This window comes from Columba livia, chromosome 1, assembly GCF_036013475.1.
Source record: "Columba livia isolate bColLiv1 breed racing homer chromosome 1, bColLiv1.pat.W.v2, whole genome shotgun sequence".
Taxonomy (NCBI): Eukaryota; Metazoa; Chordata; class Aves; order Columbiformes; family Columbidae; genus Columba; species Columba livia.
The window spans coordinates 207871836-208159273 of record NC_088602.1 but is presented as its reverse complement, the minus strand read 5'-3'; the positions used below and the strand labels follow the sequence as shown (position 1 = coordinate 208159273).

The 287438-nt window shown below is 45.4% G+C and overlaps 3 protein-coding genes and 3 long non-coding RNA genes across 49 annotated transcripts; 5 read left to right on the top strand and 1 right to left on the bottom strand.

The window, feature by feature from the left end:
- Positions 1-68188: 68188 nt before the first annotated feature.
- On the bottom strand, positions 68189-72239 carry LOC110359893 (uncharacterized). Of its 7 annotated transcripts, none has more exons than XR_010469717.1 (4): positions 72100-72239; positions 70697-70813; positions 69913-70118; positions 68189-69586 (listed from the first exon to the last, which is right to left on the bottom strand). It is a non-coding gene; the product is annotated as an uncharacterized LOC110359893 (long non-coding RNA). The 7 variants fall into 7 exon arrangements; XR_010469720.1 differs by having other exon boundaries at positions 70697-70810; positions 72100-72229; XR_010469718.1 differs by lacking the exon at positions 72100-72239 and adding an exon at positions 71567-71705.
- On the top strand, positions 71558-206130 carry LOC110359891 (uncharacterized). Of its 36 annotated transcripts, XR_010469710.1 has the most exons (9): positions 71558-71694; positions 107850-108108; positions 124133-124335; positions 126183-126219; positions 135031-135077; positions 136818-150671; positions 172111-192771; positions 196792-198640; positions 198984-206130. It is a non-coding gene; the product is annotated as an uncharacterized LOC110359891 (long non-coding RNA). The 36 variants fall into 36 exon arrangements; XR_010469696.1 differs by lacking the exons at positions 124133-124335; positions 126183-126219 and having other exon boundaries at positions 135031-150671; positions 196792-196875; positions 198249-198348; positions 198435-198640; XR_010469709.1 differs by lacking the exons at positions 124133-124335; positions 126183-126219; positions 136818-150671 and having other exon boundaries at positions 172111-172294; positions 172833-192771.
- On the top strand, positions 73099-85853 carry LOC135578253 (uncharacterized). Its single transcript, XR_010469722.1, has 2 exons — positions 73099-82044; positions 82082-85853. It is a non-coding gene; the product is annotated as an uncharacterized LOC135578253 (long non-coding RNA).
- A 38624-nt stretch (positions 206131-244754) lies between the features above and the next one.
- LOC135578252 (endonuclease domain-containing 1 protein-like) lies at positions 244755-255711 on the top strand. 2 transcript variants are annotated; one of them, XM_065049311.1, is made up of 3 exons: positions 244755-244769; positions 252337-252657; positions 254864-255711. In XM_065049311.1, the coding sequence occupies exons 2-3, from the start codon at positions 252373-252375 to the stop codon at positions 255407-255409; spliced, it is 831 nt and encodes a 276-aa protein (XP_064905383.1). In that variant the 5' UTR covers positions 244755-244769; positions 252337-252372; the 3' UTR covers positions 255410-255711. The 2 variants fall into 2 exon arrangements, with proteins under 2 accessions (XP_064905383.1, XP_064905382.1); XM_065049310.1 differs by lacking the exon at positions 244755-244769 and adding an exon at positions 251075-251162.
- An 8245-nt stretch (positions 255712-263956) lies between these two features.
- On the top strand, positions 263957-269121 carry LOC135578251 (endonuclease domain-containing 1 protein-like). The gene is made up of 3 exons (XM_065049309.1): positions 263957-264246; positions 265421-265741; positions 267948-269121. The coding sequence occupies exons 1-3, from the start codon at positions 264049-264051 to the stop codon at positions 268491-268493; spliced, it is 1065 nt and encodes a 354-aa protein (XP_064905381.1). The 5' UTR covers positions 263957-264048; the 3' UTR covers positions 268494-269121.
- Positions 269122-277095: 7974 nt separating this feature from the next.
- LOC102090322 (endonuclease domain-containing 1 protein) lies at positions 277096-286256 on the top strand. 2 transcript variants are annotated; one of them, XM_065049305.1, is made up of 3 exons: positions 277096-277326; positions 282053-282373; positions 284550-286256. In XM_065049305.1, exons 1-3 carry the CDS (start codon positions 277132-277134, stop codon positions 285093-285095), a joined length of 1062 nt encoding a protein of 353 aa, XP_064905377.1. In that variant the 5' UTR covers positions 277096-277131; the 3' UTR covers positions 285096-286256. The 2 variants fall into 2 exon arrangements, with proteins under 2 accessions (XP_064905377.1, XP_064905378.1); XM_065049306.1 differs by lacking the exon at positions 277096-277326 and adding an exon at positions 278671-278809.
- Positions 286257-287438: the final 1182 nt, after the last annotated feature.

The window sequence follows — 287438 nt, the reverse complement described above, 5'->3', positions numbered from 1 at the left end:
TTCAGTCCATACAGCTGCTCACCTACATGCTTCATGGAGATGCAACCTGGAGGTCTGGGCTGTGGAAAGGAACCCGAGCAGTTCCCCACATCTTGTGCACTGTTGTATTTAATAACTTTTTTTTTCTTTTACTGTGGATTTTAGGAAATAACTTGTATTTGATAATTTTGTCCTTTGTAGCTGATGCTGCTGAACAATTCACCGACAGCACCGGTACCTCTCCGAGTCTGCGGTTTGGAGAGAAGCTCCTGCCGGGATCTCCATTCTTGTACCAGGTTGTTTCTCAGTATTTTGACCCATCGCCTGGCTGTGTGCCAGAGGTTGGCTCCGAAAGGGCGGAGTCCAGCTGGAGGCCTGTATCTAGTGCAGTGCCTCAGGGGTCAGTACTGGGGCCGGTATTATTCAATATATTCATCAATTATTTGGATGAAGGAATAGAGTGACTGTCAGCAGGTTTGCTGATGACACGAAGCTGGGAGGAGTAGCTGAAATGCCAGGAGGCTGTGCTGCCATCCAGTGAGACCTGGACAAGCTGGAGAGTTGGGCAGGGAAAAGTTTAATGAGATATAACAAGGGAAGGTGTAGAGTCTTACATCTCGGTAGGAAGAACCCCAGGTTCCAGTATAAATTGGGGAATTACCTATTAGAGAGCAGCGTAGGGGAAAGGGACCTGGGGGTCCTGGGGACAGCAGGATGAGCATGAGCCAGCACTGGGCCCTTGTGGCCAGGAAGCCAATGGTACCTGGGGTGGGTTAGAAGGGGGTGGTCAGTAGGTCAGAGAGGTTCTCCTGCCCCTCTGCTCTGCCCTGGGGAGACCACACCTGGAATATTGTGTCCAGTTGTGGCCCCTCAGTTCCAGCAGGACAGGGAACTGCTGCAGAGAGTCCAGCGCAGGGCAACAAAGATGCTGAAGGGAGTGGAGCATCTCCCGTGTGAGGAAAGGCTGAGGGAGCTGGGGCTCTGGAGCTGGACAAGAGGAGACTGAGGGCTGACCTCATTAATGATTACAAATATGTAAAGGGTGAGTGTCAGGAGGATGGAGCCAGGCTCTTCTCGGTGACAACCAATGATAGGACAAGGGGTAATGGGTTCAAACTGGAACACAAGAGGTCCCACTTAAATTTGAGAAGAAACTTCTTCATGGTGAGGGTGACAGAGCCTGGACCAGGCTGCCCAGGGAGGTTGTGGAGTCTCCTTCTCCGGAGGCATTCAAGACCTGCCTGGACACCTTCCTGTGTAACCTCATCTGGGTGTTCCTGCTCCATGGGGGGATTGGACTGGATGAGCTTTCCAGGTCCCTTCCAATCCCTGACATTCTGGGATTCTGTGTGATTCTGTGTAAAGGCATGTAAATTGGGTATCCTTTGACATCTTTCTCTGCCTGAGGTCGTTGTAGAGTTTTCCCTGGAGAAGGGAGATGTTTTTCACCCAGAGCCCCCACCAAAGCAAGGGGGACATCACTGGGGCAGCTCTGGGCTGCCCGAGAAAGCAGAGGAGGTATTTCAAGACCAGGACAAAAAAAACCAAGCCAAACAAATAAACAGCTGTCTATTGGAAATGACAGATTGGAGAGATATTATCAGGCAGGACAGCAAGATGTCTGGCTAGATTAAATTAGCACAAGGAGATTTTTTTCCCTTTATTTTAGGAAAGCAAGTGAGAATGCGGCAGCAAAATCTGCCCGCGGTTGAAAAACTCGTTCAGCAGCCTTGAACACTGAACATCAACTGGGTATTACAAAAGCAAGGGGGGGCAGCAAGCATTTAATCTCAAGACGCCTTCCCAGGAGGGGCGTTCACGGTGTATTCAGTGGTATCAAAGCCACGAGGCTCTGCAACAGCACAACAAAGTCCGTGCACAAGGCACAAACGTCCACGCCTCGCTCTGCTAATGAAGCTTTTTTAAGTTTGTGGCCTTCCCATGGCATTTCATGCTTTACTTATCCAAACTTCTGCCTGCGGGCATCCCCTTCCCAAAATTACCGCAGGATTATTAAAAGAAATAGTTCCCTACGGATCTCACTAATAATAAGACTCCTGACCACAAAGGGAAGGACGCTACCTTGGCATTTGGAGCCTCACTAATAACGCACTCAAGAGGAGCGATGCCATGTAAAACCTGTGATATTTGAATACGAAATTTAGGGGATTGCAAGTGAACAGTGGGCGATAGCCCCATAGCAGCCGAGAGGAAGAGGAGGAGGAGGGAGAGCCAGCACCCCCCTGCTCACCACAGCACAGTGCGAACCACCCCAGGAGTTTCTCTGCCCAGTATCCTGTTACCACTTAAATCCAGACCTGGATGCCAAGACAGCTTATTTTTAGCACATTTTTGGACTTAAAACGAAGCGAATGCTGGTGAAATACACAGTACTGACAGGCCTGGAAAATCCTTATTCATCCGCAGCACACACAGCAGGGAAGGCTGCGAGGAAGCAAAGCAACCCCGAGCTGCAAACCAAGTCCTCTGGTTTCTCGGGCTCAGCCTGCCCAGTGCTCTGCAGTTACTGGTGGTCACTGGGAGAGGGTTTTTCCCTGCTCTGAGTAGCCTGAGTGCAATGGGGAGGAGCGCGATGTGCAGGGGAGCAGCACGCTGCAGATCTGGACAGCCTGGAGCCTCCAGCTGAGCTCTCTGCATCTCCATCAGGGCGGCTGCCAGAGCTCAACTGCAACGGCGGTGGGGTCATAAAAATGGGAGAGACTCGGAAAACATGAGCATCTGAACCCCACTCTGCTAGTCCAGGGCCACGATGGGTTTGCTGCGCTAATGCAATGCTGGATCCTGGTAATCCAACAGCACCAGCACTGCCTGTGCTGCCTCTGGTAGCGACTCAAGCCTGCTATTTTAGGGAAAAACCCAAAAGAGGTCACTTACAAAGCAAACACTGTTCAAAGCTGACTGTGCTGTTGCCCTCTCTCCTTAGGGTGGTTTGACTTAGGGGTTTGAGGTTTGATGAGGGTGGTGAGAGCCTGGCCCAGGTTGGCCAGAGAGGTGGTAGATGAACCATCCCTGGAGACATCCCAGGCCAGGCTGGATGGGGCTCTGAGCAACCTGAGCTGGTGAAGATGTCCCTGCTCATGGCAGAGGTTGGACTGGATGAGCTTTGAAGGTCCCTTCCAACCCAAACTATTCTATTATTCTATGATTCTATGTCAGACCTCCTCACTTGGGACCTTGCTGAAACCCTCCAGCATGACTTGGTGCTGCCGGACCTGAGCTGACCGGGTAGCTCCATGCTGCCCATAGCTGGCTGCTTGGCAAGGATGGGGCTGTGGACAGGAAACGAGAGCTCTCCTAGCAGCAAAAATGGGTCTCTTTGGTGTTCAGGGCACAGCCTGCCAGAGCACCAGGAGGTCCCTGGATGGGTGCCTGGGACGGTAGCTGGGATTGCTGGGAGAGGCCAAGGCGACCACAAGAGATGTCCCCCACATCTCTTTGCCAGAGGGACGCACGCATGGTGTTCACATGCTTGTCGTTGCTAAGCTTGAAATCCAACCACGGGCAGCTCAGGGATTTGACAATTGTTTGTGTCTGCCTTGAGACAAATATCTCATTTCCCACCCCCCCTCCCCATCACAAACTTGCTCCTCTACCGCGCGTGTGTTTCGAGTTTCCTCATGCAAAAGCCTGCGTGGGTGTTTGGATATGTAATGAGCACATAGTTCAGGATGAAAACAAGTTGCGTGGAAGAGCCAAGTAACGCCAGAAAAATGAAAGCAATACAAACAACAACATGGCACACGGCCATACCAGCTCGATCGTGGGCCAGCCGGATCTCACGTACTCCCCGGAGCTGCAGAGCCGATCAGCTGTTGGAAAAAGAGACCTTTAAAGACAAGCGAGAGGAAATAGCATTGGCAGCGCAGGCCACAGCATGTTTCCTTCCAAAGCGGGACAGAGCCAAGGACATTAGGCAGAGCTGTAACATTTGGGGTCTCGTTTTTACCCATGAAAAACCTCAAGTAGGCTGCAGTTGTGTAAACTCCTATTGTTTTCTGAGCGGAAGCGAAGTGCTAGCCTGACGGGGTATTGTCATACCAGATTTTGGCGATCCTCGCCTAACCAAGCTCCCTCTGCAAAGCCTGGGCTTCATTTGAACTCAGTACATCGTGCAAAGGGAATAAACCCGCCTGCCTGTGCTGAACCTGGGCTGGGGAGCATCTTCCCGAGCCATGTGCCACCTCCCGTAGCGTCTTCAAAGCAAATTAACCAATGGGCAAGGCTAGAGCAGGACCGGGGGCAATTCCAAAAAACTCCCCAAACTGGCCTCACTCATCATCCTCTCTCATTTTGATGACACAATGGGGAAAAAAAAGCAGCAAAGCTGATTGAAATCCATTTTCTGCGGGACCACAGTGCATATCCACACCAAAAAGCTACCCTCAAAGACAGGTTGGTTTATGTTTTTCCCCATTTAGGGAGAGGGATCATCTGTGCCTCCTTAAATCTAGTAAAGCAATATCTCCTTCAATGTAATAAAATACACCTTCTGATCTAGGCCCTGATCCAAGCATCTGCTCCTAGGCCAAGCATTTCAATACCTGCTTGAGCCCTCGTCACCACCCCTTGCAGCATCTGTCCTTTTGGTTAAAGGCTTAAATCAGTGAAAGAGCTCACTGGCAATCCAGAAGATTGAAAGGGGCCTGAAATACCAGCGCCTCCATCTGCACATTGGCATAATTCTTTGCATAAAAGCCAGCTTTAAAAAGCTTGTTTCACAAAGCACAAGCGTGCATTTTTTTTCGAATCAAGGTCAGCAACTCAGCTTCATTCACCAGTCCCCAGCTGCAAAACAACATGCCCCAGACAACGGGGGAGAGTGTATCCGAGTCAGAAAATGCCTTTTAAGGGATGCAAGTGGCTCTGAGCCACGCTGAGGAAAGATCTCCTTGGTACCCTTGCATGCTCAGCCCTCTCTGAACTGAAACGGGGCACCCGAGGGCAGGACAAGCTGGTGAGATGGGAACGGCAGCACAAATTGCATTCGCACCCTCGGTGCTTTGGTCAAACGTTCTTTTCCGATGTCAACCCCATGCCACCGTCTCCGTGCCCACCAGCGTGACGCGTCCCCGCGTTCAGCTCCGCTCCACGATTCGGTGAGCGCTCATAGGAAGCAGCTGAGATGCTCGCAGCTGTGCTGGAGGCTATAAATACTTGCTCATCTCTTCCCCACCAGGCAGGTGCCTCCATCCCAGGCAGGGCTGCTCCCACCGGGATGCGCTTGCACACCGAGCACACGCTGCTCATGGCGCGCTGCAGTTCAGTGCTTCTCCCTTTTTTACGTGGAGTGGTTGGGTGTTGTCATTATTTCTCTGAGTCACCCAAAGAGGATGCTCTGTCCTGTGTTTCAGATGCGTGCCTTGGAATTCAATAGTTGCTATAGTGCCATAATTACACATTTTATGGGGTACTTAGTCACAATGGGTAGAGCTCTTGTTATTAGGTTTGGACTCCTTCTGTTGCTTTAATTTAAAGACCTTTCTGCTAAACAGTTTCTCCCTGCATTAAAAATAGTTTATTTCAGCATTTGCTTCCGCCAAAGAGAGTCCAAATTCAGGGTTGTGATGGAGCACAGGTCACCAAATTGATGGTAGGAAGGATGGAGCTCACAGACTGCTTTCTGTCACGGTGCTTCAAGATGCACATCAAAGTTGACTTAAATGATGCTAGCAAAACATTTCCCAGGATCCAGAAGCTCTTGAACACTGATCCTGGCAACGTTGTGGTCCACAGTTTGGAGACGACTCTCTGTCTGCTTGGGGCATCCCCACCTTCCGCTTGGTGATGTGGAGAAGGTGGACTTCTTGAGTGCTCTTCCTAGAGGATGATTGAGCCCACCTCAATGGGACATGTCTTGGGTGAGTCTTAATCACTCTCCCAAGGTGCTGGTCTTTATGCCCAGTCTAGAGGAAGCTCAGCTTTAGGACAGACAGCTGAGATGGGTAAGACAAGCCCCATGCTCAATGTTGCTCCTTTGAACAGCAGGGATGCTCTTCACCTTACACAGTAGGATTGGCCTTTCCCCTATTAACCTCTTTTTGTACCCAGGTTTCCCCATCTGGAGAATGGAGCTAAATACTTAATTACCTACTTTCTAAGGAGTCAGGCAGGATAATTAGCTAATGTTTGGGTAATGCGTCATAGGGTAGGAGTGCTAAGTAGTATTGCTGTCAGCAGCACAGTGGGAAGTGAAGGACTCAATCTTGTTTTTCAATCAGGAATGTCACGGTCTCCCCGAAGTTCATTGTTCCCATTGACTAGTCTGCTGAGGGCAGGGGACTTGTGCGAAGTGCTTGAAGGAAGAGGATGCCAGGGACAGTGGAGTGCTGTTCTCTATCCAGGAGAAGAGCTGTGAGAATAACAGGGTGGATTCTGGAAAGAGAAAACTGCCAATAAAGACAAAAGCAGGGAACATGCCTGGGACTGCACAGAAAGTGCTTACGTCTGTAACCGTGGCGTGAATATTCAATAGCAGCATCCTCTGCGTCACAAAAGTGCACCGGGGGAACTTTCCTTGCACTGTGTTTATTGCTTGCATGCAGCACAGCGGGAAGCACGATGCAGAGACCCATCTAACCCTGAGGACTGGAGTGGACTCAACCTAAAAGAGATTCCACATCTTTAATTTTTATTATTCCGCAAATTACGTTATGGATTAACTTCAAGCCCTTCTCCTGTCCGCTGATCGTAATTGATGGGATTTCAATCGTGGCTCCTTGAAGTTAAACGTATGAGAGACACTTCGGTTATTAGTTTGCCTTTCAGAGCAGTGCATTAGCTCTCTTGTCCTCCTGTCTGCTTAATTTAGAGCAAGTGGCCGAGAGTGCTGCAATTAAGGAAGGAATCTTGGGCTGAAGCTCTCGATGCTTTCAAATGACCAGCAGAGCCTTCAGCGCTGGCTTGTTTTTACAGTAGCTGGAACAACGCTTTCCATGACTCACTAGTAATTATGCTCTGGATTTGCAAACAAATGTTTTTAACCTCTTCTTGTTGCATATGGAAATTATTAATACATCAGTGCTGTCCCAGTGCCCTCCTGGTAGTGCCGCTGTGATCTGTGAGCCTGGCTCTTTCATTTTCCATCCGATCCAGGGGAGCACATTCTCCCTCTGCCTCTTTCCTAAATGAGCTGATGTTTCTCATGCTCTCTATTTTCTCATCCTGGAGACAGCCTCATGCTTTGGTCCATGCAAAAGATGACTTTTCCAGGGAGGTTGCTGGGCTCTCCCTGTTTCCTGTTGAGTGTCCAGCCACAGGCCATGTGGAGATGATGCCAACTCCCATCTCTTTTCCCCAGCCGCAGACCATCTCAGCAGCTTCTGCCAACAGAACTGCAAACTGGCTGAAGAAGAGAAGCCAGAGAGTTGTGGTCAATGGAGCAGAGTCCCGTTGGAGGCCTGTATCTAGTGCAGTGCCTCAGGGGTCAGTCCTGGGGCTGGTATTATTCAATATATTCATCAATTATTTGGATGAGGCAATAGAGTGACTGTCAGCAAGTTTGCTGATGACACCAAGCTGGGAGAGTGGTGACACTGGAAGCTGTGCTGCCATCAGAGACCTGGACAGGCTGGAGAGTTGGACAGGGAAAAATTTAATGAAATATAACAAGGGAAAGTGTAGAGTGTTGTATCCGGGCAGGAACAAACCCAGGTTCCAGTATAAGTTGGGGAATGACCTATTAGACGGCAGCGTAGAGAAAAGGGACCTGGGGGTCCTGGGGACAGCAGGGTGACCATGAGGCAGCACTGGGCCCTTGTGGCCAGGAAGGCCAATGGTACCTGGGGTGGATTAGAAGGGGGTGGTCAGTAGGTCAGAGAGGTTCTCCTGCCCCTCTGCTCTGCCCTGGGGAGACCACACCTGGAATATTGTGTCCAGTTGTGGCCCCTCAGTTCCAGCAGGACAGGGAACTGCTGGAGAGAGTCCAGCACAGGGCAACAAAGATGCTGAAGGGAGTGGAGCATCTCCCGTGTGAGGAAAAGCTGAGGGAGCTGGGGCTCTGGAGCTGGAGGAGACTGAGGGGTGACCTCATTAATGTTTACAGATATGTAAAGGGTGAGTGTCAGGAGGATGGAGCCAGGCTCTTCTCGGCAACAGCCAATGATAGGACAATGGGTAATGGGTACAAACTGGGGCACAAGAGGTTCCACTTAAATTTGAGAAGAAACTTCTTCCTGGTGAGGGTGGCAGAGCCTGGCCCAGGCTGCCCAGGGGGGTTGTGGAGTCTCCTTCTCTGCAGACATTCAAACCCGCCTGGACACCTTCCTGTGTAACCTCATCTGGGTGTTCCTGCTCCGTGGGGGGATTGCACTGGATGAGCTTTCCAGGTCCCTTCCAATCCCTGACATTCTGGGATTCGGTGAACAGCACTATACCTTGTACAGATGTCTCCCTCAGGATCTCCACAGCCAGGAGCAGGGAGAGGAGAAACCACAGACAACCTGGAACTAACCCTCTCCACCACTTGCATTCCCCAATCTTTGCAGAGTGGTCCGTAAGGAGGATTGATGCCTGACCTCTGGAAAAAGACAGCATCCTTTTACTTGCCAGGGCTGACAAAATGCAAACCTGTGGACACGCTGTCGTGGTACATTGCCCGCTGTAAAATGGCTCCGTACCAAACCCACCATCCCCATTCCAGCACACCCTGGGGAGAGGTTGTGCCCAGTCAGAAAGTCTTCTTTATTCTAGAGAATGGCTTCCAGTTGTGTCTGTTGCTGGTTTTGTACAAAGTAGGTTGAGATATGGGCAGCAATTCAGGGAAGGAGGGAGCTTGGGGAAGGATATACCTATGCATCAAGATCACCCTCCAGGCCATGGGTCGATGCTCCACTTAACACCCTCTTCAGCACTCAGTCTCAAGTGGAAAACAGGGGGAACACACTGCTCCCATGAGCAGGGATGAACTTTCCTTCCACCAAGGAGAGAAATAATACTACATGAAGAAATAAGCATTGTCTCTCAGTGCGAGTCATTCAGGGGATCTCAAGTTGCATTTTTTTCTCCAGAGGCTGCCCAGCAGCAAATCCACCCAAATAGTCTCCTCTATACTGTCTAGAGCCCAACCCTGAAGGCTGAACACCCCCAAAAAGGCTGTTTTGGGAGGGTTGGGATGACACGTGGGACAGGGTTTGGTTTTTTTTCCTATAGATCCAGGAGTTTTCAGTCCATTGAAGGACAGCGTTTCCATTTTCTGGGGAGAGAGGAGAGTCATGTACCCAGCAGGAGGCTTTGTTTCTCACCAAACTCAGCTTCTCCCACCCTGTAGGAAGCAATTTCCCAGGAGCCACAGATGGGCATGGTGCCTGAGTCCGTTCAGACACTGCTAATCTCTGCGGTTACGTGGTTTTGCAATCTGCTTCCTGGGAAGAGGAGGGAGATGACGGTCCTGTGACTGCTGAAGGCTTGGGATGGACTCATGCTTCCAGGCAGTCATCTGTGTGGGCTTGGCAGCCAGAGCTCGGAGGTTTGTGGGCTGTGTGAGTGCCATCTATGATGGTTTCTCAACCTGCTTCCACATCTGTGGAGTGGCTGTAGGGCTCAAGGGCCTCCCCATATGCTGAGAATGAGGAGTCCTGCTCCAGATGTGCTGGAGGAGGAGGAGAATGACCAGAGGAGAGAAAGCCAGAGGAGAATGACCCAAGTTACCATGTCCTTCGATACTGGAACCTGGAAAAGCTTGGCATAGAGATTATCAACACAACATCACACAATCACAGAATCCCAGAATGTCAGGGACTGGAAGGGACCTCAAAAGCTCATCCAGTCCAATCCCCCCACCAGAGCAGGAACACCCAGATGAGGTTACACAGGGAGATGTCCAGGTGGGTTGCAATGTCTGCAGAGAAGGAGACTCCACAACCCCCCTGGGCAGCCTGGGCCAGGCTCTGGCACCCTCACCATGAAGAAGTTTCTTCTCAAATTGAAGTGGGACCTTTTGTGTTCCAGTTTGAACTCATTACCCCTTGTCCTATCATTGGTTGTCACTGAGAAGAGCCTGGCTCCATCCTCCTGACACTCACCCTTTATATGTCTGTAAACATTAATGAGGTCACCCCTCAGTCTCCTCTTGTCCAGCTCCAGAGCCCCAGCTCCCTCAGCCTTTCCTCACACGGGAGATGCTCCACTCCCTTCAGCATCTTTGTTGCCCTGCGCTGGACTCTCTCCAGCAGTTCCCTGTCCTGCTGGAACTGAGGGGCCACAACAGGACACAATATTCCAGGTGTGGTCTCCCCAGGGCAGAGCAGAGGGGCAGGAGAACCTCTCTGACCTACTGACCACCCCCTTCTAACCCACCCCAGGTACCATTGGCTTCCTGGCCACAAGGGCCCAGTGCTGGCTCATGGTCACCCTGCTGTCCCCAGGACCCCCAGGTCCCTTTCCCCTACGTTGCCATCTAATAGGTCATTCCCCAACATATACTGGAACATGTAATGGAAAAAAAAATAAAAATGCCATGTTTTCCAAAAAGAAGCGTCTTAACCCCATCCAGAATGGGCTTCTCCTTGATGTTCTAGGCTGGGAGATGGAACAACATTCAAATTGTGCCCTGAAGTGGTCCTGCCTTGCTACAAGCCAAGAAGATTGCAGCTTCTCATGGTCCTGGATGTAACAGGATGGACACCTGCAAAAGGCAGCTCACCCTCCTCCAGTCTGGGCACCTCACAATGGACTTGGATTCCTCCACAGGTCGTCCCACATTACCTGTTCATAATATTCATGTTTGTCCAGACTTAGGTGCAGGAAATTCAATGTCCTTGGTCACTGCAGGGAGAGGAGGAGTTTGCTTTGCATAAGCCCCAGAGTAAGAGCCTCTATGCGGGTACTTTGTTGCTGGCATTTATCTCACTGTGGTCTAAGGCTGCATGTGCCTTTTTCCAAGGTGAGTCTCTGAGCCTGTGGGAACCATCCAGTTTTCTTCTCTCTCTTTTCTTCCCCAAGACCCTTTTTTCTGCCCTTTGGCATGAACCTAGTCATCTTTGTCAAAGATGGGGAATCTGGCTCCATGGAAACTGGAAGAAGCTCGAGGCTGTGCCATAACCTCATCAAATATGTCCCTGCACATACCCCAAAGCTACAGATTTGCTTGTGTTTCCTGACTCCCTGCTTGCCCTGGATGTCTGGGGAGCACCTACCACCCATGCCAGCCACAGAGCCCTAAAAATGAGCCCAGGGGAAGCAGAACAGCCCTGCATCCTCCAGCAAGACAGCAGCAGCAGACATGGCTCCCCACGGGAATACACAGCTCAGAGGATAAAAATAACTTGTTCTGGAAATGCTAAAGGGTAAAACAAGCAAAGAAGAAAGCGTGAATCGAGCCAGGTTTGCATGGGAATAGCGGGCAGAGCAGCAACAAAACACGGAGCTGGGGGATCGATGTTATGGAACATTTAAAGTGGAGCGAAGGGCTTGCAAAATGCCAGTCCAAGAAGTACCAGACAGACAGGTCTACCTCTGGAGGGTGAGAGCTAGAAGATGTGTATGTGCACTGCCTGATATCACCTGGGCGATACTGGAGGAGATGACCACAAAAAGCATGTGCCCTGGGTTGCTCCAAGCTGAGTCCAGCCAACAGAGACAGCGGCTGGGTAACACCAGGACCCAATGGAGATCACGGCCGTGGAGGTGCCAAACCTGCCCATGGTGACTTGCTGGGGTGTTTCAAGTCAAGAGTGATTCAAACCACCCACTGCTCCTGCCCGCGTGGACCTTGGCTTCCCCTGCTGCCAGCAAGAAGCAGTCACGTCTCGCTGTGTAGGCATCTAGAGTACATGACGGAATGCGAAGCCAGCTAGCGATTAAAAAGAAGGTAATTCCAAGAAAATGCTTTCATATATCAGGCAAGGACAGCGTGTACTCCAGACTGCTGAGAGAGGAAAAGAAGCAACAGCGGTGACCTTTTTTAAGTGATGGAAAATCGGGGAGATAGCTGGGAACTTGGAAAAGAGGTCATGAAGTGGAAAGAAGAGCAATGTTGGAAATTTTTACCTGGCAATTCCGACTTCAGTCCTGAATAGAGCAAGGAGAAAGGCAGAGCACGACAGAAATCTCTGACCATCTAAAGGACGATGGAATAGCACAAGTTTAACTGTGAGGCTATCAAGAACACGTAGATGGAGAGATTTCTTATCAGTCTACGAAATGAGCAGATGTGGGAACGCCATAAGGCAATACACCAATTCATTTGTGAAGAATTTGATGCAGTGTCTAACAAAGCCCTGTTAATGACCCCATCCCTCCGTTGAAGCCGTCGCTCTGCAGACATGAAACCCCTGCATTCATCTGCCTCCTCCAACCTCAGTGCGGATAGAACTCGGCAAAACACCGCATCCTCCGGGACGGAGGCGGGGAAGTGAGAAAGCCAGCAAATGAGTCATCCCAGCCTTACGGGCAAGATTTGCCTGGGATCTGAGCTGTGCAGGAGGAGAAGAGCCGTGCAAGGGGCTTGTAGGAAGCTGATGCTGGTCCTACAGGGACCCTGCCCAAGGGCCACACTGTGTTGTATCACTCATCATCAAGACCTTAATGAAAGTCTGCACCAGCCCGTGACACATCCTTGTCTCCCCCTCTTGTCCTGCAGGTCCAGGAGACATCTCTGCTGGCTTTCCATCAGTGGAGAAGTGCCTTCTTCTGAGCATGATTTGTGGCCGAAATCCTCAGGGATGTAAATGTAGGCCATGATGCAGGAGAAACTGGCTTTCCAACTGTGCGTGGCAAAAATGGCCCCTCATTAATGAACTGAAACGTGATCCATCGAGGCTGTCTCTTGCAACATGCCGAAGACCTGATTATGGTCATTTTCCTCCCTGCTTCCACTGCATGCCTGGGAAAGGGACGCAGTAATTAAAGTTTGAATCTCATTAAAACCCAGAAAGTGCTTGGCTTTCTGAGAATCCAATTATCACAAATGCTACGTAACGCCAGTCAGGGCACGGCTTGTTTTTGGTGTTTGGAATTATTTTTGTTAAACATACAAATACGGTGTGAAATCAAATTTTCCAGGGGATATTGAAAACCCGAAGAAGGGCAGAGTTACAAAAGCAATTCAAAGCCTGGAGAAAACACCTTGGAGGGAGAAGGGGAGGCTGCAAGGACTCTGCTCATCAGAAAAGGGGAAACCTAGCGATGCTGCAAATGGGGGACAGAATAGGGTTTCCTGGGCAGCAGGGATGATGCTCATCCTGCTCCAAGCCCTCCAGGGACAATTTGGATGGTTCTGGACCAGGATCCCATCAAAGCAGCAGGTCCCAGATCCTGGGTGGTGGCCTCAGGCACAAAAACACGCAAACGTTGGACCGCTCTGCCTCAACCATGTCCCAGCCCACGTGCTGTCTCACTCCATGGCTGCTTGAGTTTTGAAGGTAGAAAGCCCTGGAATTAAGGGGCAGGTTGGTCCAGCGTGTATCCATGGGATGGGCATGAGCTGGCAAATGATGTGAGCCTGGCAGAACAAGATGAAACTGCTCTTCCTCTCCCTCCTCAGTCACAGAATGTGCTGAGTTGAAAGAAACCCACAAGGATCATCGAGTCCAACTCCTGTCCCTGTATAGGACACCCCACAGTTCACATCATGTGTCTGAGGGTGTTGTCCAGTCTCTTCTTGAACACTGTCAGGTTGGGGCTGTGACACCTCCCTGGGGAGCCTGTTCCAGTGTCCAGCACCCTCTGGGTGAAGAACCTTTTCCTCATGTCCAACTGACCCTCCCTGGCACATCTTCTGCCATTCCCTGGGTTCTGTCACTGGTCACCACAGAGAAGAGCTCAGCCCTGCCCCTCCTGCTCCCCTTGTGATGAAGCTGCAGCCCCATGAGCTCTGCCCTCAGTCTCCTCTTCTCCAGGCTGAACAAACCCAGTGACTTCAGCTGCTCCTCGTACGGCTTCCCCTCCAAACCCTTCACCAACTTTGTAGCCTGTTCTGGACACTCTCCCGTATCTTTATCTCCTTTTTGTCCTGTGTCCCCATCCCTGCACACAGTGAATGCTCCAGGTGAGGCCACTCCAGCGCAGAGCAGAACAGGACAATCCCCTCCCTTGACTGTCAGTGTACAAACTCTACAAAGATGTGTTGCTGCCACCTTCAAAGCAACCTGATCATTCTAACAAGCGGTTGGCCATGCAGAGGGAAGATATGGGTTCTCCATCCTTTTCCCATGTCCAGGCTGGGAGTGTTTCTGAGGACACAAGCCATTCCCCTCGGCACACATACAACCAGCCACCACGGCCGTGCACCCAGCAGACTTTTCCTTATAACCTGGTACACTGTGATGTCTGCAGAGCCCCTCCAAAACATCCCCCTGCTCTGCAATTGCTGCCAGCTTGTCCCCAGGCTGTCACCCCAGGGTTTTGATGAGGGGAAGCAGGACATATGTGCAGCCAGGAGTTTTGGAGACCCAGCTTCACCCATAACCAGAGCCGGCGGTGGGACTGGGGATGCTTTGCTGCACCACTCAGCTGCTGACTCACCCGGGAAATGGGAGACAAGGCACTTAACTGCTCCGTGCCTCAGTTTTCTCAGCTGTAAATGCGTATTAAAACAATAACCTAATTTGCCCGGGGTGCTGACAGCCTCCAGCAGCGATCGTGAGGAGCTGTGCCAACCTGGGGTAAAAGGTGCTGGTTAAGTGCAGAATAGTACTATGCTTTTTGCGGCCCAGTGTGTCTGCCATACATTACACTTATGTAACGTTACTTAGCACTTAGTCGGCACTTCACATCTTTAACTAATTACGCACAACCAAGGCACTTACCAGCCTGAGCAGAAAAACATCCAATAATGACTGATCTGGAAGCCTTGGACTGATTTCCAGACTCCTCCAAGAGTGAGAATTGCGGAAGATGAGGAGTAGGGTTTTGAAAAAGAAAGGGCAAACAACCAAACAAACCAATGCACTGAAAGAGAAACACAAAAATCAAACCGTGTGTCTGCACTGAAGGACTTGAAGGACTCACTGCGTTTTCTCATGGAAACAACCAGCCAGAGCTCAGGCTGCAGCATCTCCAAAGTGCATTCAACATTCACCTCCTCCTCCTTTTTTTCCAATTAAACACATATTCTTATGCACCTCGGCTTTTAAAATAAATAATGACAATTTTTAGCGCTAGCAATTAAAAGCGACGCTGTTTACATTTTAATTAGCTCCGTCAGAGTGACTAGCTCAGCTTCTTTCAATCAGAAATGGATGCATTTAGAAACAAGCGAGCTTTAAATGCTCCTTGGTTTTCTGTCAACAGTAGCCCTGCTCTGCTTTCAGGTTCTGGGGTAGAAGGAACAGAGAGGCAATCTGCTGGATGGAAAACTCTGCACAGCTTTTCTTCCCGGTGGCGATTCTCTGTGGGAGTGCAGCAAAGGAAGTTTATTTTGGAAGTGAGAAAAATAAAGCAAGGTTTTGTTCCAGGAGAACACAAAGATAACTCGCATCTGTGCAGCTGGAAGTGCCGTATGTGGCTGTGAAGACCATATTTACAGCTGCAAAATGCCAGGTACATTTTCACCTCCTGGTAAGACTACAGAAGGCATCGAAGTGCTACCAAGCCGGTTTCCAAGATGTGTTTTCCACCCACCTTTGGCTTGTGCTTGCAAAATCGTCAATCATGTTTCGGCTCGCTGCCATCTGCGGGCCTTGATTCAGCGTAGTGAGAGCCGATGAAAACTTTACCACACATTTCAGTACAAATAAAAGCGGTGTTACAGCCCACAGAATACAGGTGGGGTACATCGAGCCCTGGGGTTCTGCTTATCGAAACCGTTTTGTCTGAACCCCCTCCGACAATTCGCCGTCAGCAGGTTGTAGCCGGCACATCTGCATCTCAGATGGGAACTCCTGGAGGAGAGGCAGATGTCAAAACACCGCTAGGAAAGCTTTTGCTGCTAAATAACTCCTCCAAATCAACAGCAACTGTGATAAAGCGCGCGAAGAAGAAGCGAGTTCAGAAATCCACGGTTAATAGGAGCGTTGGTAGGATTTTAGCGCTGCTAAGCAATATTCTTTCTGCATCCTCACGCTGCCGAGTGAAGAGGTGTCATTATTTCTGAGTCACAAATAAGCTCGGTCGCTTGCCTAGGGCAGCGTTGGAAAGCCTCTGGAGTTAGGGATGAGGGTTTAATAACTCTTATTTGGGGAAAGTTCTGCCTAAATATCTTTGTTTTCTCTTCACCCGAGATTTCAGCCCTGGCAGGCTGGTGGGGGAGAAGGTCTGAAGAGCTCTAGCACTTAAAAATGCATTTACCTTGTCTCTATGCCTCAGTTTCCCTCTGTATAAACCACTACAAACAGAGCTTTCCGCATGGGGTAAATGTAGAGAAAATGCCCTCTAAGAAGCAACAATTGCCATGGAGTTGGGAGACAGAAGGCAAATCACTGTGATTTGAAAGATAATGGAGCATCCCAGCCATGGCTGAGTTTGCAAGGGGAACCGATGAGGTGTCTGGAGTTTGTTTGGGGTAATTCTATGGGAAATTACTCCCTTTTTTCAGGAGAAAAAGGCTGTAGAGATCCTGCCTTGCGCGATTTCTGGTGGTTTCGCACCCAGGGATGGCTTCAGGGACTGAACCCCCAGGCTTGTCCCTGCCAGCCCCAGGATCCCCTAAGCCTGTGACCTTCCCTCACTGCTTAGTCTCTTCTAGCTACATAGTAAGCAGATAAAATATTAAGACCTTCAAGAGCTTTGCATTAACTCACGCACCACGTTCCTCTGGGTACACGCAAGTCAAAATCACACCCAGTTTCTGAGTTGCTTTCAGAGAACTCCATCCACAGCCTCGCACTGGGGAAGAAAAAAGACCTAGAAGCTAAAATACTATAGCAAATCCTATAGCTAAAATACTAGAGCCATCCTATAGAGGAATGCAGACTGTCAGGCTGATATCAATGCTCCTGTTTGCCCCGTGAGGCGATGACCATCGCATCTGTGTGACTTAGTGATTATTACAGAATCACATTATTCCCCATGCCAGGGCTGCAGTCTGATACGAAATCACGGTGGTTCTGGGTTTAATCATTATAGTGATTAAAATAGGTTGTTGATTTTTTTTTCCAATTTTTGTGTTTTCTCTGTAACAGATGTGGTCTCACAAAATGCTTCTGCGTTTGTAACACTCCTCCTTTCCCCTTCTACAGATGCACATCTGGACGCTGAGTGCAGAAACGCTGGCGCAAAGCGCGTCCCCCACAACAAGGCCAGCGCAGGGGACATCTGACCCAAAGCCAGGAGCCTTCCTGCTATTTTGGGAGCAGCCCTCACCCGTGTCTCTCATCAGTGCACCAAGCTGCAGGGAGCCCAAGGTGATGAAGCCGTCAGAAAGGGCTGATTCCTCCGGCTGGTGCAGCAGAGCCTGGAGGCAGCACGGCGAGCGCAAGCGAAATCAAAGCTGTCACAGCTGGTTACAGCTGTCGAGTGAGGTTGAGTTGCCTATTCCTTGGAGCCAGAGCATGGTATGATGCTTTGAAAAGCAGTCCATGGTTCATCAGCACCATCCAGGCAGCTCCCGCTGTAAGGCTGGAGAACCAGCCCAGCCTCCCTAAAAATCCTCTGTCATACTGTTCGAGACTACACTGAGCTTTTGTATTTTTCCACTCAGTTCTCCATCCCCTCTCTGCTTCTCTCCAACTCAGCTGCTCATCCCATGGCAGGATGAGTTGTGCTTTGAAGATCTTCCTAAACCTGCTTCTTACAGACTGGGAATGAATGAGAAACCTCGGGTGTGCAGCTTGTGAATGAAGTTCAGCAGGGCCATGGAGAGGACTGTGTAGGGCTAGAAAGCAAAACAGGGATTTGGGGGTTTTTAAATCTATGCTTGAAGGGACAGTAAAAGCCAGTAGTGAGGGAGAGGCTGGAAAATCCAATACTAGGCTTTACCAAGGGCTGAAGGCCAGGAGATTGTCCAACACACAAGCTGGCCAAGGCTGAGTCTCAAGAGGCTCCTCAGGGATGGGGAGCCATGGACAGATGCACACTCCTGGATCCAGATGTGCCACTGGATGTACTCCCCCCACAGCTGCTCCTCCCCACCCACCAGCTGCTCCAGCCCATTTAGCACAAAGCAGCGTCATGTGTTGGAGCGGACCCCACGGATTTGGGGTTAGTGTGATATTTGCCATTGACAGAGTGGTGCAGAGTGTCCTTTCCAGTGGAGGATGGTAACAATTAACTGGAGCACGGTGACATTTCCAGCTGGCACAGAGTGGACAGAAAGGTGAACATCTCCCCATGGCTGGAGAACAGGGGGAGGTAACCAAGCGCAAGACTTTTGAGACAGTTCAGAATTGCTGGAAGGAGGACAGTGAACCATACAGCAAAACTAGATGGACTTCATCAAAGGATTAAGAAGAGCTTAGACCCAAAAATGTGAGCGAAGAGGGAAATGACACTACTGACTAGTCAAAAGGACCAATACTCTGAACCCTCCTTAAAATCTCATCCTCCAAGCGCAAGGAGAAAGTGAAGAGGTTGATAAAGAGGGAAAACGTGTTCTTGAGGAATTTTATATTTAAGAAATCAGGCTGTGTATGGTGCAGACGTTGTCTGGTATTCATTCTCAGCTGCTAATAGCAGGATTAGTTCATGAACATATTGATCCTTGGGTGGCTGTGTTTTAAAATCTTTGAACAATAGGATCCTGAGAGGCAGAAGAAAGGAAATGCAGTGATGATTTAAAACAAAAAAAAAAGGAGAGAATGTAATTGTGACAATCACCAGCCTATAAAAATAATAGAATGAATATTTAAGAAAAAATCATGATGAAATATTTAGAGCTTGGTTCTGTCCACACAATAGCATCAATGAGGAGAAACTTTGCAGAAGCCAGATGCTGAATAAAATTACCATGCAACAAGACTCAGACTCAAGGGATGATGGGCACAGAAAATTGCCAGGTTTTCTTCTTTTCCAGCTCTTTTTGGTGCAAAGAGGAATGCGGCTGGAGAATGGCACAGCCGGAGAATAAAGGCAGCGCAGCCTTTATGAACATGTGGTTTTGTTTTGACTAATACATTTTGTTTCTTTGTCTTAGGAAATAAAAAAATTAGAAAAAAAAAATGCGTTGGTCCGAAATGTGGTTTGTACAAACTGAAAACACATTGAAATGCAGTAAGTAATCCTAAACAAGAGCATGTTACACTGAGCAAGGCGCATTTATCGGGGTAGGAAAAGAGTCGGGGCTAAAGATCAAGTTTCATTAACATCTTTGATCTGGAAGGATGATGCTTTTCAGTATAAAATGAGACACACAGATGATAGCAAATTTGAAGCAGTTTGGTAAATAATAAATAAAGAGTTTAGATCAGCTTTTGTTCCAAACACCCATAAATTTCCATCCTATATAAAGCAGCATTGAATACACTAACAGATCTCATCTTGTTGAGTGACATCTTCATTACTCACTGCTTAGCCCACTCAGTGTCTCTTTTTAACCCTCCAAATATACTTATCAGTGTCTCTTACAGGTCTTTCTCTGGACCCAGCCCTCCTTATCCTCACCTGGTTTGATATTTAGAGATATGATTCTGGAGCAAACACGGCAGCGCAGAATACGCAGCCACCTTCTCCAGTGAAAACCACTTAAAAAGCCAGTGATGAGCAGCCCACCAAACCACAACAACAACATTGTGCCTTCAAACCATGTCCCATCTCTGCATTGTCTTCAGAGTTCTGTAGGAGATGAGGGGAGACCTTCTCACTGTCTACAATTACATGAAAGGAGGTTGTAGCATGGAGGGTGTTGGTCTCTTCTCCCAAGTAACGAGTGATAGGATGAGAGGAAATTGCCCCAAGTTGCACCAGAAGAGGTTTAGTTTGGATATTAGGAAAAATTTTTTCACAGAAAGGGTTGTTGGGCATTGGAACAGGCTGCCCAGGGCAGAGGTGGAGTCACCATCCCTAGAGGGGTTTAACAGATGTGTAGACGAGGTTCTTAGGGACATGGTTTAGTGGCAGTGTTGGGTTAACAGTTGGACTCAATGATCTTGAGGGTCTTATCCAACTAAAATGATTCCATGATTCTATGACCCGCTAGTGCTTATTGAACTGGTTCCAGCAGAAACCTCCCAGGTCTGCGCTCACCTACACACCCCTTGGCACCTAAAATGCTCCCTGACATCTTTCTCTTCACGGTATTTGAGTGATTTACAGCTCTTGCTCAAAACCTTTCCATCCGTGAGCAACAGCCGTGAATCACTAGGGTAGGGTAAGCCACATCCCTGGAGCGCTGAGCTGAGCTCTCCTGGCCATCGGGAGAGAGGGAGCAGTGGAGGACAGAGACCTGGGGGCATTCGTGTCTTCTCTCAGCAGGCTAGAAGGACACAGGCTGTTGCTGGGGCTGATTTCATCACTTTTTGTCTTTCCTCGCAGATAAAGCTCAACAGTGCAAGGAAATCAGGCTGGCCACGGGAAGAGCGTTACCCTCGCTGAGGAAGCAGGAGCCGCAATGGGAAGGGGAGACCTTCATCCATTAACCTCCTCAGGATCAGCTGTGGATGAAGGGTGAGAGGAGAAAGGGCTGGAGATGGCAGGAGATGTTCTATTTTCACCTGTCCCCGTCCTCTCTCCTGGCTGTGTCTGCCTGGCCAGGGCACCACCAGTTGTCCTTGGGTCTGCAGAACCGATGATGCTGGTGTCTCAGACACCAGCACGACCCCAGGAAAAGGAGGCCTGAAGCGTGGAGGTAAATACAGCAACAGCACCCAAAAGGTCTGGGGATGTGGTGGGATCCGGTCCTCAAACATCATGTTGTGCAATTCCTAGAGCTTTCCTAACGCCTTAAATGGGGGTGGGGGTTGGAAACTGTAGGACCCTCCATCATTACCCACTGGAAGTCTTTCCCAGGAGGTCTGGGATGGATGCAGTGACTGATGAGGGGACCAGGATCAAAATTATTTGGGGAGGGGTCTGGGTGGGTCAACCATGAAGGGGCAGGAGCAGATGGGTGCGGTAAACCCTTCCAGAGAGACAAGATTCATCCGGTTTGTTTTGTGGCTGCTTGAAGCCTGCTGGAGAATTTGCTCCCAAACAACCAAACAAACAAGAGGAAAAAGACATGCATGTGAATGGATCCAAATGTCTCCTTATGGTGTTTTTTGTTGTTTTGTTTTGTTTTTTTTTTCTTAATGAAATGTGTTGATTTTGCATTTGCAGCATGTCAGGGCTAATTTTAGGAATGTGTAGTTATTTTCTTGAAAAAAAAAAAAAAAAAAAAAAAAATAAAAAACAAAACAAGGGGTTGCAAAACCCCCGTAGAAGATAATATGTGGTCTTCAGCGCTGAAGTATGAACTTTTGGCTTTCGTGCCAGAGAAGCAGCAGTCCCCGGGGTGGAAGGGCAGGCTGTCTGCAAGGCCTTTTAACCAAACCCTGATCCTCGAGCAGGGCAGAAGACCAAAGAAAACCACTGCCTCCCAGCACGGGAAGCAAATGCAGGGTGGCCTGCCCAGGGAAAGCAGCTCCAGGACCTCCAGGAGACAGCAGGACCTGCTGTGTGATACCTCCTCATCCCTCCTGGGCTCCAAGGGACCTCCCCGGTTAAGAGGGGACAGCACAAGCCACAGCTGACCCTGTCCCCTCCCTTTAAGCTGCTCTTCCAGGCCACGCTGGAATTGGCCACAGCCGCCTCGTTCTCTGACTCAGCCGTTATATCTGGGGAATTTATGGCCTTTCCTTCCTGCCAGCCTTAGTAAATAACCCTGTCATCTGACTGGGTTTTGGGAACTGACCAGGAGCAGGAGCCTTGCAGGCGGGCTGAGATTAGGACCTGGGTCTGAGCAGCAAGCAGCATCGCAAGGGCCAGGGGAGTCCCTGGTGGGACCCTCACCCACAGCATTGCCATCCCTGGTGGGACACTGACCTGCAGCATCACCATCCCTGATGGGACCCTCACCTTCTGCATCACCATCCCCAGCAAAGACCCTCACCCATGGCACTGCCGTCACAAGGAAAGACTGAGAGTCTGTTCAGCCTGCAGAAGAGAAGCTGAGAGGGGATCTCATCAGGGTTCATAAATGTCTCAAGGGTGGGTGTCAAGAGGATGAAACCAAACTCTTCAGTGATGCCCAAGGACCGGATGAGGGGCAACGGGCACAAACTGAAACACAGGAGGTTCCATCTGAATATGAGGAGAAACTTCTTTCCTCTGAGGTGCCAGAGCCTGGCCCAGGCTGCCCAGAGAGGTTGTGGAGTCTCCTTCTCTGAGACATTCAAACCTGCCTGGACACATTCCTGTGTGATCTGCTCTGGTGAACCTGCTTTAGCAGGTGGGTTGGACTGGATGATCTCCAGAGGTCCCTTCCAACCCAACCATTCTGTGATTCTGTGATCACCAGCAGGACCCTCCCCATGGCATCACCATCCTCACCAGGACCTAAAGCCACAACCAGGACGCCAGGCACAGCGGTGCCCCCACACCTGTGACACCTAGCTGGGATTTGGCTTTTATTTTCCTTTTGTTGGAACAGCATCCATGAAACTGGGCAGGAGGGAACAGAGGGACTGAGGCCACTGAAACCCCAGATCTCCATGAGCAACATCCTTCAGGACTCTTGGTACCTCCTCTACTTGCTTATTTACCCAGTGGGAGACGCCCAGGTAGGGAGATGCTTTTGTCCAGGGCACCCCATAGAGCCCAGGGCTGAGCAGAGCAGGGAGACTCTGTCTCTGCTGAGAACACCTCGCTGCTCCTGGACAGACTGAAGTCACCTGCACAGGTTCCCTAGAGCTAATTTAGGCATCCTGGCTTGCCCCCTGGAGGCAGCCCCACGCACCATTGACAGAGGTAACAAAAGCGGTGCTAGTAGTAAGAAACGTGAGGATGGGTTGATGAAGAAGTTTAAGGGCATCTGAAGGGCTGCAGAGAAATCTGCCGTTTTGGGATGTTAAAGCAGCCCTTTTGGGCAGATGGGACCATAATGGATTGGGGATGGAATGAAGCAGAGCCTAAATTTGGTGTCTATGCTAAGGCTCATCCTGGTCCTCCTGCACTTGTCCATCCTGGGAGCGCTTTCTCCCCATAGGCATGAGGGATGTCCCCTATGCAGGAATACTGGGCTTCTTCAGCAGGTAGATTAGAGATGCGTTTTAGTTTCCTGTGGTTAGGGAGATCAGATTGAGTCTTGGGAACTGCCATGGGAAGTGTGACCTCTGTGCCAGAAATTATAGAATCATAGAATCATTTTGGTTGGAAAAGACCCTCAAGATCATTGAGTCCAACCATTAACCCAACACTGGCACTAAACCATGTCCCAAACAACATCATCTATGCATCTTTTAAAAAATGTGCTGCACCCTCCCAGCATGGCCACAGGGAAGCACCTCTTCCTTCCTGGCTTTCCTCTTCCCTGTCATCACCTCTTCAGGCTTGGAGGACTGATCCGAAACAGAGTCTCCACTCATGGTGGCATTTCCAGAGCCCGGCTGTCCAAGAAACACCATGAGGTGATGGGTGGCATCTCTGTCACCGACCTCCAGGAGATGCAATCACTTCCTTATGGAGGGTTTTCCAAGCAGCCCCTCCTCACGAGAAGACTTTTCTCTGGTGCCTCCAGCACCAGGTGGTGGTCACAAACCCCATCCTCACATTACCTGTTGCTAAGGATGCCGTTCCCTCTTTAACATTGCCACAGCCCTGAAATCCCTTGCCTTGGTGCTGTGGGGCTGTGCAATGATCTGAGCGGGGGAACTGATCCAGCACAAAGTAATTTTGCAAAGAAAATCCTCCCCAGGCCATGTTTGGACACCACAGCCACCAGAGAAACAATCCTAGAGCCATCAACAGCACAGCTGATGGTGACCTGGGCACTGGGCACATCCCTGAGTCTATATGTTGCTCCTAGAAGGCTTCAGCATGTGGTGAATTGGAGAAGTGCTGAAGAACAGCATTAAATCACACAAGAGCTGGTCTCTAGGATGAGGAGTACCTGTGTGTACGTGTATTCCTGGGAGCTGGGCTGCAAAAGGTGTAAAGTATCCTCTGTCTCATGGCCGAGCATTAATTCACCTTCTCGTGAACGGCTGGCTGCAGATAGTACGTAATTAGTTTCATGTCCAGCGTCCACTTATCTTGTCTGTGTGTTCGGTGCATTTGGTGGCGAGTTCATAAATCAAAAGCCCTCATGAAGTCTTCTGCCCCAAAGCATTCTCGTGGGCAAGCAATCCCCAAGCAACCCCATAGCAGTGATTAATAACACCCATCTCTCTGTTTGGGCTGGTTTAGGGCAGCGTGAATTACTGGTTTTGTTAGTTCCCTGAGAAATTTGTAGGTCGGCACAACTCCTCATTCCCAGAAAGTGCAAGGAAGCAAATCCAAACCCTGAGAAATGCCAAAGTCAAAAATAAATGCATAAATGAATAAACAAGAAGGGCTGCTGGAAGCCTGGTGGAGACCCCACAAGACAAAAGTCGTATAGACAATCAGTAAATTGCCACTCCGGACAGAGATGCGGGGGCAATCTCTAATCACCATCCTGATGCAGGGCTGCCTTAGTCATGCTTTATTGATTCCCTTTTCTGGGGACGTGAATCATCACCTCCTCGTGGGGAAGAGCTCTCCAGCTCCCCAGCCCGGAGAGACACAAATTACCAGTGTGCACATAAGCACACACAGGAGAGCTGAGATGCTGAAGGAGATGCTCTTGGTCGCATGCCTGGCAATTTGGAAAAGCGATTAGTGCTGTGAAATGATGAGACCAGGAAAAAATAGTCAGTGGCAAAATGAGCTGGCTGAAAGGCAGCGGGGACATGGAGGAGCCTGTTGGTCTTCTCCAGGAGATACGGTCATCTCCTGTTCACCTTTAAGGGAGTGATGGGGAAGGGGTTTCTCTTATTTGAACAGACGAGAGGCTCCTCAAGTCTTCACCCGCTCAGAAGCAGCCGGGAGCATACCAGGAACAGTGATTTGAGGTCACGTACATGGCTCCAGCTGGTTTTAACACCTGTTAAACTACCTGTGCCCTTTCACACCTGATCCACACCTTCTCCTGCCCTTCTGCTGAGATTGTCCATTCAGCTGTGAGAGCCAAAATATCCTCTCCTTGCCACGTGGACATCCGTGCTCCCACTGGGATGTCTGTGCATGGGATGAGGGGAAAAAGCAGAGAAAGCAGCTAAGGAAGGATTTGGACCTTCTGCAGAGGACCATGAGGAGACCAGTTCCTCAAGGCAGCTCTCGTCAGGCTCCACCAGCCATCAGCTACGAGCACAACCAGCTTGGAGAGCCGCTGCAGAGCGTCCTTGTCGCTTTGCAAACACAAACTGCAGCAGTAACAGAGGTGGTGGGTGGAAGAACGGGGGCTGAGCACCAGCCGAAAACATGGGGGGCTTCCTAATTAGTCAGGGCCGCCTCCTATCAATTAACCCCTGGGGCATGGGAAGGCATGCGTGGGCTGAACGCCATTCCCACTCCCCTCTGACTTTGTTAATGTCCCTTTATCCGGGGAGGCAGATGCCGCTGCAAGAGCAATTGCAGGCGGTTCCTCTGCAATCCAGAGCTGAGCGAAGACGAGCAGGCGCTTCCGCTGCCAGGGAACGAGCTTGAAAGGGATCCAGCGGATAAAGAGATATTCAAAGTTCAGCTAATGAGCGAGATGACTCACTGGCTCAACGAGACAAAGGTTAGGCTGGAAAATAAAAAGAAGAAATCCTCGCTGCAAGGAGCGGGTTGGTGGGGATGCAGAAGGCAGAGGATGAGGCGTAACCAAAGACGAGTGCTGCTGTTGGGGGCAGAGGGGCAAAGCAAAGGCCGGAGCTCAGATGTGACCCCAGGTTTGCCCTGGATTTGTCCCAGGTTGGGCACATGGGGGTTGCGATAGCGGCTGTGGGTGTTCGGGCACATGGCAGCTGTGTCTGCCAGCATTTCTGCATCTCTAACAGCTCCTTTCTTGGATAAAGCACATTTATCTGGTGGCACAAGTAAATGCTGCTCACAAACGAAGCAAAATGGCCTTTACTTCACCTCCTTCACCAACCGGCACTGCTGAGAATGGACACAGGATGGTCAGACCTCAAAAAACATACTAATTAGTCATTATGAAAGATCAGCCTATGTCCAATGCTTTTGGCATTACCACTGTGCCCGGGGAAGAGAAATACTGTAGTAAACACAGGTCCTGCTCCAAAGCATCCTGAAAATCAAGGCTGGAAAACCATCACCATCCTCATGGTCGGAGATGCTGGTTTGCTTGGGGGTACCCAAAAATTATGTTAGAGCATCCCTGTGTCAAGGGTGAACAAAACAGAGGGAAAGATCTTCTGCCTCCCTCATTTTTATAGCCCAGAAGCAGGAGCAGCTGCAGGCTGGGAGCCTATAGACAGCACAGCATGGGCATACATGGCACAGAGCAAGCGCAGTGTTGTCAGTTAGGGGTTTTGCTAGTGATCTTGAGAGTTTAGTTTTGGATGTGCTTTTCTTTCCTTCGCTACTGGGTTCGAGTCGAGCCAGCCAAGATGCCTCCTGAACTGCTAAACTGAAAAAAACCCCAAACAACACATTCCCCTCGTCCCCGAGAAGTTGAGAAAAAGAACGATGGAGGGGTATGGAGTGATTTTTTGAGAAAACAGGGCAGGAGGTCAAACAGGAAAGTGGGACGTGGGTGGGGAAAGGAGGGATGCAGCAGGGCATGGGTGGAGATGCTCTGCAGCACTTATGGGAGATGGTGGGAGCATGCAAAGCAGGGGCACGGAGACAAGGAAGAAGTGAGGTAGAGGTGGAGATGTAGGGGGCTGGAGGACAGAAACCATCTGCCTTGTTTTTCCCAGACATGTTTTCCCCAACTTCACGGACTCATCCACGCAGCTTTATAAGCAGCAAGGTTGGTCAGTGGTGAGGGACTGGCTGGGCAGCTGGAGCTTCACTTCTGAGCAAGATGCCGGCAAGGAGGCAGCTCGGCTTGAGGGAGCAGCGGGCAGGATGCTCATCCCTTCCCACAGCCCCCTTCTTTTTTCCCAGCTGCCTTTAACTTCCATGGCTGAGGGCTGGGTCTCCAGGCACAGGCAGATGTGAAGGGATGGAAACCAAAGGCAGCGTGATCACACAGAATCACAGAATCACACACAGAATCACAGAATGTTAGGGATTGGAAGTTAGAGAAGCTGATAGAGGACCAAGAGACTCTTTGTTTGCTCCTGTCTTATACCGGCCTTTGCATCACTGTTTTGGGAAGCGGGCTTGTGTACGGTCCCCAAAATACTCATGCTATCCTTTAATGATACTTTTTTCTCCTTTTTTTTGTAAGCTGTGCTGGAAGAAGAGCAGCACAGGAGGGAAGAGAGAGGCAGAGCAGATCCCAACCTGCTCCAGCTCCTTTTCTCCCAGGGAGGCACTGCACAGTCCAGCCTTTCCTGAGCTGGCTGCACCCAACCCCTGCAGGTGTAGTACAACCTGGAGAAAAGAATGATCCAGGGAAACCTTATTGCGGCCTTTCTGTACTTAAAAGGAGCCTGTAAGAAAGATGGCGACAGACATTTTAGAAGGGCATGGTACGACAGGACAAGGGTTAATGGTTTTAAACTAAAAGAGGGGAGACTTAGGCCAGACAGGAGGAAGAAATTTTTGACACTGAGGGTGGTGAGAGCCTGTCCCAGGTTGGCCAGAGAGGTGGTGGATGAACCATCCCTGGAGACATCCCAGGCCAGGCTGGACGGGGCTCTGAGCAACCTGAGCTGGTGAAGATGTCCCTGCTCATGGCAGGGGTGGCACTGGATGAGCTGTGAAGGTCCCTTCCAACCCAAACTGTTCTGTGATTCTAAGAGCTGGGCTGCTGTACCATTAATTGCTGATGCTCAGAGCTGGAGCATTAGAGAGACTCCAGGATTCTTCCTGCCCTTTGGGTTCACCGTTCAGGACAAATCAATACAAGAGCACATGTTCTTCAACAGCGACTGATTGCAAAAACTACCCCAGTGAAGAAACACAAGCTGGGTTCAATGAGTCAACCTTAAATAGCAGCAGCCACCATCAGACCGACTGACGGGCTGAATGTCGCTTCAGAGGGAGGAACAGAGCAAACAGCCACACTGGTCTATGAGATGTCCTTCTACTTGGCTTGTGTGGCCACAGACAAGGGCAAAAATCAGCTTGGATTTGCAAAAGGGCAGTTTTTGGTGAAGGTAGGAAAAGTTGTGTGGCTGAACTGAATTTAGAGCTTGGCTGAATAATATAATTTCAGAGGTAAACATGCAACTGGGGAGTAAGTGTCCAAGCTGGGCGTCCCAAAATGCATCGCTGGTGTTGGCAGTGTTAGAAAAGCCAATTCAAAGTGGTCTGTGACCTCATCCATCCCGTGATGCTGTCATTGCCAGGATCTAGGCCTGCTGTTGTCATCGGAGCTGATGGAAATGCCTCGCAAGATGTGAGGGAATGGGTGGGTTGAATAGAGGCAAATGGATCAAGTCATCAGTGAGTTCAAAGAAAATGGTGACAAGTCAAATTGTTTTTAAAAATTATTTCCATTTTAGTGGTCAAAGACTGCCACAAATTTCTCTCAAAAGCCCTGCTGAAGGAGAGTGACTCGAAATAATGCTTTCTGGTGATAAAAGCATTGGCTTTTCTAAGGCTGCACAAAGAGGTCCAGCCTGCCATGGAAAGGTTTTGATTAAAACAAAACAACCCTGTAAGTGATTGATGTTTACAAAATAGAAACAAGGCTAAAAGGGAGCTGCAGGAACAGAATGAGGCTTCTTGCACTAAAAATCCCCTGAGCATCCCCTCAACGTCACCGAGCGGCACATGGGGGAATCCAACCTATAGTGTGGAGAAAGGCAGATTACACCAGGCTCAAATCCTACCCCCACCTCTGGTCCTATGGCCCTCGTGACTAAAGGTCCACATAACAGCTATAGACTGCAATAATTTGTCTATTTTGGTAATATTCCACCCAAGGGCTTAAACGAAGTAGTAGCTGGAAGAAATACATGTGAAGATAGAGCTTGGAGAAAGTTTTCCTTGCAACAAAAAGTTTTGCCCATGCATATATTCTTGTGTGTCTTGAGCTAATGCTCTCCCAGGGTGGTGCTGAGGAGCTTATTAATTTTACAAGAGTGAAAAGCTACTGAAATATCCTATTTGCTTTCATCTATTGGCCCAAGATGCACGTCAAAGGATCTTTTGCAAAAAAAGAGATGTGGTGAAGTCCTCAGCAGCCCGTGGTGCTGGAAAAGCATCGTCTCAGCTGCCAGAGCCAGAAGGTCCCCCAGGGACACCACGAACAAAAAACACCTTATGAAAGCTTTGAATAAAACACCACCTGTAAAGACGGGAAATACAAATGGGTTTGTGTCTGTACAGTCGGAGTAAAAATGAGACAAGAAGGCAAATGAAAATAAACAGGTTGAGTTTAAGAGCGATTTATGCCCAAGGGACCTGGTCACTGAGGTGAGGGCTCAACCTGAGAAGTCAACGCCGTGTTTTCACCATGGGCTTCTGGGCAGTGAGCATTTCAACAAACATTTAGCCTCTGCGTGAGTTTATCACACTTTATCCACCTTCAAGCCTTGTCCAGTGATGGATGAAGACCCTTCATGCTCTGGACAAGCAGAGAGACATGAGGAAGGAGGGGACCTCATTCTGTATCATCTCAGGCACCTCAGAACATTTAATTTACTCAAGTGATGCTCCCAGGCCAAACAGAGTTATTAGCACAGTCATCCCTTTAACAGGACACTATCTTGCTGCTGTTAGCTCCGCTGTTATTATCTTGAAAACAAGATTTAGGATGGATTTCCAAGGGGATAAATGGGAAATAAGAGGTGGAATGAAGAGAGAAAGGGGTTAGGTTAAGTGTTGAATTTTATCCCAGTACTGGAAGTTGCTTGCTGCACGTACATTGTGACAAAGCTGGAGACCAGTAAATGCAGAGAACAACCCTGTGCTGGCAGGGACGAGGACAGGGTGACCTGTTAGATCTTTCCTATCTCTAAATTCAGAGCAAAGATTTGCCTTTAATTGGCTTTAAACCATCTATTTAAGTCACTTCTATGGCTCCCAGTACTCTAGGACCTGAACGATATCCAAGATTTTAATGTACTTATCCTCCACTGCTCTGCAGAGGTAGGAAAATGCTAAGATCTGTTTTGCACGTGGGAAACTGAGGCAAAGAGAGACCAAGGGCCTGATCAAGAGCTTTCAAGGTGGAAATGGGCCCAGAGCATTGGTACAGTTGTTGCTCTGCTTGGCACCTAGGAGCAGTTGGAAGAAATCAGTTTGTTCCCCTCCTAGGAGAGATCCGATCTCTCTTCTGGGTGAATGTTCAAGTCAAGAGGTTAAAACTGGGCTTTTGTGACTCTAGAAACTGTGGGATTGGTTCACTATTGGTAGGACAGAGTGTCCCCTCCAAAGAAAAGGCCAAAATGTATGCCCCTGGGAGATGGGGAACGTGGGTAGAGAATGGCACCAACTGTGGCCAAGCTGAGGGAGGTGCTGAACCACCATGTAGCAAGAAGGAGAGACAGGTAGAGGAGGGTGCTACGTCCCTGACCATTCTTGGAATAGAAAACCAGGTACCCTGGTGCTTTATAAATGCAAAGCACAAGGGCACCTGACCCTGCAGGAGGGAAATGAACCTGCATGTTTTCAAAGTGTGGACACACATGCCAACCACACATGCCAGCCTCCATCTGACCATAATTCCACCCTGGAACAACCTTTTCCTGGGGTTATGGGCATGTTGCTTAAATGGTCTCCACATCAGGTTCTTTGTCAATTAAGTGTCGCTGAGATCTGGCTGTGGTGGCCAGATCTGTGTAGCCACAGTGCAGCCTCCGTGCATGACCTTGTCTCAGATCTCCAACCACCAGAGGTCATACCTTGATGACATTCCTTTTTTGGAATCTGACACATGCAAGGATGAGCAGTTTCTCAGCTAGGCTGGGTCTAACCTGGCCAGATGCCAATGGTGGATTTTAAGGTGTTGTCTACTGTGTGGGTTAACCCAAACATGCCACATGTGCAAGAGTGCGGATCAATGCTCCAGCGCCTGCATAATGCTGCCTTCTTCCAAACCCTGAAATGTGCTTGACTTCATGGAAAAGGTAAAAGTTTCTTCACAGAAAGGGCTGTCAGGCATTGGAACAAGCTGCCCTGGGAAGTATTTGAATCACCATCCCTGGAGGGGTTTAAGAAATGCGTAGATGAGTTTCTTAGGGACATGGTTTAGTGACAGTGATGGGTTAACAGTTGGACTCAATGCTCTTGAGGGTCTTTTCCAACTGAAATGATTCTATGATTTTATGAGTCACACAATTGACCAGTCATATTCTAGCACAGCAGAAAAATAATGTTGGCAACTTACATGAAACACCTTGAGCACCTGTGAGTCACTTCAGCAGCATCTCTCTCTTGGAGATCTATAGTAGCACAATTGGATGCAGTTTTATCACTGCTGGATTTCATGTCAAGTTACAGTTTGTATTATCCACATTCCTTCCTCAGCAAGCCCATCAAGGACGTTGCTCTAAGACACATCCAGCAAACACCTGCCTGGAGGGCTCTGCTCCGAGCTGACATAAATACATTCTTCAGCTCCCTCAACAGAACAGCTATTCGCTTGGATGTTCTGCATGACTTGTCCCACTGCCAGATTCTGAGCATTGGTCTTCATCCAGGAGAAACGAGAGACCAAGTTTGGAGGCTTTTGCCTCAAAGCATCCAAGCGCAGATTCCAGGTGTTGTGCTGACTAAACGAGAGGAGCCACATCATCCGCAGAGCCAAGGTCAGTGGAGGTTGCTCCGCCACCGACAGCGACTCCCGAGCGATGCGTCAGCTCTTCTCGAGCCAATGGCACAGCACAGCGGCACGGGTGGTGACAGCTTTCCAGGCGCCGGCTGTACTGCGGAGCCACTGCCCCTCGCCCCCCGTGGCCTCTTACCTCGTAGTCACACGAAGGCAACTTCTTGGTGAGATCCCAAGGCGATGGATGGAGTCACAGCATGGGGGAGGACTTTACTCCTGTCCTGTCTGTGCAACTAGTCCAGGACAAGGTTCAGCGTCCAGACATGACCGATTGGCAACAAAACAGGATTGTTCTGGGCAGCCTTTGCAACTCAGCAGTGGCTGAGTTTTGGCAAAGAAAACAGGGACAAAGCCTGGCGCACAAGCAGTCGGTGACGCGGTTGGTCAGCAGCCCGACAGTTGACCTTTTCCTTTGCGCAATGAGGAAGCAATGTCCTTCCTCTACCCCGGGAGGACTACACCAGACCCCAGGCAAAGGGGCAGCACTCATCTCCCCTCTCCTAACTTCGGGTGTCAACAGCAGGCATCTGCTGTGCTCTTCACATCCCTTTAGTCACCCACTAATAGAGAGATGCAGGTGCATCTAGAGATTGGTCTGTCTTTTTGATGCCAACCTTAAAATTAAGCAAACCAGGCTCTAATGCTGCCATTGGCATTTATAATGCTATGATCTTTGTTTCCTGTGAATTATAAAGGTGCTTCAGTGAGACGTTCCACAGCCCACCCACAAAACTTGACCTTTTGCATAAATGGTCCTACTTGCCCTGTACATAAATGTTGGTCTTTTAATGTGTCAAAGTCTGGCAACCATTTAAGGGGAACCATGTGCCTGTTGAGTTCAGGGGACAGTACCAAGTTAATCCCTAATTCATTCCTGGAGAAGTACCTCTACTTTTATGACAATGGCCAGTTCAAAATCTGTTGGTGTGGTACTATAAATCAGAAAGTCCATGAGCCAGTCCTACTCTGGCTTACCAGATTGCTCTGTGCAAAGCAAAGCTCATGGCCTCGTTTATGTTTTGCCCCAAATGCTTCTTATGGATCTTGAATACCCTTCAAGGCTTTGGTTTTTGCCTTTGGCACAGCGGACATGAGGTTGGTCAAACTCCGCTGTGCAGAGGGGGATCACAACAAAATAATTCTGTTGGCAGATGTTCTGCTGGCATCTTTTGATTTGGCCAAGGCATCTTCTGTATTGCAATGACATCGGTTCTGCATTTCTACACCACATGGAGGAGGAACGGGGTTGTGTTGAACAAGGGAGCCCAACAGGACTCTCATGGGCCATATCTGATGTGCTGGGAAGTGCACAAAGATGATGGTTTGTATTATCAAGTTTGAGAGTCATGGCACAATCTAATGGCTTTATTCAGGAAAGCTATAATATGGCAGTTGCCCTTTCTATTCAATTTGATTTGTCTTAGCCAATGTGTGTATGAAAGCCTCTCCCTCTGAACTAGGACCTTGCACTGGTGGGATTGTAAGGGGTATGGAAAAGACAGAAAGTGCTTCTGTGCTTATAGCAGGTATTTCTAATTTCAGTATTTCCTTATTGTCCTTCATCCCATCATGCTGAAGTAATGATTTATTGATATCTTCATAGTTATTTTAATCTCCTGAACTCCTCACAGGCCCTAAAGAAACCAAATACTATGATTTTCTGCTTTGATGGCTTGTTTGTTTAAAAGAGCTTTTGGGGAAGAACAAGTGAAACATCCCTGAGGCTAATCTGGAAATTGGATCTTTTGATATGTTCTCCTTTCTGTTGGGTGGTAAGCTGAGCTAAGCTGTTCTCTCCTTTGGAGCAGTTAATTCTGTTGAGTGAGGGAGATGTATATAATTTTTAACTTCTAGGTAACACTTCAGGATGGGTTAGTACATCACCCAAAACTTCCCATTAGAAGATGCATCATCTTACTTTCAGTGTTGTGAGCTCTGAAAAGTTTGGGCAGGAGTTTTCTACTCTCTTTTGTACTGCTGAACCTTCAGCCAGAATCATCGAGTCATTTCTAAAAACACAAGTAGGGAATGCAAGATGGTTCTCCCTTTAAAGAAGATTGTCCTTAAATTCCTGTGAATATCTTCCTGAGTGGAATAATTTTCAAAAATGGCCATTGGCCAGCATTCAGACGAGTTGTCTTCTGTGAGAGCAGCTAAATCCCCAGCAGACTCAAATCACACTACAGAATAGAATCACAGAACAGTTTGGGATGGAAGGGACCTGCAAAGCTCATCCAGTGCCACCCCTGCCATGAGCAGGGACATCTTCACCAGCTCAGGTTGCTCAGAGCCCCGTCCAGCCTGGCCTGGGATGTCTCCAGGGATGGTTCATCTACCACCTCTCTTGGCAACCTGGGCCAGGCTCTCACCACCTTCAGGGACAACAATTTCTTCCTCAAGTCCAGCCTGAATCTCCCCTCCTTTAGTTTAAAACCATCACCCCTTGTCCTATCACAACAGGCCCTGCTAATAGGTCTGTCCCTATCTTTCTTATTGGCCCCTTTTAAGTACGGAAAGGCTGCACTAGGGTCCCCCAGAGCCTTCTCTTCTCCAGCTGAACACCCCAACTCTCTCAGCTTGTCCTCCACTCTCCCTCCACCTGGAAACAGCTCAGGACTGTGCTGTCAGGGTTCTCAGGTCCAGCTCTGCAGGGTTTGGCAGCCAAAGAACAACACTGATTAGCTGCTCATTAGCTGAGCACGGCACATCCTGAGCGCTGAACCAGGCAGCAGCTCAGCGCAAAAAATAGCACAGGAGTGTGTAATTAAGGGCTATCACCCACACAGGATGGATCGTTGCAGGTTGCATGGATATTTTTAAGCCACGGTCTTCCCACCTTGTGTTTGCTTATCTTTGCTTGGCTGGGGCACTCCACTGCACTGTGCCTGGCTGTGAGTTGCTGAGTTTATTTGCTGAGTTTTTCATATCGTTCTTGAAAAACGTACTGAAATTAAGGGAATATAGGTGTCTATTATTAGTACTGACAGCAGTGATTTCTTCTTCCTCATGCCCTAAAAGGACCTTGCGTCACCCAGACATGGTAGGGCAGAGGTTTAGTGCCGTCAGCCCAAGAACAGCCGCACTGCTTCCTCTCTCTTTGCAGCAAGACAGAGCAAATAGCCCAGCAGCACGTCCCAAGCGCCTGTCCCATCCCACCAAACATTTGTCACAGGTTCATCCGTGGCGGCAGGGCTCATGTGACCCTGTGTCAGCCCACGCCAAGCCGCTGCTCCAGTTTCGGGGTGGCCACACGTTGCTTACTCAGAGGGGATGAGGTAACATCGCTGTCAGCAGTGACGCCATCGCCTTCCCTGCAAAGCACCCTTCTTATCGCCCTCTCAGTCATGTTTTCCTGGCAGGCAGCCCAGCCAAGGGATATGGTAATCTCCCAAATGGTATCAGACAGGTCAATCAGCTGAGGCTGGAATATCTCACTGCAATGTTTAGGGTGATAGCATCCATCTGCATGGACGGGTGAAGGCCAGCAAGACAAGACAGAGATTTTTGGCTTACTCACCCCTTCTCCCTCTCATCTCTCCTTGTTTTATGCCTGGCATCCCCATGGCTGAGAGAGTTGGGGTGTTCAGTCTGGAGAAGAGAAGCTCCCGGGAGACCTTATTGTGGCCTTTCCATAACTATAAGGAGCCAATAAGAAAGATGGGGACAGACTTTTTAGCAGGGCCTGTTGGGATAGGACAAGGAGTGATGGTTTTAAACTAAAGGCCAGACATGAGGAAGAACTTTTGACACAGAGGGTGGTGAGACCCTGGCCCAGGTTGGGCAGAGAGGTGGTAGATGCCCCATCCCTGGAGACATCCCAGGCCAGGCTGGACGGGGCTCTGAGCAACCTGAGCTGGTGAAGATGTCCCTGCTCATGGCAGGGGTGGCACTGGATGAGCTTTGCAGGTCCCTTCCAACCCAAATTATTCTATGATCGGGTGATTCTATGATTCTATGGCTCTGTTATTGGCCAGTGGGCTCTTTCCCTGACTGGTCTTTGATCCCTGACTTGGGCAGAGCCTCGCAAGGCAGCAAGACCCACCTGAGCTCCTTCTGCTTCGAAGGACCTGAAGAAATGCCGAGTCTCTCTTTGGATGGTTTTTAGTTTCACAGTATTTAAAAGGAATAAAATATTGGCTGGCAATAAGCAAAAGCTTTGGGTTTGCCTTGCCCAAGCCTGGATTTAATATGGGCCCTATCACCCAGACCAACAGCAGCACATGCAGGATCCTTGCTTCTAGACTTTTCGGAGTTAGTGGGATCTGCCTGATGCTCTCTGCTGCTGCTTCCAAAGAGTGGAAGGTGGTCTCCATGAGGCCCTTCATCCAGAATGGAATTGGGATCCTATGGGGACACTGGGAGAGCAGAAATTCATCCCACGAGTCCTGCCAAGACTCTAGAGGGATCAGCTGGTCCTGCTGGGCTGCAAGAGATAGATGCTTTCTTAAGATGCAGAAGACACCAGCATTGTACCAGCTCCTTTTCACTGGAGATCACTGCACCAATATGAAGACATCTGCAGTGGGATCACGTTTGGGGGTGAAATCAGCTCCCACAAAGCAACCAGCTTTGACAAGGCAGGACCCACTCACCACTGGCTCCGTCCTCCAGCGCAACAGCTGGATGGAGAAGTGGACATGGTCTGCAGCCCACGGGGCTGCCCTGGCATGGTGGGAAGGATGGTGACAGAAGATGAACTTCTTTGCTCCCAATAAACAAAATGGAGTGGTCCTAATACACAGCCCAGCATGGTTTTTAAAAATCTGGCTCGTTTTTTTTCTCTGGATAGCGCACTCATTTCTCATGGTAGGTTTCGGCATTGCTGACTCATGTAATTTTATTATAAACCTTGTGATATTTCATGCTGTCTTTGGCGCAAGGGTGCCCGGGGTCATGTGGCTCTGTGACAAGAAGCCTTTATTGGGGGCAGAAATAGATGGCATATTTGTGGTCCTCACACTATGAGGAAAACAGGAAAACACGCCCCCTAAAGGTTCAGAAAGCAGGAAGAGAAAGAAAAAAACCCCACAACGCAAATGAAATCTGTATGATCATTCTATAAAATCCCATGATTTTTAACCCGCTGTGATTTTTCCTGATGCTGGTTCGCTTCTCCCGCTGTCCCGAGGGCAGCCGCTGCGACGGCTTCCAAGCTCTTCCCTGAAATGTGGAAATCCCCCTTACACAAACAATGGCACTGTTAATCTTGCTGATTTTCTAGAAGCACAAAAACATGTTTGTTTTCAGCCGTGATCCACTGAGGGAATTTCCTCACTGATTTGGAGTTTGGGATTTTTTTTTATTCCTCTGAAAGCCATTTTGCCCATTTCCAAGGACCTTAATAAACTACAATTACCAAGATTAAGCGCATTACATACTTGGCATCCAACGCAGAAACAGACCTTGAATTGTGATCACGTTGGTGGAAACGGGCAGAAATAGCTGAGTGAAATGACTCGTTTTCCTGCACAGAGTCTGAGACGGTGAAACCGATGTGCTCCTGTTTGGGATAACAGGTTGCATTTGGCTGGAGGTTTGTGTTGATGAACACGCAGGCAGCTGCGCAAAGTGGCTGATGGGCAGAGGAGACCTGCTGGCACCATGAGAAGGTGCTGCTGGCACCATGAGAAGGTGCTGCTGGCAGGTGAGCAAGTTCATGGGAAGTTCAAGGGCATTTCCCAATAAACACACTGTGAGCCCTCGCGCAGTGGGTAGAGCAGCTGAACCTGCAGGGCTCTGGCATCTCATTTATCAAGGGGCTGAGCACCATTACATTTTTTACAATAGGGGTGGTGAAACACTAGCACAGGATGTCCAGAGAGGTGGTGGATGCCCCATCCCTCGAGACATCCCAGGCCAGGCTGGATGGGGCTCTGAGCAACCTGAGCTGGTGAAGATGTCCCTGCTCATGGCAGGGGTTGGATGAGATGACCTTTGAAGATCCCTTCCAGCCCAAACTACCAAATTATTCTGTGATTCTCTGATTCTATGATGGACTCCGTGTCTCCATCCAATGTGTCATAGATGTTGCTGCTGGCTATCACGTCCCATGTGTCCTCTCTCCACTCCAACACTGTGGACAGCTCTCAGCATGAAGTTGATGAAGGGAAGGACAAAGAACACAGATCACTGCCTGGATGGGTGTCAAGGAGGAACATGTGACCCTCATGAGAAGCACAGGAGCGTCACTCCTGGAGCTGGTGCTGGGTTTGAGGGCGTGGAGTTTGTGGCTCATCAGAAAGATAGAACCATAGAATAATAGAATCTTTTAGGTTGGAAGAGACCCTCAAGATCATTGAGTCCAAACACAACCTAACTCTAGAACTAAACCATGTCCCTAAGAACCTCATCTCTGTATCTTTTAAACCCCTCCAGTGATGGTGACTCAACAACTGCCCTGGGCAGCCTGTTCCAATGTCTGACAACCCTTTCCAGGAAGAAATTCTTCCTAATATCCAATCTAAACCTCCCCTGGCACAACTTGAGGCCATTTCCTCTTGTCCTATAGCTTGTTACTTGAGCGAACAGACCAACACCCTGCATGACAGGTGATCTGTCCTCGCGTGTGGAGGCTGGAGGAAGAGCTGCTCCCAGGAAGAGCATCTCAAACTGCATACTGGCAAATGGTTGTGTGGTTCCCGGAGCTTCCTTGCCATTCTTGCTCATGTGCCCCTGTCCAGAGGAATACGGGCAATATCAAGTCACACCCAGACCTAGCCGGGCTGGAGTGTGCCACCAGCAGATAATAAATACCGACCCATCTCACTGAGACTTTTTGGAGCCAGATGAGCTGTAACACTAGAGCGCTCCCAGTACCGCCCTTCCTTCCTTTTGTGTTTTACTGACAACTGTGGCCACCCTTTCCCTGTGCTTGAGTCTTGGCATGTCAAACCCTTTGGTCCTTGCCACGTAACTGAATGGTGTCAGCATGCAGAGCACGCCGTCCAAGCATGCAGACATGCAGCAGCTGGCAAGTCGGCTTTGGGAGAGCACTGAGGGCCTCAGCAGAGGGATCATTGCAGTGTAGAAGATCTGAAGTGAGGTCTGAGCTGTAGAGGTGGGGAGTACCATGAAGGTTCCGCACACATCCCTCCTGTGGGAGGAAGAAGCTCCTCTGCTAGTTATCCCTACAGATCTTCCCAGCAGGGCAGATGGCAGCTATTCAAGAAGGAAGTCTTTGAAACCAGACTGTGCTGCAAGTAACTCAGAGACATCCTGAATGACCCCAGCATGAACATGTAAGGAGTTTTTTTTTTCCTAGGATAGGTTGAAGAATACATGGAATTTCCTAAAATAATCAGCAAGGAACACATCTATATTCATTTGTGTGACCATGTAGCTTTGATTCATGAGCTTCCAGGCATGTTAGCAGCTGAGCATGTCCACTGGGGGCTGGCAATTGCTGCTGAGCTTGGTGGTCCTTTCCACCCCAGATGCTCAGTGGAGACCCAGGAGATGCTGAAAACTCTCCACAACATCCATTCTCATTCAGGAACCTGCAGCCATGCAGCTTTACAACAACATCCACGCCCACCCTAAAAATTGTCCCAAGGGCAGTGCTCCCATCCGGCTCCTGAGCTCCAGTCACACCAGCAGCTCCATGGTGGGATTGCAATCAGTGCAGGAGGATGAGGAGCCCTCACCCCTTTCCTGGCTGTCTGAGCTGACCCTGAGATGTCCAGCATCCAAATACATCCCGATGTGCTCAGGAGAGCATCCTAAAGACTGATGTCCAGCACCCAAATACATCCCGATGTGCTCAGGAAAGCATCCTGCAGACGGACACGCTGCTTTTCCCACAGCAGGTTTCCTGCAGCACTCCACCAGCATTATAACTGCTTCGCCTGCGAGGGAGGCAGGACTTAATTAGAGGAATCTGGAGAAAGGCAGATTTTGTCATGTAAATGATTCCTGTCATAGGACATGATCTAAATTTGGATTCTGAGGCTGGGGCTGAACAGAACAATCTCTGCAATAGCGTGGCAGCTGTCAAAGGTAAGGAGAAGCTTTGAATGTTTGCAGGAGTGATGGCTGGTGGCTTTTATTTCACTGTGGTGTACATTTCATCCTCTGAGCACATCGAGTGCTGGACAGTATTGCTGGACAGGAGTGATCCTGTGAGACAAGTTCTCTCATCCCCGCTTCTTTTAGAGAAGAAACCCAAAAACCCAAGTGCTTGTAGGCAATAAAAGGAGTTGTTATCAGGGACATGATTTGATCCTGGGATTTCCAAGCTCCCAGGTCTGTGCTCAGGCCATGAGCCAATATCACAGCCTGTTTCTATTTCATATTTTCTTTCTCCATTGCTCAGTAGCACATAGCATCACAATGGGATATAGCACATAGCATCACTTCCTGTGCAGTTCCACCTGGTGATGGTGTCTCTCATTGTGTTTTCTTTCTGATGCTGCACCACAAGGTACTTATTCCTTTAAAATAACAACTTCTAAATAAGTTCCCTGATAAGGATTCATTTGTGCTGGATTCTCCAGTGCCTCATAGGGTGGAAGCTCAGGATCACCTTGCTTGCGAACGAAGATCCTACAAGACTTCATATCTATCTGAAATCCCAGGGGACTTGTGGTCAGTCTTCAATCTTTCTCTTCCTTGCTGCTCCCCTTTACTTGTTTTCATTAAACTTGTAGAAATTTTGCACTTCTGAGTTCTCCATCTCTCTGTGTAAAATTCAGCTGAAGATGCCCAACAGGTTCACCAGCTGCAAGAGGTGCCATAGAGCCAGGTACATAAGCATGAACCCAAAAGCATGGTTCTCAAACCTGCAAGCCTTGTTTCCTTTGGAAGCCGCTCGGAACAGTGGGAAGAGGGAACAGTGAAAATTAACTTTGGAAAATGGCTGGAATAAACCCCGTCAAATGTATGATGTGAGTAATCTTCCAGCGACTGGGAGAAGTGCAAAGATAACTGGAGCAGAGCGATAAAGTGCATCGTTCATAAGCACCGTCTTCTTTAACAAATGTGGCTCCTTATTATGCTCATGAAATATGCATGGAGAAATCACAATTTCTGATGGTGTTCAGCATTCCAAATCACTGGGTTCAAGGGTTTAACTCTGCATGGACCAGGCATTGACACCACTCTGGAGCTGATCCCATTTGGATGGGTTCATTTTGGCTGGCCACAAAGTATGGCTGCTCCTTGACTGATTATTTAAACAGCTTCAGCCTCAATGTAAATCCCTCAGCTGTGAATATTCCGGTTGTAAATTTGACATACAGTTCCTATATGCCAGTAAAACCTGACCTAGACCAGTAAAACTCTTAATGAGCTAAAAAAACCTCCACCTACCCAAACACAAATCTAGCAAATCTCTTGGAACATGGAAGGAAATATGGGCAAAATACTGTTGGCAGCATTTGCTGAAGGCTCTTCGTTGGCTTTTACTTCTGTGACCCACAGAGCACTTCCATGGCACATTAAATCAAACAGACCGTGCTAATAAACCATTTTCAGAAATAAAACTGCTGAGGAATAGGTCCAAAAGTCAGGCTGCTTGCTGTGCCATCACGTACAGCAGCGAACCGCCCTCCCCCTGTCCTCTCCATCTGCAATGTGTGACAAGTCGCAATGACCCAGTCTGGGGGAATATCCCCTGCTTGAGCTCAACAACACCCTGAGCCCAAAAAAGTTCAAGTGTGAGCCCCATTTTGTAGGAAACCTGGCTTGAGCCAGCCATGAATTGAACTCTAAGGTCAAGCTGAGTTTGAAAAGTGGAGAAATCCAGTGAGCAGCAGCCCAAAATCGTGCCCTGAGTGCCCCGATCCTGGAGCGGTGGCCAAGCCACGTTCCAAGCTCCAGGACACCAGGTCCTGAGGCTCTGGCCTCAGGGTTGTGGTCCTGATTTTGGAGACCTGATCCTGAGCTTGACTCACCTCCAGGATCAAGGAAATTACTCAAGTGACGCTTTGGCAGCAGCGGCGAAAAGGAAATAATAAAGAAATCCTTGAAAATAAAAAAGGCACGATCATTAGCAAAGAACTGAAAACCCAGCAGAGTTTCTGTGGGGTTTTTTTGAAAGGTCCCTATCTCGGTTGAGCAATCAAACCCAGAGGGAAGCAGCGTGTTGCTCATATTCTTCCTGTACCTGGGGACTGTATGTACAGAGCAGAACTCATCTGTGCAAGGAACTGTACAAATCCAGAGCAAAAAAGACTGACCTTACCCCAACAGTGGCTTTTCCCTTCTGTGTTTCCCACAGGAGACAGCAGATGGACTCAGATTTAAGGACAGATAAATTAATATGAAATTTCAGTGACAAAGCCATCTGTCTAGCCAAAGTCACCCACTTCTGTAGTCTGTGAGGCTTGGATCCACCCACTTGTGTTGTAGAGCCAGACTCTAAGATCAGTAATTTTACTTATGGTTGGGTGTGATGTCTGCTTTACGGGGAGACGAATTGTGCCCTAGGGCTACGTACTTCTTTGCATTAATTGCATATGCAGAGCAGGATTTAGTTCTGATTTTGTCATCTATAGTCAACATGTCCCAGGCAAATGCTCAACAATTTAGGTGTTTCCTTGTTAGAGACAACTTGGTTTTGTGTCTTGGTGCATTTGTATTTAGGACTTAAGTGATGGGCAAGCAAAGAGGATCTTCAGGATACTCTCGTGAATTGACCCAATGACAAAAGGACTGGTGGTCACAAGGCTCCATCCTACCTCTTACCACCCACTGCCACATGATCAGTGTCTTCTCCTGCTCAAAAGTCTCTGTAGGAGCACAGTTAAATAAGACCTTTGATATTTTGGCATAACTCGCTGTTCCAGCTGGAAAAGACATAAAGTTCCCTACTGTGCCACAAGTTTATGTTTTGCTTTTCTGTGCTTGGACATGAAGAACTGACTGGTCCCCAACCCAATCATCCCAGTTCAGTGTCTCCTTCAAGCTCCTGCATGCTGGGAGCTGCTGGAGACCTCCGGAATGCACTCAGGGGCATTTGACCAAAGGGAAGAAAAATTTGGGGCATTAGAAACAAGCCATCCAAGAAGCTCCTGTTGCCTTGGGGTTAGGCTGGCTTTGTGGAAACACTTGTATTTGTGCATGGACCTCACAAGAACACTCTGGACCAAAGACAGAGCCCCTGTCTCTGTTCTTCCTCATCCCTCCCACTCATAAGCAGCTGGCTGACAAAATGAAGTTGTGATGGCTCCATCTCCATGAGTCTCTAATTCCTGCTTCTGTAAATAAATCTGCATCCTCCAGCCTGGTCCAGCGGGCGATAAGGAATAAGATCCACCACTGCTGATGGTTTGTCTAGTTCGATGAATGGGGCTTTGTATGCCAAGGGATCTGAGGTTTTGGTAGAGGTTTGTTTTCACGTTGTTATTTTGGAATGTCAAGGCCACGTTGCATTTTGATGCCAGACATCGTCAGAAACAGCCCCGCCATCCATGTGTGACAGGAGGCACGTGCAGGGAGCTGGAGCCGATCCTGGCAGAGCCTCAGAGGCTGCAGCCCGGGACAGGTTTGCAGAAGCCAACCGGGAGCCTGTGCAGCTTCCAACATGTTTCTGTCCTCCCACCCTCGTTCCTACGAGCTCCTCATCATCATTTTTACAGCACAGCTGACAATTCCCTCCTATATTCTCTGTCCCTGAGAACTCTCTGTTCAAAGCACCAGCAAGAACTGCCAGGTGTTTAGTCTTACACAGGTACCTCTTAAGAGCTGTTTCAACACTATTTAACTGCTTTTGAGGTGATCTGCAAAGTATTTGAGTGGGCAAAGGCATATTCACCTTCTGGGCTCTTGGGCTTTTTATGGAAAGAGCATCAAAAGCTCCAGCTTTTCAAAGCTGTGCCGGAGAGCTGCTTGCAGAGTCATCGCTGTCCTCTGCCACATTGCTGGCAGCTATCGGCTCGTTAAAATACAGATTCCCATTATCTCTGCCTCGGCCAGGAGTGTTACAGGTGCCTGGTTAGTCCCGCACGTGTTTCTCCTGCAAATGCATTACTTTCCTCTGGTCTGGCTGATTTTCCAACCTTTCCCACCGTCATTCATTGATTCTTTTAAGCAAATTGCAAAGCAAACAAACCAAGAGAAACAAACCAAACCGCAACCCCCAAACATAACGCAAAAACACAAAATAAAAACCCCAAGCCTCATCAACCTGAACAGTTTAAAGCCAGAGAATATATTAAAAATTTCCATCATGGAAATTTCCTAGCTCAGCATGGAGTTTTCCCAGTATATTAGACTCTTCTGTTTTTCAAGGCTGCAAGCAAAGAATGGAAATTTCCAATTACTGCATCAAAGGCTGCTGCTCTCCTGACAGTGTGCTTAGCAGGGGTCATCTGCTCCTGTAGGACATTAAATAATTTAAGGGAGGGACAGGGAGTATTTGCTCTCAGATGCACCGTTTCCTGCACAAGGTACGAACGTTTCCTCCGGTGCTTGGTGGAAGGGAAGGAGCCTGGTGGCCCAAGCAGGAGCTTGGGGGTCAAGACTTGGGGGGATGCTTGTCCCCCTTCCTGGTAGGCTCAGTGTGCAGAGGTGGGACCCAGGGGAGCCTGGGGACCTTTGCCTTCACTGGAGCTATCCAGCCCTTGACCTGTTGCATGGTTGACTTCCCACCACCAAGATGTGCATGCAGAAATCTCCTCTGTACTGATGGATCATGGTTTTTTATTCCTCCCCATGCACTAGACTGGAAGGAGAGGGGAGGAGGTTGTAGCATGGAGGGTGTTGGTCTCTTCTCCCAAGTAACAAATGATAGGACATAAGGGAATGGCCTCAAGTCGCGCCAGGGGTGGTTCAGATTGGGTATTAGGAAAAATTTCCTCCCAGAAAGGGTTGTCGGGCGTTGGAACAGGCTGCCCAGGGCAGCGGTGGAGTCACCATCCCTGGAGGGGTTTAAAAGACACACAGATGAGGTTCTTAGGGACGTGGCTTAGTGCCAGTGTTGGGTTAACAGTTGGACTCAATGATCTTGAGGGTCTCTTCCAACCAAAATGACTCTATGACTGATTCTTTGCCAAAGCAGGGAGGAATCACATTGCTCCCCCCCACTTTGTAGCCATCTCCCACCAATAACTTTGAACTTCAAATAAAAAAAAAATCTCTGCTGGCCACTTCCAGCCAGGTTGTGCATGGAGGGAGGGAGAAAGGCAGGAGAACCAATCCTTGCTTTCATCTCTGGACTCCACCATGCATTTGCAGCAAAGCAAACCGAGCCTCTGCATGGTGGTTGGCAAAGGTGAGTGATAGCTCCTACCAAGCAGCCCATTGTGGGGCTTAATCGATTTGTGCTTATAAACGGTGTTAGACTTCCCAGCTGAAAGCTACTGTATAAAAGTGCAAAGTAATGCCATTACACAGTGATTTTCTTTAACAAGTCTCGGTGCTGCAACATGAGAAATGTTCAGGATGATGCCATTAATGGTAGCCAGCTCATCTACTTTGGCAAAAGCAGCAGGGAAGGAAGAAAGGGAGAGAGGGAAGAGAATTGAGTATATATGAGTCTTAGGAGAATTCAAATTTGGACTAGATGTCTGATTTTTTACAGGCCACATCTTATCTGTATTTGTAAATCCGGATTCAGGGCGTTTATGGGGGGTCTCTTGTGCTAATAGTTCTTCTGAACTCTCATAGTTACAGCGTGGTTTTTGTGGGTCCCAGCTCATTACAGAAGTAACCACAGGAGCCAGTTTATTTATAGGGGGAACTAGATCTGAATTTTCTCCAAACTGAAAACATCTCTTATGATCATGAGTCTGCAGAAGTAACTGCTCGTACTTTTGCACCTTCTCGCATCCAAGAAATTCAGAACTTTTTGCAAAGCAGAGTTGATGTCGTTTCCCTTATAGTTATGGGGAGGTGGAGAGAGAAAAAGTGGTTTGTCTCATGGGTTTTTTGTGAGTTATTGGTAAAACATGATTAGAGGCTTGATCTTAAGGCATGTTGGCCCATGTACCTTCTATATCCTCTCAGTTTTAAAAACAAGTCAAGCTGAATGTAATTAAGCTCAAGAGCGAGTATTTGTAGCATCTGAGAATCAACATGGGTCACAGAGTTACAGAACAGAGTAAAATGAGCTTTTCTATGAGCTCATCTTCATAATAAGCTTCCGAAAATGCAGCTGTTGTTAAGGGGAATGTCAGTGTGAGTCAGGTATGTGACAAGTTTCAGGCTGCCAGCAGAAAGAAACATCCACAAGCCTTCTAAAAATTAAAGGAGATAATTTCCGTCACAAATGATCTTGCACCTAATATGAGCCAACTGGTTCAAACTTCATTATGACAGGTAAAATTATGTTTACCACTGGACTGGAAGCTGGTGGCTGATCACAGACTTGTGAACATCACCTGCGACAGCATTTGGTATGAGCTAAAAGAAAACAGTCTCAAAGAGAGATGCAGCAGCTGGTAGCACAGTAGGGACCGGTTTCCCAAAGCTATGGAGAGAAATGGGATGAAACATTGAGATGAAACCCCTTGGATGGAAATGGGAAGGTTCCAAAGAAGAGGGTTTTTTTGGGGACATCCAAAAAACTACAAAGAAGAGTTTTTTGGGGATGTCCAAAAATCTGCAGTGTTCAGCGTGGTGCTCATCTTGGGTGAACAGCAAGATGAAAGCATCAAGAAGAAAGAAAAAGCAGTGTATAAGGAACAAAAAGCAGGGGAAAAAGGGGATGCAGATACCAGGTAGAAGGTGTAATGCAGGGAATAATTAGGGAAACTGTAGCAGTGAGAGGCATTCTGGTGGTGGTTGGAGGTGTCCTGGTGAGGATAAAGAAGATAAGAAGTATTTAAAGGTATATGAGGAGTAAAAGGAGCTCTTGCAATGGAGATGACACATCACTACTAAAAGGGAGAGGGGCAGAAGCATTAACACGTGTCTCTATCTAGAAAGAAGCCATGCAACATGTGTGTATCACAAGGATAATGTTTTCCTAAGGTGAAATTTGGTTCGTCAAACCTGGCTATCCAGCATTAGCATCTGAAACAGCTGCTTATTTTGTCTTTCTAAGCAGTTGATGGAGAGAGGCAGCTCTTCTGGAGGGTGATTCAGTTGCTCCAGGGATGGGTGGGATGAGTTGCTTTCTAAAAGTGCTTTCCTCCATTGAGTAGAGAGTGGGAGGCTAGACGTTTGGCTCACACCGAACACCTGACTTTTCAGCAGCTAAAATTAGATGAGATGAATCTCATCTGTTGGTAGAACCAAAGAGGATATTGGATATCTACTACAGACAAATATTTTTAGGTCAGTCAACTAGGAAATGTGCATCAAGGAGTCCTTAAGAGCTGCCTCCACAGGCCTCTGGACTGCTCATGTTAACTTTACTGCAAGCCTCGGCATATGGAGGAGCTCCTGAAGGCCAGGAGAAGGACAACGCGTTGATGAAAAGGCAAGTAGGACAGCACAGGTAACTATAGGTGCCACAACAGATCCCATGATAAATGGTGGAAACGCTGACATACAATTCAATCCATATGGAGTTAAATTACAAGAATATAATCAACGTCAGTCAAGTTAGTTTGATATAAAAACAGTATTTTCAAATGAGCCTCACTTATCATTCTTGGATGAGATTACAGATTTGTTTGATAGAGGTAATTACGACTGTACAATATGCTCAGACTTTTGTCCACGTACACCGCACTCCATACGTTCTTGTTGGTGATATATTTCCCTTAAAAAAACGATACTCCAAATTATCAAAGAACCATTTGTAAAACAGATAAAAACCTGGCTGCTGGTAGACCTCAAAGACCAGCCTCAGCTGGGGATTAGCACCAAATGCAACGGTGAGGGTGAGGTGTCACTGGGATCAGAAGGAGGTCTGACAGTAAATATAAAGTCACTGCTGGTGATGTGGCACTTTCAGATGACACATGGGTTGATGAATCGTCTGACTCGGGCTCCCCATGCAAACTGTGTTCATTCAAATGCTCACCAATCGAAAATCCTCCACCTAGGGAGACGGACGGCAGGTCATCCCTGTCTACTGAAGGATTATACTTGGAAAAGATTAACTGTGGAAATCATTCAGGAGGCAAGGAACTCAATATGACCTCCCAGTATGAGGCCTATGAAAATGGTTAATGCAAACCTTCTATAAGAGGCACGTCCTCCTCTTCATGCATGGTGGGGAGCTCTGCCCAGCTCGTGGTTGTGAAAGGATGTTGCAAACAGGGTAAAAAGAACAGAAGGGAAACACTGGTCCAAAGAACAGCAATGAAGCTGGTGAAGGGTCTGGAGCACAAGTGTGATGGGAGCGGCTGAGGGACCTGGGGAGTTCAGCTGGAGAACAGGAGCTGAGGGGAGACCTTCTGATCTCTGAACTGCCTGGAAGGAGGTGGTAGTGAGCTGGGGCTGGTCTATTTTCCCAAGTAACAACTGATAGGAGAAGAGGAAATGGCCTCAAGTTGCGCCAAGGGAGATTTAGATTGAATATTAGGGAAAATTTCTTCCTGGAAAGCGTTGTTGGGCATTGGAACAGGCTTCCCAGGGCAGTGGTGAAGTCACCTTCCCGGAGGTGTTTAAGAGGTGTAGATGAGATTCTTAGGGACAGGACATGTTTTAGTGCCAGTGTTGGGTTAATGGTTGGACTCAGTGATCTTAGAGGTCTTTTCCAAACTAAATTATTCTATGATCAGCTGTGTTCAGTGGCTGGAGGCAAAGCTGTGGAGAGATGTGCAGAAAGCTCTGGCTTTTTAGCTGGTCAGAAGCTAGGCAGAAGAAGATTGCTTTTCATGTGTACTTCCACAGGACATGGGATACTAGGCTCTTGTGGGCTCTTTAAACATCAAAACAGTCATTGCAAGGTCTGATGACTCAAAGTGGAAACCAGACAAGTTCCAGTCAGAGAAGAACTTCAAGACTGTAGTGGGAAATCTAATCTACCACTGCAATCTATCCCTGCATGATGCTTTCCTGGGCTGGAACACGTGCTTCTTCTGAGAGTGCCTATGGGTCCCCATGCCAGGTGAACCAGAGCGATGCATCGGCTCGTCATCTCAGAAAGGTCCAACTGGATGATCTCATGCTCCGTACACGACTCTGACTTTGAACTCCATGGCCCAAGGTGCTTGCCAAGCCGGTCTCCCCTCGAAGAGGAGCTCTGTGTCAGCAGAACGCGCCACACAGAGCCAGCAGTGCCTCCTCCGAGCCAACTGTGCACCATTCACTTTTGGGATTTGCTCCAGTACTTCGGGCTTTTTAACATTTCCCTGCTCCTGGTCACACGTCTCTGACAGGGACCTGACTCACGAAGAGATGTGCCTCGTGTTCATGACTCCATCCGCCTCCCTGACCCGTTGCTCGTGTGCATCTAATGACTGCTGGGTGATTTCAAGGTTTGGACGTTTTCCTTGCACTAGCTCTGGCTCCTGCAACTTTGGCTGTAATATTTCCCTGAATCCTGCCAGCTGCTTTTGCCAGGGGCTGCTGCAGACATTTCAACGCCGGCAGCTGTTTGGCAATGTCGTGCTGCTGCAGTTGGGATGAAGGATGCCGACCACACTGGTGGTGAACTTTGGGGTTTGCAGCCTGTGGCTGGGGTGGTGACACCCCAATGGGTGCTGCCTGTCTCAGTGCCAGCCAGATGACTCCTCATAGCTGCTCAGCTCAGCAGGGGATGAGCTGTGCCACCTCCAGTCTGAGCACAGGCTGAGGAGGGAGGATGCTCTTCCAAGTGATGTGCCTCAAAAAGCACCTTCCCCGCAAGGGCTCTCCCACCGCATGAAGAACTGGAGAGCTCAGAAGATGGTGGCATCACCAGCTCCATCTTACAAAGTGGGATTTAGCCTCCCTACAGCTTGGAAGAGCAGCTTTTGAGGAGAAAGCAGGTGCCTTGGGAAGGACTGTGTATAAAACAGAGGGTGATGCTTCTTGCCTGGTGTGAGGAGTAACTTATAGAGCAGGGGCAGGGGATGGAGACGGCAGGAGGTATCGTGGCCAAGTGGAGGGAACATGTTCCATTCTTGCTGTGTCCAACACGTTGGGTGGTAACAAATCAGTTTCCATTTCTATAAAATCTGGTGCCATAACCCGAGCAGTATGGTGATCCCAAGAAGCAGTGCTAGATCTGACTGCTGCATCTTACAGGTGAGGCAGGAAAGAAATGTGCTGCTCATGGGCTTCAGAAGGTCTGATTCTTTCAAGTCTTCTTGGCTGGACCTGCTAATTTCTTCAGGCATCCATTGGCTATGTGGCCACCCCGGTGCAATTTCTCTGCAGGCTCCATGAGGAAGGTAAGGGGATTTTCTACCTGCTCCATACAGGCAGGTTGTGTGTTGCAACATTGGAGGCACCACCCAGCAAGGTGAAGGGTGGGAGGCCTTATGTGCATCAATCTAATCACATAGTTAACCACTCTAAATAAAGAAAAGATATCTAGATAGTTCAGTCTAGACTTTCACACTCAAAGGACAGCATTTTATGGGCTCTTACGCATTTTCCAGTAGGGTCCTACTGCTCTCCTGGTACCACTTTGGACTCACAGGGACTGATGATATGATACGATACATTATTATGATATGGTATGATATGATATGATGATATGATATGATATGATATGATATGATATGATATGATATGATATGATATGATATGCCTTAATGCCAGACAGTTATACTTTTAAAACAAAATATATGTCACACGAGATGGGAAAAACTACTCCGGTAGTACAGGAGATGAACTGATGAATCGCACAAGGCTTTTTATCATGAGATACCGAAACAATGATGCAATGTGATGCCTCTTACAGCTTCACTATATCATGCACAGACAGCAAGAGAAGTGTGCAGAAAGCATCCAGAAGTCCTGGGCTGAAATCCGAATAAAGCTGGTGGTGGGATTTCCACCCATTTTGGTAGAGACAGGACGTTTTCCCTGAGAATCCTTGTTGGCTCTGCTGGGTTCTGTGTCCATCTCCAAGTTCTCCTTCTGTTTTATCCATAAAAAGGACACAGGAACACCTGTTTTACTCATAGGGCTGCTGGGTAGCTTAACTCGTTCATATTTGCATGGGGATGGTCTGTTGAAAGAGTCAAAATATCCTCATTCTTGTCTTTATTGCCTGAACATCTGCCCATGCTATAAAGTCTGGAAGCAGATTCATGCTCCCAATCTATGAAGCTTGTTGATGATGTCCTGTTTCTCTCTCTCCATCCCTGTGCTTCATCTAAGCACCTTCTGTGGCCAATGAATATCAGTAATGAATTGGCGGTGGCTTTTCCTGGAGGCTCTGGTGCTTCATAGAATCAGAGAATGGTTGGGGTTGGAAGGGACCTCTTTGCTGCCTGGGGCTCAGGTGTGGTCCAAGCCCAGAGGGGATGCTTGGGATGGAAGAGGTGCCAACTTTGTGCCATTTTCACACAGGCGTCCATCTGCTCACCCGTTCACCTTCTGGACAACTCATGGGTTCTGCTACTCCACATTTCTGGTCCAAAACTAAAGCATAAAACCCATGTATGGTTTGGGTTTTTTTCAGACCTTTTCACCATGCAAATCACTACTGCTCCATATTGCTCCTGGAATTTGGGTTTATATCCTAGAAAAAGCAACAAAACCAGGACTCAGATTGTGCTGGAGGGGTTTTCGCTTGGAAAGCTTCACAGATCTTCACTGCCAATGGGCTGAGCTGAGCTGTGTCTGCAGAAAACATTTCCAGATGGTTCACCATTCAAACTCAAGGTGGTTGAAAATCCCCTCAAATCAAAGGATGCTGGTAGTGTCCTCCACCCTCTCAACTCGACGAGGAAGGAAGAGCCATTATCTGAACAGCATGTCATGCCAGTGTCTTCCTGAAAAGGCAGAAGACATTTGTGTTTAAAGCCAGAAATAACTTTTCCTTAGAGAAAGAAAACAGTGGACACAGCACCCTCGTGTTACAGAGACAACAGGAGAGAGCTTGAAGTTCAAAGAGACAAAAGCTGGGCAGAAACTTGTCATGGGCACCAGACTGGCTGGTCAAAGCCAAGAAGAAGGTGGCATCACAGGTGCATCACCCTGCAAATACAAGTCATGGCTAGAAGGGGAAACCAAGGGATGAGTCACAGCTAGCTGCTGGGGAAGGAGGTGACACTGGTGCTCTGTGCTGGGTCTACATCCCATTAGCTATCTAAGACAGAGGAATTCCTTGGGTGGGTTTATAGCTAGCTCAGGGTAATCACCTAGAGAGGTCTTGAGATCTTCCCTCTGGGGGTATGGACTCAAGGACCCCAGCAGAGAGCTACAAAGATGATGAGGGGTTTGGAGCATCTTTCTGATGAGGAGACACTGAGAGAGCTGGGGCTGTTCAGCTGGAGAAGAGAAGCTGAGAGGGGATCTCATCAATGGTTATAAATATCTCCAGGGTGGGTGTCAGAGGATGGACCAGACTCTGTTCAGTGGTGCCCAACGACAGGATGAGGGGCAACGGGCACAGACTGAAGCACAGGAGGTTCCATCTGAATATGAGGAGAAACTTCTTTCCTTTGAGGTGCCAGAGCCTGGCCCAGGCTGCCCAGAGAGGTTGTGGAGTCTCCTCTGGAGACATTCAAACCTGCCTGGACACCTCCCTGTGTGATCTGCTCTGGTGACCCTGCGTTAGCAGGTGGGTTGGACTGGATGATCTCCAGAGGTCCCTTCCAACCCCAACCATCCTGTGATTCTGTAAAGAAGTTTCTCCTCTTATTCAGATGGAACCTCCTGTGCTTCAGTCTGTGCCCATTGCCCCTCATCCTGTCACTGGGCACCACTGAAAAGAAGCTGGTCCCATCTTCTTTACACCCACCCTGGAGATATTTGTATTTCCCAGAGAACATTTTTAAGGCTTCATTGATTGCCACTTGCCAAGAAAATCCTGGGCTAGGAAGGACTTCAGGTAAGATGCTGTAACTCCTCTCGATGGCTTTTTGCATGTAGTAATTCAGGTTTTAGCCTGACTGCTCAGTCTTTGTGCAGCCTGGAGGTAAATGCTGCCAGGAGTTTGTAAGTTTGAATATTACGATCTAACGAGAGCCAAGATTTTAGTATTTCAGCCTTCAGGAGTGTTAGAGGAGCCCTAAATGGCCGAATTGTTACTTGTGCTGAAAGAAGTGGGCATGGTGTTTCCAATTATTCTTCATTTCAGACAACAGCTAGCTGTTTTGGTTTATTGGAGCAGTAGCTCGGTAGAAGAACAATATTGAGTAAACGGTGCTGAAAAAGGCTCAGTGTAAGGCAACAAATTTTTCTGACATAGACCCAACCTTACTTTGGAATATTGCTGGCAAGTCAATAATAGGTACAGCAGAAATCAATCTGTAATAATGTTGCAAATGAGGCAGGGAGCACAAAAAGTCCTTTCAGCATTGTAAATAAATCTCTGTTTGTTCAAACAAGTAGCATTTATGACATGATACGGAGCTTCCAAAGCAGACATTTGGGCAGAGAAAGACGGTGAGTTTATTAAGCAGAGTAACTGAAAAAGAAATAGGCAACCTCTTCTTTCTTCTTTTCCTCCCTTTTTATCCCATGGAGATAAAATATGAGAAACAAAACACAAGCAAAAGGATGTGAAGCAAAAGCATCTTACAGAAGGATGCAGCTGGGGGGAAGCAGTCTCCTGCTTACAGAAGATACTCTCTTGAGCATACAACTATTTTTAGGATACAAACCTACGGTACGATCCTATAGAATTTAGCAGGAAATTATACCTTTCTGTCGAGCTCTTAGATGATATTAAATCAATGCAATAGAATTTTAGAGGTTATTAAAAACTCTGTAAAAATTAAATTATTCTCTGTTTAACTCTACAGCGTTTTAAAATAACTTCCATAAAACTGAGCGAAATTTCTATTGACTCCCACTGCTTTCTTTCCTTACCCAATTCTACAAGATTTTTCCCATAAAGGCGTATTATGTAACATTAAAATTGTGGTTGATTTTCATTTGTAAGTGGACTGTCTTCCACCTCTTTTAGTCTTTATTAAAACATACAACTCAATAGTACTAAGAAATTAGTAGCACAACAAAAAAGCTGATAAAACATTCACAGATGCATATTGAAAGAAAGGCATTGTTAAAATAACTTAAAAATCTTTTGAAATTGTAGGCTTTAAACTTTGGAAGGTCTTGTATAATCTGGGTATTGAAAAAGCTAAGGAACAATTCAATGCACAAACAGGAAAGGGCATTAGAACAAATAGGAAATTTTTAATGTATGATACAGTAAGGAAACCTTGTAGGAAACTGGTAATCTTACAGCCCATCAGAGAGTAAAAGGAGCAATTAGGATGTTGCAGAGAAGAGAAATTATTTCTTTGTGTCTGTTTCCAACCCAGAGATTGTCACTGAAATATTTGTTCTATGCTTGCCCATTGCATGCAATAAATCTGGGAATATTGTCAAAGAATTAGGCTAAGCCCGCGCTTAAACATTTTGCTGGAACAACAGCATCAGCAAAAAGCCCATGTGCTTTTTATATTATACCAGCAAAAAAGTCAGCATAATGCAAAAGACAGCTTATTCTGCTAGAGGAGGCTTGTTTACCTCAAATTAACAAAAACTAAAGCGTCGACAAAAGACAACTATGTGTAATATCTCCATTAAGGCAGCACAGCCCCTGACTTCAGGATGGGTCGTGAAAGGGTTGAGTGGGTTCTTCCCCATCACTGGCTTTTGAATCTGCCCTGCACAAGGGTTGGGGAGCCAGGAGAGCTGGTGGTAGCCCTAAAGGATGTCCCTTGGTAGAGTTGACCAAGAGGCTCATAAAGAGCAAGGAGCTGGCCCAGGAGACACAGGAGGATCAAAGGTGAGAACATGGGTGGGTTGTCCATGCTGGTGCTACCCAATGGGGCTTGCCATGGTACGCCTGGTCTTGCTACAGGGCTTGCTGTGGTATAGTCCTGGTCCTCTTAGAAGAGAGCACAGAGCACAGGTTGGTGCATATGTTGGTCTTCCTTGGATGCAGATTTAGGACATGGCCAGGGCTTGCTTGTCTTCCTGGACCTAGGAACCGGGGAGGTGGTTTCTCAGTATTCTCAGTATTCTCTGCTACTGTCCTTTTCAGGCAGCAGAGCACCCAAGGCTGAGCCTCATTCTACATGGTGGATGGAGAAAAGCAGGTATCAGTGAAGAGCAAATGCCCATAATGCCTAGCTCTGGTATATAAAGGACATTTTTGGATATTCTCATGTGAACCACACCAACAACCCCCGAGAAAAAGAAGGCAAGTGCCCTGGGCTGTGTCCCAGCCACGGTTTATCCGTGCTGGCTGTATTGCTTGGGGTTCTGCTTTGGGACAACCCCAACTACTGGTCATTTTCTAGCACCTCCCTCTGAGTGCTGGCAACTCCTGCTTATCTAGAGAAGTCATATGAGAGCAGAAAAAGAGATACTGGAAAAGAAAAAAAGGATTAATTAAAGAACAAGAGGTCTTTAGGACTGGTTAATGTACCTCCATGTATTTGGGGGAAAATTAGCTATGAAGCATTAAATCATGAGGAATCACACGCCTTCTTTGCATTGAAAATCTGTGGCTATCAAAGGACTGGGGTACACCTGGGTAACGCTTATTGACAGCAACTACTGCGGAAGAACAACCAAGTAACAGCCATACTGGCCATGTTCCCAAGCGCCGGGTCCAACTGACAGCATCTGGCCACCAGGATAAACTCTTTTACTTTCCAAAACAGGGACCTTATAGTTAAACCACCCATCAGGAGTGTTAAGCTCAGGACAGTGCCCAGACGTGATCTAGGAGAGTGTTCATTAGCCTCAGCCAAAACTAGACCAGGGCCACAGTAAAAATTTAACTGTGTGGGTGACGCTTGACCCTGTGCCCTGGCCCTACTTAGTCACTCGTGTAGATGCAGCTGTTGTATCAGACCAAGGTCCAACCAGTCCAACAGACGTTCTCCAGCATTGCCCCTACACGCATCCCCACACCCATGAGGCTGTTTGTAACAAGCAAGTCTCCACCCAGGAGAAATTTGTGACTGTGGGATCTGTCTCATGTCCCGTAGCACTGAGCAAAAACAGGAAAGCCGTGCAGTCACTGTGGCTAAAAGTAAATTCATGATTAGCTAATATGTTTTGCTGCAATAGTAACACAGTGATGTCTGGTGCTAGCTCAATAGCCAAAAATGACTGGTGATAGTTACACCCTGTGCTTTGCACAGAACAATAAATAAATGATCCAACAAAAAAGCCTTGCTTGGTTTGACCTGTTTCTTCACTAAGGTGAAGACAGAAGTGCCAGTTCCAAGCTCCTGGGAGCTGAGACTGCGATCATCCTCCATTCATCTCTGTCCTCGGTGGCTTTCAAAAATCTCAGCTATGAAGTAACTGTCCCAAGTGAGTGCAAGATGAATAGTTGTGATAGTAAAGGCTCAGCTTGTGCCCCATGTGGTCAGTGACTGCAGCAAAAGGAGGTGTGGGGACATGCAAAGGAGGCTTTTCCCAGGTGCACCATGTCCCTGCACCAAAACCAGCGTGATGGGATCTCATCTCTTTCCACAAAGTAGAGTCTATGAAGGAGAACAGCAGCGAGGACCCGCTAAACCTTTTCCCCTCCTGTTTCCAGATATGAAGCACTTCCCAAAGGAGCCAGGCAGAATCTGGCCCAAGATGAATGATGTGGCTTTTGGCTAGCCCTTTTCACCTGTGACTCTCAAAGCATTTGGCAAGGCGCTCTCCTCACTTTCCTCTAATTGCAATAATCTCGAAAACATGCATAATGATTCAGAGTTTTTATAATTACATACCTTTGTCCAAAGGACACAGTACAAAACTGTCTGTCTGCAACAGAAATTAATTTCCCCTCATTAAGGTGCAGTCACAAGTTAATTGCATGGAAAAAAAAAATGCAGAAGACTTCAGATGCTATCCCAAGAAATTGTTGCTGTCATTCATCCAGCTGGTCAGGATGTGATGATCAGTATCAGTTACTCAGCAACTGATCTGGCACTGGTCTCCTTTGATTTAAGGTCCTGTAGACTCACTTGAACTTGCATGCAGAAACGGGTTCTCCTAAGGACAAGGCAGAGTCTCCTCTTGGAAATGTAGTATCTCTTGTAAACCCTGGAATTCCGTTGAATTGGTGGGAGGAGTTTTTTCCACTGGGGAGCTGAGTGCTTGTGAATCAGCCTTCTGAAGAAAAATTAAATTTGCTGATAATTTAAGGTTTAGCTAATGCACAGGATGATCTTTTGGCAATGCTGTGATGCAAGCTTGACGTTTTCAGGTTATAAACCTCAAGCAAATAAAAGGAGAAAGAGGAATGGTTTCGGAAAAGTTCCATTGTGCTATAAGTCAGAGACTGTTCCACAACATTTTATCTCTGAAATGTCACGCTGTACTGGCCTCAAAGCTAGAAGAACAGACGGTTCATCTAATACAATTATTTTAGGATCCTTTCATCATAAACAGCATGCATGCCAAAATGAAAACGTATCATGGGAAAGCATTTCTCATTGAAGCCTGAATCTCCTCCCTAATGTTTATTCTATGTCATGGAGAACACTAGGGGCCAAATACACCCTGGGTTAAAAACACTGGCACCAGTTCTTGCAACACAAATCTGGCAGGGGTTCAGGATGTGACAGCCGAAGGAGACTGCGATCTTCCGCGTACCAACAAACCAGCTGATGCCTAATACTGGCGAGGGGCAAAAAGGGGATGATGAAGAGGAATATGAAGTGAGCCATGGAGGCTCAGTCCCTGCTGCAGCTGCTGGCTGGATCCTGGATCCCTGCCATGGTGGTGTCCCAAGCGCCTGAAAGGTGCAGAATAGGTGGGTAGGAGCAATACCTAATCTTGTATTGATAGAAATCCCCACAGGCTGGTGATTTGTACCTCCTTGCAACTGTTCTTTGAATGCGAACCTGAGTGGCAAATCAATCTCTTCACCATTTTCAAGTGAGACCACACCTGGAATATTGTGTCCAGTTGTGGCCCCTCAGTTCCAGCAGGACAGGGAACTGCTGGAGAGAGTCCAGCGCAGCCACCAAGATGCTGAAGGGAGTGGAGCATCTCCTGTGTGAGGAAAGGCTGAGGGAGCTGGGGCTCTGGAGCTGGACAAGAGGAGACTGAGGGGTGACCTCATTAATGTTTACAGATAGATAAAAGGTGAGTGTCAGGAGGATGGAGCCAGGCTCTTCTCGGTGACAACCAATGACAGGACAAGAGGTAATGGGTTCAAACTGGAACGCACGAGGTTCCACTTAAATTTGAGAAGAAACTTCTTCACAGTGAGGGTAACAGACACTGCAACAGGCTGCCCAGAGTCTCCTTCTCTGCAGACATTCCAACCCGCCTGGACACCTTCCTGTGTAACCTCATCTGGGTGTTCCTGCTCCATGGGGGGATTGCACTGGATGAGCTTTCAAGGTCCCTTCCAATCCCTGACATTCTGTGATTCTGTGAATGTCACCAAGTCGTTTTCCTGAAAAAAAATACTTGCAGTGCTGTTAGTTGATTTCGGGTTGCTGCAAAATTCCCTCTTATTCTCAGCACATTCCCATTTAGTGGATAGGACAAGGGGTGACGGTTTTAAACTAAGGTAGGGGAGATTCAGGCCAGACATGAGGAAGAAAATGTTGACACTGAGGGTGGTGAAACACTAACCCAGGTTGGCCAGAGAGGTGGTGGATGCCCCATCCCTGGAGACATCCCAGGCCAGGCTGGACGGGGCTCTGAGCAACCTGAGCTGGTGAAGATGTCCCTGCTCACGGTAGGAGTTGGACTGGATAACTCTTGAAAGTCTGTTACAACTCAAATCATTCTATGATTCTATCTACTTTAAGAAACTCTGGCTACAGCCATGTTACTTGTACAGCATGAACAAAGTACTTTACAAGAAGGATGCCCGCAGGAACCTGTCCGTGCTGTCTGATCATTCAGAACTTGCTGCTAGTCTGAGAAGGGAGAAGGTGACACCTTCAAGAGCACCTGAAAATTCCCAAAGTCCCTAATGGCTATGGTGAGCAACAGCCAAAATTCTTAAATGTTGTCGTCCTCTCCTTATTTTTCTCTTCCTTACCACTTTAAAATTCACGATATTCTAGACCTTAGTGTTATCACTTTCCTTCAGATTCACCAGCATTTGTTCTTTCATTCTGTGATTTTATTTGGACTGTTTTATTGCTCCTACATTCTGGGCCATTGTTTTCCATCTTGCAAACTTGAGCTATACTTTTAACAACAGTGACGCTGCACTTTTTTGTATTTAAATTCATCTTATTTCCTCGCTGCACTCCTACCATGGGTCTGGTACAACTGCCTTTCACGTCATCTGCAAGTTTATCACTGATGATTTTTATCATTTCCTATGGGTCAATCATAAAGACACTGAACAATCCAGGGTCCAAAATAAATAAATGGAAGACTTCAATATCTCTAGTATAATTGAATTTCAAATTGCATTATAAGATCTTTTGCTGAAATAGTTTTTAATCCATTTAGTATACTAGATTAGGTTTTGTACCATTTTTCTTTAATTGGGACTGTGTTCAGGAACTGTTCAATAACTTGCAGAAACCTAAATAATTTATAACTGCCTTATCTTTATTAACCAAACTTACATTCTCATTAAAAAAACATTCATTTATTTGACATGACAGGCTTTCCATAAAACTGCTCAGGCATATCAATCAGGTTAGTATCCTTTAATTCATTACTAATCATAGCCTATATCAGATTTTCTTTGATATTGTTTGGGATCAGTGTTAAACCAATGAATTTGTAATTACCCAGGATTTTCCTATTATGTGAAATATAGTTCTGGATTCTGCACAGAGTGTTCTTATAAATTTAAGCACACAGAACCAACACGCTCAGGCAGTCTAGCAATTTTGTTGGCAATCAGCTGGAATGAGCGGGACAGCAACACAACCATCCCAGACCCATCCATGCAGGATCCCAGCATCACACAATGATTTGGGGAGGGAAAGACCTCCCAGATCTCCAGACCAACGTCCTGTCTCACAGCAGGTCTAACTTCACCCTTCGGTCAGATTGCTCAGAGCTTTACCCAGTTGAGTTTTGCAAGGATGGAGATCACAGAACCTTTCTGGACTCCAGTTCCAATAGTTGACCACCTTCAGCGTAATTTTTTCTGCCAAATATCTAATTGTAATATCCTTTGCTGCATCTTGGGTTGACTGCCTCTTGTTCTATCACTACGCACCTCCAATAAAAATCTCTCGTGTTTTTTTTGAATAGTCTCCTATGGGTAAAGACAGCAGAAAGCTTTCTTTTCTTAAGCTTGAATAACCTCTGTTCTTCTGGGTCCCACCAAATGACCTCCACGGGCTCAAGAGCTGTAGGTACGTGCTGGCTCCGATGGGGCAAAATGCTTATCTTCATCAGTAGACACAGTGAGGAGGAACAGACTGACCAGATTCTGAGATCTACTTATTTACTGGTCTTTGATGAAATGGAGGTTGACAGCTATATTCATCTGGCTTAAATCATAGAATAGAATCATAGAATCATTTTGGTTGGAAGAGACCCTCAGGATCACTGAGTCCAACCATAACCTAACCTAACTCTAGCACTAAACTAAATGCTACCCAAGTCCTCATAGCTGCACAGTGGAGAGTGCTAGTGAGTCTGCAGAGCCTCAGGAAAGCCTGGAGCAAGAGTCACCTGTATCTAGTTAAGGAGAAAGAAGAGGTAGGTGGAGGTAAGTGAAATTGCAGGTCTGCTGTTTATGCGACCTTGCAGGTTTATGTCTTTCTTTGTTTAAAGATGTAATCATTTTATGAAGAACAGCAACCTGAAGAGCTGAGAACTTAGTTTAATACATTTCATACATGCCTGGGTTCATTGTCCGATTTGCTAAAGAGATATCAACACAATTTTTGGTGGGAAAAAAATGCCATCTGTGTGCTGGATGTTATAAATCTCTAAGGATAAAGGGATGTTTCAATGCATGGTACACTCAGACCTCGTAATTGCCTCTCCTAAATACCTGCTCGGTCTCCCGCTGAGCTGGAGAGGGGTGTCTTAGCACGCAGGTGACCTCTGAAATGCTTACATGAACCATCGTATTGATCTACCACCCTAAAAAGAGTTTTAAATAAAGCCTTAGCTACTCTTTAAATCTAGGCATTGGGAACAAGAGAGAAGGAGATGAGGGGATGAGAAACGTCCTCTTTCATCCTTCTGTCTGAGAGTAAAAGTCAGGGCAAAGACTGGCATATTGAAGAGGTGAGGCTGGTTTTAAGAGACAAATTGATTACTAATTAGATCTGCAATAAAAGAGCAAAATAAATAATGGTTTCCTATCTGGAAAATGAGCCAAGGGTGCTCTGAAAAGAGAGACTGCACTATAACTAGCTTTAAACTGTGTTTGGAGGAGGTTGGCAACAGAAGTTCAAATGATGGAGCAAAGTTCCTGTGGGAGGAGGAAATTGTTGTAGCTCTCTGGGATTAGACTCTGACTAATGGGAAGGAGATTGCGGAGAATAGGAAGGTGGAGGTTAATGAAGTTGAAAAAGAGAACAAAATGATAGAGCCTTTTCCGCTGAAGAAAGGAAGGAGTGAGGGAAGCAGAGAAAGGAGAATGGACGTTGAGCTGTACAAAGACTAGAAACAAGAGTAGGAAAATTGTTTCTGTAAAGGAATAACATGACTATGGAGGACTAAAATGAGAAAGATCAGGAACAAAACGAGTTTCCATTAGGAAGGGATACAGAGTGTGACAAAGGAATGTTCTGTAAAGGTATCAGAAATAAGGGGAAAGCAGCGGAAATTAAACATAACTGAATTAACAGAAAATGAGAGAACAGAAATAACAACAGAAAAAAAAAAGACTGGACCATTCATTATTTCTTATGCTTTACCCACAGAGGAAATAAAATAAGATGATGAACTGATGTTTATCAGAACTACTTTTATCAAGGGGCTAAGACAATCCAAAATAGCAGAAGAAACAGTTAAAGTAATTCAAAGAAGTTAGACAAATTCAAGTCAGCAGGACTGGGTGAAGTTCCCCCCAGAGCACTCCAGGCACTAGCCAGAGCAATCTCTGACTCATTAGTAATTATCCGGGAGAGCTCGTGGAGAACTGGGGAGATCCCAGAGGAAGGGAGAAGAGCAAACATAGCGGGAAAAAGGACTCAGGGAATTATACAGTAGTTATTTTAGCATGTAACGCAGACAATACCGTAAACTGTTAAAGAATTAGTTATTAAGCACTTGACTGTTAATAGAAGTAGACAATCAACCAGATTGGATTTGTCATAAACAAGCCACGTTAAAACCATCTAATTTCCATATTTGAACCCAACAACTGTGTTGTAGAATAAGGGAGAGTGAGTATATGCCATATATTTTGAAATAAGCAGAGTTTTTAACACCGTTTCACATGACATTGCCAAAAGCTGACTGGGAACTATGATCTCTGTGAAATTATCTAAAGATATACTTGACGGGAAAAAATAAACCCTACTGTATTCACACAAGAATTACTAACTCCTTTCTTTCCAATTTAGAGGACTTTCCAAATGGGGTCCCACCAGGTTCACTCCTGGACCTGATTCCAGTATTTTCCTTAGTTATTTGGATGACGAAATAAAGAATATATAATTACTCTGGGGGATGTGTTCCAAAATGTTGCTGAGAAACTGGAGTAAGAGCAGAAAATCAACGAGATTTGATTCAGTAAGGTCAGGAGCAACAAAATATGGCAACGCAAAGTGGCAAATCACCAGTCAAGCAGGCGATCAAAGGAAAAAGAGATACTGAACTGTGCACAGCTGTTGTAGAAAAAAGGCAAATCTTATTCTGGGGTGTATGAACAGGACTGTAATAGGTGCAACACCAGAAGCAATTATTCCACTCTAATGAGGGCTCAGTTGGATTAGCAGGTGTGGGTTTGGATGCCATACTAGGAGAAAGTAGAAAAGAGATGGAGATAAATTGTAGAGGAGCTAGAGGAAAGCAACAAGGATTATAAATGGTTCAACAAACTTGGAGGACAGGCTGATGGATTTTCTTTGTATTTTTCCAGAGGGAAAAGACTGTGGCAGAAGACAAAAACTATCTTCTAAGACAGGGGGGGCTTACAAAAAGAATATTGACAATTGTTCTGGGTACAAGAGAGCTAAATTGGCTCGATTTGCTGCAAAAAAAACCAGTTACTTGATATCTGGGAAAGAAGAAAAACCCACAAATCAAACCTAAAAGCTTTCTAATTCAAAGCATATTTCTTAGAATTAAAATCAAAATTTCTAAATTAATTCTTAAGTCTTCCTCTCTGGAAGTTGATTAGCCTCTCTCAGGGATGCTTGGATGGATGGTACTGAGGAAGATTCGTGGTCTCTCTCTAGCTCTCCTTTTCCATCACTGTCTCCTCTAGGTTTGCCAATGCAATCCATCTTCCCCGAGCCCACTCAGAATGCAAAATATTGATAAAAAAATCTTGTATTTCCACTTGCATGGCTTCAAACACACTGTTGATGTTAATTAATTATCCAGCAAGAGAAAGAAGTCAGTGATACCAAATGAAGCATGGAGCTTTCCCCGACCAATAACAAAATCAATCCTTCTTCCTGAATGTGGCATAATTTCACCAATTTTCTTTTCTAATATACCAACGTAGCTCTATATAAGCAGAACGAAGAGCCTCCTTTTCTGCAGATCTCCCACAGACGGCATGTGGTTGACAGGGGGATGAATGTGATGCTGCAAAACTCATTTCCAAGGGCTAGAAATATTAGCGAGTGCGCTGAAGTGCAAAGCAGCTGTGCAAAAACACCCATTGCATGGCAGGGAAACAGAGCATTGCTCACTTTTCCTTAACAAGGGGCTTGTAATTTGCAAATAAAGGAATAATACATGGATAAAGTTTGCCAGGGCTGTTGTTCAAGATGGGCAGGTGATGAGAAAAAAGAAGGAGGGAGTTCACAGGCTATCTGGAAGGCATATACTCTCTCTGAACTCTAGGAAGATTATGAAACAACCTACTGGATGTCTCTGGGTAGAGATAAAGGAAGAGAGAAATCAAACAAAACCAGAAGTGGTCTCATGGTAGAGCCTGTTGTACATCAACTAATGAAGAAAGGAGATTGAGGAAGGTTTGTTTTGAAAAATAAAGGGGTCATGCAATGAACAAGTGCTGGTGAATCTGAAGGAAAAAGATAACACTAAGGTCTAGAACACTGTGAATTTCAAAGTGGTAAGGAAGAGAAAAATAAGGAGAGGAGGACAGAATTTAAGAATTTTGGCTGTTGCTCACCATAGCCATTAGGGACTTTGGGAATTTTCAGGTGCTCTTGAAGGTGTCACCTTCTCCCTTCTCAGACTAGCAGCAAGTTCTGAATGATCAGACAGCACGGACAGGTTCCTGCGGGCATCCTTCTTCTTGTAAAACACTTTGCTTATTCCACACAAGTAACATGGCTGTAACCAGAGCTTCTTAAAGTAGATAGACTCATAGAATGATTGGAATGGACCTTCCAAGCTTACCCAGTGCCACCCCTGCTATGAGCAGGGACATCTTCACCAGCTCAGGTTGCTCAGAGCCCCGTCCAGCCTGGCCTGGGATGTCTCCAGGGATGGTTCATCCACCACCTCTCTGGGCAACCTGGGACAGGCTCTCACGATTCTCATTGTAAAGAATTTCTTCCTTATATCTAGCTTGAATCTCCCCTCTTTATTTTAAATCCATTACCTTTTCTGCTGTTGCAACAGGTCCTATTGAAAAGTCTGTCCCCATCTTTCTCATTCTCAAAAGCCCCTGCAGCAGATTTGCAGCATGGTTTTGGGGAAGGAACAATGTCTGTTGTTACTTTTGGAGAAGGAGCAACTGGGTGCTCCTCAGCTCTAAATGGTGTTGACAGGCAGCGGGGATTGTTACTAGTACTTGTGAATTTATTGCTGTATTTTATCTTGAATGTTTACCAAATGTGTGTTACTAAAGGTTTTCAACTTAAAAATCATTTTATGGACCTTGTATGATGCTTATAGCATCCCCATCCAGCAAATAAATAATTCCTGTTCTTGAAAGGATGACACAGAGGCAAAGAGTTCAATAATTCATACTTAGCAAATCTGGATAAGCCTTAAAGGTGAGACCCGTCTTGTTCACTGGAGAAATGAGGTGTAAAATGAATGTTCGTACAGTCTCTGCACCTCTCCGCCTGGTCGCCTGTGGGACGCTGGGGTAGCTGCAGGTAGCACACTTCACATGTTGCTGAAAAGGTGCATGAGGAAATGATCAGAGAGGGTAGGATGTGGTTAAAGCCTCGGTTTGCAAACTGGAGCTAATGTGAGGGAAGCACATTATGTCTCGCATCCATTAAAGCCTCCAGCAATCACCTCCCACTGAGACGAAGGAGCAGCAGAGAAGGAATTGTGACTTCCTGAGTCCCAGTAGCTCCTGGAGCTATTCCTGTTAATATTCAATTATGTGCTGCCCTGGTCTTAGAGCACTGAACTACGTCTCAGTCCAGCCCTGAGGCTCAGCTGCAACAAACACAGCTGCAGGAGGCCGAGCCACAGAGAGAAACAACCCCCAAAACAGGGTTATCACACCTCCAGCCACTTGTGCAGAAACAACATGTAGGAGGAACCGTGCTGTCCAGCCCCTGCGTTCTCCGTCTCCCCTCTCCAGGCTGCAGAGCTTTTGGGAAGAGACCACAGGTAGGAGCTGGTTATACCATGAGCTGTGGGCAGGGACATCAGACTCCTTTTTTCCCCCTATTTTTATCCTGGATGTGCCAGCTGACCATATAACGCTCTGAGCATGCTTGTTCTCCATCTCATACCTTGCGGCTTCTACTATGGCTTTTCCTTCATCTCGCCCCCCAACCCTGAGTGTCTCCCATCGCTGTTGACCCATCCACCCTCTGATAAACCTCTCCCACTTCTAGATCATGGTATTAACTTGACATTTGCAAAAGGTCACTGTGTTTGCTCTGCCTGAGGGTTATATTGCTTACTCTTTTGTCTTTTTGCTTTGTAAGCCCTTCAAGGCAGAGGTTATCTCCTAGGGTATAACTATACAGCGTCCAGGAAAACGAGGGCCCTGATCTCAGTTGGTGTCTAGCAGCTGTAACAGACATAGTAATGTGCTCCTCGATAGAGAGGCTGGCTCTAATTTTATAGATTAATCATGAGAGGTTAATGAATCTTAATTTATATGTAAAAGCCTTCCTTCCGGAAGCGGTCCATATGCATGGTAGAACAACTAACGCCTTAGTTTCAGAGTACCAGTGCCAGATCTCTGCTGTATTTCCAGGAGTCCATTTGGACGGTGTGGTATTGCTGGAGCATATGCCATTTGTGACTGCTGCAGGAACAAATATGGGACATAAGGGAAGTGACACACAATACATATTTTGTGCATCCAGTTTATGCATATGAAGGCACAGCTTTTTTTAGCTTGTAGTTTGTCATGCTAAAATTGTTTATTGCACCAAACTAATTGCAACTGAGATAAGAGCATATGTTATGTCCTGCAGTGGCTGGTCCAAACAAGGTGCAGTTGGTAGAGGAAGGAGAGACAAATGAGAATCATAGAATCATTTTGGCTGGAAGAGACCCTCAGGATCATCGAGTCCAATCATAACCTCACTCTAGCACTCAACCATGTCCCTAAGAACCTCGTCTAAACGCTTTTTAAACCCCTCTAGGGATGGTGACTCCACCATTGCCCTGGGCAGCCTGTTCCAACGCCTGACAACCCTTTCCAGGAAGAAAAGTTTCATAATGTCCAATCTGAACCTTCCCTGGCTGTGCTTTAAGGTAAGAATAGGTCTGAACCTTCCCTCCAGCACACGTTGAGGCAGAGATGCAGGGCTTGAGCTCTGTCAGGATCGCTCCAGCAGAAGTAGGAACTTGGAACGTTTTATCCATGAAGAGATATGCCAGGCTTGGCTCTTCTCAAGCGCAAGCCAACTTCGAGCCTCAGCTACAGTGAGGCTACACCAAAAAGGCAGATGGAAGAGTGGGGCCATAGGACTCGGTAGGTTCAAGCCTGTAGTTGAGACATCTCTTCACTTGGTGATGGAGTCATCTCAGTGACAACGTTATCTACTGATCATGTTTAGAAGAGGTGCAGATGGGGGATCTTTGCAATGGTCACAGACTGAAGCACAGGAGGTTCCATCTAAACATGAGGAGGAACTTCTTCACTTTGTGGCACCAGAGCCTGCCCCAGGCTGCCCAGAGAGGTTGTGGAGTCTCCTTCTCTGGAGACATTCAAACCCACCTGGACACATTCCTGTGTGATCTGCTCTGTGGAACCTGCTTTAGCAGGTGGGTTGGACTGGGTGATCTCCAGAGGTCCCTTCCAACCCCAACCATCCTGTGATAGCTTTAAGTGCCAAGACCAACAGAGCACTAGACTGACAAGCCATGCTAGCTTTAAGAACAGCCTGACCTGACTCCTCTGCCATGGTTTGCTTTGGAAGTGACACAAAAGCTAGATCCCTCCCCAAAACTACATAGAGGCATTCCCATGTAGGAACTTCTTCCTTGCGTCTAGTGATATTGCTTAAGCTCTATTGTTTTGCTTTGAAATCAAATTGTTCCCCAAACTATCCTGGTTCTTGTGCTTCTCCACGATACCCTTTGCAAGCAAGTGAAAAATACAATAGGCAGGTTATGGCAGCACTGTGACTTGGCTCAGCTACATATAGATTAATCGGTTGGTACATATGGGTTGGGTGGCTGCAAGGTGGCTGCCAGCCCTGATGTGTTATGGCTAAGTTCTGCTTCAATTTCTGATCTGGGTCTTTCCCTCCTGTGCAACTTGCAAGAATACAACTGTCTCTGAAATATCTGCTTTCTCCCAAATTAATCTGAAATTTATTAATGGGTTCAGAAGCTTTTGGAAGAGGGGGATAGACATATATGTGAACAGAAAAGCAGCACAGCAGAACCTTTGTTTCCTTAAGAAATATAAGTGTTTATTCTCATCTGTTGCTGAGCTTACGACCCACACAAATAACAGGGAAAAGCGAGCAAGCAGCCAACTGCAGAATGGGATCAGGAAAAATGACTCAGCAAGCTTGGCACCAATCTGGACAAAATGCAGGTACATTATAACCTTGCTCGAGCATCAATCTCATCCACAACATGACGTAGAAACAGCAGCTAGCGTAGGTATTTGCATCTGACAGAAAGATTCCTTCTGATAAATGATTTAGCTCTGCTCTTGCAAATAGTTATATACAAGAACAGAGCAGGTGAGGGGCTCCCTTTATATCTGCTGGCAAGGGAGAGAAAAAAGTTCAATGAAAACCTCTATTTGCTTTTAAAATATATATATATAAATATATATTTTTTAATTATCGGTTGACAGATAGCTGCTGAATTATAGTTTCATGCTTTGTTCGTGTCATTCTTCCTAAGATCAGTATTTCCTGCTACATCACCTTAGAAACTCGATCAACAAACACTCTGCTCTACATGTAAACAAAGCTTTATTTTACCCTATTTTTGACAGCAGCCAGTGTTTTAGAAACCAGAACATTTCAGGTTCTCTGGGCTATTTGCTTTAATTTCACAATTTGGTTTTGTTTTTGAGGGCCTGTCAGCATTTTTTATACCTAGATCTGTTTGAGTGGGAATGTTTTCATGTGAGTGGCAACGAAAATATATTACTGCAAATTGCTTTCTGGAATCAGGCTTTCTTCTCTTCTGCCGAGAGTCTAAATGAAACTGCACTTTCTAACACATTGGAACTATAGAGTGAAACGAATTAGAAAGAGAAGTGAAACAACAAGGTTAGGTTTCAGTGACAAAAACGAACCAAAAAAGAAGCAAAGACAACATTGATAAGTAAGCAGGATCATCTCCGAAGCTCAAGCTCTAATAAAACCCAAGAGTGTGACCTCTAACAGAAGAACTGAGGGACTCTGCTGAGCCCTTTAACCATTTCCTTGTGGAACAGCATTGGCTTTTGTCCTGACCCCACAAAAAGGGTCTTTTTTTATTGTCAAAAAATAGGACTGGAGCCGTATAAAGTTTTCTTACCTTCTTTCACAAGATGAGCATTTCCCAGGTAGCTGCTGTGAAAATACAAATTAATCCAACCACAACTGGGAGATTTTATTTAGCAGTTTTAAAAACCTGCACAGGTCTCCTGGTGCCACAACTCAGAGACAGAGTCCATCAGATAGGGATTAATTTTAAGGCAGATATCAAAACCAATCACATGATGAAGGATTTTCCTATGTGTACAGTTCAATGGGATGCTTTAAATCCTGTGCATGCACATGTATGTGCATGCTGTTGTTTATTCAAACCGTTTTCATTCACAGGGAGACACAGCCTTAGGCTTCCCCAGGCCTTTCCAAGGAAGGTAAACTTGAGAGGGGAGAAAGAGTCATCTTTAAACCTTACATTTTTGAAAGTAAGTTTTTGGAGGAAACAGGTTCAGGTGGAATGAGCCAAGATTGTAAAGATTCTACAACTAACGACATTTTTAAGAGGAGGGAGAATCTCTGCTCGCTCTTAGTGCAAGCCCTCATTGCAAGAATTTGAAGCAAATTTGGGGAAAAGCACCTTTTTTCTTTACAGAAACGCCTTGTTTTGCTTTTCTGCTCGGCTGTAACCTAAAGCCTCTCGGCTTGACAAAATGAAATAAAGCTGTGTGATGATGCGCTGTCACTGCTGCTGCCACCACTCTGCCTCCTGCAAATCTCCCAACATCATGCACCGCTCTCCCCATCGGAGCCCAGTGAGGGAGCGACGCCTTCTCCTTCCAGCCTAAATCCTTCACCAGACAAACTTACCCTCCAGCTCTGTAAAACACGGCTCGGGTTTGCAGCAAGCGACTCTGCCTGAGGGTGCTGTTTCCAAGGGTTGGTGTGGCTGGGTAACTCTCTTCCCATGACACAGCAGAACAGCAGCAGCAGCAGCAGCGTAAAACAGATCGGTTCTGGCAGTACTCCTAGAAGACTACTTTATATTCCAGCTCCAGCTGCTTTCTCCTTTAAGGATGATCTGAAGAAGGGAATATAGAATAAAAAGAGGATTTAGGGAGGTAGAGAAATAAGGCCCTGGGAGATGGAAAGTGAGGCACGCTGGAGCGAGACTCCATGGAGGTGGGACAGCCTGGATAAAATGGCAGAAATCCCCCCCAAATTGGATGGGAAAGGATATTAATAGATAAACAAAAGTGAAGTGTAGGGGGAAGACTCTAAGAAAGAAGGAAAGGAGGAATAACTGTTCCTCAGAAGGTTAACTCTTTCCAGCTAAAATAATTGATAATTCCTACAAAACTCCTGAAAATCTGGAAAAACAATGGTAGAGGTACCTGAAACACTAACCTGTTATATATCCAGCTCACTGCATAGGCATTTAGAAATGAGGAGAGTAGAGCACAGCTGCTTCAACTCCAAAAGTGTCAATGGGAGAGTGAAGGCAGATGATCTGCCGTCATTGCCAGGATCGGGCCTGCGCCGTCTGACCGGGCGGTTCCGGTCCAGTCCCCTCCCGTGGCTGACGGGATGTGTGACGGGCAACAGCATGAACCCTGCAGATGGGAAAAAGGTCGTTTTTATGGCTGGTCGTTTATATGGCTGCTTTCAAGGAAACTTGGCGGGACACTGAAGAAATTAAATTCCAAACTTAATATTTATTGCGTTTGTGGGTCACACTTCAATCTGCCGAGGGGGCTGGTGGAAGCCATAAGGAAGGAGCAAACGCGGCGTGCTTTTCCTCCTTCAGTTTTTAACAGTAAATCCATCCCTCTTCTACAAGCTAACCCCTCGAACCTTGCACTTGACCACCAATGAGGCACCACCGGTTCAGGCGCAGAATTTGGGGAGCTCCCACAGGAACCATGCGCTGCCCCCATGGAGAAAACCTCGAGACCCCCCGTGCATCGCCAGCCTGGCAGAGGTTTGGCGATGCAAGCACGGAGCAGGGTGGGCTTTAGCTCCTTTCTCCCAAATCCTGGGGGCAGGAGGAGAGCTGGGAATAACCAGGCACTTCAGCACCGCAGGCAGAACAGCAGCCTGAGGAACGCGGCGCTGCCCGCCCGGCCTGCCCGCACCCCCGGCCGCACACGGGCGGTGGGGCGCCGGGGTCTTCTCAAGCCGCAGAAAATACCTTCATTTTTCCATCTTCTAGAAAGGGTGGGTGTTTGTATACGCGGCTTGTTTTATTGCGGTGGCAAGTGTACACGCCTAGAAGCGGCTCCTTCCAGGACCTCTGCACCACAGCCTGCTGTAGAAAACCGACGGTGTTAACAGGTTAGACCGTAAACCGTTTCCCGACCGGCCGGCAGAGTCAAACACCGCGTTCGCCACCACCGTTTCACCCCCGCACCGACGGCAGCGCTCGCACCTCCAGCCTCCTCCGTCTGACACAAACAAGTTTGTTTGTTTAGTTTTGATTTTTTGTTTGTTTGTTTGTTTGCTGACGCTTCCAGCCGCGGCCGCAAACGACCGCGGGACCCCGCACCAGAAGCGGGGGCTGCCAAGGTGCTTGGCCGGTCGGGCGGTTGTTTCCCCTCAGCGAGCAGCAGCACAGGCGGTGCGGAGCGAGGAGGGAAAAGAAAAAGAAAAACAAAACCAAAACAAACGCCAACCAACAAACCACAACACACCAAACCAATCCTAATTAATAATCATAATAGAACAAGCAAGCGCAGCAACTTGTTTTGACTCGCAAAAGCGAAGGCGGGAGGTGTGAAGGGGGCAGCCCCTCGGGGAAGGGCAGCGGGGCTCGGAGCCCCAGGGGGTACCGGCGGGTCCGGCGGCCGCGTCGTCACGTGAAAGTCCCCTTTAAGTTTCCATAGAGAGGCCTCCGGGTGTCACATGATGGACATGATATAATGAAACAACATTGTGGGGAGGGAAGCATTAGGGGAGCCCGGGGCGGCTGGGAGGCGGCGGCGGGGCAACAGTGCCCCCCGCCCCGGCCCGGCCCGCCCTGCCCTGCCCGGCCCGCCCGCCGCTCCGCGCCGCCCGCCTGCACCTGTCTCAGCGCCCCGGAGCGCGGCGGGAGCGCGGCAGATGTGGCAACCCCCGCTGATGGGGCTGCGTGTGGCACCTTCCCCCGGGAGGGAAGCGGGAGAGCCGGCGGAGCAGCGGCCGCTCACGGAGGTGAGTTACCGGCGGGACTCAGGCGAGGGGCTGCTCCGGGAGGGGGGCGGTGAGGGGTGCCGGGGGGCGGGTGTGCGCGGCGGTCGCGCCATGTTTGCGCGGTGAGGTGCGTGTGTGGGGTGCGGGGTGTGTGTGTGGGGGGGCCGGGGGTGCCGCGTGTCCCCGCGGAGCGGCGGGCGTGTGCGCGCCCTCCCGCCCTCCATGTCCGCATTCCAGCTCATGTTGCGCAGATAAAATTCAAACTTGAGGTAAACACAAGCGGCGAAGCGGAGGGGGGGTGGGGGTGCTGTGGGGGGGGAGGCGGAGGAGGGAAGGCGGGAGGGAGGTTCGCTCCATCCCGGCTCCCACCGCCGCTTCTCTTCCCCGCTGCTTCCCCCACATCCCACCCGCGGGGCCCCCACGCACCTGGGCTGCCAGCGACAAGCTCCCCCCTCCCGGGCCGGTCGCTTCGCAGGAGCTGCCGCTCTCGGTTTTCTCGGGGAGGGAGAGGCGGTTTCACCCTCTCACCGCACCGCGCACCCCCTGGTAGGAGTCGGCAAGTGGCGGGGGGGGGGAACACGGTGCGTGGCAGGTGCGCGGGCTGCTGTCGCGACATGGGGAAGGGGGGTGCTTATCGCGACGTGGGGGAAGGAGGCAAGTGACAGCGCAGGGGGGAAGGACGGGACTGCGCCGTGTTGTTTTCCTCGCTGCGTGGGTATCCCGAATCGAGCAAAAATAACAATTCCCCCCCCACACCCCCAATACCGGGGGGGCCGGTCCGCATTTCCAAGTGCGTATGGAGAAAACAAGATGCGGGCGGGGGGGTGGGGGAGCGGGGAGGGCCGCGCCGCCGCTCGCCAGCCCGGGTCCGTGACACAGGCGGTGCCGCCGGCAGCGGGTATATTTAGCACTTCCCCCCCCCCCGCCCTCCCCAGCCCTCCGCATGCTCCGCGCCCGGTGCGAGCGAGCGAGCGCTCGCCGGTTGATCGAGGCGGGCCGGCCGGCGAGCGGCCGAGGGCACGGCCTGCCGCCCCACAGGTGGGTGCGTGAGGAGAGAGGGGGCCCGCAGAGAAGCGTTTGGCCTCGAGGGTCGAGGCTGCTGAGGGGGAGGCGCTGTCAGAGCCGGGGTGGGCGAGCGCGGGGCGCAGAGCGGCCGTGAGGGGAGAGGAGGCGGCTGCTACGGGGCAGCGGCGCTTCCTGCGTGGCGCAACTCGGGGCTGTTGCGGGAGGACGGGGTGGCCGGCGGAGCTCCGGATGGGGTTGTGGGGGCGGCTGTGTGGCCGTGGCAGCCGCGGGGTGAGGGTGCGGAGCCGGGTGTAAGGACCCGGGGCCGGTTGTTGGGGTTGGGGGGTTCGGTTCTTCGGGCCTTCGCAGAGGGCGGGAAGCGCGCGCGACCCCTCGACGCGCGGCAGCGGCCCCCGCCTGGCCCCTCTTCAGCACTGCACCAAGGCGCTGGGACCGGCGGCCACGCCCACCGCGCCCCGCTGGCCAATCGCCGCGCCGCTGGCGGCTGCCCCCCCTCCCCCCCTACTCCTTTTCCTCACCCCCCCCTCTCCCTCTTTTTGGCTCCGCCCGCCCTTGGCAGGGCGCGAGCGCGGCCCGCGCCCGCCCACCCGCCTGTTTGTTATGGTCGGGGCCACGTGCCGCCGGCTCAGGCGGTCACGCGGCCCGGCCTCGCGCCGCCCCCGGCCGTCGCTGCCGGGGTGAGGGACCCGGTGTGTGACAGGGACCCGGTGTGTGACAGGGACCCGGTGTGTGACAGGGACCCGGTGTGTGATGGTGCCCGGGGGTGTGGCAGGGGCCCGGTGTGACGGGGCTGCCGTTCTTGGGGGGTCCTGCAGCCCTCCTGCCCGAGGGGAAGTGACCTCGACCCTCCTTTGAGGGGAGCAGCTGTTTGGTCCTTAGCGCCCTGACTCCTGAAGGGCCTTGTCCCTGGTTAGCAGGTAATAGGATCACAGAATGTTAGGGGTTGGAGGGGACCTCAAAAGCTCATCCAGTGCAATTCCTCTGCCGGAGCAGGAACACCCAGATGAGGTTACACAGGAAGGTGTCCCGGCGGGTTGGAATGTCTGCACAGAAGGAGACTCCACAACCCCCCTGGGCAGCCTGATCCAGGCTCTGCCACCCTCACTGGGAAGACGTTTCTTCTCGTATTTAAGTGGAACCTCTTATGTTCCAGTTTGTATCCATTACCCCTTGTCTTATCATTGGTTGTGGGTCTGTCCATGGTCAAGTTGCGACTGCCCATCTGCAGCTGGCTCTGCCCTCCAGATAGGGAGGTTTTTCTCTCTGGAAGAGAGCTATTCTTGCCCGGTAGTTTTTTCATTTTCTTTCCCCCCTTCACTCCATGTTTTCCTGCATAACCCACAGCAGTAGCTGCGTATCCGCCTAGCCTGGTGTTGTTAAGGCACGCTGCTTTATGTAGGTAACACAGGGGAGCGCCGCGAGGATCGTGTTCAGCGATCAGTCTCCTGAGCCTGAAGCTTTCAGCCTATTTATAGGTAGGTTGGGCAGCCTTTAGTGTGAAGGGCTTGTGCCGCGTCTGAATCCGTGGCGAAGCGAGGTATCTTAAATGATGGCGTTTTGTTTTTCGACAGTTCTTTGGAAATAGGATTTTATGGAAAGCTCTGGAGGAATGGTTGTTAATAGGCTATATGGTTTTTTTGGAGTCAAGGAACGTAATGCCATTTTAATGCAACTTCTCAGATAGCAAAGCAAACAGTAAGAGGATCCGCAGTTCTAGATCAGCGGCTTCCAGCTTGCAGGGACTGGACCCTGGCCGTTTGCAAACAACTTACGCAGGGCCAGTAGGAAGCAAAGAGGAAAGAAAGGACATATGTTTTTTGGAAGCTTATGTTTGTTATAGAGATTTCTGCACTGCTAAAGATGCTGTGGCTGACAAGCTGGAAAAAAAAAAATTGCAGGCTGCTTTTCTGGATCACTGAGATATTTTTGGCTTAAAATAAGTGGAGGAGGGATGGAAAGATAAACTGTATCTGTGTTCATGTTGTACTGTTTCAAAATTTAAAATTCAAGATATTTTTCAGAATTACATAACCATTCGTAACATTGTGCTTCTCAAATAGCCTTAAAGAGTTAAGTAACAGCAGATGAACGAGAACAGGTCAAGAAGAGATGGTTTTATAACTAGTGGTGAGGACTATACACGGATATTTAAAATTGCTTTGGAGTTGCACTAGAAAGGAGTCTTCTGTTAGTAGTAGTAGGATTTTAATACCCTACAAATATAGAACATGAGAAGGAGGACGGAAAGATAAGGTTCGCAGTTTTATGGTGGCGTAGTCCTGTAAATGGATCGGGGATGGTTTATGGTGCTTCATGTGCTTTCACTTCTGTTCCATCGTAACTTTTATCAGTGCGGTCTTTTTCATCTGAAATGACGAGTTTCCAGATACTGACCAAAGTTGATGAGGAGGGAATATGGCCTTAAAATAACAAGAGGGGTAATGGGCTCTGAAAGGAATGAACGCTGCTGTGGTGGTGGAAGGACTGGGGTGGTAATGGGCTGTTCTGGGAATGTGCTCTGAAGAGCTGATGTTTTGTGTCGGTTACAGGAGTCACTTGAAATGGTGTTACCTGCAGAAATACATTGATTCAACCTGGGCAGTATACTTGGTTTGTACGGTTATATCTGCATATCTTTGTATTTTTTTGAAAAACAATAAAAAAAATAACCTTACCTTAAAATAGGAAATTAATGGGGAGCCGTTGGTTTGTTAGAGATTTGAGAATATCGAAAGGTGCACAGTAACACACCGTGCCAGCATCTCTTATTTTTGAGTGTACATGGAATTGCTGGTGGAATTGATGCACCAGGAAATTGCTTTTTCTATTTTTGTTGGTGAGATGCAGTTAATGTAAAATGAGCCCTTTGGATCCCATATCCCATTTCTCTTTAATATAACTAAGATCATTTATCTTCTCAAGACAGCTAGAGGAAAAAATACTTCATTTTGTAACTTAGTTCACCTTCTCTTCAATTGCTGTCAGTTCATGACGAGGCACAGAGTGTGCTGTACACTGTGTTCTGCAGAGCTGTTTTGGTGACGAATACGATGTATATGAAAAAAAAAGGGCTATAAAAATAGGTATTGTGCCAGTTCTCTCCACTTTTTATATAAACAATACCAATTTATATCTTAAAGAGGTACTCAAAGTTTCATTTTAGGATCTTGTATCTTGCCAAATTTTAGTGGCGTAAAAGGTTGTTATTTTACTCTTTGGAAGTACTTAAAAAGCATCTGAAAAGGAAATAGTTAAACTAGTGTTTGTATTGGTTTTGAGATAGGAAGTAGCGAAACCTTTTATTTTCTGTTTTAATAAAAAGGGAAATTGTGAACTTATTTTAAAAAATATATGTTTCTGCTACTGGTAGCCTATTATATGGTTAAAATTAAAAGGACCAGTTTAATCCAGGCTAGATTTTACTTTGAATTGCTATCATCATGTGTTTACTATGTTTCTTTCATATTTAAATACGAAAACCATGGAGTCATGTTTTTTTCCTCTCGTCTGATTAGCTGTAGTTGATCGTGCTGTATTTGCACAGTGTTTTTCCATAAACATCTTGCTTCTGGAGTTATTGTAGTATGAGAATATGAGCTTGAAAATATGATATAAAGGGTAAAAGTGCTTGCAAACATGAATGCTGAAATACAAAGTTAAAAAATAATCCTTCCCCGGCAGTTCTTTCAAGTCAGTTTGATAATTTTACATCCTGACTCATGGCTTTCTAATTGACTGGAGATGAAATTAACGGGGCTGCAACTGTTTGTCACAAATTTAAGCATAAACAGTATTTTTCTTTTGGCTTTGGATTTCATGAAAACGCAGTATAAAATCCACCGTCCTTTGTTGGTCTGTCAGGATGCTGCACCTCAGCCAGGAGATGCAGCATTGTTGTCTACAGTAGTGAGGCTGGAAATGGGAATTATTTCTTCTGAGTTTTACCCCTACTGATGCCAGAGGTTTCATCCTTCCATAGATTTCTGATCTGGGCATTGAATGCTTGCAGAGGCTACTAATTAATGGACTTTCATTAACTACCTTGAGCTCTAGGAAGGAACGTGTTAAATGTCCCCAGTATTGTGCTTCTCTACAGACGTAAGTTTGGAGCTCTCTGAAAAACTGACATCCATATAGCAAAAACATTAATAATGGTAGTAAAGCAGTCAGCCTGAAAATGTTTTGTAAGTTTCTTATATAAAGTGATGTCTTTGGCAGGACAATAAAAAAGTTATAATCGTAACAATATGCTTATATTGAATAGTTTTAATTGTTGTGGCTATTGAAGCTCTGCTGTTGACAGTGGTTTATTTTATGAACGCTGTAGTTGAAACGTGTAAAATTTTGTTGGTGAGGGGAGATAGTTCTACTCTTGTTGGGCTTCACAGTAAGCTGAATTTCAGTATACCATTACTTGAGAACTATCTCTTTTTCATAATTCTTATTATGTTAGGAAGCATTAGTGAAGCACTCGTGGTAAGGGTGTTGGTTTGTTTTGTTTTGTTTTTTTCCTCTGGCTTGTATTATACTAAGGTATAAACAGAAGAAATTGAGAAACAAATGGTTTAAAGGGCATTTCTAACACCATTTATAAACCATAATTTCACCAACACTCCTCTGAATGTGTCTTGTTTAGGGAGTAGGTCCTGTTGAAGAACAAATTCTGCAATCACGTAGTAAGTAAACAGTCTGTAAATACAAAGCTACTAAAGCAGACGTGATACTTTTTCTGCCCTATATTGCAAATTCTTACTCTCCTGCAACTGAAACCATGATGTGCTTATATGTAAAGAATGCTGCACAGTAGTTTCATCTTAACAGAAAACTTGTGAAGTCAATGTGCTAGTAATATCGAGATTTTTCCCCTTTATGTCATCTCCTAGATTGTCAGAAGCAGCAGTTAGTTGCCTGGGTGAGCAGGATGCTGAGAGGCAAACCTGGTAAGCATTGTGCTCTACTATTACAAAATGTAGGTATTTCTGCATCCCCCCACCCATACTGATTAGCCTGTATGCTACACCAAAATCTATCAGTTTGAGTGCAGCTACTGTGCTGCTGAGGTTGAAATAATCCTTATTTTTTCCATAGTGCTTATTAGCTTGGGTTGAACATTGTCTGCAGGACTTCTCGCAGTACAGGCAGAGGGAGTTTGCATGTGTCTGGAAAATATACCTTGAATGTGGGCTAATTCTTTTTCATCTATGTTGTCGCTGTGTACAATTTTGGTGGTGTATACATTTTCGGAAAAGAAGGATGATTTTTGGACTCATTTCGTAACATTGTGTATGGAATACCCAGAAAATGTGCTAATTTGAATAGTACCTATATTATGTTGAAGTTACTGAATTTTAGTGTAACTGTAGGAGCTTGTGCAGACACCGTTGCAAAATGAAGGCTTTATAAACTGCAATGTGCAGAGGACATAAGGTAGAATTGAACTGATGATCATGTTTGGGGGGGGGTGGGGAGTGGAGGCGGAGAACAAACAAGACACCAAAATAAACCAATCCAAAAGCAAACAAAAAAAACAAACCGAAACAAACCCATAAGCAAACAACAAAACCCAAACAAACAAACCAACACCTCCCCCCCAAAAAAAAAAACACCCCAAAACCAAACAACAACAAAACAAAAAAACTAAAAAACCAACGTTGTCTGTTTTATCTTGGTTGCTATTTACGTCAGCAAAGGAAGGTGTTGCCCAGTGGCCAGATCCCGGGTGGTTGGTGGTAGTTCGTCCAGCAGAGATGTGTTTGAAGCTGAACATATCTTCGTGTTTTATTATTGAACTCGGGAGATTTCTTGCTTCCCAGTTAGGTAAGCAGCTGTGAATCTCCTGGGAGGGAGAAGATGCGTCTATCCATGGTGTTTACTTTTCACAGGAGGAGAAAAAGACATTTCTGACTGTCATCTGGATTTGTTTTGTAAACTGAAAGCACTGTTAATGCTTTTAACGAGGTTTAGTTGCTGCATCATTGTGACTTCTGCAGTTTGGCATGTTTACTCTCTCCCCCCCCCCATTTTTTTTTTAAACATAATTTTAAATGTTACATTGGCTGTATGGACTGTAGCTCCTGGGAGATTTTTATATTCTGATTTCTGTGACTTTATGGCAGCGCCCCAGGGTCCTGGAGCAATCAGTGTTAAGTTTATCCTATTGACAGAGAACACGATTCCATATCTGTGAGAAGCAATATTTTTTTTTATACTGAGATACACATGTAGAGAAGACACACGTAAGAAAAGCCTGAATGAAGCAGCAGTGTTAAAATCCTGCCGTGTTAAATCCTGCTCGCCTTGTGAGGGGGCTGCGGGTGATATTTAATTGCGGGAGGTGTTTAGGCTCGTTTTGGGGAGTCTGTTGGGGGTGGCAGAGGGATGTACGAGGGCCGTTGCCCTCTGCTGGAGGCATCCAGCAGTGCAGGGCTGTGTGTGGGCCCCAGCAGCCACAAACTGCTCTCTGGGCTCTCGGATGGCGTTCTCTTGCTCGCTTGTCACTTCAGCTTGCTTGTCACCTCAAGTTCAGAGATGCCATCTTTCTTCTAGAGCTGGAACAGTAGTCCCTGTTCAGACCAGATAATCTGATTCCTCCTCTTCCTTTCGTGTCTGTGTCCGTGGGTATCTGTTCAGAGAAGCCTGTATTTGTATAAATAGAAAGCTCCAAGGATGGATCCAGCATTACGGGACCTGCTGCTTCTCTGAAGATTATTGTCCTGAAGCCACAACTTATTCTGGTAGCTTTGACGGAGAATTGCGCACCCTTCCCGCAAAAGAGGAAATAAGACAGGTTTAATATTCGGATTGTTAGCCCTGTCAGTTTTCAGTAACCCAGAGATATTAGTATAACAATATTGACCTAGAAATTAGTATTTTGAATGTAAAATATACTTAAAGTTGATTAGTGTTCAGACAATATGGAACAGAAATGAGGTCTGTCCAACTTAATATATGTAGCTACCCTAACGTCAAATGTAACTGCTGTTCTGACAATTCTGTGTAGCACAACTATTTCAGTGTTTGCATGGGGTTTTTTTTTGTTTGCTTTTTGTTTGTTCGTTTGGTTTTTGCCTTTTTTGTGGCGTAGGAAAATGCTTTTTTTTCCTAGTCTTCAAGAAACTCCAGTTTTCATATAGAACTGGTGTTGAGGTTAAAGGGAGTTAACAAGGGCAGAGTTCAGCTATATTGCTACAGTGGGAGTTCAGTGGGAACCTCTGTTCTCCCAGCCCTTCTTAAGTAATTGCTGACATTCATGAGGAAGTCCTTGCTGAATATTGGAGAGGAAAAAGTCAGAAATGGTTACTAGGGAGAAGTAACCATAAATTGTGAGTTGAAATGTTATTTACTGAGTAAAGCTGAATTACTCAAAAGCAGTATTACTTCGATAATGAATGAATGGCATCTATAAGCAGCAATAATGTGTACTGGAGACCAAAACTGCATAATATAGCAGAGGGGAGAAGTGCTGGCAGAGATGTTTGATAGGTTAGCCCAGGCCCTTAACATTGTGATGGGAGAGAAGCATCTTCTAGAGCGCTATTTCTATTACAGAAGCATGGGAAAGAGATTTTCATGGGGCAGCCTGGATGGCTGTATGATTCAGTATGATTCCCCCAACAGTTTTCAGGCTACAAATTGAAACCCTCATTGCTCCCCTCAAAAAGCTATTCCACTGTCTGATTTCATTGATTTTTAGAAATCTAGTTCTCGGTTCCAGCGCAAATGTAGTTCACAGCCAGCTTACATTCATTTGTTGTACAAATAGTGTAAATACCTCTTTTCTCTCCCTTGTGTTTTGCATGTGCTGCATCTGCAGATAGCAGTTATATTAATTTATAGCTCTCATTTTGTTCTAAACCAGCTGTTCTTAACTTTTTCATGCCCTTCCCCCTTGTCAGGATGTATTGCATGCCCCTGTAGTTTTAAAGACCACTGGTTTTAAAAACAAGCCCTTTTAGGCTTTTCCTGTAAAGTAAACTTCGTGTTCCTGTGGGTAAAGTTATTTTTGAGAAGGTTCATGTAAGATTATTCTCTTAGTTGCTGGATCAGGTGAATATTATAAATACAATTTGTCATGTCTAGTGTTATCCTGGTCATAGTCTTTTTAAGGTACATCTGGTTGTATTTATTTCTTTTGTTGATGTTTTCTTTTGAAATTATGAAGTCCTGCTATTATCGTGAACAGGTTTGATTCTGTTCCAGATGCTATGGGCTGATAATAGCAGTAATGCGTCTTCTGGCAGTTCCTTACAAGATCAGTTAACATGAAAAAATTGCGTTTACCCAAACTATATGAGGTCTACTTTGCAAGTTTGTGATGTGCTTAAATTCCTAATAGGCTGTAATTTCTTTCTTTCTTTCTTTCTTTCTTGCTCTGCTACTTTAGAAGAGTCTTCCTGGCTAGATTAAAACTGGAAGTCAGCTCTGAGACTTTCAAACGCAGTCTGTTTGGTAGCTATGTCAACATTAATTGTTGTATACCTCTAATGTTACCATATAAACTGCCATCTCTTCTGGCCTGCAAAGTTTATCCTGGGTAAACTCTGCGCGGCCTATTTAATTTTCATATTTGATCTGTAAATCTTTGCAAAGACCTTAACAAATGTTGTTAACTGTTCATTGTTCTTCTTGGTAATGTGGATAGAAATGGATAAAGTTTTTGAAAAAGGTTGTGATTCTTTCTCACTTCAGGATTTTTTCCCTTTGTCCCATTTTGAAATGTTCCTTTACGGTTGTGCCTGCTATCATTATCCATACTAGATCTTGTCTCCAGTCTGCTGCTGCCTTGCAGGAAACAAAAACACGGGTGATTAAGTCCATCCTCTTCCTGCAGGTGGCATTCATGATTCCTCTGTGTTCTTCAGTTGTTTTTCTGCCTTTCCTGCAGCAAAATGGGACTTTGCCTGTTTGCTGAATGCCAGGTCATCTTTGTGGTTTGGTGGTTCTGGTAATGGAAAGAAAGAATCTACAAGAGAGTAGAAATTCCGGTAAGGAAGGGCAGCAGTGGGTAGGTCCTCTTCATCCACTGTGTCCTTGCTGTGAGTGGAGGGCCCTGCAGGGTGTCCTGTTCTGTTAGCATTACAAAGTTTAGCCACAGTCAGGCTCTAAGATCAGCTTTCAGTCATAATGCGTGTTTTCTGCTCTTCTTGCCCCTCGCTGCATGAAGATGAATGCAAAGTCTGTCTTATGCTCTCGGTAGTGTTGAAGGTAATCCCCCTGCAGATTGCAGCTGTATCATTTGTAATTTAGCGATTTCTTGAGTGCGGAATGTGATAGTCATACCTGGGTTTTTTCCTGTAGATCAGGGCCTGTAACTAAGTGACATCACATCCTGTGGTTGTCAGGTATGTATTTCCCTGGCATCTCCACTGTGTGTACTAGAGAGATGCACTGTGTGTACTAGATGGATGGAGGTTCTCAGGATAGTTCCTTTTAAGACTGGCTTGGTAGCAGCATCTCTTGCATAATGGATTTTTGAGTCTGATTTTCCCTGCTAGCATTATTTTAATTTAAAACTGATGAAGATCATAAAGATGTATGTATTCAGCTAATCGGTACTCAGCTGACCCCTCTACTTCTACGTTCTGTGCCTCTCAAGGGTTCTGTTAAATAATATTTATATTAATAGTACCATCTACTGCTGAATTCCTCCTGTGGCTTATAAAAGCATATTTAACTATTACATTAACCAGCTTCACTGCTAGCTCAGGATTCAGGTTGTTTGTATTTGCAGTTCTGCTGCTAAGTTCTTTGTCTCCTGTGTGTGTTGTAAATAACAGAGGTTGGGGCTGCGGAGGAGGAGTTTTCTGACAGCCTGGGCAGCTGGGGCTGTGATTCCCCAGCCCTGCATGGGAAGGGGCTCTCTGGAACTGTCTTGAGATAAATCCACAGTCCCTTTGCCTTCCTGGGTTGTTTAATATATGTGGATCAGCATCATGAGCAAAGAGGGCACAGCAGAGGAGGCAGCAGGCGAGTGGAGTGCTATCTGTAGGCAGCGGTTCCTGACAGAGGATGAAAGCACAGAAGCGCAGAAACTTGCACTAGATAAGATTAAAAATCAGAGTCTGTGAAGAAGAGGCAGATAACTAACAATAAGGAGACCAGAACAGGTGAGGTTCTCTTTTAGGAAAGCTTAATATAAAAAGTTAAACAAAAACGTTTTCTTTGTACACAAAAATGAAATTGGAACATTTCATAGAACTTTTCTATATTTCATCTGGTTACTAGCAATTCATATTGCTAGTACATATTGTTATGTACTTTTGCTAACTTAAGACGGATATCCATTAGATTTTGTAAGCTGTTTATTATATTACCTACTTGTGGGGTGGGGAAGAGAACAGGATATTCCCATAGGAAGGTGCCGTCCCATACTCAGCTTTGTGACAAGATGGCAATATCTGAAGCTCTCACATTTGCTTGCCCATCTTCCTGTATGTTGACTTTCTGCTTGGATCTTCCATAATCTTAACAATTGGCCATGTTCATTTGCTTACTCCCCTTTCTTACAAGTGCTGGTGTCCGACTTGATTTTGTAAATACAGAAAGTTAGTGCGTTTTCTTGAAAGAACCATTGAATTGGTGGAGGGGTTAACTTCAGAGATGTCAAGTGCCTGAAGCTCTGGTGCAGAAGTTAATTCAGGAATAAAGCAGGAATTTAAATATAGATTTCACTCTAAGATATGTCTTTGTGCTACCATTAGATTAATGTGTTGGCCCGGGATAATGCTGGCTTTTGAAGAGCTTATCTTCAAATGTTTAAAAATCTGTTCTTGTGTTTTACCATAAACTGATGTGGTCCAGCAGTCATCTGGCTCTCATACTGGAAATATTTTCTTTTCCTTTTACGTGACTCATTACCATGCATTTGTAACTATGGTTATTTTCTCTTAAAGGATTTGTTCTGCCCTTTAATTATATGATATGGGACATTCAGGTTTGACGTATTACCAATGTAGGAATTCCTCCAGGACTGCTAGCTTCTAAACAGATCTTTTTAGGCCATGTGCCCATAAAATTACCAATCCTCTTACTACTTCTGCATTAGTCTAAATTAGGATTTCAGTGAGGTTACTTTGCCCTACTGCATGTGTGGATCTTAAAATGTACTTCAGGTGTCAAAGTGTTGCTTACAATCTATTTGGTGTTGGTAGCAGTGGTGTGTACTTAGACTGATGTAAATGACGAGTGAACTACCATAGCAGATGTTATTACTGATAAATCAGACTCCACAGAGATTAAAAAAAAACAATGAAGAATTGTTGCCTGCACATACTTGTTTTCACTAAGGTATTTGTTTAATAGCTAGTGATAATTTCCGTTTCTTCTTGCGTTACTGTGTTCTTCTGTTTGCTGTAAGACTTTTCTTGTTACAATCAGAAAATGAGAATACCTGGTTTTGTTTAGGAGAAGATGTAACTGATACTTGCTGAAGGTTTGCATTGCAATTTTTGTCCATTGTTTTATTGCTGAAAAGAGGTCATTTTGTTTTTCAAAACCGCCTCAGTTTTATTCATTATTTATTTAGTATTTGATAATTATTATTTCTTACCTTGAGTTCTTGGTCTAAGATGCTGCAGAATTACTGGTAACCTCTAGTAAAGCTATTGAAATGGTGTCCTAGCTTTCTTAGTCTTGCCACTTGGTATAGGAAGCCTGGTGTCTTCTAATTGCTAAATAATCTGTACTTCACAAAAATAAAACTCTATCTTAAGAACAGTTTTTTTTTTTACTTCCATTATTAGAGTAAGAAGTAAGATTCTAACCTTCAGAGCATCCAGCGTCTTAAGACTTTGAATTTCTAGCCTAACATTTTGAAGGGCCATTTCATACTAACTTTTTTCTTTTTTAATGGTAATTGCAAGTTTTGCCTTATGCAGATCTCTTAGCTCCTGTTTATTGACTGAATGCTCATATGACCAGGAATTATATTGCTTACTACCCCTTCAGTCAGGTAAGCAAACAAAACTTCTAGTGCATGTTCCATTCTTCCGATCATCCTGAACTGTGCCTACTCTGCATACCCAGCTCAGATCTGAGCTGGATTTGCACCTTAGCTTGCCTGCTGCCCACACTGCTCAAACAGCATGGGATACAGTGTCCCTTAGCATCTCTTAATATCCTCCAGAACATTTGAAGTCTGTGGTGAGTTAGCTTGCTGTGCTGGGCTTTGATGTGTAGTGCAGTTGGAATTGTTCATCAAAGCAGAAACATGGTTTAAGAAACTATTCTTAATCATCTTGCTGTCGTTAGCTGCGGCTCTGCAGCTGAGACTGCATGAAATGACTGCTTGAGTCGTCCTCCATTTCCTGCCTCAGAAACTTTGTGGTCCTGCCTTTCGTTTTGGAACTGGTGCTCTTGTGTCATTTCCCAGCTGAGACCAGTGTGGAGGCTGCAGGTGCTTCTTCTTTTCACTTCGTTCAGCTGATTGCTGCAGTTGAACAGTTTAACATAAACCACTGATGGAACAGAATAACAAAGCAGGAGCTCGTGCAGGCAGGCATCCGTCGTTGCTGGGAGGCAGCAGGAACAAGCAGCCACTTTCTCTCCATTTATACTGGTGTTCCTCTTCTGCTCTTTTCCTACTCGTGGTCTAGAGTGAATCCTTTGTCTGCTGTCACTGATCTTGACTGAGGAATTGTAATTCTTGGTCTAAGACCACTGCTGGCGGGCAGGTGGTGTCCTTTTTTCTTTTTAAACTTACAGTGAACTTTTACACTTACAGTGGACCAGGTCTGTGCATACTGGCAAGCACTGGTCTCTCAGTTAAAAGGTAGAGGTCAGCATCTGTTGCCATTTCTGCTACCTGAGAGCACATTCTTTTCATGCTCGAGTGTGAATTTGTCTTTCTTAAACAGGGCACACACAGTAATTAAATGAAGTTTCCAGGTAGACTGGGGTTGCAGTTGTTTTATTTCACAGGTATGTCACTCTGATGACCCAGGGTCACTTTATAATGGGCTACGCTTTTCCTTTCTTTATAGTTCAGAAATTAAGGAACTGTTTACCTGGCGGGAATATGCATTATACCCAGGTATTGGACTGAATCTTCTGCTGTTGAAATTCTCTCTTACTCGAGTCTGTGAGGTTATCCAGTTCTTTTTAGAGACTATCCTGTTTCTCCTTTCTTAACTCAGTTTTATCAACAAAACTTAGGATTACTAATGAAAAAAACCCTCGAAAACTAATCCCCAAGCCTAACTGATGAACTTATGATGCTTCTACACCCATCCATCAACAAAGACCATGAATAGTTACATGTGGAGGTCTTTAGAAAAGAGTAGTGTGGTGCATGTATTGAAAAAAAAAATTGGATTTTTTTTTTTTGTGTTCTCCTTTATCAAGATTTAAAATATGTCCTAGAATATGTTGGGGGATTTAGAAAAAACAGATGGTGAGGTCTGGTTCTTCGTGAAGGCATTTCAGCTTGCTCTGAGCTCATAAACCAGACAGAGATTTGAGTAGATTTGAGTGCAGAGGAAAGTGGGAACTTCTTTCAATGGTGTAAGAGCTGATCTGAGAGTTTTTAGACTTTCTTATTACTTGAGTAGAAACAGTGAGGGGTTTGGATTTAAATGTGTTGAAAAGTACATTAAAGAAGCAATATAAAGAATGGAGAAAGGACTGAACTTGGTATAAGTGATGAGAAGGTAAACAGAACCTGCAAGCTGCATTAAGACACGTCAATCACAATGATGAATAAATACCAGAAGACTCTCTAGTCATTCAAATAAACATACAGAATGGGGAAGCAGAGCTGTCATTGCAGGTGATAGCATTTTAACAGTTCAACAGTAAGGACATGGGGAAGAGGCAGGATGATTAATGGACATGATGGTTTAGAAACTCAGGCAGATGTGAAAGTGAATGATGCTAAAGTGCAGAAGTCCAGGTGAGCTGATAAGCTCTAAAAAAGACTTGGAGAGATACATACTCTTACTATGGCTTCGGTAGACTTCTGAAATCTTAGTAGAGACATGGAGTGCATGGCAAAGAAAATAGAAGTAGCTCATCAAAAGTAAATTATGCTAGAATAACTGGGCACCTTCTCTGGTAAGACCTGCATTTTCAGGTTCAGTTTTTCACCTATCCTTGGTATGGTGCTTGGTCAGAATCTACAGAGAAAAATCTCATTCTAAGTTGTGTGACAAAAATGTGTTTTATAAGGATTGTGACAGTGGTGACCAGATGGGCAAGAAGTAGTGGCAAGTGGTTTTGGAAATGGAAGGAAAGGGGTGGGGACAATTGTTGGAGAATGAGTATTTTTGATGAATGGAGTGGATGTGAGGGGTGATTAATCATCTGCCTGTTAGAGCTTTGCAAAAACAGACTTAAGATTCAAAGCAAAAAATTACTGAAGGGTTATGATATTACAGAGGTTTAATGGTTTTTCGCTTCTTGGAATGGCACAGGTGTTGCATCAGTGTATGTTTTAAACCTGTAAAAACCCTATTCCCTTCATCTTCAGTTCAGCTTTCAATTTGGGAAGCATTGAGTTAAAAGTTAACGTGAACGTTAAAAGAAAGTGGTAGCAAGAAATATTGCTCTCTTTCATTTTGTAATCGTGTGGTATTTATAAGAAGCTGTGAGGTCATTGGCTTCCGGTGTGAGCCACTTCCTGAAAACCTTGTTTTACATGGTAAATCTAAAAAAGTATTTCTTAGAAAAACTCAGCTGTGTTTTGTTTTGTCTTCCCTTGCTTCTGACTGTCCACCTTACTTTTGTTTCTGCTCCAGAGCTTATAGACCACTGCAGAATAGTGATACCTTGAGATGGAGGGTAATGCTACGGAGGGCACAAGCTGGTTTGGAGAAGGTACCACCAAGAAATACAGTTGACAAAACCCAGCGCAGTCGGTGGTAGCATGGAAACAACTTAAACACACTGTCTGACATGTAGAAAGTATTGACAGTCTGGAGCTTTAGTCAACTGTGAGTCATACATTGACAAATAATCCGATTATGTTTAAAATAATGAGGTAAAACCAGCATCAACAAAACTATTTTGTGTTCTTATTTTCCAGTTGAGTGCCAGATATGTAGAAGACAATCAGTTTCTTGCAATTCTAGTTAAAACTAATCTATTGTTTTTTGCACGCAGGGTTTTCTTGTGGTCAGTGGCTTCTGAACTCATGGGTTTTAGAAGTAGCCATCAAATTTCCTAAGACTTTAAGGATTTGACAGTAAAAAAGAAGCATATATGTTTGTGTGAAAAAGGAAACAGGCAACCATACTTTATTACTTTATTTATAAGACTTTTTTTTTTATTGTATAACTTTATTATTTATAACATAGAAGGGATAATTTCAACCAGAAATGTGTTCTTTAAAATATGACCATAATAGAGCAATATAAATTAATGAAACTGCAGCAGGTCAGTGTGTGCAGGAACCAGGCAAGATGAATAGCACGTCTGAAGGAAAACTTAGAATTCCAGGGAGTTACTGTGTTGTCTTTTTTGTTTTAACCAGGTTGCATGAACTAACTAAAAAAACTGTATATTTTTTTAAATTGTGATCCTAAAAATGTGCAGATTGGTGTTCGTTTTTTTTCCCTGTTAATTGGCTAAAATACTAGTTAATTCTAATATCTAGGCTAGCAGAGTACAGGCTGACTTGAACAGCTTTGTAAAGGAGTGTTTTGACTTACAAATTATATCTGGGTCTGTGAAAAGTGTCAGAACATCATGTGTCAACTTGGAGGATAAACCTGAATTTTTGGGGTTTATCAGATAAGGTTGTTTTGTTGGGTCACCATGGAAAATGTATTGCAACTTACTAGACTTCACAGAAATAATAACAATGGGAAATTCTTAAAAATACAAATAATTCTTAGATTTACAAGCAGTTTTATAATAATGTGGTTTTAACCAGTCAGCATGCTGTTTTATAATAGTTATAAAGTCATTCCCCTCTGTCTCCAGAAATAGACGCTGCCTGTCAACCTGTAGTTGGCAACACTCCTATAAATTTCCATGGTAATTTTATTGGTAATTAGCATTTGTCAATAGCTTGTCTGTCATAACCCTCCCATGTCTCAAACCTCTTCTGCTCACGGAGGAATCAGTTTGCAGATCTAAATCTGCAGTTCAGACCTCAGCTTCGTGGCTTTTATCTCTATATGAAGAATAGGGGTTTTAAACTTAAATGCTTGAGTTGCCTGTGTTCACTGTTCTGTTGGTATTTTTTCTTTCTCATTTTTCTTGTCAAAGTTTCAAGCTTGCGGCTGTGGAACCAACATCCTCGTCAGTGTGTTCTTACTTCTGGTGTTTATTATTTAAAAAATTGTCTTGTCAATCTGAAAATGAAGACTATATACTAAAGCTACAGGCATCTGTGGGAGTTTTTCTTTGGTATCAGGCTTTAACTTTACAATAGCAGGTTCAGCTTGTGTGTGTTAATATGAGGCATTAATGTACTTGTCCCAGTATCAATGCAATTGCTGTGTTGTCAAGACTATTGCCGTATGATTTTGCTTTAATAATTTGTGCTTTGATATGTTAATTCTGAAACAGTAATAACTGTAAGTTAACACTTTACAGCACTGACAACTAAACTTGATAGCACTTTTTTGCTATAATGCTTCACTTGCTGATGTTCATAGTGTCTGAGGATCTTGAGGTACTAGGTTAAATTGAACACTGTGCTGCTGGTATCTGAGCCTCTTGTTTAGAGGTAACAAGGTTGCTTGTCATGGCACTACATTATGCATTTAATAACAGTACTCTCTGTATTTCCTTTAATCACAGATCTTGGGGAGAATACAGTAGCCTGCGTTGCCTTTAGCAATGGAAGCAAGTGGTAAGAATTGTGGATATTTAGACAAGGGAAGAACTTACACTGAAAAGTTGTAGCGATTGTCGGATTTGAGGTCTAGGTGGCCTTTATTTTTTCAGTTCCGTCTGGTGGAGCCCTTGATGATTTTTTGCATCCCCCCCTGTAGCTTGGTCGTCTTGTTCACCTGCCGAGATAATCTAGGAGTATCTCTATTGAATCAGTTTTCACAAGTTCTCTGTCTGGTACATGGTGTAGTCACCCGATAGGTGAAAAAAAGTATCAGGTGAAGTTCTGAGGGAGCACAAAGGTGAAACACAATAACTTGTGAAAGAAAAAGGATTTGCATTCAGTGACCTAAAGCCTTTGGACTACAGAGCTGTAGTGCAGCTGCTGTGTAGAAATGGACTTGGGGTTGAAGTTCATGAATCTTAAGGAATTACCACATTGAAAGAACAATGGGTGTTTGTTCAGATTTAAAATAACTTTGGGTGAAACTTTGGCACATAGACTTAGCTGAAAACTGTGTTGGCATCTGTTCATTAGTTTTCTATCTTGCTTAAAAACCTAAACCTTGAAGTACTTTGCAAATGGCTGGTTTAGCCTTTGCATGCTCTTCTGAAAAGTTAAGTTGCTTTAATGGTTTTACATTTAGTTTGCAATAGTTACGAACCATCTTTACATCTTTGTTATGTTCCCAACTGTATACCTGGTGTTGAGCTTGTGGAGGTTTTATTTATGTGAGGAAAGGTGAGCAGTGTATGGCTTGACAGGTGCAATTTCCCTAAATTAGAAGTAAAATGAAGTAAATGAAGAGTTAAAGAATAGGAGCTCCTAAGAGCACATCACTGCAGTTTCAGATAGTTATCACTAGGAGGACACATAGACCGTGATATTAAGGAACTAATTGTTTACCTTTTGGTATTAACTGGTTTGGCACTACAAAATTATGTGTTGGATGATTGTCATATAATAATGTGTTAATGAATATGTTTTATTTTACTTGAAATTGAAAAAGAGCTGTGCAAAGGACTAAAAATGAGTATAACATTTGAAAATGCCACAGCGGTTACTTTGTCGGTGAAATCAGAAGAACACTTATTCTCGAGGGCGTATGCCAGCCAGTAATAGATGGCATTTAGGTAGAAGTGATTCCTTTTTTTTTATCATTTATTTTGTGTTGCAGGAATTCCTGACCCCTTTTTCTGAAATGTTTATGGTGGCTTCTGCTGGGCAGGACACTATATAAGCTGGAGCTCTGGCTGAGATTTGATACAACATTTGCTGTCCATTCGTGTTTAATCCGTTTGTGATCTTTTACACTGTTTGCAAATAGCCTTGCTTATATTTGTCTATATATGTTTACTTTAAATTCTGATATACAGTGTCTGTATCAGGTTGAGTAATATGGAAATTAGTCTAATTCATTTAAATAGTTTGTAGACTGCCCATGTTGCTGAGACAAGCTGTTACCTAATAAAGATTTCAGAATCTGACTCTTTCTGTATAGAATCATTATTGATATCACACATGCAGAAAAAGATGATAACTGAAGCATATGCTTTAAATAAAATGACATGAGAAAATGAAAAATGGTTTCAAAATTAAAGCTAGTGAAGGATGCACGAAAATAACACCAGATGGAGAGAAACTAAGATACAGATTATTAATAAAGTGTGATGTGTTACTGTTACATAGACTAGAATCTTACAGGCTTCCAGTGTGTAAAATTCATTGTGACTTCTGTAAGAGTTGCGTAAAAATGAAACGGCATCATCTGACTCTTCCAGAGTAATGATCCCTGATTTTTGAAAACTTAGTAATTGTTTTGCCCTGGTCAATCTGGGGAAGACAGAATGATACCTTAATTGAAAATACTGTTTATGAAGTGAATACAGTTTTACATCTCTAGGTTCATAAACTTGCTTCACTAAGAGACATTTTCCTCAATATTGAAGATTATTTCTATGGTTTCATTTTGGTAGACTGAACAACAAACCACTGAATCTCCCTTTGATAAAACTTGCGGTCTGGAATTGTTGCGTAGATGCTTTATTGAAATTTCTGTGTTCGAACGCGCTTGTTCACCTTCCCCTCATTATGTGCGTCTAACACAGTTTAATTCTTCACACATTTGCTGGTGTTCACTGTGCTGCTTTCATCCTTACATCAAAACCTGTTTGTTCATGCAGACTGTAGTTCCTTTCCATTTGCATTCTCTCAGTTCAGTTGACTTTATATTTTTGTGAGAATCAGTCGCTACTTTATAACAAAAACTTGGTGTTCTACATGAGGCCCTTCATTGTTGAAACATGAGGACCCAGCCTGGTTCTGCTGCCCCTGGGGACAAGATGGGCTTTCTGCACATCTCGGGCTTTAGCCCCCTGGATCATTTAATTCTTCATCATTTGAGTTGAATTACAAGTTTGTCAGGGTGGCCTTATATTGTGAAGTAATTCAGCTTCTTTTTTTTGCTATATAAGTTCTAATGACTGGTGCTTCTCACACTGTATTTGTGTTTTGTGTTGGTTGTTTGTTTTTTTAAGATCCACTAATCACTCATCCCCAAAATAGCCCAGAATACTCTAAACAATAATTGAAGTATGAGCAGAAACACTGTATAATACTACTTGTTACCTCACTAGAAGTCTACATTGTCTTTGTAAATGATCTAGTTACAATTTTGAAAAGTTTTGAGCATAGAAGGCAAAGGTGCGACCCCCTATTAATGTTACCCAGTGAAAAGACAATCATCTTGTTTTACTTTAATGGGGAGAATCAGGATGAGGCTGCAACACTTCACTGTGGAATGTTCAAAATGAGGTATAGTGTTGGGTTTTTTTCCCCTTTTTTCCCTTTCTTTTAATTTTATTTCCCCAAGGTTGGATGAAATGCTGTGTACTGAAGAGTTACACTGGACTAATAGAATGAGACAAGCTGCTTTCAGAATTAATAAGTATGAAGTAGAGTTCTTCTTCCTACTGGAGAAGGGCTGGTGGTACTATCAGAGTGTTAACACAGGGTAATTATAGTAGTATCACAGAATATTTGCAGTGTTCTCAAAAGGCAGTACTGTGTTGGTAGTGAAGTATGGTTTTGATTATTCGGAGCCCTTAAATCAGAAGATTGCATACTACATTATACTGAGTTACACAAAGTGTTCGATTAGGTTTTTGTTTTACAATGTAGAAATTTTTAACCTTTGACTAAAAATGAGTCCTTTGGAAGTCATTCAAGGCATCACATCAAGATCATGATTCAGATTTCGTGAGAGTTACCCAAACAGATCAATACTGAGATCTTCTTTTGTGAGTAAAATCAACTTAAATAATGTCTCATAAATTTAGCTGTGAGACTCAGAGATTGACAGCTGGTACAGACTTGGAAGAACCATCAGGGCAGGGGAAGACGGAGGAAGGAAAGGTTAAAGGAGGTTAATGCAGGCAACCATCTGATAGGCAGACACTTCAAAAAGCAGCGGTACAGATGGCAGCACTACTGTGAGTATTAGTATTTGTAGCGTAGTGCATTAGGATCCTCTGTGCATTTAGCACTAGGAGGGCAGCCATACGTGAAATCCTAATTTTTGCAGCGTTTAGACTCCCATTACAATGGATTTGCTAGACTTGCATTTTGCAGTCTATGAGGTGTTACAAAGAGCAAATCAAGTATGAAGCAGCCTTCTTCCTTCAGCTTTGCGGCTGTGTACCGCGAGCTGGAGAAAAGGATTCTTGGTTGCAATAAGGCGTGGGCTGAGGAAGTTCAGACGTGCTGAAATACAGGGTCGTCATATATCAGCTTTTCTCAGCTGGTTGCCAAAACTTAAATGCTTCTCTGAAATAGTTGCAGGTTTATTTCCAGAATATACAGAAAACGACACAGTCAATTCTTCTCTCATCAGAAAATCCAGAAGAAAAAAGCAGGCTTTCTTATTCACCGCAAATATAAGGACTTTTATGCTGTCATTTCAGTGAGTAATCAGTTAGATTTTGTACTTGTTTGCTTTGATGTAGAACTACAGGAGCTGTCAGCACTGATGGAAAACAGTCTTTGCAGGAGTGTGTTGCCAAAGTTCTCATCATTTACTTGGTAACAGGGAGCAGAATCCGGTCGTGGCCTTGTGGAGCGGTATAGGATTTGATGTAGCTGCTCTCTTATTGCCATTTTCTGCCAGTATAACCCCCAGAGTAAGAAACCAGTTCTGTGTAATTCTAACAAAATTTTTAAGAAGTGGCCTTTATCTTTTTTTGAAGATTCTAAAGATAAAGCAGAAACCCTACAATTTATTTTGCACTCAGACAATTTAAGGGTTATTTCAGCTTTTTTTTCTAGAAGTAAATCTGTCTTCATATTTCTGTACTTAGTAGTTGATAATTTCTTCCCTCATACTTTACTTTAAAGCCTATTTTTTTTTTCTTTTTCCCTTTAGTCTCATTGCTAAATGGATTTTCTGATTTTAAATGCCACAAGGGGTAGCACTGTTGGGATAACGAATGAGTTTGGGAAAGACAATGATATGTTTTGTCATTGTCAACATTAGAATTTGATCTTTTGCTTTGACCCAAGAGGTTTGTTACAACAGTACCAAACAATCTGTACAGTTTTGTAAATAGTTGTGAGAGAGCACAGAAATGAAGGTTCTGCCCTAGGACAGAAGCTTTACCTGAATCAATCTGATGTGAATTTTGGTAGAGATCCGGGGTACAGGAGTTGCATAGAGTGTCTGTGTTGTAGAAGGAATGTTTTTACACTTAGTTTTTAAACGTCTTATGGGAAATATGAGATGCTGTAGTCCAGTGTAGTTGGTTTATTGAAGATAAAAGATAATTGAAGCAACATCGGATTAAAGACGACTCTCCTATCTATTACTGTGAGACGTCTTAACAGCTTTTAACCAAGCAGTGGAAAAGTACATGTGTGTCTGTAGACATTTGGCAATCATTATTCCAGAAGCCATTTCCAGGGCCTTCATTTGTTTCTGTTAATTCACATTAGTTGATATCAGTTTCTTGAATTTGATAACAGTCTCGGCATATCCTTCAATTTTAAATCGAAACAGAATGTGGCCGAAAAGAAAGGAGGAATGAAGGAAAGACCAGAGTATTCATCCCTCTACATTGTGAATAGAAGAGAATACTTGTGCAGAACTAAATGGAATAAATGCACGTGTAGTAATGTGCACTGGAGTCTATTCAGTTCATGAAGGTTGATCAAGTGTTTTTTTTCCAACAGAAACAGTGCGAATTGATGTACAGAGTGTTTTTAAACTCCCATTTATTATTAGTTATCTCAGAGCTCTTGGCCACTGAAGGTGAAGCGTGCACAGCTTCTAACCACAGAACTGATAAGTTCTAATGGAATTATGTCTTTCTATTTTAAAAGATGTCTTGAAATTTCTTGGAAGAGGAAGTTCACTGACATGAATGTACCTGAACAGGAAGGGAACAATGTTATTCCTCGTATTGTTCGGGGTATTTTTCTCTTCTGCGGAATACTTGAAAAGCAGTTGAGTCACTAACAGGAATGACAAGTTAGGAAGTTTTGAGGAGAGTGCAGAGATCAGATTTGATAGTGCGTACTTAAGAAGTTAAACCCCTCCCTGACACCAGGTCTAAGTCAGTGAAGTGAACGTTAAAACAGCACAGGATTTTCACACCTCAAATATTCAGTAATACATAATTTCAATTTTGGTTAAGAAAATTTTGGACATGATTTACATTTGGGGTTTTTGAGTAGAAGGCACTATTTTGAATGTATATTGTTGTCGTGTGGTGTTTGTGGGTTTTTTTAAAACCAAAACTCCTTGGGAAGCTGTAAAATATTTACAAGCAGTAAAATATTCACAAGAGTAGTAGAAGGTGGTTTAATCTTGCACATTGCGTTACATAGATAACAAGATAGTCTAATTGTAAGGAGAAACTAAAAAAGGTCAAAAATGTTATGCGAAGGTAAGATTTTGGACTAGATTGATCTAGAATATAATTCCCTGTTGGTAAAGACATGCCTTATAATTTCAGAATGCTTTAGGCTGACACTACCCCTGTACTGTAGTGCGAGAGGTCACAGCTTTATTTTGAACCCCCGCCATCCCATTACGCTGTCTGTACAGTTTCACTGGCCATAGGTCACTGAGCTGTCACGGATGTAAAGATGAAGTGAGGCAAACTGCTGTATATTGTGCATAAGAGAAATCGTGCTTTTCTACCTGCTTTTCATTACTTCTTTCTTCTGCCTGAGGTTCTTGGCTATCTATTGTTTCTTGGTTAGGTATAAAAGAGTCAGTAGTTTCAGGAAATAAAATCAGATATGTTTGTTCATTTGTCTCATGGAATGGTGGAATTTTTTTAATAGAAGAGGTGCTCAGGCTAGAAGTGTATAATGTCCTCGATGTCGCTTCCTTGGCTGATGACCTTGGGGTCAACATGTTTTTTTAATTAATATTCTGGGCTTGTGTATATCATTTTGGAACAGGCTGCCCAGGGCAGTGGTAGAGTCACCATCCCTGGAGGGGTTTAAAAAGCCTTTAGATGAGGTTCTTAGGGACATGGTTTAGTGCCAGAGTTAGGTGATGGTTGGACTCTGTGACTCTGATGGTCTCTTCCAACTGAAATGATTCTATGATTCTGTGATTTTTGATACCAGAAGTACAGTGACCGCTTGCCAACCAGATGTACCCTATTCCCTACAACCCTTTGAGCTCTGCTCTTCAGCTGATTCTTCACCCAGCGCACTGTGGACCTGCTCATCCCACAGGTGGACAACTTGTCCAGAAGGATGTTGCAAGGGACAGTATCAAAACCCTTACTAAAAAGCGCATGGAGTTCAACAAGGGCAGGTGCTGAATTTTGCACCTGGGACACAGCAACCCTGACTGTACATACAGACTTGGGGATGAGATGCTGGAAAGCAGCTCTGTGGAGAAGGATCTGGGGGTTCTGGTTGACAGTAAGTTGCATGTGAGCCAGCAATGTCCCTGGAGCCAAGAGGCACCCGTGTCCTGGTGCATCCAGCACAGCGTTGCCACCCAGGCAGGGAGGAGACTGTCCCGCTCTGCTCCGCACTGGGGCGGCCTCACCTGGAGCATTCACTGTGTGCAGGGCTGGCGACACAGCATAAAAAAGGAGATAAAACTACTGGAGAGTGTCTAGAACAGGCTATGAAGTTGATGAAGGGTTTGGAGGGGAAGTCGTATGAGGAACAGCTGAAATCACTGCGTTTGTTCAGCCTGGAGAAGAGAGGGCTGAGAGCAGAGCTCATGGGGCTGCAGCTTCATCACAAGAGGAGCAGGAGGGGCAGGGCTGAGCTCTTCTCTTTAGTGACCCGTGACAGAACCCAGGGAATGGCAGAAAGATGTGCCAGGGAGGGTCAGTTGGACATTAGGAAAAGGTTCTTCACCCAGAGGTGCTGGACACTGGAACAGGCTCCCCAGGGAGGTGTCACGGCCCCAACCTGACAGTGTTCAAGAAGAGATTGGACAGTGTCCTCAGACACATGATGTGAACTGTGGGGTGTCCTGTGCAGGGACAGGAGTTGCACTCAATGATCCTCGTGGGTTCCTTCCAACTTAGAATGTTTTATGATTCTATGATTCCAGAAAATCTACATCCACCACCTTCCCTTCATCCACTGGGTAGGTGACCTTATCATGGAAAATCAAGTTAGTTAAACAGGACTTTCCCTTGGTGAAGCCTTGTTGACTGTGCTTGGTGATCGCATTGTTCTTTATAACCCTTTCAGTGGTAGTCAGTATAATCCCTTCCATAATTTTTCTCAGAACCAAGGTTAGACCAACAGGTCTGTAGTTTTCTGGGTCTTCCCTTCTTGCAGACTAGAATAATTTTGGCCAGCTTCCAGTGAGCAGGGACCTCCTCAGCCTGCCAGGACCTTTGGTAGATGATGGGCAGGTACCAGGTGCGATTTCTCTTGTCTTTTCACAGCAGAATCAGCATCATTCTGCCGGTTGGATGGTGGGATTTGTGCAAGAAGCGGCTGCCTCTTCACTGTGTGCTGCATCTCTGACACACGCTGATATTTCTCCTTGGTTATTAGTGTTGGTTCTTCTAGAATTATTTTCTGCACAAGTAGATGCCTCTTGCTGATGGTTTAATTACCGTGGATTATTTTAGGTATCATGCTGGTGACATGGGTGAGCAGAAGGAAACAGAATGAGGTTGTCATGACTACTGTGATGCTTTTAATTTTTGTACTCCCATTTAAAAATATTTTTATCTCTAAATTTTTAGGGATAAAATATGCCCTTTTCTGATTGTAAATTACTGGTCATACTTGAGACTTCCCCTGTTCTAGCAGTTTTTGAGGGCATATTTTCTGGCAATCACAAAGGGTGAAAAGAAAGAGCGTTCTCTTGGCACCTTATACAAAGGAAAATTGGGTTAGTTTAATACTTGTATAATAGTTAAGTACAATTTATTTTGGTACTTAGACAAGGGCCTGACTCGTTTCAAATGAGGTGGTTTTGCACAGAATTTCACCAGACATTTTTTAAAATGCTGACAATTTTTGCTTTAACTAGTAGATTCCTGTGAGCTCGCAGCTGTTCCTGATAACGGTCATTTCATTGTTTTATTTAAATTCCTTATTTTTCCACGAATACATCTTGCAATACTCATGCCTTAGTTGTGGTTAGAAACGTATTTCTCTTGTGGAACTGATTCAGGCTTGTAATTATTATGTAGCAAAAGGAAGACTCCAGTAATTTAAGGTATTTTCAGTCATTCGAGGGGGCAAATTAACTTCTTTGTGACTAATGGAGTAAACATACTACTGTAATGCATTAGAGTGGGTGTCTTTTGTTTCCTGGGTGCTTTCATTCTCGACCTTTGCATTACTTGGACCATAAACACGGGAACGCAGGGACGGGTGTGGTTCCGAATTCCTGTGCCATGGGTGCGTTGTCAGCATCGATGAAGCAGGAATCCTTTTACAGTGAACAATTGGGCTCCGGCTTTTAAAACAGAAATCTTTTATATTTTAAAAATATATCCATTTACAAAACCTTCTTAGTATATCCTTAAACATATATCTTACGTAGTTACCTGCTGGATCTAAGTGTATTTATGCTTCTGGCCTCTTACGTGTTTACTGGGCTGTTTATGTCTGCAGCACTGTGCTTTGATTCCCAAGCTGGTTTTAGGTTGTGTTGACGATACAACCAAATCAGCCCAAGCTGAAAATGGTTTTATTCATCCTTTTTCTCTAGCCCTTGCTGAATTGCCTCTTACATGAGTACACTGCCACTCGTCCCCTAGCTAGCTCAAGCTCATTCTTACTGTCTTGCAATCAGTGTTGGAACTAAACAATAGGAAAATTATTATTCTGTAGTCGTTTGGGTGCTGGTGTCTCTTAATATTTTCTGTACGTTTACTGGAGGGTGATAATTTCAGGTATCCATTTTCTAAAAGAATGAAATGTCTTGTTATTTCACTGTCATTTTTAGTAACTCATAATTTTTTTGTTGTGAAACCTAGTTAACACTATTGAGCAATACAAGCAATAGGATAAAGAATCTTGTGTAACATTGGATTTTGGTGCTGTGCTGATCTACCTCCAGCATAAGCTACGTGCAGTTCACTCTGCTGAGCAGCTTGTGTCTGAAATCCCACAACGGAGCCACTTAAAAGAGCAAACCTACAACAGAGGATGTGAGTTTGTATAAAGAGTAACAGGACTTTAAAGGCTCCTGATGGTTAAGATGTTTCTGTGCGGTGTCTTCCTGTACAGTACGTGCTTACACTTGGTTTTCAAGGTATGTAATGCCAAACAGAAGTTAGATAGTGATGATCTTTTATCTCCCAGCACTTCTTTCACATCCTCTGTATCGATGACTGTTCTCCCCACTACCTGACCACACTTCTCCAATCCATATTCTGTCTCTGCATGTTGGATTTATAAGTGCAGTTTGCCAGTGCTGCTGATTAATTCCACTTTGCTGAAAGATACCGATCACACAGAAAGCAGGAGATGTAAAATAATCCTGATTCCATGCCCTGTACCTGCTTGCTCTATTTCTTTTTCTCTGAAAGGTATTGCTGCAAAACTTAACTATCTTGTGGTTAAATGAGCATAATCTTTATTTTAAAATGAAAAGAGAATTTTGGCAGCACTAGAAAAATGCTCCTACTTGCCCAGAGTGGATTTTTTTTATTTCCAGGGGCTTTGTATATATGACAGAGGCTGTAAAAGAGAGAATGAGCCTGTGTGGGCACTGGCAGCAGGCCACACTCTTCAGGCCGTGCACTGTGTCATCTCTCCTCCTTTTGCTGCCTGGCAAAATGTACAGGCTTCGATACATAAAACAATACATTTATTTCGAAATTGTGTTAAATGAGCACATCTTAGTCACTCAGCAGTTATGAAATGCTGCCAAGTGCTACGTTTCTTGTAAATGTATAGATTTTTTTGCAAAGGATGAAATATTATAGTTACTGAGGCAGAGAGAAAGCATCTTCCTTCATCCATAACATACTGAAGCATGAAGAAAGATACTGAAAGCCAAGATTTCTCATTCGACCCCCCCTTACTTAGTGCTTCTGAACGTGCAGATCCCTGCTCGCTGAGGCTGCCTGCTTGCGGCAGGGAAAATTATCATTCAGCGCCTTCACAGCTGAGAGTTTTGACGAGGTCGGTAACCGGTTGTAGCACAGCACGGCTCCTTCTCCCTCACCCCAGCTCGCTAGCAGGAACAAGTGAGACTTGTGCTGCTTCCCTCGTAACGAGGTACGAATTCCAGATCAAATGTTAGAGCTTCTCGTTTCGACGCGAAGAAATCGGATTCAACCCCTGGCCGCGTTCCAAGCAGGGGTATCATTAAATTTGATTTTGTTGCTTCCAACTGTTAGAGCATTCTGATCTGCCACAACCATGGAGAGAACTAAAATATACGCATGTTTCAAAGGTACGAGGCAGAAGGAACTGCTAGATAATTTAATCTGACATTTAGGGTACTGCAGGTCATTACATGTAACTGTTACTCCCAGTTTTGAGCCGAGTAGTTCATGTTTGACTGAAAAATTAACAGGCATTTGTTGAGAAGCTGTTTTTTTTTCTGCAAAGGCGTGCTGTCATACTTTCAAGTTACTCAGAAATGAAGATTTCAGCATCTCTTTTAGTAAGTTGTTCTATTGGTTAAACAGTCTGTGCTTCCTTTTTCCTGTGTTTTAGTGCATTTCTAACTTGAATATGCCGTGGTTCTCATTTTCTGTAGTTCCATGGGAATTTTAAGCTGGCATAAACTGGCAGAGCTGCTGAAAAACGCATTGGGCTCCCCCCCAGTTGCTTGTTCCTGCTTTGACGCCAACTGGCGTGACCCACGCCTGGTCCTGGCCTCATCGTTCTACAGCTGTACAGCGAACCCCCTGCAGAACCAGCAGCAACAACAACAGCAAAATCAGATTTATCTGGGGTCAGGACCAAGATCTGGTTCATAGCACAGCTGTACAGAGGTGCTGTTTCAAACCAGGAGGTGGAACTGGGATGAGAATGGCTCAGGGATGAGAAATGGGGGAAGCTGCCTGTTTTGGTGGCTGTCCCAACAGCAGATGATAAAACCCCAGAGTTACTTGCAGCTGTTGGTTCTTGGCCATTTTTCTCTTGGAAATACTGGTGTTCTAGTGGTGGCTCGTGTTGGTCCTTGTGGTCTTAACATCATGACTTCACAACTGGGTGTATATCAGAACACTGGAATAAAAAAATGCGGTTATTTGATGTAGCAAAAGCAAATTTCGTCAAGGTATTAACATTTGTTGATAGATTTTATTTTTTTTTTAGTATCTCAGTAATTAGCAACTAATACTCAAGGGAAAAAGGCTTTGGACTGGTTTGCTTCAGGGCTTATGTGAAACAAATTAGTCTCAGTGTTAGCAGGTTGAAAGTGGAATTTCCCAGCATGTGAGGGCTGTGTTTAGTAAACTTCTTTTAAATAAACTCAGTCTTAAAGGTACCAATTGGTATTTATTAGGTAATAGGGTGATATTTGTTAGGTAATAGGATGTTTTAAGACCTAGCTGTTGAAAAATATCTAATTACTAAACCAGGTGAACTTCACAGTTGTTTGCTTTCTATTGAATGTTTGTATCTCTTATGAGAGTGTTTGGTATCCAACCTCTGTGCCAGCTCTCATGTTCTGAATATTGTGTTTATTAGTGAGAGGAGACCATCATCAACCTTGACAAATTTGAGAGAGATGTACATGATGCTGGTTGCGTAGTCTAAGGAAGAGTTTGGCTTGCTGAGATACAGAAGGAAAGAGATGGAGCTCTGAAGAGCGCAATCCCAGGGACAAGCCAAACCCAGCAATACGAGATGATCCAGTCTGGGCAAGGGAAGAGCTCCAAACAAACCTACATTGTCACCGCGAAACACGACGAGAAAGTCAGAATATGTACCAGTCTTTTGGGGCATCATATACTGCTGCTTTCTAGATGAGGAAGAAAGTTTCTTTGAGATACTGCTGAAAGTGTTGACTGATGTCTTTTTTAGTGCTGTCAAAATACCTTTTTTTTTTTTTGCTTGCATTTAAGTTTACCAGTGACTCTTACTATAGTGAAAGTTGTTATATGAAAATGTGCTATGTTTTCTTACCAAAAGATTACAATATTGTTTAGGCAACAGTGCTGAAAGGATGAGCCATATCGTCACTATTTCCTGCTGTTGAACACACTGATTCCATGTCTCTTCTGGCAGCAGAGTGCAAAATCTACTTTTCCTTAATCTTCCTTTGAGATGGGTTTGGTTTTGGGTAATCTGGTGGTGTATTGTTTCATCAAGATAGTGAATTTCATCCAGTCACAGATTCTTGCTGGTGCAGATCTCATTTTGCACATGGGAACTGATGGAAATGGTTGTGTTTTGCAAGAGGACTCTGTTCTTTATCCTTCCATTTTTGCATAGAAGCTCCTGCCAGCCAAGTTCATCAGAGCTGTTGCCACCACTTAGGTGGAGAGCAAGGAAACCACTGGAGATCTGACTGATGGCCAGTGTGGATTCAGTTCACAAATGTCTTTAAAATGACTGACTATCCTAAATGACATTCCTTGAAGCTGCCACAGCCCTAAGGATGTTCTACTGCTGCATCTCTTCTTCAGTCATCTCTGTTTCTGCTTGACTCACCCTCCCAATTGTTACCTGTCTTCTCATTTCCCTTCATATGGTTGCTGGTTGTGTCCCAGGCAAAGTTATCTTTTTACATCTATTTTGTATATTTTTTTTTCATTGAATCTGTGAAAAACTTTGAGTGAAAATATTCTGACCACCTGTGTTTTTTATAGGGGAAATTCCCATATTTCTCATTTAAAACTCTCACTTTAGGTCTTGATTGAAGACAGAAAAGGGTGTCTTTTCTGTTCTTTTTCATCTTTGTTTCAATATTCATTGTGCAGATATGCATAGCAAAGTTGTGATGATCTTCACTGGGGGTGGAATAGCTTAAAGAAGGCTTTTCAGTCTGATTTAAATGCCTATACTTCAAAATAATTTAAGATGCCTTTTTATTTACCAAACACTTGCAAGTAAACCTTAAAAAACCACCACAGTAAAGAGCAAATGCTTTCCCGCACAACATAGGGTCTTCTCTTTCTTCAGGAATCTGTGTCAAAATACAGGATTTTTGTCGGGCATGAAAGTGTTCAGAAGATGCTTGTTATTTTTCCCTTTATTTCAACTAGTAAAACATATTGACAGGCTTTCTTAAAAAGGTATCGAGGTTTGACACAGCTTGCTAAAATACCATTGAATTTGTTTTCAGGTGGAAAATAAGGGATGCAATCAGTAAACAGTGCTGAAATAGGCCTTTTTAAAAAGAGAAAGAATCTCTAATGGTGAATCTTACTCAAGCTTTATTTTTCCAACAGGGCAGGGAGGCTCACACTTACTAAAGCGCCTCTCTGCTGTTGTATATAACATCTGCAATAGTATGTATAGTATGTATTTCAAAACATAAAATTAAAAGGAAGCCTTATACTTGGTAAAACCCTCTGTGTCTCCTTCAGATGCTACAAGTACAATTATCAAGACAATATCAGCTTTCTGGTTCACTAAGGAATGTGGTCGTGGCTGTGTATAAGTTTTGTGCATAGCAAATTCTGAAGACTTTTTCTTTTTTTTAGGATAAAAGAAACAGTAACTAGAAAAACCACAATTTTAAAATTAATGGCCATTAAATTTCCCAAACCTATTAATTCAGCTGTAGCTGAAACCAAGAACAGATCAAAGAACTTTGCAGAGAAGCGTGGTTGTGGCTTGAATGTGCCTTATTGACAGGAACTAAGCAGGAATTTCCACAGGGGAAGAAGATTGCGGGTCTTGTTAATTAACATTTTGGCCACCCGACCTCTCTTGGTCCTTTTGAAAGCCCCAGTGTGGGACGCATCACGAATGGCATTTGAATTACTTGTATCTTTGCTGACTGCAAGAGGAGGAAGGTTCCCTGTGCTCTCCTGGGTGCTGTGTTGTCCATCAGGTGCGAGTCTCTGGCAGGATGGAGATCTTTGTGTTTCCTGAGAGCATCTGAGCGTATTTCTGAGGGGCAGATTATTCAGAGGATGGGGTGGAGATTGTCATGTCAGGAATGGAGACTGAGGAGAGAACGAACAGCCTCAGTACGTGCTTAAACACAGAAACAAAGGCTTTCCTTCGGGGATTATGCAAAATTAGGTTGTTAATGGATTGAGAACAAGCCTGAAAAAAAAAAATAATGAAACCACAGTGGACTAGGGGAGTTACTTAAAGCTTTTCTTCATCTTGCTATGTTTTATGTATTTTTCTAATAACAACGAACTCGGGAGTTTATGGTGCTTTTAGTGTTTCGATGATGCTCACTCAGAGTGCAGGCAGCTCCTCCAAGCGCTGGGTGACTCGGGGTCTCATAACAGCGGTGTTAGAGACAAGACTGCAAATCTGGGGTCAGTTTTGGGCCCCTCCTGGCAAGAAAGGCCTTGAGGTGCTGGAGCGAGTTGAGAGAAGGGAATGGAGCTGGTGAGGGGCTGGAGCACAAGTGTGATGGAGCGGCTGAGGGACCTGGGGGGTTCAGCTGGAGAACAGGAGCTGAGGGGAGACCTTCTGATCTCTGAACTGCCTGAAAGGAGCTTGGAGCCGGGGGGGTCGGGCTCTGCTCCCAGGGAACAAGTGATAGGATGAGAGGAAGCGGCCTCAAGTTGCGCCAGGGGAGGTTCAGATTGGATATTGGGAACAATTTCTTCCCAGAACGGTTTGTCGGGCATTGGAACAGGCTGCCCAGGGCAGTGGTGGAGTCACCATCCCTGGAGGGGTTTAGGAGATGTGTAGATGAGGTTCTCAGGGACATGCGTTAGTGCTGGAGTGTTAATGGTCGGGCTCAATGATCTTAAAGGTCTTTTCCAATCAAAATGATTCTGTGGTTCTGAAGGCAGCCCTGGGCTCGGGTGCTGAAGCTGGAAGTGAACAAAGACATGGGTCCTCTGAAAGCTGAGACAGAAGATTTTATTTAATCTATGTTTTGAAGAGTCAGTAGTACAGAAACATTCTTTCAAGTCTAGAAGAGAGCTGCAGACAGTGTGACATCTTTCTTCAAAGAGCTGGCCCAAACTTCAGCTGGGGGGAGTTCAGTGTTGGTCCAGGTGTCTTTGTAGCAGCTGAGAGGGATGAGTGTTACAGAACTGAAAAGAAATCCAAGTCAGGTATTTTATTAATCTTGTGGCTTTATGACCTTTTTCTATAGGGAGAGCAGCAGGATAGTTGAGAGCCCAAGAACCAAGTCAGATAAAAAGAAGATGAAAAAGGTAGCAGCAGTATCTCTTCTACAGACTTTGTTTGCTATGGGATGATGAGGACAGGGAAAAATGCGGTAGCTCCATCACCTACTGCAGATGAAGACTCTGGAAGTCACCTTATTGAGGGATGTCTTTGAATGAGAGTAGAATTTAAATCAAGGTAGAAGAATCCTTGCAACACAACTTTGAAATAGTCTCAGCAATGCTGCTCTAAGTCAAATTAAAATGGAAGGTCTTGGTGCCTGTTGAGAACTGGATGCACACTTTTTGGAAGCAGTGGGTTAAAAGGACTAACGTGAGCGAACTGGTCATGTACTGGATTTGGTCTGGAACAAGGATAAACTAACCCTCCGAATTGAGGTTGTAGATGAAATTCTGTCTGCTCAAAAAGAAGCAACAGAATAAGATGATGAGTATGAGGTGAGATGTGTGTGAGAGTAATGTCAAGGTAGTGGAGGTGAGGAAGAAGAATCCACCTTTCCTCAAACACGGCCATTTGTGTTAAAAGCATCTTTTTGGGGCTTTGGAGACTCTGTCAGAGACATGTGAGAGAACTGGGGAAGAAAAAAGTTTTCTTCTGCATTAACAGGTCATGCAGATTATATCTGTAATTGTGAAGATGAGGAACATGGAAATTGCTCTCAGTGTTCCACAGTATTTTGATGTGCCACTTCTGCAGGGAGAATCCCTGCAAGATGCACATCGAACCAAACCTTGATGGACTGGAAGGGGAGCAGGTTGGCTCTCCCAGAGGATGCTGGTGGGACAGGGGCGTGTTCCTCCTAAGTTGCATCCAGAATTGATGAAATGCGTTCCCTTGCTCCCCAGCAGTTCCAGAAGCAAATACCTGTTCTTGTCAACTCACCTTTCAGAAACCTTGCTTGTAAAAGGTCAAGTTATGTGACTGAAAAGGATGCACAGGAGAAACCGCAGAAGCCACCGGGAAGGAGGCAGCCTGTGTAGGACTACTTAAAAATCTTTTGTCCTTGGTGGGACTGGATGAGGGTGGGAAGAAGGCGGAGATGGAAAGTTGTTTCCTATTTTCAATCAAGTGATTCGAGAAGGCAAGGAAGAGGGAAGGTGGAGGTACAATTTACTGGTTATTCAGTAAGTAAAAGATGAGTTTTAAGTAGTTCAGAGATGGGCTGTGATTTTGGAAGTGCCTATCAGGAGCAGAGTGCTGGAAGAGAGGACTTACCTCACTTGATTTTTTTATTTTTTCTCCTGTGAAATAAATACGTGTTTACGCTCGTTCTAGTAAAACTCAGCTCAAAAGAAACATCCTCTTGTGGCTTTTAGGTGTCTCACAGAATCCCAGAATGTCAGGGATTGGAAGGGCCCTGGAAAGCTCATCCAGTGCAATCCCCCCATGGAGCAGGAACACCCAGATGAGGTTACACAGGAAGGTGTCCAGGCGGGTTGGAATGTCTGCACAGAAGGAGACTCCACAACCCCCCTGGGCAGCCTGGGCCAGGCTCTGCCACCCTCACTGAGAAGTTGTTTCTTCTCATATTTAAGTGGAACCTTTTGTGTTCCAGTTTGAACCCATTATCCCTTGTCCTATCATTGGTTGTCACCGAGAAGAGCCTGGCTCCATCCTCCTGACACTCACCTTTTATGTATCTGTAAACATCAATGAGGTCACCCCTCAGTCTCCTCCAAGCTAAAGAGACCCAGCTCCCTCCTTATGGAAAGGTGCAGACCCATCTGCCTCCACAGTGCTGTCTCGCTTTAGGCCCTGCCAGGTGATTTGTGAATACTGTAAATCAAAATACATATATATTGGAGTGAGGTCTTGAGGAATCATCGTTAGTTTGGGCTTTATTAACAGATCCTCCCCGTCTTTCCTGACGCAACCACTGGGTACAGGGGTGACCATTTGCATGATGGATAGTTGTAGTGAAAATTATTTTTTGAAGGCTTACCATTAACCTATTGTTTGTTAATACATTAAACATGAGAAAACAGAGAAAAAAAAAAAAAGATATTTTTAAAAACGGAATTTCATAACTTTGAGGGACGGAGAATGTAATTTGGTTTTTGGTTTGGTTTTGATTTTTTTTTTTATTACGTGCAAATGGTCAGCTTTTGAAATAATGAGAAATCAGGGCAAGGAAGATTTTCGGTACTTTCAGGCAAGCTATATGAAAGCAGAACGAGATGCTTTGCCAGGCTTCTAATTCTGTTTTAAGCACACCGAACTTGCCTAGTTTTAAAGGCTAAATGAAGTCTGAAGCAATTTGCTGTATGATACAAAATACAGTGATTCAGCATTCTTTATGAGAGCTATTTATAGTTACTCTATTTTTATTCAAAGAAAAAACAATAGCACTGAATTTCAGGCGGTTTGACCAGACACTTAGGAAGGTCTCTGTGAAAGCTGAGGGGAATCTCGCATTGCTTGATCTCAGAAGCTGAACTCGTGAGCTCCCTCAGCATCAACATTTCAGTGCTGTCCTCCCGAAGGTGAAATGCAGTGCTGGAAAGCTCCATAAGCAGCGTTTCTCTGAAGCCTCATTTGTATCCACTGTTAAGGGGCTATCAACACTCGCCGCATTGTATTTTTGAAGAATCGAGCAGTGTAATTAACCTCTGTTAATTTTAACCATCTCTTTCAGGTTTTCACAAACGTTCTGTTACCCTGTTGCTGCAGCCAACGCGGATCCGAACGCCGGGGCTACAAAGGCTCGCTGCTTTCTCATGCTGGATCCCTCAAATCCAAGAGCTACTTGGCAGTTTCCAAGGCAACCACCTGTGGAATAATTAAAAAGGATGAAGCGTTACTGGGCACCAGATATAAGGAATTCTTGCCTGGAGAGAGCGCTTCATTTTCATCTGTCTTGAAGAATCAAATGTGTTTCTGCCAGCAAAGTTAAGGTAGTACAATTAAAAAGTACTGATTTGTTTTCCGGAGGTAATGAAAGGTTGAGTAGGAGCAAAAATCCTAATGTTACTATATACTACTCACTCATTACTGTGATTCCTTCTGTGTTAATTTTTTGCGTGTATTTAAGCAGAAAATCCAAGCGAGAGATGATAGTGGAAGGGCAGTGTGGGCGAGCAGTATTTCGTATCAGTAAAACAGTTGCACAAACTGTTTTGCGCTTTATGCCGTCTTTCCTCACAGATGATTTTTAAGCTGCTAAGGACTAAACCGGAGCATTTAGTAGGAGCATAAATATAGGAAGTGCAGCCTTCGTGCCAAGTACACTGAGATTTCTTTGGCATTCAGTGAAGGGATAGATAAAAACGGAATGTAGGAGTGGGCTCACTGCAAAATGACAGAATCAAGGATCGATCTTTATTCCGTAGCTTAAAGGGTGTGCAGTGATTAAGTTGACATTGAAACCAAACTGATAATTGGGCTTAGCTTCTTGGGTGAAGCGACAGCTAAGACCATTTTGAAGACCAAATTCCCTGATTCAGAGCTGAAATTGCATGGTGGAGTAGCCGAAAGGTAAGCAAAAGAACTCCATTAGCATAAGAATAATGAAAATAGCAAATTTGGTTCTGAAAGTTTGAGACATTGCTACAAAAGTTTATGGTAAAGCTCTTAAGCTTTAGATAACTGGAAAAGTTCTCAAAGTATAATATGTTACTGGATCTATCTGCTTATTTATATCTTCCTTCTCTGCCAGTCATTCAAATATATTTGAATAGGAAAATATTATTCATTACTGCCAATGAAGTTAAATGGAGAAAGCCACATTCACGTTCTTCTCATAGTCCAAATAACTGTTCAGTTAAGTCTGGTTACCTAGCTTGATGCTTTTGTATAGTTAATTTTAGATGTGATGCTTTTGTATAGTTTATTTTAAGCAAAAAAAAAAAAGATTTCTAGATTTTGAAGTAGGAATATTTGGGATGCCATCTGGCCTTTACATAATAAATTTTTCTTGCCAAAATGTTTGTGGGATTCTGTTGGGATGTGGATGGGATTTCACATTCCATCCCTTCCACAGCACAAGAGGATCATTGTTTTTAGATACGGTGGGTCCAAGAAGAAATGAGAATTGTATGATGGCAGCTTTGTGATTTGAGGGGATACAAACCGAACCCACCCAGGAATGGCCCTTAACTTCTACAGCTGTTACTGAATTTCAGAAGCCAATACTTGTAGGAAACGAGTACAACTGCAATTTTCAACCCTGATACTTGATTTCCAGTTCATTGGTCATTGTCATCACGGCTTAACTGCCAAATTGATTTTCTTTTTGAAGTAATTCTTCAGGCTGTTCAGTTCCTTTCAGTACAGAGCTGAGGACGAGGTTTTTGGAGACAAATCCTGTTCTCACATGTGAAATAAATATGCTGGCGAAGTATCTGCACCAGGCACAGTGAGGATGATAGAAAACTGAGATGAAGCAGAGCAAGGGTTGTTGGTATGTGCGGATCCAAATCTTTTGCTTTCCAAGCAACATAAGTAACTCTCAGGTGGAAGTGGATGGTTGTGAGAAGAGCATATGTGTGTATTTGTGTAGAAAAGATAGTGAATATGTTAAATTACCTCATTTTTTGTTACTGTTATGCCTCAAATACTGTGAAAGGAACCTCTCTTTGCATTGATAGTTCAGCCTGGACCAATTTAGGCCAGAGGTCTAACATTTCAGTAACTTTAAGCGTGTCATTAGATGTATTTATATATGAAACTTGCATACATTTTTTCCTCCATATTTAATTCCCGACCCAGAGCTTCCCATGCTAAGATGCACTTGATCGCTAGTTCAACCTGCTTACGCATCCTCCTTTTACTGGCTATTTGACCCTGGCTATTTTTCCAGACTTCATGTACAAGCCTGTGGTTCTGTATCAAGGATACCAGAGAGCTACATGGAGTTTGTTAACATAGTTTCTAATAGAAATAAAAACATGCATGCTAAATTTAGGCAATTGGACTGTGTGAAAGAAAATAAAGTGGCTCGGCACTGTATGTGGATAATGTTTTAATGATCTTTATCCCTGGGACGTTTCATGGGGCAGAGGGGCAGTGGAAATTTGGAAGCAGTGATTTGTTCGATAATATTCATTTCTTAAAGTGGTACAGTACATGGCAACATAGAAAGTTGGTTTTGCAGCCTTGGCTATTAAGAATTAATGCTCTATGCACCCATAGAAAAGTAAAATTTCCTTTGTACTCCTTTTTCTATAACAGAACATGTATATTTTGCTCCATGTTGGAGCAATCGGATGTCCCTTGAAAGGAAGAAAGGGAAATAGCGATACAGTAATTCTCTTAAAGGTTACTTTGATAGAGTGATTTCTTTTTTCCCATGTTTCAGTGTCAGAACTGTATCAAAAGAGTCAATTACAGTGTGGTAGTCTTAAAAAAATCATTAAAATATCCCTTAATTTTGTCAAGTAAATAGAACTGTTTCCCAGAATAGATAACATTTTCTTGTTGCTTGGAAATACAAGGAATTTCTCAGGGAGTTTTTCCTTCTAGCAGGAGAAGCCTAGAGTCAAAATACAGAGGAAACGTAGGGAAAGAGTGAAAATCAGCAAGTCACCTTCCCGCTCTTGGAAGAGGGAACTCAAATAACAAATGGACCCCTTTGCTGAAGCTTTTTTTGGGGACCTGATCGCTACATACATGGAGGTTTTAGGGTGTATTGTGCTGGGTGGACACGTATAACATCTCATAGTGAGATTTGTCACTCTCCCAGAGAACAAGAATAGTAATCGTAGTAACAGTCTCTGGGAATATCAGTCACCAGGGTGCTGTGTAGCGTTGTGTATCTTATGGTTTTTAGGACCATCTCTTTGCTCTCTGGCCCCTTGAAGGTTAGAAAAGGGTTAAAATCACCTGCCCAAAAGTGATGTACATTTTCCAGCTGTATCAATCCAGGACACTATTGGTACCACTCTAAAGATGTGAAACTCCAGATAAATGCATTGTAGCCCCCTGTATTGTGTGTTGCCGCCCAATTGACAGCAATCACAACACCCTTTCAGAATGCGAGAGTTTTTTGCTGTACTTAGGTGAATGAACGGCATTTGAGGATCAAGTCAGCATTGCAATTTTAATAGTTTTTAAGATAGAATTATCTACTACATGATGGACCTTACAAGATCCTTATTGCTATTGCTGCTTGTGCATTTTGCATGTGCTTTTTCAGTGTGGTTCAGAGGACTTTCCCTGACAAGTTATTCAAAAAGTCCAGAATAGGATAGAAAGGTCAGTCCATTTCATTGTCATTGTCATTCTAGGACCAGTTTGGCTTTCTTTGAAATCAATGAAAAAACTAATATTTCATAGCAGTAGAATTGTTTGCATTAATACATATTTCCAACCTCCCCTCTGTGATTTGAATTCCTCGTGTTGGTTTGTGCGTCTTTTCCTGTTCTATTAAAGCAAGACTTCAGAATTACAGAATCATATTTGGTAGAGAGGCGGAGGGGGCTTTAAATTGCTGTCCACAGTGAACCTTTGGATATTTGTAACAGGCACTGAAGAGATGCTGACACTTGGCAGTTCTTTGGGACATTATACCTGTGCTAGACAAAATGAGTTAGAGAGGTAATGAACATAAGACCAGAGGAGCAGCTGTTCTCCTGCACCCATCTTGAACAGTATTTTGTCTCCAGCAGTGCCCAAAGGTGGAGAACTGAGGAGCACAGGAGCAGAAATAGAAGCCAGATTCTATATTCTCAATGCTTTTTAATCTCTAGACATCTGTAGCACATGGATTTACTGAGCTGGATGTCTTTCTTTTTTTTAATTTTTTACTGGACTTGTTAAATCTTCTTTTCAAGCCATGAGAAGTATTAGGAGGTGTAATACTGTGTGGTTCCAGAGCTTAACTAACGTGACAGCCTGTTGGGTGAGGAACCATGTTATTTTGTTAAGGTTTTGAACCTAAACTCCATTTAAAATCCACTTACTGTGCTGGAAGAGACATAAATAATTCATCCCTATCAACTATCTATGTGACACTCAGAATTTTCTGGAGATCAGCCTACTGCAAGTGTTAAGAGTCAGCTCAGAGCCTTCCTAACATGAAGTTAGGACCACCTTGGTTATCCTACTTCACACTTAATTTCATTGAAATACTTTATGAATTGCACTGCTGAATTTCCTTGCTGTATTTTATTGTCCAGTCAGTAATCCACACGTAGTCCTGTCTCAGTTTTTCTTACTCATTTACCATCTTTGCTGCCGTGAATAACTTAGTATCATCAACAGACATTGTCATCTCACCATTGAGCCCTTTTCGTGTCATTTATGAATTCATTGAGCGCTGGGAACAGATCTCAGCGTGGATCCCTGTGGAAAGAAGGGCTGACATAGCACCAAGTGCTGCCAAGAGCAGGAGTGGGTTTGCACGTGGCACAGTTGAATTTGTAGTAGTTTCACTGCCTTGTTTTGGTACGCTTGTCAATATGGAATCACTGTAAAATTTTTTGGTAGGAATTGATAATTTCATATGTAAGATACAGGAGGATTATTGCCTTAACTTTTAAAAGGGCTTGGCCTACGTAGCAGAACATTTTCCATTTTCTGCATTTTTATTCTTAAGAGCAACCTGGTTGGAACTCACTGGTTTATCACACTCTGCATTACCAGTATATAGAAAATAGTGTTGAATAAAGGAAATGAAGCAATTGAATAAATCTCCACCATCATAAGTAGGCACTGGTTTTAAATTATTAAGTGTAGGAAGTTACCTTAGCAATACCGCTGTTACTTGTTTTCTAATGTTAACAGAAAACATCTAAAGCAGTAGTAAGAAAACTGAATCGTATCAAAAGGATCAATAGTATAAAATGATTATTTTATGGTAGCCTGTAGCTGAGGGTGGTGGGCAGGGATGGGGGATGTGGTTTTGTGTCCCATGGCACAGTCACACATCCTTCTTCATGGCCTTCCATGAATTTCTCTAATGTGAACCCGTTTTGTTGTCCCTGATATGTTAGAGCTGTGAATTAGAATAATTTAGAATCATGAAGTAGTATGAGTTGGAAGGGACCTACAGAGGTCGTCTAGTCCAAAATTAAACAGGTTGTGTATTCATCTTATGTAATAAAGCTTCTTGTTTCAAAGTGTTTGTGCGACCACAGAACCACAGGATGGTTGGGGTTGGAAGGGACCTCTGGAGATCACCCAGTCCAACCCACCTGCTAACACAGGGTCACCAGAGCAGATCACACAGGAAGGTGTCCAGGTGGGTTTGAATGTCTCCAGAGAAGGAGACTCCACAACCTCTCTGGGCAGCCTGGGCCAGGCTCTGGCACCTCAAAGGAAAGAAGTTTCTCCTCATGTTCAGATGGACCCTCCTGTGCTTCAGTCTGTGCCCATTGCCCCTCATCCTGTCGTTGGGCACCACTGAACAGAGTCTGGTCCATCCTCTGACACCCACCCTGGAGATATTTATAACCATTGATGAGATCCCCTCTCAGCCTCTCTTCTCCAGCTGAACAGCCCCAGCTCTCTGTCTCTCCTCATCAGAAAGATGCTCCAGACCCCTCATCATCTTCATAGCTCACCGCTGCACTCCCTCCAGTAATTCCTTGTCCTTCTTAGACTGGAGAGCCCAGAACTGGACACCAAACTCCAGATGTGGCCTCACCAGGGCAGAGCAGAGGGGGAGGAACAACCTCCCTTGACCTGCTGGTCACACTTTTCCTAATGCACCCCAGGTACCATTGGCCTTCTTGGCCACAAGGGCACATTGGTGACTCGTGGTCAAGCTGTTATCGACCAGAACTCCCGAGTCCTTCTCTGTAGTGCTGCTTTCTGGGAAAACAACACTAGAGGTACCCATCTCTTGCTCAGCACTTCTGTCCATCCCTGTCCGATCTCTCTTCAGTTCTTTTTTTTACCGGCTGAGGAATCTTGATTGATTTCATCCATCCTTATGTGTGAGCTGCTCCCTCATTCTCGTCTTTGCTGTTCCGTCCATGGGTGTGTTACTTCCTTGCCAAGATGAGGGACCAAAGCAGCTTTGGGAGTTCAGGGCACGAACGCACTGCAGACGAGTGTGCTGCTGCAGCATCGCGCTCTGTTCCCTCCCTAATTGCTCCTGAAATTCCATGTGCTTTTTCGCTGCTCCTGTTATCAACCCCTGTGAAAACTGTATTTTCATAAAGCTATCTACAGTGACTTCAAAGTCTCTCCTAATCAGGAAAAACTAATTTAAAACCTATACTTTTCTATGTATAGTTAGCTGGGTTTTTTTCCAAACGCAGGGCCTTGCGTTAATCTACTTGAATTTCACCTTCTGTTTTCTCTCCCAGTCACACTGTATAATAACTCGTTGGAAAAAGGGCTGAGGATAACTGCTTTGATGCTCTTAGTGTTTTTTCTTTAACAGACCTGCGACCTCACATTGTGTCCTTTTCAGCATAATTTATTGTCAAGTTAAATGTGAGAGGTCTAACTACAGTTCTGTATAGGAGTCTTTTTGTATGTGTGTGTGTATAAATAGGTATATTCTTAGCATATTACTTAGCTGTTGGTTAATAACTCAGCTGTAGGAAGGTTTTTTCTTTAAGAGCTTTTAGAGAAGCTGGTAATTTTGAGAGTCTCCCAATATCCAGTTAATCAGGGCCCCTTATGTGTGTGACCTGCGTATTGCACTCGCTCAGTTGCCATTTTTAGTATTTTGATTTCCGTATTAATCTGGTTGAGCACTTGTGCCCCTGGCTATTTTATTCCTGGCAGACCTTGTTAACTGTGGTTAACTGGCTGGAGAGGATCCTCTTCCCTTGTCCGCTCTGCAGGCAGATTCCAGCTCTGGACATTCCCCAAACTCTGTACATCCTGAATGGCAAATTCTTTGGGGTTTTCCTGTGGCAAAGAAGTAATTTTGAGGTTTTTTCCCCCCTTCCCCATGGATTTGTCTTGTTACTTCTTTATCACCTTCTGATAAACTTAATTCTTCTGGTGTATTTGCTAAAATTTTCTCCTAGCACATCAGTTCTCACTATTTTGTATTTTTAGCTTGCAATACAAGGAACTTGCGTTTAGTTTGCTGAAGTTTTGTATTTTTTTTTTAACTGTCATCCCAGTACAACTTCACTTTTTGAAGGCCGTGCTTTTACATGCTTTCTTAATGTGTGGGGGGTTTTTTTCTTAAGTTACACTTACTGTCTTCTAATATATGCAACACGGGGTCTCCAGTGAGCTGGCAGCCCCTAAAAACATTCACCTTTTTGCCTGTTCTTTTTAGTTTTCTTTAAAGAAGCTTCCAGTTTTCTTAATCACAGAATGCTTGGCATTAGAAGGGACCCAGTGAAGGTCATCTGGTTGAAGTCTCCTGGTCAAGGAGGGTTTTTTTTTTAAGTTGTATAACTAAAAATAGAGAAAAATAGTCTTTCAAATACTGAACTTGAGTTCAGGACTGGGTCAAGCCTTTATTCTCTCGTGGGTTTGTTCACAGAGTCCCAGGATGTCAGGGGTTGGAAGGGACCTGGAAAGCTCGTCCAGTGCAATCCCCCCATGGAGCAGGAACACCCAGATGAGGTTACACAGGAAGGTGTCCAGGCGGGTTGGAATGTCTGCACAGAAGGAGACTCTGGGCAGCCTGTTGCAGTGTCTTTTACCCTCACTGTGAAGAAGTTTCTTCTCAAATTTAAGTGGAACCTCGTGCGTTCCAATTTGAACCCATTACCTCTTGTCCTGTCATTGGTTGTCACCGAGAAGAGCCTGGCTTCATCCTCCTGACACTCACCCTTTATATATTCATAAACATTAATAAGGTCACCCCTCAGTCTCTTCTTCTCCAGCTCCAGAGCCCCAGCTCCCTCAGCCTTTCCTCACACGGGAGATGCTCCACTCCCTTCAGCATCTTGGTGGCTGCGCTGGACTCTCTCCAGCAGTTCCCTGTCCTGCTGGAACTGAGGGGCCACAACTGGACACAATATTCCAGGTGTGGTCTCCCCAGGGCAGAGCAGAGGGGCAGGAGAACCTCTCTGACCTACTGACCACCCCCTTCTAACCCACCCCAGGTACCATTGGCCTTCCTGGCCACAAGGGCCCAGTGCTGGCTCATGGTCACCCTGCTGTCCCCAGGACCCCCAGGTCCCTTTCCCCTACACTGCTCTCTAATGGGTCATTGTCCAACTTATACTGGAACATGGAAGTGGTGATTAATGGTTTCTTATAAATGGGATGTTTACATCACATTGACTATAGTGAAAATTTACCCATCTCTCTGAAATCCTGTAATTCAGCCACTTTAATCTCCAGAGGTGATGTTTGGCACTTGTAACTGTCAGCTTCCTTCATGGGGCTCTGATCATGTCACCTTCCCCTTCAGGCCAGAGCTGGGAAGCCTCTGTATCCTGCTGAACGTGATTTTGTGGCTTTTTTTTCTTCCTTTGCTTTTGAGGAGGCTTCGAGCTTCATGAACTTCATGCACTTTGAGATACTCAGGTCAGTTAGGTGATGTGATGCGGTTCCTACTGGAAAATTTCTCCACGTGGGGTTGTGACTCTCATCCTGATGGAAAATTCTTCACTATCCAAACTGGTACTAGATTATTGTTTAGCGGTTGGTGCTGCCCTCAAGCAGTGAAGTTGAAAGAGCAGTTTGGTTCACCCTACTATAAATATTTTCATGTGGTTAGATGAGTAGCTGTCTGCATTTCTCTGGGTTGATAGCTTTCCAGTGTAGCGGGGTGGTTAGACAACCAAAATGCTTGTAGACACATTGTAGGTATTTGAAATCGGATGGATTGAATCCCACCGTGGTATTTTGGTTTTCTGAACCTTGTTGAGCCAGAGTTGTCAGTCATTCCAGTGCTTAAGAAAGAGTGATCGGGATCACTGGCGTGGTAAAACGCACGGAGAAGGTGAAATGAACCTGTAGTTTAGTTGGTGACCTAAAAGGATAAAATGAAAGCGGAGTTTAAAATGAAATGTAAAGATAATATAGAATGTTGATTGCTAGGAACAGCTTGGTGTGACTTGGATGGTTGGTAGTTTTGCCTGTTTCTCCTCGCTCTCTTAGGAGTAAATAAGTCTGCAACCTAGAGATATAACCACTTATTGCTTGCATTTCTAGCAATATATGTTCTATTTTAGTGTTGACGCTCCAAAGTCTCTTGGAGGTCTGGAGAAAGCAGTAGTAATGATACTTTTCCCGAGTTGGAAAGATGTGAGATGCCCGCAGCTGTCAGATCCATTGATGACCATGCAGTGCCCTATGTAAACTATTTATATATATATATGTATACTTCTTTTTTCAGTGATTAACCGTAGCCCTCTACAAACAAGACATTTTCTTTAACGTTCTGGAGAGACAAGTTTTGTCAGAGAGCAGTTCTTCCCGTGGTTTAAGATAGCAATTACAGGATGGGATCAATGGGCTCAGTTGTTCTCTGGAAGTGCCAGTCAACACAGTGGTTGTACAAAGAGCTTAAATGAATGAGGAAAACCCCAACATTTTCAACAGAAAAAAAAACTGTATGAGATGAATCTGGCCTTAAAGGTCAGATTTAATTTGCGTGTCGCCACTTTCCGATTGTTCTGTATGGTCAGTTGAGCTGTTTTTGCTTTTTTAAGATGAATTAGTGTCAGTCTGGAGTTATTCATACACTACCAAAAAAAAGAAAACCAACTAAACGCTTTTGAGTGTGTCTTTTAGCATATTGGTTGTTAGTGATTGTTCATCCAAATGGCTGATCTGACTCGCTGGAAATTTTGTGGTGCTTTACCCCCCCACATTATGAGAATTCAGGCTGAAGCTCAGGTTTGTGTGGGTGAATGGACAATACTGCGTAAGTGTGCAAATACAGGTTCGTAAGCAGCCTTCGGGCTGAGATTAATTAACTTTTTCTGTTCCCTTTTGTTCTGGCTGCAGCTTCCTCAGTTTTGGGCCCTGCGAGAATTGCAGACTGGTCTAAAAACTACGTAGATTATGTAATATCGTGCTGGGGTTTATTTCAGCTGAATGGTGGCTGATCTCAGTTTCTAGCAGGTTTGAAATGCTCTTGTGCCCACTGAGCGATGCCAGAGCTCGGCTGAAAACAGGTGTTTGGCGTTCACTGATCTCTTGGTATTATGTTAATTTGGGGAAAGATCATATTTTCTGGATTTTCTGAAGGATGCTGAGAGCACGCTGTTAATTTGTTCTCATCAAATAAGCATAGATTTAATATAAATGCTCGGGAATATTAGGACAGAGAAGATGAGGGGTTTTTCCAGTTAATGCCTGCTAAGAATTGAGAAAAATGAACACAAAGTCTTTGTAGTTTGAAGGAATACTCAAGTTGTTGTCCGTTCCACAGATGAGCGCTGTGCTGAGTACTTGACTGCTTTGAAATGAGGGTTTACATACAATTTGCAGGGGGGTGTTTCAACTTTTTCAGGATATATTAACTTGGACGCTTCTCATGATTCTGAAGGCAATGACCCAATAGTCCTTGCTCAGGCAGAAAACTCATTGAAATAAATAATAAGGATTTGTTGTTCTTACTGAGGCCTGAAAAAAAAAGAAGAGGTTTACTCTGCACTGTTCTTATGTATGAGACAGGACTACTCAGCAATCAGTGAATAATCATGTTTGTGTTTATTCAGAGAGCTTGTTGCCTTCAGATTGTCTATTTTCCCCTTCTGTAGGGTCCCAAGGTTATTTCAGGAATGATGTTTCTAGTGTTGTCTATTTTAGACGCTTGGTGCAGGGTTTCAAATTGTGCTGAGGTGTTGGCAGTGATACAATATGTGTCTTGTTTACAGTAACTCCTTCTCAGATTTGTAATGCAAATACCATTTCTGCAAATCTGCAGGGCTCTGGTTCCTCTGGAGTGGAGAGTTTTCACCTCACCCAACTTGCATTGGGAAAGGTCGTATCCATCTAATCCAAGCGGATTAAGATTAGTCTCATCATATTTTCAGAGAGCTGAAGGGAGGTGAGATTTATCCAGAGTCCCTTAATTCCTGGAACAATTTCAAACAGCAAGAAGTAAGATCTACTCTTGTTTTTATCATTGTCATTCTAAACACAGAATTTAGGCTTCCTTCATAGTTCCTTCTTGCTGTTCTGCCATAAAACCAGTTTAAAGATAAGTATGCAAAAGGGACTTTGTGCCTGATGTGGAGGGGTCTTCATGTTGGTAGAAGAGAATTAGCATCCTAAAGGCTTAGGTGTAGCTCATTTGGAAAAAAACTTGCTTTAGTAGATAGCAATTCTTTAGATAGATGCTGCTTCTCTCCCTTGAATCTCTTCCAATTTAAAAAAATACACACTGCCATATGCTACTGTAATACTATGCACAAACGGTATTGAAATATAAATGAACAGAAGTGCAATTTGAGGTTTTAATTTTGCAGAGGGATCCATTTTGGAGCCCTTTTTAACTCTACAAAGGCCTAAGTTTAGTTGTACCACATGTTTATGCAAAAGGTTTTGGAGGCTTTGGTTCTGCAATGGGGATACTGAAGAGGCTGAGAATGAGAGAAAAGAAACTTCTGCAATTCCAGTGCCTGGGAGAGTATTTGGTGAGTAGACAATGAAACTGCTATTGCAGACAATGCTTCACTGAGGTTTAAAGGCTGAGTATTGGATTTCACAGTGGAATTGGCCTTTCTTTGGTCATTTACCCATTTATTTTTAGGTTATAGATTGCTCCTAAGTTGTTGATATTCCATGTGGAAACAAGCGGTGCTTGTAGTAGTAAAATAAGCAGAGTGTAGTGGGTTTGAAGTGTCCTGTGGTCATCCACACTATTAATCTTCAGTGTACCCATTGACGCTGCCGGGCCAGCTACAGTTTTCCTAAGCAACAGGTGACTTGGTGCCTATAGCAGATTGAGTCACCTATAGCAGACGAGTCCTAAGGCAAATTTTTGTAAGCAGCTCTAGAACTTTGGATACTGAATTGGACTTCAGCTTATCAGAATTATAGCCACAGGTTTACTCTTTACTTCTGGTGTTCACTTAAAATAACTTGAAGACAGATGTATTTAAGAGTTATATAGGATTTGGATTCTTTAATGTGTGTGGTAATCTTTTAAACTCTACTCGTGTATTTGAATGAAATTTGTGGGCCATATAAACATGTCCTTTAATTGTGAACGGACAGTTGCCTCCTTATTATGTTTTACATAGACATTTTAAGTCTCCCAGCTGTTTCTCTCCTGAAAGTTGTTTTGGGCCAGAGTCTTAACAAACTTGAAGCAATAAATGGACAATGTTGCTGTTATTCATGGGGAAGTGCTCCTGCTGATTTATTCTGTGTGCTGATCTGATAGCGGTTGGTGCAGTGATCTCAGAAAGACACATATTAGCTTAATTCATGTGTTTCATTAAAGCCATAGATAGTTATTTTAGTACAAACACCAGGTACTTGTAGTCTTGACAAGGTTGGGAAGCTGTGATGCAGAATGGTGCTTTTCCTCCTTTATTTTTCCCCTCCAAAAAGACCTGACAGGAATGCATGGAAACTGTCAACAACATTCCTGACCAAGTATACAGGCGCAATTAGGCCACAAGTATTTGAATAATTGATAATTAATGAGACTTGCTGAATAACATTTTGAGTTCCTTTTACGTGCCTTCTGGGGTTTTTTGAAGGGGGGAGGAATGCCAGCCAAACTTGAGGCATTTCTCTGCTACCTTGGAGACTAGAAAATGTTTCATAGTTGGCATCTGAGGTTCTTACGTAACCTGGTAATTCTGGGAACGAGAATTTTAAGAAAAATGCTGAGCAGTTTGAGTCTTCTCATAAAATTACAGGATTCAGGAACACTGTGCTACACACTTCTGTGATAATTCCCCCAGAAATACTAGTATTCCAGGCTCCTGGAATGCATTTATTTTGCTAGGATTCCATCCTTAAGGAGTTAAACTCCAGCCCCGTGAAGTGAAAGCTATACTCGCAATTCTTAGATAAAACCGGTGTCTTCAGTGTTACAGGATATTAAAATGTAATAAAATGGATGTGTAAGGGGCTGGTGGTGAGTTCACCTCCTGGCGTGAGGAGCAGAGCCGGTCCGTGTTTCGGATGTGGTTTGTGTGTCGTTGCGCAGGCCCCTGTGAAGGAGTTTCCCCCCATCTCTTCCTGCTCTCAAGAGGATTTTTGTTTTCTCCACGTTCAAGGTCTGTGGTTCTCATGGGACAAGCCAGGAAGGGACTTTCCCTGCTTTTATCTCATATGTTGCTTATCTTACCCGCTCTGTTTGCTCAAAGCTCTTATTATATTCAACAGAGAGGGCTTGATTTATTTTTTTCAGTATAAAATGCAAACGGTGACCAGTGTCTGTTGCCTGTTTCGTGGATTTTGTAACTCTGAAGTGGGTTAGAAATTGCTGTATTCTGATACCTTCTTCAGAGCACAGATAGTCTGACATGGGAATCCACAGCTTCAGGATGACTCAGAATTAAAAATGACTCAGTTGTGCCTTATTCTGTTTAATTTTATTTTATTGAAATACACAATTAGAAGCAAGTAGAATGGGTCCGGTGCTGTGTAAATTCATGTGCTGTATGTGGTAGGGAAGGGGAGGGATGGGATTTTGTATTTCATATCCCTGTAGCAAGGGCAGTGGAGTGGGAAAGTGAGTAAAACAGAAGAGTGACTTGCACTCTTAATGCTCTGCATATCATAGAAGGCACAATCTGGTTTTGTAGAAGAGATTTTGAAGATTTAGGACCTACCATGAAATAAAAAATAATATTTAAGGTTGAACACCTATAAGACTGTTCAGTTCACAGAGTCCCAGAATGTCAGGGATTGGAAGGGACCTGGAAAGCTCATCCAGTGCAATCCCCCCATGGAGCAGGAACACCCAGATGAGGTTACACAGGAAGGTGTCCAGGCGGGTTGGAATGTCTGCACAGAAGGAGACTCCACAACCCCCTGGGCAGCCTGGGCCAGGCTCTGCCACCCTCACTGAGAAGTTTCTTCTCATATTTAAATGGAACCTCCTGTGTTCCAGTTTATACCCATTGCCCCTTGTCCTATCATTGGTTGTCACCGAGAAGAGCCTGGCTCCATCCTCCTGACACTCACCCTTTCCATATTGATCCCCATGAATGAGTCACCCCTCAGTCTCCTCTTCTCCAGAGCCCCAGCTCCCTCAGCCTTTCCTCACACGGGAGATGCTCCACTCCCTTCAGCATCTTTGTTGCCCTGCGCTGGACTCTCTCCAGCAGTTCCCTGTCCTGCTGGAACTGAGGGGCCACAACTGGACACAATATTCCAGGTGTGGTCTCCCCAGGGCAGAGCAGAGGGGCAGGAGAACCTCTCTGACCTACTGACCACCCCCTTCTAACCCACCCCAGGTACCATTGGCCTTCCTGGCCACAAGGGCACAGTGCTTGTGAGTTCTCAATAAATACTATTAGACATCCTGTTTACAGTGCAGTTTCTAGAAAAATATTTTTTCAGTATAGATCAACAGTCGAATATAAACCAGTGCTTGCTTTTCATTTTGATTTTTCTTGTTTCTCAGCTTCAGAAACGAGATATTTGCTGGTTTTTGTTTCGTGAAACAACCTTCTTCTCCTACAGCATTTCTTGTAGTGTTAGTGATTTATCAGGACACATTTGTGATGCTGATGAGTTGGTTTTGTTCCCTTTTAATCTCACTGTGCTCCATGCAACGTGTTACCAATAGGCTCTGTGCACACTGACACAACCAGCCTTGGAGGCAGAGTATGTGCTTCTAAAAATCTTATATTTTACTGATTTACTGACCTGTGTGTGCTGTCCGCTTTCATTCCTCCAAATACTGTCTCAACTTCAGTCACAAATACAGGTTCTGGATTCACATCAGGGATGGCAATAAAAGGTGTTTGCATGATAGGAGGGCTGGAAAGAGGGAGCTGTGTCGTGAAAGCAGCAAGCATGTCTTTATTCACTTCTGTTAATTGCTTTTTTGGCTAAACTGATGTCCTCTTTTAATGTAAATTCTCATATTCTAATAATACACAAGTTACCATCTTTTTCTCCCCTAAATTAAGGTCTTTTCTGTCTTCCATGTTACTTTTTGAAGTAATCAGGTGAAAGAAAAATAGTAGATGAGGTATTTTCCATGCTTGTATTTTTGCAGATGAGTTTGAGGGGAAAACCATCTTTAAAAAGCTTCTTTCAAGTCAAAAGAGCAGAGTTCATCTTTAGGCAGCACATAGCAGTAGGCATGACATAGCAGTAACAGTCAAATTAAACATTAAAATCAACTTCAATACTAGTTTTTGGGTTTCATAGGTAGATTTTAATACATTTTTAAACTTGTCTCTATACAAAGCTTGTAATCTGGTCTGGCTTTGCATGTAAGAAAATGACAACATTTTTCCACAGAAGTGGGTGTTTCAGTGCCATCAGGAAGCTCTCTGGTCCTAACACACCAAGCAGTGGTAAATATTTAACAAACCTATTGCTAAAAAGTGACAAGTTATTTCAAATTTGAGCTTGTTTGGCTTCCAGCTGTAGTGTCTTGCTGTGCCGCTCTCCGAGGACTGCAGGGTTGGTTGGTAGTTGCCATATTCACAAAATGCCTATAGAAACAACGTCACATACGCATCTTCTCCATAATGTAGGAGACCTTTGACCATCGTGAAGTCTCTGTCCCAGCCAGACCGAGTCCTCTCTGAGCTCGTCCTTTGAATGCTTGCCAGTACTTTGACATCTTTGCACTGTGGGTATCAGAGCTGGACATGAAATTCTAGCTTAAAATTTAGCTTGATTTCTTCCATAAAAGCTGAAAGATGATGTTGTAATCAGCCAGGTCCTTCATAAAGCTTCAGTACAATTGCTTCAAAGCTGTTTTCTAGGTAGAAAGTGTCAAAGTCATGGAGGAGTAGTGTACATTCCTTCTTCAAACATGGGCAACTTTGATTTGTTAGGATTAAAATCAGTTCTAGTCGTCAGCCAGCAGGTCACTATGGAGTGTTATTATTTCTTCTGCCAGTACTTTGTTTATCTAGAAACTGACTCTCAAGTATTTTTCTTATTATCTAGATTATTTATAAAACTACGAGGGCCCCGTCCCACATCTGTTGTGCCTTCGTGTCACCCGTACATTGATGGAAAGGGCTGCCATCCACTTGCTTTGCGTAAGAAAGCGGTTACCAGCTCTGGAAAAGATGAGGGGACTTTGGTATCCCAGGTGATTATTCTTACGGACAGAATGAGTCATTTTCATGTGGACTTCTAACACGTGGGTGAGTGAATCATCAGGTGTTGAACAGATTAATATTTTCAATAGGACACGCACAAGACAGTGTTTTCTCACTGAGACAACTTGTACCTGTCTAAAGAAAACATTACGGAGGCTGAAATACAGCGATGTCGTGCACCTTTGAATGAGTTACCTTGGGAGATGATCCATGAAACAGCCCAGGGTTGCTTTTCATAGTTCTTGGTATGTGTGGGGTGTAGTGACCTTTAAAGTATTGTTGAGAGTAGAAGGCTTAGAGGGGGGGGAAAAACCCAAACCAAACCATATATAAAAAGTTGACCAATAGTTGTATAAGAATTTGAACATGAGTTTGACTTTCTTGTGTACTCATGTTATAAAACAGTTGTACATAGGTGATGTTGGTCTCTTCTACCAAGTAAGCAGTGCCAGGACAACAGGAAACGGCCTCAAGTTGCGCCAGGGGAGGCTGAGGTTGGATCTTGGGAACAATTTCTTCCCCAAAGGGCTGTGGGGCATTGGAACAGGCTGCCCAGCGCAGTGCTGGAGTCACCAGCCCTGGAGGGCTGGACAAATGGAGATGAGGTTCTCAGGGATGTGGGGCAGTGCCAGGGCTGGGTTAATGGTTGGACTTGATGATCTTAAAGGTCTTTTCCAACCTAAATGGTTCTGTGATTCTACGTAATTTCACAAACCACATGATGATGATCCAACGCTTATCAAGAGCTCCTGATAAGATGTGACTGCATGTGTTTGTCTGATGAAGGGCTGTGCCTGCTGGCCATTTAGGTAGTAAAAGCAGGCTACATTTTGTAGACTTTTTACCTTTTTTTTTTTTCCAGAATTATACTTATTGTTGGGTTTGACTGAGATCTGAAAATTACAGAGCAAAACCGTCTTGCTGTTATGACTGATTTGGATAGGAAATAAAGTACAAAATTTAGGCCTGGGTAGGCAGGGTTTGAGGGTTTAACTCGCCACAGGTTTATGTGAAAAACTGGTGATCCTTTCCTAGAATTTCAGTTAAGGTTTAATTTGGTAATAGTACTGTGAGCTCAGGGAATTTTCTTTATAGGTTTCATTATAAAGCATTTCTCACTGGGTGTCTTTTGAAGAGAGAAAAACTATTACAGAGAGCCCCGCATGGACAAAATGGTTTTCTTAGCAGTGCAACTTTTCATCTTACTCAGCGCTATAGGCTGAAAAGTACATATATATTATATATATATTTTGGTCACCGAAGTAAATTTGAGGGGCGATTAATTCATTGATTGCAAATGAAGGTGCAGGTGCCTTTAGAATCTGACCCAATATCTGTAAGTAAAAGCATCTTCATCCTTACAGACTTGTGAATATGGATTTCATAGAGTGGAAGGGTTGAACACCAGAAGTGCCGTAATAATAAAAAACCCAACACCACCCCCAATCTTCACACCCACCCCTCCCCAGCTGTCTAGCTCAGTGAATTTCACACCATGGTTGCAAGGCCAGAATGATTACAAATTAGGGTTAGCACAAAATCTAGCTGTTTGAAAATTTTACAGCATTTTACTGTTATGTAGGGGCTAGAATTTATCAAAAAACAAATCCAAAAAAATGCACAGGGGCAAGGAGGTTTTGCTTTCAAAACCCAGTTCGTTGCAACACAAAATGGGATTTCTTAACCTTGTCTTTCAATCAAACTGAACCGTGCATTGCCCCTGTGCACTTTGCCATTTCAACTGTGATCTCTTATGTTCTCCTTCACACTGAGATCTGCGTCCCTTTGTCTGATATTCCAAAGGTTGCAGTACATTAAAACTGTTCCATATAATCAACGTTTTTTTGACTACTGGATAATTTTTGACCTTTATTCTTGTTGTCCTTGGGTAGGTGGTCGCGACCACGTTCGCGGGAGATGCAGAACATGGTAAGGTTTTTATAAATCTTAAACCATGCGGGGCTCTCTGAGATAATATCTTTATTGTGATGAAAGCCGTGTCCTTATTTTTCACTCAGATTTTAGCTTTGGCATAATCACTCTTAACGTAGTTATCCTGGGGCTATAACGTCCTGCTTTTTAGGATAGTAGAGCAGCCATTAGTAGACAGTTGTTTAGGGTGGTGTGTATGTGTGTAGGAAAGTGTGAATAAAAAAGCCAAAAAATGAACCTTTTGCTTGTGATGTACGTGATATGTACTATTGTTCTTGTTGGGAGTGTTGATCTGCTGGGGGTAGGGAGGACATACAGACGGATCTGGACCGGCTGGATGAGTAGAAGGAAATTGCCTCAAGTTGTGCCAGGGGAGGTTTAGATTGGATATTAGGAACAAATTATTCCCAGAAAGGGTGGTTGGGCGTTGGAACAGGATGCCCAGAGCAGTGGTGGAGTCACCATCCCTGGGGGGGTTTAAAAGGTGTTTAGACAAGGTTCCTAAGGACATGGTTTAGTGCTGGAGTTAGGTTGTGGTTGGACTTGATGATCCTGAGGGTCTCTTCCAACTGAAATGATTCAATGATTCTGTGGATTATTGGGCTGAGGCCAATTGTGTGCGGTTCAACAAGGCCAAGTGCTGGGTCCTGCACCTGGGTTACAACAACCCCATGACCACTACAGGCTTGGGGAAGAGCGGCTGGAAAGTGCCCGTTGGAAAAGGATTTGGGGGTGTTGATTGACAGCTGGCTGAACATGAACCAGCATGTGCCCAGGTGACCAAAAAGGCCAACGGCATCTTGACTTGTACCAGAAATAGCGTGGCCAGCAGGACCAGGGAAGTGATTGTGTCATTGTACTTGGCACCGGTGAGGCCACACCTTGAATCCTGTGTTCAGTTTTGGGCCCCTCATCATAAGAAGGACATTGAAATACTGGGGAGAGTGCAGAGGAGGCGACGAAGCTGGTGAGGGGCTGGAGCACAAGTGTGATGGGAGCAGCTGAGGGACCTGGGGGGTTCAGCTGGAGAACAGGAGCTGAGGGGAGACCTTCTCACTGTCTACAACTACCTGGAAGGAGGTTGGACCATGGAGCGTGTTGATCTCTTCTCTCAAGTAACAAGTGATAGGACAAGAGGAAATGGCCTCAGGTTGTGCCAGGGGAGGTTTAGATTGGGTATTAAGAAAAAATTCTTCCAGGAAAGGGCTGTCGGGCAGTGGAACAGGCTGCCCAGGGCAGTGGTGGAGTCACCATCCCTGGAGGGGTTTAAAAGGCATTTAGATGAGGTTCTTAGGGACACAGTTTAGTCTTGGAGTTGGGTTGTGGTTGGCCTCGATGATCCTGAAGGTCTCTTCCAGCTGAAATTATTCTATGATCTAAGGTGGTGCTGGTGAGAGCTGCACGGAAGTTCCTTACAACAGTCAGTTCAATGTTGAAATCTGTATTTGCTGAGCTTTTGTTGGCCTCGGTGCTGGGCAGCTGGTTCTTCCAAAAGGGTGTTCATCTGTGTATTCAGTGATTTAAAATTCTGCTTATGGATCAGTCCCTTTGCTTTAAGGATGGCAGAAGATAAGTGGCTTTCAAAGATTCTTACAGACAGTATTTGATTAGAGGTTTTACAGTAATCGGTGATAAAGATAACAGTCCAGTTCCAGGTCCCTGGTGCATCGCCCCGCACTCCGGCCACTGTCAGCTTTGCTTATATTTGCAACTTTATTTTCCCATGGAATATTTAAGAATACATTATTTTTAAAGGCTCTTGTTCTTTATGTCAATATTGAGAGGTCTTGCATTGAGGAACACATTGTTTAATTGCTATGGAGGAGTATTTATAGAAATAACTACATGCAGTCGCAGCCTCCCTTCTCGCTGCCCTGTTTTAAAGGAGGTGTGAGAGCTGCGAATGGATCCTTCAGGATTTCAGTAAAGCATTGATACTTCAGTCCTCTGTGCCAGAACACCTCAGTGTATATTAAGACTTAGTGACATCCCCTAGAGACGAGTCATATTTCCCTGAGAAATGCCAAACTGGAAACAAAAACCACTGTACAGGCAGAAGAAATGATGATGATTGCCATCATAGATCTAACAATCTGTCTTAATTTTCCCAAGGAATGTGTAGTGAGGTGCCTTTAATAGCTTTTCTTCCTAATCCTTTTGGCGCAAGGTGTTTGTGCAGGATCGTGGGTCAAGTAAACCACTGTGTTTTGAACAGCAGTTCTACTCCGGGTTCTTTTCTCCTGCTCTAATTGTGCTCAGCGTGGCAGCTACTACTGTTAAAAACATATTGCACTCACGGTATTAAAAAAGTTACTTAACTTCAGCTTTTAATTTATCTGTCCTCGCATTTGGAGAGAACAGCTAATGTGATTTCATATAATAAAACAAACTGTGTGAGAATCCAGAGGTGATTTTCTAAATTTAAGATTTCCTTTGAATTTCTTTTGATCAGAAATAGATGGGATTACTATAGGCTGTGTCAGTGTGAGTCACTTGTAAGTGCCTGTTAATCCAATAAACCTGAGTGGTTTCTTATGGAAATACTATTTTCTGATTTCTATTTATATGATGGTCCTGGCCCTGTTGAATCCTCTCTGACTTCACTGGAAATATCTCTTTGGAAAAAACGGGTGTAATTTCATGTGGTAATGGACATTACAGCGAATCGGTAAAATGAAAAATAGCCTCAAGTAATTAGTAAATGCTTTAGGAGTTATTTTTGCCAACTCTGTGACGTATTTTGTAGCATTATCAGCTGAGAGTATAAATAATCGTCAGAGGGTTTTGTTTGATTGTGGGTTTGATTGTGGGTTTTTTGATTGAGGGTAGAACAGCGTTTCTATGTTCTCACACTGTCCTGCAACCTGTTGTTGCCACTGCCCCACTTTGTGCTGGTGCCTTTGTTTCCCACTCATAACATACTCAGCTCTACCCAAAGGTAAAAATCCTAGATTAAAGAAAAGTAGCTGTTTTAAAACCATGACTTCAGCCTTTTTCTGTTTTACTTATGCAGCGACTGGTATTTAATGGCAGCAGAAGGCAGATTTTTTGCCTGAAATAATAAGAAAAAAAATCTGGAGAATAAATGCTTTTCCAGCCTGAGATATAGTGAAGTTCATCAGCAGAGCAGAGAGAGGGCCTGAATAAACCTGGTCTTGTTCTGAACTAGGAATTGCAGACTGTGAATATATTATACATAGGGAATTTCTAGTGCTGAGTTGGGGGGCGGAAAGAAACTTCTGGAAATAGTTTGAAATAATTCAGTGTTCGTAACACATGCAGCGCTGGTGCAGTAAGGCACCACAGTTTTCATAAGCTTAAATTCACATGCATGTACCAAGTTCCCAAATACCATCTTCTTCTCAGTCTCCACCATTGTAGGATGCTCAAAATCCTTGAATATTTGACGCATTAAGACAGACTTTTGTAGATGCCGCCTGCCTACTTGATGACACGTCCTTGTAATGATTATTGAGCCTGCGCAGTAAATGCTGCCCGGGGAACTGGATCCTTAGTGGAGGAGATTAGAAATCACGGTCCTTGCTGTGGGATAGATTCTGCTGGTAAATGTCTCATGGCATTTTCATGGCAGTTGAGGATTGTGTGAGGTTGAGATGTTTAGATCTGTCAGTGATGGTATTTTCTTGGTAGCAACTCCAGATCCTAATTAATCAAGCTTTCAGACGATTTTGCCCACTAAACATACAATCTCTTGAGCGTATGCTCAGAGAAGAGGATACATGGAGACCTGAACTTAACAGAGCATCTAGAATAAAAGCACTGGGGAAGAGGACAAACAAAACAAGAGAGCTTTGCATCGTGTTTATATGTTAAATAAGCCATTTGAAAAGTAGAAACAAAGACGCGCAATTCAAAATGAACATAAAAGCATACCAGGGTTAATATAAAATCTAAGGTACAAAAAGGTGGATAACTAACATTAATAGGTAACACGAAAAGACCTTGCAAATACATTGGAAGTGAGAAGAAGTCAAGGGAAAATGTAGGGCTTCTTCTTTACCAAAGAGTGGCAATTAATAAGTGGTACCACACTGAATAAATCACTGAGCATAACTGTACTCAATCATGGGCCTTTTGAAGGAAACAGAACTCCATTGGACTTGCTGGGGCAATGAATTACTGCAGTGGATTGGACCGATTTAGGTAAGGCCAAATTGCTGCATCTGACACAAATGAACTGTGTAGCAAAGAGATGCACGTATGGAGTGAAGGGTCCTGGTCTGGAACAAACCTGCTGTTTCCTAGAGAAATCTGATTTCTAAAACCCACTTTTATTCTATGTAAAAGTTAAAATTAAATTTTCTAGTAGTAGCACAGAGAACTGTTTCAAAAAGAATGATTTTAAATTAAGAAGGGAAGGGCATGGATGGCTCTGGGTACTAAGACATTGTAACTAACCTCATTAAACTGGTAGCGTGGTCTTAGCCGGTGCTGACCAGCACCCATCCAGACAGCGCTCGGGCATCATCCACAGCTGAGGACCATGCAGAGATTTATTTCTAGCGACTGGATGTGATACAGCTCCCCGGTTTTGGGGCTGGAAAAGCTTGACTGGCTGTACTGGTACCAGCTTTGCTGCTGTGGCCGGAGGATGGTCCCTAACCCGGTTTGTGCGTTAGGTAATTGTTGCTTTAAAGTCAGGATTTACTAAGAATCCCGATCTCAGCTGGGTTGCTCCAGTGAGACCTGGACAGGCTGGAGAGTTGGGTGGGGAAAACTTTAATGAAATACAACAAGGACAAGTGTAGAATCTTGCATCTGGGCAGGTTCCAGTATAGGTTGGTGAAGGATCTATTAGAGAGCAGCGTAGGGATAAGGGGCTTGGGAGTCCTGGGGACAGCAGGGTGACCATGAGCCAGCACTGGGCCCTTGTGGCCAGGAAGGCCAATGGTACCTGGGCTGGATTAGAAGGGGGTGGTCAGTAGGTCAGAGAGGTTCTCCTGCCCCTCTGCTCTGCCATGGGGAGACCACACCTGGAATATTGTGTCCAGTTGTGGCCCCTCAGTTCCAGCAGGACAGGGAACTGCTGGAGAGAGTCCAGCGCAGGGCAACAAAGATGCTGAAGGGAGTGGAGCATCTCCCGTGTGAGGAAAGGCTGAGGGAGCTGGGGCTCTGGAGCTGGACAAGAGGAGACTGAGGGGTGACCTTGTTAATGTTTACAAATATATAAATGGTGAGTGTCAGGAGGATGGAGCCAGGCTCTTCTCGGTGACAACCAGTGACAGGACAAGGGGCAATGGCTATAAACTAGAACACAGGAGGTTTCCTTAAATTTGAGAAGAAACTTCTTCGTGGTGAGGGTGGCAGAGCCTGGCCCAGGCTGCCCAGGGGGGTTGTGGAGTCTCCTTCTGTGCAGACATTCCAACCCGCCTGGACACCTTCCTGTGTAACCTCATCTGGGTGTTCCTGCTCCATGGGGGGATTGCACTGGATGAGCTTTCCAGGTCCCTTCCAATCTCTGACATTTTGTGATTCTGTGACTTTCTCTTGGCAACGAGAGACAATCAAAGTGCTGCTCTTAAGGCTGTTTTTTCTTTTTCTGTAACACATTCCCAAGCATTGGATTAGAAAGTTCTGTTTTCTTCCAAACACATACGCTAACCATAAAGCCAGAAATAGGGGTTTTTTGTGTGTGTGGTTTATGACCTTTTTACGCTCCCACAGAGGTATTCAGCTGCAAGAGAGGACTCTAATCCCAAATACTGGGCACCTGAGAAGTCAGGCTGAATTGATTCTATAGGTTTCCTGGTTTATATTCATTCTTAAGCAGAAGCAGCAGAAGTATTTGTCCTGTTTGTCCTGTGAATCAGTCTGGGTAGACGAGTGCAAAAAGGCAATTTAGACACATTCCGCATGTTGTTTGGTGTGACTGTCAGTCCTGCAGATGGACAAACCTTCCTCCAGCAGGCAGGGATGGCGTCGACCTCAGCTTCCAGGAAAATGACGTGAGCAGGACCCTCAAGCTGGCTTCTGTGAGGGCGTTTGAAGCAGTAAACATTTCACGCTATTTATGGAGTATTTGGGAATAATAATGATATTGAGGGCAGAGTTAGATCCTCAGTTTTGTTTTCTGGATGATTTGCATGGAAGGAAGAAGCTCGTGGGTAAGTCAGGGAGTCGCCCACGTGCCAAGAGAGGGAGGAAGCCACACAGCAAATCTTTATGTACAGGGCTCCAGTTGGTATCTCTTGGGGCTGTTTACCACCTGTGAGTAAAGGCTGAGCTGTTGTGACAGAGCACGCTGTGAATTTTTCTCAATACGGACCGTAGTCTGAGATTTCTCACTCTGCCCCCCTGGAAGAAATGCGGTGCTATCAAATCAGCAGTTACCTTTTACCAGCGCTATACATTCCTAAAATGAAAGGTGCAGTTACCAGGTTATTTTAACATCAACAATGATAACGAAATCGTAATCCTTCCCAAAGGCTTCACGCAAACCTGATGTTCCTGTAAGTGCTGCCTACTCGAGTGGAATTGCATATTTCCTCCTGCGAGCAGGACGTTCGATTTTTACACCGTTTTAGGCGAAAGATTTGTTGCTGGCTGTTTATCAAACAGTGAGAGCACTGCAGAGAAGAAGGGGAAAGAAGGAAAGTCATAGCAGAAGATGTTGTAGTAGTTAAGCACTTCTTCTCTTGTCGAATTGTTTCCAGGACAACAAGATTGATGATGGAGTTACAAAGTGAGTATGTGTTTCCTTTCCTCTTCCTTTATTTGTTAGTGATCATTAAGGTAGGAGGACCTCTCTTTGTACTTGAGCTGTATCCAGAGAGTTGTGTTAATTAGTTATTTGTAGCATCCATACGTTGCCCATGTGGCTCTTTGTAGCTATTTAGGGGGTATCTGGTATGCAAGAAATCATATTTCTGTCATTTTTTTGTTATGATCATATGGTATCTAAACAAATTACTCTCTGAAGTACTGGCAGCTCAGTTTTGTGCTTTAACTTCAAGCTCATCTCACTGATGGGATGTGAGTTTCTTGAACTGTTTGCACCAAATTTTTCCTCTGTTGGTATAATAGATATTTTTTGTATATACTGATGATCTACTGTCATGCAAATGAATTTAGAATAAATTAAAGGAAATCATTTTCCCCCGGAGTACCTTCAGCTGTAGAACTCCATTATGAGATCTATTTTCAACTGGAGTTTGGAATTTGGAAAAAGACACCACTGAATTCAATGTAGTTGCCAATTGTAAAGGGGCATAGCCAGCATAAAATCACACCCATCTCCAAACTATGTTGATCTATTTAAAATCTGGAGGAGTATGATGAAATCTGCACTTGTGTGGTTTTCCTTTGTATATTTGATTGTACTCTGAGTTTAATTTTTTCTGATTTTCTTTTTCCTTCACAACATTTTAAGAAAAGAAATGTCGTTTTATTAAAAAAGCCCACAAATATTGGCTGTGCATTTTAGAGACAAGCATAACAAACAGAGTGCCAGGTCATTAGTGAGAAACACACTTCATAAAGCTCTATTGTTCTGCTAAATCAAATAACTTGAAGTTCAGCGGTGTCCTTTTAGAGGAGTTAAATTATTTCCTACCCCTTAATGCATACGTATGTATTTCATATTGAGATGTTAGACCTTAAGCTGATGGAAGATCCAGAAAACATTTCTTCTCATGCATAGTTTTCTGACGAGTTAATGAGATACTGTTTTCTTCTGGATGGATTGGTTTGGGTTTTTTTCCTGATGCTAAAGGTTTGATACCACATGCTAAGATCAATATGGGGTCACTGTCGTGAGCCGTTAATAGTTTTATTATTTGGATATGTTTTTCCATCCAATTCTATGGTATGTTTTTGAAGACCATACTTCCCAATTTAGGAGAAGGACAATAGAATGTGGTGTGAAAACCAGCGCACTCAGGTGACAGAGGATTCTTTGTGACTAGTGTCTTCTTTGTTCCATCCCCAATTCCTCTCCCCAATTCCTCTCCCCAATTCCTCTCCCCAATTCCTCTCCCCAATTCCTCTCCCCAATTCCTCTCCCCAATTCCTCTCCCCAATTCCTCTCCCCGAAAATGATCATTCTCAGCATGATAAGAGCAGTGCTAACCTTGAGTGATGAGATACCTTTCTAATTCATTTTCCAGTACATCCCCTGTTAGATATTCCATTATGCGAAGCATACGTGTTCCTCACAGAGGATTGAGTAGTTCTTCCAGGTCACTACTTGGCGTTGGAATGAGGAAGTTTTTGCTGCTTTTGCTAAAGGTTTACTAATTATGTGGCTAAATAGAGAACGTAGCATTAGAACATTCTTTTCAAGGACAATGTGTTCATAACTCTACTTAGTAGGGTTTTTTTTTGTTGTTGTTGGTTGTGTTGCTGTGAAATGAGACCAAGGGAAAATCATGAGCTTTCTAAAGTAGGTGCTGGAGGCCTCCAAGGAACAGCCATAGAGTCTAACAAGAGACTAATTAGCCATCTTAAAACAATTAAATCCTTCTTTACATTCCTCCCTCTCCCTATGGCCAAGAGAAATTTCTTTGGTAAACTTTGCAGTAGGATTTGGACTTTAGTTCTTAGTTCATCAGTGTTACCCTCAAATCACGAGGCAGCCTCCACCATCCATCTTGATGGAGCAGTGTCATGGGACAGAAATATTCTGGCCATCAAATCAGAGAAACAGAAATGAATGATGGGAATATTTTCCAGTGCTAACTAAAAGCAAACAGTAAACTTCAAGCATTAATTAACAATATAATGAGAAACTTCAGTATAAGCAAATACTTCTTTTTTAACAGAGTTTTTCTTGTCTTTCTTGTGTTGCAGAAGGAACGGTGACTGAGTTGTACAAGCAAACCAGGATAATCCAAAAAGTAAGTCAAAGACAAATGCTAATTTTCCTTTTCTCAGAGACCCATAGGGCAAGTGTTCTATAGGACATCCATGTAATTAGGAAGGCAATTAGTTTTCTTTCATTTTTTTGGCTGTGAGTGTAGCAAATGCGGTTTGTAGAGCTGTTCGAGTTACTTGGTCATTTCTCTCCCTTTCTTACCACTGTACCAAGGCATAAAGTGGTTCAAGGTTGTGTGGTGTAATTGTATTATTCCCATTGTTGTAGCAGTGATGGTCCAAGGTGTGGAGAGGAGAGATTTGCAGGGAAAGGCTTGACCTCTTATTAAAGTGTTTCTGCTAAACTTTGAGTTCTCAAGCCAACCTACAGGAATGCAAGAAAAGCTGGAAAGGGGTTTTGGACTCTAAAGCTTGTTAGTATTCTCCATAATACCAGCGTAAGAAAGTTCTTAACCTTAAGGCTGCTGTGTCTTTGGCTGAGTATTTTGGATATATTAAAACCATTTACTTGAGAGTACTGTATGTGTTTATGGTTTAGCACAGGAGTTTTTTGCAGGTTGGCCAAGAAAGCAGGATGTTTTTCAGTGGTATGTTAGGCTCCAGGCCTTACAGCTCGTCTTTCTGATTCACTTGTAGCAGGCAATAGCAAATTTTGTAGGTAGCTGCATTTAACTGTCTTGAACAGAGCATGTACTGTGTGTTACCATCTACATTGCAACCGTAATAACAAAACCTAAGATTATTCTGAATTTGCTTTCACAATGGCTAACGAGTGGACTCATTAAAAGATTGCGGGAGGTTTTCTATGTATTGTTGACTCAACTTTAAAATATCTATAAGCCTGCAAAATATGTCTCAGCTTACTTACTAGGGGATGAGTTTGTTTTAATGCATAGGTTTTGAAATTATTGATGACTCCAGTTTGTCAAACAGCATTAGTGGGGGGCTTTCTGTATGATTTTTCTATTACTAATATGAATGTCATTTTAATTTATACCCATGTCTCTTCTTTTTTGTCTGAAAAGTTATTCTACAGACTTGCTTTTTATAGACACTTTCTATTTAAAAAAAAAAAGCGGTAGAACATGTGTCAGGCATATGCAATTCCTTCAGCATCATGTTTTCCACACTGATTTAATAGCTATTGAGTCTCCTCAAATATTCTTGTTTCCAAGACCTGTTTTAGGGTAATAAATCTTCTTGGCTGTAAAATTCTTGAAATGATTCAGTAGGATGATTGTTTCCTTAGCACATTCCATGGGAGAGAATAGCTAGAAATGGAAAAGTCCTTAACCAGGTCATCTTTTTCCCTGCAATACATGTAGTCAGTGTTGGAAGTGATAACGAAATTGCCAATGTTTGTTCTGGCGAATTGTCCGGTTCGCCCTATTATCCCAATTTCCCTCTTGGTAATTTACAGTAAGTTTTTTGTTAGTGTTGTGCTAAACTACGTTGAGAAATGCATAGATGGGTGAAGAAGAAAAGCTGTGGCATTGTGTGATACGACTCTTAATTTGAACAAAAAGGCCTTGAATTTCATACGAATGATGCCGTCCTTGAGGCAGACTGTAGTTTAATAAATTGTCAGGTATGCAAAGATGATTAAGTTGCGATTCCTGGTCTGTCGGTGTCTGGAGGGTGGACACACATAACCCCTGTGGCTTTCTGAAATAGCTGTTAAGATTGGACATGGCTTTTTGGGAGCGGGTAAGAAAGGAATTCTGCCAAGAGCCCACAAGGAGTTCTGCATATTGTCTTTCCAGGGTAATCCATTAGGTATTTATTCTGGAACGTTATGTGTGCGAAAAAAAGGGAGACGTGTATTTGCCAAAACTCTGCACAGCTGGAGCTCCAGGTAAAAACACCAGGTTATACCGAGAGACACAGAATCCCTTGGTCTTTTTTTACTAGTTAGACATCAAAATTTGGAATTGTCCTTTAGGTTGGTCTATTGTGAGGGAGGTGCCAAGTTCTGGGGTTGGTTCCTCCATGAGCATTTCTTAAAGTGCTCAGGCTTTGGGATCTGAGATCCTGATCCTCTCTGAATACCTCAGGATAACAGGGCTCTGCATTTCCCCCAGGGTTTATAGCAGATTTGTGTGTTAAATCTGCTTTTACCTTTGTTTTGGAAAAGGGATCCTTGTATTAGTACTGGCCTCACCTGCCAGGCAGAGACATCGATTTAAACTATGCGTTTTAATCAGGTGCTTTTACTACAAGGCATAAACCTTTGTTTTTAATGTTTTACTTCAAAATGATCCAAAATAGCTTTTGTTATATTACTGGATACTACTGGTCATGATAGAGAATAACCTCTGTGCTTTAAAGGTGGGCTCTAAGATTACATTGCGTCAGCATGCTCATTCTAGATAACGTCTTACAGAAGAAACAGTAATACTTCGGACCAGTTTATGTGTGTGCACACAGATGTTTTTGGGGTTGATCTTTGCTGCCATAGTCCTGTTCGAATTGTTGGTTGGTTGTGTGAAGATGTAGGGTGGTCTAATAAATGGACCAGGTGATGAGAAGCTTTTAATTTGCAGTTGAAGTTCTGCTGGCTCATGCACCTTCCACAAAGTCGCGTTGTCAGCTGTGTTTGTCACTTGTACCTGTGAAGTGAGGGCACCAGAACTACTACAGAGTTCAGATACAATGATTATATATTAATGTTTTGACTCTTCAGCGAGAAAGCCCAATATCTGACCCTCAGGCTTGCACACATGTGAGCAAACAGGTGTCATGGAGCACATCACCATTCAGTCTGGTAGCTTGGAGAGGCAAATGACTGAAAGTTTGAAGAGGGAAGAACACCCAACAACAGTAAAGAAAGTCATTTTCCTCTCCAGGTATCTGTTTTCTTCTGGAAAGGTCCCACAGGCCTAAAAGGAGACAAACCACAAAGAGGTCAGTGTTATTGGATGTGTGTGAAGTAGCCATTAATGCAGGCAGCGGGTATTCAAAAAGAAACTCTCCGTTTGACGGTGCTGTCTTCTGGATGACTTAGAAACATAAAAACACAACTTATTTTTAAAAGAGCACTTCTAATTTTTGTCAGATATGAAAGCACCTGTAACTTTAATGCGTGCTTTGCCAAGAGAGGGAGTGTGCTAAGACTAATTAATGCATTTCCATTTTCTGAGTTGTGTCTGCGGTGCGATGGCTTCTCATACACAATTGCGGCACCACCGTTAACACTGCGAAGTTTTTATGTGCACTTTGTAGGGACTCTCCTCTTGTGCCACATGAGTGTGTAGTGGTCTGTGTTGCTCACTGCACGTCATCGGGCTAAAGGGTTGACCATCAATTTGTTCTGGATTCTCTGTCTGCAGCTGTTTTCTGAGCTGCAGGAAGCCACAGGGAACAGGAATCTTGTATCTTCATTTTTCCCCCTTTCCCATAGTAATACAGCTGCTAAAACAACTTTTCTGCAATGGTAAAAAGCGGTGATGTATCAACCTGGAATATACATGTATTCACAAGAGCAAGCTTATATATTCCCAGGCTAAGAGATAAATGGAGTCTGTTCTTGCCTTCCCCACCTGTGCTCTGTGGCAATCAGTCTGATAGTCCAAAACTGCAGCTCTCTGAAGACTTCTAATGCTTGAAATTGGAAGACACCTAACAGCAAAACTTCCTCAGTTTTTGTTTTTAATTTCTTGCTTAAAAAGCACTTGTTTTCAGATCTTTTTAGATATCGAAGATCCGGAGTTTAGCTAGAAATTCACCTTTCAACTGTTTGCAAGCTGAAAATGGAAATTCAGAGATGTATCCCAGCTTGCAGTGGTGCTCGCTCGGTCATGTTGAATTCTCTCAGGCAAATCAATCTGCACACAGACACACACACAGGGTGACAGAGGAACGCAGGGTCTTAAATCCGCTGTTCCTACCTGGATAAGCTGCGGTCGTGCTTGTCTCTTGGTGCTGGGAAGGGTGTGCATCAGGCAGAGGACGGGGTACCGGTCTTTATAAACCTCTTTCTGTAGAAATGCTGGGTGAGGAAAAAAATCTTCATCCTATAAATATTTGTGTGTTGATAATACTTTTGCATAACATGAAAGTCTGAGACTGACAAATCATTATTAACCTTTATTTAGATTTTATTTTCCCCTGAGGTTGGTTTTCATGGCTCAGGGGTGGCAGCCTATATCCTTAAGGCTACATATGACTCACAGTTGTTTCATACATCCTACCATCATGTTATTTTTCACATTATGTATTCACATTAATGTAGAACCGTACAGACATGTTTATTAACAAATGGACATGACTTGCTAAATATATTTAAAAGCCTTGGCCTTTAGCTAGAAAAAAATCTTTGTTGCTGTGAACTGTTACATTACACCCATTTTCACTTGCGGAGATACCAAGTGTTTGAGAAGCCTTAGTTACTGAGACCACCTGGATAAAAGCTGGGGATGGACAGAGGTAAATCACTGCTCCTAACATTTTGAGGGATGGAGGAACTACAACCTGTTTATTTCTAGCTGAGAAATCACTTGTCCAGCTGTGGCCCCTCAGTTCCAGCAGGACAGGGAACTGCTGGAGAGAGTCCAGCGCAGGGCAACAAAGATGCTGAAGGGAGTGGAGCATCTCCCGTGTGAGGAAAGGCTGAGGGAGCTGGGGCTCTGGAGCTGGAGAACAGGAGACTGAGGGGTGACCTTATTAATGTTTACAGGTATAGAAAGGGTGAGTGTCAGGAGGATGGAGCCAGGCTCTTCTCAATGACAGCCAGTGGTAGGACAAGGGGTAATGGGTTCAAACCGGAACACAGAAGGTTCCACTTAAATTTGAGAAGAAACTTCTTCTCAGTAAAGATAACAGACACTGGCCCAGGCTGCCCAGGGAGGTTGTGGAGTCTCCTTCTCTGCAGACATTCCAACCCGCCTGGACACCTTCCTGTGTAACCTCATCTGGGTGTTCCTGCTCCATGGGGGGATTGCACTGGATGAGCTTTCCAGGTCCCTTCCAACCCCTGACATTCTGGGATTTTGTGGTTGTTGAGCTTACAGTTTTATATGTCATATTCATATCACACAGTTTTGAGTCTTGCATGAAGATAGTGAGGCAAAAATACAACTTTATAGAAGAAAAAGATAAGGTGTGGGGTTGTTTGTTTTTTTTTTTTTTTTTTTCTGTAAAATATCAAATCCAGGACTAGAGCTGTTGTCCTTTTCAGTGGGGTGATGGCCTCATGGATGGTCAATGTGGATGGTCCTCTGGGTTTCTTCCACTGGAATTCCACTGTCTGCAGCGGTTTATAATCCTTCTGAATGGGGAAGCTCTGGAAGAGACTTTGCTTGTCCGAGACAGGTGGTTTCCCCCATGTGGAACCAGCCTCCTGGTGACAGGACAAGGTGGAACGAAGGGTGCAGAGGGGAAGTTCGTATCTGTTGTGATAAGGGGTATAGTTTTAAACTAAAGGAGGGAGATTCAGGCTGGACATGAGGAAGAAATTGTTGCCCCTGAGGGTGGTGAGAGCCTGGCCCAGGTTGCCCAGAGAGGTGGTAGATGAACCATCCCTGGAGACATCCCAGGCCAGGCTGGACAGGGCTCTGAGCAACCTGAGCTGGTGAAGATGTCCCTGATCATGGCAGGGGGGGAAACTGGGGGAGTTTTGAAGGTCCCTTCCAACCCAAATAACTCTGTGCTATCACAAATAGTAATGAAGATTCCCAGTCTGTTCAATGAGTTTGTATGTGTAGCAGTGCATTCAGCGTAACCCCAGATGGCTTTGCAGATAAATTACTTATCATTGCTTTGTGTACCAACAGCTGTCCAATTTAAAGCTTGCTCTAAGAAATTCTGGATATTGTTACTCCAACTTTGGTGATGGGGGAGATGAGCTTTAGGAAGAGCACTTGATGTAAATGTTCCGTGACAGCTACACAGCAGAGCAGGGACCAGAACCCAGGGAAGTTTTCAAAAGCTGTGGCCAACAAAGGCACCTAAGATTTCTTTTATTTTGTTTTTTCTTTTTTTAATTAGAAGGGTAATAGGACACAGACATGGAGCCTGTAGACCCGTATTCTTTTTGTACTTCTCCTTCATTCTGTGAGCTTGGACAGGTTGTTTTGCGTTTTCCTGCTTCAGTTCTCCTGTCAGAGATATGTATGTTTTACTTGGTATTAGTAAAGTACTTTAAAATAAAATCTTGAACTAGTGTTATTGTGGATTTCTATAAGCTTACTTGAAATCCCTTTCCTCCTCACTCATGCCCTCCCAAGCACAAGAATAAGTAGGTTTTATTTATTTTGTTTTGTTTTCAAATGGTATTGATTGACTGGTATTCGGCAACTACTTAGGGCAGGGTTTAACTGATGCTTTCTGTTGTCCAGACATCCACTGAAGAGCTTCAAATTGAGTGTGCTGTTGGGTACATTGTGTCTCTGATTCTGTTAGGGACATGGTAAGGCAGGAATTATTTCCTTGTTCAGTTTACTGAGCAGGCTGGAGTTTCAAAACCTTTGAGTGTAACAGACCTTTACATTAATATTGGCTGATCTTATACATCGATCAACCAGAGCTTGGAGCATCATGGGAGGATGGCTGATCTATAGCCTGATGATGGTAAAAACCCGGTTTGTACAACCAGAAAGCTCAGTGTCAGGCTGTTAATGTTCTCTGCATCACCATCAGGTCCTGAACACTTCATCACCTTCTGGCCCTCAGACGTGAAGGGCTGATGTACTGGTACCAATCTGCTGTGACCCAGCAGCAACAGAACCTCTGGGCAGAGAGAAGTTCTTGTGCTGAGATGCTGCTATGAAAATGATGAGGCATCTGGAGCATCTTTCTGATGATGAGAGGCTGAGAGAGCTGGGGCTGTTCAGCTGGAGAAGAGAAGCTGAGAGGGGATCTCATCAGTGTTTATAATGTTTATAAATATCTCCAGGGTGGGTGTCAGAGGATGGACCAGACTCTGTTCAGTGGTGCCCAACGACAGGATGAGGGGCAACGGGCACAGACTGAAGCACAGGAGGGTCCATCTGAATATGAGGAGAAACTTCTTTCCTTTGAGGTGCCAAAGCCTGGCCCAGGCTGCCCAGAGAGGTTGTGGAGTCTCCTCTGGAGACATTCAAACCCACCTGGACACCTTCCTGTGTGATCTGCTCTGCTGACCCTGCTTTAGCAGGTGGGTTGGACTGGATGATCTCCAGAGGTCCCTTCCAACCCCAGCCATCCTGTTATTCTGTTGGGAATGCAAGAAGTTAATTCAAGCCGACATTAACCTATGTGGATGCAGTGGTTAACAAGGAAAATGTATTGATTTTGCACAGCCAAGTGTTGTAGAAATAGTTGAGTTAAATCACCGTGCTTAGAAGAAAAAGCTTTCCAGTGAAACAGCCTTGCTTAGAAGCAGCCTGACACACTGATGTGCAGCTTTGCATTCCCCGTCAGCATTACCAGCGTCCTGGCAAGAATCCCACGTGCGGAGCTGAGGAAGTGGATCGTATAAAAGCAGAGTTCTGTGGGCTTTTTGTTCTGCATTGATCCGTCAGCCTTGTGCAACTGTACTGGGGCAGAGCATCTGCATCCCACGTCTGGAGACACAGAGCGAGTGTGCTCCTGAAGGATGGCGACTGAGCATCGCTGTGATTCCGTTCAGGGCTGCCGAGTGCCTGGCAGTATGTGCACAAGCTAGCTGTAATTTATTTTAATTAAATACAATAGCTGCGTACGTACTGCAGAAGGGATAAGACAGGGATTCCCCACCTATAATTTGTCATCTTGCCGTTTGGATTTCTTTGCTGTCGTCTTCCCTCTTCACAGGTTTGTGCGGAGATGCCTCATCCTTCCCCTGTCTTTTAAAATACAACACGTTTTCTTAAACTTTTTCTGTTGTCAAGAAGCCATTCATGCTGTTTGGTAGCGGAGGCATCCCTGTCCTTCCTCACACACACACCTATGCAGGTTTTATTTGAATAACAGAGCTGCAGGAAGCAGAATTCCCATCCCGTGGGAGCCTTCTCGTATCTGATTTGTATTTTCTGGATTAGGGAGCTTGCAGTACCCACCCCAGGGCTGGCAGGCGGCCGGGCAGGAAGCTGGACAGACTGGCTCGCCGGCCAATCTTGTTGCCTTTTATAGAGCGTTTTCATGAAATCAGCACATTTCCACGCAATCAGTGTTTTGCATTGTAAAAATTGTTGAGTTTGGGAGTTTTTGGAGCGGCTCTGGTTTAGTCTGCAACTTGTGACTTCTGGAAAATTGTTGGCTAATTTTAGTAATTAATACAGAGGATTTTGTGATGAGAGAGGTGGTGTTTCTATGGTAGAAAATCCTCTTGGAAGGACGTTCTTCAGTGGATGTGAAGGATTGCCTGGTGTGCATCCTTGTTCATGTGGGTGAGTTACCTGCCAGGGACCTCATGTTCGCCATCCACAACTCTCACATCACAGCAACTGTTTCTTATTAAATTGCTGCCAAATCTTTTCTGATTTCTTAGAATGGCTTACCTGGGTGAAATCCAAACCATGTAGGACCTGAATCTCCCAAACTTTTGGGTAGAGCAAAGACACTTCAGTGGTGAATTACAACAGGGGAGAAGCGACAGGAGCCTTTAGGTCTGGAGGACAGTGAGTAACTATGTTCAGAGTACACAGCTGTGCCTGGTGCTCAGTCAGGATAACGCCGTGCTGCTCTTTACAGATGTTTTGCAACTAGAACATGACACCCTAGTACACGTTTTTTGAAGCAGGCTGCATTGTCTCATTAAATCACACTAGTGCTAAAACAGGCTTGACTCTTTAGGCAGTCCAGTTTAACCTCCTGCTCAAAGCAAGACGGACTTGGAAGTTATGACAAGCTGCTAAGGGTCCTTCCTACTTGAAAATCTCCAGGAACAGAGTCGATGGCCATGGAAGTGCTAGAAAGAAGCCAAACTTGCTTTCTCAAGATAAGACATTGCTGCTGAAAGATGTTGATGTTTTGTGGGCTTCTTTAGCATCTGATGGAAAACCCCTCAAATCCAACAGGCGCAACAGAACCAGGTGTCAAGCGCTTTAGAGAGGTCAGGCTGATCTTGAGTGTATTTTCTCTCTTAGTCCTCTACAATAAATTAATCTCCCTCCTTGCAAGATTCTTTGCATCATGAAGCATCTTGAGGTTGTGAGTTTACAATCAGTCCCCAATTAGCAGTTCAGTGAAAATGATTTCAAGTGAAATCATAGCTTTGCTTATTTAAGTAGTTGCTGCTTTCAGGGGAAACATGAATGTAGCTTCATTTCTCAGAAGCCTGTAGTGGCCTTTGAGTGTGTCCTTAGAACAGATCTGATGTTTACACAGGCATTACAAATCGTCTGTATCATTTTGAATGAGCCGGTCTTAAATGGAATTCCATCCACTAGGGAGGTATATATTTGAAAATGGAAAACACGGTGTTTTTCTTGGCTGTTGTATTTGCACAGTCACTGTGTGGAAGCTGCGTGTGTAAATCCCACCGGAGGGGAATGTAGATGATGACCAAGAGTACCAATAAAAAGAATAAAGGGAGGAACTTTCCCTTCATGTCGTTAGTTTGAACAGGTTTGGTGGTTCTTGTGTACACAGTGTAACTTCATGGGATCCCATCCAGATTCACAATAGGTAAACAGTTCCTCAGAAATCAAAGGAGGTATCATCTTATAAAACTTGCATAGTAGGAAAGTTTGGCCTTTGTATCCAGAAGCTAAACTGGCTGAGCAAACATCTCATATTGACATGGTTTCTTAGTCTGCCTACCTTAGACTTTGAGTGTGAAAATTACCTCTGGCAAAATGAAACATATCTTTAATTAAAACATATTTAGCTTCTCGCTCAAAAGAGCCGTGTGTTCTTAGCAGAAGGTAGCTGGTTTAACTCTGTGCTGAACCTTTTTCTCCCTGTTTTCTGCTCCTAGTGCATAGGGAACTAGAGCTGTGGCAACATGGCTGTTGCTTAATAAAACTACAGTGAGATTCAGGAGTTTACAGCCAAGGAGTCAACTCTGCAAACTGTTTTTTTCCATACCAAAGAAGCATGAGTCAAATTTTGCTAAGTGAGTCAAATCTATCCTCAGATTCATTTGAAGACGCTCTGATGGATATATAATTTGCAACAGTATTATGCATAGAAATGGCTTATTAAAGTGATTTAGTTTGTAGTGGGAAGGGACAGGGTGGGCAGAAGTGATGGGGAGCAAGGCAAGTCAACTCGGGTGTGCCTGAGTCCCTAGAAACAGCGCGTAGTCCTGTAGTATAGTAAGATTATCTTTAATCCACCGCTCCTGCGGGGGTTTGCTGGGGTCTGAGATGTTGTTAACGTAGGTATGTTTTCTCTTGGTGATGCTGCAAAACCCTGGTCTTCAGGCTAACAGTGCTGCTTAAATGAGGATGAAGGTGGTTCCTGAACTTACAAGACCTACTCAGCTTATCCTTTGAGATGCATGTTGGGGTTTTAAACATAAATCCTGTCGCACAAGAGGAGCAGTATCTTCTTAACACGTTATTTTTAATAGATCCCTTTGCTTCGCATTCCTTCCCTTTATCTTCACCTGGCCGGTGTTCCCGTGCAGATAACTGTCCTCTGAGCTCACATGTGCCAGAGCTGCCGCTCTTCACCAGGATGTGACTCTTGCATGTTTTGCTGGCTGTGTCATGCAAAATCACTCCCTTTCCTCTGGAGGAACCGCATGGCAATTAAACTTGGAGGCGATATCACTGTCCAAGTCCCAGTTTCTTCTCCTCTTTTCCCATGTTTAACCCTCCTCCTGAGAAATCTCTCTTTTGAATTGTGAATTTCGACCAGGAAATGAATTTGATAGCTCCATTCTTAAGCATCAGTCTTTGCCCGGCTGCAGCCAACATCCTAATATTGTGCTCAGAATAATGACTAATACCTCCTGTCTGGCCTATGTCTTGAATGAACTAGTAGACAGGCATGCGTTGCTTTTTCCTATTCCTGTATGTAATCAACCTAGAAAGAATGTTTTAGATTTGCTTTTCTTCTGCAAGTTTTGGTGGAAACCCTGAGGAGATGTATGATGGAATTCAAATGTAGCAGCTCAAAGAACATCTTTGCCGTTACTTATTTGTGGTACGAAGATGGGTTGGCAGCATCAGATAACGTGATTCCCTGACTGATCCACACAATCTTTGGCTTTTTTTAAATTCTTCCTATAACTCAAAACATTGAGTCGTCTTCATTCTGAATGAAGAACATCATGGCTTTAGAAATTTATTTGGTTTAGATCATTCAGATCTTTATCTTTTCCAAAGGGTCCCGTTTAAAACAAAACGCCAAATATATTTAATAAACCACAAGTATTAGTGTATTTGTGCATGTCGAGGGTTTAGATTGCGGGGTGACAATAAAACCCTGGCAGATGTATTGTTAACCTCCTCTTCAACCCCCCTTCCCCCCTCAGTCCCTCCCTCTCCCCCCTTCCCACTCAGCACAGGCGATCGGGAGGGAAAGAAGGACAGAGAGAAGAGTTGGAAAAATTGAAAATGTTTTACTAATGCTACTAATAAGAATAGAGAAAATAATACAAAATGTATATACAAAACCAATCTTGAAAGTCTCAGCAACTGCAGAGCCGGCACCCGAAGTCCTGGACTGGACTCTGCAGCCAACCGGAGCTGGATTCAGTCTGTGGCTTGGCCTCAGTTTGCAGGGACGACTAGCAAGGTCCTCTCCTAATGTCGGCCGTAAGCAGAAGGGATGAAGAAGGGCAAAGAGGGGAAAAAGGGACGGCATCCTCGTGATCTCCCACTTTCATATGAAGTATTCACATGAATGGAATGTTATACACAGTTGGTCAGTTTCTTGGTCACCTGTTTCTCGTTGCCCCTCTGGCGAGATGTGAATCTGTGCTTATCAGTAACTTCACATTCCAGTGCTAGGTTTACCAAAACATGTATCTGGTTCTCCAGGAAAATGCAGCTAATATGAAGCTTTAGCTAACAGGCAAATTCACTAAAAGAGAAACTTGTTTTTTAACAAAACCAGGACGGTGCAGAATGGTTTCTACTCCGTACTCTTTCTAGTCCTTTCCTGTCTAGTTCCTCACTTGAATTCCATCTATGTGAGCATGCGGCTCCATTACCCTTCTTCAGCTCGTCTGCCAGTAGCTTTTGAGTTAATTAGCGAGAAGCTGAGAGCAACAGGTTTCAGATTTTTCATGCTACAATCTCTTTTTGGGAAACTCTGCATTGCAGTCGGAGACAGTAGCATTTGCCTGAGGGAACTCGGAAATCTGCTTCACCGTCTTGCTGACCTGCAAAGCTGTTTCTCCCTCTGATGTTCATGTAAATTTTGATTTCGGAGGAATTTAACGAGCTTCACCATCGGCGGTTGCCTCTTCTTGACAGCTGCTCAAGAACATCGTTTCAAGTGAGCCTGTGAATTTTGGCACCTGTAGCTGAGTAAGACAAACCCAATCCTGATAGCGGCCAACTCACCAGTAAGTCCACTCTGCTGTATGAACACAGAATCGCAAAGAAGGTGTTTTGTGTACATGAATTCTATATCCTATTCACTGCACATGGTTGAGGATGCCTCAGTTACTCCAACAACAGGTTTATAAATCAGCGCTCAGTTCTGTGCAGGATTTCTCAACCGGAACCACTTCCTGGATAATATGATAAACAGTTCTCTTTTTTTTCTTGTAAATTATTTTTATCTTGTTTCGAATCTTTCTCAGTTTTGCTGCCACACACACTGGAGACGGATCTGACAGTTTTGAAGTACAGGAAAACACCTGAGGATCTGGTATTTAAAGGCTGTCAAAAGCACTTTATGGACCACCAGCCATAATTTCAACTGTGTATATTATTGCGCAGCTATTTACATTAATCATACCCCATGTTCTCTACAGACTGTGCCTTACTGTTCAGGCAACACATAGAACTCTGTCAGAGTTGGCTTTTTAACATTTTATTACTTTTTCATTAGATACCGGTGTCATAATGGGATCTGCGTGTCATTTTTAAACATACCAATGAAGTTCTATTGAGACACTTGATACTGTCACAAAAACCCGTGTATAAAATTCACCCAGTTGATTCATGGTTTGATGGTCCAGTGCGTGAAATAGAGATGGGGTTTCTGACCTAACGCAGTGAGTTGCCATTCTGGTTCCACTGTCTGCACACAAAAGCATTTATCAAAAGGGAGTGGAGTCCTTCAGTATTTAAAAGAGGGCATCATATTAAAAGTGAGTTTATACCACAAAGTCTTTTTCTCTACTCTTTTCCATTTTTAGGTCAGATGATTCAGGCTTTCCTTGTTGCTTTTAACCTTTTGCCATCTGAGCGAGCTGCTCAAGAAAAGTGCCGCCTCTGCCAGGATAATTCTGTTTCACTGCCTTCCATAATATTTACTCCTATTTTCTTATGCCTTTGTTACTATCTGTTTTTTCTAAGGTAGCATCCTAGTAAATATTCCTGTCATGTTTTCCTTTCACACAGAATCACACAGAATCGACTGGGTTGGAAAAGACCTCAGAGATCATCAAGTCCAACCCTTGGTCCAACTCCAGTCCATTTACTAGATCATGGCACTAAGTGCCATGTCCAATCTCAGTTTAAAAACCTCCAGGGCCGGTGAGTCCAGCACCTCCCTGGGCAGCCATTCCAATGCCTGACCACTCTCTCTGCAAAGAATTGCTTTCTAATCTCCAGCCTCAATTTCCCCTGGCAGAGTTGAAGCCCATGGCCCCTTGTCCTATTGCTGACTGCCTGGGAGAAGAGCCCAATCCCCACCTGGCTATAACTGCCCTTCAGGTAGTTCTAGAGAGTGCTGAGCTCAGCTCTAAGCCTCCTCTTCTCCAGACTAAACAAGCCCAGCTCCCTCAGCCTCTCCCCATAGGTCTTGCATTCAAGCTTTCACCTCTAACAATTCCCCTCTTCATATAGAAGTCCATGCGTGAGAGAGAATAAAAATGGCCCATAGTTCGTTTAATCTCCCAGATTTTCATGGAAATGTAGGCTTAATTGCTGGCAACAGAGCAAAAACCAGTGTTACCGTTTCTCATTCTCATTTTACAAAAATTTCTGTAGCTTGCTGGATGTTACATCCTCCTATTTTGTTCCCCAAATAATAAAGTGAGCATATGCTTGCGTTTGCTTCCTTTATGAAATGCAGAATCACACAGAATCCCAGAGTGTCAGGGGTTGGAAGGGCCCTGGAAAGCTCATCCAGTGCAATCCCCCCATGGAGCAGGAACACCCAGATGAGGTTACACAGGAAGGTGTCCAGGCGGGTTGGAATGTCTGCACAGAAGGAGACTCCACAACCTCCCTGGGCAGCCTGGGCCAGGCTCTGTCACCCTCATTGAGAAGTTTCTTCTTATATTTCAGAGGAACCTCCTGTGTTCCAGTTTCAACCCATTACCTCTTGTTCTGTCATTGGTTGTCACTGAGAAGAGCCTGGCTCCATCCTCCTGACACTCACCCTTTGTATATCTGTAAACATGAATGAGGTCACCCCTCAGTCTCCTCCTGTCCAGCTCCAGAGCCCCAGCTCCCTCAGCCTTTCCTCACACGGGAGATGCTCCACTCCCTTCAGCATCTTTGTTGCCCTGCGCTGGACTCTCTCCAGCAGTTCCCTGTCCTGCTGGAACTGAGGGGCCACAACTGGACACAATATTCCAGGTGTGGTCTCCCCAGGGCAGAGCAGAGGGGCAGGAGAACCTCTCTGACCTACTGACCACCCCCTTCTAATCCACCCCAGGTACCATTGGCTTCCTGGCCACAAGGGCCCAGTGCTGGCTCATGGTCATCCTGCTGTCCCCAGGACCCCCAGGTCCCTTTCCCCTACACTGCAGGAGAGAGTTTGTAATGTACTTGTGGACTGTCTTACCTTTTAAGTTTTTAACATAGATTTTGAAACATTTGTAGGAATGTGTAAGTATAAAAGGGTGTGTAGATAAGCAATAGGTGGCTGGATTGTTTGGAGAGCGATTAGAAGAGAGGTGGCTGAAATATACTTAAAAATACCCCACAAATACATTTTTGTGGTTCTTGTCCAGTGCAGAAATTCTGCATTGAACAGACCTGAATCAATTGCTGTGTTTGAAAAGCAGAGGCTAAATCTTTATTTTTAAAATGACTTTCTAGACATCAAATATTCTATTTTGAACGGAATAAATCTGTGAAAGGTGACAGAGTTCTGAGAGATCCACGTCGAGGTAAATGAAAGCTGAATTTGGCCCTTCTCGTTCTGTGCTTTTGAGTCATGTGATAATCTTTCCATAAATCATGCACTTGAAAGGTTTTCTCGCTTCCTGCTTTTACCAATCGGATCATATAAAATGCAGAGGAACCGAGCTGCTGGTTTATAAGCAGAACAACCCCTCTAAATCCCCTCTTGTCACGCCAGCCCTGTTCCCCCCGTTTGAAAACAAGATCGCAAGAATGACAAACTTTGACTAATATCATGGAGTTTTTCGGTCTCCTCCCTTTCCTATTCTGACCTGTACTTTGCTTTCGTTATAAAGCGAACATAGAAATTACCCTGTGGGAGTGGTGAAACTGCAGCGGAGAAACAAAAACTGTTTGGATTCATCTGAGAGCTATTCATTCGCTTGCTCTTCTTTTTATTAACGGCTCGAAGCAGTTTGTCTTGTTCTGACTACGTATCGCTCAGCGAGAACAGAGGTAATTCTTTGTGTTTCCTTTTAATAGTCCTTTAATTTTATCAGGAAAGGGTTTTGTATTTCGCTCAAAATCTATTCTTTTTAACTACTTTAAATGTGCATACAGCATGTTTCTATGGATCTCGGCAAGCTCCTTTTCCAATAGCTTTATATTTTTGAGTCGAAGGATGAGGTTTTAGGTTCAGATCCAGGTTACTCAGGTGAAAATCACAACTCCCTCCACAGGAAGTTGCAAAGCTGCTTCCAGCAGACGTCAGCGTATTCGCAGCCAAAAATTTAGTCAATAATGGGTTTTTGTTTTAATCATCCGCGTCTACCAAGATGAACATCTCTCTGTACTGGTGCGTTGGGGAAAGTACGTTGCTGTGAACTGATGAACAAGTTCTTGTCGCTATTTTCTCTGTCGGGACAAGGTATTTTTAGTAAGTCGTTTCAGAAGCGTAGGACTTCCTGATGCTCTCATTGTTAATCCTCTACAAACCGAAAACGCAGGATCTGGCAGCATTTAATTCTGCGAGGATCCTTCTCACGACGCACAAAGTGTTACCGGTCCCTGGCTGCAAGTGCAGGTTGTTACGGTTGTGAGACAAGTGGGGTGTTAATGGCAAAAAGCAAAGCTTTGCTTGGCCGGTGGCTGGAGCAGCAGCTCTTAAATATCCCAAAGTGACTTTATGCTCCTTAACGCCTTTGCAAGGCGGGGGGGGGAAGGAAGGAAGGACAGACGGAAATCCTTTCGATTTTGCTAATATTACCTTAGATAACCACTTCTGGAACTCCTCCAGAAATCTCTTGTTGGGTGTATTTTTGTATTCCTCACGTGTAATATTCGCAGAGCGTTAATCCCAGCGAGTCTTGGGTCTCCTCGCACCTACAAACAGGCTGAAGCGATGACTTTATGGGAAAGGGCAAGGTGACGAGTTTTAAAGAGACATCACAAAAGAGAAACCCTCTGGTTACACATCCTAGTTTTAAAAAATATTACTAGATACTTAATAATATCTGTAAGTATGCCTTCTAAAGCTTGCATTACATTTTTATCATTGAAATATAGGTCAGTTTGCCTCTGAAAATGCAGCTTTCACTGAGCACTTCACAAAGAATATACAGTTGTCAGTCCCCAGTACTTTCAGGAGCAGCGTGAACTGTATTGAGCAGGGCAAATCTACATCAGAACCTTGAAGTTGAAATCACGGATCTGTGCCTGTGATCTTGGGCGTGTCGTTGCAATCTTCTGTGCTGCACCTTCCCATCTGCAAAATCAGGATTAATATTTACTTCTCTGCACTCTACTTCACACTGTGTGGATGAAATTTAGTTCGTTCATTACCACTGTTCAATTTAACATATTATTCTGAAAGAGCTGAGAATTGCTCCAGGTAGGAACTCTTCCAAGTGACCATAAAGATTTGATAAACAGTACGTGATTAGTTACAATTAATAGCTGAACTATATTCCTATATGAACCGTATGCCAATACTCGAGTTGCTTATGTTGAGTTCCAAGCCCATTAGAGCTTAAAACCAAGTTGGTTGAAGAACAGGAAGAGTTTACATGCAGGATAGTCATTAACATAATCTAAATAAGATTTGTTTAATTAAAATGTGCAGTGTTTTCTTGTTTTAGTGAGTATTTCTCTGGACTTAACCTTGAAATAGCTGAGTTTTTGCTGGGTTTCAGCCTCTTTTCTCACAAATTGTAAATGCGCTAACATATATTTACTAGATACCAGAAGCTGACTGAGATGCAGTGTCCTGTAGGTAAACAAGGTCATATTGTCTCTTCTCACTCTATTCCAGTGGTTTTTTTAAGTGGTGAGTCAATGCATTATTTTTCAAATACTTGTATTTTCACCATCAATTTCCAAGTGATTAAGGGAGGAAGGATTGGCCTCATTTATGCTGAAAAAGTGGACATGTCTCCAGTCTTTCTCCCTGGCTTGCTAAGTCGTGCCTGCTACATGAATTATGTATCTAGTGTCAGGAAAACGAGGTTATTATTTAGGATTGTTCACAAGGTCAGAAATTCTTTAGTGATTCTAGACCCCTATGAAAACATGAGAGGGAACCTTTTGTAGAAAATTATGCCAATATTCTAGACCAGCTTTTAAACCTGAACTAAAATTTCGCAATCATGAGTTGCACGTACATGCAACTAAAGAACCTACCTCTCTTTTGTCCTTTCTTTCAACTCTCTCTGTAACCACAGCACACATCAAAGTGTTACCAAAAGCCAGGGCGCAGGAATTTGTATTTGGAGAGCATTATCCATAGATGACTTCATGTTTGTTCGTCTTCCCTATTTGCAGGTTCTGAGACGCTTTCGTAAACTTTTCCATTCACATCCCTGCTTTGAATCAAAGCCACTTTGAAATAGAAAATTATTCTGAATTCCTTAATGAAAACTTGCAACATTTACCTCCAGCTCTAACAAAACTGCTATGGCTCCTTTTCCCTAAACTGCACAACGCAGCAAATGAAAATAAACAGAAGCTGGCATGTTTCTTCTTGTGCAGTTTTATTGGTGTGCGTGTTTGTTCATTTGTCTGTTAGCTTGTAGAATTCCATGATCTTACAGAGTGGTTTGCGGTTTGGTTTGAATTGGTGACACTTTCCTATTTTTCACATTTTAGCCATTACTGACATTTTAATGCAATAGAAACAATGCGGCAGACGAGCCAGGTTTTGGGTGGTTTTAAATAGCCATTAGATGTTATGGTGCTCTGTGTCACTGCTTAGAGATGATTTTTAAAGAGCTTCTTGCTGGATTTTTGAGCATATTTTAATGAAGTATTTTAGGGGCGTATTCACACGTATTTCCATGCCCAGTTGTCAAATGGGGCGACAGGCACATCCCAAAATGTGGATTTTATTCACAATCCTGGTAAGGGTGGCTACAGAACTTGCTGGTTTATATGTATAATATCAGGATTGCTGCTCCCAAGAGTTCACCTACAGTTGCGTGGTTACACATTGCATCTTCTTCATCCTTTGTATTAAAATCGAGGAGAGCTTGGCTGGTGTATCCCAAGCGTGGGACTGAGGAGCGACACGTTGAACTCGGGTTGATCAGACCCATGTGACCGCTGGAACATCGGTCGGAGCGCTGTATTTTCTTTTAAAAAGCAGCACTGCGTGCTGTGCATGTCCAACAATACCCCTCTGAAGCAAGAGGTCACATTGATCTATTGGAGTTCACCGGTACTGAGATTTTTTGGTTTCCTGAGGTCAGTAATGAACTGAAACAACCTTTCCAGCATTTGCTTTTCCTATTAGCGGTGCCAGCTGAGGAGCTGGGAACGGCCTCCTGGAGTTTTCAGGGAAACTCATTGTTCACGTAAACCCCGAGAAGGAATTTCCCTTCCTTCTTGGCCTGCTGGCCATGCAGTGAACCATACAGTTTGCTTTAGCTGCGTGCCATCTGCATTTTATTTTTGTTTACTGACTTTCCACCCGAATTCAGACTATCGCTATATTGTATATTCCACCTTTATCAACAGCTTGGGTTTGCTCCTCCGAGCAGTCGCATGTTATGCAAGTTACAGATTTTTGGAACAGAACTAGTCATGGAAAAACAATGAAATTGGTGGAAACTTTTACCTGTATTGTGTCTTCAGCAGAATGGGCCTTGACCGCTTTGATTGTTTTAGGGCTGCTGCTGTTTGTCTGGCTTACGTGTGGTTCTGTACTTTGTACCCGCGTAGTAGCACCGTGTGCTGGGACCTGCAGTCCTTGGAGTGCAAGGATGGAAGTGGCTTCTTTCTTCTATGTCGGCATCTGCTTTCTTTTGGTTTCTCCTTTCTCTCCCCACCTCTTTGAATGACCAGTTTCTTGCTTACTAGAAGAATTATTTCTTCCTGAGATGATCTCAGCCTCAAACACTGTTCCCATGAAGATCCAAAGCCGATATGGCAAGAATAACCCAGGACAGCAAGAGGAGTTTGCGGCTGGCCGAGCTGACCTGGTCTGGTGTGCGGTCAGGTCTGTGATGTCCACGAGCAGAATATTCGGGTGGTGACTTTCCCGTGGCCAAATACCGGAACGGTGACACTGACTCTGGACTGAACAACTTTGTAAAACGCTGTACAGAGACACAAACTGCGCAAACCCTCGAGGCTGAAGTCTTAGAGGAACGTGACCACATTCCTTTGGGACCCAGGCTGGACCTGCGCCTTTCTGCAGGGCCATGGCCAAGCTAATAAAACGACGCAGAGATGCCAGGAGCTGCCTTTGCAAAGAACGGCATTGTTATTGATAGTTTTTCATTAACCAGGTTACCCCAGCTTCCTGTTATCAGACATATTTGAGAGTTGACTGTGTTGTATTGTATTAGAGTTCCTTACTCCTGCTTCATGGTCCAGAAGTTTAACTGGTTTTTCTTTTGAGATCACATTAACCCGCGGATTCAGGATCACTTGTGATCCCAACGTTACCAGATAGATTTTTGGCTGTAATTATAATCAAGTCTTGTCTCTCAAAACAAAATCGTTGTGTTACTTCTAGGTGAGATTGAACAATTGGTTAATGTTCACTGAGGAAAATTTCCTGCATCCAGCAGCAATGTGATGATAGGCCTGATGACTCCATTTAGTCAAACAGCCTCCTACCAAGAGTTCTTGCTGTTAGGTAAATCAAAACATGTTATTCAGAGGGTGACTCATGGAAAACTAAGTAAAAGTTTTATAATCAGATCCTCAGCAAATGCTAAATAGCACATCAAAATAAAATCGTTAAAATCTCCTTATATAAATTATTTATGCGCTGCTAATCCTTTTTTACGACGAAAAAAGCATTCAGTGGGTTTTTAGTACAGGAAATGTGTATAATCTTTTAGTTACCTATGTATTTTTGATGGTGGTTTGGATGAATTTGAATCTGCTGCCTGATTTTATATCTGATGATCCTATCTGAACCCAGCTGGAAGTTTCTCATGCAGAATACTTCTCAAATCCTCTGTCACAGCTGCAGAATAATCTAGATGATACAAAAGGCATTTTACGGTCACTCCTTCCAGAGTGAAATTCCTTGCAGAGTACAATACATTTGTCCCCAGAATTCCTGTGTAATGCTAATTGTTCTTCTCTTCCATTTGCATCCCTTCTAAGCCCTGAATCTTCATTCTTGAGTTGAAACCTTGGGGAGACCTTCTGTAACCTTAAGTTTGATTTGCCATGAAGTACTGAGGCTCGTATTATTCAATATATTCATCAATGATTTGGATGAGGGAATAGAGTGTCTGTCAGCAAGTTTGCTGATGACACCAACCTGGGAGAGGTGGCTGACACTGGAAGCTGTGCTGCCATCAGAGACCTGGACAGGCTGGAGAGTTGGGAGGGGGAAAATGTAATTAAGTATAACAAGGGCAAGTGTAGAGTCTTGAATCTGGGCAGGAACAACCCCAGGTTCCAGTATAAGTTGGGGAATGACCTATTAGAGAGCAGTGTAGGGGAAAGGGACCTGGGGACAGCAGGGTGACCATGAGCCAGCACTGGCCCCTTGTGGCCAGGAAGCCAATGGTACCTGGGGTGGGTTAGAAGGGGGTGGTCAGTAGGTCAGAGAGGTTCTCCTGCCCCTCTGCTCTGCCCTGGGGAGACCACACCTGGAATATTGTGTCCAGTTGTGGCCCCTCAGTTCCAGCAGGACAGGGAACTGCTGCAGAGAGTCCAGCGCAGGGCAGCAAAGATGCTGAAGGGGTTGGAGCATCTCCCGTGTGAGGAAAGGCTGAGGGAGCTGGGGCTCTGGAGCTGGAGGAGACTGAGGGGTGACCTCATTCATGTTTACAGATATGTAAAGGGTGAGTGTCAGGAGGATGGAGCCAGGCTCTTCTCAGTGACAACCAATGACAGGACAAGGGGCAATGGGTTCAAACTGGAGCACAAGAGGTTCCACTTAAATGTGAGAAGAAACTTGTTCCTGGTGAGGGTGGCAGAGCCTGGCCCAGGCTGCCGGGGGAGGTTGTGGAGTCTCCTTCTGTGCAGACATTCCAACCCGCCTGGACACCTTCCTGTGTAACCTCATCTGGGTGTTCCTGCTCCATGGGGGGATTGCACTGGATGAGCTTTCCAGGGCCCTTCCAATCCCTGACACTGTTATTCTGTGAAAAGCTGCCACCAGTCAGAGGACTGGTGAAGGGTTCTGGATCAAGTGGCCATACTGGGAATGGCCCTGGGCTCAGCTGCAACTGAGTTTAACTTAGTTTAACTGAGGAGTTTAAGATAACTTGTACAGTGTACATGTGTGTGGGCTGGAGGAAGTTGAACTAGAGGCTAAATTGAAGTTGGGTGGAAACAGAATTAGGACTGACCCAAAGTCTGCGCTACAACTCTGGGGAATATAATGACTTACTAAGAGCAGTGTGGCTGGGAGGAAGTAATAGTCAATTTTTCCCTCATATTTAAACACTTAATGTGGATAGTAAATAAAGAACGTGCTGCTTTTTTGGGTGACCTTTCTTTAGTAATGCTTGTCTAGTTGCTCCGTATTTGTACTCTTTTCAAAGAAGAATTCACGGGGAAATAAATAAGGTTATTTATACTCTGGCACTGAGTGTGCCAGAGTGAATTTGCTTATATACATGTGAGCATAAATAGTATTATGAAATGGAACAAGTAGGGCGTAGGGAATTTCCAAATCCTAAAATGAAAATAATTTCAGAGAAGTATAGACAAGTTTGAAGCATTACCAGTAGAAATGGAAGTTGCTGGGTCCTTTCTTGCTGCCACCCAATTCTGTAACTTTTGGCAGCAGAAGAGTATTTTTCTTCTTGTCATGAGACACAAAACAACATGAACAAGCCTGCATGGATTTTATAACATGATACATGGGATCAGAGAATAACTTCGGTTGGAAGGGACCTCAAGAGGTCTCCAGTCCAACCTCCTACTCAGAGTAGGATGAGCTGTCTCTGGCGTTTACCTGGTAATGTTGCTGGAAATTAAATAATCACAACTCCTTTTAAAATTCTGTCATTGTAGTGAAAAAGTACCTGGCAGAATAAAGTCCACTAGTCAACACTATGAAAATTGGTCAGTCACATTTGTCATTGAAAGTCATAAATACTTTCCAAAAGCAGGTTTATGGTTTGGGGTAATGAAGGCCAAGAGGACAAAGAGAAGATCAGATACCCCAGTAATGAACTTCTTTTAGCTGAACATCCCCGTATTGATTGTCATCACTTAGTAAATATGCCTTAAACTGATTTGTGAGTTATTTCAGCATTGTGACCCCATCAACTCACTGAAGTTCGGGAAGCCTGATGTGAGATTGCTGTGATTTCAATGACTATTTTAAGCTTGGCGTGCGTTCTCCCTATTTGTTTTCAATATCAGTGGGTGTCATTAATGAACCTTGTTGGAAATATTTCGTATTTCCACTTATTTAATAGCCTTTTTTCCATTTTTTTTTTAACCTTTTAAGACGCTGGTGATGCAGAACGCTCTGTGTATCCAAGGTTGCCTGTTGTGCTGTGGGCTGGTGTCCCTTTGTGTCACTGCCCTCTCCCAGACACACTGTAGCTCATCTGGTCACATCTGTATTTCTCTGTTCCCTTCATAACCTTCCTGTTTTCTGGTTGCTTAGGCTTTATTTTATGCTGGACTCAGCTGGACTGCACTGAAATTGCTTGGAAGCATTAGAGATCTCTCGGTAGGTCCTTATCTAGCAAAGCCTTTTAGACATGTCAGCAATCCACATGAAATTATGTCCATTGAGGCCTCTAATTTTTAGTAAGTTATTTCTGAAATTTCTCTCTGACCTGAAAGAAGAACAATAGAATAATTATACAAATTTTATATGCTTTTTTTAATAAATTGCTTTCCTGACTCCATGTTCAGACATAGTGGACTGACCAAAAAAATTGGAGTATTCCCACTGAAGACTGAGGACTGTTAATTTAAATATGAGGATATTAGGAAGAATTTCTTTCTGGAAAGGGTTGTCAGGCATTGGAACAGGCTGCTCGGGGCAGTGGGGGAGTCACCATCCCTGGAGGGGTTTAAAGGTGTTTAGACGAGGTTCTTAGGGACATGGTTTAGTGCTGGAATTAGGTTATGGTTTGACTCAATGATCCTCAGGGTCTCTTCCAACCAAAATGACTCTATGATTCTATATTTGAAATGGAAATAATGTGGCACAAATGATGGACTCGAAAAAGAAGTGGAAGACTGGATTTCTTTCCTGTGAACTAAGTAGGACAGGAGAAAGCTGAGACTCATTGGACGAAATAAATACATGACCAATCTTAGAAATACCCAGCAGATTGGGAAGAAGAGGAATTCAGATAAGCCCCTTGAAAAGCAGGAAGCTGTGCTGCTTAAAATCCGAGTCGCGGTTCTCGTCACCGCTTGGCACCAGTTGGGCTGGACCGGGAAATGGTTTTCCCTGCATCTCAATGCCGAGGGGAAGCAGCTTCGCTTCTCTTTGAAGACATGCCCGGAGAAGTCGATATTAACAATCATTCTGCTTGAGCAAGTTCATAAAAAAATTTGTCTGGGTGACAATAAATGTTTTTCAGCTTTGCTCTGAGCAGCCTCTTGCTTTGAAGTTGTCGTGGCTTCGTCATACGGTGTTTGCCTTACTGGGAGAAGTATGTCAAACACTTCTATTTACAGGGCAACTTGTATGTTAGAGAAACTATCACAAGGTGAGCTACAAATCTGCTTTTGGGAGCAGGGTGCTCATTTTGATATAAAACTTTGTAAGATAGCTTCTCATGTATTCTAACGGATTTAATCCATATCTTACTGTGAAATCCCAGTCATTTTCCAATTATAATAAAACCTTTGTCATTCCCTATTCATCCTCAGCCTGCAGAGGAGTTTTGCTTCTTGTTCTGTTGTCCCATCGCTAGAGTGGGAAGAAACTAAACTAGAAACTAAAGCTCTGGATTATGATTTAGTTGTGGGGTCAAATGGAAGGTGCAGCTGAGAGAATGTAAGGTTTAAATCTCATATCGATTGTCATGGTAGATAGTAAAAATGGGCTGCAAATTAAGGCTTCATTAAAACATATTCTCTAGTGTTGGTTTAGGTTAGACCTCTAATACGCAGCAAAATTGATCGAGGTGTGAGAAGTGCAGAAGAAACCTAAACTTCAGTGTGTGAGATTTTCTCAGCTGGCAGAAATACACAGGGTTCTGAAACCAGATTTTTTCACAGTTTTATTTATTTATGTATTTATTTATTTATTTTCCCCCCTCCTCCTTGCCCAATCTCCAGTTCAGGGAGATGTATCCTATCATGGAGTTTCATCTGCAGGACAGTGGGCTTGACGTTTGCTTCAGGTTCCAGCGTGTGCAGTACTTTTGATCTTCCATGAAGAGTTGATCGCAACAGCTGATACCCTTGTTATTTGGTGCACAGGTACAGCAAGAATTGGTATGGGGAAAGGGAGCCATGTAGAAACAGGTACCTGCCCCATAGTTAGAGCTGCTTATATTTCTAACCATGCAGCTGTAACAGCCGCAGAAATAGTGATGATAATGGCAGTACAGTGTTGTTAACGTGAAGGTCACAGAATGTCCGGGATTGGAAGGGACCTGGAAAGCTCACCCAGTGCAATCCCCCCATGGAGCAGGAACACCCAGATGAGGTTACACAGGAAGGTGTCCAGGCGGGTTGGAATGTCTGCACAGAAGGAGACTCCACAACCCCCCTGGGCAGCCTGGGCCAGGCTCTGCCACCCTCACCAGGAACAAGTTTCTTCTCATATTTAAATGGAACCTCCTGTGTTCCAGTTTGAACCCACTGCCCCTTGTCCTGTCATTGGTTGTCACTGAGAAGAGCCTGACTCCAGCACCCTGACACTCACCATTACATATCTGTAAACATTAATGAGGTCACCCCTTAGTCTCCTCCAAACTAAAGAGCCCCAGCTCCCTCAGCCTTTCCTCACACGGGAGATGCTCCACTCCCTTCAGCATCTTTGTTGCCCTGCGCTGGACTCTCTCCAGCAGTTCCCTGTCCTGCTGGAACTGAGGGGCCACAACTGGACACAATATTCCAGGTGTGGTCTCACCAGGGCAGAGCAGAGGGGCAGGAGAACCTCTCTGACCTACTGACCACCCCCTTCTAACCCACCCCAGGTACCATTGGCTTCCTGGCCACAAGGGCCCAGTGCTGGCTCATGGTCATCCTGCTGTCCCCAGGACCCCCAGGTCCCTTTCCCCTACACTGCTCTCTAATAGGTCATTCCCCAACTTACACTGGAACCTGGGGTTGTTCCTGCCCAGATTCAAGACTCTACACTTTCCCTTGTTATATTTCATTAAATTTCTCCCCCCCCCAGCTCTCCAGCCTGTCCAGGTCTCTGATGGCAGCACAGCTTCCAGTGTCACCACTCCTCCCAGCTTGGTGTCATCAGCAAATTTCCTGACAGCGCACTGTATTCCCTTGTCCAAGTCATTGATGAATATGTTGAATAGTACTGTTCCCAGTACTGTCCCTTGAGATGCACAATTAAAAGGTGATTATCCCTTCAGACTCCCCTTCTTTCCTGTCAAACAGCTGTTGCCATTATGCAGAGGGTTTTGGGGCACACACAGTTCATAGGAATCATCTGTGACCTCAAAACAAGCGTTCAGACTGGCTGCAGTGGGAAGCGACTCAGAACCTGCTGTCATCTTTGAGAGTTGTTCTGTTATTTCAGCACACCACTTATTTTCCCTGTGGATTTTCTCCTTTTCATGCAAAGCAAATCTAAGGGCTTCAGTCTGTAAATCAGAGTGGGGAAAAAAACAGCACAGGGACATACGAGGGATGGGTTCAGCTGAGCCCTGTGTTACTTTTAAAGACAAGAGTAGCATAAAAGATCACTATTGCATACAACGGGTGCTGAAAGTCCACCAAGTCCATCAGGCTGTTGGGCATCAGCGTAAAACCCAGCTCCTCCAAGCACCTTTGTAAAAAGGACATTTGCTGAGATGTCACAGAATGGAACCAAGGTTTCACTTCTCTCCGACGTTTGTGTGGAGGAAGGTGGGATCCAGCTGCCGCTGCCAGCCATGGGAAATGCTAAATGAGAATTACAGGTCGGTAGGTGGATAAATGGGGACAAAAGCTGTAATTTGGAAAGCACCCTGGTGCTCTCCAGGCCTCCTGGTGCAGCCGCGTGGTGCCAACCAAGTGCCGAGGAGCCGCGGTTGAGTGCCAGCGATTCATATCCATTCTGCAGAGCAGCTTTGAGATCTGCAGATGATAGAACTGCTAAGTGGTGTTATGAGTGATTCAGAGCTTCTGGCTCCTGTTTCCATGCATGGATCGTCAGACCGTCTTTCTCTGCCATTTTAAAGTAATTGTCTGGATGACCTTGAGTACCTTCGAAGTAGCTTGAATTTTTATTTGGGCGCTGGCTTTAGAAATGAAATCTTTCATCTGATACACTTAACGTTAATTTCGCTTCTTTAATGGGATTCTCTTTACCCAAATCTACATGATTCAGCTTGCAGTCTCTTGGATTTGTTCTTCTCTCCCAGTGATAAATTTGCCCAAGCGTCTCCCAGTATGTGGTGAGAAACACGTAGGTAGCTGTTTGTGTGCCATCCCCTTCCACAGGCAGACACACAATGAGGGGTTTGTTTGATTGTCGCTCCAACAACACTCGAGAAAAGCTCCGTCCCGCCCGGCTGTCAGTTCTGTTGTTGTACTTTGCTCTTGGTGACATCACTGGTGGCAGCTAAATGAAGTCTATTAATTGCGAGATGCTCTTTGACCGAGGATGTTGGCTTTTCCTGGCAGCCAATCGCATCCCGCTGGTTTTGCAGAAGCAGCCGCTCATCTCCTATAATATAGTAATTTAGTTACAATTATTGGTGAGAGTGGAGTGGGTCTGTTTATTTAGATGGGAGATAAATAATTAAAAGAGTACGACAAGCCTTACGACTTACTCTTACATTTTTGAGATCTGACGCTGCATAAGCAGCGTAGAGCTCCAAAATTCAAACCCCTCTGCTGCGTTACAAGTCATTGTGGTGCCTCTGAGGTTATTCTTAGCGCTGGATTCCAGGGTTTCCTCTTGTTGCGGGCAGAGGTGCAGCTCGGAGGGATCGCAGCCAGGCTCGTACCAACGCCCGCTCGCGCTATTTCCGCAGAAGCGATCCTTTCGGTGTCTCCGGTTTCTTCAGAAAGCTGTTGATGTACACGCGGTTGTCTGCTGAGGAGGAGATCGGCGAGGGCGGTGAGGTTAAGGAAACACTCGCTGCTAACTCTTCTTAGGCCAAGAATGAGGTTGAGTGGCTGGGGAGTTTCCAGATAAGACAGAGAAAATGAAGCGGCGCTGCAGAGGCCAGGGCAACGCCACGAGTGTCAGCTCTGCTCATTAATAGCTGCATCCTCCTAATTGTCCTTGAGATCCATCCTCTTTGCAATCAGCCCTTACATACAAGGAGAGCTTAGCCCTTGATGTTGTGCTCTAGAAATCACTTCAGCAGCGCCTGTTTTGACATCCTTCCAAGAAGATCTCCTTCCATGACTCTGTTCTCTCCAGAAATCTAAATCTGAGGTGGTAAACATGGTGTGTGTGGCACTGAGGTGGAGACTTACTGGTTAATGTAAGTGGGAAGTACAGTCCAGAGCTAGTAGTGCACTTTGGACGTCGTGCCCTTAACCATAAGATTATTCTTCCTTCCTCATAAACATCCTTTGAATAACGTTGAAGGATATTGCATGATTAAACCCACTTTCTGCTCTTCAGCTTACTGTGTTTGCTTTCAATTTATTTATTTGAAGGGTGCAATCTGATCAATTGCTTTGCACATGGGCTCAAGTTCTTTGCTCACCTCTCGTGTAATAGGCCAGCGCTGCAAAATTCAGTCTGCAAATTTGAGCAAGAGAATTCTTGAATAAAAACTGTAAGAGGCAACACTCTTGTGTTTCTCCACTTAATTAAGTAGATAAAGTCCACACCATAGGTCATTATGAAGAACAATCATTTTTTGTGTTGCTTCTTCCAGTAGCTTAAAGCAGCCTTTAAGAATTGAACCCACTGTTGCTCATCTGACAGGGCTGTGAAGTTCCCAGCTTCCCTTCTGTGAGGGAAAACATCCCAAGTAACTGTCTGGAGCAAGTCAAATGAATCATGTCATGGAAGTGACAGCTTTTTTGCACTGACTGTGAAGAGGTTCCCTGTGACTAACTCGGATACAAATATATACACTGCAGGTATTTAAATAGAAGTGAGAGTAATCCCCCTTGTCACGTCTCCTCTTTGCTTCTATTTGGGACACAGTGTATTGGGGGTCTCCTTGGCTTAGGAGAAGGATCTGGAAGAGAATTCCGAGGATTTTGATATATAGATACCTGCCTTTTTTTCCTCTGCAGCTGTTCCTTTCAGTAGCTCCAAAAACTCAACTCAAACTTCAGTAATTGCCATAGTTCCCCCAAACTTCTGGGGTCTCCACATTGGCATGTCCTATTATGAGCAGGAGCCCACTGGGGACTGAAAAGATTCAAGTGAGGTTATTGCATCATTGTGTTTGAAGTTAGTTTCTCTTGAGTTGTTTGTACATGGAAAATAGAGGCCTCGCTGCAATATTTCTGCAGGATACTATTGCGATGGGTTGATGTCTACAGACTCTTTGTTGGCAGAGTCTGTAAACGTCGACACAGAAGTGTGCTCTCCTGCATTTGGAGGAATATTTGCCCAGCAGGTTGATACTACGTAAACACGAATATGTAAATACACAAATAGTGCCAGACTGATGGATCAGGAAAGAACAAAATTTCCAAAGAGCAATCTGGGATGGATGATGCTACTCAAGCTTTCCTGCGCTGCCTCAGGAGTGCGTTTTGGTCCTTCAGTGAAGCTCTCGATGGTGAGGACAGTTCAGTGTCCCTGCCAGCTAGTTCAGGTTATCTTACAGATCCAAATCCTATGGAAGGGGAGGAAAACATTATATACATGTATTTTTTTCCTGCAGTGCTGAGGCTGAGCTGTTCTTTCTTGGAAGGGGGAAGATGTTTCTTCTTTCATCCGGACAAGAAGCATTCTTTGCCATTGCCCTTGGGGTCTATCAACAAAACTTCTTTCCTCCTCCAGTTTAAATTGACAGTTGTTTTTCCATTAACGTGAACGCCAGCTCCAAGGACTGAGTCAGGTGTTGAAGCACTCATAGTAAATTGTTAATCCTGGTCTATTGAAATTGCACACACGGGGAATGCGGGGTGCGATGCCATGACAAGTACCATCCCTGAGCGCCCGCGATCGTTACATTGGTGCTGAACCGACTTGTTCTTTTTCGAGGGAATGTTAGTTGGGGCAGATAACATGCTTGTGCTAATGCACTTTCATAAAGTAGGTTGAGTTATATTAAGGAACTGGCAGCAAGAACAAGCAAGAAGCCTCAAGGAAGCGGTGCTGCCAAACGCTGGCACCCCTGCCAGGGCCAGTACACCAGGGCACAGCCAGGTACGCTCCGAAATGTGTCCAGCGCAAGAGGTGACTTGCCCATGAAGATGGTGGAGTCACCATCCCTGGAGGGGTTTAAAAGGCACTTAGACAAGGTTCTTAGGGACAGGGTTTAGTGCTAGAGTTAGGTTATGGTCGGACTTGATGATCCTGAGGGTCTCTTCCAACTGAAATGATTCTGTGATTCTGTGCCCTAATGGGACTAGAGAGGTGATTGTGTCACTGTACTTGGCACTGGTGAGGCCGCATCTTGAATCCTGTGTTTGGTTTTGGGCCGCTCATCATAAGAAGGACATTGAGGTCCTAGAGAGAGTTGAGAGAAGGGAACGGAGCTGGTGAGGGGCTGGAGCACAAGTGTGATGGGAGCAGCTGAGGGACCTGGGGGGTTCAGCTGGAGAACAGGAGCTGAGGGGAGACCTTCTGATCTCTGAACTGCCTGAAAGGAGCTTGGAGCATGGAGGGTGTTGGTCTCTTCTCCCAAGTAGCAAGTGATGGGACAAGAGGAAACAGCCTTAAGTTGCACCAGGGGAAGTTCAGATTGGATATTAGGAAAAATTTCTTCCCAGAAAGGGCTGTCAGGCATTGGAACAGGCTGCCCAGGGCAGTGGTGGAATCACCATCCCTGAAGGGATTTAAAAGGCATTTAGACGAGGTTCTTAGGGACATGGTTTAGTGCCCGAGTTAGGTTATGGTTGGACTCAGTGATCCTGAGAGTCCCTTCCAACTGAAATGGTTCTACAGCTCAGTGGGTCGTGGGCTGCTGCGTGTTTGCTGATGTGCCGTGGAGGGCTTGGGTCAGTGGGATGCAAAGTGCTTGACCCTTCTGGAAAACAGAGGGCAAGACGATGCTGGGGGTTGGTTAAATCGTTGCCTGTTGTTGCTTGTACCCTGAACCCCCTCCCTCCCGTCAGTTCATACCAGTGATTCCTTGGAGAGGCTGTGAAGGGTTTTTGTATCTGTTGAGCTCTGGGGATGCTCAGAGAGCGGAGCATTGCTCAGCTCATGTTGCACCTCCGAAAGTTCAACTCTTACCCTCCTTTCCCATTTTCCTCTTGTCTCAGCGCCCTCTCCAGCACACACATCCACTCTCCCAAGACATTAAGTGATTTAGTAAGGCCACATCATGTTCAATTAGAAGTGCTGGAGCTTACATCTCCCTGACTTGCGTTCCCTTCCTGTGTGGTCACATTTTTACATGCTGTTGTCCCCATATCTCGGTTCTTTGGCTCTCGAGATAGCATTTTACCTGTACTTTTCCACCCCAAGCAGGATAAACAAGGTGCAATGCAGAGCAAAGACGTGGTTGTGATTTCACTGAGATGCCAGGAGTTTCAAATGTGCCATCTAGTGGTACAAACCAAGAGCGCTTGAAGGAAATCCCCCCCAAAAATCCACCTTCCTTGCAATACTCATTATTTCGTTTTGGGCAGAAAATGAATATTTATGGCCCCTGCTACCCTGTCAGGTTTTCTGAGTACTGGGGAACTGAGCTCTTCACGGATTTGTTTATCAGAAGAAGAAACAGGGAATTTTTTAGTGCATTATATACAGTAGATGCTAGACCTAAGAGGCCTGTACCTGGATACTGAGAAAAGAGTGTTCATTCTGGTATTGCCTCCCCTTGGAGGAACTGAATCCATTTTACTTTTACTCCCCCCTTGCCAGGGGAGGTTTAGATTGGATATTAGGAAAAAATCATTCATGGAAAGGGTTGTTGGGCATTGGAACAGGCTGCCCAGGGCAGTGGTGGAGTCACCATCCCTGGAGGGGTTTAAAAGGCATTTAGATGAGGTTCTTAGGGACATGGGTTAGTACCGCAGTTGGGTTATGGTTGGATTCAATGATCCTGAGAGTCTCTTCCAGCTGAAATGATTCTGTGATTCTATGAAAATAAATCTTAGTGTTAAATCACTTTTGCTTTAGGGAGGAGGGGAGAGGGAGGTAATGATAACATGCTTGTCCGTAGCCGTGCAACAGTTCATCAAGCCCAGGGTTTGTGGATCAGTCCTAGGACATCTTCACCCCAGCGAGTAACCTGAAGTCCTTCCAGCTTCCTCCCCGCTAAAAAAGGCTGCACCAAAACTGCAAAAGGATCCAAAATCTCTCTAAAAACCTACATTCATCACCAAGATAAGAATAGGCCTTACAATGAGGAGTGTTAAAAGGCATGAGGTTTATACCACAATTTGGCATGTGCATGCAGTGAGTTACAGCCTGAATTAAATCTATCTTGCGTGTTTGTCTTTACTGTTATCTTCAGTTCAAGCTCTGGCGAAGAATTAAAGTCGCTCAGGTTGATGTTTATGTGCGCTTGCTGTTCCCAGGATTTTTACCTAGAGGTCATCGTGTCCTTTTCTCTTATTACCGAGAAACTTGCTTGCTGTTTGGATTGGATTATGTGATCCATCTGTTGCAGCTACCAGAGTAAGTCAGGAGAGCAATTCCATCCTGCCTCACACGTTCCTCAAGTCACCCTTTTTGTGCCATGGTCAGGATTCAGCCACCCCGATCAGCTCCTGCAGCTCCGGATTTGCCTTTGTGCATTCGACTTGTGTGCAAACCCATGAGACAAAATCTAAAAATGCCTAAAATTGCCAACACTGAAATTAGAAACATAAAACCATACAGAAAATGCCTGTAAAAGGAGTAAGAAGAGTTAAAAAGAATTGCCAGCAAGCTAAGTGGGAAGAAATAAAAATGTGCTGGTGTTAAATGCTGAAAGTGTAGCTGTCCTAACTGGAGGTCTGCTTATACAGCTTGGATAAAATGCAGAAAGAGGATTAAGAAAAGAAATTGAAACCTAGACTTCCAAATGCCCAGAAAGGTCCTTTTCTCTGTAGGGTAAGGTTCAAGCTGCTCTTGCATATTCTCTCACTGTGAATCTTTTATGTCTCTGTGAGCAGCGGCATGATTCAGAAGGAAGGGTGAGAGGTCAACACTCAGCTCGTAAATGCGTAGTATTAAAATTACAGCACATCGTGCGGCTGCGGGGATAGGAGGAGAAAGCAGAATATAAGTCTCATACTTCCCAGGTAAGAGACTTGGCAGTGGGAAGATGTAGAAGGGTGAGTAGCATCTCCAACCGTATTTTCCAAGGAGGACAGGGAACTGCTGGAGAGGGTCCAGCGCAGGGCAACAAAGATGATTAAGGGAGTGGAGCATCTCCCTTATGAAGAAAGGCTGAGGGAGCTGGGGCTCTTTAGTTTGGAGAGGAGGAGACTGAGGGGTGACCTTATTAATGTTTATAAATATATAAAGGGTGAGTGCCACGAGGATGGAGCCAGGCTCTTCTCGGTGGCAAACAATGATAGGACAAGGGGCAATGGGTACAAACTGGTTCCACTTAAATATGAGAAGAAACTTCTTCTCAGTGAGGGTGGCAGAGCCTGGAACAGGCTGCCCAGGGGGGTTGTGGAGTCTCCTTCTCTGCAGACATTCAAACCCGCCTGGACGTGTTCCTGTGAGACCTCACCTGGGCGTTCCTGCTCCATGGGGGGATTGGACTAGATGAACTTTTGAGGTCCCTTCCAATCCCAAACATACTGTGACTGTGACTGTGCTGAACCTCGGTGCTGTATTGTGGACCCGTCAGAAAGGTTAGGCTGAGGTACCTACCAGGCCAGTGCTATAATTTATTAATCTTTGGCAAGATGAGGTTCAGTTTGCAGCCTGTTTAGTCCTTGAACTGCCTCCGCGTGGTAGCGCAAACTGGGACGTGTCCGATGGGGAGAAGCCCTGGAATTATCAGCAAAGTGCTGTGGAAATGCCCGTGCTAAGCGGGTGTAGGCTGATTTATTTATTTGGATGTAGACACCTAAATGACACTGAAGTGGGTGTTTTTGTCTCACTGTGTGTGCCGTGCTGTCCTCCCAGCCCGCCCAGGAGGCTGAGGGGAGACCTTCTCCCTGTCTGCAGCTGCCTGAAAGGAGGTTGGAACATGGAGGGTGTTGGTCTCTTCTCCCAATAACAAGTGATAGGACAAAAGGAAATGGCCTCAAGTTGACCAGGGGAGGTTCAGATTGGATATTAGGAAAAAATTCTTCACAGAGAGGGTTGTCGGGCATTGGAACAGGCTGCCCAGGGCACTGTGGAGTCACCATCCCTGGAGGAGTTTACAAGACACATAGATGAGGTTCTTAAGGTCGTGGTTTGGTGCTAGAGTTGGGTTATGGTTGGACTTGATCCTGAGAGTCTCTTCCAACTGTAATGATTCTGTGATTCTATAAGATATGGACTTTTTTTAGCCCAAGCGCTGCATTGTGCTTCAACCAGGTCTCTGTCCCGCATGAAGATCACCATAAACATTACTGACAATCATCGTTTGTATTTGTTTGGGGTGTTTTGCTTGGTTGGTTTGTTTCTAAAGCGCCTGAAGGATGATCAGCCCAGTTCGGTGGTTTTATTCCCAGACTAACAAGAGCTTGAGTTTTAAGACATGCTCACATGCCCAGCTTTAGGTCCTAAAGCCCAAGTTGGAGTTCGATGTGGTTTGATAGTGTAGTTCTTGCTGGAGCAGTGTCAGGGGCTTGTGTGAGGCCACGGGCACCCAACCTGGTACCCACTCACCTGCGCTGCGTCCTCGCAAGGGTTTTTTCAGTGCAAACACACCTGGGGGTGCTCCCTCCTCACCGAGGCCATGGGAACGTGCATATCACGGATGTACCGTGGGCCACGGTTCAAAAAGCGGTGTTATTTATTAGACAGGGTGAATGTCCCTGCCAGTGGAGTGGTTTGTTCGGAAGAGCAATAATACCAACAACATACCTGGAAATAAAAAAGGCAGACAGCACTGAGGAAGTTTTCATCACGCCTTTGAAAATTGTTACCTTTAAAATGTGTTTTTATTTGTTTTGGTTTGTTTTTTTTTTAATTAAAGTTAAATCAGACTTGGGCAAGTGATGAAGATGAACCATTTCAGCTACTACATGTTTGTTTTGTTTTAAGGAAGATGATGTTTTTATACCAAAAAAATCAGATGGTTTATACCTGTCGCCTTTCCTTTGACTGATTTTGATTTTTATGGCAGGAAGTATTTGGCTGTTTGTACTATTGGGATGCAGCATTTGACTTTATGACTGCAATGCAGGTCTTTTAGTAGTAAAACTTAATGTATAACAGGATAATTCCGTTGCACCTACTACTATTCTGGCTTGATTTCGTACAAAACAAGTTTCTACTTCCTTCAAGGCCTTATATAAGCCTGAACTGGGAACAGATCCAGCCCGTTCCATCACAATGAAGGAGCTGCTTCAGAACGAGCTCTTCTTTAGAAATAGTCGTAAACAGTTTTATATATAGCACCTGCTGTCCTGCACAAAACTTGCTGAAGAAATGCTTCCCAAGAACTGGTGGCTTTAATAGGTGCCACGGGGCCCCTGCTTGTGCCAGTTCATGAGCAAACCCGCTGTTGTAATTCCACACAAGGTTTGAAACACAAGAAAATCTCTGCTGAAAGGGCTGGGCGAGAAAAGCATCTAATAAAAAGGCTCAGAAACTTCAGCTTGGCGTGCTACATATGCAAATGCAGGTGCTGTACATGTTATATTTGGATTTCAGGGTTTTTCAGATCCATTTCCAGTCGGTCGGTGGCAGCCTTGTGGGGTTTGATCCTTCACTTTCATCACCCTTGCCCAGTTATTATACACGAGATCCATCAGCCCCCTCTCACTGGTGGTGCCTGCAGCTGAGCATCCCCACCTTTGGGAATAATAAAACCTTGTCATTTGGGAATTTCTTTGCCATCCTAATCAGGCAGGACCCAAAATCATCCCTTTGCAGACCTCACTGGTCAGACTTGAGCAGGTGTGGTGACATTTGAGGAAACATGAGGATTTTCTTTGGGGGGCTTTGCTGGTTTGTGTTCAGCATCATTGGTTGTGTGTTCTGTAGAGTTCTGGATACGTACAGGGCAAAACATGGAAAGACTCCTCCCTTTGTGATTGATTTTTTAAGGACAATTTGCTGTTTTGTTCCTCTCCTCCTTCCTAACGAGCTGAATTGTTAAGATATGGTAATGTCAGGAGACACAGGAGAAAGGGTGAAGCAACATACTGACACGTTGAATCATTAGATCATCTCCTGCGCAGGAAAAAAGTCAAGTATGAAACAGGAACAAGAAGTGCCGCCCTCCCCCACTGTAAAGGCACCAGGTCGGGCTCTTTTCTGCATGCAGAAGCAGGTTAGACAATTAGATCTTTAGTATTAATTAATTTTGATGCAATTCCTGAAGATTCAAAGTGTTACGCATGCTAACTGTCTTCTATTTGCCTGCTGGATTTTTGAGGAGAAGTTGAGTCTTTTTTCCGAGGGCTGAATTCAGGAGCTGCGTAATTCGTGATGAAACAAAACAAATGACTGTTGCTGGGCTGAATTTGTAAATCCCGTAGCGGTTATTCAGGTCTCCTCAGGAAAATGCGTGTGAATTCTGTCCTGAATAGCAGTTGGATAAAAGGGAATTCTGTGGAGGGGCACAGGACCTTGTGCCTGGATAACGTTTGGCATTTTGGCAAAGCTGTGCTTCGTATCCCTTATAAGATTTATTTCTTTGCAATAATAACTGCTTAATAATAAGATGCCAGCTCCATGTAAACTCACGTGTTTGGGGAGGGCTGTGGCACTCCTCAGTCTTTACTCACACGAGTAAGCCCTCCCCTGCACTAAGTTTACTTGTTTGATAAACATAACGCTTTGCTTTTGTTCTCTTAATCGCTTCCTTGGAAGAGTTAACTTTCTAAGCAGCCACAGATTAGTTCTCTCAGTTGTTTTAATTATTTTTCTTGTCACGCACTGTGAAGGTCTAATGCTTGTGAAATGTCTCTTTTTTGGGTCCCCCCTTCCATGGCAGCTTCAGTGAAAACCCACCCCGAACACTCTCTCCCTGCGCTCCTGTCTTATTTTAGTTAATATTCTTTTTAATGTTAGTGCTACAGAATAGAACAACTTTTCCTCCGGGGTGATTCGCTCCAGAATTCTGTATTCCTGTAAGGGCCACATTGGGCTTCCACGTGCTCGCCGCTGAGTAATTTCCTTTTGTATCGCTGACAGGTGACTCAAAGCGGGTGCTCGCAGGCGCCTGCGTCCTGAGCTGGTGGCCACAGCCTTACGAGACGAGTTTTGGAATTGCCAGCAAAGTCGGGATTAAGCTCAGGACATGCCGGTGGCTCTGAGCACTCCCGGGGGAGCGCGGAAGAAGAGGAAATAATTCATAGCGACTCATCTTTGCGGCGGGGTGAGTCAGGGGGTGCTGTTGGTGGTCAGAAAGGCACGTGGCTGACTCCACCGGCTTTGTGTGCTCTGCAGGATGCGAGCCGCCTTTGACAATTAATTTCTTGCCCTTTTGATTTTTGCCTGGTGAGTTATTTCCAGAAAGGACTTACTGTATTTTCTGGAATGAGTATTGCGATCTTTTTGTTTTTTTACAGTGGGCAAGTTTTCAGCTGGTGATTTATCAACAAAGTATTTTACAGGATCACGGTTAAAAGCTCTTCTTTAAAAAAAAAAACCCAACACATCCTGTGCGATAGGGAAAGTAAAAGCATCTCTGTTTTCAAATGATGAAGGAATAACCGAAAGAGCTGGTTCTTGGAATAGTAGCTCCACTGGCACTCGGTGGTGATTTCCTGTGCATTTGCTGCAAGAATCACTCTGTGATGCGAGTAGGTGGTACTAAAGGGTTATTACGAAACCGAGTTTTTTTTTCCTTCGACCAGACGTTTTGAGTCATGGATCGGGATAGCAGCTTCAGAGCTTTCTCTTTGTTCGAGCAGCTCTCCTGAAATGCACATCCAGGATATTCTGCGATTCTCTGCTCTCACGCAACGAGCAGACCGGGCACAGGGCTGGCGGTGCATAGAGCGCCCTTCGCTCCGCTCCATCCCGGCGATGGGAACCGAGGACGCGGCCCAGAGCGCGCAAGGTGCACGGGGAGCGGGTTCCCGACGCCTTTTGCATCGTAAGTATTTTTCTCGTGGTTTTTCCCCCAGACGCGAGAGACAAAATGGAGTTGGCATCGGGATGGATGTCTGCGCCAAAACGAGGTGGCGATGGTTTGGAGCGGTTTGGTTCTGGTTTAGGAGGAGATGGGTTCCCACTGGCCGGAGACAGTTGGCTTCTCCATCAGAAAATTATGAAAGAAATAGGAGCTGCTTAAGGGAGTTGGTCTGGCTCCTAAACCGGAGGAATTGTTGACCTACTGACTCAGTTATGAAGCATTAGGGAAGCAGTCGTGCTGTGGTTTCTTTTGTTGGTGGCAGATTCAGAAGACGCCTGCAAGCGTTACGGGTACGAGTAGCAAAAAGAGATGGTTCTGGTACCTGCTGCCTGTGGGATTTATTTTGTGCCAGGAAGGAGCCGAGGTGCTGAGTACTGACTAACACCTTAGAGCTTTATTTCTGATGCTTCTCCTGATAATGCATTGGTAAGTTTATATGCTTCTCATTTTCAGTGCTGAGATGCTATCTAGCTAAATGAAAGAAAGCTCTTAAAGAGCTTTTTGAACGTGGGAAGGTGCGTTTGTTTTCTTCACTGCTTTTACAGCAAACACGAGCTGGCCTGCTGCAGTTTCGGAGTCTGGAAATAAGGGGGAAAACTTTGTCCATCAGGTCAACAATTTAAAATTGCTGTTCCCTCCCACCTTTAACCTGCAAACCTCTGCTAATGTTGGTACTGAGCAAAGAGGCTGGGCCAGCGTGGGGATCCTGTCACCCTGCAGTCATGGCCACACTGTCATTTTCCTGTTACACTTCACTGAATGATGAATGAGCCTTTGGTCTTCTTGAATTTCACATGAAAATCAGGTGTTCATCCCTGGAATTAAATCTAATGATATTTTTTCTTAAAGTATGCCTAGAATAGAAACAGTGTGCTTTTTAATTGACTCTAAATCCCAAGGGAAAAAGAAATCTATCAATGGGTGGTTTCTCAGAAGCCTCAAATCATTAACATACTGTTGGCTGATGGAGCAAGGTCTGGAAATCGTGATCCCCGAATCTCTTGTCAACTCTGCCACTGCTTTTGGGAGGCATTTTTTTGGAACGGGGCTTCTTGGGCAAGTGATCATTTCTTCTTAGTCGCTGATAGAATGTGGATAGTGATATTTAACTTTCCGTCAGTGCTTTACCAGCATTATCACTACATTTTCCTTTTAGAAAGCGTGCTGGTGTGTGATACTGTAGCATTTCCAGAGCATTGTTTTGAATGCATAGATTATTAGAAGATAGGAAAGGCAGCACAGTGATTATTGAATTTATCATGCTCTGTAGGAATTGTCTTAAACTTCCACCACAAAGGGAAGAATTCACTGCTGCTTTTCTCCCCTGGGTGCGTAACACATTCCCAAACCCATTTTAGTGAATATTCCCCCCCCTGCTCTTCCAAAAGAGCAACCGATGGGGCAGCTGTACCCCACACATCCCTATGGAACCGCAAATAAACACAGCGGTTAAAAATAAACAAGAAAAACCACACGTTTAGCATTGCACTAAACATCCTTAAGTGCTTCCTTTGGATTTTGGGAGGAGAACTCGAGCGCCGGGTGATTTTAGTGAGCGGTTGTACCGAAAGATGTGGGAGGCAGGGTCAGGGAAGAGTCACTTGGTTGTTACGTGGGTGTGAAAAGCCCATGAAAAGGAAAGGGCCTCTAAACTGTTAACTGTTGAACCTGGCTCGAATTTCCTCAGGCTCACACTGGAGCAGCCTCATTTACTAAGAAATCACAAGCAGGTTGTGTTTGAGGAGAAAGAGTCGTAGATCTTCAGTTCGTTGTGGTTTATCCACCTGCGGGACAGGGGAATCGCTGCTCTTGAAAATGCCCTGTTTTGGGGAGCGGGTTGCGGTACCTCTATTGCAGTACACCCAAAATAATAGAAGAAACAACATATTTCTAAAGCTGATTTTTTACATGTATGTTTGTAGTATCTCCATTTCCTTACAGGTTTTAAAACGTCTCCTAATACGATGCAGAGAACCTAAAATACGTGGTGTAGAGGTTACATTTTTCCACGCTTATTGTGATGATCATGACCCAAAATAAAAACCAAAAAGCAGGTTTAACAGCATTATCTCTGAAGCAGAAAACTGGTTATTACATTAGTGAAGCGCTTGGGGGGGGAACACCACGCAAACAGGAAAGAAAACCAACAAACCCCACTCTCCTTTATCATAAAGCTTTTTAAACACAAGCCGTAAATTACATCAAAAGAAAACAACACAGTCTGAAATGAGACGCACACGTGTGTAGTATGATGACTTCTACTAAATCACAGTGCTTGACGTTTTAGCTCTGTGCGGTGTATTTACAATGTAGATTTGGGCTGATTTCTGAGGGATTCCCATGCAGAACTTCCCAGGCGAGAATTGGTTGGCTTTTTCTTGTTTGTTCTGCACGTGTTTGGAGCTCAGCTCTCTATGGCCTGTAGCTATCCCAATGCAGACTTCGCAGCCCAAGTTTGCATACAAAAGACGAGCTCAAAATTGGACCTGGGAAAGAGGAGCGCTTCCTTTTCCACTGCTCTACAACAATGGCAATAACACTTTAAAATTACTTATTCCTTGAGCCAAATAAAAATGCCTGTGTACTGGCAACATGAGGTATGAATAGAAGCCACGCTCATCTGTGCGTTTTCAGGGTACAGTTGTATGCCACCCTTATAAAGCACATTTGAAAAATAAGTAGCGGTAACTCTACTGTACATGTTGTAGTTTTTCTAACTTGGGAAGGTCCTAACATCAACACTGGAGTATCTTTGTTGCTCCAGGAAGATCAGAGATGAACTCAAAAGCTCAGATGTGGTCCAGAAGTCCAGTGCTTACTTCCTCCTACTTTTTAGTTTAGTATTTAAACGTGGTCCGAAGTATGGCTACTCCACTGTGCCACTGTGTCTCTGTTCATGCTGGGTGACATAGTCTAAGGTACAAAAAATTTGGAATGAAGTGGAAAATAATCTAGGAATATTGAGTGTGGTTTACAGTGGGAGGAAAAGGAGTGTTATTTAGGGATTCATATACTGCCGCCGAGGGAGCGACGGAGAGAAGGATGGAAGAGCCTGCAGGGTCTATGCCCAACCCCAGCTGGGGGCCTGGTAAGATCCCACCACAGCCTCTTTCCATCTGATTCTCTTAATTCCCAATTCTCTTGCTTCCCATATATTTTGCAAGCTCTGGGCAGCGCTGTGGCTTTTGGGGTTCACCGCTACGGTAAATGGACACTAGCGGGTGTTCTTAACTTCTAATCCAAGTCTGGCCACCTGAATTGTGACTTCGAAGGACCTCAGCGACTACTGAAATTCCCCATATGACCTGTTATTACAGGCTCCTGGGAGAGCTTATATGCAGCTTTATTGCCAAAACATGAGGTTGGCAGGAGTGAGTCATAACTGAAGATCTCAGCTTTGCTCTTTCATTTACTTTTATCCACTAAAAATAAAAATATTTCCAAGAATACAGGTAGGCAGATGCTGTTCTCCTGTTAGGGCAGAGCTCTCACTGGCTCTCAAGTGTATTTGCACAGCTCATAGGTTCTATTTTTCAAGCTTTAGTATAAAAAGAGCCGTCTATACATTTTATCTAATCTACAGCACAGTAGGAGTGAGCAATTCCTGGAGAAGGGACCAGAATATAGGGTTCTACCCCTTTTCCTTATCTTCTGTGGACATGTTTTTGGATTACTGTGATTTTTACGTATCGTCTTGTAGTTGTTTTAGTGTGACCAGAGTGAGGTTTCGCATGCGTTTTCAACTCTTGACTTCAATGGTTGTCGCTCATGACCATGTTGGCTTTGGGTTGAGCCACCTCAGTTTGCTGATCTGATTAAAAACTAGATTCTTTGGCTTCTCCCTTGCTTTTCTTTTGGGAAAATTCAAACTGTTCCAGCTCAGTAAATGGAAAAATAGCAGGATCTCATGGTGACAAACAGAGGAGGTGGGACCATCCCTTTCAGTGACACCTGCATGAAGTTCAGTTCAACCCATTCAGAATAACTCATCTCCCCATCTCTTAATCACAGTGGAGCTCAAGCAAGACCTAATTTCACCTTGTTCTCCAAAACAAGCTTTTTATTCTTCCCTGTTTTCCTTTGGCATCTGGATTTTAAGTCTCTACATTTAACTTAAGCATCTGTGTAGACTGAGTAGTCAACGTCATCCTTTTATATTTCTGTTTTCGGAGCTTAAGTATTTAAGAGTAGGATTAATAACGTATGGTGGCAAAGAGGAGACCATCCCTTACTAAAATTTCTAATCATCCATGTAAATAAGTAATACAGAAATAATATTTATAGAGCCTTTCGTGGCATTTATCTCATTCTTATCATCTGTTTTTTTCGTACATGTGCTTTAAACATCAAAAGGTTTGTTTGTGCCATATGTCTTTTTGCGCCGTCTTCTTGCTGCGTGCGCGCTTACCTAATAACTTGCAAACAGCAAACAAAGCACATGATCTGAGCAACAAGCTGGTATTTTACCCTAAGGGAGGATTTTCTCAGCGCACAAATCAAGTGTAAATAGTGCAAAATGCCGTATAGTATAGAACCAACCACACTAAACGCTTCTTTGCGTGTATGAGTGAAGCTATTTGCATGCGTGAATGTTGACAGAGTTGAACTCTGTATTATCAAATCCTCTTGTCAAAAGTTGACCCCGGGGGCGTTTTGCGAGAAAGATGATGATTGTCTCTTTAATTACTTAAACTCTGTTTTGCCTGTTTGGGAGAGCTCCCCACAACTCTGTAATTACCGCCCGCCTGCCATTCAGATCAGGCTCTGCTGGCACCGTACCGCGGGACTTTGGACGGGAGCGGCTGCAACATCCAGGAGCTCCTTTTAATTGAACGCTTTGATTATCGCACAATAATCAGGCGATTGAGTTGCTGCAACAGTTTGCCAGCCCTGTGCTAAGCGCTTCTACGGAATTACGGAATCAGAGATGGAAGAGATGGAAAGTTCATTACATCACCCAGACCAAATTCTTGCCAGTACATGTTTTCTGCTACATTATTTTGGTTTTTATTCTGTGGTTTATGGCTACAGATACTCTAAGAACTTGGCCTTCCACTTGGTTCTTCCGGAGTCTTTTCCATCACGTTTGATGGCGAGATTTTTCTTTGGCCTAAACTTTTCCATTTCTTTGTTTCACCATATTATTTCGAGTCTGCGTTCTCATCTTTCAGTAATCCTCTCTGGGGTGTTAACTGCCTCTAAATATGAGCGGAATGGTATTACTCTTGAATATTAGATGTATCACGTCCTTTAAGTGCTGCATACTCAATTCTTCAGGATTTGGGAAAGTTACACTGATTGAAGATAAGCTTTTAAACTGAACTGCTAATAGGATAATTTCTCGGACGCGTATTTTATTCCGGTGTATGAGTTCTGGCATCACTTAAGAAATAGTTGAAAATTACCTGAAAAGGCCAATTTTACTCAGAAATGAAAACGTTTTTATATGGGGGAGTTATGCCAGTGTATCTTTAATGATTTTTAACTCTATTGTGGGAAGTGATATGCGCAGGCAAGTCTGCAAAGGGCATTACGGGGAGAATTTAAACATTGTGGTTTCCATTAGTGACAGAAACAGTGGAAGTTGTAGTATTTTGAGTTTTCTTTCCCCCCCCCCTCAGCCTTCCAATATCCTTTATTTTTCTCAATGTTTCTTCACTTCATAACTATTGCTTCTTTTTATAGTTTCACTTGTTTTGGTGGCATTTGAGGGTTTCTTGTTTGTTGTTTCTACTTCAGGGCTTGGCCTTCGCTACCAGAAGCCCCAGGCACCCAAGCAGGGTTGTCTCCAAGTTTTCCATTGTCTCGACCACAAAGATTGAGATCGATATCCCCACAAAACAAATACTCTGTGACCATAAAGACAAATGGACATTGGTTTTGCCCCATGAGAGACAGGAGCCTGATGGACCTTTGGTTGTTAAACTGTCTCCTTAAAGCTCAATACAGAGCAGGGATGTTGATGAGAGAGGCGAGGACAAGCGTATCGTAGGAGGTAAAATTACTACTAGTGAGTGGATTGAAGGTGTTTGAGGATCAGGTTGTGTAACCGAATGGGGAGATGAATGAAAACCATATAAATGGGTGGGTTAGCGTGTGAGTAAGAGACAATGCGAGTGGGCGGGTAACGAGACAGGCAAGTGAGAAAGGAGGGAGGAGTGGGTGAGTAGATGGGTAGGTATGTAGCGAAGAAGTTGAAACAGCATTATGAGCCAGCTCTTGTGATACCTGAAAATCTGGTACCAACTCAATAATCCCCATTGGGACGTGCAGAAGGGACCAACAACCAGCGCTGGTGCAGGGACTGGAGGCTGAGCATCAGCCCATCGGGACCTCTGTTGCTTTCCAGCTCGTTGGATGGAGCATCATTTACTCTCCTTAAACTTCCCTGAGTCTGTGCAATGAACAATAATCTTCACCTTGGTCAGACAGTTGTATTTTGCTACTGTTCCTGCAGAAAAAATATAAGACTGTAATTATAATTTCAGCTCTGGTGAAGTTACAGAGAAAGAGAAGCACAACAGAAACTTCTTGTACTTTGTATTCCCAAGAACTGCAGGTGGGAGGACAAATAAAAGGTATGAAGATGAGGGATACGCTGGATTTACAAATACACATCAGCAAAAAGGCATCTCCCAAATTTGAAGATCCTTTCATTTTAACGAATCAGGCGGGAAGGTAAAGTAACTTTAAATCATTATCATCAAACCTTGACTGACGGGGCTTTTATTAGGATATTCCACTATAACTGCTGAAGGCTGGACATAGTTCACCGCGACTAATACGTAACTGTTTTTAATTTACCATGGCAGAGTTACAGCCCCAGCTGTGACCTCTCTAGTCGGGTACAGTCAGGCTATTGTTCAAAATAATGGCTTTACTATCTTGTTAAGTTATATTAAGCTGTGCGTGGTACATTTTCAATATTTATTGTAACAGAGCAAGTCCTTTTGAAGCCCAGATAGAGGTGAATGACCACTGCAGGAAGTTACAAGCTTCAGTTAGCTGCCAAAAAGGTGTATATTTACTAAAAAACAACTAATACGTGGTTTTATACTCAAAAATCCTTGAGTCCCTTCAAGTTTTTCATCCAGTAGCTGGCCAGCATGAGAGATTTCCCTTGTTAGACCTATTTTTTGATGAAAACTACTTTTTTTTTGTCTGCATGTGAAGTTGGCAGCAGGATGAAGACCTGGTCTATGGAGCAACCTGCTGGAAGGAGCATTTTAACCCCGCGCTCGCCGTTGTGTCGTCCATGGGCGGTTTTGGCTCAGGTTGCATCACTCACACGCAGAATCCCAGAGTGTCAGGGGTTGGAAGGGACCTGGAAAGCTCATCCAGTGCAATCCCCCCATGGAGCAGGAACACCCAGATGAGGTTACACAGGAAGGTGTCCAGGCGGGTTGGAATGTCTGCAGAGAAGGAGACTCCACAACCCCCCTGGGCAGCCTGGGCCAGGCTCTGCCACCCTCACTGGGAAGAAGTTTGTTCTCAAATTTAAGTGGAACCTCTTGTGTTCCAGTTTGCACCCACTGCCCCTTGTCCTGTCATTGGTTGTCACCAAAAAGAGCCTGGCTCCATCCTCCTGACACTCACACTTTACATATCTGTAAACATGAATGAGGTCACCCCTCAGTCTCCTCTTGTCCAGCTCCAGAGCCCCAGCTCCCTCAGCCTTTCCTCACACGGGAGATGCTCCACTCCCTTCAGCATCTTTGTTGCCCTGCGCTGGACTCTCTCCAGCAGTTCCCTGTCCTGCTGGAACTGAGGGGCCACAACTGGACACAATATTCCAGGTGTGGTCTCCCCAGCGCAGAGCAGAGGGGCAGGAGAACCTCTCTGACCTACTGACCACCCCCTTCTAACCCACCCCAGGTACCATTGGCTTCCTGGCCACAAGGGCCCAGTGCTGGCTCATGGTCACCCTGCTGTCCCCAGGACCCCCAGCTCCCTCTCCCCTACGCTGCTCTCTGACAGATCATTCCCCAACTTATACTGGAACCTGGGGTTGTTCCTGCCCAGATTCAAGACTCTACACTTTCCCCTTGTTATATTTCATTAAATTTCCCCCCCCCCAGCTCTCCAGCCTGTCCAGGTCTCTGATGGCAGCACAGCTTCCAGTGTCACCACTCCTCCCAGCTTGGTGTCATCACACAGAACGTCAGGGATTGGAAGGGACCTCGAAAGATCATCTAGTCCAAACCTGCTGAAAGATCGTCAGCAAACCTGCTGATAGTACACTCAGGATAGTTGCGTTTTTTATGGTTCCATGGGTGTCTGAAAAATCCGTCAGGGTTTGCTAACTTTTAAAAGTATGCCTAAGCGGTGAGTGAAATCTTTCTCATCTTTGAATGGGGTCACCTGTTGCAAACTAAATTTCCTATAAATCTTGCAACTGTAGCCAAGCCAGCAGCGTTTACACTTTTTAATCTGAAACTGCACTTAGGCAGATGTTTCTTAATGTTAAACCAGAGCAGATCTCTTTGGTGGTGTTAAAATGCTGTGGTAACTGCGGAGTGAGGCGCAGAGGAATGTGTGGGTATGTTGAATCCGAGCCTTTTGGGTTGTAGATCTGTCAGAGCCCCAAATTTGCATTTCTTACATAAGCAGAAATCCCAGTAGTGTTTCCACGTGCTTTGGGAACTGCGGGAATGGAATTGCTATATAAAACCTTGCTTTTATTTGCTATCTGTGAAATCGCAGGGACACTTAAAATATTTACAGTTTCAACCCAAACTAGAAGTTTGTTTCCTTTTACCTTTGATACTCAAACCTACCGCAGTGGTCGCTCAGACCATCCCGCAGCCTCCATGGAGCTGCGGACAGTTACAAGATCCTGAGAATACACAGGAATTAAAACCTTGACGTTTCCCCTCTTGTTTAATTAATTGTTTGCTTTTGGCGGTGGCAAGGTTACAAAACATTTGTAATAAGCCTGCTTCGTCTTTTGCTGGTTTTTTCCATATGGGTGTGTGCTTCCTTTTCATTATGTTGTTTTTCTTTCCTTTTTTTTTTTAAAAGCACAACCACTGCTTTCATTTTAACAGTAAGAAATGAGCTTCTCGCCGAGCAGGAAAGAAAAGTTTCATAAACACTGCAATTCTGATCCTTCTAATCCTTTATTACCTGTAGGGGCAGGTGCAGGAACCTACCACAGGAGAGATTTCTTAACTTTTTCCAGCCTTGGGATTACACAATGGAGCGGTAGATTTTAGACGCTACGGAGAAAACTCAGAACAACATGGTCGAAAGGTGCGTTGCTCAGAAATACAATATATCCCTTTTGTTTGGCTTATATTTAGTTCTGCCCTGTAGAGTTCTGAGCCCTCCAGCCAGCATTTTAAACACAAAATAGAAATAGGCTGAAATGCGCACGTATTATCTTGTTTCCTGCTGATGTAAAAGAGGTTTTATTTCTGGAGATAGTGTCTTCTAATACTTGTGTTACCTGGACTAGTTCTGTTTGCTTGTTACTCAAGAGAAAGTGAAGGGAGCCACTTGGTCTCAGTAAAATCAAAGTAATTCGTGCTGTTTGCATTATTGGCTGTAATGCTGAGAGGGAAACAACCAGACAGCTTAAAGAACTTAGATTTGGTTTGTTTTTTCAGCATTCTGCAATGCTGAAGTAAGGGTAGGGCAAGGAGGGTGGTAAGAAGTGCATCACCCATCCCTTGTGATCCTGTGGTTTCGTCTGAATCTTGTTCCTTTTTGCTCCCTACGATCAGCCACGTGTTTCAATGGTGATCGCTGCCCTAAGACTGTCGCTGCATGCGGGATGTCTCATTTGCCTCATGTTAAAAATATCTGTGTGTAATAATGTTTTTATAGTCCTTCCCATGTGGAATATTTGTCATACACCTTTCTATAAAGATTCATGCCACCCCTTTCCCATATTACTCTGTTTTGTGGATGGAGATTCCTGTGCAAGGACTTGTCAGTGTACAGTTTGGTCTGAAAAACAGTTCAAAGCGCCTTATTGTTTATTGCTAGAAATAAGTTCTCACTATTTTTCTGTCTTGCTCAATCTAGTAGCACCAATACACTTGTTAAAGAATAATCTGTCTGCTTAAAGACGTTAAGGTTTATTAACCAGCAGAAATGCTAACGAGCTAACGTGTAGTGATGGATCTGAGAAGCTTCTTCCACTGATCATTCAGGAGATACCTGGAAACTTTTAAGGTTTGGGTCTAAAATTGTATGTGCAAATCATAACCATATCATAAGGGGCGAATTTCTGTCCAAATTTGTCTCAAAATGGTATGTCCATTAAAAGGTATTGTCGTGCTGCCATTTACATTACCCAGGCCACCTTCCTTCTTGAATGAACTTAATGAAATTGTGTCAAAGAGTGGGATAACTACAATGTGAAATAACTGGAGATTAGCATTTTCATTCTCAAATAATGGGTATTGCTGCATAAGCAGTATTACAAATAAAATAGAACAAAAGCAGCTTTATGTGTTAGCATGACTTTGGAAAAGGGACAATGAATTGCTGCTTTTACAACATGTAGGAAAATGAGCTTCTGAGCTGTTTCTGTACTTCAGATATATTTACTGATACGTCCTGATTAATACGTTTCCATTTTAAGTGTATAACCCTCCTTTAAAAGACCAGATTTCCCGAGTGCCAAGCAGCAGACGGGCCCTATGTGCTTAATTCCAGCTGGCAGTGACACCTTCTGGATGCTGAGCACTTGGAAAATTTCACCTGTCATATGAATCAGTGATTGAAAATGGAGTTGTTCGCAGAGCCTGGTGTGATCCACGGTCAGCAGTGTCATAATAGGAGAAAACAGTCCAAATGTGCTGTCTCGAAGGCGTGTTCTCTGAACTGTCATAAAACATTATATTTTCAAATTGCTTTTAAAACGCGATGATGCAAATTTGCACACTCTCTGCAGATTTGACCTGTATTTATATCTACACAGAATCACCGAACATTAGGGAGTGGAAGGGACCTCCAAAGATCATCTAGACACGTTTGTAAGAAGCCCATAAAATTATTTCCGTATTGTTTTCCGTAAATCTCCAGTTTATTATTCTGAGAAAAACGCATCTGCAGCGTGCACGATCTGGCTTTCTGATATGCAGATGCACAGCCCTGCCTATCTACTTAAATCAGTGTAGCAAGCGCGTTTACAAACTATGTGACAATGTACAGCCTCCTATCTGCGAAGCAGATCAGACTGAAATTGGGACTCTGTCCAAAAAAGTTAAATACTGCAATCAATCTACTTACTGTGTCAGCACTCGGATTTGTTTCTGTTCTATGCTGCAGGGAAAGGAAGTGGAAAATACACGTTAGCATCCCAAAAAGGATTCCTGAGCCGCGGAGGAGGCATTGTTAATAGGAGCTGCTTAAAAGTTCCCGTTTTTGCAGGGGTAAATAGATGATGAAGTGGATGTTCTAAGCCTGTGCGACACGAGGGAAGTCACGACGTGACACTACGGATGCCACGTGACTTCCCTGTTTATACTCAGCCCGGCTGCAAGTGTCTGTGAAACAGCGGTGACAGAACGATCTGCTTGTGTCTCGGCATCCTCAGCCTTTAGAGCCGCCCTTGGGTACCAGCGGGGATTTGTGGAGTTCAGTCCCTCAGAAAACCTTAATTTAAACGCTGATGCGTTCACACTGGGTTGATCTCCTGCTTCACAACGTGTGTTTCCTTCCCTTCCGCACACCCCACCTCTATTTTCAGCTGCTGGCTGCAACCTCTCGAGCATCCTCATTGAGCATCATCATCATCATCGGCTCCTCGGGTAGGCAGGTGGGCTTCATGGCATGATTCCACTTAACCCTCTTCTTTCCAGTTCCCATCTTAACTTAACTTAACCATTCTGCCCTAAAATTTGCTTCATTTCAAGAAAATCGTTCACCTACCCTACTGGGAGAGGACGACCCGTGCGCCCATGAGATGCTGTGGGCAGCGCCCAAGCGCATAGGCTGTGCTACATAACAGCAGGGTCGCTCCGGGGTTATAACAGTAAATCTATATAAAGGTAATCGCACTTCAGAAGCGATTTAAGGAGCCGGGTTTCTGAGCAAAAGCCAATTGCTAAGGTTTAATCTGCACCCCAAAGCTCTGCTGGTAAATCTGATTTGGCAGCTTTGGTAGAGACACCAATATAAAGGCATCTTTCCTGATAAAAAGCAGTGGGACTTTTAATGTCCACAACAAAAATAAAAGCATTTTAAAGGGGTTTTAAACTTATTATTAGACCAATCGATGTGCAGCAGGCTACGTGGGTCTGATTTGGCTCTGATGCAGAGGTCGGACAGCATCCTACACGTGCACATGTGTCTGCAAGTGCACAAAGATGGATGCAACTGTCTGCACTTTGGTGTCTGGTGACTGTGAGACACTTCAGGTTACACCTGGGACATATTTACAGGGCTGGCGGGTACAGAATAAGTTCTGGGAGTTGTAGGTGAGCCAGGCAGGGTATTCAACATCACCAAAAATAACAGGAGGCACAGGTGCTGTGTTCAGGCTACTAGATCTTCATGCAAGTATCCATTGTAATTGCTGGAGATGCATTTTATTGCTGAGAATGATTCTGCTCACCCAGCAGAAGACGCTTTATACTTGATGGGCTGAAATGCTGTCCAGATGCTATGGATCTCTAATGGTTCAACCACTCGTTTTGCCTCTGACACAGAAGGTGAAACAAATCTGAATAATAAGTAGTTTGAAATATAAACCAGTTCATGTGAACGGCTCAGAATCTGTAACAGTCAATTGAGATGCAAAGAAACTTAATCTTTTTATGCAGCTGGAACACTTTGCAGAAGAAAATCATGAGTCTCAAAGCAAGTAACTTTTCATGGGTGTGATTACAGCTTTTTGCTTACACTTCCCATATACGTTTCAGTGTCGTAAGCACATTTATTTACCCATTAAGCATTTTTAATAGTCTTTTGCCATGGCTAACTAGTAGAGCATTGAGTAGTTCTTTTAGTGAAGTAGGGGACAATTTATAATTTTGCCCAAAATACTACACCTAAAAAAAATGGGATTTTTGTTCTTAATTACTGGACTCTTTCTTTTAGCATGTCTTGGTTTAAAACAAAACATCAACAAGCCCATTGTGATGCTTTTGATTAGGCTTCGAGAGGGATAATAAAAGTATAGTGTCCCTTTGTGAAAGGCGTTTTTAATTATCGTTAATTGTACTTCCTCGCTTCATTTCTGAAGGAAAAGGGAGGTGACCTCATCCTGAGAGCTGTCTGTCCGATGCTGGTGTCATTCCCCGCCTGGAAAAGAGGTTATTTTTTTGTTTCTTGTTGTTTTGTTTGTTTTAATGAGGATCTATCAGCTGGCCTGACGGGCCCTGCGGCTTTGGAAACACTGTCCAGACTCTGAGCACCATGCGTGTTTCTGAAATGTCGAGCTACAGACTTGTGGTCTTTGTGCTGTGGTAACGTCTCTGACAGCAGCCGGTACCAGAGACTTCGGTGATGGGAGCCCTTGGAGGGGATGGTGCCCTTGTGGCCAACAAGGCCAATGGTACCCGGGGTGCATTAGGAAAAGTGTGACCAGCAGGTCAAGGGAGGTTGTTCCTCCCCCTCTGCTGTGCCCTGGTGAGGCCACATCTGGAGTTCAGTGTCCAGTTCTGGGCTCCCCAGTGTAAGAAGGACAAGGAATTACTGGAGGGAGTGCAGCGGTGAGACACAAAGATGCTGAGGGGTCTGGAGCATCTTCCTGATGTGGAGAGACTGAGAGAGCTGGGGCTGTTCAGCTGGAGAAGAGAAGCTGAGAGGGGATCTCAATGTTGATAGATGTATCCAGGGTGGGTGTCAGAGGATGGACCAGACTCTGTTCAGTGGTGCCCAGTGACAGGATGAGGGGCAACGGGCACAGACTGAAGCACAGGAGGTTCCGTCTGAATATGAGGAGAAACTTCTTTCCTCTGAGGTGCCAGAGCCTGGCCCAGGCTGCCCAGAGAGGTTGTGGAGTCTCCTTCTCTGGAGACATTCAAACCCACCTGGACACCTTCCTGTGTGATCTGCTCTGGTGACCCTGCGTTAGCAGGTGGGTTGGACTGGGTGATCTCCAGAGGTCCCTTCCAACCCAACCATCCTGTGATTCTGTGATTTGAGGGCTCATTCCTCCTCTTTCATACTAACCGATCAAATACTCATGGATGTTTTCATTATCTATCCAAAAACTTGATTTCTTACCCCTTCCCAGGCCTTTGGCTTTGGCATATTCTCCTGAGGTCCACGCTTTATCTGTGCTTTGCATTTAAACAAATGCAAAGAGATTCCCTCACCCTTTATGCTGCAAACCGAGCAGGGCAGTGGTGGCTTCATGAGTGTTTGTGTGGGTGCCAGCGTGTTGGGACCGATCAATATTCAATTGTAACTGTAATGAAAATGCCTAAATATTTATAATGGTTTTAGTTTTTGAATGTCTCCATATGTCAGAAGGATGAATAGGAGTACTTTTTGTCTCTCTTCACTATTCTGTATTTCTTAAGATGTTACCTTGTCTTGCCTTACGTGAACCTTCTCTGAAATGCCCTGAACTTTTCAGTTCTGTTTCAATTCATCCAGCGCCATCTGCCGCAGTGTCTGCTGTGTATTTCAGTCCGGACGAAAATTCCCGTTTCTCATCGGTACCTCCGCACTCTTTCATAAAGGTGATGTGACAAGCTAAGCTCACAAGTTGTTCCCACCTTTGTTGCCAATTATATATCAATGTGAAGAGGCAGATTTTAACAAGCTGTGTCCTTAGAGGTGTTTGAATACCCAACTCGCAGCGAGGCTCATGGGGCTCTGCGCTGGGGTTTCTGCTCGACTTCTGTTCAGGCAAAAAGTCTCTCATTGACTTTGATCACTTTATTTTTTTAAATTGTAGATCTCAGGTCATAGAATAGTTTGGGTTGAAGGGACCTGCAAAGCTCATCCAGTGCCCCCCCTGCCATGAGCAGGGACATCTTCACCAGCTCAGGTTGCTCAGAGCCCCGTCCAGCCTGGCCTGGGATGTCTCCAGGGATGGTTCATCTACCACCTCTCTGGGCAACCTGGGCCAGGCTCTCACCACCCTCATCATAAAGAATTTCTTCCTTATGTCTATCCTGAGTCTCCTCTCCTTTAGTTTAAAACCTTCACCATTTCTGTCTCAGATATGTATTTAAAGCTGCTGATTCTTCCTTGGTATCAAAACCTTTGACTTGGAGATGGATGGAGAGCAGAGTGCCAGCAGTTCCCTCTGTGAGGGAAGAAGCATTCAGCTGTTTTATTTTCTAGCCATGGCCTGGAGAAATCCGAGAGGTCACTGACCTCTGTACGTTTAATGGGTCTCCTCACTGCTTTGCCAAATGTGTTGGGAACTGTGGTCTGGAGCTCCCGGTTTATCTCATTCCTTTGCTATCTGCTGCTCATTAGAAGACAGAATTAAAATCTCAGCGGTGGGAGATGTTAGGGCTGTCTGAAATGGTTTTCAGTCTGTGGCCCTGAAATCCTCTTCAGGCCAAAAGAGCAGAAGTTTTCCTGACGTAAACCACATTTTTCAGTAAAAACACTGAACTCAGCTCACCCGAAACTGACTTTATTCGGTCCTTTCTTTGCTATCTATAGCATGGGGATTACAATAGCATCTTAAAGAATTGTTCAGAAGACGACGGTAGTTTGTTAGCATTTCTGCAGTCTTACCAAAATATATGTTAAATATAAATATTCTCAAACCTGTTAATTTCTCAGGGTTGAGTTTGGTATCCTGTTCTGCTCTGGGTTTTTTTTCCTTTGTGTTTTTAAAGATGTGTTCTCATCTTTGCTGCGTATATTCTCCAGATCTGAGTTACCGTACGAGATACTCTGCATGCTGGTGGTGGAAACAAAGAGATGTTGGTACTATTTAGTTTCTGAATTGCTGGGTACCGTGTTGGGTAGGAAGCAACATCTGTATCAGCAGTGAGTACCAGCTTTTCTATCCTGAAGAAGAAAGGCAGGATGTGGAAATGTCTCTCATTTACATGAACTACTGTAGAAATTGAGGCCTTCCAGATAATTCCTTGAACCATCTGCATGTTGTTATAGTTTGACTCCCAGATTTTCAAAATGGGGTAAAGAACCTGTTATCAACAGCGAAGGCGCTTTAGAAACCTACCTCTGCTTAGGAGAGGGATTCCTTAACACAATTCTGCCCCGTGGGGAGCGTAAAACAAAACTGCATTCCCACCTTCGGGCTGAGTATCTTGTTTCCCTACAGGGGACCATTATTTATTTTCAAGTGCGGGAGGAACATCAAGCTGCTGTTCTCATCTCCCCAAGCTCCACCAGCCCGCTTTTCGGCACTGGGCGCCACAAGCGTTCGCCACGACGACAAGAGATGGACCCGGGACAGAAGTAGCGCGGCTCCTTCTCCCCCTGCCACGTGAGCCTTTGATAGTGGATTTCAGAGACATACACTTCACGTGGGCTCTTGTTTTAAAAAATAAACCGGCTTGCGGCTACCCCGGGGCAAAAATCAATGACCGCAAGAATACCAGAGGATTGAGCAACGTGCTAAGGGCATGTTGTTTCCTTTAAGGATTCTGACTATAAATGACGTCACTTAGATAATTTGGATGTTTGCGAGCGCTACAGGGCTTGGAAAGGGAAAGCGAATCGGAAAAACATTGGGAAGCTGAACAATTTGTTTTGTTTTATGGCTCCCTGGTAGTTTAATGAGGGAGCTATTACTCATGCACTGTCACTGCGCATCTAGAAAATTCCTCTGGGTTCAAAAACTGGCAGGAAAAAGTCGTTTCCTAAAAACCGCTGAATTAATGAGATAAAGCCCATTGCTCTGGAGTCCCTCACAGGGAGGATAGGAGGCAGAGCTGTGCAGGACTCGCGGTGTGTTGGAAATGTTCCCCGCAGGGTGTTTCAAACAGCAGATAGTGCTTCAGAGAAGGGATGCAGAAGACATGCTCAGCATCCCTCTTTTAGGATATAGTACTATAGATTTGGGGAGACAAAAATACTAGTTTGATTGGGGCATCATAGTTCTCCCCCTCCATTCCCTTGCATCTGAAAATATCTGAAACTGGAGTATTGGACTCCTCCTAAAGCCATGACATTTAACAAAAGGTTTTCTTACTCATGGGCAGTGGTACAAGGCATTATATTAGTAATATTGGCACTTGAAGTGAGGGAGATGCACTTAAGGAGAAGAAAAATGTCTATTTGTTGTGTGGGCTTAATTATGCAGCTTTAAATGAACTGTCACAGTTTTATAATCTGTTTTCCCCTATCTGGCAGGCTTCTGGCTTCCTGCGTCGTGTCTGCGTTATTTTATACATCTGTACAGCGCGATTTGCGTATTTACCTTGGTTATTTTAGGTATTTTAGCCTATCTCGTCCTGTCCATACAAGACACACGTTATCCTCGTTTTAACTGAAAACCTAATACAACTTTTATGGCACTTGAGTGCAGCATGAGCGCAGTTTCAGTTTGATGTTTTGGAGTAAACAGAGAACTCATCCAGTCTGGAAATACGAGTAAATATAACATATTCCTCACCAACCCCCTGACAGAATTACTGCCTTGTAGCATAAGTTACTGTGGTTTCCTCTGCAAAAAATGCAGATAAAGCAGGGGCTGTAAGGAGGGAAATCCATAAGGAGTCTGTAAAGTCTAATTTAACTATTAGTAATAAAATTAACAAGCCACTGTAACATTTCTGCTGCAGTTTGTCTTAAACTGTGATGCCTCAAACACAAATGTAGTCATTCCCTATTCTTATTTTGGTACTAAACCGTAGTCTGGATCAATTTTGTCTTCTCTGTCTCTTCTTCTTCCTGTCCTTGTAAGAATTTCCTAAATTCTTTTAATTATCATTTTTCTTTTGCCAATACACAAACTTTAATCCAGAATATTGTGATTTTCCATGGAAATACAGAAGTAGCAGCTGAAAGGTTGTGTATGTTAAGCTTCAGATTAAAGAGGCGCTTAACTGTGTCCCCTTGTATACGTGACATCCGCTGTCTTTTGAAATACCCAATACTGAGCTGGTTTTGATTTTGATTTTTTAGATTTTATTTTAAATCACATAGATGCCCAGTTTATGCCTCGGAGCTGGATTTTTGCCCTTGGGTGTGGAACTCGCTGCCTGGGCCAGGATTAGGAAATAATTCCTCCATCTGCTGTGAAAAAGTCTTGGATCACAGAGCGGAGCTCATTTTTCAGCAGGATGGGAATGGGACGGAATGAGAGCAAAAAGGCTGAGGGAATGTTTCTGGTATGGTGAAGAATGGCCGGGGTGTGGGTGGGATGTACTTGTCGTTATTTCAGAATCAAAATAACCAGGAGAGACACTTTGAAGGGACCTTGTTTGTGAGCATCAGTCGTTCTGAGGTTTGAGTACCAGGAGCAGTGGGGACTGTTCCAGAGGGATGTTCAGCCTCATGTGTTGGGTCTACACGGCTTCAGTTGTCCAGGGTGGTGTGAAGATGAAGGTTGAGAAGACATAAAATGGGCTGTTTGGCTTTCTGGGTGAGTGTTTCAGTGTCCAAACACCAGTGAAGGTCGTGAATACCAGTGCTCCTATGTGGCCTTGTCCTGGGAATAGCTCTGGTGTTGGCACGGATTTTAGAATCATAGAACCAGTTATGGCTGGAAGAGACCCTTAAGGTTATTGAGTCCAACTGTTAACCCTATTCTGGCACTAAACCATGTCCTTAAGAACCTCTTCTCCATGCCTTTTAAACCCCTCCAGGGATGGTGACTCCAGCACTGCCCTGGGCAGCCTGTTCCAATGCCCGACAACCCTTTCCAGGTAGAAATTTTCCGTAATATCCAATCTAAACCTCCCCGGCGCAACTTGAGGCCATTTCTTCTGGTCCTGACGCTTGTTTCTGGGGAGCAGAGCCCGACCCCCCCTGGCTCCAAGCTCCTTTCAGGCAGTTCAGAGATCAGAAGGTCTCCCCTCAGCTCCTGTTCTCCAGCTGAACCCCCCAGGTCCCTCAGCCGCTCCATCACACTTGTGCTCCAGCCCCTTCCCCAGCTCCGTTCCCTTCTCTAAACTCACTCCAGCACCTCAAGGGCTTCCTTGTCGCCCAAAACTGACCCCAGACTTCAAGGTTTGGCTTCCCCAGTGCCAAGCACAGGGGGATGATGATTTCCCTAGTCCTGCTGGCTACACTATTCTCAATGCGCACATTTTGATGGGTTTTGAGCTCTTTCTGGGGATTTACATGGTGCTTAGGCCACTTTCTGCCTAAATGGCTTGCAGCAGAATCTAGGTGGGAAGCAGATTCCCTCACTCCCAGTGGGAAACCATCAGTCATGCACAGCAGGTAATATCAGGCTCTAATATGGCTCATGTGCTGATGCCCAAGCAGCTCCTCGCTTGAGAGTTTTATCTCTCTGGGCTCCAAGCACCTAAATTACACCAAAATTTAGGCAGAACAGAGACCAGACATGCGGCTGATGCTCCAGCCTCCCATTCTCATGGCTGGGGGCACTTGGGCACCTGTCTGCAGCCAGCAGGGCAACCACTGAACAGAAAGTCTGGGCTCCCCAAAGCTCCCGTCGTGTGTGTTTTGTGCCACTACAAGAAAAAATTATTGTGTTTGTTATTGATAGAAACCTAACTTAATTTTCCTGTTAATAAGTGTTTAACAGTGGTCTGTTGATGTTAACGTGGTTCAGCTGATTTCCCTCCTTGACCAAATACATGTCCTTCATTGTGATAAGCTGCTAGAGGAGTCAGTGTTGCTGAGAGGTGGATCTTAACGTAAAATCATGAAATCATTTGTGTTGGAAAAGAACTTTAAGATCATTAAGTCCAACCGTTAACCCAACACTGCTCAGTCCACTTTCAAACCACGTTCCTAAGAACCTCATCACACGTTTTCTAAACCCCTCCAGGGATGGTGATTCCACCACTGCCCTGGGCAGCCTGTTCCAATGCCTGACAGCGCTTTACATATAGAATTTTTTGCTAATATCCAATCTAAACCAGGTCCTGCTCTCATCTTTGCAGTGCTGCACTACACCACCATCCCACACCCCTTCAGAGTCTTCCCTGGCTCCTGCTTTACCCTCAGACTTCGTTGTGTAGATCTGTGTAAATACTGCATTCAAATTACTTTTAGGTTTTACATTTAAAGTCTGCTCTCTTCTTTTTTTCTTAAGCCTTATTTTGTCAAGACCTTTGCAGCTGGTGTTATGTAGCACATACTTTATTATCCCAGTCATCACTTTGACCGTTTCATCCTTTTAACCTTCACAGTTGCCACAGTAGACAATTGTGTGGATAACATTGACTTTCCTCGGTTGGTATTAAAACCACAAAAAAATCCGAAGCGGTTCCGTGAAAAAAGGAAATGTCTCGATGAAACAATTCACAAGGGACTGAAAGGGGGAGCACAAAATGAAAACCCAACCCAACTGGAGGGAAATGAGTGTGGGGACATCACCATGGGCTGACAGCTGCCACTTTGTGCACATGTCATCTCAGACCATGGAACAGTTAATGGGCAGCGCTGCTGAGCAGGGAACAGACCTTGCTGGCCAATACTTGCTGTTATATTTCTCTTGTGTGTTATCTCAGTAAGTTTTGCATCAGTCTTTTGTTCAGTTTTTATTTCTGCCTTCAGGTTCCCCTCTTTCCTGTCTAACAAATTAAATTGAATTTGCAAAATATCACAAAGTGTCATGAGGATGTGGCTGTTAACAGAGTAGAATAAATTAATTACATGCTGTGAACTAACTGAACTCATTTACTAATTGATGAATTAATTTAATCATTTCTGTTACAAATAGGAGAGCTCAAATGCCAGCAGAATCAAGAGCTAACTCTCTTCTTCATTAAATCTTTAGGGTTCCTTTGGTTTTAGTTTGCCTTAGGCTAGTAATGGCCACATTTTTAGAATTAAGCAGTTCCACTGCTCATTGGTAATTTCAGTTCTCTGTGATTCTGTCCTACGCCTCTTCCAGGCTGGCGTCTGCCTCTTGAATTCATTGGAAACTTGGGAGTTTCTAGTTGCTTATTCTTATCCAAATATTAGCAGTAGTTCTTCATCCTTACCTTTTTCCACTGGCCACACATTCAAAGCCATTAATCCTGTTGTCCAGCTCAAGATTCCATCCTGACAGGACGTGGATGTGATCTTTCTTAATCATATTCTTAATGTACACAATTACATTCTCTCCGTGCACGTTCTGCATTGTTTATCTTCCAGGTTTCGTCTCCGAACATGTATTTGACTGCTGCCTCTGGGCAGTCAAGTTCCAGATCTGCTTCTCTCTGCATCATTTTATTAATATTTCTCTCCTGAGATATTTCACAGAATCCCAGAGTGTCAGGGATTGGAAGGGACCTGGAAAGCTCATCCAGTGCAATCCCCCCATGGAGCAGGAACACCCAGATGAGGTTACACAGGAAGGTGTCCAGGCGGGTTGGAATGTCTGCAGAGAAGGAGACTCCACAACCCCCCTGGGCAGCCTGGGCCAGGCTCTGCCACCCTCACCAGGAACAAGTTTCTTCTCAAATTTAAGTGGAACCTCTTGTGTTCCAGTTTGAACCCATTACCCCTTGTCCTATCACTGGTTGTCACCGAGAAGAGCCTGGCTCCATCCTCGTGACACTCACCCTTTATATATCTGTAAACATGAATGAGGTCACCCCTCAGTGTCCTCTTGTCCAGCTCCAGAGCCCCAGCTCCCTCAGCCTTTCCTCACACGGGAGATGCTCCACTCCCTTCAGCATCTTTGTTGCCCTGCACTGGACTCTCTCCAGCAGTTCCCTGTCCTGCTGGAACTGAGGGGCCTGGACTTGCACACATGTGAGTTGATAGCGATCAGCTGCAGCTCAGCGCAGTTTCAACAGAAAGGAGCTGCTGACCCTCTGTAAATGCCACAAAAATACCTTTTAATTTAATCCTCTATTTTAAAGCTATACCTTCATACGATGCCTGGAGTAGATAGCCCATCAGGCTGTTAATCTGCCTTTACATCACGTTTTATTGTCTCACTATTACGCTACCTCTTTTTTTTTATGTTGCTTTGCTTTTCCTTCCCTCGGGCAGTAAACTAGAAACCAAACTCCTTTTATTCTGTTTTATTTGAAGCTCCTAAATCAGTGTAACTTGGTCCATGATAGAGACTCTGTCCTGCTACAGTAGCCTTACAGTGCCTCCCCTGGGGATCACTGGGAAGGTAAATACCTGCGTAACTACAGAATCTACACAGAGTTTTTGGGTCCCAAAGAAAATCAGACTAGAAACAGAACTTGGGCCTTCCTTAGTTTAATGCTGAAATTATGAGATACTGGCTTTACTTATAGCTTCATAAGATGGAACCAGTTACAGAGAAGAGACTAATAAGATCACAAGTAAGTTGGATATATATTCATGTTAATGTTTTTCTGATAGATAGGGACGTATTTTTCTAATGCGGCTCAAGTTGTTCAATAGCTGTAGCAAATCAAAGCCAAAACCACTCCACAAAACAAAGTTATTTCCATAATCCAGCAGCCGCTTCTCGCCATCTCTTGCTTGGCTGTGTTTAATATGTGGAGCGTTATGTTGTGGTCCTCTAATTAATTCTGTAATTTTCATGGCATGTGCCAACATCAGTGTTTATTATTGAAACACAATGTCTGTTTTTATCCTGATGATGTGTTTCGTCCTGTAACAGTAGTCAAATAACATGAACATGAGTAGTCCAAAGGGTTGAGGAGTAAGGACCAGAAAATATTCAAGGCTGTGGGTGGGTGTCATCAATTGCAGCACTGACAGATGTTTGCTGGTTGATCCATATGGTGGAATCATCAAATCCTAGAATGGTTTGGGTTGGAAGGGACCTTCAAAGCTCATCCAGTCCCACCATGAGCAGGGACATCTTCACCAGCTCAGGTTGCTCAGAGCCCCATCCAGCCTGGCCTGGGATGTCTCCAGGGATGGTTCATCCACCACCTCTCTGGCCAACCTGGGCCAGGCTCTCACCACCCTCAGTGTAAATGATTTCTTATGTTCAGCCTGAATCTCCCCTCCTTCAGCTTAAAATCATCACTCCTTGTTCTATCACAACAGACCCTTCTAAAAAGTCTGTCCCCATCTTTCTTACAGGCCCTTTTTAAGCACTGAAAGGCCACAATAAGGTCTCCCCGGAGCTTCTCTTCTCCAGCTGAACACCCCAGCTCTCTCAGCCTGTCCTCCCAGCAGAGCTGTTCCAGCCTCGGGTCATTCCTGTGGCTCTTCTGGCCCCTCTCCAGCAGGTCCCTGTGTGTCCTGTGCTGAGGGCTCCAGAGCTGGACGCATCCCTGTTCAATGCACAGTGAATATCCTTCTCATCTCCTGCCCCTTCCAGTCTTTAGCGCAACTTTCAGACCACTGATGAGTCCCTAAAATCTTCAGGTAGACCTGTCATCCCTCTCACTTCAAAGCCAGAAGAAACAAGCTCTTTAATTATGTGACACAGCCAAAAATACGCAGAAATGGAGGAGAATGCATCACGCCAGGTGGTTGTTTTTCTTCTGGTTGAGGAGATGGGCAGTTCCTGGAGGGTCTGAGCTGCTTGGTGGCTTTGGGACACAGACCCAGGGGAGCTGCCGTGGGGCAAGTGTCAACCAGCTGCGCTTCTGTAACATTCTTTCGTTCTATATAAAACGAGGTGATGTGAAATGGAACCAAACTGGTAAAAATGTACCGTAGCGGTGTGAACTTCTTCTTCTTTCATGAGGGGAAGCTAAAATGGAAATGCAAACATGTATTTAAATAAACTATTTTATAAATTCCAGGTGATGATCTCATGAGAGCGCCTCGCATATGCAAAAGAAGGTGTTGATTTTGAAAACCTGTTTATAATACAAACAAACTAACAGGTAAATTATTTCCATTTTCAGTAAATTGGTTGAATACGTTCTCTGCTTTGGTTCTATTTCCTGCTGTGAAGAATATCATGTAAATATATCTGGCATATATTGTTTGTCGCTGTGCAGCACCAGTATGTAGGAAGTGGAAATCGATTTCTGATTGTTTGCTTTTTCAGCCTAACAAAGGATGGTTCAAAGGTGATTTGTTTTGCTCTGAAAGTATTTCTGGCTTGGGTTTGGGGTTTTTTGCAGTGTCATACATGCTGGGAGGAGTTGTTTTCAGTTTAAAGATCCTCCGCAGTCTGTTTGTCAGGCGTGGGAATTCAGTTGGGATTAGAAACAATCACACTTGGAGCGGTCTGATTGAGTTTCTTAGCGCTCTTAATTACTGTCTTTCTTTCTACGTGATGATTTTAATGTCACTTCTTTTCAGTAATCGTGGAGTCTTTCGAAGTAATCAGATTTTGAGTTGGTGTTATAGCAGGAAAAAGAGGAGAAAAATAAGTTTTCATGTGTGTATATTGTTATTTTTAAAAGCTATGCAATGGCACTTCTTTCCAGGTCACCTTTCCTCCTTTAACATGATCATTTGTGCAGCAATGTAAATTAATCCAGCACTGAAGATAAGCAGAAGGGCAAAAAAGCCCCAAACGCCTGGTTTTAAGAGCCCAGAGACATAAGTGATGCACAGGAATATAAACAATAGGTGTGGGTTCCGAGCGCTTCATGTCAGGGGCATTTCTGTTCAGCGCTGGGATTAGCGTTTCTATTGAAATTTATGTAACAGCTACGTTGCCAGGGTGGTTTCTAAAAATGATGCTCTTCGCTCTTCAGATTCCAAAAGCTTTAAGTCAGAAGAAATATTTGAAGCTGAAGAAATCTTTTCTCTCTTCTTTTCCCTAATGGTCATTGGTTTTCTCCCAGATCCCAGTGAGATTTTTTTAAGCCGGCAGTGGGAATGAAAAAATGTATTCAGAGCGTAAAGAAAACAACAGGGTATTACGTTGTTCATTATGGTTGCCCTGGACAGTTTCTAAAGTAGAACATCTGCCGCTTTTATCCAGCAAATCATGGTGCCCTTGGGGAAGAAAAGAAAACACGTATTTTCCAGGCTCTGTCACCCCCAAGATCGCTGTCTGAGGAGGAACAGTCAGCTGCTATGGTGATGGGCACAGGGTGGGAACACGGACAGAAATAGGCTGGAACCAGACTATTCCTGTTTCCTTCCCATTTCAGTAGCCTTTTCTGAACTTCTGATTTCAAGGGGTTAACAGGTTGTTGCAGTGTTCTGTGCCTCAAATTCTCACAAATAATGCAAATCTATGTAATAATACTCAGGCAAAAAGGAGAATAAGGTACTCGAATTGGTGATGTTTTTACAGGACTCCATGTAATTCCCTGCAGTGCAGCGTGTGCCCGTTGTGCTTGAATTTGGATGCACAGAAACCTCCCTCCTCCCGTATGAATTGCAGTCAGTTTTTGGTAATGCATAATTCATACACCAAAGCCTTTGTCACACAAACATCTTACTGTTTTTCCCCCGGCTTGATAAGCTTTTGTATTTTTAGGATTTCTGTTTCCCAATAATCCCCCAAATCAGCCTGAAGAGGTTTCAGAACAGAATTCAGCGTAAATCGGAGACAACTTGTACGTCAAGGATGTCGCTCTACGCAGTAGGTGATTCTCTGGCACCTGCTATTTACAGACCCTTCCTCCACAAAGAATTATTTCCCCTGGTGTGGGTGGACTGGGACTCAAGATAATCCAGCAGGAGGTTTGTAGATTGATTTAGATACACCTTACAAAGCGTGTCTACGCACATCTGTATAACACAGAGGCAGCGATTTCTTTCACTGAATTTTGAAGCCCTAATCAATTACTCCTTCCATAGGGAACAAGCCCTAATCAATTACTCCTTCCATAGGGAACGTGATACCTGTATTCTAGTGGTGGGGTTAGTGGTAAACTTTGATTTTGAGGAGCCGGTACCTTGACTAGAAGCTTTGGGAGAGGCTGGAGAAAGAAAAGGGCGATCATGAAGTTGCATTTTAATTGATCTCTTTGAAGAACGACACAAAGAGACTAATTCAAACAGCTTCTGGTGTTTTTTCTTCCAGATCGAGGACAAACCTGTCAATAACGAATTGTTCCAGAAATACACGGAGAAAATTGTACATGAAGGCTGTTTTTTCTGAGGTGTAGCACATCTGCATCGCTCCTTGGCATCAGCAGGTATTGTAAATACCTTGTAGCCGTCAGACCTTTCCATGTTAGAAGCTTCTGAAATTAAAAAGGTAAATGTGTTAAATAACAGAGATATTTCATTAGTGGGAAATGTTGATCTTTATTCAAGGACCATTTGGTTGTTCCTCAGGAGTGTTGCTCAGATTACCAGCTTATTTGGTAGCGCTTTACAGTACAGGAAGGAAAGTGAGATATGTGAAATACTGTCACCAGTGTAGGAAATTTGGACAGTAACCATTTGTCAAGACATTAATTTCCCCCCAGAAGACCCAAATGCTTTTTCTTCTTACCTCTTTATGTCAAGCCTGTGCAGACCTTCTGCCCATATTAAATTCTAGCTGTGCAGAGTTTATTTCTTGCGATTTTAAGGTAACACAATCAAATTTTAAATGGAAAAATGCAGGCAGCCGGCCAACGGGGAAAGCTGGACCTTTGATAAAAAACCAGTCAAACCAAAGTGAGAGCCTCGAAGTTTGGTGTATTGATTTTCTTGTGGAAGTTCAAGAACTGTGTTTCGTTGCAGGCAAAAACTCATCTCAACTCCTCGTGACCAGCTGAGCAGGGGAGATGGGATTCGATGCCGTCCAAGGCGTAATTCCACAGTTCGTGTCTTTCGCTAGTACCAGCTTAATAAGTTTCTGCCTAACCCCAGCCGTTCATTTCCAGCTCAGCAGCAATGCGGGGCCATCTCTTTCCTGACCGCGTGGAAAACCAGATGACCGAAAACACATTTTGAATTAGAATCGTTTGGCTGAACTTGCTTTATGAGAGTCATAGCGGTACAGCTGAAGGTGACGTGAACTGCAGCATCAAGAAGCAGCAGCGAGCGCTGGTGGGTGTCCCAATGTTAAATGAGCTTTCTATCAACAAAAATCCGCTCTGGGACCGTATCCTGGATGAATGGGTTTCACTAACCCCGGTAATACTTAGTGAACTGCTGCTTTTCATTTGATTTTATTTTATTGAGAAAGGTTAACATCTTGGGCAGGTTTTATTCCTGAGGACATCAAACCATCTCTGTGAGAAGTCAGTCAGCTTTGTGGACAGCTACGAATGTCAATAAAGTCTTGGCAAACGCAGTAGGTATTTATTCAGCCTTGCAAATTAAAAACATTTTTCCTGCTTGTTTAGCAAAGGGAACAAAAAAAGACAAATTACATAGCGGATGAGCTCTTTTGATAGTTGGAATTCATTAAGCTGGTGGTGAAAACGCCGGGGGATTGATGGTGCAGAAAAAGAAAAGATGAAGCAGCTTTTCCCAAATAGCTGTGGTTTAAGTTGAAAATGACCAAAACAAAAGAATCCCTTAAAGACATCTGTAACTGACCTCACAGCCTCAGTTTCTATCCTGGTAGGCAGTTCTTTCTCGCTGCAGTTAGTATTAATTGGTTTTTCAGCTGACAGGCAGTTTCTCAATCTTCATCATTCCGTACCTCATTAATGTTTATAAATACGTAAAGGGTGAGTGTGAGTGTCATATAACGAGAAAAAACGGAGCTGCCAAGCGCTTGGGTAGGAAAAATTTAGTGAAATATAACAAGGGAAGGTGTTGAGTATTGTGTTCGGGTAGGAACAGCCCCAGGTTCCAGTTGGGGAATGACCTATTAGAGAGCAGTGTAGGGGAAAGGGACCTGGGGGTCCTGGGGACAGCAGGGTGACCATGAGCCAGCACTGGGCCCTTGTGGCCAGGAAGGCCAATGGTACCTGGGGTGGGTTAGAAGGGGGTGGTCAGTAGGTCAGAGAGGTTCTCCTGCCCCTCTGCTCTGCCCTGGGGAGACCACACCTGGAATATTGTGTCCAGCTGTGGCCCCTCAGTTCCAGCAGGACAGGGAACTGCTGGAGAGAGTCCAGCGCAGGGCAACAAAGATGCTGAAGGGAGTGGAGCATCTCCCGTGTGAGGAAAGGCTGAGGGAGCTGGGGCTCTGGAGCTAGAGGAGACTGAGAGGTGATCTTATTAATGTTTATAAATATATAAAGGGTGAGTGTCAGGAGGATGGAGCCAGGCTCTTCTTGGTGACAACCAATGATAGGACAAGGGGCAGTGGGTGCAAACTGGAACACAGGAGGTTCCACTTAAATTTGAGAAGAAACTTCTTCCTGGTGAGGGTGGCAGAGCCTGGCCCAGGCTGCCCAGGGGGGTTGTGGAGTCTCCTTCTGTGCAGACATTCAAACCCGCCTGGACACCTTCCTGTGTAACCTCATCTGGGTGTTCCTGCTCCATGGGGGGATTGCACTGGATGAGCTTTCCAGGTCTTTTCCAACCCCTGACATTCTGTGATTCTGCTATAGGATACCTGCAACAGCTCATAAATAAAACACAAGATAAGTAGGAAGTTCACACAATCGCTTCCCGTGCTACAGCCGTTCTGCGAACAGAAGAATTGTCAGTGTGTCATCTTCCCTTGGCTCCATGTTTTATTAAAAAAAATAGGAATTTAAAAAGTTACAGTAAGCTGAGCAGTTTTTCAGACATAACGTACTCACAGGCTATTGTCTGCAAATTACAGACTGACTGGATCTTCCAGCCTGTTGTAGATGGATTGTAAAGCTGTCATAAGTAAAGCTCTAACAAAATCCATTTACACAGCTCCTGATATGGCAGAGCATGGAAAGGAAGCAGTAAGACTTATTTTTTTTGCAAATTTCCTGCACAGTGTCATTAATCCAGCTGGAGGTCTTTCCAAGTTCTTCTCGGTAGCTGTTCTCTCTCATTATCCTTGATGAATGTGATGAAGTGCCCACAGTCATCGTTTACAGTCAAAGATGGGATCATAGTTCACGTGTTACTCTGAGTGTTTGACTGCAGGAATTCATCACTGGAAGAGAGGGGGTTACCTGACAGGTGTCCCAACGCAGCTGAACCTCCTATAAATCACTAGAATTATTCAACAGCAAAACAAAGCCATTGTAAACTCTAATCTTGCAGTGGCTTAATTGCAGATAAAGCTTTAGTCATATAAGTAATCCTGTTGATGTCAAATAAAATCACGTGAATTACAAGTATTCGATATCAAGGCTTAAGTCACTGACATGTCATTCTTATAAATGTCATTCTTGTAATTTCCTCTGGAAGATTAGCAAACAGTGTTGGGTTATAGCTGCAGAAACAAAAACATAATCAGAAACTCTTCTGTCTAAAATTTTTATCCGAGTCTGTGAATTCTGGGTTTGCTCTATATATTCCCAAGTTCTTGCTTTTCTGGTAGGTAAAGATGTTATTTCCTCTGTTCCTCCTCTTCCTTTCCAGTTAAACGAGAAAATTGCTCTCAGCTTTTCTTGTCATTAAATCTAGGAAGGACAGAATAGTCCAAGATCTGAAAATGTTTTAAAGCTTACAGGACCTAATTGGAAGGAGGCGCCTCGGAGAGGTACAGTAGCTCTCTATCTGCAGTTCATTTGTTTTTGCGATTTAGACATGACAGTCTACAGCCCTAACGAGAGTGTTTCTCATTATCTGTGTTCTAGAAACATGCAGAGTCATTGCAAGTTCTGAAAGATGCTTTCTTTAAAAGTGCAAATGATATTAAATGAAGAATTTGCTTTCCGGATAGTCAGATGGAGATGCTGTGGTCCAAACCCGTTCTGGGGCTAATGGTAAATAAAGTCAGAACCCCACAACTTGAGCTCAGCTTTTAATCCCATGTATATCACAAATGTATAGGGAAAGATGCTATAGCACAGTTTAGCTGTGCCTTGTCCAGGGAAAACAATGATTGTGAAGTGTTGTTGCTTTTCTCATTTCGCAGATGGACTTTCTCATGAAGATTTTCTTGGAGAGGAGCGTGTTAGCTGTGCTGTTGACAGATACCCTTGTGGGAACTGTCCACAGTTATTTCAGATTTCTCTGTCTTCAGCCATCTACAAGTTCAGTTTCTAGTCTAAGCCGGTTGTTTTGCGTGGCATTGTGGTAAATGAAGAGAGGGATGCATCTCTAGAGGGGATTAAACCTTAGAAACAGATGTAATTAATCAGTTAAGTTTTTGACATGGTTTGCTGCCCCCTGAAGAGGAGTTTTGAGACTATTTGGCTGTCCTCAGTAAACTACAGGTGGGTCCATGTTTGTTGATGGTTCTAAGCCACTGCAGTGAGTTTTCACAGGACTTGCAGAGGCAGGTACAGTGCTCGCTGGGTGTATTAAACTGCAGGAAGGAAAAAGCAAGATGCTTCACTCTTCCTGAGTTACATTGCAGCACGGCAAACTTGGAGGCTTTTTCATGCCTTGAGGAAACTGTTCAGTCCTGCCCACATTTTAAAACTGCTTTGTTTTAGCCGTGCTGAAGCATCAGCATTTCTTGAACCTGCATGGGAGATTCCCAGCCAGAATTCTGACTCCAGCACATCCCCATCCTGCTGTTCCTGACTGCTCAGCTCCTCACACTGTTCTGGACAGAAGATCTGTATAATAAATCACAACGCTGATGAGGCCTGGCATAGATAGAGCTCTTTCAGTAACCGCAGCAACTGCCCGTTTTCAGACGCCCAGCCCGCTCCGTTTGGTCGCTTTCCTTAAAATAATGTTGTTTTACGCCCATGTGGGACATGCTGTCTTATTGCATCTTGCTTGTTATGCTTCGGGTAATTTGTTCTTGCTGAAAGGCTGTGATGTACCCATTGAGAACTTCCCAGAACGTGGCTGAGCCCTGTAGTCTGTGCAAACACTCCAGCTTGCTCGACGTTATTCTGCCGATGTGATTGGGATACGTTTGTCCTGCCAGCTGAGATGAGGAGTTGCAGACAGGTTAAAAAGAAAAATACATCTGTTTGAAGGGAATAAATTGTCTAGAGAACACTTCGGTAGCCAGACTTCCAGGAAAAAAAACCCGTGTCAGACTTCTTAGAAGTAGCGCTGGGACCAGGTGGTAAGATCTGAATAGTCTGTAATTAATTCAGTCCTTCAGTTTGGGCACATTCCTTTTCTCTTAACATTGCAAATACCACCTCAGCGAGAGCTGGCAGACAGGTTTCCCATGATCCACCTGACTTTTTGAATGAATATTCACCATTTAGGCATTAATATGTAGCTTCTGTCACATAGTGGTATTAATACTTGTGCTACTGCTGTTAAAAATAAGATGTTAGCATCTTGCAGGAGGCCTTTTTTTGCTGTCACTAGAGGGAGTTTGCGGCACCTTTCCTCGCTGATTTGGGAGCAGACCTCAGCAGATGCAATGTGTGAATAGAAGACAGGATCAAAAGTAGGACGGTTCCTGGTTAAACCCTTGTACATGTTGTCCAAGCTTTGATTAACTAAATTCTTCAGAGCGACGCTGCTGTAAGCAATTCTGTTGGTAGCACTGTAATGGAAAACAGAAATGCACATTTGGTGACTCAAATCAAGGGTGAGAATTTTTAAAAGTATCATCTATTTAATAGGGAAAAGATAAAACCAACATGGATAGATATTCTTCTGCAGCATTTCCAGTTTATTGTTGCAGGAATGTCATCTCAGCGAGAAACAAGCTCCCTCAGGAAGCTGGTTTCATATGGTGGTTTAGATTTAACTATTCATTGTCTAGCACCATTTGAAATCAGTGTTCTTGGAGGAAGAATGGCTGCTGTCCTCAGTGAAACGGATCCTCGGAAACCTCCATGGAGAGGAAGAGAAGGTGCAGATCTTCCTTTTGCGCATCTGCTGTTGCAATTAGTTCCAGCACCAAACAAAGTCCCTCGTTAGGTTTGGACTGCAGGGTCTGTGGGCCAGATGACCCTTGGGAGAGCCATATAATGTGTGATTTCTGCTGTAAATCTGCTGGGCAGTGGCATGTTTGTAGTATTTGTAGGTGGTGAACAAGAGCTCTGAGAACACAAGGGCTTATAACACACAAACAATGCAAAATCAGTGTAATACAGAATTGCAACACTGTTTTCAAGACATGGAAGTTAATGCACCAACTAGCAAATCTATTATGAACAACTAATTTGTACAACATGGTGAGGAATAAGGAACTTAATTTGCTCTGCTTCATATTCAATATCAAGCATGTTTCAGCCTTACATAGATACATTTTTGTTGGTTCTTTACTGCCCTTGTAAATACCTCGTCCATGTATCATCCAAGACATGCAACGGAATTGACAGCAGATGATTTTGAATTTAAGCACTGGGAGCTGTAGGTGCTGTTTGCATCCCCGCTGTGTGTTTGCTTATTCATGTTTGGCCGATCCTAATATGCAGATTTATTTTGTGTGACAGCTTCCCAATGTTCAGGTTGTAGGTTGATAGTTTGGTCATTCATGGAAGTAGTTGGTCATTCATGGAAATGACCAACACCAGCGTCTCTGAGATTGGACCATGCGTGGTAGGTCACGTTGGCCAAGGCTACTGAAATGTGGAAAGCTTGAAGCGCTTTAAGGTTGGCTTTACCATATTAAAAGATGTGTGTAGCTGTTGATTGATTCTGATAGTTTTCACCTTCTAAATCATTGTCTTCTCACAGGCGTTTTAATAACATAACATTTTGTTCGTGAATGATGCCACAGAGGTCACTAATCAACACTTACGAAGTATTTGGGGATCTTCCAGTGTAAAATACCGTCCAGCTCCTAACTCTTCGTCCTTGCAGATCTCAGTAACCCCTTTAGAGGATGACTGATTTCTTTTGGTGTTCAGAGTCAATAATATTTTCTAGCACCATTTGAAATCGGTTATAGTGATTGGGGAATTGCTCCTTGCGAATTTTACACAAGAGGCTGCAAAGAGAACCTTTTGTGGTATTATCTAGGACTGAAAAATAAAGTGTGTTATTTTAGTGAATGGAATTGCTGAACCCAGAGATTGTACACGCTTAAACTCTAGTGTTTCATATAGCTGGAGATTTTTCCTAGAAGAATAATAGGATCTCTAGTAGAGCATGTAAAATATATAACGTGAGGTCTTGATTTAGGTCATCTGTGTAAAGAAGATACTCAGAGTGGCTTGGAAACCCATACAGTACTGAGAGTAGAGATAAAGGGAAGTGGTTTTCTCAATGAATCAGTATGGACTTCAGATAAAAGAAATAAAAATACCTTGTTGGCTTAATGATCCCAGAGTCACAGAATGTCAGGGGTTGGAAGGGACCTGGAAAGCTCATCCAGTGCAATCCCCCCATGGAGCAGGAACACCCAGATGAGGTTACACAGGAAGGTGTCCAGGCGGGTTGGAATGTCTGCACAGAAGGAGACTCCACAACCTCCCTGGGCAGCCTGGGCCAGGCTCTGCCACCCTCACTGAGAAGTTTCTTCTCAAATTTAAGTGGAACCTTTTGTGTTCCAGTTTAAACCCATTACCCCTTGTCCTACCGTTGGTTGTCACCGAGAAGAGCCTGGCTCCATCCTCATGACACTCACACTTTATATATCTGTAAACATGAATGAGGTCACCCCTCAGTCTCCTCTTGTCCAGCTCCAGAGCCCCAGCTCCCTCAGCCTTTCCTCACACGGGAGATGCTCCACTCCCTTCAGCATCTTTGTTGCCCTGTGAGGTGTGAGGTATTTGTTGTTGCCTGGCTGTGAGGTATGAGGAAGTCAGCAGCAGGAAGCTTTCCACTCTCCAGTTACCGTGCTCCGAACGTGCTGAAAGCGAGATCTTGGGAAAGATTCTATTGCCAGCCTCAGAGTTCTTTGCGTTCTCCTCCCTTACACTCTTAATGGTGTAAACCACAAAAAACCTGAGTCATCTTCCCAAGGATGTTATAATATCCAAGAAGTTTTCTCTGCAAGTTCAGCTCATCAGAGAAACACGCCAAGCCGGAGCCGGGCGAGTCCAAGCGCTGCGTCCCCTGCTGCCGCAGGATCTCCTCATCCATGAAGATAATTCCTGAAAGTCGCCCTCTTCACCAGCTTGTCTCACTACATCCAGCTTTTGGGGAGCTAGTCACAAACCAACCCACAGCAAGGCATCCGTGTAGCAGGGGATATTTTCCTGGATGTACAGGTGAAAACAGCAATATCCCACTTTTCCTCACTATTCTGTGTGGGGAAACTGAAAACCAGCCCCAGACTGGAATCAACAGGAGTAGCTTTGGGTGTTACGAGGCATTTCTAAGATTTTACTTGATTGTTGGCAGCAAATGTAACTTTCTTTTGCCTCCTTCTTTTTTTATCCATATATGCTCCCATTACTTTATTTAGCTAAGAAGGGATCAGATAATCACAAACAAAAAGAGACTTTATGTGAAAAGTACATTGTCTCTTTCTAACCTCTGACTTCCATCTGTTTGTGAAACCCACCCTCGTGATTTGTCTTTATTAAGCTCTCAGAAGTGGGTAGTTCTGTGTTCAGTATAAAAGACTACGTTACCCATTAATATAATATAAAAATGATTAAAACATTGAAAATGTAGAATGGCTGGCAGCATATTTTTTGCAGTGTGATGCAGAGAGCTGACACCTGCCCATATGTTATTTTAGGAGGTTTGACAGGTGTTCTTGTCGAGGTTAAAAACGCTACAGAATAAAGTATTGCCCTCTGGAAATGTGGCTCACAAGTAATTGGTGTGTTTTAAGCACATCCACTGCTTAAGTAGCTCCCATACAGACCGCTGCTTAAATGATTTTTTGTGCAAAGCTCTTGGAACGAGCAGATCGATCTATTTGGAGTTTAGCTGCTTGTCCTGTGCTCGTCAAGGTAGGATCTAAATGTCCAGACTGCTTTACAGCTAAAGGAAACTTGTTAGCACAAAGCTAAGAATCGATTGCAAAGTAATACAAAGCGATCACACCAAAGCAGCTGTAGGAGATTATTAAAGATTTCATTATTTCCATTGAAAGGTAAGAGGTTTTTAAGCTGCAGTGATTTTCTATGTTTATGCTATATAGAGCTTTCTAAGGAGATAGTAATTTTCTCTCTGCCATATAGTGAGAAAAACGGAGCTGCCAAGTATTTGGGTAGGGAAAAATTTAATTAAATATAACAAGGGCAAGTGTAGAGTCTTGCGTCTGGGTAGAAACAGCCACAGGTTCCAGTATAAGTTGGGGAATGACCTATTAGAGAGCAGTGTAGGGGAAAGGGACCTGGGGGTCCTGGGGACAGGAGGGTGACCATGAGCCAGCACTGGGCCCTTGTGGCCAGGAAGGCCAATGGTACCTGGGGTGGGTTAGAAGGGGGTGGTCAGTAGGTCAGAGAGGTTCTCCTGCCCCTCTGCTCTGCCCTGGGGAGACCACACCTGGAATATTGTGTCCAGTTGTGGCCCCTCAGTTCCAGCAGGACAGGGAACTGCTGCAGAGAGTCCAGCACAGGGCAACAAAGATGCTGAAGGGAGTGGAGCATCTCCCGTGTGAGGAAAGGCTGAGGGAGCTGGGGCTCTGGAGCTGGACAAGAGGACACTGAGGGGTGACCTCATTCATGGTTACAGATATTTAAAGGGTGAGTGTCAGGAGGGTGGAGCCAGGCTCTTCTCGGTGACAACCAGTGATAGGACAAGGGGCAGTGGGTGCAAACTGGAACACAGGAGGTTCCACTTAAAAAATTTGAGAAGAAACTTCTTCCCAGTGAGGGTGGCAGAGCCTGGCCCAGGCTGCCCAGGGGGGTTGTGGAGTCTCCTTCTGTGCAGACATTCCAACCTGCCTGGACACCTTCCTGTGTAACCTCATCTGGGTGTTCCTGCTCCATGGGGGGATTGCACTGGATGAGCTTTCCAGGGCCCTTCCAACCCCTGACATTCTGGGATTGTGTGATCTCCTGAAGGGATTTTCAGACATGAGCACTGTTGCTGGTGTGTCCCTGTGTGTACAGGATTGTGTCCTGTTCTTGTTGGAACTGGGAAAAAAAGGATGAAAGGACCAAAGAAGGTGGGAAAGAAGGAAGAAAAATGCTTCATGAAAACGAAATCATTGCATTGTACTGCAAAATATATATATGAGGAAGGGAGAAGCATGTATGATGGGTTTCTTTTATTGATTTTTTTTATGTTCTCAGCTCCAGTTTTCCCTTTTACAGCCAAATTCAGATGCCATACGGTGGTTATGAAAATTGCACCAGTCTCAAAACACCGATCGAGTACCACAGTATCTAACTTAACCCATTTGCTTGCAAACCTGCCTCATCCCTCTGTTCGATACCCTGCAGCAGTTGCAAAATGCAACGTTCAGGGAAGTTATTTCATGGTCAGCAAAGCTTGTCTAGTTGATGAGATGGTGTTAAAATGAAATAAGCACTTGGACTAAGCCAAAAACTGCTCTTCCACCAAACTTTCCACTTTGGACTAACATAAATGGTGCTTGATGGTGGGCTGGGAGGGAGAGAAAGGTGATGTATATTGGGAAACATTTAATACAAATATGTTTCGGAAATATCTTGCAGTATACCCTTTTTCTATTAATGAGGCATTAAACCAATTCATTTTTCTACACCGATCTTAAATTTCAGTTGTCACGTTCATCTGAAACTTTTGTGATTTTTCGTCATAATCTCGAAATGTCTGACTTCTGCGTAGGGAGTTCTCTGAAATCCCCATTGTATATTGGGAATACGGGGGGCAGATACCCTGATCATTTTGAATGGGAGCTTGGGAGGATGGTGGAGAATTGCTCGGTTTCCACAGCAAGTAAATTCAGGGGCCAGAACTACAGTTAGCAGTAGCTTAATCCTTATGTTAATGAAACATACAGGCATGAAATGCTTATAAAAGACTGGAACAGGATAGCCAAAAATAACCTGCTTGCAAGGGAACTGTCGTGTCCTTAGGACACATTCCCATTGTGGTAATGGACAGCAGAGGTACAAGTAGAATAAATGTGCGTAGTGTGGCTTTTACTGCAGGTTGGCCGAGTCCAGCTGTGACCTTTGCTAAGTATGAAACAGCAGAGGTTTGTGTTGGCAGAGCTTTGCTGTGCTGTAAAACAGACTGTTAAAGCTTCCAGCAATTTAAAGATGCAAGGAGAGCAAATTCTTACTTGTTTGTGTAATCCTAAATTTAAAAAGCGTTATAATTTCTAGTTATCTTCTTTGGTGAATGAGATCCAATGACAGCAAAGCAACCTTAGTTGAGTTGCTTGTATATGCAAGGGCTTTTCACTTCACACGTGTCACTCAAGACAGCTCTACTCTTTCACAGAATCATTTTGGTTGTAAGAGACCTTCAGGATCCTCAAATCCAACTGTTGACCCAACTCTGGCACTAAACCATGTCCCTAAGAACCTCATCTCTGCGTTTGCTCAACTCTTCCAAGGATGGTGACTCCACCAATGCCCTGGGCAGCCTGTTCCAATGCCTGACAGCTCTTTCCAGGAAGAAATTGTTCCTAATATCCAATCTATTAGTAAACCTCCCTGGTGCAACTTGAGGCCGTTTCCTCTCATCCTATCACTTGTTCCTTGGAAGTAGAGCCCGACCCCCCCTGGCTCCAAGCTCTCCAAGGAATCACTGGTATGAACTGACAGGAGGGAGGGTGTGCAGGTCACAAACAACAACAGGTGATGATTTAACCAGCCCCCAGCATCGTTTTGCCCTCGGTTTTCCAAAAGGGTCAAGTACTTTGCATCCCACTGACCCAAGCCCTCCACGGCACATCAGCAAACACGCAGCAGCCCACGACCCACTGAACCGTAGAATCGTTTCAGTTCGAAGAGACCCTCAGGCTCATTGAGTCCAACCATAACCTAACTCTGGCACTAAACCATGTCCCCAAGAACCTTGTCTAAATGCCTTTAAACCCCTCCAGAGATGGTGACTCCACCACTGCCCTGGGCAGCCTGTTCCAATGCTGAACAACCCTTTCCTGGAAGGATTTTTTCCTAACATCCAATCTAAACCTCCCCTGGTGCAACTTGAGGCCATTTCCTCTTTCCTATCACTTGTTCCCTGGGAGCAGAGCCTGACCCCCCCTGGCTCCAAGCTCCTTTCAGGCAGTTCAGAGATCAGAAGGTCTCCCCTCAGCTCCTGTTCTCCAGCTGAGCCCCCCAGGTCCCTCAGCCGCTCCCATCACACTTGTGCTCCAGACCCTTCCCCAGCTCCGTTCCCTTCTCTCAACTCGCTCCAGCACCTCAAGGGCTTTCTTTGCAGAGACCTGTCCTGTTTTCTGACGGTGGTTCACCAAAGTGGTGCCTTTTCCAGCAGCTCCTGTCAGATACTGCAGGTGCATCTCCCCTTGAAATGTTCAGAGCTTTTGAGTTCCAGGCATAAAAGCTGGGCCAGCTCCATGCTGTTCAGCAGGCAAGAGGCTATTCTGTGTGTCCATACCAGTATAGTGCTTACAGAGCTTTGCAGCTGTTCCCATTCAGTTCTTTGAAATCAGAAGCAACAAATGTTTTCCCTGTGTCTTTCTCAACCTTCTCCTCTTGGTTTCCTGCAGCAGTGTATGGTGAGATGTGTGGCTGCTCGGCTGAGTCATGTTCTCTGCAGCTTCTCTGTGTGCCACCTTCTCAGCATCATGGTCTTTCTCTTCTCAAGGTCCTGGAGGGTCCATAAAACCAGTTTTTTTTCCATCAGAGAACAGGTTCTTTAATGGCCTCTTTCCATAAAAAGGAGAAGCCACACAGGGATTTGAGTTAAGTATTTGGGTGCTAGCAGCATCCACATGATTGCTGCAGGAGAGAGGTTTTCTTGGGCTCTGCTTTCCCGAGTAATTAACATATCGAGCCCTCCGCATCTCTTAGGCTGGATGCCAGTCCCTAAAGCACAGCTGGAGGTAACGTGGTTGGGATGGAGCATCCAAAGCAGAACCCAGCTATGGTAGAGTTCTCCAAGGGATGCATCGCTGCATAGAGCATCAGCATCACCAAGGAATGTAAAGCATTTCTCTTTGAGTTCCTTGTTTCTTCAGATATTATTATACTACCATGACATTGCTGCATGTGGGGGCGTTCACGTACAACCCAGTAGGATTTAGTTATAATTAATGATTTTACTTGGAAGACACGCAAATGCCACCATGCATGGTAAGACTCTGAAACAGATTGGCGGTTGTAAAAGCCGCGAGTAAAGGTGAGTTAGCTAAACTTTTAACAGCCTCTGGAGAACCACAAAGTGATTTTCTCCATTAGATTTTGAAATTATTTCGTCTTTAGTCTTGCCTGTCCTTATTGTGGAACAAATTGGGAGAAGAATGGCTTGATGGTCTCCCAAATAATTTTTTTATTGCTAGAAATAAATGGGCTGATTGGATTACCTGGTGAAAGGTGCCGAATTCCTTGCAGGTCAGAACCTGCTCAGAATCACAGAATGTCAGGGATGGGAAGGGACCTCAAAAGCTCATCCAGTCCAATCCCCCTTCTGACCTTGAGCTTTGCTGACCATGAAATAACCTCCCTGCACGTTGCATTTTGCAACTGATGCAGGGTATCGAACAGAGGGATGGGGCAGGTTTGCAAGCAAATGGGTTAAGTTAGATACTGTGGTACTCGATCGGTGTTTTGAGACTGGTGCAATTTTCATAACCACCGTTTTGCATCTGAATTTGGCTGTAAAAGGGAAAACTGGAGCTGAGAATATCAAAAAAATCAATAAAAGAAACCCATCATACATGCTTCTCCTTTCCTCATATATAATTTGCAGTACAATGCAATGTTTTTGTTTTCATGAAGCATTTTTCTTCCTACTTTCCCACTTTCTTTGGTCCTTTCATCCTTTTTTTCCCAGTTCCAACAAGAACAGGACACAATCCTGTACACACAGCGACACACCAGCAACAGTGCTCATGTCTGAAAATCCCTTCAGGACATCACAGAATCCCAGAATGTCAGGGGTTGGAAGGGACCTGGAAAGCTCATCCAGTGCAATCCCCCCATGGAGCAGGAACACCCAGATGAGGTTACACAGGAAGGTGTCCAGGCAGGTTGGAATGTCTGCACAGAAGGAGACTCCACAACCTCCCTGGGCAGCCTGGGCCAGGCTCTGGCACCCTCACCAGGAAGAAGTTTCTTCTCGTATTTAAGTGGAACCTTTTGCGTTCCAGTTTGAACCCATTACCCCTTGTCCTATCATTGGTTGTCACTGAGAAGAGCCTGGCTCCATCCTCCTGACACTCACCCTTTATATATTTGTAAACATGAATGAGGTCACCCCTCAGTCTCCTCTTGTCCAGCTCCAGAGCCCCAGCTCCCTCAGCCTTTCCTCACACGGGAGATGCTCCACTCCCTTCAGCATCTTGGTGGCTGCGCTGGACTCTCTGCAGCAGTTCCCTGTCCTGCTGGAACTGAGGGGCCACAACTGGACACAATATTCCAGGTGTGGTCTCACCAGGGCAGAGCAGAGGGGCAGGAGAACCTCTCTGACCTACTGACCACCCCCTTCTAATCCACCCCAGGTACCATTGGCCTTCCTGGCCACAAGGGCCCAGTGCTGGCTCATGGTCACCTTGCTGTCCCCAGGACCCCCAGGTCCCTTTCCCCTACACTGCTCTCTAATAGGTCATTCCCCAACTTATACTGGAACCTGGGGTTGTTCCTGCCCAGATTCAAGACTCTACACTTGCTCTTGTTATATTTCATTAATTTTTTCCCTGCCCAACTCTCCAGCCTGTCCAGGTCTCGCATCTGGGAAAACTTAAATTTCTCAGGAAATTCGTGGAAGTTATCACAGATTCCTCAACTTTCAAATAAGCTGTAACGTAAAGGCCATCCATCATGTTTCCAGTGTGAAAACTGAAATCACAACTGAAGCGTTCGTGAAGGAAAGAGAAATTACCTTCAGCGCTAGTAGATCTGCAGATTTCACTGTGCAAATCAAAATTCCAGTTGGAGAAATTCTGAGTGAAACGATGGTGTAAAAAAATTATCCTGGAAATTTTAAGATGCGATTATCCTGGAAATTTTAAGATGATCATGAATAATTTATAGACCAGCCATCCCACGAATGAACGACAGTAGCGGAGCATGGCTACGTTTGTCAGCGTATTGAGATATTTCTTGGCAATCGGGGAATTCTTATGGAGCTCTTGTTCATAATGCAGTTGTTGCTTAGCTTGTAATTTCCGAAATGTAAACAGATCTGAGGAGGCAGATTGTTAAAAGCGTTTGGAAAGGGTGAGTGAAAAAGCCAAGTGCTTTTGTGCTGCGTTCTGAGCAAAGTGTATAAATCACTGGCGCTGGAATTAGGCTGCCAGCCAAGAAATGGCATGAGGAGGAATATTCAGATTACTTTTTAAAACCATGGCAAATCAGAAAGAGCAGAGGGAAGAACCCAAGCGGTTTGAGGAGCTGTCCTGTGCTCTGCTGTTTTAGTACTCCGTAAACAGGTAAAACTTCAAAAATCTGAATGAAATCTGCTTTTCAGTGTCTCATTCAGCTCCGCTGTCTCCGCAGCTGTGGGACCAGTTGGTTTCACTGTCTGATGCTCCTGCATTAGCGAGGGCTGGGGACACTTAAATCCACGCAAAGGTTTCTTTCATAGAATCATAGAATGGTTTGGGTTGAAGGGACTTTCAAAGCTCCCCCAGTGCCCCCCCTGCCATGAGCAGGGACATCTTCACCAGCTCAGGTTGCTCAGAGCCCCGTCCAGCCTGGCCTGGGATGTCTCCAGGGATGGTTCATCCACCACCTCTCTGGCCAACCTGGGCCAGGCTCTCACTACCCTCAGTGTAAAAGATTTCTTCCTCATATCTGTCCTGAATCTCCTCTCCCTTAGTTTAAAACCATCACCCCTTGTCCTATCACAACAGGCCCTGCTAAAAGGTCTGTCCCCATCTTTCTTACAGGCCCCTTTTTAGTCCAGAAATGCCACAATAAGGTCTCCCTGGAGCTTCTGTTCTCCAGCTGAACACCCCAACTCCCTCAGCCTGTCCTCCCAGCAGAGCTGTTCCAGCCTCAGATCATTTCTGTGGCTCCTCTGGCCCCTCTCCAGCAGGTCCATGTGTGTCCTGTGCTGAGGACCCAGAGCTGGACCAGCACTGCGGGGGGGTCTCACCAGAGCGGAGCAGAGGGGCAGAATCACCTCCCTGACCTGCTGGGCCTGCTAAAAACAAACAAATAGCTATTTTTAATCTCCTATTGAATCCACAAAGCTGTTCTCTAAACTGATTTTGGGGTTGCAGTGTCCTTTGAGCATTGAAAAGTCCCTTCAGTGGCCGTCTCTGAGGAAAGCCGGGCTGGTGGGTGGGAAGGCAGAGGTGCCCACCCCTGCAGAGCGCTGGGACAAGCCAGTACCCCCAGCGAGCTGCTCCCGGGCTCCCCTCGCCCTTCCCGAGCCAGCCCGCCAGATGTGCGATGCCGCGCTTGGCCCGGGAAGCAGCGGGAGCCGCGTGGTTTTGCTTCGACGGGAGAGGCCGTGGGTGGAGAGGAGCTGGCGGGGATCCCGGGAGCCGTTGTGAGGAGGCTGCTGGTGGGGGAGAGTGAACTCACCACCCACCGTGGATGAAATCACAGAACGGGCACATCCGAGTAAAGGCTGGTGAGGCGAAGAAGGTGTTGGGTCTAAAAAAAAGTGGGATGATGAGAGAAGAAGGATGCTGGAGCACGGTCCTTGTGCTGGTGGGTTCAAGGAGAAGCTGGTTTTCACAGGGGTGCGCTGGGCTTGTAACAGATACAGAGACTGTATAAAGAGAGGAGTTTGTCACGCGAAGGTTTGTTTTTAGCAGCACTGAAAAGTAGAACTTCGATACATGACCCATTTGATAGAAATTTATTCCTATGTGATTGCTCCCAGACAAGCTGCTGCTTTCCCAGCCTAACCAAACTTGGACCAAGGAAGACACATTCCTGGAGCAAGGGGAGAGACACAGAGGAAAGATCTCTGGAGCTGGTGTGTTTAAAACTATGTTTTCAAGTGCTGCTGGCAAAGAGCGGTCGAGTTGGCGCTTTTCATGCCCAAGAAGTGGGTGACCTTGCTGTCACCAGCCGGACGGGCGCATTGTCTTCACCAGAGAGCTGGTCCTTACTGTACAAACCAACACAGAAAAGCTCCAGCGTGGCTTCTTCTTGCTCTCTGCTCCGAGACTAAACATCACCCAGTGTGAACTCTTAGTTGTTGCTTTTTTTTCCCCCCGTATTATTACCTAATTTACGATAAAACACGCCCCTCATGAGAGCAGCTGTTCAATCCCAAGGAGAAGACCTCCAGTGCTAATGTTTTCCACCTGGATTTCTTTCCAAGCCCTCTCCCTGCAGTTCATCATTTCTGAAGAGCTCGGGCAGGCGGGGAGCCAAATGATCCCTGGAGCACATCAGCATCAAGTTTTGAAGGTGGCCTGGATTTTCTGGTGAGTTACAGTAGATTCATTTTGCTCTTGGAAACGCAGTCAAGGGTGTCACCGTCATGGTCTGGCTTTGAGGAACAGGCTTCTCGGTTCTCCTCTTGTCTGCTCCAGCGGGCAAAAAAAACATGTGCAAAACTCCTTCCCCTCCGTCAGCTCCAGCGGGTGCAAAGTTGTAATCGTTTTGGGGGATGCAGCCAAAAGTAAAAAACAAGGGATAAAAACCATTTCCCTAACTCATTTTCTTTTCCCAGAAAACCAGATGGATGAATCATTATAACAGCAGCTATGACAAGGGACCAGACAACAGACTGAGCCTGAAGCCCAACCCAGTTGAGGCAACATGAAAAACTGTCCAAGGATTTACCAGCCCTCCCTCCCACGTGTGTTTAAAGGATCGAGGCTCCGCAAATAGGGCACGCCGCTCTCGTCTGGGTTTTAACCTGCCTCCCACATCCTCCTGTAGCAGCAAGGCCGGCTACTGCAGCGCAATAAATCCAGCAGCGCAGCAGCCCTGAGGTCCACGCAACGTGATGATGTGGTCGGTGATGATCACCAACATCTGAAGCTCTTCTGACAGCCTCGCTGCTTCGTTTGTGAACACGTGCCAGGCTTTCCTCTGCGACAAGAGTTATTTGCAAGATACGTAGACACGCTCTTAATATAGCAGAGCAGTGCTATGCCTGAAACACTTCCAAATAACATCAGCAGTGACAAGGTTGAAGAAGCATTTAAAATCTAGGAGATGCCTGTCTTTGCGCTGCCCACATCACCTCTGTGGGTGCATGGGCGATGGTACAGTCCTTAATTACATGATGGGGAGGTATTTATTGCCCTGCTCCACGCACGGGATGGTGGTACTGGGTGAACAGCCATACAGCGGGTTTTTTTTCCCCTTCTTCATGCTCATCTCTGCAGCAAACAAGCTTTTTGCTGTAATTTCTGTAATGACATCCTTTCTTTTATAGGTGAGGCTCTGTTGTCCTTTCTGCTTTACAAACCAGAGAACGGAGCACAGAGAAATGAAGGTCAAATAATCCATTAATTTTGGGTGCCCAGTTGAAGCAGCCAGCGCAAGACATTCAGGATCTGTTCAAAGCATGGATTCCTCTCATGCCATTCTTTGTTTCCTTCCACCCCCCTGCTTTGTTTATTGCCCTCTTCCAACTTCTGCCTGTTGGGCACTCTAATTACGATTTTTAAATTCAAATGCTGCTCTTAGGTTTCAAGTGTTTTGATCGCTGGGCTGAAAAGCTCGAGCTGAACTCGGCTCTGCGCAATAAGCGTTCTCTTCTTCTGCAAAGTAAACAAGGAGTCAGGGAAGGTCACTGCAGGTAAAAAGCGAGGAGTAACAGGACATCATTAAAACCGAAGTACATCTGAGCGATGTGGAGATCTCTTCACCTCTCCTACCCTGCCTGACTTCCACGGAGACCATTGCAGAGCGAGGACAGCACAAAGAAGCTGCATCTCTAATAGAAAAACCTGCTTTCTTACCTCCAGAATGGACTCGGTGCTCAGGGCCTGGGTCTGTCGGTGCTTCGGCAGAGGCGGCTGTGCAAGAATTATGTGTGGAGAGGAGACCATCCCCACGGGAGAGCTGGGGAGGCAGGGGGGAGCGGGGCTGAGCGGTGCTGCCGGCTGTGCTCAGCATGTATCTATTGCGTTGGGAAGAGCTTGTACTTGTGGGACGTGGTTAAATGCCAGGAAAACCCTGAGGATGAGGCCACAACACTCCTCATGAGCTATTAAAGAGCCTCTGGGAACCAGCAGTTCCGAACACTCTGTGCTGCCAGTTGTCCCAAGCACGGCCGTACCCATCCACACATGGACCCAACGTGTCCTGGGCTCCCTCCAAGCAGGAGCTTTCGGCACATCCACCTTTTATTTCTGCCCACAGAGCCCTTTTTCCAGGCAGGCTCTGGGTGACCATGTCCTGTGTCTGAAAATACCTTCTACCCTCAGGACATCACGCTTGGCTTTGGCAGAAGAAAGCAATGGGAAACGGATGTCCTGGGGTTGGGAAATGGCCTCAAGTGGCCTCAAGTTGCACCAGGGGAGGATTAGATTGGATATTAGGAATTGTTTTTTTCCCTGAAAGGGCTGTTGGGCAGTGGAACAGGCTGCCCATTGCAGTGGTGGAGTCACCATCTCTGGAGGAGTTTAAAAGACACATAGATGAGGCTCCTAGGGGCATGGTTTAGTGCCAGAGTTGGGTTAATGGTTGGACTCAATGATTCTGAGAGTCTCTTACAACCAAAATGATTCTGTGATTTGTTTGGCTGCATTAGCCAGTGGCTTGTGAACATCCAAAGGAAATACCCCGAGTGCAGGACAGGAGCAGAGGAGGTGATCAAGGCACCAGTGGGCTGAGCCCTTGGAAGGCCCCTCCGTGTGGGTTTGAGTAGGAGGGAGTTGAGAAGGACTTGGGGGCAGGAGGGGTGGTGAATCATCACGGAGCAATGCCCGGGTGGCTCCCAAGAGAACCTCACACACATCTGTCCAGGCTTTTCCCGCTGCCGCAGGGGATTCCTGCGCTTCTCCTCGCTGCTTCCTTCCCCTCCGGAGCTCTGCGTCGCTGTTGCTGTTGGAAACAACAACATTTCGTAAGCCGGCATGCAGGAGAGCTCAGGTCTGCGGAGACAACACGAAAGCAGCTCAAAGACGCTCAGAAGCAGGAAAAGCAGTTATTTTTAATCAAACCCAGAAATGCTGGGTCAAAGGGACATCTCAAATCCAGCCTTCCACTCGGAGCAGGACTGTAGCCAGGCTGTCAGCTGTGACTTGGTCTAACCAGGTCCTAAAGCCCCCAAGGATGGGGGGTGCAGCAGCTCAGGGGGTCTCTTTCCCTGCCTTGGAGCAAGAGCCTTTCCTACCTCCATCCTGAGCCTCCCAAGCCCCCGTTTGCAGCTGATGCCTTTTGTTACAGTCTGGCACAACCGAGTTTGTGTCTGTGCAGTCACCCTTAGAGTATTCATAGCCAGCTCTTAGCTCACCTGTCAGCCTCCTCAGGACTGCACAGGGCTTTCTCCTTGTTATTTCACAGAACCACAAGATAGTTTTGGTTGAAGGGACCTCTGGAGATCACCCAGTCTAACCCACCTGCTAACGCAGGTTCACCAGAGCAGATCACACAGGAATGTGTCCAGGTGGGTTTGAATGTCTCCAGAGGAGACTCCACAACCTCTCTGGGCAGCCTGGGCCAGGCTCTGGCACCTCAAAGGAAAGAAGTTTCTCCTCATATTCAGATGAAACCTCCTGTGCTTCAGTCTGTGCCCGTTGCCCCTCATCCTGTCGTTGGGCACCACTGCACAGAGTCTGGTCCATCCTCTGACACCCACCCTGGAGATATTTATAACCATTGATGAGATCCGCTCTCAGCTTCTCTTTTCCAGCTGAACAGCCCCAGCTCTCTCAGTCTCGCCTCATCACAAAGATGCTCCAGACCCCTCAGCATCTTTGTGTCCCACCACTGGACTCCTCCAGTAATTCTTTGTCCTTCTTAAACTGGGGAGTCCAGAACTGGACACCGAACTTCAGATGTAGCCTCACCAGGGCAGAGCAGAGGGGGAGGAACAACCTCCCTCGACCTGCTGGTCACACTTTCCTAATGTACCCCAGGGACCATTGGCCTTCTTGGCCACAAGGGCACATTGCTGGCTCATATTTGCACCCCTCAATCATAGCAAAAGCAAGAGAAACCCACCGCAGCAACTCCCTCTTTTCACACCCTGCTCTCCCAAACCCAGGGCAGCAGCCACAGCATCGATCGCTCTCCTCCAGCCGGTGAGGGCACATCTGCAGGGGATGACATCCCACCACGAGCATCCCCATGAGACTCAGTTCCATCTCCTGCCCAGGTGACTTTCTGTGCCTCTTTTTAGACTGAGTTTGGTGCAACTTTAATAAGACCTGTGAAACATCAGGATGAAAAAATGAGTATGAAGCTGTAAATTGGCAGCAAGTACTTGACAATCATCACCGTCAGCTCTGGGGTGAAAGAGCTGTCTGGAAAGAGACGTAACGGGGAGTTCATTGGCGGTATTTCATCTGACCCCTTCCTCCGTGCTTTGTGCTGGCGGTGTAATTATTACTTATTATTTTTTTCACTATTAATTTCACAATGAATATGAACAGGGCGAGCCCAGATGCAAATAGGAACGGAGGTGCTTTTGCAGGGACCCCAGGGGAATCTCTCTGATGGTCCCACCACCAGCATTGAGTCACCAGGAACCCCATGTGGTGGCCGGGAGGGCACGGAGGGGTGACAATGCAGAGCTGCCTATTAAAAAAAGGCCCCAGATTTGGGTGTTTTTTCGGTTTGTTAACAACAGAAAAATAATAGTTAATGCTGCAACCTAGTGGAGAAAAACCAGCTGTGCAGATTTATGGCAGAGCTAATTCAGGCCTGGGGAAAACAGAAGGTGATGTACTTTGTGCTTTGTAGCAGATCGGACCACGCAAGCCTTATTTTTATGGGATCCCGAATCTCAGAGCACATTCTGTGACATATTCAGGTTTCTAGAAGGTGCTTGGCTTAGCACTAAATGATGTTCTAATGAAAAGGCTGTAAATATCTCCATGGCCCACATTAAACCGAGCACAAACGTCACTGCAAACAAGGTGCAAAAGGATCTTGCTTCTAGCAGAGTCCCCTTGGGATTGGATCTGTGCTCCCAGCTATTTCTTGCAGCCCTGGAAAGAACTGGAATCAGAACCTATTTACAGGGCAAAATGGGGAAAAACAGTCATTTGGCTAAGTGAGGCGTGTTGCCTGGTGTCTGCATCTGCATAAACCTGAGCTTTGCAGGGCTACAAAACTGATGTGGTTGCATAGTCCAGGACTAACTCTGAGGTTGGAGCTTCTGGACCTGGGAAGTGGAAAATGCCCAAAACACATGAGAATTTGGGTCAATAATCATCCAAATTGGAGACACAAGCACCACTTGTGCTAAGGGCAAGTGAGTGCCAGCTGGGCTGGGGACAGTGTGTCATGAGAGGCACAGAGAGGCTGTGTCAGGGTTGGAGTCCCCACTGCAAAAAAAGAGGCTGGAAAATGGGAAGGAGGAGAGTAGCAAGTGATAGCACAAAAGGAAATGGCCTCAAGTTGTGCCAGGGAAAGTTCGGATTGGATATTAGGAAAAATTTCTTCATGGAAAGGGTTGTCGGGCATTGGAACAGGCTGCCCAGGGCAGTGGTGGAGTCACCATCCCTGGAGTTTAAAAGGCATTTAGATGTGGTTCTTAGGGACATGGTTTAGTGCTAGAGTTAGGTTATGGTTGGATTTGATGGTCTTAAGGGTGTCTTACAGCCAAAATGATTCTATAAAAATATGGAAGAACTTGCCTTGGAGAGTTGACCCTGAGCTCAGAGTGTTACCTGAGCAAGGAGGGTCGATCTCTGCCCACCACCACCGAGTCCCATGTCCAAGTCTCTCCAGGGATACCAGTCCTGGGCTTGGCTCCTGTGAGTGGGTGCTCTGGAGGGCACCAAGCGACTAAACTCCTCTGCTGAGACCCTGCACGGGTTTGTACATCCAGGAAGGTTTGACACAGGGTGGGGATCAGGCTTCAGGAGCTCCCCAGCACTGCTTGGGGCACAGCCATCCGCCCAGACAGCATCACAGAATCACAGACTGGCTGGGGTTGGAAGGGACCTCTGGAGATCACCCAGTCCAACCCACCTGCTAACGCAGGTTCACCAGAGCAGATCACACAGGGAGGTGTCCAGGTGGGTTTGAATGTCTCCAGAGGAGACTCCACAGCCTCTCTGGGCAGCCTGGGCCAGGCTCTGGCACCTCAAAGTGAAGAAGTTTCCCCTCATGTTTAGATGGAACCTCCTGTGCTTCAGTCTGGACATCTGCAGAACTGAGATGCCTCTGGGATTAAGTAACAGCTGAGCTGGGGATTTACAGACCCACGTTTTGGCTTTAGGAGCTGCAGTTGGCATCAAGCTGCCTAAATTCCACCCCCCACGTCTCCGTGACTCTGCTGGTTTCACTGACTCAAAGACAGCAGATCCTTTGGATCTAACGGGGTCCTTCCCGGAGCCCTGTGGTCAAAGCCACCCTGGCGCCCAGGAAACCTTGTACACGCTGTGACAGGTCTGTTAAATTACAGCTACTGACTTTTTATCCTTTCCAAACACAGAGGAGACGAGAGAATAAAAATGGAAAGGGAGGCTATTGAGCACTACCCCATGAGCAAATATTTAAGGATGGGCTTGAACCCATTGTCCAGTGTGCTAAGCCTGGATTAGGGAGCTGGTGACAGCCCTTAAACCTGGTACCACAGCCAGTTCTCCAGTCCCAACTCCAGATTTTTGCTGTGTAAAACCCCCCCCCATGCTGCTCCTGCCCTCTGGCTTGTGTTTATTGTCAGTGGGGCACACTTGTCTTGTTAAAAACTAGCCAGACGTTGCACGGAGGAGCAAGCAGGGAAGGAGGATGAAGGAATAAGGTCAGGAGTAGCAGCAGGAGGAAAATGAGGAGGAGGAGAGACGTGGCGCTGGGGAGCAGAGGGGATGACGCCAGCTCCAGGCAGCTGCGAGGAGCCCGACAGCTGGAAGCCAAAAATAAACCTCGGTGCTGAATCAATTTTCTCTGAGGAATGTGTAAATTCGGGGGAAGCAGCAACAAAGGGGAAAGGACAGGGCAGCTGATAAACTGGATATGCAGAAAATCCAGAGAAATGAATCACCTCCCTGAAAAGCCCCTTTTCCCGAAACAAGGTGGTGATGAAGCAGAAAATTAAGCAGAAACAGAAACAGTTATGAGGCAAAGGGAAGTTGCCTCCTGCTGAATAAATATGCCGGAGTGGCCGACCAAAAGGCAAGGAGTCAATGTGAGCCAGCAGATAAATCACTGGTGAGCAAGCCGAGGAGGCGGGACCCGTCTACAAGAGGCACCAGGAGCAATGGTTCATGTGTCCACCAAGCAAAGGTGTTGCTGTGGGGACATGGAGCTTCTGGAGGTGTTCCCTTCAGATCCAGGTGCCCGTCCCTGAGTGATGAGAGGGCAAGGAATCTCAGGCAAGGAAAAGTGAGCTGCAAATATCGAGTTACCCTGGGCTGAGAATGGGCAATGCCATGTGATAGCTGGTGGGCCTCAGGGACCAGGATAAATAGCCTCAAAAGCCCCAAAAAGCATTTGGGGGGATAAGGTGAGGCATGCTGGGAGCATCACAGGGCCAGTGGCCATTTGGATCATAGAACAACGTTGGAGGAAGACTAAAATTGCATAGATAGTACGTTCGAAGCTGCTTGAGGAGCAGTCTGGATCTTACGGCTGTGAATATACAGCATAAAGCAACTGGGAGAGCCTAGAATAGGAGAGAAGATTTCTTGAGGACAATGCTTCATGCACAGAAACTTTGGGGTTAAAACATTCTATAGAGAGACATTGCAGAGATTGTGTCTTGCAGAAAGCATAGAGAATAGCTGTTATGATTAGGACGGGGCTGCTTTTGGCCACAGTAGGAGAGACCCTACCAAGAGAAGCCAAAAGAGCATGATTTGAGCCTGTGATTTGTAAATGAGTTCTGGGTGTTTTATCAAAAATAAAAGAAGGAATTTGGAAATCTTCCCATCTGAGTGTTCTTGCCACCAGACTGGAGTTCAGCTTCATTCTAACCCATCTCCTTGTAGCTGCTCCATGATGCCATTTGAGGAAAAGGACTATGGGCATAAATGGTTGAAGGACTTTGTTTGGAGGTGGGCTTGTGTGTGTGAAGGGGTCACATCTCCCACCAGCTGTCCCTGTGAGCAGGCATGGGCAGAGGTCATGGAGAGAGAAATCAGAATCATTTATGTGGACTCAGAATACTTCATGCTGAGCTCTACACAGCCGACTGGGGACAGACGTGCTCCCATCCCGCATCTTTGGGGTGGGCAACAAGGGCTCCAACCCCCAAGGGCCACGTCTCCACAGGCCAAGGGGAAGAGCGGTCCTCTCTGCAGATGGAGCTGTGCCACAGCCTTCGCTTCTCCTGATGTGAGGCCACCTTGTCACTAGAGGGAAGCAGAACCATGTGCATGGAGCTGGTCTGGCATGGCTGGTGTCACCTGGGCTGCTCTGAGCCAGTGGTGTTGGGACAATGGGCAGAAGCATCCACTCAGGGCATCTTTGACTGCTGGAGAAAGGGAACACCTTCCTCACCTTGGGCTGGGCAGAGCTCCAGCGAAGGATGGTGGATGAAAGCCACAGGGAAAGGGAGCACCTGATGTGCTCGGTGCTGGGGAGGCCAAACCCTGAGTCCTGGGGTCAGTTTTGGGCCCCTCATGACAAGAAAGCCCTTGAGGTGCTGGAGCGAGTTGAGAGAAGGGAACGGAGCTGGTGAGGGGCTGGAGCACAAGTGTGATGGGAGCAGCTGAGGGACCTGGGGGCTTCAGCTGGAGAACAGGAGCTGAGGGGAGACCTTCTGATCTCTGAACTGCCTGAAAGGAGCTTGGAGCCAGGGGGGTCGGGCTCTGCTCCCCAGGAACAAGTGATAGGAAAGAGGAAATGGCCTCAAGTTGTGCCAGAGGAGGTTGAGGTTGGATATTGGTAAAAACTTCTTCCCAGGAAGGGTTGTCGGGCATTGGAACAGGCTGCCCAGGGCAGTAGAGTCACCATCCCTGTGTCAGATCCCAGCCTCAGGTATGAGTTGGGGGAGAAGTGACTCAGATTTGTGGGTCCCCTTTGGTTGGAAAGCAGTACACACTCTACTTAAGGTCTGCAAACAAAAGGCTTTTATTTTTGCATCTTGGCCCAAATGGTATATGATTCGGTAGCAGAAGGATTTACATGATTGTAGGTTCCACTGGTAAACATGAAAAATTTGAGACATATGCAGGGCTGTAAATCTTATAGTACTATGTTACTTATAAAAGGGAAAGCAAAAATGTAGAAATATGGGAAAGAAAGAAAAGAGAGAAAAAGATTTCACCATCCTTATGGCTCCGCTTTATGTGTGATGGAGTTCGCAGGCCCTGGTCCAGTGATGTACGAGTCCTCTGGTGTCTTGTTCAGTTTATGTGGCGAGACTGGTGGGCAGAGTGGTCCTCAGGATGGTGGGTGGGTGCCACCAGTGGCCTTTATAGCCCTCTGGGTTGCCTGCTTGCATAACTTTTGGCCTTTTGTGGAGGTGTTATTGTGGAAGAGAGAAAAGTCTGGGGGAAGGGGTGGTTGTGAAAGATTGACGGGTCTCGGGCCATGTTGAGGGGCCTCAGGTTTTCCCTTTGTGCCATGCTGGACGTATCAGAAGGTGGAGCTATGTGCCCTTCATCCCCACCTCCTGTATGGGCCAGCTGGCCTGGTCTGTGGCTTGTTAGCTTGTCATTGGTAGATACATCACAATTCACCCTATACTGAATCTATCATCTCCTGTGGCTGGATGAACCGCTTTGCCACAATGTTTTGGCCATTATCCTTATCACCCTGGAGGTGTTTAATAGACACATAGATGAGGTTCTTAGGGACATGAGTTAGTGTTTGGACTTGATGATCTTGAGAGTCTCTTCCAACCAAAACAACTCTTTGATTCCATGATTCTGTGAAGTGATACTGGGCTGTGTTGACAGGTTATGACCCCCCAGGTGAATCCTGTGTCCCCTCTCTGCTGTGCCTCTCACCAGTGCTGAGCTGCCATTGACACTGGGGGCTCAAGCAGGGTTCACGGACACCCCACAGTGCAGGATCTGCACCAGCATGGTTGGCTGGGGATTTTGGGCACCTGCAGAGGAGACGCCTGGTGCTCCTGGGGACAGTGTGTTTATTAGGCAGAGCATCACTCTGCCATGACCCTCTCTGGAGTTACTCTTCAGGGACGGGTTAACTGGCAGGACTGGGTGTGTGAGGACACAGGTGGGGGCCAGGGGATGTACAAGATGTCAGGAAGGAAACGGGGCCCCGAATTGCCCTTGGAGGGATGGCTGTGGTGTCTGTGCTCAGCGCTGGCAGTGCTGCTGGTCAGTGCACCCTGGGGGACATGCAGGACACGCTCACGGAAACCACAGCACCCACGGAGGAGGCTGCTGTCCAAACCAGCTCCTCTGAGACCTGGACATCTTCTTCTGTGTGAGGATGAGGAACTAAAAAGGTCATTTCCCCCTTCAGTCCTGGAGATGTGGAGAATTCCCCTCCTCTCCCTGTGTGCTGGGCTTGTCTCCACGTACGTGGTGAACAATCCCATGGGTCTGGCTTGGCCACAGTCCACCTTAAGCCCACCCACATCTCTAGGGAAGGCTCCTCTGAGTGTTCATCAGCTGCAGATCAGGATCATTTCCCAGCATGTTTGGAAAGAAGCGCATCCTGCAAATTTCTCCTGTTGTCTGCTGCTTCTGAAAGGTTTTTGACACAAAGTCAACCTATTCACCAGCAGCTGCCAGGAGTTTAGTTCATACTGAATGTTTCTGCCAGAGCTCTGCCCGTGTCAGTACATGCCTCACTCACTGCGGGTCTCCCACAGCAGGTCATGCAGCCGGTAAATGCTGGGGCTTGCTGCTTTGGCCGGAGTGAGACTATAGGTCTCTGCCAGTATAACAGGGTAGAGGTGAACTTGCTGTTTTTTTCTCAATCCCATCTCTCCTGCAGAGAAAATTCAGGGCATTTTCTTAGCTAAACCATGCCAGAGGATCTCAGTCACAGGAAAAGGTGATGATCCCATTGCAGGGGACAGGGCTGAAGGATGCACGTGGTGCCTCTGGGTTTCTGGGGGAGGGCGGGATGTCAGCAGAAGGCACAAGATTAAAATATCAACTTGGATGATCAGGAACAACGTTTCTCAGATGATAGAATCATGAAGTCATAGAATAGTTTGGGTTGGAAGGGACCTTCAAAGCTCATCCAGTCCAACCTCTGCCATGAGCAGGGACATCTTCAGCAGCTCAGATTGCTCAGAGCCCTGTCCAGTCTGGCCTGGGATGTCTCCAGGGATGGTTCATCCACCACCTCTCTGGCCAACCTGGGCCAGGCTCTCACCACTCTCAGTGTAAAAAATTTCTTCCTCATGTCTAGCCTGAATCTCCTTTGGTTTAAAACCATCACCCCTTGTCATATCACAGCAGGCCCTGCTAAAAAGTCTGTCCCCATCTTTCTTATTGGCCCCTTTTAAGTCTGGAAAGACATAATAAGTTCTCCCTGGAGCTTCTCCAGCTGAACACCCCAACTCCCTCAGCCTGTCCTCCCAGCAGAGCTGTTCCAGCCTCGGATAATTTCTGTGGCTCCTCTGGTCCCTCTCCAGCAGGTCCATGTCTGTCCAGTACCGAGGGCTCCAGAGCTGGACCAGCACTGCAGGGGCATCTCAAAATGCATCTCCTTGGGGAGCCAACAGCAAGATTATTCCCATGTGTTGTGCGCATGTTATTGGGTTAAAAACCCAATGGAAACCTTAAAAGGACTCAAACCTGAATTCTGTCATGCTGTGAAATAAACAATTGTGGTTTGGGGTTTTGTACCTCCAGATCTTTCTCTAACTGCTGTTTGCTCAGCTCGCTATTAAGTGCAAAGAATGAAGAGGAGCCGTGAAGCACTGGGTTTGGGATTGGTGATTAATTGTTGGGCTGAGGGTGGTGATTCCACAGTTTGGGGAGAGCTGGAAGACAGCTCAGGCACTTCTAGTCCGAGGTGATGAGTGTGCATCACAGACACCTAAACTGGTCCTTTCTGGTGGCACTTTCAAGTGTGTGGCCATAGTAGAAATAGTTGGGAGAGCAGAAAAGCACAGAGGGGAAGGAATATCACCAGCAAAGGGAGGGCAATGGAAGGTTCATGGTACACAAAACATCATTACATTGAGGAAATCGTTTTGTTTGTCTGGTATTAAATGCTGGTTTGGAAACAGGAGAGAAAATATGAGTTGTTGTTAGATCTTTAGCTCAACAGCTAAAATTACTGGTAGCAGTAGTAATTTGGGTGAGGAAGGAGAGACACCCAGGCAAAATGACTTGCCCAGGGGGAAAGGGGAAGGGAAGGGAAGGGAAGGGAAGGGAAGGGAAGGGAAGGGAAGGGAAGGGAAGGGAAGGGAAGGGAAGGGAAGGGAAGGGAAGGGAAGGGAAGGGAAGGGAAGGGAAGGGAAGGGAAGGGAAGGGAAGGGAAGGGAAGGGAAGGGAAGGGAAGGGAAGGGAAGGGAAGGGAAGGGAAGGGAAGGGAAAAGGGAGAGAGGAGAGGAGAGGAGAGGAGAGGAGAGGAGAGGAGAGGAGAGGAGAGGAGAGGAGAGGAGAGGAGAGGAGAGGAGAGGAGAGGAGAGGAGAGGAGAGGAGAGGAGAGGAGAGGAGAGGAGAGGAGAGGAGAGGAGGAGAAGAATTACTTCAAGAAAAAAATAGTGTTGTATTTTGTTTCTGGCACTTGAAGGTCCTGTAGCTCTGGAGGGTGTTGTTTTCTGCTGGAGCAGCACCAGGCCAGATTACAGGCACAAAAAGGATGCGATATGGCAATGGCTCCGTTGGTGATTGCGAAGCAAAAACCAAGAAGTGGTAATTGATGCCTTGTGTTTAAAAGGAACTTTCTTTTCTGACAGTTAATGAGAACTTCCTGCAGCAAAACCAAGTGCAGCTGCTACTTTATTTTTTAAGAAAGAGGAGTCTGAACGTTTTTGCTCTTTAAGAACAAGGAGGTGGAAAACTGGTTCTTTGGTACTGTGTTGTACTGACAAACCCCTGTACAGAGGAACACATTGCAGAGGCTGCTTCATCCTAGCTAAGATACCCAAGTCACTAGCCAAACCAAACCTTTGAAGTCTCTTGGTCCCCATGATGAGGAACCCATGGGCCTGGTTGCAGGCAGGACTGCTGTTGGAAAGACTTGTGCTCTTCTGGTTGCTACCAGAGAAGAATTAAGGATACAAATGTCAGTCAGAGAACACCCTTGATTTCTGCTGCAATGTAAGAAGCCTCTTGGTCCACCTCAGTATGGGGAGGGTTGTCTGAAATTAAAAGGAGGGACAAAGACCTGCTAAGCAGGTGGCTCCATGCCTCACCGAATTCAGGAAAGGCCACATTGGGTGTGATTTAACTGCATCTGCTTTTACGCTGCATCTGGAGCTGGTCTGCTCTGGAATTAGCCCAGGAACAACGAACCATCAGAAGATGGTTCATTGAGGAGTTGGACCAGATGATCTCCAACCTCAACCGTTCTATGAGTTTAAGAGACACAGGTTCACTTGCTGTCCCCTTCAGTTGCTATATCAACTCATCTGGGTTTGCTACTCATCTGCTGCAAGAGCTCATCTTGTTTGGTTGACTTTTAACGAGGTTTCTGGGCTCCCATTAGCAGCAGAACTAAACATCCTGCCTTCACATGTTCAGCACTGTTGTTTTGTTTCATCGCTGGGACCCCAACTTGCAGCAGCAGCTCTGAATTGAAATGCAAGCTCACTTTAATCCAAGCAATAAAAAGTAAATGAGGTTGGTTTTAGAGACAGCTGTAAGACCTGGCTGCAGGAATGCTGTTGGTTTTTTTATCCTCTGCTCTTTGCCGTGGCCCCTGGGTCTTATTCCTGCCCTTGTCTCCTGTTACCTGGGGCTGAGCAGGAAACTCTTGCAGGGGTGAGATGTGAAAATTGAGCCAGAACTGCAATGATTGACCTAGTGCTAGATGGCTCCACTTGGACACCAAGTCTGCTCAGACGTCGTTTTTACATGGAAGAAAAAGCAAGGCAAATTAGTCCAATGGGTCTTTTTTCAGGTGAAGAGCTGCTGTTGATGCTCTTTCATGCACAGTGCTCGTTTGTGCTGGTAACTGCAGTAAAGGTCCTTTGGATTTAAACAAATACCATATAGCCTGGCGGAAAGCTACAGACACCCATTCCCATGGATGGTCATGGACAACCTGACCCAGATCCTGCCCTGGCTGCAGCACCCCCAGGCATCCCTTGGTACCTCCAGAGATCACCATGAGGACCAGAGGGATGCAGGGATGAGAAAGCCACATTCTGCAAAGGACAAAACTCAAGGACAGGCATCCAACCAGCCATTCTTCTCTGCCAGGTCCTCATCAAAAGAAGCAAAGAGTTTTTCTGGCTGGATTGATATTTGGATGGCAGATATCTCCTTGGGGTTTGTCAGTGGACCTTGCTGGTGTGTTGCTGTAGGTGTTGCATGGTTTTGCCCGTTACCAGCACTGCTACAGGAGAAAGCTGCTACCAGGAAATGATGGAAAATAATGCTCGGCATGCTGGGTATGCTGCAGGGCTAAGACACGTCTGCCTATTTATTCATCTTCCATCTCCAGGAAATGGGGCTTCTTATCTGCTTCCCCCCAGATCAGCTTGCAGTGCCCGCAGGGCTTCATCTGCCCCACTCCCTGATAAAACTGAGCACTGTTTCTTGCAGTTCCTCCCAAGAGGGATTTGGGATTTGCAGCATCCTCCTGCCCTCATCCCACAGCAGGCAGGGCTCTGCCTGGCAGGAGGTGGCCGGGCACAATGCCCGGGAGCTGCTTGCTGGTTGCCAGCGCTGGGCAGATCAGAACAGCTTACCAAGGCACCGTGCTGCTCCCATCCCTTGACTGCACCGGGATGTCTGTTTAAAAGGAGAATTTGCAGTTCTTTCACATTCAGGGGTGAGAAATGGTCGTGACCTTCTCAGCTTCTGCTTTTCACTTTCTCATCGTTCATGTCCATGCTGATGACCCCACACAGTCCAAGTCAGCAGATTTCCTGTGCATGACCGAGGTCTTTCTGGCTCAGAAAACACAGGAGGGAAAACTTCGGTCTGCTTCCCATCTGTGGTTGAGATTCACTCATGGGAGTTGTGTTGGCCAATGAACATCAACAAGAGTTCAATAATTCAGAGTCCGAATCCTTCTGAGGTGATGCCATAGAATGTGCTGAGTTGGAAGGGACCCACAAGGATCATCGAGTCCAACTCCTGTCCCTGCACAGGACAACCCCACAGTTCACACCGTGTGTCTGAGGACGTTGTCCAGTCTCTTCTTAAACACTGTCAGGTTGGGGCTGTGACACCTCCCTGTTGAGCCTGTTCTCGTGTCCAGCACCTCTGGGTGAAGAACCTTTTCCTCATGTCCAACCTGAACCTCCCCTGGCACATCTTCCCGACATTCCCTTGAGTTCTGTTCTTGGCCACCATAGAGAAGAGCTCACCCTGTCCCTCCTCCTCCCCTTGTGATGAAGCTGGAGCCACTATGTGGTCTCCCCTCAGTCTGCTCTTCTCTGGGCTGAACAAACCAAGTGACTTTAGCCTCTCCTCATACAGCCTCCCCTCCAAACCCTTCACCAGATTCATGGCTGTCCTCTGAACACTCTCCAGTAGCTTTATATCCTTTTTATACTGTGGCAGGGGACAGCATATTTGACAAATGCTACCTGTCACAAGCCACCCTCTTCCCATGTGCACAGCCTGCTGAGCAAGCCCAACTATCACAAGCCTTCATCACAACCTTCAGCAAGCAACTGCAATGTGTGTAGGATGTTAGTCACATCTTTGTGTTTTGCACAGAAGCATTTCTCTCCTGTCACGGTGCAAAAAGCCTCTGAAAATTCCCCTTTGTGCCAAGTTGCAACGTGATGTCACGTCAGTTGGTCAGTGACCCGTGTCTTGGTGGTCACGGTGCTGTGATAACTGGAGGTGGTTGCCTTCATAGTCTGCTTTGGGAATGACTGAGGTAAGAGAGATTTAGGGGACTGAATTACAAACCCCTTCTCCTCCCTGGACAGACCCTGTTTGGGCTCTCGCTGTGTAAAGGCACTTGGGGCTGCTGGCAGAGCTTTGAGGACAATTTCTAGGCATGTCTGCAGAAAATGAGTGGCTCCAAGGTTGTGCCCTGTCCTTCTCCATCCTGGGCAAGATGTGGGCTGTGTGGAGAGGAGCTTCCTTTCCTCAAAAAGACGTGTACAGGCGGTGTCTCTCTGCTGGGAAGAATAGAAAATAAGCCCTCATTATGCTCTCCAGGAAATGGAAAAGAAATTAGTCCCTTTCTTCTGCCCCCATCCCAGAAACAAGAGATTAGCAGCCCAAATCCCCATGCCTGGGGCAGCTGGGAAGATCCTCCCAGCAGCAGCAGATCATCCCTAGTCACACCAGTAGCTCCGTGCCACCCTCTGAACGTGACTTACACCCTCTGCCCAGCAAGTGATTTGCAGCCATGCATTTCACCCACCCCTGAGTGAGAAACCACCCATCGCAGATGCAGCAGTTTCCCTTTCACACACTTCAGCCCCTGCAGAGCTTTGTGGGTTCCCTCCCTTCTGCTCCTCTGTAAAGCTTTTGTCTTCAAATCTCAGCATCTTCTGAACCTCACCTCCTATTATGTGTGTGCTCACCCCTGCCCAGTGGAGCTCTAATCACCACGGGGTGAGGACACCCAGGACTGGAGGTGTCCACCAAGCATTGCCATCCAAGAACTGACGGTTTGCACTGCTGACAGCTGCCTAAAAATGTCCAGCCTTCTTCTGTTGGATCATGTTTATTGTCCTCTCAACTACAAGAGGAACCCACTGGAGTCCTCTGGGATATAAGGATGGATTTCCCAGCAACTGTCTGCAGCTGAGACCTCCGCTACCTCCAGTTACAGGTGCATGGAGGGTGTTGGTCTCTTCTCCCAAGTAACAAGTGATAGGACAAAAGGAAATGGCCTCAAGTTGACCAGGGGAGGTTCAGATTGGATATTAGGAAAAAATTCTTCACAGAAAGGGTTGTCGGGCATTGGAACAGGCTGCCCAGGGCATTGGTGGAGTCACCATCCCTGGAGGAGTTTACGAGACACATAGATGAGGTTCTTAGGGTCGTGGTTTGGTGCTAGAGTTGGTTTATGGTTGGACTTGATCCTGAGAGTCTCTTCCAACTGAAATGATTCTGTGATTCTGGTTTATTGCTAGATTAAGGTTATGGTTGGACCTGAGTGTCTCTTCCAACCAAAATGATTCTACGATTTTTTTTTTAGGCAGCCTAGTGAAATTTTGATGACAACTGAATAAGTGATTGAAAAGGAGGACTTTAACAGGAGGCACCTACCCACAAATGGCCATGTCTTCCTCACCCACCGCCGTCTACAGTCTTTGGTGTTCAAAGAGGAGAGATATGAAAGTGGCACCAGGGACTGGTGTCTCTGGCAGAACCAGACAGTTAAAAGATGCAGTAAAATGAAACAAGAAAGAGACAACTCAGAACTGTCCTTTGCTGCTGAGCGTTCCCCAGAGGGCTCACGGACTGCAAAAAATGTCTTAATCACTGCTGTTGGGAGAGATGCCAATGAGCTCAGGGACTTCAGGGAAGACTTATCTTCATTTCCCTCAGCTAAAGACCAAACCTAAAGGGACGTGATGGCAGCTGCAAAGACATGGAGCTAAAAGAAACTGGCAGAGATTAATCGTGCCCTTTTTGACATTTTGAAAGGTTATTGGTCAGAAATGTATCAGATGATGTTTTATCGGTCAGTCGTGGAGTCTTTCACACCCTCATGGCACATTTTCTCTAGTTACTGCTTTTCAGGGTAACTGAGTAAGATTCAGTTTTATGACATGGTGGTGGGAAAAAACATCTCAAAAAACCTGAATAATTCGATTTCGGGCAGACAGTAAATCTATAGCAAACTCAAGCACAGTCATAAGAATATTTGGCAGATGAAATATTCTACAAGCAGCTGCAGTAAGTCGCACAATTTTGGAGGAAGCTGATGCCAGTGCATACTGTACCATGGTGGACTATAGGATTCACCATCATCATGGCCAGCGTCACATCACCACCAGATATCAACAGCTTTAGTCACCATAACTTCCAGATTAGTGCTGATATCTACAATACCAGTCTTGTGTTCTGCTCTCCAACAGACCTCATGATACCTCTGTCTCTATCCCAATTCTTTCCACTGACCACAGGTTACACCAAGGAAGGCTTAGATTGGATATTAGGAAAAATTTCTTCCCAGAAAGGGCTGTCAGGCATTGGAACGGGCTGCCCAGGGCAGTGGTGGAGTCACCATCCCTGGAGGGGTTTAAAAGAGGTGTAGATGAGATGCTTAGGGACATGGTTTAGTGCCAGTGTTGGGTTAATGGTTGGAATTGATGATGTTAAGGTTCTCTTACAACCAAAATGATTCTATGATTCTAACTCTTAATTTGGGGTTTGGGATGAGGATAGCAACACAGGATGAAGCAGAACAATTACTCAATAGTCTTGAAGGCTCTTCTGCCATGCATATGAATTTCAAGGTGTATTTTTTTTCCCCAGGATATTTCTCTAATTTGTTTAGATCATTTTGAATAATAGTCTCACTCCCCCGTGTCCTTGGACTCCTTTACTGCTTGGAACAGTCCGTGAATTTAATAAGGATACAATCTCCTCCACCAGCTGAGCGCCAATGAAGATGTTGAACAGGACCATGGATGGATTTTGTGGAAACCCCTGGCTATGTTCTTCCACTCTGGTGTGGACCATGAAAGGCAGGTCTGAGAGCCATGTCCAGTGCTTCCCAAATGTATCCCCACACATGGCATCAGCCTCTGGTCTCCCAAATAATGCCACAGGAGATGTGATCCAAGGTCTTTGTGAAGAGAAGTGATATGGAGAAGTCTTTGTGAAGAGAAGTGATCTATCTCTCGGTTACCAGGTCACAAGAGGAAATCAGGCTGGTTTGGGGAAATCCTGGTCTTGACAAACCCCTCTCTCCTGTTACTTTCCAGGTGCTTGTGAAAAGCTGGTCTCAGCAGTCACTCCAGAATGAAAGGAAGTTCATCCTCCTAGTCTATAGGTTCCAGGATCCATCTTTTCCTTTCAATCCTTTTTTTTTTTAAAAAAAAAAAAAAAAAAAAGATAAGTATGACTTCTCCCCTTTCTTAATCTGAGAGCATCGTCTCATCCTGCTCAAATTCCCCAAGACCACTTCCAGTGGCTGTTTTTAAGTATCTCAGCAGAGTCCATGAGACCCAGGCAAGTTGAAGGTATCTGCTGCTTCTGGATACTTTCAGCTTTGTAGGTGTCATCCTTCAATAACTTACCCTCCGCACTGAGCAGCAGATCAAAGTTCCTCCTGGTCATATTATGATGGCCAGAGCATGAAAGAAGGGATTTTCCATTGCCCCAAATCGGTTTTGTCTTATATTTTGGCCCATGCTATGATTTAGTCTCAGTATACTCAATACAAAGAGGCTCATCTTTTTGAAGCTGACCTAGTTTCTACTTTCTGTACGCCACGTCCTGATGCTGAGGTCAATGAGGAGCTTGAGATTTGCCGTACCTATAATGATGCCTCTTTCCTTCACTTTGGAGAACTTTGTACTTGAGATCTCATTATCATTTATTTTAAATTGAGAAACAAGTCGAGCGTGTAGGCACACTTGTATTCAGCTACAAGAATTTGCAAATCTGAATTTCAAAACTCTTCTGAAACAGCCACTTTTAAAGAACTAAAATAATGGTTAGTCATAAAATCATTCACTAGAGGAAAGAACAGATTTTTAGGATCTAAAATAAAGAGCGAATTTGTGTGTTATTTCCCCTGTTTCCTATCTCATATAGAAAAACCTTTTCAGTTATGAAACTGTGGTGGACTCTTGAAAGACAGCTTGTAGCACAGGAAGGCTGACCACCACAGAATCCCAGAATGTCAGGGATTGGAAGGGACCTCGAAAGCTCATCCAGTGCAAACCCCCCATGGAGCAGGAACACCCAGATGAGGTTACACAGGAAGGTGTCCAGGCGGGTTGGAATGTCTGCACAGAAGGAGACTCCACAACCTCCCTGGGCAGCCTGGGCCAGGCTCCGCCACCCTCACTGAGAAGAAGTTTCTTCTCAAATTTAAGGGAACCTCCCGTGTTCCAGTTTGAACCCATTACTCCTCGTCCTGTCATTGGTTGTCACTGAGAAGAGCCTGGCTCCATCCTCATGACACTCACCCTTTAGATATCTGTAAACATTAATGAGGTCACCCCTCAGTCTCCTCTTGTCCAGCTCCAGAGCCCCAGCTCCCTCAGCCTTTCCTCACACGGGAGATGCTCCACTCCCTTCAGCATCTTTGTTGCCCTGCGCTGGACTCTCTCCAGCAGTTCCCTGTCCTGCTGGAACTGAGGGGCCACAACTGGACACAATATTCCAGGTGTGGTCTCACCTCTGCTTTGAGGTGCTCCTGCACTGAACATTAAATCCACCTTTCTGCAATTTCAGTAACGATTTAGGATTTACAAAGGGAAAAAAACAATCAAACAGCAAGGGCAGCCAGTACAGTTAGAGTCTATAATAAATAGAGGTATAGGTAGACTCTATAATGAATAAGTTTTTGTGAGTAGATGGGACAGGCAGCTGCCAGTAGTGTTGTACTCTGGATTGAATCTTTCCAGAGGCTGGTTATGAACTAAATGTCCTTTCCATGTCCATCTGCTGTGCCGCACTCCCAAATGTTTTATCTCAGTCGTACTGAGGTACGGAGGCTGCAACAGAGGAATTTTAGGAGTTTACAACAGTCCTTTGGGTAGTCCAAAGCTGAGATCAGAGCTCAGGAAATCCTGACTCCTGTCCTTGCAGCTGGCGGGGCATTTTTCATAACAGCAGAGACAAGTCAAAGGAGGAGCAGGTCAAGGATTTCCCGTCTTTGCAACTTCACTGAACACCATCATGTTTTGCCAGCGAAACCCAGTTGCGATTCAGTTCTTGCTGACTTGTGTAGCTTGGTTCAATAATAAAGAGCTTTTCTGCTTTGGGGTAAGGATCCAAGACGTCTGGCTTGATGTGCTCATGTCGGTCCCCAGCCAAAACCAAGGTGGTTGCGGTATCACTAACTACTGAGTATGTGTACGTGTCGCTTCACTTCCTACACACGGCAGCTGAACGCGACCGAGCACAAGCTGCACACAAACCCCTTTCCTGTATCGGGGTTGCTGACTCTGAGCAGGGCAGCTTTGCTGCTCCTAAAAACAAACCAAAGAAGACATTCCATCTCTGCTTTCCCTTTTGCAAAGCAGCGCAGAGAGACGGTGGCTCCCGGGGATAGTTTTCCTTTTGTATGATGTCTTCAGAGACCCCTGGATGGGATGGAGTGAAATATACATATTAAAAATAGGGTTTTTTTTGGAAAGTAAAACCTGGTTGCGTTGTGTTTGGTTGCTGATGTAGATTGCTGAGACCCTGTCAGGTTTCGGACTGGGAAGGTGGGACCTTTTGGGTGTGTTTTGTTCAAACAACATAGTCAGGAAACACAATACTCCAGAGTTTTTAATACTTTGTGTCTGTGGGTGTTTTGCCCTTGATCATCACTGGGCAGAAGGTACAAAAAGAAATTCTCCACACTGGCTTTTTTTATTTTATGGTGGGTTTTTTTTTTCAGTTTGTCAATAATATTATCTAACCTTATTGCAACTAATTGCAATAATGGAATTGAAAAATACTAGTTGCAATGTTTGTAACTTGGTCTGAAATTCGTCTTCTACTATAGACTCAGTGCATGACTGGTAGGGAAACCAATAAAGCTTTGAGTTTTTACCTGCCATTAGTAGATGTTATAGTATTTGTTATCTTCGGGGACAGCTTGTTCCTGCAGGCCAGTTTGTTTGGATGATTGAGAGTAAACAACATGCAGCCTTTTAAAGGCTTCCAGATGAGCTACCTGAATGGATGCTAAATGAAAATAATTTGGAGCATGAAGGGGTAGTTTGAGAGTAAATAATATCTCTAAGTCTGTTCTTCTGTTTTTTCTTCTGAACATTTGAGTGATTTCCAATAGCAAAAATAAAAATATACAGCATGACACGGGGAAAAAGAATCTTGGATGAGCATGTTGTAAGCACTGACAAATAATACCCAGATAGCTGGAGGGCACCTGTGATCTTTAGCAGTGATCAGCTCTGTAATGAAATAAACTGGCTGAGCAGTTGCCCTAGGTTACAATAAAGAGGAGAGTTACCTGTTCTAATCCTGCAGAAGAATTATGTTTAGAAAGGTTTATACTGAATAAATGCATGGATCTTAATGGCAAGTTTGTGCCACTAACCCCAACATGCTTTCCAAATAAAGTATTCACAGGGAATCACAGGATAGTTTGGGTTGGAAGGGACCTTCAAAGCTCATCCAGTGTCACCCCTGCCATGAGCAGGGACATCATCACCAGTGTCCTGGTTTTGTTAAAAACAAGTTTCTCTTTTAGTGAATTTGCCTGTCAGCTAAAGCTTCATATTAGCTGCATTTTCCTGGAAAACCAGATACATGGTTTGGTAAACAGAGCAATGGATTGCGAGGTTATTGATAACGAGTTGATGCACATCTCACAAGAGGGGCAACGAGAAGCAGATGACCAAGAAACTGACCAACAGAGTATAACATCCCATTCATGTGAATACTTCATATAAAAATGGGAGATCACGAGGATCTTGCCCCTTTTTTTTCCCTTCTGCTTATGGCGGACATTAGGAGAGGACCTTGCTAGTCGTCCCTGTGAACTGAGGCACAGTGACAGACTGAATCCAGCTCCGGTTGGCTTCAGAGTCCAGTCCAGGACTTCGGGTGCTGGCTCTGCAGTTGCTGAGACTTTCAAGATTCGTTTTGTGTATTTTGTATTATTTTCTCTATTCTTATTAGTAGCATTAGTAAAACATCTTTAATTTTTCCAGCTCTCTTCTCTCTGTCCTTCTTTCCCTCCCAATCGCCTGTCCTGAGTGGAAAGGGGGGAGAGGGAGAGGCTGAAGGGGGAAGAGGGGATTAGCAATACATCTGCCATGGTTTTATTGTCACCCCGTGATCCAAACCCTTGACAACCAGCTCAGGTTGCTCAGAGCCCCGTCCAGCCTGGCCTGGGATGTCTCCAGGGATGGTTCATCCACTACTTCTCTGGGAAACCTGGATCAGTCTTTCACCACCCTCACTGGAAAAAACGTCTTCCTCATGTCCAGCCTGAATATCCATAAGAGTGAGAGTGGGACAAAAAGAAAACATCACGCCCTCAGCTTTGTGTTTCCCGTAGCACATCTGCCAGGATACTCTGTTGTGGCTGATGGTAACAGCTCTGCATTTTTCAGAAACTTTTCTTACCACCAAAAACACTGAAAGGTATCAGCCGATGCATTTTGTGCTGATTTCCGTGATTTAGGTCACGGCTGACTTAAAAACAAGAACCAGGACACAGAAACCAAGCTCTTAAACCTGACATTTTCTACCTTCTCATTCCTCCAGCCTTACCCGCATTAACCGGTATTTTGGTCTTACTTTGAATAACTCTCTTTTTCATAATGTCCATGGGTTTATAAATATTTGCCTTTTGACATTTGAGGTTGGATTTTACTCCATGCTGACTCCTTTCCTCCCACCTCCTTTAGGTGCTATAGCTGTCCTTGTAACCATAGCAACGTTGTTTGTTTGTTTTTTTTAACAGAGACATCTATTTTTTTACAGATATAGTAGTTCAAAGGAGGAAAAAATATATATATATATATAAGTGGCAAATTCCAGGTCGGCCTCCTCATTTATTACTCTTGCAGGGTCAGTGTCCACACACTGAGCATGGGAGACAGAGATTTGGCTCCTGCTGAAGCTACACGTCACATCTTGTGAAGCCCAGCGAAGAGCAAAAAGATCATAATGGAGAGACTGAGGTTGGAAGGGAGCTCTGGGGACCTCAGACTTCGGCTTGCAGCAGACCTAACATCAGTGCTAGATCACGCTGCTCAAGGTCATCTCCATCCCAAGTTTTATGGTGTTACCAAGTGTTGGCATTGGACAGTTTGAGCAAGCCCACCACTTTGCATCTGGTACCTCCACAATGAGGTTGGCAGGCTTCAGGTTTAGGGTTCCCCACTCCCAAATTATCATGTTAGCACTTGATTTGCCTGGGCATGACAGTCTATGCTAAACACTGGTGAATCTGACTTTTTCTACAAGGCAACACAGAGATCCAGTAAAGCCAACAAAGTGTGGCCCAACCATGAAGGTTAAACATGCAGAAACACCTGAAAAAAACTCCAAAGATTTGTTACTAATGGGATACTCCTCTTATCAGCCAGTCTGGATTTCAGATGAATCTCATGTTAAACAGCTTTGCTAGGCTGGTTTCCTCACTGGTGTCAGCAGATACTTCTGCTTTTGCTTTTCAAGAGCGAAACAGCCTCTGGTTAGACCCGTATGGTGGACTGCAGGTCATCTGCTGGTGCATCTTGCCTCAACACAAGGCTGTTGCCCAATGCTTGTCTAACCACATCAACCACCTTCTCTGCCCCAGCAAACATCCCCCACTGAGGGATGGGTCCTGGCATTCGGTCCTTGTTATGAATTCCCTGTGCTAGGGAAGCACTTTCATCTTGGGGCAAGTATCGAAGAGCCAGCTGAGGTGAGATCTGGCTGTGGGCAGTTTTCTGCATTTCCCTGCTGGCTTCCCATCTGCTTCTGTTTGAGGAAAGTATTTTGATCATCACTGAAGAATTTGCCCATTGTTATGGCTCATCTTCTCACCCTGCAGACCCACGAGCCCTCCGTGTTCCCATTTGTCTCTCTCCTGCTTGGAAAGACAAGCACTACCCATGGACAGCACTTTCAAAACCACGTCAGTGCAGAAACCCACAAACCAAAGGAAATGCTGAGTTTAGCTTACTACAGTTTGTGACTCACCGTATCTTGTTGACATACTCCTGGAAATAACCTATTTCAAATTTCCCTGCTTGCTTATTATGGCCACGGGTATATTTTTATAGTAAACTTGTTATCTACATGCTATAAGGTAAAATGTTTCACTGTAAGTGAAAACGAGCATTGAATTCTGCATCCGTAGAGTCGGGATTTTTTCAGGCATCCTATTGGCAATGGCCATGTTCCAAGAAGTGGTATCTCCAGCAGAAGCTCAGGCCACAGAGGAAACACCACTGGTCCTCTTGGGTTGTGCTCATCCCTCTGAGGCCACCTATTTGGGCTGAAAGGGGAATGTTACAGGGTAAGGCAGCCTCACAAGGGCAAGACTCAGCCTAGAGCAGGCACAGGCTGACTCTGGACTATCTCCACTGCATCCACGAGCTAGCTCTTGGTCTAGCAGGAGGTCTGACTCAGAGCAAGTCATCTGCACAAAAAGCTTTTGACCTCACTTCTAAAGCACCCCAATTGTGCAGCCGGCCCATGGCTAGTTTAGCATGAGCTCATCTTCATGCTAGGTGATTTTCTGGTGCTAGCAGCTATTTTATAATCATAGAATCATTTCAGTTGGAACAGACCCTCAGGACCCTTAGGCTGGATATTAGAAAGAAATTCTTTACAGAGAGAGTGATCAGGCATTGGAATGGCTGCCCAGGGAGGTAGTGGACTCGCCGTCCCTAGAGGTTTTTAAACTGAAATTAGACATGGCACTTAGTGCCATGATCTAGTAAACGGACTAGAGTTGGACCAAGGGTTGGACTCGATGATCTCTGAGGTCTTTTCCAACCCAGTCGATTCTGTGATTCTGTGATCATCGCGTCCAACCACAACCTAACTCTATCACTAAACCATGTCCCTAAGAACCTTGTCTAAATGCCTCTTAAACCCCTCTAGGGATGTTGACTCCACCACCGCCCTGGGCAGCCTGTTCCAATACCTGAAAACCCTTTCCAGGAAGAAATTTTTCCTAGTATCCAATCTAAACCTCCCCTGGTGCAACTTGAGGTCATTTCCTCTTGTTCTATCACTTGCTACTTGGAAGAAGAGACCAACACCCTCCATGCTACAACCTCCTTTCAGGCAGTTGTAGAGAGCGAGAAGGTCTCCCCTCAGCTCTTGTCCTCCAGGCTGAACAGCCCCAGTTCCCTCAACTATTCCTCATAAGACTTGTGCTCTGGCTGCTCACAGAATCACAGAATGTCAGGGATTGGAAGGGACCTGGAAAGATCATCCAGTGCAATCCCCCATGGAGCAGGAACACCCAGATGAGGTTACACAGGAAGGTGTCCAGGCGGGTTGGAATGTCTGCAGAGAAGGAGACTCCACAACTCCCCTGGGCAGCCTGAGCCAGGCTCTGCCACCCTCACTGAGAAGAAGTTCCTTCTCAAATTTAAGTGGAACCTCTTGTGTTCCAGTTTGAACCCATCCTATCATTGGTTGTCACAGAGAAGAGCCTGGCTCCATCCTCATGACACTCACCCTTTATATATCTGTAAACATTAATGAGGTGACTGCTCGGTCTCCTCTTGTCCAGCTCCAGAGTCCCAGCTCCCTCAGCCTTTCCTCACACGGGAGATGCTCCATTCCCTTCAGCATCTTTGTTGCCCTACGACTCACCAGCTTCGGCACCTCCTCTGAACTCTCGTTAGTACTACGATTTTGCACTTGAGTAACATGCAGAGCACCACCCTAAACCCAGCCAACCTTGCCAAGACGTGAGAAAAAAAACCACCTCTGGTCTTCATCCTCTGTTGGCTTTTCCAACCACATCAAACAACTGGATGTAAGAACATTAAGACTGAATTGCATCAAGTGCATCTTTCCCTCCTATTCCTCACTACACTGATTATTTTTTCTGGTGTGTTCCCAAGAGAGCATCCTGCCACACAGGAAAGGTGCTGTGAATTTAGCAGGTCCTCCTAAAGGCTTATGAAACACCCTTGAAACTCCTGCTGGATTGACATGCCAAGGTCATGAGAGTGGATGAGGAGCGGCTGTTTTCATCACAGGTGTGTCCATAAGGAAAGGGCTTTGGGAAAAGATAGCTTTTGTATTTTTATGTTGTGCTTTGGCTAAGTAAGTAATATAAAAAAGGTATCATGTATACAGAGACAGCAACATAAAGTGGGACTTACCTTGTGTAATCTTAGAGGTGTAAACAATCAGAGCTTGTCACCCAGGGATCCCTTATAGAGAGAAATAAGCACTTTTATAGTATAATTTCCTTCATCTGCCTGGTGTGAACTGTGCTCTGGAAACGTGTATTCATCTTTTAGTGGCTCTAAAGGGGGTGCTGAGAACGAGCTCTTCAGCAGGACAAATCCTGCTGAGCCATCAACAGATCTCCAGGAGCAAATCTAGGAGTCTGAGTCATTTGGATGGGCCGAGCTAGGAGGGGGTGTTGCAATCATTTGTCTGTGTTAGTCTGGTTTCCAGGGCCGGTTTCTTGTGAATTCAGCTTAACTGGGAAGTGTTCCTGGCCAGGATTTGATTCTTGGCTATTTTCTTCACCCACACATCATGATGCAGCGCTGGGCCTCTGTATCTGAGCTCTCTATTCCCACTGGTCCTCAGTTCATATTCCAGGTGCAAATTTTAAGTAGCAGACAGCAGAGCACAGACTTTGTTGATTTTAGATTTAGTCACAGTCTTTAACATATACATCCTTGAAATGCACTTGAAAAACATTAACATCTTACGTCTCAGGCAATCAAAATAGGGCCTCATGCTGGCGTCCCACTGTATGCACTCAACTTGAGCGGTTGACTCATATTCCCTTTCCACTCTAGGAAAACAATCTCCCCGCAGCTGGGACCAGCAGGCTGTTTGCTTATGCTCTCTTAAACACAGATCCTAACTTAGTTTTTTGAATGATCTCTTAAGATCAGCCTCCTAATGACATTTTAGTACTTAATACCCAATGTTTTTGTCACCTTCCCGTAACCTAAGTGTTGTGTCTGAATCCTTTTATCACAAATACGTTCAGGAATCAGTGAGCGTGAGCGCTAAGCAGGATTTGTGAATGAAGGTTCTCTTTTGTTAGAAGACAGGATTTTTCAGTAGTGGCAAGAAAGGCACAAAAATATAAAATGACAAAACACATAGTTAAGATTATACTTAACGGGAATAAGGTCTCTCCTGGCAGCTTCAGCATCCCAGAGAGTTTTCTCTTAAATCGTAACTTCTGTCTCTTGAACAGACGGTGATGCGTGTATTTCAGCAGGATCTGCCACCCTCCTATGATGTAGCATTATCACATCTCCTCTGGCTAGAGGCAGCGAGCACTGAACGACAAGAGCTGACATCTTCAGATGTGAAGTGATGATCAGGGTTGCCCACTGTGGACAGCTGGCTCTTCCTGCCATGCCACATATTTCTTCATGAAAAGGATTGCCAAGGAGTCACCATCCCTGGAGAGGCTTAAAAGACACATAGATGGGGTTCTTAGGGACATGGTTTAGTGCCAGTGTTGGGTTAATGGTTGGACTTGATGATCTTGACAGTTTCTTCCAACCAAAATGATTCTATGATTCTATGATTCTATCCACAGGGTTCAGAGGATGTCATGTCTGGCAGAGATGACCAAGGCACAACTCTTGAGCAAAGGGGCTGCTCTTCCTGATCAGCAATGAGCCTCTTCCTCTGGAGTTTGGTCTGACACATTTCCGCTCACAATCAACAACCTCATTTCCATACAGAACGAGACACCAGACTGACTGGAAATCTTCATGTTGACGTAACTGCTAATTACCCGTGGCATAATAAATGTGCAGTAACACAGCCTGTGTTTATAGCAGAGAGGGCCATCCTGGGGCTCTGGAATGGCTGAAGGGCAGTTCTCATGGTGGGCAATTTTGCATGGCTAGCAGAGGAACCAGGTTGGTGCAGAGACTGTTGGACACCATCAGTCTCTCCTTGTGGGGGGAGATGAGCTGATGGGGTCTCATCTGGTTCGTGTCTATCCCCCAGAGCAGTCTGAACCACCGATCTGGAAACGTGCCCTCCTCTTGGCTTGCTGAGGTATGTGGTGTGGGTTTTTGTGGCTTTGGGCTGTAGAAATACTTTATTGTACAACTCTTAGAGAAACTGGCCATCTACTATTGTAATTTTCCAGACAATAGCTTGAGTGTGTTGCCACAGGGGAGGAGGGGAGAAGATGTGAGATGCATCTGCCATGGGGTCATAGAAATGTCAATTGCAAACGTCAGCTGGATGACTCTAATTCAACCTCCTGCTTGAGGCAGAAGCACTGTCAGCTCTACACCGGCTTAGCTGTGGTTTCATCCAGCTAATCCCTGACTCACCTCCCCGATTCACCATTTGTCATTTCCCAACAACCTGTTACAGCGCTGTACTACCTGCCTAGAGACATTTTTTTATCCTGCTGTCCAACCTGCACCTCTGTGGCTGCTGCACTTTGTTATTGTGTCTGGCTCTACCATAACAAGCTTGACTTTGTTATCTTTGCCCTTCTAAGGAGCTGTTGGGTTGTCCCTCAAACTCCCTTTGCCAAACTCAGCAAGCCTGAATCCCTCAACCTGTTTTCCTAAGACATGTGCTACACAACTCTGATCACCTCAAATCTCATGGCAGCTTCAAAGCGGCCAAGTCTAAACAGGGTTTGGGAGTCCGTGTGCATGGTGAAATCTGGCACCTAATATTTAAACTTCTACCAGGAAGATAAATCAAAGGAGGCTTGATAAAGAAGTTGTATTAATAAGTAAAGATATTTTACCCTCTTAAAAATATACCTGAATGAAACCACAGCATGGATTGGTTTCCATACTGTTAATGAAATCAAGGCACAGTTGTTAGTGTTGCTACAGCTCATGAAGAAGTGTGCTTCTGTCACTGTGTGGTGGAAAGAAGGAAATCCCACAAATTGGAGCTCCAGAGTTGTTTGAATGCCTTGGGGCTTCTGTTTTACCTGAGGAATGACTGCAGGGTGTGAGTTATTTTCCAGTCCAACCTACTGGCCTTTGATTTCCCTTGCTGTCAATAAGTCAACCAGAGCAGCACCTCAGCTTGGTGCTGCTGCTTCTCTCCAGATAAAGGTTGCACCTTGCTGGAAGTGAGTGACCTGCTGCCCGTAAAGGAGAGCAAAGCCTGGAGGGGGGCAATGGGACGTGCTCCAAGCTTGCAGGCAAAGTGCATTTTCTCACCAAATCATTGTGACAGGCTGTGCTGAAAGCTGCGGTTGACTATTTCAGGTATAGCAGCAAAGCCACAGTGCTGATAGGTTGAATAAGGGAGCCATTGAGGGAGGAAAAAAATCAAAGGATGGGCAAAAGGGGTCTCAGGAGCTCCAGAAAAATTCCAGATCTGTCCTGAGCTCCCCTTTGTTCTGAGCTTTCATGACCCAGGCCATCCGAGGAGGCATTGCTGGGAAGGTTTAGTCAGGAGTGATCCATGCTTACTGACCCGGAATCACACAGAATCACAAACTGGTTGGGGTTGGAAGGGACCTCTGGAGATCATCCAGTCCAACCCACCTGCTAACGCAGGGTCACCAGAGCAGATCACACAGGAAGGTGTTCAGGCGGGTTTGAATGTCTCCAGAGAAGGAGACTCCACAACCTCTCTGGGCAGCCTGGGCCAGGCTCTGGCACCTCAAACTAAAGAAGTTTCTCCTCATATTCAGATGGAACCTCCTGTGCTTCAGTCTGTGCCCGTTGCCCCTCATCCTATTGCTGGGCACCACTGAAAGGAGTCTGGTCCATCCTCTTGACACCCAAATGTGTGTGGTCCCTCCTTTTCTTCTCATGAGCACACATCTCTTCCACCCTGACAGCCCAGCCCTGACCTCACTGGCAGGATTTCCCTAGTGATTCAATACTCACCCTTTTTAGTGCAGCACCATAAAATCAGCAAGAAGCCGGTCCTCCACACCCTGAGCCATGGGGTTGGGTTTCTTGAACTTTGAGCAAACCATTTTTTTTCTGTGGGGAAACCCTTCTGTCTGACATAACCTTGACTGCATCTTCAGACACTTCTAGTCCACAAAATGTGTTAAGAGGCAGAGGTTCTCTGCTGATTTTCATACCACGGTGCATGAAACAAGCTTATATCTGGGTACATAGGAAAGAGCTGCTTCAAAACCTGGAGATGTGACCCCAGTGGTGGTGTGACTTGGCCTCCAATGCTTATCCAGATACACCCCAAAACCAGAGTCATTAAGAGAGGGGGTGGATTCATTGGGCAAGGTTTTTAAGTATCTTAAAGTCAGACAACTGTGACCAAGCAATGAGCTTTGACTGCCTTTATACTCAACAAAGAAATAAACACTCTAATTTGAACTATTCACAGTTTTGCGTTTTACATTTGCTTAATTTGGGCTAACATGAACGCGTCTCCAAACACATGTTTTTCTCTGCGTTGACTATAAAGGACAGGTTTGGAAATATGTTTTTCAAATGCCTGAGTTAGGATGAATGAATCCTATAGAGGAGAGATATTTGGGGGGTGGGTATCTGTTATCATTTTTTTCCTTTGTGAGATTTTCCTGTAAGATTATTTTAAGATTTCTATGTGACATGAGATAGGTACAAACACAGCGTTCCTATTTTCCTTCTACATCAATATTACATCTTTTAGCCACCTGTATTTTACCTCTGCTGCCAGGCGAATATCCTGGGTTTTCCTCACTGTTATCTCTTAATCCATCAACATCCGACCCACAGAATTCCTGGTGTGCATCTGTGGTGAGGGGTTTCAGTTATTGCCTAACCCTCCCCAGCAGAGCCCGTGCTGCTGCATAAGAATCAGGAAGCGAAAATAACAGACTAATTTTTAATCTCCGAAGCCCAACGAAACCAAAAGAGCGAAAGTAACCACAGGCAACCCGGCAGCTCTCGGCTGGTGAATATTTGTGGCAGGGTGATGCTTCACAGGTGACAAGGACACATCACCGTCACCTAAGTGCTACCTGGTCTGTGTGCACAGGGACCATGGCACACAGTCTCGTGGAGCGGGAATAACTAAAGTTATCAAATTATATGCCAGCTCTTTCAGCTGAACTCTAATACCTTAAAAACACTGCCTGATCCTTATGGGGAAAGGATGGATTGAACACATTTTACTCCAAAATTCAAGGATTGCAATAAGTCAGCATTCAGGTTGTTGCATAGAAGAACAGCTCAAGGTGAATAGATTAAACCCAGTAATATACACCTGTTCTCCTTGAAGGGATTAGGCAGCCTAGTAAATCTTTCACATCCTTACCTCTTTCTGGAATTTTCTTCATAAGTGTGATACAATTTACGTGGCCTTGGACAAGGGTTGTGCTGTTCGCGTGGGAGATGGGCCATATTTCTTAATGGAGATCTGCTTTGAGACCACTCCTAGGGCACCGCGGGGGGACAGGAGAAGCAGCTGCTGCCTCTGCTGGGCACCACAATCGGTTTTTCAACCCTCATTTGAAGCTCATGCTCACTTGAACATACCTGGCATAGGGAGAGGGTGATACGTTCGTGTCTCAGCATCCTGGTTGTCACAAAAGAGTGTGCTGGCCCTGGGGTTTCTGCATGCCCAGTCTGCCCTCGCTCACATTAGCAGAGCATCTCCCAAAAAGAGGTGACACATGGGTCATATCCAGTCTCCAAACACCTTCATGTCCTGCCCGTGGCCATGGGATACCAGGATCTTTGCTGCCCTCTCAGGATAACAGCCCAGAACAACATACATGTCCTCGATTCACATATCCAAGTGATGTTTCTCTTCCTTACATTTTGGTCTCTCATGCCCATTTGGCTTCTGCTGCTGTGATTTGCTTCTTCCTGCAGACCTGCTCTGCTCAATCTGCTTAGCATCTCTTTGGTGATTCATTTGCTTCTTCCATGGGGACCGAAGACTCAAGAGAAGGCTTTTGTGGCACCTTTTTCTGCAGTAGAAATAGTGCCGTCCTCTGACACTCCTGGTTCAAAATCCCCTTTTCCCTGCGCTAGTCATAAGAGGTATTTGTATTTCCCTGCATTTCGATGGCTGCCTCATAATTTTCCCTGCTGTGAGCAGGAGGTTGGACTGGGGTCGTTAACATCTGATAGAAAGAAAACTGAGGTAGACATCCAGAGAACATCTTAATGAAGAAACCACATCTGGACTTTGATAGACTTTCCCTAGGAAAGTCCTGCAAGTCCTTTTTCTTTTCAACCACAAAGCGGAAAAAATATTGGAAGTCCTTCATCTACAAATCTCTGGGCTCCCAGCTAGGAGAAGATTGGAGAATCCAATAGGATTTTTCCATCTCTGACCTTTACAAGTCGAAGAAACGAAAGTTTGTCTTACAGGACAGGCCACATGGGAGCTGGCGTGCAGGAGAGCTCAGTCAACACCAGCCACATCACCTTTCCACCCAGAAAGTGCCCAGCTCTGGACAACACGTAGCCACTGCCTACACTGACCTGGAAGGCAGAATAGCGCCAGATATTAAGCATTAGAGCAGAGTCTTTATAAAAATCAGTGAAATGCAAAGCATGACCTCCTAGACCAGGATGAGAGGTTCATTCTCCTGGTTATTTCACCAACTTGTCGCAGTATTCCTGGACTGTTACCTGTATTTTAGACACAGTACATTTTTTGGATACACTCACGAAATTTTGTCCAGATCAGTTAAAACTCTCAACAAGTGGAAGACTTCAGCTTCGTTCGCACTGGTCATTTGTTCACAACTAAATTGGAATAATTTTCCTCCACTTCCAAAAGAAAAGTGCCCACACAGGGATTTTAAACAGTTTCACTGGTCCGCTGCACGAGTTAACCCAGGTTAGCTTGTTTTTTGAAGCAAGTTACACGGAAAAACTTCTTGTTATCCAAGGCTGGCTTGCGGTGAATTGCTTTGTGTGGGATTTTCGCCATCAGGCCTTTTGGAGTCTTGATCTATGTTTCCATTGCATTTTTTGATATCACAGCTGGGTACTGATTGTGCTACTGCTATCTGCTGGGGCTGCTTACTGTTTCACTGTGGGTATTTTAAGTCCTTTTTGAAAAAAAAAAAAATAAGAAACTTGTTGTTGACTGCCTGTTCTCTTTATATAACGATTTTTTGTGAATGACAGCGCTCCAAACACGATCTGATACTTTACTGTGTTAAAAGCAGAGGACCAACAAGGATTGCCTGGACATCAAGCTCAGCACTTTGCTATTCTTCTTCAGAAATGTCCATCAAATGCTGCTTTGAGCTAGAATCCTAGAATCCCATTGCTCCAACACCTCGAGACGAGCTTCCAAGAGCCAAGCTCTTGCACTGACACAGTGTGCTATAGCAAGATCAGACCTGGAGGGTGAGGACAGAGATCAAGGTGTGAAATCCAGTGCTTCCCACTAATGGTTTGACTGGGATGCAGGAGCGATCATTTACTAGATCAGAGAAACTGAACCCTTGGGCTTCAGAGATAGGTAGGATAAGGCGCAGCATGTGGCCTGGGGACTAGGGCTCTGTATTTCTATAAAATTCAAGATAAAATGCTCATTGTCTCTGCAGTTTTTAATGAACATTTGTACAAAATGTTGCTTTAAACTCTGCCCCAATGTGCAGCTCAGGGCAAAGGACCCTTCTTGGAGTCCCTGACTTTTGTCATACCCATTTCTGATGATTCTTGGCCACTATAAATAACAACCTTTAGGCCCATTTCCACCCCACTGATAATATAGGAAATCAGCATCTTTCCTCCAGCCGTCCAGAGACCATTCCCTCTGCAATGTGAGGACAACACAGCCTACCAAACCTATTTTTTCTGTATTCATCCCGTCAAATCTCTTTTGCTCACTCCTAAGGGCAGAAAACCTGTGTCCAACACCTCTCCTTTCTGGGCAGACTGGGATCCTATTTGAACACAGGCTCAGCAGTGGCTGTAAAGCAGCAAGAAGAGACCGAGCTGTGTCCCCAGGATGTGTAGGATAGTGTTAAATCAGTGCTGTTGTGAAGCGTTTGCAACCAGGCAAGGGGAAAATATGTATCCTGATCATATTCATTATATCCTGAGAGGCTGAAGAGCAGACTGTGAGCATCTGTGTGTACTCAGAGACTGGCTGGTTGGTCTAATGCCACCAGAGATGGTTTGCTGGGCACAGAAACGCGTGTAGGTGCTGTGAGAGCAGCAGCAGTGCCCTGTGGGGAATGAGGAAACGAAAATCACCAGACACAGTTATCTGCTTTCGACACGTGATGATGCAACTTGGCGAACTTGGGAGAAATTCTAAGAAAATAGCAAACAGAAAATGTCACCCCATTTCTGGGCAGGCATAAACAAATCTCCCCTGAATAACAACAATGGGGATCCTCTCTTTTCTGTGAGTTTCCTCTTTTATGAGAAGGGTTTATATTGCAGAGGGACTCTTGAGAGCTCAGATGACCAGTTCTGCAGGGGAAAGAGTGAAACAACGGTTCAGCTGCTTGTTCTAAGACTCTACTTCAAGGTAAGTTCTTGCTCCTTTCTCACCACTGATGGCAATATTTATTTTGAAGTATTTTGAAGTATTTCCTTTATATTCAGAACAAATACATCAGAGGTTGAGCTGCAGTTGCTGAGCTCTAATGTCCCCCCTCCAAGGAGAAAATGAGATCTTATACATACACTGTATTTTGCAGCTCTTTAACATTGTGTATTATAGAGGACAAGCACAGAAGGAATGACTTGAGAAAAAAACTCAAGGACAGAAAGGTAAACATCTGGAGAGTATGAAAGGGACAGATGCAGAAGAGACTGGGAGAATCTGGGGAACTGTCACCACATGAGCTGATCCCTGGTCTTTGAGAAAATAATAAAATCAGATGGGATCCAGGAAAAATTTCACTTTTGATGATGCTCAGGTCAAAACCTGGAAGAAGGAATGCTGTTCCTAAATGTTTGGGGTTGAACAATGCAAGCTGAGTAGCAGGACAAACACCTCCCGATGTCTGGGTGTCAGGACCTTAAGCTGGACCACTTTGTGTTAAACACCTGACCTAACTTTGGGGGACGCTAACCCTGCTGCGAGCACAGAGGCGTTGTGGAAGAGCTGCTTGTCTGTGTGGACATGGATGGGACTAGAGATGTGTAGGAAGCATCGCTCTATTTCCTTTCCTAATCCTCCATGAGACTAAAGCCCAGCTCAGCATCGCAGGTGGCTGAGCAGAGTACGTGCCCGGCTACAGGTCCTCTGCAGTGGAAAGGTCCTCAGAGCAGAAGAGAGTGAGATATAGGGGCTCCCAACCCCTGGTTGCTTCAGGCTTTTTTCTCCAGTACCAATGCAAAAGCTGAGCTCTTGCTGAACACAAATGGGCTGGAAAAGGTGTCCTTGTCCCAACACCATGCCGCAGTTCTGAGAAGACTTTGCTGTGTGAGCTGATTAGACGCAGAGGGGGTGTGGATCCCTCCTTAGACAGGCCAAAGTCTCCCACTGCTACTGACTCTAGGTATCTGAAACTTATTTTAAATGTCATCCTTATTTCCCTGTTGATTTTTCCATATCCAGGAGGGCAGAAAGTTGTTCCCTCCTTGGTCTCTCATAGCCCCCCTCCTCTAACATCCATGTTCCACAAGCACAGAAATGACTCCAGGCCATGATGAGCTTCCTCCAAGTTGAATGTCTCTCCTCATTTTCCCTCCAGGTGAGCAAGAGCTCTTCACTTGAAATCCTCCCCGCGATGCTGCTGCTGCTGCTGCTGCAGGTCTCAGCGAGCTGCTTCTGGCTGGGACGCAGCGAGGTGGTGACATCCTTTGAACACTCATGCACTCAGTTTTTCTTCCGGGGAACCCCCCCAAATGAAGCCCTGGAGCCAGAGAACCCAGCCTGGATCTGCCAGCGCCACCAGAACCGCTATCACTTTGCCACACTGTACGACAGGAACAGGCGGATCCCAGTGTATTCTGCTTACCTCTACCAGCCTAAACCTTGCACAAGACCCAAAACATGGCTGGTTGAGCCCCAGGTAAGTGTCTTCTCTCCTTGCACATCACCCTCCAGTCATTAAAACATTACCTGCAGCATTTAACCATACGCTTCTTTTTCCTCCCACCCCCATGCACATGCAAATGGACTCGCTGGATGGATTCGTCTCATCTAACTTCAAACACCTTAACCACACGGGGCCTCCAATGCATCTGAGACATCAGCAGGAGGATGAGTCATATCCTAAAAGTGCCCACTTTTCTGCATTGACCTCACAGGAGTATTAAGTCAAATTGCATTACATTATGTTACATCAATTTACATTACATTAAGTCAGATGACCCCCCCTTCTCTGTCCCATGCTGTAGTAGGGGACCAAACGATGGGGAAAAGACATCCAATGGCAGTCAGATTTGAGGGACCAACTGTGCTGGGCTCTCATCTCTGCCCTGAGCTGTTTTACACTCCTGACAACTTATTTGCTCCCAGATAAAGAGTGAATTTGGCTTTTTAAATGGCATGAAAGAAACTCAGAATTGAGTGAGATGACCCAGTGAAAAAGTCTAGGCAGAGGCACTCAGCAATGAGAGCATTAGGATGACACTGGGTGAGTTTGTTGAGTGACATTTCAGGCAGTGGAAAGTGAGTAGGACCAGTATCTGCCAAGCCAGAAGTGCATGTTCTCCATCCACCTGCACTTGCCCCATCCTGCCATTGCCTCCGGCTTGGGTCGGAAGGGTCCACCAGACACATGGATCTCTGCAAACTATAGAGTCCTCCCAAACATCCTTCTGACAAACCTCAGACCTTCAGTAGAAAAGACCATGCAAATTATGGAACAGAAGAATAGGAAATTCAGGTGATTGCTAGGGATACATTAGCGGTAGGGTATTTCGGTGAAAATGAGCCACAGAAGGCAGCCATATGCCCTGTTCCAGAGGAAAGCTAAATATGTTTCCTTAAATAAGAAAAGAAAAATGTTATAGTTATGAAAAAAATGCACGTTTACTCACATGGACTCAAGCAACTAATTTGGTGTTGCACCTGCAGCCTCCAGATTTAGAGGGGACAAAAACTTCTGCCTCTTCTTCCCCAGACCATGTACCCAAGCCAGCTGCAAAATCCATGGTTTTTTTAATTGTCTTCAGAGTTCTTTTCACGGTATTTTGGTTCCCTAAGTCTCTTGGGGGATTTTTAGCTCCCTCAAGCGGCTGATCTTTTCTAACTTATTTTCAGTGATGCTGCAGAAGAAACGTCATATCCTAAAAGTGCCCACTTTTCTGCATTGACCTCCCTTGCACAGCAGCTCTGAGACACATTAGCACTGCACTAGCAGATCCCACTTCCATTGAGGTATTCTTGCTTACTGAGCAAAAAAGTTTCATCCTCACAATGAGCTATAGCCTAACACATTTCCCTGTGGGCTCCACAGCTCTTCTCCTCATCCTCTTCCCATCCTGTCCACCTTCAAGGACTCCCTAAAACACCCATCCTTCAAAGAGGATATCTGTCCACTTGTTTTCTCTAAGCTTGTAAAACTCTACAGTGCTGACAGATTGCATTAAAAATAGGCAGGAAAACCTTTCACAGAGACTGTGGAAATGGGGCTGAATGGAGCAAAGACCAGGGCTGATCACAATGTGATTAGATGCAGGTGATGAAGGTTGGATGTGATTAATTAGAGTGGGAGGAACACAGGAGAGCTCTGGGTAGATGTAAGATGTGAAGAAGGGAGGAACAAGAACCAGATGTGACAGGGGAGATGTCTCGCCAAAGTCACCTTTCAAACCTGAGAGTGGAAAATGCTCATTGTCTTGTGTGTCCACCCACACTCCCAGCTCAGGCTGGATTTTGAAGGTCAACAAGTCAAATCGAGAGCAGTCAAATTCTGAGCTTTATATATTTTTTTCTCTCTCTTGTGTTTGTCGAGGAGTGGCAGCTTTATGATTTCTGTCTGATTCATGCATTTTCATACACAGAGATGACAAAAAACAGGTGCTCAGCACCCAGGGATTTCTGCTCCAGGGAAACCTGCTACATTGCCCCATCCCTGGAGACATCCCAGGCCAGGCTGGACAGGGCTCTGAGCAACCTGATCTGGGTGAAGATGTCCCTGCTTATGGCCAGATTTGGACTATATGACCTATGAAGTTCCCTTCCCACCCAAACTATTCTATTATTCTATGATTTTTATGATTGCTCGCATCCTCAATACTAACAGTTTTTTCTTGTCTTTACCTATCAAGCTGATGGGTCTAAATTATCCCAAAAATATGGAAACAGAGGAGACCCTCTTAAAGAAATTCCACGTCAGCTTAGATCAGCTCAGTAAGAGCCAGGCTGTCCTCCAGGACTACAAGAACCTGAAGGGTTTGAACCGTGGCCATTTGAACCCCTGCGGCCATCACTCCATCCCCAGCAGCAGGGCGGCCACCTTCACCCTCGCCAACATAGTTCCCCAGGATGAGAAACTGAACGGCGGCGCCTGGAACAACTACGAGCAGCAAACGATGAAGATGAAGACCCAGGGATGCAACACCACCTATGTCGTCGTGGGTGCCGTGCCTGGGAACAACTATATCGCCAATGGGAGGGTTAATATACCCAGCTACCTCTGGTCAAGTGCCTGCTGCGAGGTGGGCACCCACCACTGGAAATCTTGGGCAGTCATTGCTGAGAATGACAAGAATCAGGTCCGGCTCCTCACGCTGGGGGAGCTGGAGGATGAGTTGACCCGGCTCTATGGGGGGAAGCAGGTTTCTCTGTTTAGCAACAACTGTCCCCGGAAATAAGCCCCGCTTCACTTCCCAGGTGTAAAAGGCTCAGGAGCTTTCACCACATGCCCTACACAGTGTCTGTCCTCCTTCCTTTTCTAGACGGTTTCCAGCTCTGTCTGTCAGAGCACCTTCTCTAATAAAAGGGAGAAAGAGCTCAGCAGAACCTCCAGCTGGTTTGCTTTTCTGCCCACCCTTGGAGGGGCCTCTGAGGAAGGAGTCTTTGCTCTGGCTGCTCTGGAGGGCCGGTTGAACAGCAGTCCATGGGCAGGGAATTCAGAGCTTGGGGAGAATTAATTGTTAACCCGCACATACCTTCTGAGCTATTCCATCCTGTGCACTGGAGGAAGGCTTTCTCTCCCAATGGCTGGGTCTTTGGGACTCTCCTTTTGTTCCTGGCATCAACCCTTCTCTTCTCCTTCTCCAAAATATGCTTCCTCAAGGTCCTCACCGTGGTTTTTGCACCACCAGTGTTGCTGCTTTGTTTCCTCAAACCAATGACAAAATGCAACCACTTCTTGCTTAATAGTTGTCCCCTAAACACAGCTGTCCTTCTTCCACATTCGTGCCTTCCCTGAACTTTTGTCCTTTACCATTCTCATTGTCCCCTTTCTTTTAAATGAAATAAAATTGAAACAAGCATCCAGGAAGGGGTTAGAAATCAATCTCGTGCAGTTAACCGAAGATGAGGATGGAGTCCTCTGCTTCTCTCCAGTGCTGCTCTGGGCACATCACTGGGGGATGCTGAGCTGGGATCAGGTGCGGATGACACAGGTGTTCAGATTCCCACATCCTAAGGCTTCAAGTCCCCCAGGTCCCTCCTGCCATTTGATGATCAAGAAACTGCCATGAGTATACGAATTGGCTCTTGGATTGTGGCTTCTCTTTCAGGGTGTATTTTGACTGTAAGCGCTGCCACTTCCACCCAGAGCTACTGAATTAAGTGGGTTTGCACTGCTGACAGCTGCCTAAAAATGTCCAACCTTCTTCTGTTGGATCATGTTTATTGTCCTCTCAACGTCTGCAACAAGAGGAACCCACTGGAGTCCTCTGGGATATAAGGATGGATTTCCCAGCAACTGTCTGCAGCTGAGACCTCCGCTACCTCCAGTTACAGGTGCATGGAGGGTGTTGGTCTCTTCTCAGTATCACAGTAACACAGTATGTTTGGGATTGGAAGGGACCTCAAAAGATCATCTAGTCCAATCCCCCTGCTGGAGCAGGAACGCCTAGGTGAGGTCTCACAGGAACATGTCCAGACGGGTTTTGAATGTCTCCAGAGAAGGAGACTCCACAACCCCCCTGGGCAGCCTGTTCCAGTGCTCTGTCACCCTTACTGAGAAGAAGTTTCTTCTCAAATTTAAGTGGAACCTCTTGTGTTCCAGCTTGATCCCATGACCCCTTGTCCTATCATTGTTTGCCACCAAGAAGACCCTGGCTCCATCCTCATGGCACTCACCCTTTATATATTTATAAACATTAATAAGGTCCCCCCTTAGCCTCCTCTTCTCCAAACTAAAGAGACCCAGCTCCCTCAGCCTTTCCTCACACGGGAGATGCTCCACTCCCTTAATCATCTTCGTTGCCCTATGCTGGACTCTCTCCAGCAGTTCCTTGTCCTTCTTGAACTGAGGGGCCCAGAACTGGACACAATATTCCAGATGTGGTCTCACCAGGGTGGAGTAGAGGGGAAGGAGAACCTCTCTCGATCTAATAACCACCCCCCTTGTAATACACCCCAGGATGTCATTGGCCTTCCTGGCCACAAGGGCACAGTGCTGGCTCATGGTCATCCTGTTGTCCACCAGAACCCCCAGGTCCCTTTCCCCTACACTGCTCTCTAATATGTAATTTCCCAACCTATACTGGAACCTGGGGTTGTTCCTGCCCAGATGCAGGACTCTACACTTTCCCTTGTTAAATTTCATTAGGTTATTCCCCGCCCAACTCTCCAGCCTGTCCAGGTCCCGCTGGATGGCAGCACAGCCTTCTGGTGTGTCAGCCACTCCTCCCAGCTTAGTGTCATCAGCAAACTTGATGATAGTACACTCTATTCCCTCGTCTAAATCGTTAATGAATATATTGAATAATATTGGCCCCAATACTGACCCCTGAGGCACTCCACTAGATACTGGCCTCCAACTAGACTCCGCACCATTGACTACCACTCTCTGGCTTCTCTCCTTAAGCCCGTTTGCAACCCACCTCACTACTCTATTGTCTAGACCACACCTCCTCAACTTAGCTGTGAGGATGCTGTGGGAGACTGTGTCAAAGGCTTTACTGAAGTCAAGGTAGACCACATCCACCGCCCTGCCATCATCCATCCACCTTGTTACATTCTCATAAAAGGCTATGAGGTTGGTCAAGCACGACTTACCCTTGGTAAAGCCATGCTGACTGCCCCTAATAACCCTCTTATCCTTGATATGCCTTGAGATAGCACCAAGGATAAGCTGTCCATTACTTTCCCAGGGACAGAGGCTGAACGGTCTATAATTACCCAGGTCCTCCTTCTTGCACTTTTTGAAGACTGGAGTGACATTTGCTTTCCTCCAATCCTCAGGCACCTCCCCCGTTTCCCAAGACCTGGTGAAGATGATGGAGAGCGGTCTAGCAATGACTTCAGCCAGCTCCCTCAGCACCCGCGGATGCATCCCATCCGGACCCATGGATTTATGGATGTCCAGACTATTTAATTGCTCCCCAACTCAGTCGTCATCGACTAAAGCATCGACTAAAGACTCCTCCATTGACCTGGCTTCATCCGGGGTCTCAGGGGTACAGGGCTCCCCAGGACAGCCTCCGGCAGAGTAGACAGAGACAAAGGCGGCATTCAGTAATTCTGCCTTCTCTGTATCTTCTGCCACCAGGGCACCCACCCCATTCATCAGTGGGCCTACATTGCCTCTGGTATTAGTTTTATCTGCTATGTATTTGAAAAAGTTCTTTTTGCTGTCCTTGACCCCTCTCGCCAGCTGTTATTCTAAGGAGGCCGTGGCTATCCTAGCTGCCTTCCTACATCCTCTAACAGCAGCCTTATATTCTTCCCAAGTGGCCAGCCCCTGCTTCCATGACCTGTAAACTCTCCTCTTCTGCTTGAGCATACCCAACAGATCCCTATTCAACCACGCAGGCCTCCTGGCTCCCTTCCTTGACTTCCTACATGTGGGGATGCTCTGATCCTGAGCGTGGAAGAAGCAATCTCTGAATGCAATCCAGCTATCTTGGGCCCCTTTTCCTTCAAGCAGTCTTGCCCATGGGATTTCCCCCAGCAATTGCTTGAAAAGGCCAAAGTTAGCGCTGCTAAAGTCCAGGGTTGCAATTCTACTTGCTATTCTGTTCCTGCCACACAAGATGCTGAACTCCACCATCTCGTGGTCACTGCAACCCAGGCAGCCCTCAACCTTTACTGCTTCAACCAGACCCTCCTTGTTAGTGAGGATGAGATCCAGCAGTGCACCTCTCCTAGTCGCCTCCTCCACCATCTGCATGAGGAAGTTATCATCAATGCACTGGAGGGATCTCCTGGACTGTGTCTGGCTGGCTGAATGGTCCTTCCAGCAAACATCAGGGAAGTTAAAATCACCCACAACAACCAGGGCCTGTGACTGTGAGGCCACTCTCAACTGCCCATAGAAGGCCCCATCAACTTCCTCAGCCTGATCTGGTGGCCTGTAACAGACGCCCACAACAGTGTCACCCCTGCCAGCCTGCCCCTTGATACTGACCCATACACTCTCAATTCGCTCATCATCCACTCCTGTGCAGAATTTAGTACATTGTAGCTGCTCTCTCACATAGAGAGCCACTCCACCACCACGCCTGGCTGGCCTGTCTTTCCTGAAAAGGGCATAGCCATCCATGACCACGTTCCAGTCATGTGAACTGTCCCACCATGTTTCTGTAATTGCCACCAGATCATAATCTCCTGACCGAACACAGGATTCTAACTCCTCCTGCTTATTCCCCATGCTGCGCGCATTGGTGTACAGGCATTTCAGGGAGTGAGCAGAGCACACCAATTTCTCCCCAGGGGCATAGGAGGCCACCCGGTCATCATCAGTTTTAGAACGCTGCCCACTGGGACAAGCCCAGCTACAACCCCATCCCGCTTCAAGCCTAGTTTAAAGCTCTCCAAATGAGCCCAGCTAATTCCTGCCCCAGCATCCTTTTACCCCTGCGAGATAAACCTTTCCCGCGTGACACTGTCCAGACTGGTGTCTTATAAAACCAACCATTATCAAAAAATCCAAAGCCCTGCCTGTAGCACCAGTCTTGGAGCCAACCATTAAGAGACTGAATTTTCCTATTCCATCCCACATCGTCACTAGAAGATGGAAGGAGTGAAGAGAAGATCACTTGAGCCCCTGAATCTTTCACCATCCTTCCCAAGACCTTGAAATCATTCTTCATTCCCCTCAGACTACGGGAAGCAGCTTCCTCCCCATCTGTCTTGAAGACCAGCAGCGGGTAGTAGTCTGTCGGGTGCACCGGTTTGGGGAGCTCTCTAGCAATATCCTTGATCCGGGCTCCAGGTAGACTACAAACTTCCCTAAGATGAGGGTCAACTCTGCATATTGGGCCCACTGTTCCTTTCAGAAGGGAATTTCCTATTACAATCACCCTTCTTTCTTTCTTTCTTATCAGAGGCAGTCTTAAGTTGTGAAGTCAACCGCCTCTTCCTATGTGATCTTGTAGGCAGGCTTGGCACCACCTCCTCACCTATCTCTTCTTCAAGATCCAGGGCCTCAAACCTACATTTGCTTAATTTGGGCCAACATGAACGCATCTCTGAAGACGTTTTTCTCTCCAGTGACTATAAAGGGCAGGTATGGAAATATGTTTTTCAAATGCCTGAGTTAGGATGAATGAATCCTATAGAGGAGAGAGATTTGGGGGGTGGGTATCTGTTATAATTTTTTTCCTTTGTGAGATTTTCCTGTAAGATTATTTTAAGATTTCTATGTGTCATGAGATAGGTACAAACACAGCGTTCCTATTTTCCTTCTACATCAATATTACATCTTTTAGCCACCTGTATTTTACCTCTGCTGCCAGGCGAATATCCTGGGTTTTCCTCACTGTTATCTCTTAATCCATCAACATCCAACCCACAGAATTCCTGGTGTGCATCTGTGGTGAGGGGTTTCAGTTATTGCCTAACCCTCCCCAGCAGAGCCCGTGCTGCTGCATGAGAATCAGGAAGCGAAAATAACAGACTAATTTTTAGTCTCCAAAGCTCAATGAAACCAAAAGAGCGAAAGTAACCACAGGCAACCCGGCAGCTCTCGGCTGGTGAATATTTGTGGCAGGGTGATGCTTCACAGGTGACAAGGACACATCACCGTCACCGAAGTGTTACCTGGTCTGTGTGCACAGGGACCATGGCACACAGTCTCGTGGAGCGGGAATAACTAAAGTTATCAAATTATATGCCAGCTCTTTCAGCTGAACTCTAATACCTTAAAAACACTGCTTGATCCTTATTGGGGAAAGGATGGATTGAACACATTTGACTCCAAAATTCAAGGATTGCAATAAGTCAGCATTCAGGTTGTTGCATAGAAGAACAGCTCAAGGTGAATAGATTAAACCCAATAATATACACCTGTTCTCCTTGAAGGGATTAGGCAGCCTAGTAAATCTTTCACATCCTTACCTCTTTCTGGAATTTTCTTCATAAGTGTGATACTATTTACGTGGCCTTGGACAAGGGTTGTGCCGTTCGCGTGGGAGATGGGCCATATTTCTTAACGGAGACCTGCTTTGAGACCACTCCTAGGGCACTGCGGGGGGACAGGAGAAGCAGCTGCTGCCTCTGCTGGGCACCACAATCGGTTTTTCAACCCTCATTTGAAGCTCATGCTCACTTGAACATACCTGGCATAGGGGGAGGGTGATACGTTCATGTCTCAGCATCCTGGTTGTCACAAAAGAGTGTGCTGGCCCTGGGGTTTCTGCATGCCCAGTCTGCCCTCGCTCACATTAGCAGAGCATCTCCCAAAAAGAGGTGACACATGGGGTCATATCCAGTCTCCAAACACCTTCATGTCCTGCCCGTGGCCATGGGATACCAGGATCTTTGCTGCCCTCTCAGGATAACAGCCCAGAACAACATACATGTCCTCGATTCACATATCCAAGTGATGTTTCTCTTCCTTACATTTTGGTTTCTCATGCCCATTTGGCTTCTGCTGCTGTGATTTGCTTCTTCCTGCAGACCTGCTCTGCTCAATCTGCTTAGCATCTCTTTGGTGATTCATTTGCTTCTTCCATGGGGACCGAAGACTCAAGAGAAGGCTTTTGTGGCACCTTTTTCTGCAGTAGAAATAGTGCCGTCCTCTGACACTCCTGGTTCAAAATCCCCTTTTCCCTGCGCTAGTCATAAGAGGTATTTCTATTTCCCTGCATTTCGATGGCTGCCTCATAATTTTCCCTGCTGTGAGCAGGAGGTTGGACTGGGGTCGTTAACATCTGATAGAAAGAAAACTGAGGTAGACATCCAGAGAACATCTTAATGAAGAAACCACATCTGGACTTTGATAGACTTTCCCTAGGAAAGTCCTGCAAGTCCTTTTTCTTTTCAACCACAAAGTGGAAAAAATATTGGAAGTCCTTCATCTACAAATCTCTGGGCTCCCAGCTAGGAGAAGATTGGAAAATCCAATAGGATTTTTCCATCTCTGACCTTTACAAGTCGAAGAAACGAAAGTTTGTCTTACAGGACAGGCCACATGGGAGCTGGCGCGCAGGAGAGCTCAGTCAACACCAGCCACATCACCTTTCCACCCAGAAAGTGCCCAGCTCTGGACAACACGTAGCCACTGCCTACACTGACCTGGAAGGCAGAATAGCGCCAGATATTAAGCATTAGAGCAGAGTCTTTATAAAAATCAGTGAAATGCAAAGCATGACCTCCTAGACCAGGATGAGAGGTTCATTCTCCTGGTTATTTCACCAACTTGTCGCAGTATTCCTGGACTGTTACCTGTATTTTAGACACAGTACATTTTTTGGATACACTCACGAAATTTTGTCCAGATCAGTTAAAACTCTCAACAAGTGGAAGACTTCAGCTTCGTTCACACTGGTCATTTGTTCACAACTAAATTGGAATAATTTTCCTCCACTTCCAAAAGAAAAGTGCCCACACAGGGATTTTAAACAGTTTCACTGGTCCGCTGCACGAGTTAACCCAGGTTAGCTTGTTTTTTGAAGCAAGTTACACGGAAAAACTTCTTGTTATCCAAGGCTGGCTTGCGGTGAATTGCTTTGTGTGGGATTTTCGCCATCAGGCCTTTTGGAGTCTTGATCTATGTTTCCATTGCATTTTTTGATATCACAGCTGGGTACTGATTGTGCTACTGCTATCTGCTGGGGCTGCTTACTGTTTCACTGTGGGTATTTTAAGTCCTTTTTGAAAAAAAAAAAAATAAGAAACTTGTTGTTGACTGCCTGTTCTCTTTATATAACGATTTTTTGTGAATGACAGCGCTCCAAACACGATCTGATACTTTACTGTGTTAAAAGCAGAGGACCAACAAGGATTGCCTGGACATCAAGCTCAGCACTTTGCTATTCTTCTTCAGAAATGTCCATCAAATGCTGCTTTGAGCTAGAATCCTAGAATCCCATTGCTCCAACACCTCGAGACGAGCTTCCAAGAGCCAAGCTCTTGCACTGACACAGTGTGCTATAGCAAGATCAGACCTGGAGGGTGAGGACAGAGATCAAGGTGTGAAATCCAGTGCTTCCCACTAATGGTTTGACTGGGATGCAGGAGCGATCATTTACTAGATCAGAGAAACTGAACCCTTGGGCTTCAGAGATAGGTAGGATAAGGCGCAGCATGTGGCCTGGGGACTAGGGCTCTGTATTTCTATAAAATTCAAGATAAAATGCTCATTGTCTCTGCAGTTTTTAATGAACATTTGTACAAAATGTTGCTTTAAACTCTGCCCCAATGTGCAGCTCAGGGCAAAGGACCCTTCTTGGAGTCCCTGACTTTTGTCATACCCATTTCTGATGATTCTTGGCCACTATAAATAACAACCTTTAGGCTCATTTCCACCCCACTGATAATATAGGAAATCAGCATCTTTCCTCCAGCCGTCCAGAGACCATTCCCTCTGCAATGTGAGGACAACACAGCCTACCAAACCTATTTTTTCTGTATTCATCCCGTCAAATCTCTTTTGCTCACTCCTAAGGGCAGAAAACCTGTGTCCAACACCTCTCCTTTCTGGGCAGTCTGGGATCCTATTTGAACACAGGCTCAGCAGTGGCTGTAAAGCAGCAAGAAGAGACCGAGCTGTGTCCCCAGGATGTGTAGGATAGTGTTAAATCAGTGCTGTTGTGAAGCGTTTGCAACCATGCAAGGGGAAAATATGTATCCTGATCATATTCATTATATCCTGAGAGGCTGAAGAGCAGACTGTGAGCATCTGTGTGTACTCAGAGACAGGCTGGTTGGTCTAATGCCACCAGAGATGGTTTGCTGGGCACAGAAACGCGTGTAGGTGCTGTGAGAGCAGCAGCAGTGCCCTGTGGGGAATGAGGAAGCGAAAATCACCAGACACAGTTATCTGCTTTCGACACGTGATGATGCAACTTGGCGAACTTGGGAGAAATTCTAAGAAAATAGCAAACAGAAAATGTCACCCCATTTCTGGGCAGGCATGAACAAATCTCCCCTGAATAACAACAATGGGGATCCTCTCTTTTCTGTGAGTTTCCTCTTTTATGAGAAGGGTTTATATTGCAGAGGGACTCTTGAGAGCTCAGATGACCAGTTCTGCAGGGGAAAGAGTGAAGCAACGGTTCAGCTGCTTGTTCTAAGACTCTACTTCAAGGTAAGTTCTTGCTCCTTTCTCACCACTGATGGCAATATTTATTTTGAAGTATTTTGAAGTATTTCCTTTATATTCAGAACAAATACATCAGAGGTTGAGCTGCAGTTGCTGAGCTCTAATGTCCCCCCTCCAAGGAGAAAATGAGATCTTATACATACACTGTATTTTGCAGCTCTTTAACATTGTGTATTATAGAGGACAAGCACAGAAGGAATGACTTGAGAAAAAAACTCAAGGACAGAAAGGTAAACATCTGGAGAGTATGAGAGAGACAGATGCAGAAGAGACTGGGAGAATCTGGGGAACTGTCACCACATGAGCTGATCCCTGGTCTTTGAGAAAATAATAAAATCAGATGGGATCCAGGAAAAATTTCACTTTTGATGATGCTCAGATCAAAACCTGGAAGAAGGAATGCTGTTCCTAAATGTTTGGGGTTGAACAATGCAAGCTGAGTAGCAGGACAAACACCTCCCGATGTCTGGGTGTCAGGACCTTAAGCTGGACCACTTTGTGTTAAACACCTGACCTAACTTTGGGGGACGCTAACCCTGCTGCGAGCACAGAGGCGTTGTGGAAGAGCTGCTTGTCTGTGTGGACATGGATGGGACTAGAGATGTGTAGGAAGCATCGCTCTATTTCCTTTCCTAATCCTCCATGAGACTAAAGCCCAGCTCAGCATCGCAGGTGGCTGAGCAGAGTACGTGCCCGGCTACAGGTCCTCTGCAGTGGAAAGGTCCTCAGAGCAGAAGAGAGTGAGATGTAGGGGCTCCCAACCCCTGGTTGCTTCAGGCTTTTTTCTCCAGTACCAATGCAAAAGCTGAGCTCTTGCTGAACACAAATGGGCTGGAAAAGGTGTCCTTGTCCCAACACCATGCCGCAGTTCTGAGAAGACTTTGCTGTGTGAGCTGATTAGACGCAGAGGGGGTGTGGATCCCTCCTTAGACAGGCCAAAGTCTCCCACTGCTACTGACTCTAGGTATCTGAAACTTATTTTAAATGTCATCCTTATTTCCCTGTTGATTTTTCCATATCCAGGAGGGCAGAAAGTTGTTCCCTCCTTGGTCTCTCATAGCCCCCCTCCTCTAACATCCATGTTCCACAAGCACAGAAATGACTCCAGGCCATGATGAGCTTCCTCCAAGTTGAATGTCTCTCCTCATTTTCCCTCCAGGTGAGCAAGAGCTCTTCACTTGAAATCCTCCCCGCGATGCTGCTGCTGCTGCTGCTGCAGGTCTCAGCGAGCTGCTTCTGGCTGGGACGCAGCGAGGTGGTGACATCCTTTGAACACTCATGCACTCAGTTTTTCTTCCGGGGAGCCCCCCCAAATGAAGCCCTGGAGCCAGAGAACCCAGCCTGGATCTGCCAGCGCCACCAGAACCGCTATCACTTTGCCACACTGTACGACAGGAACAGGCGGATCCCAGTGTATTCTGCTTACCTCTACCAGCCTAAACCTTGCACAAGACCCAAAACATGGCTGGTTGAGCCCCAGGTAAGTGTCTTCTCTCCTTGCACATCACCCTCCAGTCATTAAAACATTACCTGCAGCATTTAACCATACGCTTCTTTTTCCTCCCACCCCCATGCACATGCAAATGGACTCGCTGGATGGATTCGTCTCATCTAACTTCAAACACCTTAACCACACGGGGCCTCCAATGCATCTGAGACATCAGCAGGAGGATGAGTCATATCCTAAAAGTGCCCACTATTCTGCATTGACCTCACAGGAGTATTAAGTCAAATTGCATTACATTATGTTACATCAATTTACATTACATTAAGTCAGATGACCCCCCCTTCTCTGTCCCATGCTGTAGTAGGGGACCAAACGATGGGGAAAAGACATCCAATGGCAGTCAGATTTGAGGGACCAACTGTGCTGGGCTCTCATCTCTGCCCTGAGCTGTTTTACACTCCTGACAACTTATTTGCTCCCAGATAAAGAGTGAATTTGGCTTTTTAAATGGCATGAAAGAAACTCAGAATTGAGTGAGATGACCCAGTGAAAAAGTCTAGGCAGAGGCACTCAGCAATGAGAGCATTAGGATGACACTGGGTGAGTTTGTTGAGTGACATTTCAGGCAGTGGAAAGTGAGTAGGACCAGTATCTGCCAAGCCAGAAGTGCATGTTCTCCATCCACCTGCACTTGCCCCATCCTGCCAATGCCTCAGGCTTGGGTCGGAAGGGTCCACCAGACACATGGATCTCTGCAAACTATAGAGTCCTCCCAAACATCCTTCTGACAAACCTCAGACCTTCAGTAGAAAAGACCATGCAAATTATGGAACAGAAGAAGAGGAAATTCAGGTGATTGCTAGGGATACATTAGCGGTAAGGTATTTCGGTGAAAATGAGCCACAGAAGGCAGCCATATGCCCTGTTCCAGAGGAAAGCTAAATATGTTTCCTTAAATAAGAAAAGAAAAATGTTATAGTTATGAAAAAATGCACGTTTACTCACATGGACTCAAGCAAGTAATTTGATGTTGCACCTGCACCCTCCAGATTTAGAGGGGACAAAAACTTCTGCCTCTTCTTCCCCAGACCATGTACCCAAGCCAGCTGCAAAATCCATGGTTTTTTTAATTGTCTTCAGAGTTCTTTTCACGGTATTTTGGTTCCCTAAGTCTCTTGGGGGATTTTTAGCTCCCTCAAGAGGCTGATCTTTTCTAACTTATTTTCAGTGATGCTGCAGAAGGAACGTCATATCCTAAAAGTGCCCACTTTTCTGCATTGACCTCCCTTGCACAGCAGCTCTTAGACACGTTAGCACTGCACTAGCAGATCCCACCTCCATTGAGGTATTCTTGCTTACTGAGCAAAAAAGTTTAATCCTCACAATGAGCTATAGCCTAACACATCTCCCTGTGGGCTCCACAGCTCTTCTCCTCATCCTCTTCCCATCCTGTCCACCTTCAAGGACTCCCTAAAACACCCATCCTTCAAAGAGAATATCTGTCCACTTGCTTTCTCTAAGCTTGTAAAACTCTACAGTGCTGACAGATTGCATTAAAAATAGGCAGGAAAACCTTTCACAGAGACTGTGGAAATGGGGCTGAATGGAGCAAAGACCAGGGCTGATGACAATGTGATTAGATGCAGGTGATGAAGGTTGGATGTGATTAATTAGAGTGGGAGGAACACAGGAGAGCTCTGGGTAGATGTAAGATGTGAAGAAGGGAGGAACAAGAACCAGATGTGACAGGGGAGATGTCTCGCCAAAGTCACCTTTCAAACCTGAGAGTGGAAAATGCTCATTGTCTTGTGTGTCCACCCACACTCCCAGCTCAGGCTGGATTTTAAAGGTCAACAAGTCAAATCGAGAGCAGTCAAATTCTGAGCTTTATATATTTTTTCTCTCTCTCTTGTGTTTGTCGAGGAGTGGCAGCTTTATGATTTCTGTCTGATTCATGCATTTTCATACACCGAGATGACAAAAAATGGGTGCTCAGCACCCAGGGACTTCTGCTCCAGGGAAACCTGCTACATTGCCCCATCCCTGGAGACATCCCAGGCCAGGCTGGACAGGGCTCTGAGCAACCTGATCTGGGTGAAGATGTCCCTGCTTATGGCCGGGTTTGGACTAGATGACCTATGAAGTTCCCTTCCCACCCAAACTATTCTATTATTCTATGATTTTTAGGATTGCTCGCATCCTCAATACTAACAGTTTTTTCTTGTCTTTACCTATCAAGCTGATGGGTCTAAATTATCCCAAAAATATGGAAACAGAGGAGACCTTCTTAAAGAAATTCCACGTCAGCTTAGATCAGCTCAGTGAGAGCCAGGCTGTCCTCCAAGACTACAAGAACCTGAAGGGTTTGAACCGTGGCCATTTGAACCCCTGCGGCCATCACTCCAACCCCAGCAGCAGGGCGGCCACCTTCACCCTCACCAACATAGTTCCCCAGGATGAGAAACTGAACGGCGGCGCCTGGAACAACTACGAGGAGCAAACGATGAAGATGAAGACCCAGGGATGCAACACCACCTATGTCGTCGTGGGTGCCGTGCCTGGGAACAACTATATCGCCAATGGGAGGGTTAATATACCCAGCTACCTCTGGTCAAGTGCCTGCTGCGAGGTGGGCACCCACCACTGGAAATCTTGGGCAGTCATTGCTGAGAATGACAAAAATCAGGTCCGGCTCCTCACGCTGGGGGAGCTGGAGGATGAGTTGACCCGGCTCTATGGGGGGAAGCAGGTTTCTCTGTTTAACAACAACTGTCCCCGGAAATAAGCCCCGCTTCACTTCCCAGGTGTAAAAGGCTCAGGAGCTTTCACCACATGCCCTACACAGTGTCTGTCCTCCTTCCTTTTCTAGACGGTTTCCAGCTCTGTCTGTCAGAGCACCTTCTCTAATAAAAGGGAGAAAGAGCTCAGCAGAACCTCCAGCTGGTTTGCTTTTCTGCCCACCCTTGGAGGGGCCTCTGAGGAAGGAGTCTTTGCTCTGGCTGCTCTGGAGGGCTGGTTGAACAGTAGCCCATGGGCAAGGAAATCAGAGCTTGGGGAGAATTAATTGTTAACCCGCACATACCTTCTGAGCTATTCCATCCTGTGCGCTGGAGGAAAGCTTTCTCTCCCAATGGCTGGGTCTTTGGGACTCTCCTTTTGTTCCTGGCATCAACCCTTCTCTTCTCCTTCTCCAAAATATGCTTCCTCAAGGTCCTCACCGTGGTTTTTGCACCACCAGTGTTGTTGCTTTGTTTCCTCAAACCAATGAAAAAATGCAACCACTTCTTTCTTAATAGTTGTTCCCTAAACACAGCTGTCCTTCTTCCACATTCGTGCCTTCCCTGAACTTTTGTCCTTCACCATTCTCATTGTCCCCTTTCTTTTAAATGAAATAAAATTGAAACAAGCATCCAGGAAGGGGTTAGAAATCAATCTCGTGCAGTTAACCGAAGATGAGGATGGAGTCCTCTGCTTCTCTCCAGTGCTGCTCTGGGCACATCACTGGGGGATGCTGAGCTGGGCTCAGGTGCGGATGACACAGGTGTTCAGGTTCCCACATCCTAAGGCTTCAAGTCCCCCAGGTGCCTCCTGCCATTTGATGATCAAGAAACTGCCATGAGTATATGAATTGGCTCTTGGATTGTGGCTTCTCTTTCAGGGTGTATTTTGACTGTAAGCACTGCCACTTCCACCCAGAACTACTGAATTAAGTGGGTTTGCACTGCTGACAGCTGCCTAAAAATGTCCAGCCTTCTTCTGTTGGATCATGTTTATTGTCCTCTCAACGTCTGCAGCAAGAGGAACCCACTGGAGTCCTCTGGGATATAAGGATGGCTTTCCCAGCAACTGTCTGCAGCTGAGACCTCCGCTACCTCCAGTTACAGGTGCATGGAGGGTGTTGGTCTCTTCTCAGTATCACAGTATCACAGTATGTTTGGGATTGGAAGGGACCTCAAAAGATCATCTAGTCCAATCCCCCTGCTGGAGCAGGAACGCCTAGGTGAGGTCTCACAGGAACATGTCCAGACGGGTTTTGAATGTCTCCAGAGAAGGAGACTCCACAACCCCCCTGGGCAGCCTGTTCCAGGCTCTGTCACCCTTACTGAGAAGAAGTTTCTTCTCAAATTTAAGTGGAACCTCTTGTGTTCCAGCTTGATCCCATGACCCCTTGTCCTATCATTGTTTGCCACCAAGAAGAGTCTGGCTCCATCCTCATGGCACTCACTCTTTATATATTTATAAACATTAATAAGGTCCCCCCTTAGCCTCCTCTTCTCCAAACTAAAGAGACCCAGCTCCCTCAGCCTTTCCTCACATGGGAGATGCTCCACTCCCTTAATCATCTTCGTTGCCCTATGCTGGACTCTCTCCAGCAGTTCCTTGTCCTTCTTGAACTGAGGGGCCCAGAACTGGACACAATATTCCAGATGTGGTCTCACCAGGGCGGAGTAGAGTGGAAGGAGAACCTCTCTCGATCTACTAACCACCCCCCTTGTAATACACCCCAGGATGTCATTGGCCTTCCTGGCCACAAGGGCACAGTGCTGGCTCATGGTCATCCTGTTGTCCACCAGGACCCCCAGGTCCCTTTCCCCTACACTGCTCTCTAATATGTAATTTCCCAACCTATACTGGAACCTGGGGTTGTTCCTGCCCAGATGCAGGACTCTATACTTTCCCTTGTTGAATTTCATTAGGTTATTCCCCGCCCAACTCTCCAGCCTGTCCAGGTCCCGCTGGATGGCAGCACAGCCTTCTGGTGTGTCAGCCACTTCTCCCAGCTTAGTGTCATCAGCAAACTTGCTGATAGTACACTCTATTCCCTCGTCTAAATCGTTAATGAATATATTGAATAATATTGGCTCCAATACTGACCCCTGAGGCACTCCACTAGATACTGGCCTCCAACTAGACTCCGCACCATTGACTACCACTCTCTGGCTTCTCTCCTTAAGCCCGTTTGCAACCCACCTCACTACTCTATTGTCTAGACCACACCTCCTCAACTTAGCTGTGAGGATGCTGTGGGAGACTGTGTCAAAGGCTTTACTGAAGTCAAGGTAGAACACATCCACCGCCCTGCCATCATCCATCCACCTTGTTACATTCTCATAAAAGGCTATGAGGTTGGTCAAGCACGACTTACCCTTGGTAAAGCCATGCTGACTGCCCCTAATAACCCTCTTATCCTTGATATGCCTTGAGATGGCACCAAGGATAAGCTGTTCCATTACTTTCGCAGGGACAGAGGTGAGGCTGACCGGTCTATAATTACCCAGGTCCTCCTTCTTGCCCTTTTTGAAGACTGGAGTGACATTTGCTTTCCTCCAATCCTCAGGCACCTCCCCCGTTTCCCAAGACTTGGCAAAGATGATGGAGAGCGGTCTAGCAATGACTTCAGCCAGCTCCCTCAGCACCCGCGGATGCATCCCATCCGGACCCATGGATTTATGGATGTCCAGACTATTTAATTGCTCCCCAACTCAGTCGTCATCGACTAAAGCATCGACTAAAGACTCCTCCATTGACCTGGCTTCATCCGGGGTCTCAGGGGTACAGGGCTCCCCAGGACAGCCTCCGGCAGAGTAGACAGAGACAAAGGCGGCATTCAGTAATTCTGCCTTCTCTGTATCTTCTGCCACCAGGGCACCCACCCCATTCATCAGTGGGCCTACGTTGCCTCTGGTATTAGTTTTATCTGCTATGTATTTGAAAAAGTTCTTTTTGCTGTCCTTGACCCCTCTCGCCAGCTGTTATTCTAAGGAGGCCGTGGCTATCCTAGCTGCCTTCCTACATCCTCTAACAGCAGCCTTATATTCTTCCCAAGTGGCCAGCCCCTGCTTCCATGACCTGTAAACTCTCCTCTTCTGCTTGAGCATACCCAACAGATCCCTATTCAACCACGCAGGCCTCCTGGCTCCCTTCCTTGACTTCCTACATGTGGGGATGCTCTGATCCTGAGCGTGGAAGAAGCAATCTCTGAATGCAATCCAGCTATCTTGGGCCCCTTTTCCTTCAAGCAGTCTTGCCCATGGGATTTCCCCCAGCAATTGCTTGAAAAGGCCAAAGTTAGCCCTGCTAAAGTCCAGGGTTGCAATTCTACTTGCTATTCTGTTCCTGCCACACAAGATGCTGAACTCCACCATCTCATGGTCACTGCAACCCAGGCAGCCCTCAACCTTTACTGCTTCAACCAGACCCTCCTTGTTAGTGAGGATGAGATCCAGCAGTGCACCTCTCCTAGTCGCCTCCTCCACCATCTGCATGAGGAAGTTATCATCAATGCACTGGAGGGATCTCCTGGACTGTGTCTGGCTGGCTGAATGGTCCTTCCAGCAAACATCAGGGAAGTTAAAATCACCCACAACAACCAGGGCCTGTGACTGTGAGGCCACTCTCAACTGCCCATAGAAGGCCCCATCAACTTCCTCAGCCTGATCTGGTGGCCTGTAACAGACGCCCACAACAGTGTCACCCCTGCCAGCCTGCCCCTTGATACTGACCCATACACTCTCAATTCGCTCATCATCCACTCCTGTGCAGAATTTAGTACATTGTAGCTGCTCTCTCACATAGAGAGCCACTCCACCACCACGCCTGGCTGGCCTGTCTTTCCTGAAAAGGGCATAGCCATCCATGACCACGTTCCAGTCATGTGAACTGTCCCACCATGTTTCTGTAATTGCCACCAGATCATAATCTCCTGACCGAACACAGGATTCTAACTCCTCCTGCTTATTCCCCATGCTGCGCGCATTGGTGTACAGGCATTTCAGGGAGTGAGCAGAGCACACCAATTTCTCCCCAGGGGCATAGGAGGCCACCCGGTCATCATCAGTTTTAGAACGCTGCCCACTGGGACAAGCCCAGCTACAACCCCATCCCGCTTCAAGCCTAGTTTAAAGCTCTCCAAATGAGCCCAGCTAATTCCTGCCCCAGCATCCTTTTACCCCTGCGAGATAAACCTTTCCCGCGTGACACTGTCCAGACTGGTGTCTTATAAAACCAACCATTATCAAAAAATCCAAAGCCCTGCCTGTAGCACCAGTCTTGGAGCCAACCATTAAGAGACTGAATTTTCCTATTCCATCCCACATCGTCACTAGAAGATGGAAGGAGTGAAGAGAAGATCACTTGAGCCCCTGAATCTTTCACCATCCTTCCCAAGACCTTGAAATCATTCTTCATTCCCCTCAGACTACGGGAAGCAGCTTCCTCCCCATCTGTCTTGAAGACCAGCAGCGGGTAGTAGTCTGTCGGGTGCACCGGTTTGGGGAGCTCTCTAGCAATATCCTTGATCCGGGCTCCAGGTAGACTACAAACTTCCCTAAGATGAGGGTCAACTCTGCATATTGGGCCCACTGTTCCTTTCAGAAGGGAATTTCCTATTACAATCACCCTTCTTTCTTTCTTTCTTATCAGAGGCAGTCTTAAGTTGTGAAGTCAACCGCCTCTTCCTATGTGATCTTGTAGGCAGGCTTGGCACCACCTCCTCACCTATCTCTTCTTCAAGATCCAGGGCCTCAAACCTACATTTGCTTAATTTGGGCCAACATGAACGCATCTCTGAAGACGTTTTTCTCTCCAGTGACTATAAAGGGCAGGTATGGAAATATGTTTTTCAAATGCCTGAGTTAGGATGAATGAATCCTATAGAGGAGAGAGATTTGGGGGGTGGGTATCTGTTATAATTTTTTTCCTTTGTGAGATTTTCCTGTAAGATTATTTTAAGATTTCTATGTGTCATGAGATAGGTACAAACACAGCGTTCCTATTTTCCTTCTACATCAATATTACATCTTTTAGCCACCTGTATTTTACCTCTGCTGCCAGGCGAATATCCTGGGTTTTCCTCACTGTTATCTCTTAATCCATCAACATCCAACCCACAGAATTCCTGGTGTGCATCTGTGGTGAGGGGTTTCAGTTATTGCCTAACCCTCCCCAGCAGAGCCCGTGCTGCTGCATGAGAATCAGGAAGCGAAAATAACAGACTAATTTTTAGTCTCCAAAGCTCAATGAAACCAAAAGAGCGAAAGTAACCACAGGCAACCCGGCAGCTCTCGGCTGGTGAATATTTGTGGCAGGGTGATGCTTCACAGGTGACAAGGACACATCACCGTCACCGAAGTGTTACCTGGTCTGTGTGCACAGGGACCATGGCACACAGACTCGTGGAGCGGGAATAACTAAAGTTATCAAATTATATGCCAGCTCTTTCAGCTGAACTCTAATACCTTAAAAACACTGCTTGATCCTTATTGGGGAAAGGATGGATTGAACACATTTGACTCCAAAATTCAAGGATTGCAATAAGTCAGCATTCAGGTTGTTGCATAGAAGAACAGCTCAAGGTGAATAGATTAAACCCAATAATATACACCTGTTCTCCTTGAAGGGATTAGGCAGCCTAGTAAATCTTTCACATCCTTACCTCTTTCTGGAATTTTCTTCATAAGTGTGATACTATTTACGTGGCCTTGGACAAGGGTTGTGCTGTTCGCGTGGGAGATGGGCCATATTTCTTAATGGAGATCTGCTTTGAGACCACTCCTAGGGCACTGCGGGGGGACAGGAGAAGCAGCTGCTGCCTCTGCTGGGCACCACAATCGGTTTTTCAACCCTCATTTGAAGCTCATGCTCACTTGAACATACCTGGCATAGGGGGAGGGTGATACGTTCGTGTCTCAGCATCCTGGTTGTCACAAAAGAGTGTGCTGGCCCTGGGGTTTCTGCATGCCCAGTCTGCCCTCGCTCACATTAGCAGAGCATCTCCCAAAAAGAGGTGACACATGGGGTCATATCCAGTCTCCAAACACCTTCATGTCCTGCCCGTGGCCATGGGATACCAGGATCTTTGCTGCCCTCTCAGGATAACAGCCCAGAACAACATACATGTCCTCGATTCACATATCCAAGTGATGTTTCTCTTCCTTACATTTTGGTTTCTCATGCCCATTTGGCTTCTGCTGCTGTGATTTGCTTCTTCCTGCAGACCTGCTCTGCTCAATCTGCTTAGCATCTCTTTGGTGATTCATTTGCTTCTTCCATGGGGACCGAAGACTCAAGAGAAGGCTTTTGTGGCACCTTTTTCTGCAGTAGAAATAGTGCCGTCCTCTGACACTCCTGGTTCAAAATCCCCTTTTCCCTGCGCTAGTCATAAGAGGTATTTCTATTTCCCTGCATTTGGATGGCTGCCTCATAATTTTCCCTGCTGTGAGCAGGAGGTTGGACTGGGGTCGTTAACATCTGATAGAAAGAAAACTGAGGTAGACATCCAGAGAACATCTTAATGAAGAAACCACATCTGGACTTTGATAGACTTTCCCTAGGAAAGTCCTGCAAGTCCTTTTTCTTTTCAACCACAAAGTGGAAAAAATATTGGAAGTCCTTCATCTACAAATCTCTGGGCTCCCAGCTAGGAGAAGATTGGAAAATGCAATAGGATTTTTCCATCTCTGACCTTTACAAGTCGAAGAAACGAAAGTTTGTCTTACAGGACAGGCCACATGGGAGCTGGCGTGCAGGAGAGCTCAGTCAACACCAGCCACATCACCTTTCCACCCAGAAAGTGCCCAGCTCTGGACAACACGTAGCCACTGCCTACACTGACCTGGAAGGCAGAATAGCGCCAGATATTAAGCATTAGAGCAGAGTCTTTATAAAAATCAGTGAAATGCAAAGCATGACCTCCTAGACCAGGATGAGAGGTTCATTCTCCTGGTTATTTCACCAACTTGTCGCAGTATTCCTGGACTGTTACCTGTATTTTAGACACAGTACATTTTTTGGATACACTCACGAAATTTTGTCCAGATCAGTTAAAACTCTCAACAAGTGGAAGACTTCAGCTTCGTTCGCACTGGTCATTTGTTCACAACTAAATTGGAATAATTTTCCTCCACTTCCAGAAGAAAAGAGCCCACACAGGGATTTTAAACAGTTTCACTGGTCCGCTGCACGAGTTAACCCAGGTTAGCTTGTTTTTTGAAGAAAGTTACACGGAAAAACTTCTTGTTATCCAAGGTTGGCTTGCGGTGAATTGCTTTGTGTGGGATTTTCACCATCAGGCCTTTTGGAGTCTTGATCTATGTTTCCATTGCATTTTTTGATATCACAGCTGGGTACTGATTGTGCTACTGCTATCTGCTGGGGCTGCTTACTGTTTCACTGTGGGTATTTTAAGTCCTTTTTGAAAAAAAAAAAAATAAGAAACTTGTTGTTGACTGCCTGTTCTCTTTATATAACGATTTTTTGTGAATGACAGCGCTCCAAACACGATCTGATACTTTACTGTGTTAAAAGCAGAAGACCAACAAGGATTGCCTGGACATCAAGCTCAGCACTTTGCTATTCTTCTTCAGAAATGTCCATCAAATGCTGCTTTGAGCTAGAATCCTAGAATCCCATTGCTCCAACACCTCGAGACGAGCTTCCAAGAGCCAAGCTCTTGCACTGACACAATGTGCTATAGCACACCTGGAGGGTGAGGACAGAGATCAAGGTGTGAAATCCAGTGCTTCCCACTAATGGTTTGACTGGGATGCAGGAGCGATCATTTACTAGATCAGAGAAACTGAACCCTTGGGTTTCAGAGATATGTAGGATAAGGCGCAGCGTGTGGCCTGGGGACTAGGGCTCTGTATTTCTATAAAATTCAAGATAAAATGCTCATTGTCTCTGCAGTTTTTAATGAACATTTGTACAAAATGTTGCTTTAAACTCTGCCCAAATGTGCAGCTCAGGGCAAGGGACCCTTCTTGGAGTCCCTGGCTTTTGTCATACCCATTTCTGATGATTCTTGGCCACTATCAATAACAACCTTTAGGCCCATTTCCACCCCACTGATAATATAGGAAATCAGCATCTTTCCTCCAGCCGTCCAGAGACCATTCCCTCTGCAATGTGAGGACAACACAGCCTACCAAACCTATTTTTTCTGTATTCATCCCGTCAAATCTCTTTTGCTCACTCCTAAGGGCAGAAAACCTGTGTCCAACACCTCTCCTTTCTGGGCAGACTGGGATCCTATTTGAACACAGGCTCAGCAGTGGCTGTAAAGCAGCAAGAAGAGACCGAGCTGTGTCCCCAGGATGTGTAGGATGGTGTTAAATCAGTGCTGTTGTGAAGCGTTTGCAACCAGGCAAGGGGAAAATATGTATCCTGATCATATTCATTATATCCTGAGAGGCTGAAGAGCAGACTGTGAGCATCTGTGTGTACTCAGAGACAGGCTGGTTGGTCTAATGCCACCAGAGATGGTTTGCTGGGCACAGAAACGCGTGTAGGTGCTGTGAGAGCAGCAGCAGTGCCCTGTGGGGAATGAGGAAACGAAAATCACCAGACACAGTTATCTGCTTTCGACACGTGATGATGCAAGTTGGCGAGCTTGGGAGAAAGCCTGAGAAAACAGCAAACAGAAAATGTCACCCCATTTCTGGGCAGGCATGAACAAATCTCCCCTGAATAACAATGGGGATCCTCTCTTTTCTGTGAGTTTCCTCTTTTATGAGAAGGGTTTATATTGCAGAGGGACTCTTGAGAGCTCAGATGACCAGTTCTGCAGGGGAAAGAGTGAAACAACGGTTCAGCTGCTTGTTCTAAGACTCTACTTCAAGGTACGTTCTTGCTCCTTTCTCACCACTGATGGCAATATTTATTTTGAAGTATTTTGAAGTATTTCCTTTACCTTCAGAACAAATACATCAAAGGTTGTGCTGCAGCTGCTGAGCTCTAATGTCCCCCCTCCAAGGAGAAAATGAGATCTTATACATACACTGTATTTTGAAGCTCTTTAACATTTTGTATTATAGAGGACAAGCACAGAAGGAATGACTTGAGAAAAAAACTCAAGGACAGAAAGGTAAACATCTGGAGAGTATGAGAGAGACAGATGCAGAAGAGACTGGGAGAAGCTGGGGAACTGTCACCACATGAGCTGATCCCTGGTCTTTGAGAAAATAATAAAATCAGATGGGATCCAGGAAAAATTTCACTTTTGATGATGCTCAGATCAAAACCTGGAAGAAGGAATGCTGTTCCTAAATGAAGTAAACTACCCCACTACGAACTGATGCTCCCAGAAATTGATGCCAAAGATCCCATTAGATATGAAGCCCTCAGCAGTGCTGGCAACCTATCCAGAAAAGTCACCAAAACGTGGTGGGATGCTCTGAAGTGGTGTCAGTGTTCCTGCTGCCCCCGCCACATGTTTAACCTGGTCAAGGATTCTTCAGGGAAATGATCCGCATAGGAAGCCTTGGGAAAAGATGCACAAGGAAATGCCTGATCGTGAACTGAGATGTCTAATTGAACAAAAACACTTTGTCTTTGGTTTTTTGTTTGTTTTTAATTATTCATCTTGATGATTGGAATTTCTCCTGCCTTGGACATCTCTTTGAGAATGAGTTATTCCCTAGGATCCAGCAAGATCTTGGCCTAAGAGCCAACACCATTGGAAAAGGGTGTCCAGGGCAGTGGTGGAGTCACCATCCCTGGAGGGGTTTAAAAGATGTGTAGATTAAGTTCTTAGGGACATGGTTTAGTGACAGTGTTGAGTTAATGGTTGGACTTGATGATCTTGAGAGTCTCTTCCGACCAAAATGATTCTATGATCACCTTATGAATTACTGCCTGTTGATTACAGAACACACCAAGCAGATGGGAGTTGGGCTTGTACCCTCTGTCATGTGCAGCCTTGGGTAAAGGTAGATCCAAGGTCTTATTTTGGCCTGCTGACAGAGTCTGGCTCACAAATGCAGGGAAGACTTGATTCAAGGTTATCAGAAAAGCCATAAAACACTTTCCAGTTGCCAAGTCACCTGTAAAATTCACATCAAACTGTTGAATAAGGGGGGGGGAGGAACTTATCGAGTACCATACCACCACCCATGACCTTGCAAAAGACCTCTGGAATAATGCAGCTCCTGGTTCCACCCCTGGACAAACTTACTTTAACCCTTTGAGAAATCTAACTCTGCTTTCCTAGAAAGCATATATAAACCACCCTAAGGTCACTGCCAGACTGTAGCAAAGACATTTGAAAATCCTCAACAGCTCTGGGGCTGTGAATAAAACATTTATGTGCCGCTCTTTCACACGGTAGGTTGGTTTCTATATATCTGATATTAAGTTAGTTGGATATATTTTAAGCTTGTGGGGGGTGGTGATGCAAAAGAAGGACTTTTCAGTAAGTTTTCTGCCTGAGCTGGGGCAGATATGGTCATGCTCTGGGGAGTACTATAATGAACGACTTCTTGTGGTTCGCTTTTCTCAGTTTTCAGCTTACTGATCACCACATTCTTGATCCAGTACTAGTAATGAGACAAAGGACCAGATGTCTTGAATCAGAGCAAGAGTATATCTAGTTCAGTATCCTGAATCCCATGGAAATTAATAGATGAGGGTCAGGGAAGAGAATAAGAAAAGAGCAAATGTGCAAGGTGACTTTTCAAGCCCTCAGTAGCCTTCAGGTCAGACACTTGCCCAGCCAAAGGTAGGTTTTGTGCTTTAGATGCTAGACATCTTTCTCTCCCATGAAACCTGTTAGCTGCTTGTCCTTCCTGCCTTTTAATAATGCTAATTATTTTAAAACCACTCTGTCAAGTGTCTAGCAATGCAAATGGAAATGTCATTTCTATCCCCAAGCCTGTGGTGCATCTGAAAGAAAATAATGCACTTCAGGCATCCCAGGGAATTTGTCAGCAGGTTTCTCTGAAAATAAAGATCTTGCTGGCTGCTGAAAAGCATGTCAACACCTGAGAAAGACAAAATAGGACCTGTTTCTGTTAAAGAAATAGAAATTCCTGTACAAGTGCTTTTTATTATATAAGAAGAACAATCAGCAAAGCTAAAGATGCGTATCAGCCCCTTGGTATCTGCACTGCTGCAGCAGCAGCCACCGTGCTGATGAGATAGAGGTGTCCTGATCAGCTTGCTGCTGCCATCTGCATGGCCTGTAAATTCTGGCCATAAATTCATTGTTTGGGGTTGAACAACCATAAAATGCAAGCTGAGTAGCAGGACAAACACAGCTCCGGCAGTCTCAGCGCCGCTCTGCAGGACTCGAACCCTGGACTCAAGCGATCCGACAGGCTCTGCCTCCCTCCAAAACTGGGACAACAGGCGCACGCCACCGCTGGCTGAAGTCATTGCTAGACCGCTCTCCATCATCTTCGCCAAATCTTGGGAAACGGGGGAGGTGCCCGAGGATTGGAGGAAAGCAAATGTCACTCCAGTCTTCAAAACGGGCAAGAAGGAGGACCCGGGTAATTATAGACCGGTCAGCCTCACCTCTGTCCCTGGGAAAGTAATGGAACAGCTTATCCTTGGTGCCATCTCAAGGCATATCAAGGATAAGAGGGTTATTAGGGGCAGTCAGCATGGCTTTACCAAGGGTAAGTCGTGCTTGACCAACCTCATAGCCTTTTATGAGAATGTAACAAGGTGGATGGATGATGGCAGGGCGGTGGATGTGGTCTACCTTGACTTCAGTAAAGCCTTTGACACAGTCTCCCACAGCATCCTCACAGCTAAGTTGAGGAGGTGTGGTCTAGACAATAGAGTAGTGAGGTGGGTTGCAAACGGGCTTAAGGAGAGAAGCCAGAGAGTGGTAGTCAATGGTGCGGAGTCTAGTTGGAGGCCAGTATCTAGTGGAGTGCCTAAGGGGTCAGTATTGGGGCCAATATTGTTCTATATATTAATTAACGATTTGGACAAGGGAATAGAGTGTACTATCAGCAAGTTTGCTGATGACACTAAGCTGGGAGGAGTGGCTGACACGCCAGAAGGCTGTGCTGCCATCCAGCGGGACCTGGACAGGCTGGAGAGTTGGGCGGGGAATAACCTAATGAAATTTAACAAGGGAAAGTGTAGAGTCCTGCATCTGGGCAGGAACAACCCCAGGTTCCAGTATAGGTTGGGAAATTACATATTAGAGAGCAGTGTAGGGGAAAGGGACCTGGGGGTCCTGGTGGACAACAGGATGACCATGAGCCAGCACTGTGCCCTTGTGGCCAGGAAGGCCAATGGCATCCTGGGGTGTATTACAAGGAGGGTGGTTAGTAGGTCGAGAGAGGTTCTCCTTCCCCTCTACCCCGCCCTGGTGAGACCACATCTGGAATATTGTGTCCAGTTCTGGTCCCCTCAGTTCAAGAAGGACAGGGAACTGCTGGAGAGGGTCCAGCGTAGGGCAACGAAGATGATTAAGGGAGTGGAGCACCTCCCTTATGAAGAAAGGCTGAGGGAGCTGGGTCTCTTTAGTTTGGAGAAGAGGAGGCTAAGGGGGGACCTTATTAATGTTTATAAATATATAAAGGGTGAGTGCCATGAGGACGGAGCATGGAGCCAGGCTCTTCTTGGTGGCAAACAATGATAGGACAAGGGGTAATGGAATCAAGCTGGAACACAAGAGTTTCTGCTTAAATTTGAGAAAAAACTTCTTCTCAGTGAGGGTGACAGAGCACTGGAACAGGCTGCCCAGGGGGGTTGTGGAGTCTCCTTCTCTGGAGACATTCAAAACCCGCCTGGACATGTTCCTGTGAGACGTCACCTAGGCGTTCCTGCTCCAGCAGGGGGATTGGACTAGATGATCTTTTGAGGTCCCTTCCAATCCCAAACATACTGTGATACTGTGAAACACCTCCTGATGTCTGGGTGTCAGGACCTTAAGCTGGACCACTTTGTGTTAAACACCTGACCTAATTTTGGGGGACGCTAACCCTGCTGTGAGCACAGAGGCGTTATGGAAGAGCTGCATGTCTGTGTGGACATGGATGGGACAGGAGATGTGTAGGAAGCATCGCTGCTATTTCCTTTCCTAATCCTCCATGAAACTAAAGCCCAGCTCAGCATTGCAGGTGGCTGAGCAGAGTACGTGCCCAGCTACAGGTCCTCTGCAGTGGAAAGGTCCTCAGAGGAGAAGGAAGTGAGATGTAGGGGCTCCCAGCCCCTGGTTGCTTCAGGCTTTTTTCTCCAGTGCCAACGCAAAAGCTGAGCTCTTGCTGAACACAAATGGGCTGGAAAAGGTGTCCTTGTCCCAACACCATGCCGCAGTTCTGAGAAGACTTTGCTGTGTGAGCTGATTAGATGCAGAGTGGGTGTGGATCCCTCCTTAGACAGGCCAAAGTCTCCCACTGCTACTGACTCTAGGTATCTGAAACTTATTTTAAATGTCATCCTTATTTCCCTGTTGATTTTTCCATATCCAGGAGGGCAGAAAGTTGTTCCCTCCTTGGTCTCTCATAGCCCCCCTCCTCTAACATCCATGTTCCACAAGCACAGAAATGACTCCAGGCCATGATGAGCTTCCTCCAAGTTGAATGTCTCTCCTCGTTTTTCCTCCAGGTGAGCAAGAGCTCTTCACTTGAAATCCTCCCCGCGATGCTGCTGCTGCTGCTGCTGCAGGTCTCAGCGAGCTGCTTCTGGCTGGGACGCAGCGAGGTGGTGACATCCTTTGAACACTCATGCTCTCAGTTTTTCTTCCGGGGAACCCCACCAAATGAAGCCCTGGAGCCAGAGAACCCAGCCTGGATCTGCCAGCGCTACCAGAACCGCTATTACTTTGCCACTCTGTACGACAGGAACAGGCGGATCCCAGTGTATTCTGCTTACCTCTACCAGCCTGCATCTGGCACAAGACCCAAAACATGGCTGGTTGAGCCCCAGGTAAGTGTCTTCTCTCATTGCACATCACCCTCCAGTCATTAAAACATTACCTGCAGCATTTAACCACACGCTTCTTTTTCCTCCCACCCCCATGCACATGCAAATGGACTCGCTGGATGGATTCGTCTCATCTAACTTCAAACACCTTAACCACACGGGGCCTCCAATGCATCTGAGACATCAGCAGGAGGATGAGTCATATCCTAAAAGTGCCCACTTTTCTGCATTGACCTCACAGGAGTATTAAGTCAAATTGCATTACATTATGTTACATTAATTTACATTACATTAAGTCAGATGACCCCCCCTTCTCTGTCCCATGCTGTGGTAGGGGACCAAACGATGGGGAAAAGACATTCAATGGCAGTCAGATTTGAGGGACCAACTGTGCTGGGCTCTCATCTCTGCCCTGAGCTGTTTTACATTCCTGACAACTTATTTGCTCCCAGTTAAAGAGTGAATTTGGCTTTTTAAATGGCATGAAAGAAACTCAGAATTGAGTGAGATGACCCAGTGAAAAAGTCTAGGCAGAGGCACTCAGCAATGAGAGCATTAGGATGACACTGGGTGAGTTTGTTGAGTGACATTTCAGGCAGTGGAAAGTGAGTAGGACCAGTATCTGCCAAGCCAGAAGTGCATGTTCTCCATCCACCTGCACTTGCCCCATCCTGCCAATGCCTCAGGCTTGGGTCAGAAGGGTCCACCAGACACACGGATCTCTGCAAACTACAGAGTCCTCCCAAACATCCTTCTGACAAACCTCAGACCTTCAGTAGGAAAGACCATGCAAATTATGGAACAGAAGAAGAGGAAATTCAGGTGATTGCTAGGGATACATTAGCGGTAGGGTATTTAGGTGAAAATGAGCCACAGAAGGCAGCCATATGCCCTGTTCCAGAGGAAAGCTAAATATGTTTCCTTAAATAAGAAAAGTGTTATAGTTATGAAAAAAATGCACATTTACTCACATGGACTCAAGCAACTAATTTGGTGTTGCACCTGCACCCTCCAGATTTAGAGAGGACAAAAACTTCTGCCTCTTCTTCCCTGGACCATGTACCCAAGCCAGCTGCAAAATCCATGGGTTTTTTAATTGTCTTCAGAGTTCTTTTCACGGTATTTTGGTTCCCTAAGTCTCTTGGGGGATTTTTAGCTCCCTCAAGAGGCTGATCTTTTCTAACTTATTTTCAGTGATGCTGCAGAAGGAACGTATCTGTGCTCCCTTGCACAGCAGCTCTGAGACACATTAGCACTGCACTAGCAGATCCCACTTCCATTGAGGTATTCTTGCTTACTGAGCAAAAAAGTTTCATCCTCACAATGAGCTATAGCCTAACACATCTCCCTGTGGGCTCCACAGCTCTTCTCCTCATCCTCTTCCCATCCTGTCCACCTTCAAGGACTCCCTAAAACACCCATCCTTCAAAGAGGATATCTGTCCACTTGTTTTCTCTAAGCTTGTAAAACTGTACAGTGCTGACAGATTGCATTAAAAATAGGCAGGAAAACCTTTCACAGAGACTGTGGAAATGGGGCTGAATGGAGCAAAGACCAGGGCTGATCACAATGTGATTAGATGCAGGTGATGAAGGTTGGATGTGATTAATTAGAGTGGGAGGAACACAGGAGAGCTCTGGGTAGATGTAAGATGTGAAGAAGGGAGGAACAAGAACCAGATGTGACAGGGGAGATGTCTCGCCAAAGTCACCTTTCAAACCTGAGAGTGGAAAATGCTCATTGTCTTGTGTGTCCACCCACACTCCCAGCTCAGGCTGGATTTTAAAGGTCAACAAGTCAAATCGAGAGCAGTCAAATTCTGAGCTTTATATATTTATTTTTCTCTCTCTTGTGTTTGTCGAGGAGTGGCAGCTTTATGATTTCTGTCTGATTCATGCATTTTCATACACCGAGATGACAAAAAACGTGTGCTCAGCACCCAGGGATTTCTGCTCCAGGGAAACCTGCTACATTGCCCCATCCCTGGAGACATCCCAGGCCAGGCTGGACAGGGCTCTGAGCAACCTGATCTGGGTGAAGATGTCCCTGCTTATGGCCAGATTTGGACTATATGACCTATGAAGTTCCCTTCCCACCCAAACTATTCTATTATTCTATGATTTTTAGGATTGCTCGCATCCTCAATACTAACAGTTTTTTCTTGTCTTTACCTATCAAGCTGATGGGTCCAACTTATCCCAAAACTATGGAAAAAGAGCAGACCCTCTTAAATAATTTTGGCGTCAGCTTAGATCAGCTCCGTGAGAGCCAGGCTGTCCTCCAAGACTACAAGAACCTTACGGGTTTGAACCGTGGCCATTTGAATCCCAGCGGCCAGCACTCCGACTCCAGCAGCAGGACGGCCACCTTCACCCTCACCAACATAGTTCCCCAGAATGAGAAACTGAACGGCGGCGCCTGGAACAACTACGAGCAGCAAACGATGATGAGGAAGACCCAGGGATGCAACACCACCTATGTCATCGTGGGTGCCGTGCCTGGGAACAACTATATCGCCAAAGGGAGGGTTAATATACCCAGCTACCTCTGGTCAACTGCCTGCTGCGAGGTGGACACCCACCACTGGAAATCTTGGGCAGTCATTGCTGAGAATGACAAGAATGAGGTCCAGCTCCTCACACTGGGGGAGCTGGAGGATATGTTGACCCAGCTCTATGGGAGGAAGCAGGTTTCTCTGTTTAACAGCAACTGTCCCCGGGAATAATCCCCACTTCACTTCCCAGGTGTAAATGGTTCAGGAGCTTTCACCACATGCCCTACACAGTGTCTGTCCTCCTTCCTTCTCTAGCCGGTTTTCCAGCTCTGTCTGTCAGAGCACCTTCTCTAATAAAAGGGAGAAAGAGGTCAGCAGAACCTCCAGCTGGTTTGCTTTTCTGCCCACCCTTGGAGGGACCTCTGAGGAAGGAGTCTTTGCTCTGGCTGCTCTGGAGGGCTGGTTGAACAGTAGCCCATGGGCAAGGAAATCAGAGCTTGTCACTGAGATGAGAGGGGCTTTGCCTTTTTCCCCCTTTTTCTCCATGCCCATTTACAGATCATAGTTCCTTCCTCTTCTCTTTAGACATCACTGATGATGTGATGCTGACTTGTCCCTGACCTGTTCAGGAAGGTTGTGAGTCTAGGGTTGTTCAGGTTGCCCCAAGAGTCTGGAGTCTCTATCTTTTGAGAAACTCAAAAACCAATTGGACATGGTCCTGGACAACCTGACTAGAGGATCTCAAGATGTCCCTCCCAATCTCAGAAATTCAGTGATTCATCCTGGGACAAGGAAAGCAAAGAGGATTGCTGAGAGTCTGTAAGAATTATCCTACAAGTACATTCTGCCCAACCGAGCCAGTGAACACAGCAAAGCATAAAGGGAGGGAGGAAGGTGGAAAGAGGGAAGACACCTAAGCATAGGAGGAACATCCCAGCTCTCTTGAAGTCTGTAGATAGGTAAAACAAGGAGAAGGAAGGAAAAAACTTACAAAAATCATTAGGCTCCCGATCCCTAAACTTACACAAAGACAATACTTATGTAAATTTACTAGCAGATTTTTGTTTGCTTGCTTTTGGACCACACACCTTGAGAGCAGGAGCTGAGGTACCAGACTGCCAGGCTTGGGCATCAGGCATACAGCAGGCTTTGATCAGTCAAAGATAAATTTCTGTGATACATGGGTGGGATATTTCCATTCTCTGCTCTGTCTCGGCACCTTTTCTGCAGATTTATGTATAACTGATTTCATGAAATGTATTCAATGAGTGTAAAAGATCAGTGTATGCTATATAATTTATGTCCTGAATAGTTTACTATGTAAATTATTTGCTACAATGCTGTATCATAGGGTCACCTTATATATAAATCAGAAGTTTCTACCCACTGAAATTTTGACTACTAGTAATGCCTTTAGTAACTGCAGCATCCTTGCAGGAGGTAGGCTGTCCAAATCCAACCTGAAGATGCCATAACACCTACAAAAGTGTCACCATCAGACTCTGGTTACGTTTCCTATGAAAGTGCATGAACAAAGTGGATCATGGTGTAAATGGCTCACACAAATGGTCTCACTTCAGAGATACCAGCTTGAGCCTGAACTTCTCAGCTCAGGAGTGGTTCGTCAACCTCCTGGGTCTCATCGCTCACCCAGGACAAACCTCTTTGGAGGTTGCACAGAGATGTGGGGTGGGACTCAGGTGCAGTCAGACACCTACATGCAGGTGTCTCCATGTACGCTGGGTGTCTGAGCTCTGATTGCAACCAGCAGAGACCCAAGCACAGTTCAGCTCCATAAATAGAGATATTCTGAGCCACTTGAGTTGTGCAGAGGTATGCAAGACATCCAGTGGGGCTGGCTGAGCTGCTGCAGATGCTGGAGTCACCTGCACCCACCTGGGCCAGCAACCAGAGGCCAGGGAAGTTCCCTAAGGGCATCTCCTGTGGCTCTGGACACCTGAGCACAGGCAACCAGATCCCACCACAGGATAATACCAGGGCAGTGCCTGATAGCATCATGGACTTCTGTTCCTGTTTTCTCCAGGTCTCAGGTTCCCTGCCCTGATGGATTTTTCCTCCTTGGTTCAAACGCTGACAAGAGCCACTGATAGGGTGGAACCATCAGTGCTATTACAGGTTGAGGAACCTTTGCAGACACCTCTGGGGTTGCTCATGGGGCATCTTCTGATTCACTCAACCACCTTCTCATGCCTTATGGGGCCTGAAACCACACTCATCCTCACCACTTCCACCCCCACTTCCCAGGCTCTGCTGGAATCCCCCACTCCCTGACCATCCCCATGAATCACCCCTCCATCAGCTCCCTGGGTTCGCCCCAGGACCTTTTCCCCTGGCAGTACCCAGAAATGCCCTCCCCTCCGCAGCAAGCATGTGAAAAATGCATGGGAAGTACAAAAAAAAAACCCAAAAAGAATCAGTTTGGAGGCTGCCTTCCAGCAGGTATCAGGGGTGCTTCACACAGCACCCCAGCTTGAAGCTGAGCAGAGATGCTGCCCAAGCATCATGGTCCCCAGCTCCAGGAGCATCCTCCCTGGCAGCCTTCATACATGATTT

What these genes read in the sequence shown, in the direction of transcription:
- LOC135578252 (XM_065049311.1), top strand. Translation starts at nt 252,373, where the DNA reads ATGCTGCTGCTGCTGCTGCTGCAGGTCTCAGCGAGCTGCTTCTGGCTG. An exon ending in CATGGCTGGTTGAGCCCCAG is followed by an intron (nt 252,658 to 254,863) that starts GTAAGTGTCTTC and finishes TTACCTATCAAG; the next exon opens with CTGATGGGTCTAAATTATCC.
- LOC135578251 (XM_065049309.1), top strand. Translation starts at nt 264,049, where the DNA reads ATGTCACCCCATTTCTGGGCAGGCATGAACAAATCTCCCCTGAATAAC. An exon ending in TTCTAAGACTCTACTTCAAG is followed by an intron (nt 264,247 to 265,420) that starts GTAAGTTCTTGC and finishes TTTTCCCTCCAG; the next exon opens with GTGAGCAAGAGCTCTTCACT. An exon ending in CATGGCTGGTTGAGCCCCAG is followed by an intron (nt 265,742 to 267,947) that starts GTAAGTGTCTTC and finishes TTACCTATCAAG; the next exon opens with CTGATGGGTCTAAATTATCC.
- LOC102090322 (XM_065049305.1), top strand. Translation starts at nt 277,132, where the DNA reads ATGTCACCCCATTTCTGGGCAGGCATGAACAAATCTCCCCTGAATAAC. An exon ending in TTCTAAGACTCTACTTCAAG is followed by an intron (nt 277,327 to 282,052) that starts GTACGTTCTTGC and finishes TTTTTCCTCCAG; the next exon opens with GTGAGCAAGAGCTCTTCACT. An exon ending in CATGGCTGGTTGAGCCCCAG is followed by an intron (nt 282,374 to 284,549) that starts GTAAGTGTCTTC and finishes TTACCTATCAAG; the next exon opens with CTGATGGGTCCAACTTATCC.